We start from the raw sequence: 214,591 nt of genomic DNA, 5'->3' as shown, positions 1-214,591 counted from the left end.
TAAAATCATGCTTTTACATTAATGCATGAATAATGATATTACAATATATAATAGCCAGGGGCCATTTTTTGCTCTGAGTACTTTTACCTTTAATACTTTAAGTACATTTACCTGATTTAATTTACATATTTGTACTTAAGTAACATTTAACTACAGGACTTTTACTAGTATTGTGGTATTAGTACTTTTACTTGAACGAAGGATCCGAATACTTCTTCCTCCACTGTGCAGCCTTAGATTTGTTTCAGGAGGCAGAGATGGTGGCTCCCTCTGCTGGTTATTAGGAGGAACTTGCTTAGGTTTTATCAACCAGTAATCCATCAAATACACGCATTGTCAGTTGACTTTCATCAAAGTTAAAATGTTCGGCGCTTCAGCTCTGTGGCCATATTTGAGGCAGTAGATTAAGCTCCTGTTTAAGTGTATTGTGTAACACTGAGAGGTGTTTGAGTATTGAAGTGTACATTTCCATTGTGCATTGCAAAGGAGGGAACTTACTCTGCTTTACCTTTCTAATCATCCAAACACATCATTTTCTTTTGCTGCCTAAACACTTGCCACAATAACCCCTCTGTGCAGCAGTAAATGTATCATGGGCCAAGGTTTGTCATGCATCAGATTACTTGAAATTCATCACAGAGCTGTTTTTCATTTTCTCATGGAGCGCGTGTCTCAGCAGTCTGACTAAATGTGTGAGAAAGATTTAATTCAATATTCCTTTATTCGTCCCGCGAGGGGAAATTCCAAAATGCTGAAGAGCCAATCACTGCCCTACATCAGAGATCATGTATAAATCTTTTCACTAAAATGTCTGTTTCTTTTTGTGATTGTCTTAACTCTGTGTCTGTCTAGGTCAACCATCACCTGCGATATAAACCACCTCCACAGCATCCTGACCATGAACATACTGTAATGTCCAGAAATGAAGCTCCTCGCTTCAGCAGAGGATGTGGATGAAGACAAAGCTGCAATCTGTGTGTCTCTGGCCAGGTAGGAAATGACTCCATCAGTATTTATCTTTTATGTCAGTTTGGCAAGTAACCATTGAAGACAAAGTAATGCAGAAAACATCAATATCACTAGCAGAGCCTTGTAGTGAGCTCAACTGTGTTTAACTTATGAATGTAAAAATACTCTTTACTGTGTTGACTCTTCGCCATAGCATTTTTTTTTTTTTTTTTTAGTTTATTTACTATAAAACAATAGAAATAAATTCTGCCAAAGCAATCCCACTACAAGGTCCACGTGGTAGCTTCAGTTGCATCTCACGTCTCATTTTTGGAAGAAACTCTGCAGTTTATGACATTTTTTTTTAGGATTTCTCATCTGTTTTGAAAATGTTGTGAAAACTTGTGAAAAAAGCTGATGTGTGGACCTTCAGTTAGATTGTTTTGTCAAAATACTGATATGTAATAGGTTAAGGAGGAACTCTCCTGCGCAATAAAAGCATCTTTTGTGTCAGATATATATATTCATATATTTTTAAATGGCAACCTTTGAATAATAATGTTGACATGCAATCTCAGCCAGAATATGATGAAGTCAATTAAGTTAATGAAAACTGACAAGACTTTTTTGTTTTTGTCATGTTTTATTAGATTATTTATAAGAAGCCTAATCAATGTTTTGTATCATGCAGTTTTATAGCTAGTTAGTGACAATGTGGAAACATTAGTTCTCAGTTTATTCCGTTGTAGACATGTACACAAACAAAAAAGACGTAATGATCATTTATAATTCTTATTATTATTATGATCATAATTATGATAATGATCATGTTGTTGTTGTTGTTATTATTATATAGCCTTGAGACTTCGTACTGGTAAGTCACGTGACGGTGCGCCGTTAGCGTATCTCCCTGTCAGCGGCGCTGCTCTTCTACGCAATGTGCGCATTGTCTCCTGTCATCTTGGCACAGCACCGTGGTCAGGGCAGGGAAAGTACTTCACTGGCATCACCGCAATCTCAGAAAGGTGACCATACTAACAATGGGGAACAGAGACGACGAGTATGATTTCTTATTCAAAGGTAAGCGGAACCGAAACTGCTTATAGGTAACCTTGTTTGTCGTTACCTAGCAAAGAAAGGAGCGTAGGTTAGCATGCTAACGTCAGTGCTCAGGTTTGACACCAGCTGGTGGTGGCAGCTAACGGCAGCTAGCCAGACTGTTTTCGTAGCTAGAGCGTTGCTAGCTTGTTTTCAGACTCGTCATATCGAATTACCCCCGCGTTTACTTTCACGTAAGGTGTGTTGGCGCTTTTATTTGTGTCAAGGTTGACAGCAAATCACTTGTATTTGGGTTTTACAGAAAGTAGGGCGTAGGGTGAGTTAGCCCTACAAGCTAGCTAGTAGCTGTTTTAACGGGCGGAGCGATTCCATTAACCATAATGAAATTCAACTTTATTGTCATCGAAGAGAAGTTGTCCTTACCTATAACCACACTTTAAAGCCTAGCTATCTAAACAGGAGCACCAACAGTGGCTTATTTTCCTTAGGCTGTCTCATGAAATCAGATAAATGTAATGGAACAAGAGTTTCCTTTGTGGTAGTTGTGCCATTCAGCGGTGTAAACCTGTCGCCTGCGGGAGGACACTCACTCCTTTATGAAAGGAATAAAGAGGAAACTATAACATGGCTTTGATTTCCTGTCTGGCAACCGCACCAGTTTCACATCAGCCTTTGATGACTAAGGGCATATTTTCATACCAAGCCATCAGATTTATCCTGACTGGACCACTGAGTCACTGGTCACATGGTCCTTTTACACCTTGGAATCCCGTTCCCTGATAACATGCTGCTGACCTTGCGATCGCAAATGAGGTGGCATTTTTCTGAATAAGGATCTGCTTATTATTGTGTTGTTATGTTGAAGCTCTCCACCACAGCATGAATCACATGATGTGCTTAACTAAGTTACACTGGTCAGATGTGTAGGATGTCAAAAGATGAGAAACTAACTGTTCCTTTCAGCCTGCAGAGGTTTCTAACGTCAGATAAGGGTTACAGCCTTATTGTGGTTATCGCACCATGTGTATTTGCTCATCTGCAACATTGACTTCTGGCTGTTAGTGTTATTAAAACATATTTTAAGTTACGTGTCTGTCAGGTAATAATATTTTGTGAAATTATAATTAAGCCAAAAAAAAAACAAAACATTCTGTTTTCAGTCCTTTAAGGGTCATTGTAACTGATAGTGATCATATTAATTGTGTGCATATTGTGATATTTTCAGAGACTGTTATCGTACATTGAAAATCTTAACCCTATATCAGATAGATCAGTCACAATGACGGGCCAAGGACCTTAAGTTGAGAGTTAACAGGAGAGAGATTGGGTTACGTTGCCCATCGAGTGTCAAATCATTGACTGAGGTTTGGATGCATGGATTTTAATGAGTAGACAGTTTACTGAAGAGGAAATGTAAACACACATATACTTTGTCACATCTCTCTTGTAAGTGTAGTATTAAATAACAGTAGAAAAAGAGGGCCACGTCTGGTGTGGCAGCTTGGAGATACTGATGACTTGTAACAACAGACACAGGAACAGAGGCCCTGAGAAACTGTGGAGTCAGATTTCCAAGAGTGCAGGTTTTGGCAGCTTTTTCCTGCTTAACTCCCAGCTGGGCAAAGTCTGATAAGGTTTTGTCAGTACAGAAAGAAGACAAGTCAGCACTTTTACTTCCACTGTAATGGCCCTGACTGAGTGATAACCCGACAATAGAGCATCTTTAACTGAGTGGTGTTAAGAACATTTTATGTAACTGTCAGCTGCTGTGTTTGTAATTCTGCGGTCAACTTCTGGTTCCAGTTGTTTTAATTGGAGACTCTGGAGTGGGGAAGAGTAACCTGCTGTCCCGCTTCACAAGAAATGAGTTCAACCTGGAGAGCAAGAGCACCATCGGGGTGGAGTTCGCCACCCGCAGCATTCAGGTGGACGGCAAGACGATAAAGGCTCAGATTTGGGACACGGCTGGACAGGAACGCTACAGAGCGATCACCTCAGCGTGAGTATTTCCTGTGTGTGTAAACTGGTGTATATGGATGAAGACAGTATAGTTACAGTATTCATCTGGTTTATGTCGTCACCAGGTATTACCGGGGCGCCGTTGGGGCTCTCCTAGTTTACGACATCGCCAAGCACCTGACCTACGAGAACGTTGAGCGCTGGCTGAAGGAGCTGAGGGACCACGCTGACAACAACATCGTCATCATGCTGGTGGGAAACAAGAGCGACCTCCGCCACCTCAGGGCGGTGCCCACCGATGAGGCTCGAGCCTTCGCAGGTGAATCATCAAGCAAGCCAAGGCAGTCATGTAATCCATAAAGCACTTAAGTTTGCACATGTTTAAACGCATCTTTATTCTCTTCCCTCTTTAGAAAAGAACACTCTGTCATTTATTGAGACATCAGCATTGGACTCTACAAATGTAGAAGAAGCATTCAAGAACATTTTAACAGGTATGAAGAGCCATGCCAGGGCAGCATCTCACATGATCTGAAGATCTCAATGACTGCGTTTACATGCACAGAATATTCAGTTTTTGGCCTTTTTCCAAAAAAGACAATTCCTACTAGGCCGTTTACATGACTAATGACAGTGAATATTCTGCTAATCCCGTTTACATGCAGGTGTGCATCCGATGACTAATGAACACAGCCTCCCTCTTTCATTTGTTTAACCACCAGTGTTGTTGGTGGTTGCGATAGTGGCACGCATCCAATAACCTGCTGATGTTTAACTCTTTCATAGTGTTTAAAAGTAGGTGTGTTTCTCCTTCCGACCAGAAATGTGGCCCTTTCTTTTGTGCATGCACGTCTGTCCCAGACTTGCAAACCGATGGCCAGGCAGCACACAGAGCTGATCATAAATGGACAAGAGGCTGCAAACTGTGGAAAAACAAAAAACCCAATTGTAATGCATATTCTGAATGTGATGTATATACATCCAAGTAATGTTCCTAAAACCTGAATCATGTCGTCTTAATTGGGAAAATGCTCCATTTGGAATGAGGCCGTATTTGGAAAATCCATCTGATACATGATGTTTACATGACCGCATCAAATTCTGATTATGGTCATATTTGGAAAATAGTGGAATATTAGTGTGCATCTAAACATAATCAGTGTTACACAAGGTAAATCAGTGCCACAGCAAAATTCAAGAAGTTAGAACAAATCCAGAGCCTCACTGTTTTTCTTTCTCAATGTTCCCACACAGAAATCTACCGCATTGTGTCGCAGAAGCAGATAGCAGACAGATCTGCACACGACGAGTCTCCAGGCAACAACGTAGTGGACATAAGTGTCCCTCCAACCACTGACGGGCAGAAGGGCAACAAACTCCAGTGCTGCCAGAGCCTGTGACGCTCCACGACACTCACCCTCCACTTCTCCTCCTCCTCATCCTCATCCTCATCATCACCCATGCACTTTTTTTTGCTCCTGTTGCTCTGCTCACGGCCAACTCCCTCGTCACTCTGTCCTTTCTTTCTGCCTTTCATCCTGTTTTATATAGGACTTTTGAACTCACTCATGCTCGTCTCTTCTGCCATGAAAGAAAACTTCGAGAAGCCTTTATGTCACTTGGTCGAGTCGTTCATGGAGTAAATGTGAATGCAATGCAGGAACGAGGCGGTCATCGCTGTCTTAATGAAGCCTGTGAAGTTGTTTGAGCTGAAACTCTGTCGTGAACAGGGAGGTTGTGGAATACATTTCAGTGGTTACCACTAGATGGTGCTGTGTAAATAAACTACAGGCAGTTACTCCAACCTGGTGAAGCAGTATTACGTCTGACAGTGTGGTTCTTCTAACTTTCTTCTTACATCAGATAAGTTATCATGCCAAAAATATCCTCATTATGTATTTATTGAAGAATATTTGGCTTAAGTTGTCATTGTTTTACTTTAAAAATAAGAACTGTATAAATTTACAATAAAATTCTTGACAAAAGCAGCATGTTGTGTTGAAATATTCTTGATGAAAATTATATTTTATCTGATTTGGAGAAGCTCAGTACTTCCTTGTACTTGTTACGTTTATCTGACGCCAATAGATACCAGTTACTTTTCTCATCGGGATTTTACCTGTAAAATGTGATCAGTTTATTAAATATGACTGTTACACATTAAACTACCCAATAAGTCTATAAAGAAGGTAAAATTAGCTTCACCTTGAAAACATTACAATGCTGCTTATGTGTTAATACATAAGTAAAACGAAATGGAATCCAATAATTTATATATGATAAATGAGTACTTTTGAGTACATTTTGCTGACAATAATTCTGCACTAGCTCAGCTTTTGAATGTGTGACCTTTACTTGAAATGGAGTGTTTTTATACTGTGGTATTGCTTTTACTGCAGTAAAAGATCTCAGTACTTCTACTGCTGTCAACTGTTGTTTTCAAGTAAAGATCTGAGTCTTATTTTATCCAGTTGAAGTGAGTTTTCTGGCAAAAATATCCTTAAATTTGGAACATGATTGAGTAAATCCAGAGACTATCAGCACAACAGTTTCAAGGATATGGAACAATACACAGTACTCTGATGTAGCAGTCAATCAGTGTGTACATCTGTCGCTGAGTGTACAGTAGATAAGTGTGCGGGCAGACAAAGTCACTTAATGACATTAACACCCGCTGAAAACACTCACACATTTCTAGTGTTTACCTTCCTGGAGGACAGTGACTGTTCAAAGGCAGCATATGGAATATTTTGGACTTGTGTTTTTCTATCTAAGCCGCTTACGTTTCCCAAAAGCAGTGGATGGAGGAGATTCCACAGCAGCAAAACTTGACATCGACGGTTGTTTTTCACGAGGATTAACGGGCGCGTACAGCTGTGGTCAAAAACAGCCTTACAGTAACGACATCTCATCCTCGCTGGACTAAGAGGATGATCTGTAAACAGCCATATCGGACTGAAAACAGTGATTATCAATGACAGCTATCAACACCAGAAAACAAACACCTGAATGAATGTTCACCCATAATTAATCCTCATGTTTTATTTGCTTTGCAAACAATTCTTGGCTGATTGCAGGTACCAGTATTTTGGTGAAAACATCTTTTTTTCCCACAGCACACCATTAACATTGTACTATTTAAAAATGTGAATACTGAAGAATTGCAACATAAATACAAATCAACATCCCCCCACCCCCCAAAAAAGACATGTAAGATTAAAAGATTACAAAAATGATATACAACATAAGTGACCTTAACATTTACATGTTTATTTGTGGAACAAACAACAAAGAAAACAATGGTTTTAAAATCCCTTTCTGGATTTGGAGTGTGGAAGCTATAAAATAAGTATTACACAATGGTTAGAGTGTAAGAACACCTAAAAACTCTTTGGAGACATGAGGATCTGCTTCATGAACACGCAGGTAGCCCAAGAAGGAGCAGTGTTGCATACTTTGCGGGCACCTTTGTACGCACTCTGAACACTGTAACATGAACCATCATCGAGTCAGACATCTTCAAATCAGCGTCAGCCCCCGCCGATCGGAGTAAAGCCTCGATCATGACAAACAGTGAACACACGGATGATCAAATGACTCATAAGCTTGTAAGGCCCCCCCGGGTGCATCGCAGTACTGCAGGATATAATCCTTTGTTCTGAGACCGGTTAAAAACACAAACAAATGATTAACTGGGGCAGTATGTGGGACAACCCACCAGGAGCTGACGGTGCTGATGTTGGTGAGGACAAAAAGCCGCGGCGAGGAATAACTTAGAGCCACTGGTCACCCTGTCAACGGTCAGGCAGATACAAATATACATATATTAAAAAAAAGATGGCTGCTCAACACAGCCTCATAGCTGGTGTCAATTTCCCATCAAACAGCACTACTGAGATGCACCCTGACTGTTTACACTAACCCCACCAGTTAAAGTCAAACATCGTTCAAAGCCTGATCGTTAAAAGTAAATATGCGTGTAATTTAAATAAAAAGCATTAATGGCGCAATTGTGCATAAAATCCTTCTTCTGGCCTCTTCACACCATAGCTGATGTACTGTATGTGTTAACGATGCAATACTGAATGCCTCTGGACAAACCACAATCAGCGTGATAATCAGTAGCGCGACCACGCACTAATAAAAAATACAAACATCATTCCACTGAACAGAGAACCAAATGCAGAAGCCAATAACTGTGGTCTTTGAACTCAAGTTTAGTCATTAAATGAATGATAATCAACCAGTCTGGCTTTAGACTAGTCTTCATTGTGCTGCACATAATTGCAAATTTAGAAATGAAAAGGTCTGCACAGTCAGTCAGTCAGTCCTCTTTGTAGGCTTAACACCGGATGGATTATGTTAGTCCTACATAAAATGATTCTCAGTACTCCATGTGTTGTTGGAGTATTCGTCAGGCTTATCTTACTGTGAACAGGCCACAGTGGCTTCAAGTGCAATTAACCGTCTCCCATCACCTAAATGAAGTGCAATCAAGCAGCAAACCAGGCAGACTGTCTTTTCTGACTGGCTGATTAACAGCCACCAAGCTATGTACAAGAGAGAGGTGAATTTCTTCTGCTCTCACCAACAACCAGTGCATCCAGCCCCGAATGAGTCTGCTCAGTAACATCAGAACATGATGAGGGCAAGTCTGCAGCCACAGAACGATGACATCCATCAAATGGACTAAGACAAGGCATGTGAGCGTCTAGCGGCTTCCTTGAAATCAAAGACAAAACAAAGCTGGAGTCACATTAAGCCTTAGTGGTGCTTGCATATTGTACCCCCCGTCAAAGTCACTGTTGGTGGGTTAGGTTCACGTTAGAAGCTCTAAACAGCAGCACTGAAGATCAGAGACGCTGATGCTGAGCATGACTTGAGTGATCGATGCTTGCAGGAAGTTTCTGTATCCCTGATTCTTGGAGTAATTATGGGACCTGCAAACACTCTGCTGCACGTGCACTGTTTCACAAAAATAAAACAGCTGTAATGAAATATTTGAACTGACAATTAGAGGGACGCTTTAGTACACTGCATCAGCTACCCAACAACACTTGTGGAGACGTTGCTCTGAAAGCCATTTTGATGGAGTTTTCTATCGACCTGTATGAGGCCTATTTGCTAAGTGCTGATAATACAAGGACCTCTATGAGGACACTGTTAAACCCTACTTCAGTAGGAAAAGTAAAGTTCAGGTTTTTTAAACCACAAAATCATTTTGACAATACACTGACACTTAAAAAAAACAAAAACAAAAGAAACTCCCCAAAAGTTATTAACAGTGCTTGCATGCATAACTGTGCACGTTGGTCGAGGTCTCCTTGTGTACTGTGAAGACCTCCACGTCCACAGCGTTTTATTGCACAATCTCTGGCTTTGCTAACGCTATGCTGCCATCCGTTCTCGGATGAGATGTAAAAAGAGACGCGTTGAAAAAAAAACCCCTTGAAATAAGTCCAGCAGGCTTGTGCTAAAATGAAAAGCTTCATTTCAGACTGAATACTGGCATCTGGACTGTGAAATGTAAAGAAATCAAGCATCTAAACTTTTCCTTTTTCTTTTGCAGATTAAGGTGGGATCACACGACAACGGCTCGACACAACTCCTCAGTGGGCAGCACTGCACCGGCACACAGGCCTGTGTGGGTGAGGGTCCAGACAGGACGCGCGTCCACAGGCTCATTATTGCAGCACAACAATGAACGGACCGGCTACCCTCTGCAGTCATCTGTGGACCATCGGTGGGTTGTTGAAACGAAGCAGTACAATCATCAGAACATCTCACAGTCCACTAAAACTTGATTTGGTCATTTCTTACTCGACTGTCACTGTTATCTAAACTTATGGTCGAATCCGTGATGATGATGATGATGAGGCTGTTCCTGTGTAATTGTCTCTGCACATCTGCATGTGCTGTTCCATCCGTCAGTGCCTTTGCATAAGCTTGGTCAACACCCAGCATGAGGACAGACGGACAGACAGACAGACTGTGCTCACTTCTGCACCCACTGGAGGACAGACTGAAAAAAATGATGTGAATGAAGTACTGATGGAGCAAAGGATATTTTTTTCTTAAAAAAAAAAAGCAACAAAAAAGCCCACAAATGCTTGTGTAAAGGCCAGCTGGCAGGGCGTCGACAATCAGCCTCCGCACATAAGAGACGCCATTATCATCAACTGTCTCCATTTGGTCTCATACTATACTCTCACTGGCAGACTTCTTCATCAGTTTGGTAGAGAGCAAGGAATGCTGGGAAGAGTTAGACTCCTTGGCTTCAGGAATGAGCAGCCGTACTTTCTGATTTGTTCTCCTCCACTCAGAGTAGAGCTGACAGTGGTAGCGGAAAGACACCTGAACAGACAACCAGGGAGGAGGAGACGGAAAGAGGAGGTCAGTTATGAACCTGAAATATAACCTATTTAGAATGTGCACTTAAAATTATGTTTATGGCAAATTAGCAGGTGATTTTAAAGAAGTGTATAACAAGAGTATAATCTAACTGCGTGTGAATGTTTTTACTAGGGTCCACAGGACATAGATGGTGAAGAGGGCGATGGTGAGGGCTATGAGGCCCACGGCCTGCAGCCAGCTCCCCAGCTGAAGGTGGTCCTGAGCGCCCCTCAGGCACAGCCAGCCCGAAATGGCTGCCAGGGGAGTGATAAACAGGAAGCACACCATGTCACAGAACAGCGTCCTCTTCTCGTTACGAGGGCCGGGATCCCGCAGCCACTGTGGAATAAGAGGCGGATGACAGAAAAATCGAGAAGAGGGGGAATACGCACATGTGAAAGAGAAGAAACTTTAAGCAAGTCAAGCAAGAACAGAAAAGACACACTTACAATAGCAAGCAAGCAGAAAGATGTAGAAAAAAAAAAGCTACTTCTCCACACATTTATATACTGCACACACATACACACACACATTCACAGACCGCAGCCCAACCGCATAAAATAAAACAACAGATAAGCAGAAAGATTGGTGCAGACAAGGCAAAGGGCATTGACCTTTGTTACCTCTGTGAGGGGCCTCGGCCGCCGCTCGATGCTGAACTCCGTGTGGCAGAGCTCGCAGTAGCTGGTGTTGGAAGACGACAGCCACTTCTCCAAGCAGCTCTTGTGCACCGTGCCCAGGGTCCCTGTGCAGTCGCATGGAGAAAGGAGACCCTCGCTGCTGCTTCCTTCGTGGCAAATACGGCAGATGGGACCATCGCTGAGATAAAATAAAAAAAAGACCTGAATCAGTTCTGTGACAGCTTTTCAGTGAATGCAGCTATGGTGTTAAAATGCAGAAGGAGCTCGCAGCACAGCTCAGAATTAATGGATATATTTAAGCTTTTCTGTTGTGAAATGAATGAATGAGTAAGTCTGCGGCTGTACCACTGTGGATATTTCTGTTCATGTTTATTACTTCCTCCCTGACAGCGTGAGTGTAAGTCAGCCTCACCTTTGTGTGGCCATGGGTTTGAGCACAGAGGAGAGCAGCCGTCCATCGATAGCTGTGACCTGCGTGACGTAGAGCGCCTGGCACCCGTCGCCGCCCGCCTCCTCCACACTCTTCCACAGGCCAGCGTTGCTTGAGCAGTCGCACAGAGAGCCGGGCAGGTGGCAGCAGCCCCCTGTCGTCATGATAACGGTGGCCTCAGAGGGGGGTGAGGGTGTAAAGGGTCAGAGGTGAAGATTGACTTTGGGAGCGGGAAGCACAAACTCTGCTCCTCACAGGCTGAGAACGGTTCGTTTCTACAAAAAGAGGAAGACAGATGGAGAATGAATTCATTTTTATATAATCAACATGGAGAGTGAGCAAATACTTTGACTGAAGTATTGTATTTTAGTCGAACTTTGAGGCACTTGGACCATGTGCAGTAATTCCATTTTATGCTACTTTTATGCTATTTTATGCTTTTATACTCCTTCACTACATTTCAGAGACATATATTGCCCTTTTTTTTACTCACATTTATTTTCCAGCTTTAGCTACTGACCACAACATGCAAGAAAGGTCGCAGGCTGGCTCTGGTATACTCCACAGATTCAGTTTATTAGTACAAAATACAATCAACAAAGGATGATGTATTATTACACATCAAGCTGTCCAGAAAAGTGCACTGTAGCGAAAATTATCCCTGACTTTACCAGCTGCAACATTAAAGTGATCTTTACACACTGATGCATCAATTTAATCCACTAATACAGAGTAACATAATTTTACAGGAAATCAGTATAAAATTACAATACAGTGTAATAATACACTGAAGCAAGCTAATATTATCTGCATGCTGTCTCAAAAACAAAATATAACAGAGTTAAGAGACACTGTACGCCAATATATCAAATTTGTGACATTTGTAGATATCTATCTGTCTGTCTGATGTCAGTGGTTTGGGTTATCACAATACATCACACTGTGATAGAGTTAGCTCAAATGTCTTCCTGCCGCTTAAAAGCAAAAAGTAGGAATTATGTGTTTATTCATTGCAATATGATGCCAGTTCGCCAGTGTCCATGTCTAGTCAAGTCAAATTTCCATGGAAATCCATTTAGATTGCTCACGTTTTAATAAAATATCAATATTTGGAACCAGTTTATCAATAATGTTCCACAAATGTTCCAATTGATACAATCTTGTACCCCTGGTTGTTTTTAGACATTTTAATGTGGAAATGTTACATATTATACATTTAAGGCTGCATTACAGCTAAATGTAACAGTATTCTGTTTAGCTGGAGAAGATAAATGTACCAAACAGTAACTAACAGTATTGTGAAAATATTAAGATTTGGCATAATTATCAATACACTCTGGTTGGAGGTACACTCAGCTTTATGTTATCACAGTACTTATTAGGGATTGTGTTCAATGTGCCATTCATTTCCTGCCATGTGAGAATAGCTAAGGTTATCTATGAAGACATTTTGTCATTTTACAAGAAAGCTGTCAGTTTGGAGGCAGGCCAACTTGCCCAAAGCAGCTGCTAATCCATTATGAAAGCGAGTGCATTCGTCAGCGAGTGTGATGTGCAGCAGACTGATAAACAGCTGTCTCCCCTCAGATAACCCCTCGCTACAGATACGAGGCAGGCGGCTGAATGTGCTGCAGCCTGTTGGACGTTTCTCTTGCTCTTTGGAAATTACTGTGTACAGTAACAAAGTTATTACATGACAGCAGACACTCTCACACCAAAATGTCTGACATATGATGATGTGTCTCCTACATACTCAACAGTGTTGTTTTTTTGTTGTTTTTCCTCAAAAACAGAAGGTTTAACATGGCAGATGGCACAGAAATCCTTATGTTCACATGTGTGATTATTTGTGGCTTTATTCTTTCTCATAAATAATTAACACAATAGTTAAAGCTCTACAATCATTTGAAAATCGCTCTTAAGAAGAGTGCTAGTCACAGGTGACAGACCTGCAGTAATTACATGTGAAGGAAATAATCTGTCTTTGTTGACTGTGTCAGAGAAGAGATGTTTCAGCTGTATAAAAATCCTCGTACTTCTAATATTCTAGACATATGCTTGTTTTCTATGTTTTACCCTGTTGTACTTTATTTTCTTGTAACTACAATGATCTAATATCCCCACAGTGAACAGTTTGATCCTGTTAAATTAAATCTGCCTCCCTTAAAACTTTACATGCATTTGCTGTTTGTAACACATCCCAAAAAGCAAGTAATTTTGCTTTCACTTGGATTGTTAAAGGAAAAATCGACAGACAGCTTTTGGTTGTCCATAATTGGAAATATCTGGTGAATCCTGAGGGCCTGAACTTTATGGTATAATTCCTCACTTTGACGACCTCTTCTTAGCCCATTCAGATCAATAGAAAACTGTTCAAGAGTTTACTGTTTGGTATTGTTTAGATGACATATAGCTGTATCATAGTGATTAAGAGGCACAATCCCTGACCCAGATAAACAAAAGGATAGCCCCAAGTCTTAGACAACAACAAAATCTATTTAATTACTGTTTTCTGAGCCTTTTAAAGGTAAACACAGGAATAAAACAGACCAATGCACTGTCACATCTGATCAGCTGAGAAACATAAATGTACTTTTTAAAAGGCAAACTCCTTCATTACACACGTGAATGCGAATTTTGTGACATTTTAAAGCAGTGGCAGGCATTCACCAGTTAATTGAATATATATTATATGCCATGAAAATGTACTCCGCTAGCTGACAAATTTAGTAGTACGTTTTCATTTTCACTTTGACGAGCAGCGAAAGTAACCTAGCTGTTATTACCGCATCCAGCTGTTAAAGCTTTGATCCAGACTATTGTCTGGAGCAAAGAGTTGTACGTTATCGTACCAATATAATAACACCCCACCTTTGGGCATAAATTACCTGCGTAAAGCTATGCGGCTGAAGCATATGTAAAATATTAACACCAGCTGTCCAAGTTCTTCCTACTGCTATGTTTTATCAACATCCATTTCCATTGTGCAGCAAATAGACGGTTAGTTGGTGCCCGTTACAGCTGTGCCGTTTGCTAGCTGTCAGCGGCTACAGTTAGCTGCTAGCCGTCCCCCTGGTGTCAAAATGAGGCTAAAATGTCTACTCACCCCGTGTCTTCTTCTCACAGACGTCTCACGGCAGCGGACGTTACCGCCCTAATAACCTCCTATTTCCATATCGCTTCATTTTTCGCGGTGGTTAAGTGTGAATTCCCAGCATTGGTCACCAGTTAGTGCCACCAGCTAGATGCTAATATGAGCCCCGCGCGAGCTCGCAGTCCTCAGCTGATCACGCAGAGCCGAGCAGGCTTCCGTTTTCCCAGCGCTTTAAATACACCCCTGAGGCTCATCATCAGCTGTGAGCCTCTACCCAGAACACAGGAAAGACGAGTGCAAAACACAATCCGGACCACTTCAAAAGTGATTGAGAATAACAACAGCTTGCCCAGGGGAGGGGCGTTCACCGAAAACATCACATGCGCAGCACGGCCAGAAGAAATAAACAGACCGTGACCATATGGTTTCTACAATACATTAAAAAAAACGGAACAAACACTGCAAGTGAAGCCAGAAGCCTTTCAAAGACAGACTGCCTCTCAGTGGTCTTAACGTCTCACACGCCAAGAAATGGTAGATCTTACAACTGCACAATCAATTCTTAATTATGCTTAATGATGATTGTGTGTGCCGATAATGTAAAAAGGATGAGAATGAAGACTTCAAAGACCCAGGTATCCAGTTTTAAGGGGCATGATTTCATCTAAAGAGCCAGCCTTCAAATGGATTCCAGCACAGCTGGAGCCTGCATGCCCTAACAAACATTTCCACTGATACCACCGCCTCCCATCCGTTTATATTTAAGTTGCTTAACCACACAGACGGGTACACTGAGTGAGTAATGTATCCAAAAAAAAAAAAAAAAAAAAAGTCTGTCTGCTATATGGTCATGTGGACTAGGTTTATTTATGCTTCAGTATTTTCTGTGTAATGTGAAAGTAGCAAAACATGTTTACATTTGCTGCCTCAGTGTATTTTTGAAGAAAGGTGAAGCGTCACAAGACACATAGTTGATCGAATCAAACACACATGAAAGCATCTCCACCAGATGAGTGAAAAGAGGACGTGTCAGTCAACCATACGAACAGTTTGCATTTCTGATTTTCAGTTCCACTTTCAGAGCTGACAGCAGTTACAGTGGCTGAGTGAAAGTGTTAAATGAAGAGCATTTCAGATTGGACCCATCTTTATCCAGCTAACAGACATCAAATGACAGCAAAGGTTGAGATGAATGCGTTTCAGACAAAAACAAAAGCATATAGTGCATTTTTTTTATTTTCAGCAAACACTGTTTCCTTTACAACCAACAGGAAAACGTTACTTTATAAAGATGTTGAGTGTATTTCTAAAATAAATGGCGATTTGTTCCGCTGAAATTATTGGACATAAGTGCAAAGAAAGATTTTCATTCGAGACAGCCTGCTAAAAGAGCGTTTGACCTGGCTTGATCCAGGCTGATACCATTATTTCACAAACAATAAATCACACAGCACAATTTATAACATTACTTTTGCTTTCTAGCCTGACACATTCTTTGCAAATATCCCGGATTGGTTTGCCAAATACAGCAATGAAATGCAATCTTAGCAGCCTTGAGGACGCTTAAATGAGAAAACCTAAAACTGGTAGCGATTGCATCCGACTCCTTTGGTATCTCTGTGAACCAAGATTAACGCACACACACACTCACACAAATAAAAACAGTTTGTTTCACACTTGCCCATATTAAGTCAGACAGTCACAGCCAGTCTGGTCCCTGGCTCATGCTAATTTCATGCCACAGGAGGCACAGGGCTCAAAGAGGAAAATTAAAATTACAGAGGCAAATAGAAACTCCAGACCGAATACACATCAATACTCCAGTGGTACCTTCTTCTCATCTCCTCTTCTACACGCGTACTGCATGATAGGCAGAATCAGGTCAACCAGACATGAAATTGGGGTTCCACTGTTGCATGTCTGTATCTATGCAAGCTGAGAAAAGGAGGCAAGTAGAAACCACTTGAAGTATTGATGCACAGTCCTACCGATCCCTCACCGCTCCTTCAACAGGAGCAGGTCAATAGGACCACAAAGGCTATTAATTAAAAAGAAAAAGTTTACCACAGCTTTAAGATCAACTTCATAATAGCAAACACTTCCTCCCTCGCCAGGCTATTATGAGGCTGTAAAGGTTTTTTCTTTTTTTTTTTTTTAAGATGCAGGCTCTTCTGAAATTAGACGGAGACAAACAAACCAAGAAAAGACAAAAGAAACCAGCAAAAAGGAATGTCAAATACAAGAGTCTTGGTGTCAGAGACTTCTGAACCCATGAGGGTATCATGATGACAGCAGCATGACAGTTGAAGTAAACCAGAGGTGAAGAGAGGAAAGACTGACAGGAAAAGACAACATGAGCGTCACACGCTTTGGCAGCAAGGGAGTTTGCTGCCTCTCTGGCCGTCTGTAGTCGGGGGGAGGCTTATGTCAACTACATTGTTGCCCGGAGACTCATCATGTCCAGATCTGTCCGATATCTGCTTCTGAGACACAATTCGGTAGATTTCTGTGAGAGAAAACAGTGAGCGTTAAAGCACTGAAATGTCACATTGCACGACCTCTGAGATTTACAGTGAGCTGCAGGTTATATTTAATAGTTTATGATGTTTCCTACCCGTGAGGATGTTCTTAAAGGCTTCTTCTACATTAGTGGAGTCCAAGGCGGAGGTTTCGATAAATGAGAGAGTGTTCTTTTCTGAGGATGACGAGACAAAGCATGAAGTACAATTTAAATGTAGAGAGCTTGGATAATAACCTGGATATTCTTTAAATAAGTGGTTTAGGTATTATGGTTAAAGTGTCTAAAAAAAACAAACAAACACAGAATTCTGCTTTATTTACATGTCTCTATTTTAAATGCAAAGCTGTTTCCCAGCAGCAACCATGATTTACCTGCGAAAGCTCGAGCCTCATCGGTGGGCACCGCCCTGAGGTGGCGGAGGTCGCTCTTGTTTCCCACCAGCATGATGACGATGTTGTTGTCAGCGTGGTCCCTCAGCTCCTTCAGCCAGCGCTCAACGTTCTCGTAGGTCAGGTGCTTGGCGATGTCGTAAACTAGGAGAGCCCCAACGGCGCCCCGGTAATACCTGATGGCAGCAGAGCAAAGCAGATGATACAAATGTGTAAATCTGAAACGAGCTGGTTAGTGTGCAAGCTTCAGTCCATATCTCTGCAAAACTTCTTCTGGACTTCTTTGACATAACATCAAAATTTCTTCGAATTCTGTTGATAATAGTTAATTTTTGAACGTTTTAAGCTAAAATTTTACATACATATTACACCTTTAAATAACCAGACTGTCAAGACTGCAGACAAATGCAAAGGCAAACTCACGCTGAGGTGATCGCTCTGTAGCGTTCCTGTCCAGCCGTGTCCCAAATCTGAGCCTTTATCGTTTTGCCGTCCACCTGGATGCTGCGGGTGGCGAACTCCACCCCGATGGTGCTCTTGCTCTCCAGGTTGAACTCATTTCTTGTGAAGCGGGACAGCAGGTTACTCTTCCCCACTCCAGAGTCTCCAATTAGGACAACTGCAACCAAAATGCACACAGTAAAAAACAAAAAAAAAAACCAAAACAAAAAAAAAACCTTATAACAGCAGGCCTGCAGTAATGGCCTGCCACACTATAAAAAATAAGGGGCTCAGCATGGCTTCTTTTTAAGCTTATGTCCAGCAGTGGACCCTGTGAAGAGTCATTAAATTTAACATCAGTAGATTATAACTATAGAGGGCTTATTCCATTTTATACACAATGTCAGCATCTTACAGTGCAACACAATTTTTCTTACTGGCACTAACGTAGAGTGCACATTTAACACTGTAGAAGAGAGAAGAAGACTAAGGTCCCAGTTTGTAGTTCACTTCCTATTCTCACTTTTATTGTTACTGTCTATTATAGCTTTCGTTACATTTTGCGTCATACGTACTTCCTTGAGTGTCCTTATCTCTGTTGTCGAGTGATTTATAGCACATCAATTTCCTACGGGAATCAATAAAGTACCTATCTATCTGCGCTGTGACAAAATACTGATTGAGAGGACAATTGATAGTGATGAGGAGCAGCGCAGAGAAATATGTCAAGCAGCAGTTAGGTTCGTCTGACGATGTCAACAAGTTAGCTAAGTAGCACTGGCTTTTCATAAGTCAGAAAGTGAACCAAATTCAAAATGAAACTTCTGTCTATTGCAACAGAGGACAGCTGTTGAGACGTGTTGAGTTTTAAGTGAATTTACGGTCGTCACAGGTGATCGTTTTTGACGAGGCCAAGTAGCTGCCATGTTAGCAAGCTAGCTTACTCATCTAGCCACTTATTTACCTGACGTTAGCCTGCTAAGAGACTCGCGTTAAATGCCATCACTGAACTCGCTAATTGGTTAGCGAGTTCAAGGTCTACACTCCAAAAGTCGAAGTGTTGTGGCCTTACGCACCCCTAGATGAACTTATAATATTGATTACATGGTTTGCCCGACAGTCAACAGCTATCATATTACCGATTGCCACTTCGCTACTAGTAGAGCTAACTTTAGCATTAACGCTGGCTTAGTTGACTTCCTCAGTTCGTCCTGCTGTCATCGAACTTTTACAAAAAGAACGAAGACGCTTGTCATTCATCGACTTCTAAAGGAGAAATTACCTTTGAACAAGTAGTCGTATTCGTCATCTCGGGTTCCCATTGCAGAAGACTAGTTTTTGTACTTTTTAAGTACTTTGCACAAACAACAACAACCCTTCCCACCGGCAGCTAGTTGGCACCACCTTCAAGGAAGAGAACGTGCACGTGAGTTTAGGAACGTCGTTTCCGACCAATTGGAAACGTTATCTCATTGACTGACAAATGGTTGAGCCAATCGTGTGCTTCATTTGAAAATGCCGACCAATCATCATGCAGATGAGAGAATACGGAGAGGCACGGCACCCTTTGTTCTCCAAGCTTCGACGCCCTGTGATTTCATATAGATTGAGCAACATCCAATTCCTTTAATATGCAATTAAACAGTGTCCTGGCACTCAGATTATCCACTCTATTTTTATTCTAATTCTACTGTAAATGTTATATATGAATCTAGCCATAAGAATTTCATATGTGGTTTGCATATGGAGCAAATACATAAGTACTGTTGTTGTTGTTATTCGATCCCTGAAATGCAGTCAACCCAAAACTCCAAAACTCTTTTTGTTTGTCTATTTGTACATTTTGTTATGCTAAATCATCGTATGAGTATCCACTTACTTATGTGGCCTTTATGACCCGTGAACTCGTGGTGGAAGTTAATGCATAACAGCCGAACGTGGTCAATGTTTACCAGGCACTCTGATGAAGTTAAATGATCAAAAAACTGTATCCCAAATCCAAAGTAAACTGATGATTTCAACAAAGAATCAATAAAAATATCATATGACACGATCTCCATGGACAACAATTCATAGAACTGCTTTATTTTTGTATTCATTCTGATTGAGTCCAAACACACACACATACAGCCATCTATTTATCCTCACGTATAAATAGATGAATATACACAGATATACATAAATACACATTTCTGATATGCATATTCATTTTGAAATCATGCTATGTCTCTGTAAAGGACTCTCCCTATTGGATGAGGGCACACAGCGATTTGAAAACACATACACAACACAGCTGAACAGTTGGAAGAATCCCTATTGATTTGCATGTACAGTAAAACCCACAAACCTTTCAATTTTGGATATCTTACAAAGAAACAGCTGTGATTTATAGACCATAAATTTACAGCAGCTGCATCTCAATAAACACACTGAAGAATATGGTACAGTAAATTATGTAGATTGCAATCATTTCTTGCCCAGCAGCAAAAATAAAACCAAATAAAAATAATATTCTCCGATTCAAATGGAAAATATATTTGTATATCTTTATATATGTATTTATAATTTTATGTACACATTCCCAGGAGCACAACTATGAGAAAGAAAAATAAATACAACAGCACAAGTGAAAAAAATATAAACGATAGGCCTACATGTAAAATTTCTCAATAAGGCAATAAAAATGAACTCAAAAGCTAGACTGTACAAAATATTGCTGCTATGGTCTCCATCTGATGAACGACAGCAAACTGATTACAACTGGCCACTGCACATCATGAGAACGAGCTGATTTCTATTTTACAAAGTCTGACATTGACGTGTCCTCCTTTACACGCAGACACACATAGAAACGCACCAACCAACTGAAGAAACTGTGTCTGAAGTTAGATTAAAAAAAAAACAAAAAAACTGTTTGTTGATCTTAAAGCTGCAGTAGGCAGTTTGGACATAGACAAAGAAAAGGCCCCACCCTCTCGCCATGACTCGTCCTCTTAAAGACGCCCCTCCAGCGCGTTGCGGCCCCACGGCAGAGCGCTCCAGGCCTCAGGAAGCTGCAGCGCTGTCCGTGAAAGATGTGCCATTAGTACACTGCACACACTCACACCACTCTCCCCCCTCAATAGTTATTCCACACCATTTGCCATCGAGCCTCCTGCCACTTTTCGATACGAGCGCCATGGTGTCCAGCCCGAGGCTGCGTGTGGCACCTTGATGTGCTCACACATTGTTTACTATATGCTGTTGTAAGCAAAGGAGGGACTGGAAATTTATCGCAAGTTGCAGGCTAGATTTTCTAAAGCCTGTATACAGTCAAGAGGAGGTGCTGAAGTCTAGTTTTCTCTCAAAGCACTTGAATTACAACATGCTGACAGATCATTATGGAATTTTTGTCCAATGAGGCTAAACAAAAAACCCACAAACAAAACAAACAAACAAAAAAAACTGCCTACCCCAGCTTTAAGCCTTACTCGAGAGTCCTAAGACGTCAGCCACGAAGAGACTACAGTAAACACTAACCCTACAATGACTGTGATTGACTTCACCAACACACACGCTCGATAATCCTAACAGAAACGCTGTGTAAATATCATCCCGTGTGAGCAGAAACGAAGATAACGTGATGTATGTTTATTTGGCCTCTATCACTAGTTCATCTTCAGGTCCTCTTGATAAGTGCAAACAACATTCAACCCATTTACAAACTGTTGTGTCTCACCAAGTCAACACTGCCACGCACTGTGTTCATTCACATACTGTATACAGATAACAGGTACGATATTGACTGCAAATACTACAACTGATGCTCTACATCTACAAACATCTGAAATGTCCAGTCAATGGATTTCTTATTGTGAGGAGGTGAGGGCGACCAGATAGAGCAACTGTCACTGATATGCTGATTATTTTCCCACCTTAAAAAAAAATTAAAGAAAATATGAAATTCTATTGTTACAAATGATTTGTGTGCATCTGTCCAAAAATAGGGCAACACTGGAAGACATTGTAATGACGTGAAGATAATGACTGACAATGTCTGCTGCCTTAGTGTTGCTATTGATGCCCTCTGTTTTGAAGGCAAGAGTCATAAGCCTCGGCTGATTCCACAAAAGGTGCGTGAAAAAAGTAGGAACACTGAATTTACACGACAAACGTGATGTGAAAAAGAAAAGTAAAGAAAGAAAAAACACTAACCAGGAAACTTTCAAAAAAGCTGCAGTGATGAAATAATCAAAACAAAAATGAAAGTTCTTTGGATACAAATGAAAAAAAAAAAGCATTTAAAAGTGAAAAAGTACCAGTAACAGTGAGGATTAGAATAAAATACAAACAGACAAAATAAATACAAGTTCACAGTAGTAAAACAGCTGAGAAAAAACTCAAATAAAAAATGGTGCAAAAAACAGTTTGATATAAATAATAAATTATTGAATGAAACAACTTCTGATCGCTAAATATTCACTAAAGGAAATGATGTGTTCTAATTCTTCCCTCTATAAACTAAACTGCATATATTCACTACTGGAAATGTGAGGATGACACAGACATCTAGATGTTTTGATTGGCCAAATGATGGCTATCTTTGTAACTCCAGTTCTATGAGTGCAGGCAGAGCCCTCCAACAGCACAGGCTTGACCCCTCACACTGTGTGGCTGCGTGTCCGGCTCCCTGGTGGACGTCATTTGTTGTGTTTCTCTTCCAGCTGAGAGAAAGATGCCAGGTGAAGGTACAATGACAGTACAGTCAACACCAACGAGGGCTGGTGATTGGCCAAATATCAGCGTGCTGCCCTGCAGGGGTGAGTAGGGAAGCCTGGAGAGCCTGTTAGAGGGCTGTGCTTGTGTGAACTAGAACATACTGTACAATACCGACAAAAAGTATTCACCCTATTTGGAAGCGATCATGTTTTATGTTTACTGATGTTGAAAGAGGCCACACTTTGATTTTTGGGGTTTTCCCTTTCGTTTAGTGTGTTCTCTGGCTTTTTGGTGCAAAGGGAATTATTCTCTCCTTCAGGAGACACTGCTCCTGAACTGCCTGAAACGTCTCGACTGTAGTCCAGCCTTTGCTTTCGTTACTTGTTAGTGTCACTATGAAACATATTTGCATATAGCCAGCCTAGAAACTAGCTTGGCACACCCTCAATCTACTACTCCCACAGGCTGAGGCGATGTTAGACTAAGTTAATATTGAGGGACAATCAAAAGAAACTGTGAACATCAAGCCTTGATGCTGCTAACTGCTTTTTCACATTGCTTTTTGTGGAGTTTTGTACCGCAGTGCTCACTCTGCTAGCATTAGCTGTGTTGTTATATGGAAGCCCGATCTGCTCTGGGGTCCTCACTGGGATGTGCGCTGTATGTTACCTGCAGCTGTCGCTGCTGTATGTAAATTTATTTGATAGACATGCCCTGGAGGTAATGATATAGCTACATGTGAAAAAGAAATGGGCAAACCGCAGGAATTCATCTGCTTAGCACCGCAAGTTTGATTAGCACCCAGCAGCTAGCTTACTCAGAGCATAAAGCTGGAATGTTAGCGGTCTGCTTGGCAGTGAAACTGAAGCTAACACGGATCAGAAGTGCAACTAGACTCAGACAGAGCTGATGTGGAGACATGGTGGGCGGTGCCTGCTCAGGCCTGTGGAGGCTGACCAATCAGAGCAGAGGGGGGGGGGCTTTAAGAGACAGGAGCTAAAATGGAGTGTTTCAGACAGAGGGTGAATAAAGGTGCTGCAGCAATGGACAGAATGAGAAATATGATGTGATCTTGAACATTAAAACATGTAAAAACATTCAAGTAGACCCCAAAAATAAAAGTACGAACCTGAAAATTAGCATAATACGGCCTCTTTAGAGGGTGTTTTTACACTGATCAACATCAAAAAACAACATTAAATCTACTCTGATTCAATGTTATAATATCATCTAACATGAAAACTTCCAAGGGAGTGAATACTTGTCATAGGCACTGTGAGTGACTATGGTCTTTCATGTATGTCAAACATATAAGACTACAGTATATGCACTACTGTATGTCACACATACACATTATTATTAAATTGATATAATTTTCATTTGTCAAGGGTGAAAGGCAGGGATGGTTGGAAATCCACAATGTCATCACTGTCAGGATTTTTTCCCCCCTCTGGTACACAAGTCACTTTTATCCCCCTCGATGTCAGTTTCTGTATGCATGTTTAAAATCCTGGTTCAGACAGAGATCCTGCTGCTACCGCTGAGGTCTGGCCTTCAGACCGACGAGTCCTCTCCACTGAGACGTTCACTCCTCTCTGCCAGAGAACAGGGTTTACTGTTGGAGACAGACAGAGTGAATGTATTAGGCAGAGTGTACACAGCATACACAACATTATTTCCCGAGGGTGTGAACTGTGTATCTGCTCATGCATTACTTCCTAATGATAGTGAAGCAGCGAGCCAGCTAATAAAAGTGCTTTTGTAAAATGAAGGGGGTGCAGAAAAATAGAATAGATAAGGCAAGCAGAAATCTCATAAACATAAACACAGACACCCCTGAGTCACTGATCAGGGGAAGTGCAGATGTATTCATGTATTACAGACCAAAGTGATAACAGAGTGTAAGGTTTTGACACGGCCTGCACCAGCAGGCTCGCTCCAGTCTGCTCGCATTAACTCCACAACTAACAATTCGGGTGAACATCTTGCATCATATCACCTACATAATTTAAATCAAACGCTGCTCTCTGGTGGATTTATGCTCACTTCCTTCTTCTCTAGCTGTCAGGTGATCTTGTAAAGAGACCTCATCTGTATCTTGTAGCAGAGGGTTTCAAAAAGCAAAATTTTTTATTCACATCTTCGTCGCACGTATCTACCCAAATTGAACCAGTTATTCAATGACTTCACCAGGAATGTCGGCACGGAACTTGCTTTGGGACATCCCTGTTGTCAAGATGTGTTTGAGAAGATGGAAAATAAAATGAGTAGGAAAAAAGAGCCAATGGTGGATGACACCTTATCAGAGTATGGCACAGAGGAGAAGTGCGGGCAAATGCTGCTACACTGAACCAAGTAAACAAGCAGCCTCACATTAAACCTCGAAAGGAAAACAGTCGAGCCAAGTGATGTCGTTTCTAATTCAACACCATGTTTTTAGAACTTTAATTACCAGATTTACCAAATAGCTCCATCTGGGCTAAGAACATTCATCCATTTTAACACTGAAAACAAACAAATTCTTAAAATTCATGTGTTATTGCATTAAAAAACCCCAAATAATGCCCATGTTTTGTGAAATCTGACTCCTCTGTGAGTTTAACGTACATATCTTTGGCAGCACGAGCTGTTCTGCTTCGTGCAGACCGATGCAGTAACGCGTCGTGGTAAATGCTGAGCAGCTTGTTGTTGGAGGGACACAGGATGGCTGGTCGTGGACTAAATGGTCACACAAGCTATAAGTGACCATTTCTACCCACTTATCGATGAGGAATGAATGCTGTAATGTGGGGGTGGGTTTCTGGACGCAGAGCAAGCCTACCCTTGGAGCAACGATGGACTTTTGAGCCTGAAAAGCTTGTACATTTACTGTAGAAGCTTCTCACACGGGTACACTGATCCTCTCCGTTACCTCGAATAAACAATCACCAGCAAATACAACTGATCTTATTCCTTGTCTAAGGGGTTTTCCTGTACTTAATATTTTAGTGCTTCTCACTTACTGTCTCTCTTTCCCAATCCCCATCTGGCAGGGCCTTAGACTCTGAGCCATAGTGTAGCGGAGAGTACACCCAGGTCCTGTCCTCTGGAGGCTGTTTTTACACACCCACCACAGCAGAGGGGGACAGAGGAAAGGCCAGAGGCACAGAGACAAGCAGCAGGGGCAGGCAGGAGAAAGACACAGGAGATCACGGGAGAAGAAAAGACAAGACAGGAAATGAAAATTAGGGATGCATATAGGAGGAAATGTTGCTGAGAGACATCGGAAAGTGTGAGCTTGACAAATCAAAGAAGTGTAAAAATGTTTAAAAGGATGTGTTAATCCTTTCGGCGGTTAGGAGACTTGACCACAGAGATGAAAATTTTGGCAAATAACAGGTTGTATTGGTACAGAAGAGTGCTGTTAAATATTAGGATGGGTCTTACTAATGTGTGGTTAAATCTTAGACTTCTGGCCCGTTTGGACGAGCTCTTTGGGACGCATAGTGAAGTGTACAGAGTGAGGGGATGAATCGCTGCATCAGCCAAACGGGGAGCATGAAGAGCGGGAAGGAGGAGGAGGTGGGAATGGGAAGAAAGCCAGGATGCTGGGACAGTCAGACACAGAAAGCATCCTCAGTCAAAGCAAAACACAAGAACAGGATGTTTCTCTGATTTTTTTCCTTTCCAACGAGCAGAAGCGCTCTGTGTGTCCAAAAGCTGCGGTAGGTTCTTTGTAACTGGAGGCACCGGCCCTTTAAGGGAGGAAAGCAGCTGCAGCGCGGCGTGTTGGCGATGGTGATGGAGGTGGAGGTGGTGTGGGTTCATGTCACACACACACACACACATTCATATTAATATACACACACACACACAAAGCTCAGCATGTTGGAGCTAACACGCCATCCACACAGGTACAAAGGGGGATGAGGCAGGCTGTCAGTGAGCGAGGAAACAAATGGAGATTCAAAAGAAGATGAATAAAAGGGTAACAGAGACACAGACTGTCAGATAACACGTCTTTTGTCCTCCCACACTTCACGGTCTTCACTATGGGGAGAGTAGGTATTGTTTTCTAGTTTTAACAAATTGGAAAAAGCACCTGCAGGGACAAATCACACAAAGCTGCAGAGAACCTTGTCTCCTCTCAACACTGAGATCACATGTTTCATTCAGCCGAAGCCATGTGCTCAGGACTAATCTAGTCTAACACCAGGACAGGGACCACTTACAAGACCAGATCCATCTAACTCACGTCTCACTTACTGGCCAGCTGGACTGGCTTTTCCTCCTCTGTCGGAGAGGAGAGACCACCCAGGTCCTCCCATCAGGAAACTGACAACAACAGAGGGAATATGGTGCAGGGACAAACACAAAGAGACATGAAAAGATGAAGGCGGGCAGAGAGAGAGGACAGAGGATGAAAAACATGTTGGAAAAAAAGAAGCGTGCTGAGGTGAAAATGAAAAAGATTGTTCTGTGTGTAACCAAGCAGAGATACACTGGATGAGTCAGTGGTGACAGATAGATTCACAAGTCTAGCAGCCACTCTGTCCCCCACCCCCCACAACACGCCACGATCTCACCACTTTCATTATGACTCGTGAGGACAATCACATGACTCCCAAGAAAGAGGGGAAGGTTAGAGAAAGAGCGAGAAGTGGAGAATAAAAACATTCGGGACTAGATGGAACCCAGGAAGGTGAGAATTATGAAGCACAAGTGGAGCAGAGGTGGAGGTGAGGAAGTGAAGATGAGAAGGATCAGATGTGGAGGACAGAGGTGAAGGACAGCAGAGCGCCAATCATGAAAAGTGAATGTGGAGACTGTTGATAGCGGCTGAATAATTTAGTCACGAGCCACCCTGAGGAGCCTGTGAAGTAACCACACACGCACGCACGCACGCACGCACGCACGCACGCACGCACGCACGCACGCACGCACGCACCTACGCACGCACGCACGCACGCACGCACCTGTCTCCCTCTGTGCCTTGAGCAATCACTCCAAACTCAGCAAAATGATGTGCTGCTTTCCCAGAGGAGCTACATGATCACAAACGCTGCCATTGAATTCAAAACGCGCCCCGCCCCTTCCTTCTATGTATACTGCAGTCTGTCAGGACACCAAAGAGAGACCAGAATCATTCTGTTATGTATAAAACAGAAAGTGCCTTAGATATGAAGTTGATGACTGTTAAAGGCACTGAGATCTGATTTATTTGGATTCTGTCCCGCGAAAAACTCAAGGTGGCAAACCAAAACCCAAAAACAAAATAAAGGAAATCTACTGTACAGAAAGTGAGCCTACGACATATGAAATGGATTTTTGCCTCAGAAAATGCTCCATCATACACAATAATAACGAGTCTGTGGGGTTCTGAAAGCGCTTTGGTAAGTTAAAACCATTTTGCCTCAGAAAGGGATGAGAAACTGTCCCATGGTTCCTGCCGTTCCTGTGTGAACGGTGCGGACCAGCACCTGAAACATTTATCAACGGAAAAAGCAGGTGGAGCAGCCATGCAGAAACCTGATTTGTGTGGGATGTCAGAGGGGAGAAGTGACCGTGGTGATGATGGAGATAGCAGAAACAGACGGGGAGCACAAAGGATGATCAGATGGCGAGTTGGCTGACTGAGCTGCTGAGCGGCTGAACTGGCTGAAGCGCTCGAGGTCCTGAGTTTTAATGTACCTCAGTCCATGTCCAGGATGTGTGGCGCTTTCACGCTTCAGTTTGGGTCTGTGGCAGCATGTTAACAGCAGATGAAGCAACTTACTTTCACTTGGCCACTTCCAGCGTGTTTCTGTGTAGTTACACTTCAGGATGTGCACAGTGTGGCTTCATGCAGCACTACAGACCCCCCGCTGCTGTGCACAGAGAGTGTATCCCCTGCTTTTGAAGAGTGAACTGGGCATCAGACGAGAGCGCTGTTAAATAACTGAGGGAGCCCGTTCACTAACCTGTTGGCCATTAGGATTTCTCATGCCACATTAGAGGGTGTTTGATTCCTGATAGGAGACACCCAGCAGGAGCACGAGACAGGTGGGAACGTTTCTATCTGTGACTGTGATCACTGGCTCCGCTCTCCGTCCTCCACCTGACACTCATACATTCATTTATAGCCGTGCTTTTGGGCACATTTAGACCTGCCAACACAACCCTATCTGATGATAGCCGCTTGCTTTTAGTAGGACAACCCTGCAGACCGAACACACTTAAACTGCACAAGCTTCATTTGTTATTCACAGAAAATGAGCTGCTGAGTGTGTCTGCAGCCTTGTTGACGATCTTATTAGACAGGAACTGCAAAGTGGTGTTGACATGCTAATATCACTCTGTAAAAACACTCCAAACCAATGTGCACACTGCAATATGCTTGTTTAAAGAAACAGTTCGACATTTTGGCAAATACACTTACTTGCTCTCCTCTCTTAGATGAGAAGATTGATACCACTCTCATGTCTGTACAGTAAATGTGAAGCCAGCAGGCGGTTAGCTTAGCTTAGCATAAAGACTGGAACGAATGCCGAAGTATTCCTTTAAATGAATGCACCACACACTGCACGCTCTGATTTCCATACCAGCTGTTACGTCCTTCTGTCAACGCCGCTGTAGGAGAGCATCATACATGGCTCAGTGCTTGACTTTATGATCATAAATACGTTGTTTACTGTCATATTAGCCAATGCGCACTGACGCTGATTGAATATTAAAGATGATTTGATGGCTAAATAAAAATGTCAAAGTCAAACAGATGAGAAGTGATGCGAGCTAGTCCTACTCTGAGATGTGCTCTCTGTTGTCTAAACAGGGATATCATCGAAAAGAATCTAAAATGTGTGTATATGTATGCCTCTGTGTGTGTGTGTGTGTGTGTGTGTGTGTGTGTGTGTGTGTGTGTGTGTGTGTGTGTGTGTGTGTGTGGACGGTCTGACTTACAAAGTAGATGTCTGTGATTGGCACGTCATCATCGTCATCGACTGAAGCCTGGCTGGTGCACCCTGAGCCGGACATCTGGCTGGCCCTGTCTGCCTCCACCACCACCTTGGGACTGGACGGGGCTTCTTTGGCTGCCTCGGGAGAAGAGGGGGCAGCCGGGGCAGACGAGGAGGAGGAGGCTGCTTCGGGGGCCGGTGAAGAGCTGGAAGGCGCTGCTGCAGTGGCTTCGGGAGCCTCGGCCCCAGCTCCTTCCTGAACCTCACTGTGGGAAAGCAGATATGGGACTGATTTAGGACTCACTGAGAAGTACGCTTTTTGACCGCCATGTTGATAAACAGGCCAAATTAACAGGCCAGACTGTAATAACTAACTTCCTGTTGTTTTTAGGACAAGAGCATGCACATGTCCCTTTCACTTCATGCTGTGTCGCTGCCTCATATCTCTACCTCCACGGCCCCCGAGAACTTTTTTAAAAACTATATTGGTTCAGGCACCAGTATCAGGAAAAAAAACACATGATAGCCAACCCGACTAGCCATAAGCCACTTTCCTGCAACAGGGCAGAGGAACAGGACCAAGCTATTAGACAAAACTGGCTCCAGCTAAAATTCAACAGCTGTGTGTGTGGGTGTTTATCTGCTTAAGCTCTAAGATTTGCCAGCTGGCTGTGTGCTGTCACAATCCTTTATTGTTCCTGGCCAGATCATAAACTATTACGAAGGATTTAGGCGCGTCCACATTGCTTTCTCAGCTTCTGTGTTTGAGCTTAGCTCCACCAGGGGAAAAGCCCAGCAGTTGGCCACTGAGGCAAAAAAGCCGAGCTGGCATCTCTAAGAGAGACCTGATTGGCTGAATCAATGAGAGGGGCAGGATGGGGGTTGCCATGCAAAAAGCCTCTCTTTCACCCCTCCTCTTAATTAATTTAGATATATCTTCCCAAACTGTACATATCCTGTATCATTGTCTCTCTGAGTACCAGACCCCTCATCTTCTATTTGCTGCTGTTCTTTCTCTGTATTTCTTCACACATTACTCATCAGTTCCTTCTCATCTTCTCTTTGCGTCTTTCTCGTCCAATCAGCCTTCCCATTCCCATTTCTCCGCTCCATCCCTCTCTTCTCACAACCATCCAACCAGTTCTCCAGCTGTAGGTGAGTTCGAGGCAGCCTGGAGTAGTGGGCTCAGTCAGATGGTTCATTCATCCGCCTGTCGCCGTCTCAGCTGCTCTCACCGCTCCCCTCTCTCCTCCCCGTCGACTCCTTCCAGACCCCCGGGCCATATGTCTAGCCACCGCCCTCTCAGCGTCAGACCCAATTATACAGTTGGTTTCCCTTTGCAATCACACCCTGATCCTCACTGACCAAACCTGAGTATAAATGTGAACCCCACTGCCACAAAAAGTGTTTTAGTCTGTGATCTTTGAGTCTTGTCTCCCCGGCTGTTTTCTTTTTTTTAATGCAGTTTCACTTTTTAAGTAAAGCTAAAATGCAAAACCAATTAAGCGTAATTAAAAAGCAGATTAGAATATGCAAAGTATCAGGTCATTCCAGCTTTATGGGAGCAGCCCCTCGCCTGCAGGCTTGCTGCTCCACTGACCTACTTCTACTGGCTGGTTCCCCCATGTCATGGCCCCGTGTCTGCCTCGCAATGTCACCCCATGAACAAACACGCACTGCTCATACAAACAGCACAAATTACACGCATGTGCACTTTCTCTCATAACCTGATTATTGTAAAGTAGATGTCTGCTCCAAACAGTGCCCAAAAACAGGACCCCTAGTCCTATAAACAAATGGGTCAGTCTGCTTTCAGTGTTTATCCATGCGCCATGTTAGAAACTATGTGTGTTTATGTGTGTATGTGTGTGTGTGTGAGACAGGTGTGCTAATCTAACAGCTGGTTGATCCAAGGTGAAACACTGGTGGCAGGTTATTTATAGAGAGTCATCAAACTGAGTCACATTGATGATCAGGGTCATGAAGGACTGGCTGCAGCTCTGCAGCTTATCTGCTCCATGCGGGGTCACAGGGAGCGTCTGACAGAGCTCTTTGAGTCATCGCTCACAGTAAAAGCACCTCAACGTGTGTCATGGTCTGTTTGGTGTATGTGAATGTATTTATATTTAACATTATGGAGAGTTGCTGTGTCTAACGGTGGGCTAAATATGGCGGCGTTTCGCCAGACAGACAAGCAAAAGATCATTTTCATCCTAATATATTCTTCACTTTACAAAAATTTGGATCTCTGTCATGTCATGAGCGATCGGACACTATGACCATCCTTCACAAGAGCAGCAGATGCCTACACAGGAAAAAAACAGGCTGATATTGTCCAGAGCCTAAAAAAATGTTTTAAAGGGAAAATATACCATGAAACAGAATTTACATGCTATGAAAACACACGGACGACTGAGCTCGAAATCAGAGCATCGTGGTTTAAAAGGGTACTCAACCAATTTAGTACTTCTATAAAATTGCCAGACTCTCGGTGGACAGTAAAAATCAATAGAAAATCAATCAATGTTTCCAGAGGTTTGTATCCTACCTTATCAAAGTGCATCAGATTTATAATAAGTACATTAATCTCCATTACAGTTGCTTTATTTCTTGTATCTATTCGATTAAAAGTCCAGTGAGTAGGATTTAGTGCCATTTAATGCTGAGGTTGCAGATTACAACCAGCTGAATACCCCTGGACTCACCCTCCTCTAAGTGTGAAAGACCCTCTCTAAGGCAGTGTTTGGTTTGTCCATTCTGGGCTACTGTAGAAACATGGCGCAACATGGAAGAGGACCCTCTCTCACTGTAGAATGAAGGATTCACTCTAACATAATGAAAGCCAGATTCTTATTTTCTTGTGATTATACACTAATGAAAACATACCTTTTAACATTATTTTCCATTTCTACCAAGAGATCCAACTAAATCTTACACACTGGACCTTTAAAGGACATGTTTCGATGAACTGTGGAATCTAGAGGTTTTCACACGTTGCTGGGAGTTCATCTATTCTGCTCAACCTGCCGTCGCTGGCGTACCTGGCTTCAGGTGAAGGCTGTGGAACGGAGATGGTGGGCTCGCTGTCGTGTCTCTTCAACTCCACCTCCACTGTGATGGTCTGCTGATCCTCCTCACGCACACGCATCTCCTCCTGGGTCCTGAACGCACACATAACACGCATAAAATAACAAGCAGAGAGGAAAAGAAACACGTGTGAAAAACAAACACAACTACATCTTAGCAACAGGAAGAACGGGCCTACTCATAAACACTCTAGCTGACCTCACATTTTCTCTTCTACCCACTCACCACACCCAGAAATGTCTAATGCTGTGAAAACATGAAGCTAGCAACCCTCGAAACTCTGTAAAAACAGCTCTGTTAATACTGCTGAAAAAAGGTTTATGAAGTGAAAGTAGCATTCATGCTCCTGACTCACCTCCCGTCATGGCTCAGAGACTGGGTGTGCCTCCTGGAGACAGAGGACATAGTGTCAGCACAAGCTGTACATGAGGACTGCAGCAGCCAGCTAACGTGCAACACATTGGTGTGGCTCTTAAAAATGCCTAACTGCTGAACTCATAATATGAATTTTCTGGTAGAGCTATGAAATAAATGTTAGGCTATTTGCCAGTGACAGGGCTCAGATTGCTCCACTTGACTTCAAAGTGTGTGTGTGTGTGTGTGTGTGTGTGTGTTAGCACCTGTAGCGGGGGTGCTCGGCCGTGTCAGAGGGGGACCTCTCTGGGATGGACAGAGAGGTGGTGGAAGAGAGAGTGGTGGCAATTGAGGCTGTGGTGGCCTCCTCAAAGGATGGAGGAGTACATGGAAGAAGATCTGGACGCCCTGTAAGAGACAGAGAGAGAAACACACACACACACACACACATATTATTTGTCGTACTGTATTGTTATTCAGAGCCTGTTCATTTTCTGTTTTTCAGTTGCATTGCTGTTTAGAAAAGCAGACTGTGAAACAGAAGCCGCCTGCAGTCTCTAACCCCTGATACTCCACAATGACCGGCGGATGTGAAATTCTGCTAAAAACATCATCATCTGTGTCTGTATACGGCGTTACGTACCCTCATCCTCCAGTGTTGGGAAGCTGCGGGCTCCTCTCAGGTCGTAGATATTCTCGTCTCTCTCAGAGGGCAGCTGGCTGGCGGACCAGGCTGCACCAGGGCCAGCGCATTTAGGCACCGTCAACGACACGCGACCCTTCTTGGATGGAGACGACTTCAGAGCTGAGGGACGACGCACATTAACACATTAAAGCAAACACGGACGTGAGATACGGCGTGTCGTGCTGTCAAAGCAAAAGCTGAAGTTTCTGTGTGGAAGTCCTTGGAAAGGGATGAGAAAGAAAACTGAACAAGGCTCAAATTGATGTTAAACTCTCACATGACATGGACCAGCACCTAATATGGCATTAAGGGACTGTATCTGATTTTCCTGTCAAGGCTCGGCAGTAAAAGAGACAAAAGCCTGGCATCTGACATTTGCGTCTGAGGCTCTTCCAGCAGAGCCCCGTCTGACTATGTAAGGCAGTGTGATCATGTAAGCTCAACTCACAGGAGCTCTTCTTGAAAACCGTGCTGCTCATGAACTTGAAGAATCTATCGGCGTAGAAGCCCGGCCGGTGGACTGACACAGTGTCCTGCGGGACACATGGAGAGATTAATGAGACAAACAGTGCATGAATAAAACGATCAAAGCAGCGCTTTCGGTAGATTTACTGTCTGTTAGTTGCTTTAGCGTCCCATTTCAGTCATTCTTCTCCTCTGGGTCAAACCACCAGACAGAACGGCGCACACACACACAAAAAAAAACGAATGACAGACAGAAACACAGTCCGACGGGGCTACAGACACGTCTCTTCATTATTTATGTTGCAGCAGACTCAGATCGCTCTGCCAGCAGACGGACAGATGACACTTGGTGTTTGGTTTAGACTGACAGCGACGGAGGAGACCGAGGAAGCCGAGCAACAGCAGTTCGGTTATTATTAGCTTTCTGCATCGGCGTCACCGAATTTCACTGTGAGTAACATCTTTGAAGGCATTCACCTATGAGCCAACTGTGAGTAACAAAGAGAGAGTGAGGAGTATCCATTATCATCAGCAACAGTGACGCACAGGAGGCTGTTACGGGGATGCTCACCCTCCCACATACATGTTGCGTATGAGTGTGTTTCAGAGTGCAGTGAGTAAGGAGAGAGACGACTGGTGAGACTCGCTCTATCTAGAGAACAATCTGATGATGATGTGCAGCAGTGATACTCAAAACTTACAGCCCATTTGGCCCACGATAGGGTGCCGGGTGTCCTTCTCGATGACAATAAACTGATTCACACTGGGATTTTTTTTTTGTTTTTGGTTTGTTTACACCAATTAGTCAGGGCTGCACAGACGGACAGATATGCCAGTTTCGTATGATGGGATAAATTAGGCTGTTGGTAACAGAGAGAGCGCTGTGATGCAGTAAGATTACGCAGGGGAAGACGACTATCAGATGAAGAGGAGCAAAATTACGCAGAAATGAGGATAATCCTCATCCCATAAATGTGCATTTCACTCTAAAATATGCTATGTATTCTGTCCCTGGTTGGAGCAGTTTGTGCTAATGGTTTGTGTTTATGAATCATTCCAACGCTTGAGAGATTGCGTGATGGAAGAGGTTCCAGCTACGTTTAATGTTGGATAAGCCCTTTCAAATGTAACCAAAGCATTTACGCTTAAAATGCAGCTGCAGATGTTAAAAGCAGTAAAAGATTTGATTTATCTGGCATATAGGTTTGCTGTTAATCCCTGTAAGTGCGTGAATAAGTCAGTTAATATGAAAACAGAGAATTTCAAAGAGAGACAAGTTAATGGCCCTTTAATGTTTGTTCAATTTATCTGATAAATATTAATGGCTGTGTATTAACTGGCGCCGCGCCTCCTGTCTTTTTGCAAAGTAAGCTGAGCATCCCTGATGTACAGTGAAAACCCCAGAGCCGAGGAAAAGAAGTGAGGTGGCTTACAGCCCAGAGATCTGGAGGTGATGGAGCGGGGAGAGAGCCAGAATCATCCCTGAATGTAAGCAGAGTCTGACCAAAATAAGCCATCTACAAAAAACATTTGTGAGCAATTAAGTGATTCATTCTAGTGAGTAATTCTGCAAAATGTGGTTGTAGTATGTGTTGGAATATATTTCCTTTCATCCTCTTGCTTATCCAACCGTGGGGGGATTCTGAAATGCTTTGCAAGCTTGAGCCACATTTATGCAACAAAGACTGTTGACTCTTAAATAGTGAAATCAGACCTCCAGCATGCTTTACGTAATGTTGTGTAGGCTGCTACGAGCTGCCAGTCTTCATGCCTCAGGCCTTGTTTATTCAAGTATACTAAAAATGTATGTGGTCATGGCGTTTTTCACCGCGCACAGGGGGAGCGTTTCAGAAAACAGACACACAGTCATGCATATAAAAATAAATGCACACATGTAATTCTAATAAAATAGTAAAAAATCATGTTTTTCCATGTCATTAGGAGGGCGCGGCTCACACAGCACTGTGTGCCTCTCAGTTATACCTCGATAAAGGCAGACTGTTCAGAAAGGTGAGCGACTGCAATATGAGCAAAACCCAACGAATCCACACGTGAATGACAGAAAACAACAAGAGGGAACGTGTGTGGAGTAAAATATCATCTCAATAAAAAACAACTGAGGTTGTTGCATGTTATCAGCGGTGGAATGTAACTAAGTACATTTACTCAAGAACTGTACTTCAGTGCAGTACTTCCACTTTATGACATTTTATAACTCTACTCCATGACCTCTTAGAGGGAAATACTTTACTTTTTACTCCATTTGTCTGACAGCTTTAGGTATAAGTTACACTTCCTGTCCAGTGAAAATCACGCATCTCCAAATGTGCTGATTTTGAATGTTTGTCATAAACTGAAGGATTAAGTGTTCATTTATGGGTTGGGAAACTTCTTCTACTTCTTGAGTAAAACAAACTAATCTGTCTTCTATTAGCTGGAAAATGCATCATCACAAAGCAGAAAACGGGCTGTTTTTCTTATTTTTTTTTTTTTTTAGAGATACGTAGTTCCCATGGGACAGCCATGCAACAGACATATGATGATCTTATACGATGATGATGCACTGCTGTACATTTAACCACCCAGCAGTATATAAAGCAGTTAAAATTAGCACAACCTTCAACATCTACAGCAGTAAAATGCAACATTCACATTAATGCAACAGTAATATTAACCCAAAAATATCAGATATAACAGTAACACATCGACAGGGAGTATTTGACTTTTTATACTTTCAGTAGATTTTGCAGATAATAAGGTTTTGAACGCAGGACTTGTAGTGGAGTACTTTTGCTGAGTGGTATTAGTAATTTTACTTAAATAAAGGTTTGAATACTTCATCCAGCGCTGCACATAAGTCACATGTGAGTAATCTATAGCTCTGCTTCAAGCTGGTTTCTATTAAGCTTTAATACACAAACACGCCCACAGACGTCGACATGTCTAAATAGACCTGTTTGCTTTGTAATGTCTTCAAAAACTGTGTGAAATACAGAAAGAGCAGAGCTACTGGCTGTACAGGTTGAAAGAGAGCGAAATAAACAGATCAGGGAAGAGATTATCTGAGAGAAAATACACACAGAAAGACCAATCAAAGGCTGCTCTTCAAAACAGTGAAGTCTGCATCACCTGAAGCTAATAAAAGTCCTCACAGAAAACAACAAAAGCTTGAGGTGACTGTTTATGGGGTCTGCTACTCCTCGCTAAATGTAACTGCTGTTCTTTTGTGTAGTCTCCAAAGAGACTTTATGTAAACGAAACCAGTGTCTGGATAATATGATAACACAACATAAGACAGAGAGAGTTAGTCAGTGTGTTCTGCTGATATATATATTGAGCTCTAGTATGTATGTATGTGTGTGTGTGTGTGTGTGTGTGTGTGTGTGTCTATACTATGCTTTTGCATCTGACTGGCTGTGTCTGTGTAAGAAGCTATTAAAAACTCACCCCGTCATGAACCAAAGCCTTCCATGTGTGCTCCAGTTTCTTGATTAGCCTGCGGAAGCAGAGTGAAACATGATTTAATGCAGTGATGTTGAACACGTCCTATATATTAGGGTCACAGGCAAATAACGTAAGCATGGCGCCGGTAGGCTGAGGACCTTAAATGTGCTGTCTGCAGTGATTAAGTTGTTTCACTTGATGGGTAAACAGCATGTGCATATAGTTATTTGACTCCATCTCCAGCCTGTGTCACACTGTAAGATGTACAGCTGATGACTAGTGGTGACCGTGTGTAATCTCATGAGTACTGCCATGATCACCTGTAGGACTGCAGGATGTCGATGATTCCGATGTAGAGAAGAAGTCTCTCTCCTTTTCCATTCACAGCCGGGATACCGCCCATCCTACGATGACAAGCAGAATCAAACTGAAATAACAAGGATGTCATGATCTGTGTGCGTATGGATGCTGTTCATGTACAGAAAAACACGTCCTGCAGGCAAATCGGTCCAGTGAAGAGCTCAGATTGAGGCTTTTACTATGAAGCAGCTGCAGAAAGTTTTCTACGTTTCCCAGCCTTATTTTCATTATCACAAAATCCCATTATAATCAAGCTAAGTACCATCAAATTATAAGTCCCAGTTAGATGGCTCGACTTAAAGCCAGCAGAATTCTTGGCTTATATCACTGGAGATGGGAACTGCTGCTTAACTGTGAAGGTGCAGAGATGTGAGAATCCAGTGACAGAGGCTGCACATTTCTATTTCTTTCAGGTGTTTGCAGTCATTCAGACTGCGTTCACGCTATTTAATCTATCTTAGACGAAAGCAACTCCCTTCCTTCGCACCACAGTCAAAATCAAAGCTGTTTTCATGTCACTGCCTGCAGGTTTGAGCCTCGAGCTGAACTGCCAACCTTTTAATCCACACTGAACCTAAGCACAGCCTGAGATCTTCTGGCACGACACTACTGACTGTGTGACGGGTAAATCTCAAGTTTGTGCTCAGGGTCACATGAAAGTGGAGCAGCCTGCTTCAGTGTGACCTTTGGAATCTTTCCTCAGGTCTTGTTTTATAAGCTAGTTGTCTTTTTAGACCAGGAGATTATTTGTTCTGAAGGAACGTTTGCCCACCTGCAGTGCAGCTGTTAAAACTGTGAACAGGTTAAAGTCTAAAAAAGTGTTTACTTGTGAAACACTGCATGAGAGCTGTAGTTCAAATTTGAGCACTGAAACGGTTTAAAGGGTCAGAAGAAGAGCGGAAAGATGAAGTGTAAACATTTCAATAAGTGGTAATTGTTTGATGAGAACACTGAAGACGCTTTGTTAAAAAGATCTGAAGAGGGAGAGTGAATCGTAAATACTGAAAGTGGTTGAACTATCAGTCGAAGAGAAACAGATCAAAGCGTTTTAATTTTAAGAGCTAATAAATAAAAATGTATTATCGTTAATGTATATCCCACTTTATTTATTATCACTAATGTGGCGTGAAAGTCTGAGTCATGCACTCCCTTTTTTTAAGTATCAGCAGTCACATTTATCACCCAGCTGACTGCCAACAGCCTCTTGCCTCTGTGGCTAAACTCACGTGTCGTCAGTGTCGATGGACCCTCCGCAGGCAGCTCCTCCCTGGATGGACTCCATGGCTGTGGAGTATAGGGCCTTCTGCTGGGCCACTGGCCTCTTCTCATCGCTGCCGCCCTGGGAGCCCTCCATCTGCCTCTCCCTCTCCGCCTGGTCTATGTTGTGAACCCCGAGCAGCAGACTGTAGTCCATGATCTTAAAGCTTTCCAGCACCTGAGCGAAAGGACACATGCAGACAGGTGTAAGCGTGCAGTGATTGACAGACGTGTGACGTTTAATTCAGAGTGAAAGCTTTTATCCGGAGTGCATAACAGCGTCAGCACCAGAGGGAACGAGAGCAGGAACGCTGGGGATGTTAATGCTATGGAGAAGATAGTGAGCTGCACGCTGCATGCACACATTAATAATCAATGTGTAAAACAGCCAGGGTGTGCACATACGCTCCCTCCAGAGCACAGGCACCATAAAAGTAAACGCGAGGTGGTGATTTAAAGACAAGGGCAGGCCTGCAACCAGACCAGACACCTTGTTAAACCTCTTGCTCGTAACAAAGCTCTAATTTATAGTGAAGGACCCCGGGAACGCCAAACACTCTCATAAATAGGTTTTTCTTTCCCTGCCTCCTTCACCCCCTCCTCCCTCCATCCACAATCCTCTATTATTAATCAGGGCACCATACGAATCCTGCTTTTTCCAACACTTATCCGTTTCCTTTTGTGGACTTTCTGCTCCCTCTTTGCCCTCGAGACGCTGCATTATGGCATCACTTTATCCTTCCTTCTATCATCCCTCTAATCCTTCCCTCTAACCATCACTGCCTTCTCTCTCTCTCTGGAGACTCTTGATCAGGGTGTTATGCGGATCCTCCTTCAGAATCAGTAAACCACCCTCGCCATCTCCCCCTAAGCTGGTTCTCCCTCGTCCCTGTCTGTCTTAACATAAAATAGAAGTGGAGCTTTCACATAGCAGCTCTCCCTCCGTCTAACTCACCAGGCAGTCTCTCTGTAGGGTCTTGACCAGTGCGTTGTAAGTGTCCTGGTCCAGCATCAGTCCATCCTGCAGGTCCTGCATGAAGTCCAGGTCTTTGAAAGTGGGCCTGGCCTTCTCTCTTTCCTTCTTGGACGCTCGCCTCTTGTAGGTGGAGCCCTTCAGGTCGTATTTGAGGTGCATGCGAACTACGCGGGGAAGGACATTGTTCATCACCACCACGCGGATGTTCTTCCCGCCCGACTGGACACAGTAGAGGCCGAAGAACTTGGGCAGCAGAGTGCGGGGGTTCTGATTCAAGTTCTGGGGAAGAGTGCAAAGGAAAAGGCATAATTAATGGACTTATAAATTGAGTCTATCGGGCTTCGCTAACATTTTTGTGGGGAAAACTTGTCTGGGTCACCACAAAATGTATGATCACACTTCACAGGATTGAATCTTTATAAATGCCAACGAGCAACATGTGTCAAATAAATCTTACAGGAGGAGAAAAGGATAACACTTTTAATATAAAACATGTGAAAATTTCTTTGGTGTACAAAGATTTCCAGGAAAATACAAGACAGCAGGAACACGAGGTGACAACACAGAATCATTTTTCACGTAGTGGGACTCATATACATGAGCAATAGGACAGGCGATGCATGTTCTGCAGAGTTGATTGATAAACATACCGCAATTCTCAGTGTACACACACTCTGGCAACAGTTCACACCGGGAGGCATTACATAACCAACACAAATCAAGATCTTTCTCACAGTGCCATGAAACATGGAAGTGGTTAGGCTCAAACTGTGATTACATTTCTGTCTCATCGGGGTACAATCCAGCCACAGTGCATGGAACTGGAATTAAACAGGGGCTGCAGGGGAAGTGGTGGAGACTTAGCATAACAGCCCAATCCAAATTTCAAAGCCAATTTCAAAAAAGAAGATTAAAATGAGAAAACTTATGCTGGAGTCTTTGTGAAATCAATGACCTTTCACAAGCCACCATAACTTTCCCCATAGAGCTGCAACAAAACAGAGGACATCGCCTTGGATTTAGGTAACTGTGACAGGCATTTTTACCTTTTATTGACATTTTACTGACTAAAAGAACAACTGATTATTGGAGAAAATAACTAGCTGATTATTCAATGATGAAAATAATTGTTGCTGGCCTGCAACGACACCCTGTAGGAATGAAATGCACCAGAAACAACTAAAACAAAGGTGAAACATTATCTAAGAATGCACCTAGTTTACATGCAATTACCTGCTTGTAAATATTTGACATAGCACTTAAACAAGTGCTTCTTTTCTTGCATGTGTGTATTGTTACTCAATACAAGACCCTTCCCTCAACCACCAATCTGTGTTGAATATTTCAGGAGTCAATTCAACCAAATTAGGTTAGTCTGAGCCGCACAGTTAAAAATCTGCTTTGACCTTGGGACCTGGGCCAGCTTGGTCCCATTAGAGCAATGGGAAGGAAGGGAAGGAGAGAGAGAGAGAGAGAGAGAGAGACAGAGAGAGAGAGACAGAGAGAGATAGATAGAGAGAGAGAGAGAGAGAGAGAGAGAGAGAGAGAGAGAGAGAGCGCCGTGGTCCACATAGTGATGACACACAGCATTCAGGGTAGCAATGACTTCAAGAGGAGATAGAGAGAGGAGCAGAGGACAGATGAGGGATGAGTGCGGAAGTGAGGCTAAAAGGCAGCAGCACTCTGTGAACAACCTTCAGGTGAGAGAAACTGGACGAGAGAGCGGCAGAATGACCGAGAGAGCCTGCAGAGAGAGGGAGAGAAAGTGCATCCTCTGCCCTCAGCCACACACGACCCTTCTGTCAATGTTAAGAGGGCAGAGCAGTGACGAGCCAACAACACAGACACGTGAGGGAGAGGAGAGAGGGATGGAGAGCAAACATGAGCGTGAAGGAAAGGCAGAAGGAGAAAGAGTGGATTAAAACACGGGACAGAGCGAGAGATAAAGGAAAATAAATTACACCGAGCAGCGGGGGGAGTGACAGCACATTAAAACGTGAGAGAGGATGGAAAGTCCGGGCGTGTGATGGAAGGAGAGAACACACAGAGGGGAGAGAAGTGGCAGCAGTGGGGAGTTACATCACTGTGATCTGTATGCTGCCCAGAGCCAGACTCCTCAGCCAGCCCACTACCATCAGCCAGTCAGCTGTGGAAGACATGCGGCGCTCCACCAATGGCTGCCTGCATGTTGTCTGTTGTTATGTTTGCTACAAATACAGACAAGGTTGAGTGCATGAAACTACATTTTGCCGTTACATGTGTGGTGCTTTGCCGGTTTTCTTCTTCACATTTTGATGTCGATGCTTCTGAGAGTCCATCCACATTATGTTTTGCATATTTTTTACACTGCGTTTATCTCGGCACGGGTTTGATTTGCCCATTTATCTGTAATATTATTATTATATCCGTTTCCCTCAGTGCACCTGCTCTGGCCTCGGGCGACAGCCATGCTCCATGAGCCTACATCTCTCTACCTTCATCAAACCTTTATCTTAGACCAATTATACCTGCAAAAATGCTTCAGAGTGCAACTTAAATGGAAAAGGTCACAGTAAATGCGCTGGGCCTTTAACGTCCCCGAATGATTAAATGAATTCCTGCAGTGGTCTTTGGTCACGGCTGTCAGAAGACGAATAAACACAAGGCTGTAGGCTGTGAACCTTAAAGAGGCTGGAATGGTAGCATGGACATACATGGAGCTGCTGCTGGGTGAGTTCATTCAGAACGACCGAGGAGACGGTGGGAGGGGATCCTGTTGAGATACTCCGGCCAGTCTCTTATGAAACCGCATGGCCAGAGGTTTCAGTCAGGGATCACAGAGCTGTTATGTCCGTTTTGATACAAAAAGGATGTCAGGCTCGGGGGGGGGGGGGGGGGGTTTCCAGGGTCTTACATAAACCTGAGATCTAAAAATATGCCTCAAAATATGATGGCCACGGAGAGCGGCATTTAAATGAAAGCGTGAGTGAGGCACGAGTGCAGTGGCGTCTTCAGACCCAGATTCCACAACACCGACAGACTTTTATACAGTGTGTATGAATCTGTGTGCTTGAGCAATATTGATTCACCGCGTGTGTGATGCCTACCATGAAGGGAAAAATGGCGAGAACGACTGAACCTGAAAGCAGCTGTTCAGGCTCACTGGGCCAGCTTATTTGAACTGAACTCTGACATGGATTTTTTTTTTCACACACACTTACCATGTAGTATCCCGGCAGCAGTTTCTGTAAGAACTCGGCCTCCTTGTGCATCACAGTCTTGATGATGAACTCGTCGTCCTTTGTAAGGTAGAAGACCGAGCCACTCGCCCCGGGATTGGACAGCTCGATCAGAGGCTCATTACACAGGGAGTACTGCCGAGGTGTAAAAACACACACAGGAAGGGAGAAATGTTCAAAACAAAGAAAACCTGAAGCAATTCCTCAAACAATCTTACACTGTACATTTGCCTACCGTTAGCCTAGCCTATTAGCCTAGCGCAACACTCGCACCCATATTGTGGTATTAACCAAACAGTCTGAAAAAGAAATTTATGACTACCTTAATCCAAATAAAATTATGGTTAAATATAGATATATGTTGTTCAAACTGTATTCATATTTGTCTTGAATCGAGCAATGGCCATTATAGTCTTTGTGGAAATTTGCTGCACTGGAGTAAATCTAGTTGGGCGTTACACGCCAAAGAGGCAGGCACATCTCTCTCTTTTCTACAGTTTTGTTATTTAAGGAACAAATGCTCATTTTTCACAGTTTGTCCAGGAAAACCAACTGTGTTAATTTTCTACCATCTGAATCTAATTCGGTGCAAAAACAACAGCTCGAAAATGAGTAGAGGAAAGCAACAAGGGTATACTATGATCACCAAGTGATATAAAAGACAGAGTGAACAGGAAAAAACCTTTCAGATTTATGCTGAGGGGGGAACAGCCACGATTGATGTCCTACATAGAAAGTAAACCACAAAACAAATGAGTTCTCCAAGCAATCCATGTTAACAGCCTCATCCAAGTGCTGTAGAAAAGCATCAATATTTAACATTATTGCAGTCAAAGCAAACACAGCCATCAATAGAGTATGGGAGACCAAATTATTGCAACAATAACTAATAACTTTTCATCACCTTGATAAAGCTCCTCTCATAAATCCCTTTCAATAACACATTAGAGGAGTACCAAATCAATTCAGCTTTGCACTCCCACAACATGGCCAGACTCACAATAAACTCAATGCAGCAGAAACAGATATATTCTTCTTTTCCTACATTACCCACAACGCAACTCAAACAGATCTGTACACCAATTCAGGTGTGCTTTGCTCGTAGCGGCTAACGTAGCCTCCAGCCGCTAGCCTCAAGCGGTGGCGCACCCCTTTAATGAACCATGACAATCTGACTACAGCCCCCATGGATCAAAATATGTGAAACAGGAGTCGCCTGCAGTGCTGACAATGAGCTCCATTCAAAACACTGGTGCTCAAACACAAACAACAGCATGTTGAAACACATATGCACGACGAAACAGCGGCCAAGATCAATAAAACAAATCCAAACGCAGACAAGCACACATATCGTGTAGACGCATGCAGAAACACACATAAAGAAGAAGAAATGATGGTCTGGAGCAGATACAGACTGCGGGTGAGAGAGGAACAAAGAGCGAGGAAGAAGTGCAGCACGTATAGATTAGACTCGTTTAGATGGAACATAATGACTGCTTTGAAATTCCAGCTTTGTTAAAACACACATCAGACTCCTGCTGATGTGATGATTAGCACAGCTTATTAGCTCATTCGCTCCCTCGTTCTCAGCTGCTTAAAAGCAAGTAATGACAGACATCAGTTTTTAGAAAAATGAAGCTGTCCCCACCAACCTTCTGCTAACAGCTCACTTTTCAAGCAACCCTCTCGGAAGAGCCTGACATTTATTTTCATACCCTTTTTTTTTTTTTTTTACATCAAAGCTCTGCTGAACGGGGTTAATGAAAAAATCTTCAAATGGTATGGCTGACTGGAAATGGTAACATGCACGGAGGCATGTAAAAGGATGTTATCTTCACACCTAGAGGGCTAATTTAACAGACAGGAAAAGATTTTTGTAGATTAAACACCCGTAAAGGTGATAAAGTCGGGAATGAACATGTTCACCAGTGAAATTTGACCTGTGTGCACCGACGTCCTGCGGCAGCCGACATTAAGGACTCTGCAAAGAACAGGCTTCTTTTTGAGCATCACATATCTCTACAGCTGCAACACTTAATCAAAGAATTGATTTGGCAACTGACAGAAAATTAATCTGCAGCTATTTGATCATCGATCAGCTGTTTTAGTCGTTTTCAGTCAAAATGAAAAGCGATCGCTGGTTCCAGTCTCCACACTGCGAGAGGCAAAGAACTTTATTATATCACGCTGGCCTGTGGGAAATTAAAACTGGCATTTGTGACTTTTGTTTAACATTTTTTTGATAAAACCAATAATCAAGAACGTAATTTTATGTTGCTTGTTGGTCCGGCTAGAGTCACAGGTTGCAGGTTTTTCCACTCAGACCCGTGCAGTATTTGATCCCTCTCTTTCATTTGAGCCACACATCAACTATATAACACCTTTGCCCGTCTATCACATCCAGACACTGAAATCCTTGTACACGCTTCATAACAGCTAGACAACACCACTGTAATATACTTGTCTCTGCCCTGCCTAAAACAGTAACAGAAGGTTTCCAAATGGTCCAGAACGAAGCTGCCAAGTTGGATCATATAACACCAGTACTGATGTCTCTGCGTCGGCTTCCAGCTGAAAGTCCTCCTTCTTACCCATAAAGGCTTTAAATGGTCTGGCTCCCTCACATGCTTCCAGTATGGACATATACTGCTCTGGCAGAAGTCTTAAAAGATGTTTTGTTTTCCCACTCAGAAGTGCACAAGCCAAATATGTCACACATGAATGAATAAATGAGAACATAGCGCTGGGCTCTTATACAGATGCTCCTCCCAAACACCTCATTAAGACCGCTATGGAAAACTCCTTTAAAGGCGGACTAATTTGTGGAAAAGCAGGGAAAGTTCATGGAGTGTATTTCTGGCTAAACACAAGTTAAAAGTTTACATAAATGTGGCAGGATGAGGGGGGAAAGACTAAAGTGCATGAAGTCCGTCTTTAGTGTGTGATTGAGGGAGTCTGTCCCCAGATGACCTACAGTGTGTGTGGCCATATGGTGAGGAGTGACCACAGGCTGGCTGAGAAGAGATGGCAGAAACAAGGCAGGACGTGGCGTTTCCACGTGGTTCCAGTGCCGACGCATTAAAGATTACGTGCACACGGAACATGCAGAAACACTGACGAAGCAGTGTATGTATATTCTGCTAGACTGCTCAGGGCAGAGCGGTGAATCACGCAGCCTCCAGCTCCTCCACGCTGATGAGCTGTGACAAGCTGCAGACCTTCCTCCCCTCTCTTCAGCCATCCTCTCTCCTCCTCTTGTGCCGTTGCATTGCTTCTCCTTCTCGCTCTTCCCCTCTCAGCTCCCAGCTTCTCAACCGCAGTGCTTTGTTAATTCAGTTACTATTTCCTGTCTTCACATCTTTCTGTTTACTCACTCTGTGTGGTTCACTCTGTCTTTTCCTGGCCTTGCCTCCCTTGCTTCTTAAATCCCTCTTCTTTCACTTTGTGCCAAATAGTTCTAATCTTCTAATTAAATTAGGGGCACAGATGATGCAGCTATGAGCAAGTAGAAATCTTACCAGGTAGTCATCCGGCCTGATGCCAAACAGTTCTCTGAAGTAGCGGAAGGCCACAGGAGCGTACGTTTTAAAGCGGAAGTCTGGGAAATGGTGGGCCGGAGTGAGGTTGCTGCCTTCACTGAGGAGCAGATCAGGGGACAGTAATCAAAGTCAATATACAGAACCACTCCACAGACATACCAGCAACATACATTTGTTATTATCCATACAAGCACTGGAATTACACTGCCTTCATACAGTATGCTTTTTATATGTTTGGCTGCAGGAGAGACCTGGGGAAGAAGATGCTCTCCACCACGTAGAAGTCCTGCATCAACACATCCCTCTCAGGCTTGGAGCTCAGGTTGCCCACCGTGTAACCGATGCCCAGCTGGATGGCACCTTTCAAGGCTGAGGATGTGGTCTGTGGAGAGACGGGTGAGGGAGGCAGAGGGGGGCGTGATGAGAGACATACTTGCTCCGTCTTTAACCCTCATGAACAGTCCAATTCTGAGTTCATTAGCATTTATGCAAAAAAAAATCCAGGATGTGTTCAGTTTTCTGTGCAAAATGGAGACATGTTTAGAGCCAGAACAGACATCATGGCCACAGCATGTGATGTCTACAGTACCTTCTTATAAGTAGTTTCCCCTGATGCATCCACCCCTCTGTGGCCGATCTTCTTTCCCTGACCAGGCTGGCCTGAGGATGAGGGCATCTGATGGAAAAAAAGAGAGGGACTTGTATTATGGGGATAGGAAGCTTTGCACCTGTTCATTAACATTGATTATTTAAATATTAAAGGCGGGAGAGCGACGCAGTATTAATACATGAGAGCAGATTTCGAGCTTTGATGTTATGAACTGACTTTCACGGAGACCAGGTGTTCATTTTGAAGCAAAATGCAAAGTTTGGTGCACCTGTTCTAAGGATCTTTAATTAGTGGAACTCAATCTAACTCAAACTGTGCATAGCATGGGGTCTAACAGCACAGCGTGTAACCGAATCTGATTCACAAACTATTGTGATGGCAGACGCTGCAGCGGATATTTTAGATCTCAAAGGCGGACATCCAACATAAACATTTCTGGTGCTGTCGTAAATAATGTTCATTGAGCTTTTTGGTTTAAACAGGCTTTTAGCAAGAATTAGATGTTCTCAGCACACTCAAATTAAACAAATTGCTCTGTACGTCTAAATGTTGGCTTTAAGGTACAATACTGTGACTGCAGTGCCAGATGGATGGGATTTACCAAATTAGGAGGATTAAAAGAGTGTGAGCCAAGTTGTCTGGCAGGACGAAGAATACTAAAGTGATATTTAAATAATGTGTTTGACTACACTTTCTGGTACTCTGTAGTCTTCATGCACCAAGGGAGGAAAACCGTGTGCAGCAAATATTAACTGAGCCAAATATTAATTGCCCAACATCCTCACATGAAACCTTTGGAGGGAGTTCATTTGTGCTAAAACCAAAGAACTAGTTGCTATTGATATGGAGGATCAAAAATGAGCTAAAAAGAGAAGCATGGCAGAGCAAATGATCACAGGGACAGATGGCAGCTCACCTCTGTGATGAAGGCTTTCTTAGCAGCAGCATCTGAGAGAGAGAGAGAAGAGAGAGGACAGACAGAGATGACCGTGTTAGTCACAGAGATGGAAAGGCTCCATTACTCAGCATCATTAGTGCTCTCTGTGACAATGATGAATCCCAAAGGGGGGACACAGCAGTCCAACATTATGTAACAACAGTGTCAAACACAAGTCGGAGCCTGTCAGCTAGAGGGACTGTAGAAAACTGAAACGTCAGCTACAGGAGAGCCGAGTCCTTTTTAAAGCCCTACATACTGTGTGTGTGTGTGTGTGTGTGTGTGTGTGTGTGTGTGTGTGTGAGACAAAATGCATTTTTAGCCAGGCTAGCAGCATCAGTCAGTCAGTCCACCACTTTGGTCCAGACTGAAATAGAGGATGAACTCTGCTAAAGTGCCACCATGAGGTTCTCATTTGTGGTTTTGGGTGAAACGTCTCATCAACTATCGGACGGATGCCTTCAAATCTTGTACACACATTGATGTCAGGATGCCAATGCCCACTACATGACCTTCCCTTCAGTGTAACTTGTACTTTATTTGGTGCTCATTAGCATATATCAACAAGCTAACGTGCTAAACTAAGGCGGCATGTTGGCATTGTCATTGTGAGCACATTAGCATGCCGAACACCTAACACAGTAAACCTGGCCGGAACAAGCCCAAAAATAGAGGATGATCTATATCCACTGGTGATCAAAAGTAAAATCCAGTCAAAGTCACATTCTAGGTCATATGTAAAGGGTTAAACATACATAAGCATAAATAAATACACATGCATTAATCACCCTTTTACTCAAGTTGGTTGCAGGACGCTTCTTTCTCTTATTTAAACTAACAGGGTAAAAACAGCCCTGTAAGATCTAAATCGCCTATAAGTTTGCTGGAGTGTGAATGAACTAAACGCTCGCACTCTTTAGCAGGCTTTACAAGGCTAATATTATCTGGGCTGACATACGCTTCACCGAGAAACAAACGCAAGTGGCGCACATTACCGTACATATCGTAATGCGACACATCTCAGAGGCACAGCAGTCTCACATCCTGCTGTGTTGTGATCATTTTTAGTCTAACAACAGGATGTAGGCAGTGGAGAAAAGCAATCAGAGGGCTGTTTTTGCCAGGAAGGCTTGAAATAGATGCATAATTATAGATGTATAACATTCAGCATAATAATGAAGAGAAGGCTCAGATGGGCAGGAAAGAGGGAGCACGAAATGAGCAAATGAAAGAGAGGAAAGATACAGAGAGATGGGACGAGACAGGGCTTCAGACAGCACAAGAGTGAGGCTGATTGACTGCCTCTCTGCTCATCATAATCATCACAACCAACATCACACTCAGCCGCCCAGCTGGTGAAATTTATAAAGAAACTGCAGATATGATCACAGCAGCAGCAACACAGTCTGATTGCTATGAATAAATGAATGAAGACACAAACATCAGCGACGAGATAAAAGAATCCGAACTTGGCAGACGCATTGGACAGGACACACGTTTTATTTATGCAATTACTTCCAATTTTTATTTCACTTCTAGGTATCTGGCAGCGTAAGAAAGATCAAACAGAGAGACTGTTGTTTATGACATTGCAATAATTTTGATTTTGGATGGGTGGATTTGTTTTTAATGCTCGCTGCTGCACACTCAAAAGCACATAACGAGCCTTTATCACCGGGACTGACTCGACTCCATGCGGCTGCTTTCGTAGCTTGTTTGGTCTGTGAAAATCTAATTTTAAAAATCAGAAGTACTAAAGTGCAATGTTAATTTCTATAACAGATATATAGTGAATTATTATCATTATTTTATTACTCACAGCTCATGTGCCAGAGACAAAGTTTGGCAGATCGTGTAAAATTGTAATTAGCTTTGATTAGTTCAAAATGTGTGCTTTGCTGCTTCTGACTGCTGTTAGCATTTATTAATTAACTAATAGTATTATAACATTGTTTAATTTGTTAGGGGAAAAAAACAACAAGGTTCAAGCAGCCACAATACATCTTTCCATTGCAAACATTTTGACTTGTCATAGCAGGAAGAGGACGGGCTCATTCATTAATTCATAACAGCAGTGATGGACCGTTCCATTAAGCCTCGCGATAGGTTATTCCATGAGCCTGCACGCACAGCACCAGGACCTCACCTGAGCAGAATGCAGCCATCGCTGATGTTATTAAATAAACCTGTGCTTTTCCTGCCAGGACATGTCAAAATGTCCGCAGTGAAACGGGCCTACTCCTTTTCACACTCCTTTTCACGTAGACATTTTGTTTTGTTAGACAAGAAAAGCACAAGTGAAGCTATTAACATGAATCACAGCTCCATTCAATCATTAAAGTAAAGCACGCTAGTAATGCACAACACCAGGACCCTGGAACCAACGGAGCTAAACGATGGACAGCAAATACTAGTGTTATTAGTTTCACCTGTGAGTCTTATGCTGTGATACGCCAAAATATCTGCAGTGAAAAGAGTGTTTTACCTCAACTGTCACTGTTTTGTGTTCAAGCAGCTTCAAGCAAGAAACTCCAGATTGTTTGACAAGTGTAGACCCTAACATATTTAACATTATGCATTATTATTTATCAATTTAGGCCAAATGGCGTCTAACCAGTGTAAAACGAATCAGTCCGCCTCACCTGCTGAGACACTAACAGGTAACCTATATAAGCCAGTGTCAGTCAGGAGTGAAATAGCATCCTCACAGCTTGCCTCTGTGATTGCAGCTGAATTGATAGCCAGCCTCTCTACTCTCTGTGCGCCTGCCTGTCTGCCTGCCTGCCTCTCGTGGATGCCCATGTGACTGAGCCACAAAATAGCCTATTTGCCACCCCTCCTCCTGCTCTGTCTCTCTATCGCTCTCCCTCTGTCACACACACATTCGCACTGGGAGCAAGCCAAAGTGTGCCGATGCAATCCCGGCAATGCTCCCTGCAAGCTGGAACATCCAGGGAATAAAAATTGAGGGAGAGGAAAAAAAAACAAGCTGTTGGTGAAGGAATGTTTGCAATGCAGATAATTAAAGAGGCCGCTCTCCTGCTTTGTACCATGTCGTACTACATATTTCTGCCCGTAGGTCCGAGCGTGTGAATGCATGTGATTGCTGTGGTTAGTTCACATCTGCTTCCAATTCCAAATTCCTGCTCCCTGTGTGTACATATATTTTTCCATGTGTTTGTCATGTATCTTACTGCAGCCGTATCTCTTTCTTTCCACAAGCCTGCACCTGTTCAGACTGCCCTCACAGTGTGTATGCCTGCGTAGGTATGTGTGAGGGCGTGTGAGTGTGTGACTGTTAGCTGGGACTACAGATTTTGAGGCACAGTTTGTGTGCAGTGAAGTCAGCCTGAGTCAGGCTGTGTGTGTCCAAGCATGTGCTCCATCTCTCCCCGCTCGACTCCCAGCGAACCACCACCGTGACAGTTTAACCAGAAACACAGATTGATTTGGACCCACACGGTACAGTCAGGCACTACAAAAAACACTAACAGCACAACTACTAATAGCCTTAAACATCACGATAATGCAGTTGATATCACGTCTACTCATTTCTCCACTAACATTTTGCTGTTTTTGAAATCAATAAAGAGCAGGGAGCAGTACTTAGTTGACCTTTATATGAAAAAATGTGTTGCAGACTTATGCCTTCATCTGTGCAAGATATTTCAATATAGAGATATTTGTCTATTCATACAGGTCATTAAACTGCAGCTTTACCATCCTGAAACATCTGTAAATCACACAAATCTACCTAATATCTAAATATGCAATCGATAATCATGATTCAATTATGTGGATTCACATAATTTATTGTAATATTCCTCAATTATCGCTACCCTCAAGCGGTAAGTAAAGCACAGACAGGAACACCAGGACTATAAAGAAAAGTAAAGGATGAGCAACAGAACAACAGAAGTTTGAGAAGAACTTCATTTACTTTTTAGCCATTTAATTTGTGTTTACGCTCGACTGAATGTAATTACATTATGATCACAAGGCACCAATTTTGAGTGACAAAAACATGATGTCCTGCTGCTTTTCTAAGTGAATGCATGATAACATAACAGAGATGGAGAGACATCAAGATAATGAGAGTAAATTACAGCATATAGAAGAAACACAGAGGAAAGGAGTTATAACACTGCAGAGACACAGAGTGCTAAAACATTTCACCTTATCTGTGATAAACTCAACACTTGAGTACTGGCCTAGTTAGGGAATGAATGGTGTTACAGTCACTGAAATCAAGAGAAAGATATATAATAGAGTAAAACTGATAAATACAGAAATCTGTACACACTATCCATTAACAAATTCATCTAATTTCCTTTTAGGCTATTAATAGTCTTGTAAAATTCTCTTTTTACCATATTTCATGATGGCTTTGGTGTAAAACCATCTACAGCCTCAGGAGTCTGACGTGACAACATGCTGTCAGTGTTAACATCCCTCCATTTACCTCTAACAGGAACCCAAGTGATTCCATCCTTGATGAGGGAAAGAGGCTTCAGAATGAGGACACGAGGTAAAATAGGTCCTACTCGCTCATCACGCTGCAGCAGCAGACTGTAGAGTTCTGCAGGGGATGGAACAACAAACAGACCCATCCAACGAAATAGCTCCTAGCTGAGACTGTTGCCCAGCCGGACTGCAATGTGTTGGTTTAATGGCCCACTCTGACAACCCTTGAGAGAGCGGTCCATTACCAGCTGGTGATAGCCATGGGAGCTGATGCGAGATACGGGCTTATTCATATCATTTTCACACACGAACGCCGTGTTTGACTTACTGTGTGTGTGTGTATGTATGTAGGATACATGATCACGTGTTCAGCCAACGTTTGACCCGTTCATACGAGACCACCGTCAGAGCTTAATCCCTCGTTGTTGCCAATTCTCAGAAGACCATTCATACACGCTGCAGCTAAGCCACAGAATTACACCAGACCCTGTATGTTAGCTTAACAGAGCATCACTGCAGCGTCAGCACGAGCATTAATAACAGCGAGTAATTTCATACACGTATTAAAACAAACACGATAAACAAAATCAAGAAGGTCGGTGCACAACAGCTGACACACACTACCGATCCAGTTCCAGTTTGCTTTTTCGTTTTCAAATTAAAATCCGGATACCTCATCGGTCGGAGCTGTTTGGGATCAGTCTTCAACGGAAATTAACATGCGGCCCTGACTACACGTCTCTAATTATGTATCAGTGCATTCACATTCATGCACCAACAGTTTTTTAGCCTATTTTTACATCTAGAAGGTTCATAACGTTGCATTTTCATCATTTAATTAATGAGAGAGACTCTTACTTTCTTTTACTTCGACTTCAGTAGTTTAAAAATTTACACTGTTTACTCTGAGTGAAATATTCAAACCCAAGATTATTCAAATCCTCTCCATCAAATAGAAATATTCAACATGTCTTGTGCGTCATTTTAGACACATTTTCCCAAATTGAGCCTTTGGTATCCTTAGAAACGGTCCACTAGAGTCTCAACTTGACTTTAAATAAAGCTTTGTGAGTTTGCGAATCTTTCCGAATGCCCGACTTCTTGCTTGTTCAGAGTAAATATGCACTGGTCACACCTGCTTGACACCTGATCCGTTTAAAGAGTCAACATTGGTGGTGATATCAATCAGATGAATCGCCCAAGTTTACTCTGTGTGTTTGCTTTAAAGCACACTGCTGATCAGAGGACTGAATATGTGATCGGTCAGGGTTACCACAGCCTTTATAAGTCAGTAACATCTGAACACAGAGTTCCTGTTAAGACTTGACACAATCCAGTACATTAAAATTTAGACAAAACACTCAAATGTGGATATGAAAGTACAGCACAGCACAGTCTGCACCCTCTGCTCTCCACACGCTTTATCAACACCTTTGGTGGTTATTAATAATAAACACTCTTATGTTGTATGTCCTGATTTGGGCTGGAAAATTAAAAATACAGGATCAGCTCTGGCCTCTGTTTATATTCTCTCTCTCTCTCTCTCTCTCTCTCTCTCTCTCTCTCTCTCACACACACACACACACATGCTTGTGCATGCTTTTCTTCCCTCGTATCCATGGTGCCCCAATTGAGGTCAACCAGCATCTTTATGACTAACGCACGTGTGCCTGGAACCAACAGCTGCCTTCCACATGTCCTTTCATGCTGCTGTTAAATAGGGCATTAGCACAGCCACACAGGTGATGCTATACAACTCAGATCAAAATTAAATCTATGGGATCTAAATGATGGCTCGTGTCTCCTAATTGTTAACTTCACATGATGCAGGCAGCATGGACAGCGGTGTCTGACCCAGATGGGATCAATACCGGGACTCCCCGTGGAGGAGCTAAGTAAGAGGCAGTCTTTGAGATGATCGTTATCTTGGCAGAGGCTAAGTGACAGCGCTCCAGCTATCGATTGGGTTTTAATTTTTCATGCCATAACAAAGCAGTGTTTGCTTATCGTGTCAAAGTGCGCCTGACCTGACCCACAGAAAGCAGAAATCCATAAAGCCGGTAAATTTTACAACTCAACAACTCAATACAAATGTGGCGAAAAACAGCTCTCGTGTCAGTATTTTCCGTAGCGAACGATGCTGCGGGGCTGTAACATTATCTCTGACAACAGCGTGAGGATGAGCCGAGTGTGTCAGAGAATCATTCGCTGTCTTTTGTCCAGGATTCTGCTGAAGTTCGTACAGACAGAGCTGCCTCGAGGTCCTCCTTTTTTTTAAGAGTACGTTACTTTGGAGTTAACCTCAGCCTAGTACACTTCACGCAGGAGTTATGCAACAGTGATGGCTGCTGTTCAGACTGAGGGAAGGCAAACTGATCCTGAGTCAGGGTCATCAGGCTATTCCACCTTCGAGCCCTTGATCTCAGCAGCTAGCAGGCTGTGTATTTTTCCATGTCCTCTGTCTCTGGCCATGGCCCAGAATGGAAAGGTGGAGGCAGTAAAGAGGCCTAATTGATTACGTTTGGATGCACGTTAAACTTAACGAGTCAGTATTCAGGATATGATGTTTACTTGGCACACACATGTAATGATAACCACGCTCCTGATAACTCTCAGCTGTCCGTGCAGGCATTATTTTCAGACACATAATAATTGTCTTATCTTATCACGAGTAATGGAAAAGCAACGTGATACTTTGGGCTCAATATTTAACATTTAAAGTGTATTGTTTAAAGGAATACTTCAACATTTTGTCATATGGGCCTAATTGCTTTCTTGGCAAGAGTTTAATAAGAAGATCGATATCACTTTAACGTCTCTACAGTCAATATGAAGCCAGAGCCAAGGATTAGCTTAGCTTAGCATAATGATTGGAAGCAGGGGGAAACAGCAGGTCTGGCTCTGCCTGAAGAAGCAAAACGTACCTTCCAACACCTAAGACTCACTCAAGACACCGTGTTAAACTTTGATCTGTACAAAAACGTTGTCGTCACCAAGCAAAAGGGACAAAACTAAAGGAATAAAAGCTGATATTGGCCTTTTAATCAAATTCTCTGCAAAAAAAGCCAAGTGTCATGTCAAACTATTTCTTTCAAATCATATTTTTCTTTTCTGACCAGCTCTGATGTCATTCACGTCAAAGGCACACCTGTTCAGATGGCAGGCAGCGATCAAAAACCTGGATAATGTGTTTACATGACACAGTATCCTGGTTTCTTTCAGCGTAATCCAGCCCAACCCTGCCAGCACAGAGCTTCTCTGTGTCTCTGTAACTAGGACATGATGTTAGCATGCACAAACACACAGGCACTAATCATGCGGACTCTTTTTTCCTCATGTGCATATGTAGACATCTGCATCACCTGCATGTGAATCTAAACATATCAATAATTCCTCTCCATTGACCATTCCCCCTCGATCAGTTCAGAGCTGCTTGAATGGCGACACTAATAATTAAGGAGTCATCAACTTCCTAATGCTAAGCTTTCCAAAGAGGCTTTAAACGTTCCTCGCAATTACGGTACTCTAGTAGAATAATATGCTTACAGTGTACCTGTACTGAGTCTGCACGTAAACACACACACACACACACACACACACACACACACACACACACACACAGTAATACCAGGTACTTACAGGTTACAGTGTGGATGAACTCAGGTCTAAATAAGTCGAGATGTCTTAAACTGGCACGGTGGTGCCGGCACACATCCACAACCTTCTCCCTAAAATACTCTTCCCCTCAGCACTCCTCTGATTTGCCGAACAAAGCGGCGAGCTCAGAGCGGGGAAAAGCTGCTCCGTCCTCTGCTGTCAGTGCATATCATACACTTTGTATAATACAGTGAACGTGTGGAGGGAGCGGGGGCTGGAGAGGACAGCTTTTCACTATGCCAAGCCAACCATTATGATCAATGGCATCAGGCAAGCAGGCTTAATAAAAAGCTTCTTGCCTTCTGCTGGCTCGGAAAACATCCCTCTGAGACATTTAGCTTGGAGCCGGATGACGAGCAACGCGCAACACAGGCTGCATACAGGCAAACTGCTCGTTCTGTCCAACGTTTGTTTGTTTTACAACACCAAAAGATATCAGTTTACTGTCACAGAAATCAGACAAAAGCAGCTAATCTTCGCAACCGAGGAGCTGAATCCAAAGAATTTTTGATCATTTTGCGTAAAATAGTGTACAGTTTAAGAGACAGGTTGATTAATCAATTAGTCAATTGACAGGAAAGTAACAAAATGCTGTTCTGATAGCTGGTCATTCATCACTGTTGGACATTTGTGTTTGAGTTACCACTGAATTAGTAATCACTTACAGTGTGACTGATGAAAACACAGTATTCATTAGCTGCTAATTATTATTGCAACAGAGATTGTGTTACAGAGCTGCTAAACACTGTGACAATACAGAAAAAAGAGACATGTGACAAGTTAGTTTATACGCTAACCTGCCATTGTACACAACAGGCATTTTTTAAGAGAAAGACTCCAGCGACAGCACTGATTTTCCTGCCATTACAGCATATAAACGCAGATAAACACCAGCTTTTTTATATATTTTAAGGCAACAAACGATTGCAGAGCTGTAAAACAACACACTACACTCCAAAACAGACCAACACATATCAACTCAGGCCTTCCACCATTTTCAGAGCTGGAGACACGACACACAGACACACTGCCCACATCTCCAGTTGGCGAGCTTGATTGCGGTTCACTCAGACAAGATCTGAATCTTCTGAGGTTCTGTCACTGTGACGCAGGCAGACAGGAGCCTAAAAGCAAAGCCAGCTAAGACACGGTCACTATTACTTTACTATCCCTAATCCCAATCCCACTCTTCTCAGGCTACTAGACTAACTGTCTGGATTATCAGGATAAGATGGCACCAACACAAGGACAGGTGGAAGTCAAGAGACCGTCTGTCTGTTTTTCTGGTTGCTGTCCGTCTCTGCTCTGCTTCAACATTAAGAAAAACGCTTTAAAAAATAATGTATTTCTTTGAACAGTTCAGAGACGCTCGTGGATGATGGCAGCGGTGATTATATTTCTATTAAACAGTCGAATTGGCCACATTTCTCAGCTGTTGAAAGGTTGACAAAAATCCTCAAATATCATTAAAATGCCACACCTGCCAGCACTCTGCATCCAGCGCCTGCCTTCAAAATCCAAATCCATCTGTTTAACACTCAAACTGGCTCGAAGTACAGCTGCAGTCGATTAATGAAGAAGAGGAAGAACATTAATCACCAACTACTTTGATAATTGAACTATTGTGATGTAAATAATGTCAAATATTAACAGTTACAGCTTCTTAAATGCAAGGATTTGCTGCTTTTCTTTGCCATTTCTGATAGTAAGTGAAGTGTCTTTGGGTTTTGGATTCTTAATTGGATAAAAGAAACGACCTGTGGGCATCACTTTGAGCTCTGGGAGACTGTGATGAGCATTTTCTCGATTTTTTTGACGATCAATCAATTAACAACCGGCAGATTAATTGACAATGAAAATAATGAAAATAAAATTTCCCGACTGGCTCAGTAGTTGCTGATGGCAGCCAGTGACTCATGTCTAAATCTCCGTGCCTTTCGGGAGAGCCTGCGACATTTACATCTTCATTTCACACTGGGGATCGGACTAATGGAACAGGTGGGTATGAAAGTGTAATTTTTCCTTGGAGAGGCCTGAAAGCTCAGTGGACTTTGAAATGGAAATTCAAAGTGAGGAGATGCAGAAAGAGGTGTCTTTTTTGAAGAGGAGTCTCGCTACTCAGCCAAGTCCTGACAGAGCATTAAGAATGCCATAGTGATAGTAGCTGGTTTTTACACACACCACAGGGACACACACACACACACACAAACACCACCAGAGTCAATAAAACAGCAACTCCTGACTGTCAGCTACGCAGAGATCTCGGTGTGTGTTTGTGGGAATGTGATGCCTGCCCACAGCGCGCATGAACATGTAGACTGAGTACAAATATACGAGTTGTAGTAAATGATATCTCTATATTCACAATGTCTGTCAACAGTTTCTCCTGGATGCTGACTGGTGGGGATGATGTATTAATACTGTTTGATTGACATGTTCAGAGTGTGTGCGTGTGTCCTACACTCTCTCAGGGAGCTCCTGAGGAGGCTGGCAGGGCTGACTAGCAGCACCCTGCTCTGTGGGCAAAGCTAAAAACAGCTCAATCCTCCTGGCAAAATCACACACACACACGCACACGCACACACCGATACACATAAGAGCTCAAACTCTTATGCAATTTCAGTATGTTTTTCATTACTGAGCTCCCAGATCAGAACCGAGCTTAGTGGTCCTTGCTGATCCTCAAAATGCAGTCAAAGCTTTCAGCCAAGAGAAAAAGGTCCTTTTACGGACTGGAGAGGAGAGGAGACTGGGTAGGGAGGGAGTCATGGGAGTGGAGTGGATAATACAAATAAACAGGGTGGTGATCACCCTGGCTCCTGTGTGCTGCTGTTATTGCTGAGAGCAGCATGTGCTACTGGTGACTCAGTAGAGGCTAATCTGCTCTAACTACAGCAGGAACTCAGCTGCACAACAGCATCTGTAATTGCTGCTCATACCTGTGCAGAAAAACCTACAGACACCTGCAGATGTCATCATCCAAATGCTCAGCGGTATTGCATTTATCCCAGCATGCCCCTTAGACCGCAGAACCTGCAGGCTGCCATCTAAACGAATGCATAGACTGCATATGACCAGGCACTGCTGTTGTGTAGCAGCGTCAGGTATATGGTTGGTTACTCAGCAAGGTGTAAAAGATCATTTATCATTCTACCAACACTAAGCTGCCTCTATCTCTTACTGGCATTGTGAGGCTACACAGCCTCTGGTTTCAAAGAGAAGTTCCTTCTACAGCTGCTGTAGGCCCAGATGAATGCCCACAGACAAAATGACAGACAGACCGCAGCCTTGGCCTTTTGTAAAATACATGGAGGAAACACAAAGCTGTCAGTAGAGAGAGCCTGAAGAGGAGTGAGGAAAGTATTTTTCCCTGCAGTGCAGGAAAAGTATCACATACTGATCAGATTTTCACGTTTTTCGCAAGCTTTGGGGTCACCGTAGGTTCTCCTCACTTGGAAAGAGAAGGGAGGCGAAGGGTATTCAGTTCTTGAAATCTGGACCCTCGCTGCTCGATGCCTCTAAATCCTACACACTGGTCCTTTAAGACGGCTGTGCAAATCTGCATGTGCTTTTGTGAATTTCTGTGCAGGATGTGTGAAGCTTAACAAGCGCAACAGACAATCACAAACACTGACCATACTGTATGTCCTCCCACTATTTGCACAATCCTTCCCTGTATGTGTATGGATTAAGGAGACAAATGTACTGATTATATGAAAGCTCGGCATTATCAGCCTCAGATTACAGGTGAGCTATGCTTCCACGCCGGTGTGCCTATTTAATAATTAAACTACACTCCAAAAAATAGGTACAGTGCATCAGAAACTCGACATGAAAACCCATCTGACCAACCAGAGCAGTAAATCTGAAACTGAATGTTTTTGCAGGCCACACTGTGATGTAGACTGAAAACGCAGCCATGATTATTTCAGTCAGCTCCACTGTCTGTGCCCACTGCAAATGCACCATCAGATGGGATGTGAGTCGAATATTGCTTAGACCAGGGTCAGGGAGACTGAATTTGCCAACTAGGCCCACATTGTTTAATGAATGAATAAATTTTCTCACTGCTCAGAACCCATTAAACTTACATAAACCCTCCAGCATCTCGCTCCTCCACTTTGCAAGGCTTTGCTTGCTACTCACTTCCAGCAGACTCAGACTGTGAATAACCGACAGATCCACTGTTTTAAAACTACTGTGAGAGTCTAAAGATCAAGTTTATGCAGATCCACCTTTCATGACTACAGACTCAACTATTTACTGACCCTAAACTTTATCAGGAACAAATTTTCTGGATTCATGTATTATTCATTTGTCACTTTTGCTTTTAAAAAGCCTTAAATGACTGATCATTTAGTAAAGATCCACTAATTGATTAGTCTAATTGTTTGAGCTCTACTGTCTTCATGATGAATATGCAAAGCTGTGATATTCACAGGTTTTTGCAAAAGAAAGGAACGTAAGGGCCTAGAACTAGATGAAGGGGAACCAAGCTTTAACCAATGTGAAATAAAAAAGAATAAGAAAATTAGTCATTGGTTAAAGGCAATTAATAATTTTAATCAATTTTCTAAAAAGCTTATCTGGGGCTTATCTCAGCGAGAGGCAGGGTACACACTGTACAGGTCACCGGTCTAACACAGGGCTGACACACATAGACAAACACATTCACAACTACGGCCAGATTTAGAGTTTCCACTTCACCTCACATGCATGTTTTTGGAGTGTGACAGGAAACGTGGCTGAAACCAACACAGACACCATTAATGAAGCCCCAAGCAGGCACCACTTGAATGCTTTCCTGGTTGAGAATAATAACTCCACGTGGGCGGTTCAAATAAGTTTGACAGCTTCATGCTCCTGTCTGAGTACGCTCGCGCTCCAGGTGCTGATTATGAAATAATAATAGCCTGCACAGTGGGCACAGTAACTCTCTTAATTGAAAACAGCAGGTCTTTGCCTTTCTTCCCCCTCTGAGGGAAGCCAGGGCAGTACGACACTGCAGTCACTGTAAAACTGAGCCAGAGCCTCATCCCATGGCACATATAGCCTTTTACAGCTGCAAAGTCACCACAACAGAAGAAAATGCAGCCTAGAATTCTTTATATGTCTCTCCTCCCTGTTCCTGTATTTACTCACACTCTCACTCATCTTCCCAGCGGCTATCGCTCAGAAAATGAGAAACCCTGGCCGAGCACAAGGACAGACAGCGGCAAACACAACGCTCCTGCCTCGCTGTGGTGTCTGTTTAAAATAGCTACTGTGGCACACATCCCCCCACATGCAGAGAAAATCAGCAGCACGAAAGACGTAACTAAACTGCGTCATCACTTACGTTAAATAATATGACATCAAATAACCCAGCAGAGGGGCGAAATCCTATACAAGACCTGCGATTTGGCCAGCGAGGTACAAACTGACACTGGAAGGGACAGCCACACAGGGAGAAAGGGAGAGAGAGACCTTGTAGAACGAATAAGGAGGAAGCAAACAGATGATAAATTCCACAGAAGGCAACCACCTTTTGTGCTTCCGTCAGCAATTCTGACAGGCCTTGCCTGAAGCGGAGGACAGGGAAAAACACTAAGGGCAGAGGGATGATGGATAGTGACAAATGAGTGGCTGAGCCAAGGGAATCACTGAGAGAGGAGGAGGTAGATGAGTTGTAGCTCGCTTGGGAGTGAGGAGAGAGGAGAGAAGAGGAGAGGGGAGGAAACCAGAGCCGAGGCTGAAGGTGAGAGGCGTTGAGTGCGAGTGCGGGGAGAAGATAAGTGAGATCAATGCTGTCGTGCTGACAGGAGACTATAGGGACAAATTACGACTGCCTGAGGATGAGGAGCTTTGAATGGGACTAAACGCTCAGACAGCTATTTAACAGCCAGCTGTGACACCCACACAACGTCGTATTCACACATTCAGAGCAGCTGAGCCGAACAGCGCAGCCCACAATTACACATACGCAAGATCTGACGTTAACTCAGCTCACTTTGACAGGTTACATGAACATCCACCGTCTCCAGGAGCCAATGAGAGCGAAGCGACGCCTTTTCAGGGGACACTTCCATTCATTCCTATTGAACTGTCACACTGCCATAGAAATGAGCACAATCCCGGGTAACGTGTTTCTGCTGAATAGCCTTTAATGGACCACCCCTTTAAGACCTGTCACTGACAGATGTTGCATGAGTGTGGTCCACACCTACCCCACCCTGCTGCAGAGCATATCAGAGAAACTAGCTTAACCTTCAATGGCTTTCTATGAGAGGAGGAGACACACATAACTACATTAGCGATATGAAGAATAAGGTCGTGTAGGCTCAAGCAAAAATAGTGGGACACACTCCTGCAACAGCACAGCACACTGTAAGGCAAATTTCATTTAAACAGTGATAGAAACTGATAGAGCAGACGTTAGTATCACTGAAGCTGATTTGTTCACACATTCACTGTTGTTGAAATGGATTAACATTATAATTGTGATAAAATAGGGCACGGTTTAGGTGAGTTTACCCTCCTTTAGCCTAAAATGCACCCAGGTTTAAGGCCTTCAGGGATATATTTCAAACCGCACAAATTATAATTCTTGTATTTTGTTTTAAACTGAGCGCTCATGTGTTACAGAAACAGCCCTGACAGCTTTACTCAAGGAAACATGCTACTGACCGTAGCACAGCAATACTGGAACTACAACTACAGACAATAATGGATTAAATGGTGCGTATCAAATGGCTGTATCAAATAGTTTGTATTAGAAAATTTGTGATTTATATTTTACTTTCTGAAGCAGAATAACTCCTTGCTTCTTTCACTGGACAATTTGTCGCAAGGTATCGACTAAACTGGCCTTTTCATTAATGGGATTTCTTCAGCCCTCATAAAATGCTGCCCTAAAAGCATATCAGGGCAGTGCTGCATGGATGATGGGCATAACTGAAATATACCTTGGCTCAGCAATATGTAAAACCAGCTCACCCGACAGCATTAGGCCGTTCAAAGAATAAAGCTGAGGTTACAGGAGGTAACGCGGTTATACGTGTGAAAACAAGAAGCTTAAGCAGCGTCGTCTTTCAGTCCTCCACCCTTTCCAATGTAAACACTAAACATCAGCTCATATTATGAAGACTTATCCTCTGTTGCTTTTAGATCGGTGCATGCCAACTGCCTGTAAACCATCAACCTGAACACATTTGGCAGGGTAGGGTTGTATTCAATAATGGATCTGATTAACACTTCATGTGCACATGCAAGCTCTCAGTCTCTCTCCAGTAAGGGCTGGGCATTCCATCGCATGTGAAGGTGCACCGACTGAGCAAGCACATGCTTGTGAAAACACCCCGAGTACATGAAACACGTGCCAGCAAGCATGCTAGAAAAGAGCATCTGAAGCCAAAGGCACCCCATGTCCATTTTCCCCCTCTGATAGAGCTAAGCTCGACGAGTAACCTGTTCTGTGTGGAGGTACTGAGCTCTCGTCAAAGTCGGCACTTCATCAGGGATGATGAAAAACCCCAAACTGTGATGTACAGCAAAACGTGAGCAGTGAATGCACCATGACTGAGTGCCTTTATCCTCAAGAGCCCAACATTTAGCTACAGGCAGTCATATATGTTTTAGGGTCATCCATTTGGGATACTTTAAAGTCATCACTTGGCTATATCACACTAAAACTGTCATTTATAATATCGTAGAACCTATCTCTATGTCGATGATGCAGTTGTTTATCATAATGCCCAAGATTGAGCTTGTAATCTAAAATGCATGCAAAACCAAAAGCATGTTTACTTCCAAACCAAGAAGTGATTATCTCAACATGACATAGGTCACTCTTGATGACGCCTGTGCTGGACTGAAATTACATACGACTCAGTCAGTGGATGTGATAAACACAGATTTGAACCCTCAAAGCACCGACTGACATCAAACTTGAACCTGATCGTCTCATATACTTCTCACAAAAAAATCCTCAGAAAATCAAACTTATTCTGCAGATTAATTTCAGCAACACAATCAAACTACAGGATTTAGCAGGCCTGCTTTCACATACGTAGTTTTTTAAAAACACGATTAATCTTCTTAACCACAACTTAAGCAACAGCTGACGGGAGGGTACTTTCATCTGAACATACCTCCCTCATCTCTCATCGCTGATACACACAAAGCAAATGCAGCCTCACGAGACAAACACACACAGACCACAGCAGTGACAAAGCAGCAAACGCTCAAATGCACAAAACTGAATGGAGAGACTGCAAAAATTCACAAATTACAAAGACAACCTTCATTGTATTGAAGTGACTGAGGCTGATTGGGTGTTTAAAAAATCTGATAACCATATGTTGGCTGGTAAAAACATAACATAAATGAGCATTTTGATCAGAAATTTTAATAAAGATGAGGTAAGTAACAGCTTTTCTTTCCTGAAATGTCCTGCTACTTGTCAGCCAACATATATGCAGACAACACCGACACATAAGAGTTCTAATAATTGGTTTTCACACCACATCATGGCCTCGATTGCTAATAGGCCTTTTCCACAGGACATTTTGCATTGTCATAGTAGTAAACCACAGGTTTAAACACTCAACTGAAGGATGGCTGTGTTCCACTTAGCTGCTCCAGTTTTACAGTCCTGGTATTGTGCATGCTGCCTCACTGTCACGACTTAATGTTATTAGTGACTGTTATCTGTGCTTTCCCCACTATGACAAGTCAAAATGTCTGCTGAGGGAAAGGTCTATTTCCACTGTGTGTCTTAGTGAAAAAAGAAGTAAAGCAACACCAAAATGTCTGGCGGCATCACCCTCATCACCCTCCTCCTTGCTTCAGACATTTGGGTTATCCACTAAATACCACGACGGTGCTTAAGCCAAAGTTAAGCTTTTACGATTTCCTCTGAAACATAATGGATGATATTCATGTTTTTTCTACAGGCTGGGGCTGACAGGTGGTGATCAATCCTGCTGGCTAAAGCAGGAAAAGGCAGGGGAGGGGGCTAAGAGTGATGTTCCTGAGGGGAACAGAAATCCTAGCTACACCCCTGGTTCTTTCTGTGTGCAAAGCCGAGTAATTAGAAATATTAGAGCTGTGCCGTGTAAGCTACATTTCATATCGCCTTCTCAAACATCTTTCCGTTGCCTCGCCGTGCTTTGTTGTGTTGCTGACTAGTCACGACCGTACCTGCATGAACGTACTCCAAACATCACGCTGTGGCACACACGCTGATAGTACCTAACTTCACCTGTTTCCCTCGTCCTGTCAGCTAAGTTAGCTGCTAGCCTAGCTTAACGATTCCCTGCTAGCAAAGATGAGTCGGGACTTTCTGGTCACAGCAGAAGCACCAGATGGAAATGGATGTCGGGGCAATGAAATTAACATTAAAGACGGGATGGTTTGATCTGAAAGGTGACGAGGTACCCATGTCTGCGGCGTCCATCCCGTAGCTAACTCCAACGACCGTGTCCCCATCATCGGAGGCTGCGGCCACGGATAGCGGGCTCTCGTCCCTGGCCTCCGACAGCCCGACCGCTCCCTCGGCTGCTGCTTCCATTCAGCCTCCCGGAGGAAAAACAGGCAAGCCCTAGACCCGCAGCGACGGCGCGATACCGGCGGGAGGAAGGAGGAATGTGTCGTCGGAGAGGTGACAATATTCAAACGGAGGAATATGTGACAGCTATCCGCGACGGTCCCTTCATCTGTGCGGTGTTTCCTCACGACGGCGGCACGCGCTCCGCTCCGCTCCTCTCAGCTCGACCGCACCGCACTTGCTGCTGCTGCTGCGCGGCTGCTGCCTGGTTTTGTGGCGGGCGCGGCGGCTCCCTCTGCCGGAGCCTGCGGGAAGTGCAGCCAGGAGCTCGGCGTGTCCTCTCGGATGCTCTGAATCACACGCAGAGGTCAGCTTGGACTGATGGAGTCTGAGTGGTTGCATTACGTTTACAAGGGCTCTTAATCCGTCTGGTGAGTCAACGCCTGTTTGTCATATATTTTACATCATTTTTGCTCCAAAAACTTTTAACATTAACTGAATAATTATGTTTGGCCCCCTGTTTCTAGATCAAACTTTCCATACTTACACAATAGCTCAATATAGAATTATTGAAATGCATCTTTAACATCTAATTTATGGCTTCATACTGCTTCTTCATAGCATGAGTTCAGTCTAATGCAGTCTAGAGGACATCCCAGCCCTTATTTTACATGGTCCCTTAATACAAAACCTTCTTTTGAGCCCATATGACATGTCCATGAGTCGAGAGCAGGCAATTCAAAGAGTGACTTTCCCTTCTCACATTGTGTAATTTGAAGTATTAGTCTAGAAAACTATATTTTTATTCATAACTTTTTTTTAATTTCCTGTCTGTCTAATCATGTGGTGACCTCTAAAATTTGATCTCATGCTGTATATGTGATTATATTTCATATGGGATGGTCTAAATCGTTAAACTGTGTCTCTACAACCATCTCTCTCACCTCTCTACAAGCATATTAATGCACAAATATGGTATCTCTGAATCATAACTGTGCCTGTCAGCTAAATATTGAATTAATGTACCGTGAATCCAGTGTCCAAACAGTAAGTCTGTGACATTTACATTCTTCTACCCAGAAGAACAAACCACAGAGTTTCATTTTAAGCACTAGTGTTCACTCATGAATGGTTCTCTCTCTCTCTCTCTCACACACAGACACACACACTTTCCATTATATAAAATGATTAATTGCTGCGCACATCGATAGCTCAGGACATTCTACAAGCAACACCAATGAAATTTAACATGACTTGAAAAAAGTTTTATTGTCAGACAATAAACATCACAGACAGGAGTATCATTAGAACATCTTAGTGCATTTTAGTATGAAAACAATGCCACATGTTCATCTACTTATAAGGTTTTATTTAAGGATCCTTCCTCCTTCTCTCCAGACAACCAGATGAATGTCAGCTCGGTACGCCCAGGAGGTTTGCACGCCATTTTACATCAGGTCTGCTCTGTCCGCCATGCGGGTTTATGAGCAGACCGTCACTGGTCTGGGGTGGACCCAAGCTATATCCACTGGTGCTTGGAGAGGCAGAGCAAGGAGATGAAAGGGTGATGGAAATAAAGTGGACAGAGTATCAGTAAGTGAGGCATCAATCATCCATTAGGAGTTTACAAGTACTGAGGAAGATCTTTCTCCACCACCTGGGAAGAAAGCGAGAGTAGAAGCTGACATCAGTGGACATCATACAGACAGTACGGGCAGTTACAGCGATGGTAACATTGCACTATTTCTGTGAATTACGGGCTGTTCATATGTTTTACAAGGTGTGCTACAGCCAAGCTACACACTTAAGTATCTGTGGTAAAGTAAGGTGTTTGTACATACACTTGGATCATCCAGGGGTCCATATCTCTTCACCACCTGACCCTCTCTGTTGATCAAAAACTAGAGAGAGAGAGAGGAAACAGAATTACTTTTAACATGAATCTGATTTTCTGTTTTACTTTTAGAATAAAAGACTTTTTGAAAAGCATTCTTCAAATTCTCTTTCTATACCCTCAAATATGGTGCTGTTCTGTGATATGAGAGTAAACAGTGAGAAGGCTCCTGCTGAGCTTTGATCCACTATAATACAAGAGATGATGATGAATCATCAGTTTCATCAACTCTGGTGATTCTATATATACAATGAATATGATAAAAATATTTACCTTGGTGAAATTCCACTTGATGCTACTGCAGGAATGTGAACAAAACATACGTCAGAAAATAATCACAGAGCAAACACGATGATGGTCAACAGCTGATTTAGATTCAGTCAATACACGTCATCACAGCAATATGCCTGTTGGACTTAGCCACTTACTTTCCCAGAAAGCCTTTCCCGTTGGGCTGCTCCTTCAGCCACTTCCACAGAGGATGAGCGCTGGCCCCGTTCACGTCGATCTTACTGAACATGTCAAACTGAGCGTTGTAGGATTCGGCAAACCGCTTGATCTGCGCTTCAGTGCCGGGCTCCTTCAAAGTAAAACAAGTTGAGAGACATGAGTGATCAGCACACAAGGTGCTTAAAAATAAAAGAACTACAACTCCAAAACAGTTGGGACATAAATAAATCAGAAGGTGATCATTTGCTTTTTTGACAAAGACGCAATTGAAACCAGTACAAAGACAATATATTTAATGTGTTACCCCTCTGATTCATTGATTTTTGTAAATATCTGCTTATTCTGAATTTGATGCAGCGACATGTTTCAAACAACTAAAGAGCAACTGGGGACTGGGAAAGTTGCTTAAAAAAAACAAAAAAAAAGAGACCTGTTTGGATCAATCAAACACTGATGTGATCCAGATCACAATCCAGGACCTGTTCAAACGTGCTGCTTTGATAAAACACTCATACGTAACGTACCTGGTTCCCAAACTGGTTAGAAGGGAAGGCGAGGATGCGTAAACCTCTCTCAACGTACTTGGCGTGCATTTGTGCAAACTGAGAGTAGTTTACTGGGGTTTTACCTCATTTAGAGGCAACGTTGGTGATGATGACAACATCCCCCCTGAAAAAACAAAGACACACGTATATAATGTAATGATGCTACAGCAGGCTTGTGATGGGATCCTGCATCAGATTTGGGCAGAAAATACATCGTAGATAGAGTTACCTGTATTTTTCTAAGGAAACCACATTGCCATCAATATCTATGGCTGAGAAGTTATAAATAGACGTGGCCGTCTGCCAGTCCTCTGTCGGAGACGACTGTTAGGAAGAGAGAAGAGTAAATAAAATGACCTGAGTGACGGGAGCTTACTTTCAAAATGCACTTTTATCCTGCTTCGTGAATATTAGACAACGGCACAAACAGCAAACCGATACACCGTGATCTCTAATGTGTGCAAATAATAAAAAAACACACATACTAATTACACCAAACATAAAACAAATGACAATAAAACAAAAAACACATCACTTTTCCTGTTACCTACGATCAAATCAGTTCAACAGTGTTTCAATCCTGGTCTCATTTTTTCTTACCATGGCCTGCAGCAGCACAGAGAAAAGGACAGTGGACCCTATCAGGCGCATGACTGCCCTTCAGTAAGGTCCTCTGAAGGCAGAAAGCGATCAAATCTGCAAACCCCGAGTGGCTTCAGCTACACCCTCACTGTCAGACCACAGTCCCACTTACTGACAGAGCACACGTCCCACTGTCCTCATGTACAGACAGCGGGTGATCATTAACAGAAGTGATAGGCTATGACTCCTCGATAGGTCCCTCTCTGCTGCTGACTAATATCCACATCAGAAATGCACGTGTTCTCTGGTCCACAGTCCGCAACACTACCACAAACTCATGAGGGAAGGTTGACTCTTTATAAAAGCAAAGATTTGGGCCACAGGGGATTAAGCTTCATGTGGCCGAGGCAAAGGGCAACAGTGTGAAGAAATGCATGAACTCTTCACGTAATGAGCTTAATATTGGAATGAAAAACAAAAGCTACGACAGTGAATCAGCATGATCTGCAGCACAGAAAAGTCACAAAACACAAAACAAAACACACTCTGCCAAACCATCATAATCTGGGAAAACAAGAGAGTCTGTGTTTCAAGTAATTAGAGAATAATAATCTAACAATAATAATCAGCCCCCTGTACCTGCCCATGTGCGTCTCCTTCACTGATTGCCACATCACAATCTGGTAAAACCAGTAGAACCACCAGGCGAAGCATTACACAACAAACAGTGAACAGGAAATACACTGATCTGATTCTTAAAAGATTATTTCCAAATTTTCTGGCAAGTCTAATGATATAATACAGAAAAATTAGGACCTATTTCATAAAATATATACAGATATTCTGTGACATGATTCAATATATACAATAAAGTAGATAAAAATGGATGAAAATGACAAATGAAGTACGTTTTAAGAGGGGCAGTGATAGATATCTTAGATTTACTATCAACTGAGGAAAGGATTTCAATGGGTAATACAAACTTCATGTTCATGTAATAACTGCATTTTTGGTATAATAGCTGAGAATAGTGGAAACTATCTGAGCACATTTACTTTGTACTGTACTTATGTACAACTTTAAATAACTTGTATTGCACTCCAGTACTTCCATTTTTAGAGTACTTTATATTTGTCCTCTATTGTATTTACTTTTCAGACAGAGTTCCTAGTCACTTTGATGATCAATATTTATCTACATATCAACGTGATACATTATTACTGACTGAATTATTCGGTATCCAAAGCTCCAAAGCTCAAAACCTAATGAGTACTTTTATTTTTATGTATTTTGATGCTAATATTTCATTACTTTCAACTAAGTACAATTATGATGGCTTATGCAAGACTATTTTGCTATGGAGTACTTCTATAGTGTGGTATTGTTACTTCTACTGACTTCAATAATACTTTTCATACCACTGACAGTTTGTAAGAGATGCAGTCGGATGCTGGATGGCAGATATTAATTTGTATTACTGATATCATAAATTTCAGCTGTAACGCAGTTTCTTTTATGACCATGTATTATAAAACCTTCGCATGACTGAGCCTGATGCACCACGATGATAAGTCTATCAGCTGATTCCAGACGGGGCAGTGCAGCTGCAGAAACATCCGGTGCCACAAACTTTGGACTAATTACCACACTCCAACGCCCTCAAGTATTAGCAGGTACAGACTGAAGTGCACTGCCTGCGTAGTGTTTTTCATCGACTGACAGGCAAGAAAGGCTGTAAGAAAACCCGCAGTTTTGGCGGATGTGTTATGCAAAACCACGTGGAACAATGCAGCATTTTCCACCACAGACGGTAACCAAAGAGCTTTTAACAGCATTCATTCAAACCAATGTGCAAGATTTCATGAATGCACAGACAGACAGCTGTTACAGACATCACTGATAACGCAAATTAAAAAATTAAAAATAAAAAAATAAAAAAATCACAGGAGTACCCGCACACCACACATCATGAGAGTAGGACCGTAGAGGTTTACGTTACCGTCGCGGCCAAAACAAAGTACAGTACCATCGCCAGTAGCGCTCCGCCGCTCACCACCGCCCCAAATATCAAAAAAACATAAAACGGCCTCATTTTCGTTCCAGAAAAGGCCACATTTCTGCAGATCAATGGTTAAAAGCTGACTCCGCCCTGCAGTTTGTTGTGAAACGGTGAGGAGAGCAGAGAGGCGGTGCCAAACGACCGGAACTACGCCGTTAATCACTGCTACGTCATCAGTCTGCGTCGGTTAGATGAGAGCGTGCGTCGCGTTGCGACAGGAGCGAAAGTTAAAACGTTTATTTTAATCAATAAAAATCTAGATTTTGATAATATCTATAGCGAGTGGCACAGCTGAGGAGATATGGATGATGAGGAGGAAACATACAGACTATGGAAGATTCGCAAAACCATCATGCAGGTGCGTTACATTTTCATATTTCTTTTAGCTTGCTAGCTTAGCATGTAGCCTAGCTAAAAAAGCGGTTCGCTCTGTGATGTTGGCGGATTGGCGAGTTTGTTGAATTTGTCGTCAGTGCAGGTGGGCTATTTACAGACAAGTTATTTGTTTCTGGCTCTTAGTTTTGTTACTGTCATTTAGTAACAGCTGGCCCCGAGAAGCTAAGTGCTTCCGTGAATATTTGACTGCCTTTCAGGAAACAGTCGTCTCAGTTTGCGAATAATGTAAATGCCGTTCCCCAGGACTAGGAAATTAAAATCCTTGACAGTGACCGAGCATCAGCCTTACAAGTAAATCATGAACACCTCTATATCGCCTTCTAATTGTGGTAAGAAGTGTGTTACAGGCTGAGAATGAAAAGCTGCCTGCTCTGTCTGCTCGTTGTGCTTCATACACTCACTGACTCTCACCTGTACACCCCCAGCTGTGCCATGACAGAGGCTACCTGGTGACACAGGACGAGTTGGACCAGACGCTGGATGAGTTCAAGAGTCAGTTTGGAGACAAACCCAGCGAGGGTCGCCCAAGAAGGACAGACCTCACCGTGCTGGTGGCGCACAATGATGACCCCACAGACCAGATGTTTGTTTTCTTTCCTGGTAGGTTAATACAGAATATTAGATACTAGGTGGCTAGAATTTTGGTTTTGTTTGATGAATACAGCTTCATTTTCTCATGTCATCTGGCCTGTGAGTTGCATCTCAGCTGCCGCCATATTGCAAAACTGTACGATTATTTTATCAGGATATGTAGCTGTTAGACTCTGCACAACCCTGCATATATATCTCACAGTGTAAAACTCTGCAACTAGATGAACTAAGGATGAGTATGGGATAATAATAATGAGTAAAGGTGCTGAGCTTTGAGTTTATGGCTGATATATAACATAAATCATGTTTTTGTTTACTCTTCAGAGGAGCCCAAGGTGGGAATCAAGACGATTAAGATGTACTGTCAGAGGATGCAGGAGGAGAACATCACACGAGCCATCATCGTTGTTCAGATGGGCATGACGCCGTCAGCCAAACAGGTAAACAACTATGTTGTAGAAATAGTTTATATATTTACCTATTGTAATTCTTTTGTCATTTTCACTTTCTTTCTGTTTTGGATCCTGCTTTCTTGTAAAAAGAAAATGTTATTGGAAATGTCTCCTTACAGTCTCTAGTTGACATGGCGCCCAAGTACATATTGGAGCAGTTTCTACAACAGGAGCTGCTTATTAACATCACAGAGCACGAGGTACACAGTGTTTAGATGTCTTTGACCCTATATTTTAAACTGTCCTCTGGACTATGTCTCAGTATGGAATTACATCTTTGTCTTTCAGCTTGTTCCAGAGCACATTGTTATGACAAAAGAAGAAGTGACTGAACTTCTGGCAAGATAGTATCCTTACACACTCGGCACTGCTGAGAGTAATTGAATTTAAGAATGCAGAAAATGCACTTTGTCATCTTCAGATTACTTACTGTGATTCAGCTAAAGGCAACCGTCAGGCTGTATTCAATGTCTTTATGAGACTCAGTTCGTGAGAAGCAGTTTTATTGCAAAGTAAATCATAACCTACTTGGCTGTAAAACTGATTCTGATGGAAAGATGTGTTCCTTAACATTTTCACCCCAGTAAATTAAAGGAAAGTCAGCTGCCGAGGATCCAGGCTGGGGACCCCGTGGCTCGCTACTTCGGCTTGAAAAGAGGACAGGTGAGGCGTGATCACGTTAAATGGCTGCGTGATGCCTTGTATTTGATCTTTGGTTTAATAAACAGCTTTTCCATAAAGGCGTGTGATCACTCAAACGGCTTTGTGGACCCACTGCTTGTTAGAAGACATGATGTCTTAAAGAAATTTAAATGATAATTCTGGTCGTTACAGTATAGGTCAAATTATGCTTTTTGCCTCGTTGGCATTAACTTGGTAAACACAGTGTTACCACTACTGTTAGGAATGGTGGCCAGAACTGCTGGATAAGACACATGTTGAAAAAAAAAAAAAAGGCCTAACAGACACAGAAGTTATTATTTCCATGTAATGTGTGATAGCAGCTTTCCTATGAATTTACCAGTATTCATATTCAAACACAAGCAACATTGTGATCAAAAAGTCCTTGCAGCACTTCATGTAAATATCTGGCAGTGAGGCAGGACAGTCAGCAGTGTGGCTCTGCACCGGAGTCCAGCCTCAAAATGTGCTTTTTTTTTTTTTCTTTCCTCGAATTTCCAGGTTGTAAAGATCATCAGACCTAGTGAGACAGCTGGGAGGTACATCACATACAGACTGGTGCAGTGACAGACAGGTCAGTGTCTAATGGACATACTCAGCTCATAGATAATTCTGCACACGGTCACTTTTAAGCGTTTTTGCACACTTGGTACAGTTACTTTAGCTGATAAAGACCTCTGTCTTGGTTGAAGCTGAGGCGATCCTATGATTTACTTTACTCAAGATGTTCTTCTGGATCAACATTTAGGAGCACCATTGAAGGAAACCGAAGAGGTCACATCTTTCATCACTCATCCATGGATTCTACTTGTTTTTGACTTGTTTAAATTGTTTTTCTTGTAATTACCAATTCTGTAAAATAAACAATTCAAAATGTAATCACGTTGTCAGGCTGATTTAGCTCACAGAAACTTTATGTACAATTCAAAAACTATTACACTGAAAGCAGCACACACCTCAGCGTCTAACTGCATCTGTGTTGTGCTGTAGTGGTTTTAGATGCTTACCTTCTTCTTCCTCTTGAAAGCCATGCTGTAGCCACTGCAGACTGAAGCTTATAGAAGTGACCTGGTTACTGTGCCTCACATGTCATAATTACCCCACCCACCTTAGCAAACTGTTCCTCTAGTTCCCTCCCCAGTACCAGGGAAGTGAATACATCCTAATCATCATCAGTGGTTGGCACTAGTCATTTTTTTGTTCATGCTCATTTTAAGGTGACTGTTCCCCTTTTGTCTTTTCTTTGACCTGTAAAATACACAGAATAGACGATTAACAAGACAAAATTCATTTAAAATAAAAAGTTTATTAAAATAGACCAAACATCCATAAAGAGGCAATACAGGAAACATGTATAAGAAACTGCTAATTTACTTTTTTTTTTTTTTTTTTTTTTTAATTTTAGTGCTGAAATAAAACCAGCAGCACTTTAAAGAGAATCTGCATGGAAACTTCGCACATTGCTCCCCACTGATGGAGCTAGCTACCCCATTTAAGCTTTTAACAGCAACAAGTAAAAACACCTTAAAATACAAACTGGCACAAAAATACATTTTGAATCATTCAAGATCAAGTCAAGACCTCTGAAATGAGTGAAGTAATCGCATCAGATGGCAGCAAGCATGCAGAGGACAGATCATTGCAGCTGCACAGATTATATTTGATCTTGTACACAGCACAGTAACCCTCTGAGTTTCAGGCTTCGCTGGACTTTAGGCTATAAAAGACTTCCTGTCTCATCTCAAACTGACTCCACACACAGATAATATCAGACAAACTCCGGCTCGCTGTTCCGGGTTCGGGTCAGGGGTAATTTCTTTCCACACAGACGGACCAGTGGATGCCCTGACAGGTTTAATACGGGGGAGCAGGGGTGGTTGTTGTTGGACTGGTTCACGTTAAGCTCGGCCAGAGATGCGCTCAGGTCCTGCTCTGCCCCCGTATCGTCGTCTGGGGGCCCACTGTCTGGCAGCGCGGGCGGCTCTGTCTCCGCTGAGTTATCGGGGTCCGGATCTGCCTCTTGTTGCGGGTCGGCGGGGGTCTCGGACGGGCTGGACAGGTCCAGACTGTCTCTGTAGCTCAGCTGGTCGTCCTCCGTGCTCACCTGGCTCTCCTGCTTCACCAGCCTGCGGGAGTTCTCGTCCAGCTCCGAGTCGGAGTCTGGGAGCTGCTCGCTTGACCCCAGTGAGCCTAAAGAGCTTTCTGAATGGAGATTAAGAGGCCGGGGGTTACAGAGTGGGACAAAACTAACTGTAGTTAAACATTAAGGCCAAATTTTAGAGATATTACTTTTTTTTATTAGAAGTGATAAATGTGCATACGCCGCATTTAAAAACACCATGAACTCAATGGGAGCTGCATGAATGTGAACAAACCTCTTTTCACTTTTATTTACATTTTCGACAGTATTAGGCCACCTGGGCATGATAAAAACTTACCACATCCCTCCTCCATCTTGTCAGACTCCGGTTTATTCTGCTCCTCTCTGCCTCCATCCACTTCTCCATCATTGGAGCTCTCCACCTTGTCATCTGCAATACTACCCTGCACCAGGAGGGGGAGGAAATGAGGAGATGTCAAAGAAAAAGGTGGAAGTGTTCTTGGGTTTTGAGGCTTGTTATGAAAAACGTATCATAACATTCAAATCAGGAGGAAAGAGCTGCATTCAAATGAACCGAGAGCGTAGGTTGTAACTCTGGATGAGGAAATGGATGTGCTGACATTTGAGTGCTTCTGTTTTTCGTTTCTTTCCTTTCCAGGAAGGTTACACCAGGTTGTGTTCAGTTATTAAAATATTGACAGCTTCTCTGAGTCAGTCAACCTTTCAATCCTTCGAGTAAAACACGCTTTTGCCAAATGAGAAAAAGCAAAAATATTTGTATTTAAAACATCTTTTAACTTGCAAACACTCACTCTCAGACTAAATTAGTGGTTTTAAGTATTAGTATCTGCATATCCTCGATTCAAAACAAAGTCGCTAATCCCTTTTTACATATATTCAATTGAAAACAGTACAAAGACAATATATTTAAGGTGTGACCTCATCATCTTCATTGATCTTTGTGAATATCTGCTTATTCTGAATTTGATGCACGTTTCAAACAGGTTGGGACAGGAGTGGAATGCTCCAAAAACACCTGTTTGGATCATTCCACAGGTAAACAGGTTGATTGGTAACAGGTGATAGTATCATGATTGGGTATGAAAGGGGCATCCTGGAAAGGCTCAGTTGTTCACAAGTGAGGATGGAGTGAGGTTCACCACTTTGTGAACACATGATTGTATAAAGGACATTACTACATTTTAGCAACCCTTGGAATGAGGTTTTATAACTAGGTTAGCAATAGCAATGCTAGTGGCTGTGTGAGCCTAAATTTTGATCAGAAATCAAACAGCTAAAAACAAAAATTGCTGACGCCAGAATCAGTTTTAAGCACATTAACCGATACACAGGACATGGTGTTTCCATCTGTTCTGGTGAGGCATCAAAAGGTGCCCTCACATAGCAACCCAGTATGTAAATTTAATACAAAGCCTCAACAAGGCTCAGCATCACATTTCAGAGTCTGACATGCTGAAGTTCATAACGCTGCTATTTGTATTATAAAATATTAGGACCCACTGTTTGTTCCAAATACATGCATACAATACAATACATAGTCCTACCTGCTGTGTGGGGGTGGAAGAAGAGCGGCAGGTTTTGTGGGACTGGGAGGTTTTGGACTGGAAGATGGATGTATAGAAGACTATGAGGGCCTCCACGATGCGGGCTTGGTGGGGGTAATCGACCAGAGAGGACAAGGATATCGTGGCTCCGGTCGGACGGGGTCGCATCAGGGAGGGACCGAACACAATACCCAAGTTACTGGGACTCATCTTGTTGTCTTCCTCTAGCTCTGCGATCCTGGCAGGAGGAGGACAGCGGAAGGATGAAGATTAAATGACTGATCCTCATACAGTTACAGAGCTTGGTCTTGTTGTTTTAAATACTGACCTCCGGAGGTGGCGAATGATGTAGCGCAGCGTGGCGATGTTCGCCTTCGGCAGCTCCTTCAGAAACTCCTTCAGCTTGTCCACCAGGACCAGGACCTCCGGGTCGGTGTCAGGCCCCAGGTCCACCAGCTCCGGACCCTTGCTCACCCCAGAGGTACTGTTGGACTCGGCCTCCTCTCTCTCCGGTGTCTCTGCTTCGCTCTGCAGACTCTCCTTGGCCAAACCCATCAGACTGTTGTAGAGGCGGAACAGCATGATGGGCTCTGGCAGCTGAGGGCAGCCAATACAGGAAAAGGTGTTAGAGGGGCAGAGTTAAGCGTGGACACAAAACCTTAGACATCACTGCAAAGAAAATCTTTATTTTACTATCCTGATAATTAAAAGATGGATTTTTAGAAGACGCAAATAATCTATTATTAGTTTAACTATTAAACTGTTATATTAGGAAAAAAAACAACAAATACATTGATGATAATGCAGCAGTCTTCAGTTCTTGATTATACTAAAAATGCTTTATCAGGTGTGTAGATGCCTGTTAGCTGCTTCCATAGCAAATCACTGAAGCATACTGTGTTTCACTCTTTGCATGTGTACCTGTCTGAGGTAAAGCTTGAGGACGTTGCTAATGTCGTGTGGCGAACACTGCGACAGCTCTACCAGCTCCTTGCCGTTCTCAAAGGCCTGACACAGCTTCTCCACACGAGTCTTCACCCCGTTCACCCTGTAGATGCCCTGCAGGCAGGAAGCAGACAGGTTTAAGTACAAGCCAGATCCTGGAAGGGTTGGGACGATGTGTAAAACGTACATAAAGACAAACATCTGCGATTGAGCTGTGTTTACCAGTAACTTTAAAACAAATGTGTTCCTGAGCTCATGTAGTAACATCCCTTATCCAAAATAAGGATCCTCAAGTTGTCACATTATGCTTTTACACAGCGTTGTACTTCTGAAAGGTCCAGACATCTAACACACGGTATAAAAGCACACCTTCATCCTGAGCGCCCGTCTCTCGATCTCAGAGATGCACTTGGTGATGATGAAAGGGATGCCGTCGCTGGCACAGCTGGCCACCTGAGAGAACTCCCTGCCGAACAGCTGCAGACGGCCCTGCAGCTTCTTATGGCCGCACTGGATGGCCAGAGTCTCCAGACAGCGTTTATGACACGCCAGGAAACACTGTGAGGACACAGAAGAAGGTGCTGACTTCATGGAGTCGGGTCAAATCAGCAGTGAGATGCTTCAAGAGCCTCACAATCGTATCCTGAAGGACGTCTCAGGACAGGAGCCTCGAAGGACTCACCTCCTCACACTCGGCCCCCTGGAAGTAAACATAGCTGTCACACTCGCGGCACTTGGAGGGAGTCCGCAGCTTCCTCAGCCGGTGGGTCAGGGCCGCTTTGGACATGCCAACGTTACGGAAAGGTCTGGTGGACACCACCACATCAGGATCCATGCCGTTGATATCTGAAGACAAAGACCCACATCAGACACACTCCAGAACACAATACGCTTCCATTCTCACCATGTTGTTGTAAAGAAGAGAGGACAGACTGTTAATCTTACTTTGAGTTTCAAATGAGGTCACATTCCCGTCTTTCTCATCTGCATCCTCATTGGACGACATTGTCCCAGTGGATGACGTCCGAGCAATCTTGCTGATGTCACCTGGGATTTATAGATTCAACATGTTCTCAATCACATATAAAGACATTTACAAACGTCTTAAAGTCTCTTTTATGATAAATCATAAATGAGATATTCGGCTGTGTGTTTCTGTGAATCTGTTACACGAATGATAAGAAGTTATTCGTATCAGTTGGTACTCACTTGTGCTGGCATTGGGAGACTCTAGGGCTGCCTCTCCTACAACACTGTCATCGCTCACTGTCGAACCCCATGACTTGTGGCCCTGCCCTGAGGATGACAAAGGGACAAAAAAATGGGAACAGTCAGTATAATGCGTTTAAACGGCACAATGGCTCTATTAGTTGTCATTTTAGATTGGTTGCTTAGAAACCATCAAAACATGACATAAGCTACTTGAGTCATTACAGAGGCAGCGAGCATCACTTACTCTTGCGCTGAGTCTCCGAGTCTCTGCTGTCTCCAGCTGCTGTGTCCACAGTGGTGACGGGACTGTCAGTGTGGCTCGTCGGCTCTGTGTTGAAACTGTCATTCCTCGGTCTGTGGCCGTGGCTGCAGCAGTGTGGAATTATACAACAATTTATGGACTTTTATCGAAATCCATTAAAAGAAATAGTTCAATATTTTGGCTAGTCTGTCCAAAGGTAAGAAAATCTGCCAACCAGCACTTCTAAAGCACACAACATGACCCTGATGCAGATGTTTGCTTTTAGCCAAAAAAACTAAAGAGACTCGCCTCTAATTACTGATTATTCTTCTATTTTGTGCCATGAAAGTGGCAAAAGATGCATAATACTGGTGGGAACTGAAGGATATATGTGTGTGTGTGACAGCGTGTGTCGCACTCGTCTGTGCAGCTGATCTGCTGTTAACAAGACAGAATTTATCTGGTCACAGAGCAGCCTACACACCAGTACTGCAACACACCAGGACACAGACAATATTGTTTATACAGAAAAATTAATAATTTTCATCTATTATACTTGCCGAATTTACAAGAAGAGATAGAAAATTAAGAATTTGTCATAGACAGTGTTCCACCAAGTGCATAAAAGGTCCCTCTACCTCAACAACTCACAAAACAATGATTTTCTTAAGGGAGTCTGGGGCTGATTTGCCACCATCTCAAACTAAGATAAGCTAATCGGCTGCTGGCTGTAGCTTCATATTTAGTGCATAGACGTGAGAGAGATATCAATTTCCTCATGTAACCCTCAGCAAGAAAGCAAATAAGTGTATTTCTCAAAATGTTGAACTCTTTAAGGTTGCAGTTAAAAACTTAGATAACCGAGATCGAAGCTCTTACTGTGCCGATGAACTGGAAGGACAGTAGCTCTCAAAATTGTAGTAAACATTCGGCTGCTCTGGAAGCTGCAGGTCTCGCACGTGGGCGGCGTACTGCTGGCCCGGGTCGTACAGCTTACTGCTCTCACACAGAGTCTGGTAGTGGACCGGCAAGGCTACCGTCTGCATGTGCATGAGCTGGTAGTACGAGATGGTCGCCTGGTGGAGGAAGAGTTGCACCAAAGAGGATCAGCAAAGAGCTTTGTCACCTTCTGTCATCGCTAAAAACTGAAGCCGAGCGCTAGGAGAGTTGAGAAGTTCTGACCGAGCGGATGGTCTGGTCGCTCTGTTTGACGATGTCCTGCAGTTGTCGCAGCACTGTGACCTTTGTGTGCTCCAGCTCCAGCTGCTGAGCGGTGGCGTCTGCTATACACGTCCGGTAGGTGGCCTCCGCCTCGTCTGCCTGCGCGCACACACACACACACACACACACACACACACACATACACACGCGCACACACAGAGTTTAATGTTCAGTTCTCTTCCTCTGTTCGTTTCTGTTTTTAATCTGTCAGATTAGTCCACAGATAGATAAGGCGCCAGCTAGATGGACGTAATTCAACTCCACGTGGCCAGTCAGTGATAAAGCTGTGAATCAACAGACGCGGCACTAAAACAAAGTTATTGATAAGAACCTTGTTGCGCGCCTCTTCCTCTAATCGTTTCTTCTTCTCCACAGACTTCGCTGTGGATCCTCCTCCTTCCTCCTCAGCGCGACAGGCTGCCGTCTTGGCCTTGTCGTACTCCTCGCAGCGGACCATGAAGGCTTGCTTGGCTTTCCGCAGGTTCACCTCACAATCGATCTTAATAAAGACGAAGCAGCTGTTACAGTTACCGACAGATAAAGGGTTTACGGCTGCGTGTGCTGGCTATGCAAGCAAGGTGATCATACCAGTTTTCTTTTAGCTCGATACCAGTGTTCCTTGATCTCCTTCCGTCTCTTTTCATGCTCCTGTTTACGCTGCATCAGAGGCTGCACAGACACACACATGCGCAGGTAAACACAATGCGTTAAAACACTGCATATTAACAGAATCATGTTGCAGCAGCGGCTCATGTCGCGCAAAGCGTCAGTGAAGTTTACCTGGATGAAGGTCTGGTTGTGCAGGGTGGTGCTGGCCTGCTGCAGCCCCGCACTCTGCTCCTGGTCCTGCTCCAGAGCCAGAGAGTAGATGGAGAAGAGGGGCATGTGGGGCTGGAGGGAGCGAACGAAAAGAGAAGGATGAGGCGCCATGTTTGTAAAAGTTCGTCCCAGTTTTTAACATTCTGTGTCTGAGATCTGCAGAGGTGAAATGAAGGAGGTTTACATGGGTTATGCTGTGTTTGCAGGACTGGTATAATCTCTGGATGCCTTTTGAGAACTCGGCCTCTGTAAAATAGAAGGAGAGATTCTTTTCTTCAGCGGTTCACACCTCATTTAGCTTTAACATGTCAACAAGAAGCAGAAATACTCATTAATTATCTTTCCGTTGACTGACAATTTGATGAATCCACTAACGGACCACTGACCCAGTGATGTTCTCTTCTCCACGTAGCTCATCAGGTCCTTCATGTACTTGGAGATGGTTTTGGCATAGAGCAGAGCGGAGTCCACCCCCCCCTCGCTGCGCTGGAGGATCACATCCACTTCCTCAACTCTGCCTGCACATCAGCACACAAACACAGGTCACTACGCAGGAACAAACATGACTCACTGCCATGACAACACAAACTGTTTGCGCCGATTACGATGTTTGAGAGGCAAACGTTTGCAGCCGAGGCGTGAACATCCAGAGCTGAAGCGATTATCCTCAACATCCTGTGCTTCAGCTTGATGAAAAGCATGTTTGTCACTGCTGTCATTTTAAAAACGGTCTCTCTCTGTATCTCATGCTGTGAAACACGCTGGTGAACCAGAACACGACTTTCCAATGTAAACTGATCACGAGGTACGCTAACGTGAACAAAATGAGGGTGAACGGAAGGTCAGGAAGTGCAGAGGTATTAAAAAAAATGGCAGCCGCGAGGGACCGAAACAAGGCCACAAACGCTGGAGTGCCACAGGAGGAGCAACAGCTTACCCACGTCGTGCAGGTCGCTCCTGAACGCTCCTCCGTCGGCTCCATGGCCCGTCGCGGCGTACAGGTTCTCCATCGACTGCACGGCACAAACATGATTCAGTACTGACACACACACACGTCAAGGCTCGTCATCAACAGAGGGACTTTTGTCCTCATCCAGTGCGACGCTGCAAGGGGAACTTTATGTGGTGATGACAGATTTTACACATCTGCCGCTCCGTGATAATGAACGTTCACTCACCCTGCTCTTCTCAGTGGGCAGCAGGGAGAGCAGCGTGCTGCTGTCCACCTCTCCCATCAGCAGCTCAGACACGCTGAGGAGAAACACAACAAACACCTTTAAGTCAGCAGGAGACGGACGGAAAAAACACACCGCAGATTAGAAAAATGAAGGGAAAAGAGGAAGGAGGCCATCTCGACAGGTACAAATGAACAAGAAACAGGAAGTGATAAAATAAATGAAATAAGATTCACACATTCACACATGACTGGTCGTTATAAAGCACTTTCATTAATGTTTTATTCGCTCTGATTTTATTCTACTACTGGACTGTTAACTAAGAGTTGTCCCTAAATAACCTCCTAATTACTGTTTATTGCTAGCTCTTTATTAGTTGTTATAAAACACTAATGCCTTCTTCTGGGTGTTAGAGTTATTAAAAGCATAATTCATGGACAACAACTTCCTTATTTACTGTCAATAAGCAGTAATAAGGAGGTTATTGAGGGAAAACTGGTAGTTTATGGCCCAGTAGTTGTAGAATATGGTCATCAGAACAAATCATTAGTGCTTTAAAATGACTAATAAAGAGCCAGTAAGTGACTAATCTGCATGCTAATAAGCAGCTAGTTAAAGGTGAATGTATGTACTGTAATATAAAGTGTTACCTCAGTTTGAGTTACTTTGTCGACCAGGTTTGATCATTTTTCAACATATTCCTCATCCTCATCGCTCATTTTGATTCATTCAGTTGACTGAAATACAGGCTAAACTAAAGAAAAAAAAAGTGGCTCCATCTTGATTGTTTTTCTGTTCATGACAGAAAAGGAGTCAAACAGAGGAAGAGTGGAGGAGAAAATGAGGAAATACAGATCTCAACTGTCTCTGCCAAGTCACTTCCTCCTCAAGCTCTGACAGATATCTGAAGCCCGAGATGACACAGACGAGCATGTGATAAACTGTCGGTGCTTCGCTCACAGACCAAACCGACTAACTTCACTTTGACCGTCGAGGTCTTGGTTTAAATTATCCGAAAGGTAGAAGACATCTTGGAAAAAACTGACGTGATGCTTTCAGAGTTTTATAATAAGAAACGTTGCAGAATGTGTTCGGTCTCAATCCCACTTAAACGTCTCGAATCAAAGAGGATGTTCTCGTGGTCTATAAACCTCCCGATCTGTAACAGTCTGTTCATGCACCAGACAGGTAGTAAACAGCGTTTTCAGCTTTTGGTTTTGTGTCATACGATAGAAGAAAAATAACCACTTCCTGTTTTCGGCTCTGTCTCATGCAAATGTGTCACCATCGCTGCACTTCTCTCTCCAATTCCCAACAGCAGACTACTTCACACACACACACGCACACGCACACACACACACGCACACACGCACACACGCACACACGCACACTACCTGATTCCTCTCTCTGTAAAAAAAAAAAGAAAAAAAAAGAGGTAACAATGCTTTACCACCGTTACTGGTGCCTACACAAATATCACTCTAACTCTTTGTCGTCTTTGTTGCAATCACTGCACCAGAAACCGGCAGTAAGGGTCCCTTCAGGATTAAAAGGTCGCAGTTTGACGATCAGACGTATCGCGAACGTGTCTCAGATACTCACTTGCTGCTAAAAGCCACTGCGATGGTTTCGATTGCCTTCTCAAAGTCCATTTTATCCGCCTCGTTACAGGCCTCATAGTGGAAACCTGAAAAATCACAACCATGCGTGTGCTCAGGATCACGCTGCCGATCTACGGATTTAAATCATATGTCATCAACGCTGATGGTTTCTCTGCACGGCCGACTGACCTTTGACCTTGGAGATGAGCTTGCCGGCAGCGGTGAGGATCTCCACGGTGTTGAGCAGAGGGTAGGTGTTGATGACCTGACGCAGCACCCGGAGGACCTCCCCCAAACACTCGTGAGCCACAGGCCGCTGGCTCTCTTTGCCTGGATGAGAGGGGAAGACGCGGTTGGACGAGGGGAGAGGAGCACAGTAAAAGATGAACAGGCTCTAAAAAGACCACAACACTGCTTATGGACGTTTTATCCAACACACTTGCACTTTAAATGGCTGCTGACGACATTTCAGCTTGTTTTGGCAGAGCCAAGCTAGCCGTTTCCCTCTGTTTGCAGTCTTTATGCTAAGCTAAGCTAAGCTAAGCTGAGCAAGTGGCTCTAGCTTTGCTTGTAACATACAGATGTGAGATTGTCATCGATCTTCTCGTCTAAATCACTGCCAGACAGCAAATGAGCCCAAAATTTCTGCCACTCTGTGTTTTCCGACACAGCGGACGGAGACAGACAGTCTGAGCGCAGACGGCGAGGACGGTGATAATGGCTGATAATGAGCGTCAGGCAGGTCGGGTCAAGGTTCACAGTGTCGGCTCGTCTGCTTTGAGGTCACTGGTGACACATCTGCAGCCTCATTTCCTCCAACATGCACTGACTGCTTTGGTTCACTTTTTCTGTCTCATGTTGCAACCTCTGGGTGTCATTTTTCTAATGGACGCAGTTCGCTCAGCGAGGAGGTCAGAGGCCAGCCGGCCCTCCGTCCCGTCGCAGGCTGTCTGAAAATGTGTGTCAGAGTGTCGCAGCAGCAGCAGACAGTGAGAACAGTGACCTGAACACTGTGCCACAGAGGATGTGGTCTTTGCTATCGTTTTGCAAGATCAGACACTAATTCTGGTGCTGTGCTACATCTGCTCGGCGTGGCTCATGAGAACATGATGGTTTGATGTTTAGCGGGACCTAACAGCCACGAGGGGATCCAGATTAGGTGGTGCGCTGGAGCGCAGCAGGGAGGAGAAGCGGCTAAAGCTCCGATTGTGCTGCTGATTAAGAGGAGGAGGCGTCCCGTCACGGCGGTGCAGCCGGCCCATCTCTAAACGGGGGGGGGAACAGGAAGCCTCGGTCTGTCCAAAGGTAACAAAACCTCCCCAGCAGAACCTCTAAAGCTCAACAATTAACATTTGATATCTTGTTTTATGTGGATGTTTTATGTTTATATGTGGATCAAAGTACAAAACTCAACAAGCTGCACTTTTATGGGTTTTTATGTGCTGGACTGTTTCTTGGTCAGGACCAGTTTCTTCCTGGAGCTCCCAGTCAAGAAACAGTGTGACACATTGAAAAACCTTTAAAACTGCTGTTTAACACTTTGCTTTCTGGACAAATTAAACCAGATATAACATGTGAAGTTGGTGAGTTTTTAAAAGATGCTGATTGGTGGATTTTGTTACCTTCGGACAGAGCCAGGCTAGCTGTTTCCCCCTGTTTCCAGTCTTTAAGCTAAGCTAAGCTAAGCTAACCGGCAGCTGGCTCAAGCTTCTTCACTAAGAGAAAGAGAGTCTTCGGACTGCCACCTTTTCAGAACTGGTTCTTTAGTTGTCAGGATGCTTTAAAAATCAAACTTTTCTTTAACACTGAAGTGAATTTATAAAGTTAATAACTGTTAAATTTCAGTTGGGATGAAGGTGTTTTGGATATGCACTGAAGGTGTGCCTGTGTGTGTTTCAGCATATCTGAGCCTAACAGGCGACGAGCAGGTTCAGATTTTTTGACACACCTGCGGCGCTGGCGTGTCTGTGCTACATCTGCTCTGCGTGGCTCATGAGAACATGATGGTTTGATGTTTAGCGGGACCAAACAGCCATGAGGGGATCCAGATTAGGTGGTGCGTTGGAGCGCAGCAGGGAGGAGAAGCGGCTAAAGCTCCGATTGTGCTGCTGATTAAGAGGAGGAGGCGTCCCGTCACGGCGGTGCAGCCGGCCTATCAGGGGAGGAGGAAGTGTGGACGAGGCCCCTCTGTCAGGGGCTATCCATCATGGCTTCCTGTTTAGAGAGCTCACTCTGGGTGGAGAACGTGGCGGAAGAGAGCCAGATTACAAAGCTCCGTCTGTCCCATCTGAACAGAACTCTGAGAAAGCCTTTTCTAACGGGAGGATTCCACCTTAACGGCTTCAAAAACACCTGCTCTTCTTCTGCGTCACATTCAGTTTGTTCAGCAGGTGGAATCGGCTCTGAAGCGGCGGCGTTGACTCCGTGAGGAGAGCGCAGGTGTTCTGCCATTTTAAGCCTCGCTGCGTCGTGCAGGAGGGGAAGAGTGTGTGCGAGAGGCTGCAGTAAACAAGAAGCCGGCTTCCTGCTGGAGACAAGAGTGCGGTCGACTGTGGGCGCAGCGGAAACGCAGCCCTTCATTTGGAGAGACGACGCTCACAGCTACTTGTTAGCTTGCTTGTGCAGGGTGGCTCCGCCCTCCCCCAACACACACATATAGATATATATAACACGCATGTCTCTGAACAGGACTAATGTAAGACTGACAAAAACCCTTTGTGGACACCTCGTCCCCTCTTCGTGGAAGTCAAAATAGACTGGAGCGTGCGACGCAAAGAGGAAGAGGAGAGGCCAAACAGTTCAAACGGACATGTTACAGATGTACACAACACACGGCAGTGACACAATGACATACTGTCATACCAGGCGGAGGATGGAAATCATACCCGTCCACACACGCAAAGGGAGCCGTGTTTTGTCTCCACTGTGGTGAAAACAAGCATTAATCATATCTTTAGCTGTGTGCCACTCCCAGAGGTTCAAACCCAACTCCACCCATGACACATGTCCTCAAACACGACTTCGACTGGCAAAAGTACAGCAGCTCCCAACACAGGGGGGGAGAGCTCATCCTCACTTTCGGATTAATCTGTCAGCGTGCTCACCTTCAGCCAGCACGACATCCTTCAGCTTCTCCACGGCCTCGGCGAAGCGCGCCACGTCCCTCAGCAGGGCCGGGATGTCCTCCACCTCAATGGCTGTGCTCTCTGGACCCTCGGACGGAGTAGTGGGCGTCAAAGCCCCTTTCCCCTGGCCTTTGGTGAACACCCACGACTGGAGCGGGAATCCTGAAGAGGCACAGAATAAAGTTGTTGTTCATGTCTTAAATAGTTGGCCATTTTGGGAAACACATTTATTCAGTTTTTGGGCAGATTTAGATGACAAGATTGATACCCCCAACTGTTAAATACTGTACGAGGCTACAGCTTTAGCTTAGCTTAGCAAAAGGACTGGAAACAGGAAGCCTCAGTCTGTCCAAAGGTAACAAAACCTCCCCAGCAGATCCTCTAAAGCTCAATAATTAACATTTGACATCTTGTTTTATCATATGTGGGTCAAAGTACAAAATTCAACAAACTGCACTTTTATGGGTTTTTATGTGCTGGACTGTTTCTTAGTCAGGACCAGTTTCTTCCTGGAGCTCCCAGTCAAGAAACAGTGTGACACATTGAAAACCCTTTAAAACTGCTGTTTAACACTTTGCTTTCTGGACAAATTAAACCAGATATAACATGTGAAGTTGTGAGTTTTTAAAAGGTGCTGATCGGTGGATTTTGTTACCTTCGGACAGAGCCAGGCTAGCTGTTTCCCCCTGTTTCCAGTCTTTAAGCTAAGCTAAGCTAACCGGCAGCTGGCTCAAGCTTCATCAGTAACAGAAAGAGAGTCTTCGGACTGCCACCTTTTCAGAACTGGTTCTTTAGTTGTCTCGAGGCTTTAAAAAACATTTCTTTAAGGTGTTTGGGTATGCACTGAAGGTGTGCCTGTGTGTGTTTTAGCATATCTGACAGGCGATGAGCAGGTTCACATGTTTTGACACACCTGCGGCGCTGGCGTGTCTGCTCAGCGCGGTCGGCCTCTTCAGGGTGGCCACGGGTGACGGGCAGCCCACCCCCTGCATCGCCGCCAGCTTGCCGTGCTGGGGGCTGGGGGTTCCCGGGCAGGACAGCGAGGGGTCCTGGTGCCCGGCAGAGGACGGGGTGAGAGTCGAAGAGGAGGAGGAAGACAAGGGTGAAGAGGAGAGGGAGTCGCCTGCATCTTTCCGGGGCTGCTCCTGCAGGATGGACAGCTGAGAGAGGAGAGGGGGAGAGAGGAGGTCAGGACGATCACGTGATCGCAGCTTGAACGGCGGGAGGGCGCCGGCGTGGCTCCTGTCTGCCTTCGCGGCCTTGATCACAGCAGCCCTGTTGTTGGTAAACACGCATATGAAGACTTTCACAAGATCCTGTGTTGCGTTGTGCAACACTTCCTGACTCCAGGCTGCTGACGGGTGTGGCAAAGCGAGCGGGCGCAGAATCAGAGAAATGCCACTGACTGTTTGGAATAAGAACAGAGAAGTTTACAGAGGTGGAAACGACCTTTTCTCGTCTGCCTACAAAACAGGCAGGAAAAGACAAAAGGTGCATCTCGGGGCCTGACGAGGCACACTCACTCAACTCTCAAGTATTTCACAAGCAGCAGCAGAAAAGCATCCGTGGACGGTCGCCACAGGAGGACATTCACACTCCGACATACCTGCTTCAGCCATACGTTGTGCTTGTTGGGCAGGATGTCCAGCCTGTCCTTGCCTCTCTTTACCCTCTCACTGGTGGAGTAAGGGTTGTAGCTACTTTTGCCTCCACGTTTCAGCATGCTCCTTCCCCCCCTTACAGCTTTGTCCCCATTCTAACGAGACCCAAGACAACTTTTGAAACTGATCTGACACGCACACACACGCACGCACACACACTGCAGCCTGCCACTGCTTTCCTGGTTTGAAAAAAAAAAAAAAAAAAAAAAAAACAAGAGCCAGATGAGTCAGTGAGCAGTCAGTCTGTCACACTGCATCATAATGACTGTTTTCAAGGAGTTTCAGACAAGCAGGCTACAGTTTGTCACCCAGCAGCCACAAGGCGCTCAAACACAACCTGACCTACCACCAAACTTATATCCGGTGACAGCACACACACATACATACACTCACACATACATACAATCACCCCCTTGTCCGGAGCCCTTTCTGCAGCCTGTCCCCTCCAGCTGAAGGTCATCTGACACCACACACGCACACAGAAACCAGAAGTGATGCTCCACTCACAGACTGGGCGCTGCTCTGCGGCCCGGGGCTTCCTGCTCGGCTCTTCTTCGAGATGGATGGCGTCTTGATCAGTTCCCGTTTCTTCCTGGTGAACATCTTCAGCGTGCCTTTACCGTCCATGCCGACTTCTTTGAGTTTCACGTACAGCCCCCCCACCCACCCCCCGACTCGCCACTTGGGTGCTCTTCTGCTCGCGCTCAGCGGGAGCTCGGTGCCATCCAGACCGACCTTCAGCCACGGTATCTGTCTGTCTGTCTTCCTCCTCCCGCTGTCGCACATCGAGCCGCGCAGGCTCACTGGCAGAGAGACAGACAGCTCACCGCGGACAGCTCGCGCACTCGCGGCATCCGCTCCGCGCGTGCGTTCAGCTTCCTCAAGGGGAGGAGGAGGGACGCGCGCGCAGTCAGACTTATTCACAGATTTCTGGGGGAGATTAATTGAGGTTAAATCGCACTGAAGAAACTCTGTCCTACAGCTTTCTTGTAAACCCAAACTAACTCGAAATTAAAATGAAACGCGTCCTGACGCGCAGACACGAGCCACCGCCTCGTTCACAGGTACAATCCGCTCATTCTGACACACGTGCGTTTCCAACATGTGACCTGAACCTTTTCACGGTGTCTTCCGCCTCCGCGTGCACCTGTTGCACACATGTAATTAAACTTTATATGTTGGTCACGCAGCCCAATAAATACCTCCGAAACTACAGGATTAATGTCAGACAGCATTCAGAATTTACGTCCAAAACGTATCTGAGATCCCTAAAATCTATCAGGGACTTTCAGGTGGTTTGAGTTCCTCGTTGACATTAGTAAATAGTTTGTAGTTAAGCTGTATGCTGTCAAAAATGTTGCTCAGAACACGTCACCAAACATAAGCAATCAAAGAAAAGTTCCACATCAATCTAAGTGCTTATTTTTCCAGAATAAAATATCTTAACATTGTTGTGTTTACATTCCAGCAAAAAGTATTCAGGGTGGTTTCATTCTGGCCTTGTCATCTCCGGAGTGACTGACTCAAAATGACAAAATCGATTAAAATGTTACTTGAACGCAGCTTTGAAGTGCTGAACGCTGCATCTACATTAACCTCCTCTGCTCACTGTGAACACCAGAGGGGACTCCACAGTGACGTCTGATGAAATACAGTGAAAGAATAAATGTTTAACTTGTGAAGTGTGAACGCAGAGCGGGTCTGACTGACTCACCAGCAGCCCCCTGGGTAATAATGGGTTGTGGGCCCTTCGTCACGATCCCCTCTTCCCATGTGAGCGTGTGATCATTTGAATAGACTCAAATGTATTTCAGAAAATGCACCATGTGAGCATAACATCATATGAATTAGAGGTTTGTACAAGGCGAGGGACCTCAGAGTTCTGTTTATACTGCTGGTTAGTGTTTATGCCACAAAAAAAATTTACAATTCATCAAATAAAACACAAGGTGTGGGGTGAAACCACCGTTTGAAATCAGGAAAACACTTTAATGTAGAAAAGGTTCAACAGGCATCCGCACATTTAATACACACTCTTGCACATTTGTATGAAAAGACACTCAGTACGATTTCTAATAAAACTAGAATTGCTTTATATGTTACATCCAGCAGCAGTAACAAAGGTCAAACTGATTTGTTGACGCGGAGTTGTTTAGGGCACTTTGATCTTAACATTCATGTGAGAACCCTTCTTTCTTTAGATGTTACATCTTTAAGTAATCTGTTAAAAATCCGACAAAACTGTGATTCTACAGAAAAAAAAAATGCTGAAAACGATCCAAGAAAGGAGTTTCTCGGAGGAGTGAAATGTCCTCATCAGATCAGCGGATCCGCCTTTAATCCCCCACTCAAACTCTAGAGCTCGGTCGCAGGACCCCACTCCATGTCGTCGTCCTCCTCCTCGTCCTCTTCATCCTCGGAGCTGTCGCTGCCTCGGATCTGTGTGCGTCTGAACTGGACTGCTTGGTGATGATGTGCCAGCCTGTCGGGACAGAAGGCGTGAGGTTAGTGCGTAATCTCGGTTTGGCTTTACTCTGAAACCTAAAGCGAGTAAGAGAAGACTTACACGATGAACTGAGGACCCTTCTGCTCCGCAGCCTCCGCCTGTGGCGCCGGCTCTGGAGAGCGAACCTGCAGCAGGAGACAAGACGGGTTTGAAACAAGAACTTCTCTTGGTTTCACAGGTGATCTTTGGCGGTCTTCATACCACAGTACACTGTTGTTTCTGGATTTTTAAACCCATTTACTTCAAACTGACAACCATATTCCAAAACAGTTATTCTTATATTAATCAGTCAGCTCACAGACTTTGAAGCTGCCTAACTGGTAAACATTTACTATAATCTTTACATTTGGGGGTAAAGTTAAATTGATGTCCTGTAGTAATAATTCAGCATTCCACTTATGGTGCATTCAATTGTTGCTGGGAAAACCAGACTTTCAAATTAAAGAATAGGATGTCAAAAGAAAAGGGACAACGTGGCTTTTTGTGTTTAAAAAAGTTACTTTGGTTAAGTTTGGTGGCTCGCGGTGACATTTTGTACGTTCTTCCAGCATTTATGATACACAGTACAGACACAGTAATGTAAAGTTCACCAGCATCATCGAGTATTGATTAATCTGATCATTTTTTCCTCAAATAATCGATTCATTGTTCAGTATCATTCTCAGTATCCCAAAGCACAAGTTAGGATTATGAAAATGGTTAATGTTGTCATAGCACTGACTACTCATTCACTCACTTCTGGTAAATGAACTTTAATCCGTACAAACGCAGGTGTGTTTTAATTACCTGTTGTAATTTCTCCTCAATAGCAGACAGGCTGGCGTGCTGTGGGTTTTCAGGCTCCGCTGCAGCGTATGAAGGCTCGCTCACAGAAACCCGAGTCGTGGGGTCGGGAGCTTTAAAGTCTGGGGGTCCGTCCGATGGAGTGGTGGGTGCTATCACATCAAGAGCGCTGAAATCTGAGTCTGTAAAACTGCGATGGACGGGCTCTTCCTCCTCAGTGGCGCTGTGAGGCGGGCTGTAACTCTCCCGGCGGGGCGCCCTGGGCTCAGGTACTTGCAGCAGCGGTGGGATTTCTCTGAGGGAGTACGCGTCGGCCTGAGGGTCCGAGTCCAAGGTGGGGCTGCGGTGGCCGGAGGCGGGCTCGGATGATCGGGCTAAAGCTGCTCCAGCTACCCTGGAGCTTCTCGGGGGGTTGGCCGCGTTCTGCCCGGGGTAAGCCTCCTCCAGGTCCTCGTTGTCGGTGTAGGCCTCTCCGTCAGTGAAGACCTCTCCATCAGTGTCCTCCAGGTCACTGGCAGCACTGAGGTAGTCCGACTGGGTTTGGTCCAGAGCATCCAAGTCCTGCTCTCCACCACTCTCCAACTGCACACGAAAAAACATTTTAGTTACTAGTTTGACTCTAAACAGAAGATTCGTTCAACAAAGTGTGAGATACAAACAGAAAGTGATTATTTCCTAATACTTTTTGACATATACTCAATTTAAAACAGTGCAAAGTTAATGTTTGACCTCCTCATCTTCATTGATTTTTCTAAATATCTGCTTATTCTGAATTTGATGCATGTTTCGATCAAGGTGGGACAGGAGTGGAACGCTCCAAAAACACCTGTTTGGATCATTCCGCAGGTAAACAGGTTGATTGGTAACAGGTGATAGTTTCATGACTGGGTCTGAAAGGGGCATCCTGGAAAGGCTCAGCCGCTCACAAGCGAGGATGGAGCGAGGTTCACCACTTTGTGAACACATGATTGGATAAAGGATGTTACTACACGGGCTCAGTTTTTGTTTACTTTTTTGGAGTGGCTGGCTGTAAACAGTCCAGTTTGTGTGTGTGGGTCAGGTGCAGCTGTGTGTCGTGTCGTACCGTGACTTCGGACACCCAGACGGGTTTGGACTGCTGGTGGCGGATCTTGTCCTTCAGGCTCGCATACCAAACATTGGAGCTGGGCTGCAGGTCGATACGTGCTGGAGGGAGAGTCAGAGGAAGAACTCAGCGCAAAGTGAGAAGTACACACAGAGTAAACAGCTACCAGAACATCGGTCACGGATCAATAGAAAAATAAAGAGAAGCTGCCTTTGTGCAGTCTCCTCTATTTTCAGCTAGAATACAACTGACAGACTTTGCTCTCGTGCGATTACCTGAGAAAAGGTGGCTGCACTCCTTCCTTAGCTTGAGGGCCTGTGAGTAAAGGCGTCTGGAGCTCTTGTTGGAGTTGGGGCTGTACCTCTGCCTCATGGCCTTGACGTCCTTGCGGCTGTGAGGGTCCAAGAACAGGACCATTGGGTGGTACTGGATGTAGTTCAGCCTTTCCACTGCAGTGGGAGTGATGTCCAGAAGAGGGTGCTTGTCCTGAACAGAAAAAAAAACAGACAGGAACAAGATTTATGTTTCTGTTAAATGTGACTGAACATTGAACCGTTTCCAGTCCAGGTGAGTTGAAGACCGGCTCACCTTCTCTGCTATTCTCCTCACAGTGTCCAGTTTAATAACGGTGGAGCTGCTGTCTCCACTGCGAGGAACCATGTCTGCATTCACACAGCAGACAGAAACACCATGTTTAATGTGAACATCAGCTCAGGAGAACAAACAAAAAACAGAGGAACGAACTTTCTGTCAAAGAGAAGAAACTAACCTGCCACTTCATACTCATCAGGCATCTCTCTGGCCAGCTTCTCCATGGCGATATCATTAAGAGGACCCATAACGACGATGGGCCGTTTGAAATTAGCTGGAGACACAAACAATTCAGGATTACTGAAACTCGTCGAAACACCAGGACATGGAAAAACCTTGGTTTTAAAAACCAACCTTCTCTGAGGAGGACTCTCTCGTAGGCCGGGAATTTGCCCTGAATGGTGAGCTGCAGCAGGTCGTCACGGGTCCGACGCGAGCTCTTCTCGGTCTTCTTGTTCCCTCTGAGCCCCCGTAGTTTCCAGAACTCGGCTCTCGGTCCCGTCGCCTGCCGCTCGCCGGTCGCCCGCTGCGCCTTCTCTAAGCTGGCCATCGTCTCAGCCCTGCAGGAGATAACGACAGGTGTGAAATCCACGCCTCTGAGGTTAAAGCAGAAACCTCGCCTCGGCCTCCTGCTCACCTGGCCTGGTTGGGGATGGTGCCTTTGTCCATCTCGTGCAGGTCGTTCCCCATGCGGATGGCCAGCCAGTTTCCCAGCTTCCCGCGGTGCATCGTGTCCACCACCCTGAACACCTCTCCTCTGGTGAAGCTCAGACCAATGGGCCCGTCGGCCTCGTGGTCAAAGTGGGTGCGGATGTAGAAGTTGTCTGCCAGGTTGGACTTGATGATCTTCTTATAAACTGAGGAGAGGGAAGAGTTAAGACCACCGACTGACAGCAGCTTCATCCTAACTGTCATATGAGCGGTTAGGTGATAAACTCACTGTCCATCTTGTTCTGAGTGCAGATCTGAACCTGCTCGCCTGTCTTGATGTTCAGGAGGAAGTTGGCGGCCTCTTCTCGCGTGAAGTGACCAAAATCAACCTTATTTACCTGCGGGAGGAGGAGATAGTTCATCTTCAGCCGGACACAAGCTAGATTAACATTCACCGTGCAGATTTCCGTCATTTATCTTCTTTAACTACACGATCAAGTTGTGGATTGTTGAAACTGCAGCACATTTCTGCTCTGAAGCTCAGCTGGCAGGGAGATTTAACCTGAAACTCCAGAGCCTGACAAGATAAACTGCTGATTCATGGTGAGTGGTTATATTTTCATGACTCATAAAAATTCCCTGACATGCTATAGGGGCTATACCTGAGATTTAAATAGAGTTTCTGGTTCAAGATTATAAAATAAATGTCGACCTCTTCATTCCTGTTAAGCTCTAACAGTCACTGACTCAGAGACTTGTTTCATCGAGATGTTTATTTCAAATGTTTTTGTCATAAATTCATGATTATTTGAGTTCATACAGCCATTAAAAGTGGATTAGAAATATAATGTAAACAAGATTTTTTAAGGCTAACACTTTCCAAACAATGTCTAAAATATTCCCCCTTAAAATAACGTTTGGTTAAAAACATGTGTGGTCTTGATGTAAGGTTTTATTTCATTGGACCGTGTAATGGGTCACATGACCAGAGTTTAATTAAAGGTATAACTGCAGAGAAAAGACATTCAGCCCCCCAAAAAAACTCATTCTGCACATGAGCCAAGAAGACTGCAGTTCCTCAAATGGCCACTTGAGACTCCAAAAACAGAGTTAATCCCCATAGACCCCCATATTAAAATGCTCAACTTAACAGCAGAAATAAACATGTTTACAGCCTTTCATCGTTCATGACAACAGGGGTGAAATTTAACATAAGCCACTCATTCAAAGTACATTTGGTTTTAAAATTATGCATAATTATGGGCATGACCATTTTGATTGACAGCCAGCCTTTAGGTTACAGCCCGCCTCAGCTCCACCCACGCTCCACACAGACCAGTGTAGCTACAGTAACAATGAATCAATGCCCGGTGACAAACCTAAAGTGGAGCACCGTTATCTCACCTGCAAGATCTGGTCTCCCTCCTTCATTCCCTGTTCATACGCAGGGCTGTTTGGCTGAACCCCTCCTACAAATATACCAACATCGTTGCCCCCGACCAGCCTCAGACCAACGCTGCCCTCCTTCGCAAACGACACCATGTGAACATCTGAGCTGTACCTGAGAGCGAGAAGCAGAATCAGCAATGAGCTCGTGTCAGGTGAACTGACGGGATGCATGTGCTGATTTCCACACGCGTGAACAGGACTCACCCTGGATTAGGTGATGGGTAAGAATCTGGAGGCAGGGAGTAGATGGGCTCCTCTGCAGGCTTGGCTAGAAGAGATACAGACACAGTGAGTTATCATCAGCTTTTCTGACGTGAGAAGCTGCAACCAGCAAAAGTTCAGCGATCAATCGTTTGATCATTTGTTATTCGATCAATGAACCAGCCTTACTGTAGACTGGTGGGTTGCTCTTCACTGAAATCCCAGATCTGAGGGTATCGGTTCCATTAGGAGCACGAGGAGCACTGCGAGGTGGAGAAAGCACATTAACAAGAGTCATGGAGGAGGCTGAAGCTGTAACAGTAAAACATGAGTGTGTGTGTGAGGACGATCATTCTGATGAGGTGCACGGCGAGCCCAACCTGCGGCGGCTGTCCCCGCGCTCGGAGCTCCCAGACCTCCTGAGCTGCGACAGCTGGTCCGACTCTGAGTCGGAGTCTGAAAGAGGACAACAGAGACTGCGGTCAGGACTAACTTTTGATTCTAAAACATGAGAAGACAACGCAGAGGAGGAGACGGTGTAACGCAGGAGAGCAGACTGACCATCAGGAGGCGGCCGGGCGGGTGACGCGACGCGACGAGGAGGCGCCTGCGTCAAAGTGACTGGGGTGGATTTCATCTCAGGCAGGACTCTGAGAGACACAGAGAGGAAGACACACAGATGTAATGGACGACATGTCTTTTCACCTTTTTTGTCATCTTGTGACGCCTTAACAAAACGGGCATCAGTGCATAACCTGTCAAATCAAACTAAAATGATGAAACGTTACGTGATGCAATCCCTGCAGGAAGTGGCGTCATGTGTCATCAGTGTGTGCAGAGTGTTTCACAACGTGTTCGGCAGATGAACAGACATCCTGTCAGTGTCATTTCACTCATCTCCACAGTGAGACTTTAACCTAAAAGCTGCCCTCAAGTGTCTCATTTCAAGTGTGCCAGAGAGCGTTCTGCTGCAGGTACGACAGCTCGAATGGTTCTTATCAAGCTCTATCTGTCGACCGTATCCTGTATTCACACCACAGTGATTCATATAACTTTACCCTGTGCAAAAATTTCCCCACGAGGATCAAAACTACCATTTTATTTCCAATTAAATTCACGGCTTTGAAAACTTTATTTTTTCCTTTAAATGTTGTTTTAATTTCGAGGAAAACTCGTTATCAGTCTCGTCTGATCGAGAGAGCTTCACTGACCCGAACTCACTTCAGTACAATGCCATCTGATATTTAAGAATATTTAAGCAAGAAATTTCAACAAATATTTAACAGAGTGTAGGCACATCGTGTGAACTGCCCATACTCTGCTCAGGTTACCATCAACAGACTGCTGCGTTACTGTCAACAGAGCTGGCTGAGGTCAAATTTTCATACTTCAGGTAAGTTCAGAGTTAGATTTTGGGTTCATCTCACAGCTCAAAGGTTTGACTTCTGCAGCTTTTCAGTACGAAGTAATGAGTTGATGAAGCAGTCGCTTGCAAACACCTGACATTTCGCAAACACGTCCCGGCGTCTCTCACCTGACTCGGTTTCCTGCCGTGTTGGAGTCGGCGCTGTCTGTGGAGTTCTTGCGAGGGACAGATGCGTAACTGGCCTCTGATTCAGACTCTGACCGAGCTGTGGAGATCAATGAATAAAATACGGCATTATGACAACAATCACAAACATCAGCACCACATTTTGGACATATTGAACAGACATTATTATTATTAAGGAAACATCTGAAGTTGATTCACACTGTAAAATGTCATGTTAGGAACTCGTATTAAGCTACAGATATTAACCATCAACTAGCTGCTTATTAGCACATGTATTAGTAGCACACTTGCTGTTTAATAGTCATTATAAAGAAGTTATTTATGCCTTATTCTGCATGACTATATTTTACAAGTACCGGGCCTTGAACCAAGAGTTTTCTCTCAATAATCTCCTGATTACTGCATATTGATAGTAAGTAAGGAAGCTACCACAGTAGAAAAAATCTATATGCGTAGGCTTAGTATGAAATGGAAGAATATGTAATATTGCACGTATGTAAGAGCAAGACAATAAACATACATGACACAGTCGTGCAAACTTTATGTCTGTAAACACAGTGCTGCTTTAAACACTCGGACATCTGATGGAATGAAGGAACTGCTGATGTGCTGCTGCTGGTACAATAATGCATAATCCTCACCGACACTACAAACACACACACACACACACACACACACACACACACACACACACACACACACACACACACACACACACACACACACACACACACCTCTCTGTGGTGGATTACTGGTAGTGCTCCATGGTGGCGGCTCCACAGCAACATCTGGCAGCACTCTGCAAGAGAAGAGAGGGAGGCGGGAGTGAGGGAGGAGGAAGACAACAAATCTGAGTCACGTTTGGAGAGGGGGGGCACCGGTGGCTAATATGATGATTATTGATGAGGGTGAGACTGCGACGTTCAATATTCACCTTAGCGTCTCTGAGGGAAGCTCTCTCTTTGACGGTTAACTGCTTTGTAACTGACTGAAATTAACCCAGCGGGATTAGTTCTCTCGTTTGATCTCGTCAGCTCACGCTTGCTATCGATTTTCGACATGCTGGATAAAACATGCAGATTTGCGATAAACGGCGGAGCTAATCTGCAGCCGATTGATTGGGAGATTGCTGCGATAAGTGTCCTCCGTTCAATCAACACTTAGCCACATACAGGAGAGCGACATGTTCAGTGAAAGGCACTTTTATTTCATTGGTTAACAACACGTCACCACAGACACCAACACTTGGTACACAGTCAAAAACACAAATCAAGCAAAATCAAAGGCTACAAAACGAGAACTCAAGGCACAAAATGAGCAAATCAATAAAAATCACAAGACACAGGGGGGTAATTTAAGCTCTCAAAGCTAAACAAAAGCACGTGATTAACTATTAATAATAATAATAATAATAATAACAGGAGAGGCGAGCACAGTCTGCTGACCCAGTCCGTGACATCTTGTTGGGTTTCGGGGAGGGGGAGGGGGTGGGGATGCAGGTTGGAGGTTGGGGTTGGGTGGATCTTCATCTGTACCTGTATCTGCTGAGGGAGTCCTGACTGTAGGTGGTGCTCTGCCTCTGAGGAGGCCCCAAGCTGCCGTCCGACTCGGACTCAGAGTCTGAGAACAGGGAGGACAAAGTGAGAAAGTCATTCATGTTTTTCAGCGTTATTCATCGTCACATGACTTAAACTCAGAACAGACGCCTTTAACGCCACTTTACAGTTGACACGCATCGTGTTTCACGATGAATAAATCTTTTCAACACTCTTGAGAGTCACACTGCCGCACAGAGCGCCTTTCATGTTTCCTCTGGCTTCAGCGTTATTTGACTGCTCAGCGGCAAACATTCAAAGATTAAGCAAATGTTTTCAGAGAAATGTCAGAGTCCAGGATGTGAACCATCAGGACGCTGGTTTGTTGAAATGAAAGGCGCCGTACAAATGAAGTGTCTTATTACTGACCTGGGGGAGGGACTCTGACGGGAGAGTTGACCCTCCTCGGCGGCTCTGAGCGAACAGTGATGGGGGAGCCTCTCAGCCCTGGGTGGGGCAGATCAGGGAGGACTCTGAGGAGGAGGAGGGAGACGGTTAGAAAACATCTGGTGGGGGAAAAAGAAAAGATTCTCTCTCATTTCTCCTGGTGTCGGAGCTGAATCGAGCTTCGTCCTTACTTGTAGCGGCTGTCTGGGCGGGGGCTCTCTCTGCGCGGCGGAGGGGAAGCGCTGCGGTCGGAGTCCGAGTCCGACACCGGCTTACGGGGCCGAGAGGCGGAGGAGGTGGGGCGCGGCGCCGTCCAGTTGTGGGCTACCGGAGAGGACCGGGGATTCGGGAGGGTGGACACACCGGAGAGAGTTCTGGAGAAATCAAATATTCATTTCTTAACACCTTATTTGACATTTAACGTGTTTACATGCGCTTGAGCAACACGGATGTTTTTTAAAAACGTCCTGAAAACATGAATCCAGGTCATATACACTGCGTTAAGGGATGATTTGGGTTTAACGAGAGTGCATGAGCCTGACAAAGACTTCAAACCAGGAAAGTATCAACTGTCAGCAACACGGAGGAGTGAATGAACCGACGTTTACTCCAACCAGTCAGACTAAAACTGAAACTGAAACGTCTGCATGTCCACAGCTACACGGATGACTGTAAGAACCAAACGCACAGCGAGAGCAAAATGACATGCCTTCCTTCCAGCAGACCTCTGCCTTACATGCACGCAAACAGATTTAGATCTGTGGTGAAAAGTCGCTGAAGTCGTGTTGTGGTTTTAAGCACTCATCAGTCATGGGGTTGACACAGAGTGGCAGTAAAAATACATCCTGTACGATGCTGCAATTTGATGAAATAACTATGGTTATATGGTCAGAAGAAGAGATAAATATTATTTTTATTCCAAGTTTGGGACCTTACTGCATATTACATCTGATGCCATTTTTCATTTATTTCATGATCAGTCATTTATCTACACATTTAAAATCTAAATATATAGGAAGCAAACAATGAGATTAAATGAGATCGCACTGACTTGTATTTGCTGTGATCCCTCGTGTCCGGACTGTTCCTCCTGACGGGAGGAGGGGAGGCACTGCGGTCCGACTCCGAATCAGATGGAGCTGAAGGATCGACAATCAACAGAAAACAACATCAGTTTTCAGTCTTTTTACCATCCCGCTGTGTGTCAGCTGCATCTTTTGTAACGCAGCATTACGCCACAGCTCGACTTAGTATCACTCAAAACATTGACGCTGCTTCTTCTGAAAGGCTGCTCGTGTTTCTAAAGGCGCCTCCGTCACTGCTTGAGTGATTCTCGGCAGGACAGACCTCTGCGAGACGCGTAAGATCTTGGGGGAGGTCGAGTCAAGGTGGAGCGCACTGGTGACGAATCCCGAGACTTGGCTGGAGGAGGTTCAGCTCTCGTTCTAGATTTAAAAAAAACCAAAACAAAACAGGAATTCTTCAGTGCCTTTACTCTTAAAGTCGGACGAAGGAGTCATTTTTTAAGTCAAATTCATCGACTTAATGTTAGTTAGCTTTGGTGGTGGGGTTGGCGTTGTGCGTACCTGCGTGTCCGTTTCTCTCTGGTGGGATGACGCGACGTTCTGTGAACGGGCATGTCGTCGTCAATGTCTGAAATGTCTGACAGAAAACAGAAAACAATTGAATTCAGCGAGGCGAAGGCTCACTCACAGCAAATCCTTCATTAATGAGTTCTACGTATCTTTGATGTTTTTTCCTAGGATGGCGAAGGAATGACACCCTGCTCTGCCTCTGATTGGCTTACCCTGACATTCTCACCCTAACCGGTCATCAGCCCTGATGCCTACGTCTAACCGACAAAGGCAGAGGACCAGCCAATCAGAGACAGAGTAGGTCTGTCCCTTGCCATCCTAGGAAAAAAAATAGTATAAAAAGTGCTTCCATATTTGATCAGCGCTGCCTAGTTTGACAGTTTGATTGGAGTTTCATGAGCAGTGGGCACTTCAGCCCACCACACTCACATGTAACCCCCCCCCCCACCTCCCTCTCCATCCCCATCCCTCACCCTCCAGCTCAGAGCTGCTGTCTCGGCGGCGGTCGTCCTCGCTGTTGGGGGCGCTGTCCTCCACCTCTGGGATGCTGACCAGGAACTTGCGGTTGTCCCTGAGGACCGTCATCGTCAGCTTGCCCCTGCTCTTCTCCACCAGGTGCTTGGTCTCCAGCAGGGATAGATTCTCCGTCGTCATGCCATTGATCTGATGAAAGGAGGCAAATCGTTTAAGAGGAAAAGAGATAACAGGCTTTCTGTACCCTGTGTTGTTGTTGTTGTGCATTGACACTATGGTTCGAAATGAATCATCCAAATCCTAATTTTCACCTTGAGGATGAGGTCTCCCTCCTGCAGAGTTCCTTCCTTTGCAGCCAGGCCTGTTTCTGTCATGTGCTTGATGAAGATCTGACTGCCCAGCTTCAATCCATACTCTACAGAAAGAGGACGACACCAAGGATCCAGTCAGGCTACTTCAGAGCAAACACACTCATGTTTCTTTCCCGTGAGTCTTACAAGAGACATAGATTATTATTGATGTGTCCTTACCATCTGTCACTTTCTTTTTAAGTAGTGTAGTTTTGATGGGTTTGTCCGGGACGTCCTGATACGGCAGCCTCTTGTACCCCGACGACATCAACGGCAGAGTGTTTCCGTGCCCGTTGCGGTCGGGCGTGTTGCTGCGGGCGCGGTAATGGTAGCGACTGTTGTCTCGGTTGTCGCTGCCGTCAGAGTAGCGCCTCGTTCGTCTTGGGGGGTCCGCATCCAGAAGGTTGGAATGGGAGGCGGCCCGAGACGGCCTGGTGGTCGCTGGGATCTGGATCTTGCGAGGGCGTTTCACTGTCTGGAGGAAGAAAGACGGAGAGGGCCGGAGATTTAGAGACGCGACCGGGCGGTGATACACGATAGCTTAAAGGTCATTCCGACGCTGCGTCCATACTCACTATGTTTGCAGTCTTGCCACACGTCTTGAGGATCTGAATGGTGTAGTTCGAGTGGACGTTCTCCATCGTCACTCCATTGACCATGACAATTTGGTCTTTGGTGCTGCGGAGCACAAGCAAACACACACGTGAGTCTGGTTGTTTTCAGCTTCCAATGAGAAAACCATGATGCTCTCGTTTTGTCTTGTGTTATAAATCCAGCGCACCCCTTGTCTTCACAGTGCGTTGTCTCCCCTTCCTAAAGCTCAAACTCACTGTCAGCCCGGCTGTGTCATGTTTAGCTCAGCTCACTGCGGTCAAGTGCGCCGTTGTTTATGAAAACCTGGTCAAACCAGCTGCTGCTTGGATTTTAATGCACGTCTATTCATGCTGTTACGGTACTGGCGCTTGCAGCGGTCAAAAAGGACGAGAGAGTTGCATTTGAGCAATCCTTTCTCATTCCTCATCTCACATTTTATCATGTTCAAAGTTTAAGTAGTTTTCCAAAGTCACTGAGGAATGATGTTAAATAATCTTCATTCACCGAGCAGCTCTTCTACGCATGCGTGCAGGTGTTCAGTCTTAAAAGCTCCTACAGACTCGTCAGAGCGACGGCGGTCAACTTACAACAGTCGTCCCATGGCTGGTCCATTTGGCAGCACATCTGACACCACCACAGTGGTGTCCCCGGTGTCCGGGTGAGGCTTGTCCTTGCCTCCTGATATGGCAAAGCCGAACCCCAGTTTGGAGTCCTGTCATGATGAGAGAATGAGACAAAAAAAAAAAAAAAAAGGCTTTTAGACAGACAGCAAGGACATGAACAGAGTGAGATGAATGAAGGGAAGGAATGCAGACAAGTAAGCGGGTAGAGAGCGAGCATGTGTGTGAGATGCAGTCTGCAGATAAAGGGAGCGAGAGCACATTCCAGCGGTGTTCAGTCCGGGGCGGGACAGTGACGAGCCAGCTGGTGTCGTGCGGTGCAGCAGGGTGTGTCAGTGAATTCCTGCTGAAACTGAGAGGTCTGAAGCACGGTCGAGTTCAAACCCCCCCCCCCCCCCCCCCCCCCCCCCAAAAAAAAAAAAATCTTTTACAATAACTGTGGAAACAATACTGAAACTGCCTCTGTGCATACGTCAAGGCTCGGCTTTCACTTCTGTGTGTGTGCAGCTGCTGAGCTCAGACCCAACTGCACCGATTCTTTTTTGTCATGTGAAGGAGAAAAACACCAAACACCCCCCCCCCCAACACCTTCACATGTGAGATGCATAAGACTTCAAGCACGTCATATTTGGATCATTTAACACACAAACACCGACCTTGTTCAGTGTTATTGTATGTTGCTCCCATATCATTAGCTCCTCCATGCCTGGTTTCTGCAAAGAAACAGAAAAACACAGCGACGATGAGAACAGATTCAGCAAAGACACGTTTAACTTTGACGGCGTGAAATCAGAAATAATGAAGGCTAATACATAAACCAGGTCATTACAGGGACGACAGCTGAGCCTGAGCAGAGCAGGAGAGTGTGTGCACGACTCAACCTGATCTCAGCATGCTCTCACCTGTCTTAATCCTGCCTGACCGGTATGGAGGAGGGGCTACCTGTCTGGTGTGAGTGTGAGTGTGTGTGTGTGTGTGTGTGTGTGTGTGTGTGTGTGTGTGCGCGCGCTCTTAAGTGCATGTGATGTTGACAACGTATAACACCCAGGGCTTGTTCAACACACAGAGACACTGTATGGAGACAAGTAGGGCTGCAACTGACAGCTATTTACATTACCGATAGGTCTGACAATTATTTCTTTGATTAACTGATGAATCGATTTGCTCGTAAGTCTCAGAAAACAGTCACTATGATTCACCACAGCTCAAGGTTACATCTGCTTGTCAAATGTCTTGTCTGACCAACCGTCCAGCACCAACACATAGTCAGCTCACTGGAAGTTGAAACCAGCAGATTTAGATTCATTTTCTGTCGATTGATCGACTAATCGTGGCAGCTCTAGAGGCAAATATATACTCTGACGGACAGACGCAGTGTGCCTCTCCTTCACAGCACATTTCTGTGTTTGACTCTGTAAACAGTCGCCGTTGCCGGGGCCTGGAGGCTGGTGACGTCACCGGGCTGTTTTCATGAAGACGCTTCGGTCATCCTGACGATCTGACGCTGGAAAACTGGACTCGCTGTTAAACATCAGGCTTTCGTGGGTTGTTCATACCTCGATGTCTCACGAGAGCCGTTAACGGCATCTGAGAGTCATCAGTCAAATTAAGGCGGATGAAACCACCTGAGAAAAGGCGTCACCGCACTGCAAGCCCTCCCACTGTTACATAAACCGTCCTCTTCATCTGTGCTCAGCAGATTTATGCCATTAAAATGGTCTTTTTTGATGACTAACACACCAGTTGCTGCACTAATATGACAAAAATGCCTCTCATGTTTATCATTTTCCACATGTTCGGGCTGGCTGTAGGCTGTGTTTCACAGAGCGAGGAAGACGCCTGCTGAGTTACGAACGGGTAAAGCCAGCTTCTCTAGTCAGAGACACAGATGTGCTGTTGTCATCAAGCGCTACAAACAGCTCAGAGTGTGTTCAAACGCTGGGGCAGAACATGCAAGGCCGCATGTACTGACACAAGCGGTACAACATACATGACGCTTACAACTTTCAGGAACTCACTGGGCTCAAACAGCCGAGTATCAAATGTCCTGTCGCATGCAAACACAGTGTTTTTCAGCCTGGATTTAACAAAAAACGCTTATCATTAAGGGGCAGAAATCTCACATGTGATCAGCACAAAAACTTGCTGGTGGAGGGAACCACAAGCACAGGTGTACAGACCTGTGAACAGTAGGCCATTTATTTGACCAAGTTAATCATAAACCTGAGGGAAGAAAAAAAACGCGACTGACCTGATCGCTCAAATAAAAGCTGGCTGTGGATTCTCAAACTACATGTTTAATTTCAATGAAACCGACATGAAAAACCTGAAGTTGTTACTGTCTGATCTGCAGCTTCAGTGTAGGTGAAACTAACGAGAGGACACAAATCACACAAGGATAATAAACCAGAGGGAGCAGAAGCAAAGACGAGAGATTAAATGACGAACAAAGAGCAAACACGACTGTAAAACTACTGCAGAAGACGAAAACTTCGTAAAAGTACTGTTGCAACACAGCAGACCTGCGTTCAGGAGGATCGGCTGGAGAACAACAGCACAGCGGTGATACAGTCAGTTAAACTTTAACTCTGACCAGAACAGACAGCCAAAAAGTCACCGTCTCAGAAAGAAAGTATAAAAATATTCACTGCGCTGCAAAAACTCCTGTAAAAATCTGATGATTATTGAAATAAACTTAGCAAAAAAGAGCTAGAGAACATACTCTGACAGGGATTTAAGGCCACATCCTGCGGTCCCTCCTGAGGACCCTGACAGCTCTAAGCAACGTTTATCTGGGTGTTCGGACACATCAATAATAATTTATGTCTCTTGTTAATTCTTAGTTATTAAAATTCTATTTAAATATAAATAAAGAGAAACATCACCTTTAGTTCTAAGATATGCAAAGGCCCAAAATGCTAAATTCACATATTAAGGACAAACAAAATAAACATTTAGCAATGACAGCAACACAACCAGATCATCACAGCATCCCATCAGCGCTGTGAGTGGAACAGGTTTCACCTTCATGGACATGTGATACTATTTCTAACATAGATTTCATCCATTTTTTGGGGGGCAGCCATGACAGCTCCTCCATTTATCACTGCAAAGCCATATTTTGATATATTAGGCTGATCAGTGCTGCAGTGGACAAAGTCTTGCTGATTCATGCTATCAAACCAAACCGCTTCTCTTTGCGCTGTAGCTCTGCTTTGTTAATTTTTAACAGCCATGTTTTTGGTACATTCAGGCAGCGTGGGACCATTAATGTTGTGTGTTCCCCTCTCTCCACTTACCACTTGGTCTTTGAACCTTACTTCCATTTCCCACAGGGATCTATAAGATGAACAAAACACCTGCGGCGCTCAGCGAACAGCCGGCTCTTTATATTCCGAATGACAACACCAAAAAGCAAAACAATCACAGATCCCACAGTTATCCAACTCCGGCTCCTTCCCCCTCGGATCAGCTCTGGACGGACGGTGGAAACTTGATCCTGCTGCTGAAATTACTCGTAATGTGACCAGCTATCGTGTTTCTCTCTCAGAGGCAGAGAAGAAAAAGGCACATCCAGGAGAGACCTCACCTGGAGCACTCCTCCCCCACCCAGCCTTTGCCCACTCTCTAGTGCCCTTCAATAAACCTGGATTTAAGGTGGAGCTGCACTGACTTACACAAAGCCCCGTAAACAGAACGTGATGGATGCTGGAGTCACACAGAAGCATGCAGTTCATCTGAAACATGACTTTTGAAGTTAAAGTATAAATAAATAAATAGGAGTTACTGACCTTTGGAACTGCACAGTTCAAAGATGGCCGCTTTCAAGTCAGAAAAACTATTCCTCTGCACATAAAATGAAGTATTCAACACGTCTTATGCAAAACTTTATGCACATTTCCTCATAATTCAACATGCCGTATGTGTAGGGCAGCAAATAATATTCATTTTCACAATCAATTCACCTGCCTTCATTCTTTTTTTTTCAATTAATACATTAATCTGGAAACCATTTAGTCAATAACTACAAGTTTTAAAGACTTTTTTTTTTTTTTGTTAATTCTGATGAGCAGTCCAAATCCTACTGCAGTGTGTATGATGCAGCCACACTGATAGATGGCCTGCATGTTGACAGATACGCGAAAAGAAATCGCACTACATAAATTTCTATGTATATTTGACCTTTTTTAACTCACTGGTATCTAAAAAAGTCTGTAATGTTCAGACAAACAGTGACATGAACAAACGCATTAGAATTTTTGAAGCCGTAATCAGCAAATATTTACCAGTTTTACTGGTTTTAACTTTAAACTCATGACTTTCTGTGTTTCAGCTGACTGACTAATCATCAACTCGCCTCTGGAGTCCAGAAACTAAAATTACTTCTGTGGGTTTGACTTCAGCACCACCAGAAAACACATATTTGTACTGATGAAGCTGCAAAAGTCTAGTGCAAATCAACCAAGATGCAAAAACACAACACAGACAGCACTGGCCAGCATTAAGAGGGTGAAAACAGGCTGCTGCTACAGAACTATCCATCCACTTACAGGCACCACCAGCAGCGGTGGCGGAGGCTCCGGGGGCATGGAGCCAAAGTGCTTCAGCAGTTTCATTCGCTGCGTCAGATTCATGATGGTGTTCTGTTGAAAGACCGACTCCAGTCGCTTCAGTCTGACTGAAAAAACTCCAGACGGGTCAGTGCAGGAGGGTAAACGATCATCTGTACCTCAGCCACACTGACGCGGGTCTCAAAGTCCCCAACAGACAAAAAATCCACAGAAAGAGAGCACAGCCACGGGAGGCTTCAGCTGAAGAGGTAGAAAACCATGACACATTCCTCTGCCTCCCACAGATAAGTCATGTGTCCATCACTCCAGAGGAACGATCTCTATTAAACCCTCTCTGATGGGTTCATAAAGTCAAATAGATCCACTCGCTCCCACTGTCAGTGCTATGTGTGCGTGTCTGCATTAACTCGCAGTCTTTCCCACAAGCCAGCGGCAGCGGGTCCCAGGCTGCTGGCTGGGTTTCAGTCTGCTGGGTGCTATGGTTACCTCGGGGGAATGAGCGCACTGGGCTGTTAATAATTGACGGGGTGTTTGCTGCACGACAGGTCTGCTTGCTCTGAGTAAAGTTTCCTGGGTTCCTGCACAGGCTCGGAGCTGTTTCAGGATCAGGAAACGGCTCTGTGGCAACGCGGAGCTTCCAGGGCATCTCTCCCTCATGGCTAACATCTCTGCACACTCAAAGCATGGGTGTGCTGCAGCGCTTATCTCCGATTATAAGCAGCCACCTGAGCCAAGACTACAGCCAGAGGCACTTGTACCTGACTGTGAAGGGGAGGAACTTACTGTAGCTGAAGGTACAGAAAGTGATAACAATATCAAACAACAACCACAATCTACAACAACCAGAAGCTTAACTAAGAGTTTTTCCTGTATGACCTCCTAATTACTGCTCATTGACAGCAAGTGAAGACACTGTTGCACATGAATTACGATCTTAACAACACAACTTCCACCCTTAAAGCCCAAACCCCCAAAACAAGGCACTAGTAAGTGATTTATAATGACTAATAGAGAGCCAATATGTTTAGACTACGCATGCTGACAAACAACAAGTTAATGGTTAATGTGTGCACATCAATAAAAAGTGTTACCCAGACTTATTTGGGTATCTATTAAATCCTGAACCAGGTAACTTCCCTCACAGTTTGATGCTTAGATTACACAAATTTGGAAGTTTGAGAGTAAGTGGTAGCTACAAAGCAAATGCGAGATCCTTGGCCTGAGTTCAGCCAGGTGGAACAGCTGGCCTCTGGTCAGCCAGGAACCAGCGCTGAATTATTAATAGGTCTGACGAAAACAGAGAACGACAGGCAACCCCTACTGTTACTGAAACCAACACTTCGCTAAGGCGTGCCTCCTCTACTGGGCAAACAATCACTCATTCATGTGTCAGGGCTTACGTCTGTCCAGCAGCACCACCTCGGAGGCTGTTTCTGTCATTTCAAGGCCTCTCCGGTTAGCATGACAACATGCTAACTACAGACGCACCTGGTTCCAGCACAGGTTAGCTAAGAGCTCAGCTAAAGGCTTCAGTGCGAATCCAGAGGCCTGCTTTTAGTGTGACACATAGCTGGAATTCTTCAGCAGTACATCATGCAAACAAGCTACTCTACTAAAAATTAATGACTCAGACAAACATAAAGCCTTGAATGGACTTCAACATACAGTCGTTGGTGGTTAATGAGGAACAGCAAAGCTTCCCTGTGTAAGTCTGGAGATCTGGAAGACAAACACTTGAGAGGTTTACAGAGCCCACAGAGGCTGTAATTACACAGGCCACGGCTTTGTAGCTTCCACTCACAGCGGAGCTACTCCTGGCATGCACTGTCAACAGGGTTTAAGCACTGCAAACACACACTTTACAGCTACCTGGACTCCCAAAAACAAGTCTTTGCAAAGATTATATGTGGAACGTCACACACGCACACACGAACACAGAGGAAAACTGATGCATGGATGCACTCGAAATCAATGCAAAAAGCATCTTAATCAGAATGCTTGAAGAGACCTTTATGAACGGGAAAAGAGAAAACAATATAATGCAAACAGTCTTTTGTTCTTGCTGTTGTTTAACATTAAACCAACTGGACTGTGAAATCTCATACAATAACAAATGAACGGTGTGTGATGTAAAGTTAGCTGGAAGGACACGATATTCATAGCTGTTAAATAACATGTCAATTTAGCCATTGGGTGGACCAATGAGAAGGTCTGTTTTATAAGCCAGCAGTATAAGATTTTATACATAGCACTGTCATGACGAAGAACCCACATCACCCACACAGACACACAGACACACATCTGTCTTCAAAGAGGTCTGATTTCAGTGGTGCAGATGATGAAGGTTCCCTCAGCGCTCATCATGAGCGCTTCATTAAATTCAGGATTTAAATTAAAACACCCGTAAAGATTAAGCTGGAGGCAAAAGCTGGGACTCAAATCTCTTATATCAAAGAGAGTTACTGATCAACAAGCCTTTAGTCTGAACTCACTGCCTCATCCTTAATCAAACAGCGAATCAGTGAACACACTGATTGAAGTCAAGGGAGAGGAAGACGCAGCTGTTTGGGAATGCAGACTCGAAACTATTGTGAAACTCTCTGACAGGCAGGTAGAAACTTGCATGTGTGGCAGAACCAGTAAGGTGAGGATGAGGAAAGTGGGGTTTGCAGCTGACAGCCACCCACTCTCCCTCTCTCTCTCTCTCACACACACACAACAGAATAAACACCAATGCTATAGCTAGCTGTGTGGCTGTGTGATTGAACAAACCTCACGCCATTAAAACAACCTCACAGCTGATATTTAGAGCTATAATTGTCCACAGCCAACTCATGATGAAGGAGTAATTAAATAAGCTATCAGGCGTTAAGCTTTATAAATATCTAGTTTTAAGATATGAGCCTGTCAGTGCTCGAAGCTAGCTCCGTGGCTAACGGCTAGCTCTTTTAAAGTGAGGTTTTGGCGGTCTAATTCCCACAAATATGAAACATTTTCTTTAAAAGTACTTCGGTAAAAGGTTTCACTTGTTAAAATGTTTCTCTTCAACCTCTCCCTGATGGTGTGGACTGACAGCCATGCTTCTACCTGAGTACCAGGAAACACCTGAAGCGAACCTACCTGTAAACTGCCTCTCTGTGGGCGGAACTGCGTTTGTCCGTCACGCTCAGTCGATTCGTCCAACACTTGAAATCCTCTTAAAAGTCTCGCTTGCTGGCGTTGAATGTCCCACTACTTTGAAAAATGTTTCCTAAATCTTCTCGAAGACAGGTGCGGAGGCGTGGCGGCGGCAGCTCGACGTACAGGTGAGTTTCACGACGTCATCACGCGATTGTAGCTCGATCACCAACCGGAAGTCGGTCCGCCTCATAATGAAATCCTCCTCCCAGTTTTGGTTGAGATAAGAGACACGTTGCAATTTAGTAAAACCAGATGAACCCAAACGACTCTGACTGTTACAGCCACAATTTACGTCTTATTTTTACAACTGATTCCATTAAACTTTACACTAATTTACTTCCTTAAATTATATATTGTCCCATGCTCTGTTGTTTCATATGAGGAACTTGAGATATGAATACATTTTCACGAAGGGGTAGTAATCCTGCCAGGCCAAGCCCAAAACATCTTGGTTATGACATGTTCAAATTGAAGATATCGTTCACGCTGACTTATGACTCGGGGTGGAAGAAGTAATCAGATCTTCCTGTTATGTAATCAGAAATATCACAGTGTAGAAATACTCTGTTAGAAGTAAAAGTAGAGAATTATTGGCATAGCAGTATAGTTTCCCCCATTTCAGAACGATACATATCATTATTGAGCCTAATTATTGATGTATTAATGTGGTTATCACTGGAGCTGATTTTATCTGCTTCACTGTCAGGTAGCTTGATATACAATAATTCATTGTAAGTTATCAATTGGTTGTTGTTGAATATTATTTATCACGTTTTGTATTAATTTGAATCTGTAACAAGCAGTCAGTAACTATAGTTGAGTAACAATATTTCCCTACAACATGTAATGGAGTAAAAGTGTAATGTAGCAGAAAATGGTAAAGTACAAGTACCTCACAATGTACTCAGCTTTTGACTGAGTCCTTTGACCCACTGGCAAGAAATATTATTAACAGTCCTTTAGACAGGAGCTCTGGCTTAAAGGACCTGCAGGTCTGTGTCCAGAAGGCGTGTTTGATTATTAATCATGACGTTTATCAAATGATGCCCAGTTTATTGAGACACTGCAGCAGAAATCAGTCATGTTCATGTGTGTGTTCTGTTGGTTGGCTGCCGAGCACAGGTGTTTGGAGTGCAACAGTTCAGGGTTAATTTTTATTCCTGCTCTACTTCATCTCGTCAGTCTATTTTCTTTATGTCCCGTGTTTAAATAAACGAGGAGCGACGTCACACATGCTGCCTCTTCCCACGTGAACGCCCACTGACCCTCCAGGAGTTAAGACAAAGGCCTTTTCCCAGATAAACAAACGACTCGGTTTCAGCAATCTTCAAGTTTTTATTTGTTTACAAAGTTAAGATTGCAATTTCATATAGTCCTTCCTTAAATGAGTAGAAAACCTTTTTAAAGAATTAGTCGAAAGGCACAAATTTTACAATATATACATTTGGATCTAAATTATAAATATATAGAAAACAAAAGCACAACCCAGAATAAAAGTGCTGAACACAGTTTCTTTTTTTACAGAAAAAATAGGCTTTGTTTAAAAATACATACAATCAGTAGCATGTTTTTTGTTTCATTTTTTTGTTAGCAATAAATTATTTGAGAGTGATAACATATAATATGCAAACGGTGGAGAAATGAGAAAGATGGTTACAGTATACACAGAGCTATCCATCAAAGATCAGAAACACAACAGGCTTGCAACGCTCAATCATAACCAGAGAACAGTAACTTGATTATGCCATTCTTAGTGCAAAATGATAATGACAAAAGGCCTAACTAACACTAATTAAGAATTATTGTTTCAAAGAAAAAGCTTTTTTTTCCTCCTAAAAATGCGGTCCATGTCCCTCAAACGCATAAAGCTTTATTTGTGTGACTATAAAACACAAAATCGAAGGCAAATCTTTTGCAGACTGATGTCTCGGAATGTGCCTGATGTGGAATATTAAAAGCAAAATTAACGTAGGTACGAGGAAAACATGCTCTAGTAAGATGCTGCAAATGAAAATAAACGAAGCGTTAACAAGAATCTGGGATACTGTGAGTCAGTCGAAACCTAAACGTCTGTTGCACTGAGGGAAGGGAAGGCTTGGACAGATCAATTGCACGTTTCAGTATTAGCCAGGCGCGAATCGACTCGAAAATCTGTCAGCTTTGACGCGAACTAAACGTCCAACAACTGCAACACAAATGAAAATAAAACTGTCCACAGAAAAATAATGTTCCTTAAAAAGAAACAGCCTTTGATCTTCGCCCTAAGAAGGCATAAACACTTAAAATCACTGACATGTTCACAAGGACAAACGACAAAACCCATCACATTAAGTCTAAAACATAAATACAGCAAGAGTCACAGCACAGAGTTAAGAAAAAAATAGCACATGTACTGGTTAGTTTCACCACTGTTATAAGGGGAAATGATATATTTCTGCTAACGCCCCCCCATTACACCTCTTGTAGGTTTCTTCCTGAGATTGATAAAAGTTCTGATAACTTTAGGGGTGTCTGTGGAACACTTTGGTATCTCTCTGCAAACTGAAGGCCTGACGAAGGTCTACAAGTTGGAGAAACAATTCTACTTGAGTAAAAACAAAACTGAAATGAGCAGAAATAAATCCAGACACTGTACAGCAGTACAGAACAGTGCAATCTTATTTGGTGGCAGGTTATAATAGAATTTGTTTTATAGTAATCTTGAAAACTAGAGACTTCCCTGACCAAACATTTCGTTAACTACTCTAATAAGCAGGATAACATATCTAAAATCTAAATATCCCTTAAATATAAATAACAATAAGTTTTATAATAACGATGACTAAAACATCAAGAACGCATTGCGCTCATCCCGTGAAAACGTACTATACAAAGGTTGTATGCATTTCATAATCTGTTTAACTAAAATACTATGAAGCACAACAGAAATAAGAAGATTCATACCATGCAAAAGTAACCACAAAGCTTTGCCTGTTGAGCGTAAACAGTACTTAGGCATTTACGTTTCATAACAAATGGAGAATATGGTTTTATTGCTTTTTAATCACTTGAACTTATCCCGGCATTTTTGTCATGAACCAACAACAGTGCATCCTTTTCACACAAAGACGGCCAGATCTTACAGGGTTTTAAATATGTACTATCACACACAGTGAACATCACAAGTCTACACACGTCTCAAATGTTTTTAGAGCCTCGACGCCTGAAATGGAAACAGATTTCAGGAGAAATCTGCCTCAGCTTTGCCATTTTTATTATTAATGTGAAGTTTCTGTTGAAAACGACATGTTCTTTTCAGACCTCAAGACAATAAAAACTTTAAATCCTCTGTTATCCACTGAAATTGAAGACTTAAAACAAATTTTCATATCTGCGTTGGTCAAAATGACACAAAAACAGAAAAACAACGACAACGATGCACTCGAGACTTTCCTGAGAAATTCAAAATCAAATCAAACCAGGAGTCACATCACTAAATGTTATTGTCAGCTTTAAAAAAGGGGGGGGGGGGGTCGATCCAATGTTTTTTTGACACAACTTTTCTTCACGCTGCTCAATGATCTGTGCCGCGCTGACCCCGTGGCACGCTGTCCAATCACCAGGGACAGACGGACGCAGAAAAAAGGACGAGTCCGTCGCTCTTGTTTTAAGAGCAGCTACACAGACAATCATATGAGCACAGACGGGCTTAATGGAGGCTTCTTCCTGACACCCACCACCAGCATAGTGTAACACAAACTACTGACTGACCGAGGGGGCTAAACGTTAAATACAAATATATTTAAATTAAAATCAAAACCAATGCTCAAGAGTACAAATCTATACACCAGGCTACATGGATTTTTAAAGACTGCATTTATAGATTTCTCCAAAGGCACTGTTTGCAACAGCAGACTGGTCTTCCTCTCCCTTCTTCCTCACACTAGTGTTCATACAAGCAGGGAGAGAAACGAGAGGGAGCATGTAGACGAATAAAAAGACAACTGAGGCATTTCATGGCTAATCAACTAAAAGATTTCATCTGGGCTTTGTTTCTTCCTCATCTTCCAGTTCAACACTATCTTCTGTTTCACTCAAATCAAGCCTTGCGCACAGCCTTGTTTTAGTCGGGACAAACGGCCATGAAGCAAAGTAACAGCGAAGCACAGTCTAAAGAAGCGGTTTTAACTGGTGAAAGGCATTAAAAGCTTCCAGCGACTTCACCAACCATACCTCGTAAAATCAGCAGCGGGACGTTTGTTAAAAGATTTTTCCACACGTCGATGGACGAGCCTTTGTTTTACAGCTCGTACGTTCAACAAAATACAGTTAATCACATGTGTTTCTTTCACTTTTTTTTTGTTTTACAGCTGCCTTTCACTGTGGAGGACACACTTTGGTGCAGAAATCTGATATTGATCGAGCCCGCTATCACCTCGACAGCCTCAAGAAGGTGAACGCTACAGGTGGACAGAGGGGAGGGTGAGCCGAGCGCAGGGCAGGCAGTGACGTGACTATGGGCCCTGAGGGGAGAGGGAACAGGTCCGAGGGTGTGATCACAGACAGCAGCGAACAAGACACAATCTGCTTTAAAAGAGGAAACAATAAAATACCTAACGAAAAGCCCGGGCGAGCTGCTGCTGTTTAAGCTCTTAGTCTTGTTGCCGGTACTGAATGACGGACTTGCGGTCCGGTCCAGCCTGTAGCATGCTGTTCAGAGCCTCGCGGACGTCAAGGGCGGTGGTGGTGCTGCAGTGGCCATTGGGTAAGGAAAGAGAGTCCGACTGGGAGAGGAGAAAGGGGGAAGAGAAGTGAGAGGGAGAGCTGGAAAACAGAGAGGAGGACGAGGGCGGGCTGGGGAAGAGGGAAGAGGAGGACGACGCTGGGATGAGGGTGGGCGCGGGCAGGAGGCCGGGGGGGACGTGGGACACCAGGCTGTTTGACACAGAAGAGGTGGAGGACGTGGAGGAAGAGCCGGAGGAGGTAGAGGATGAAGGGCTGGTTTTCTGCGTGGCCATCTGGGGAGACATGGGCAAGTCAAGGAAATCTAACATGTCTTGGTGGTTGTTGGCCAGCGGGTTGTGGTTCTGCTGCTGTGCTGCCTGCAGGTGCTGCTGCTGCTGGAGCAAAAGAGGCTGCTGTATCTGTGCAGCGTGCTGGGCGCTCGGTGCATTCTGAGAGATCAGATGCTCTAGATTAAAGTCATCTCCGAATGCTGGAGGGTGTCTCGTTAGACCGTCCAGATTCAGTCCGCCCTCCGTGGTGTCTGGGGAGGGGGATGGCGAGCTCACAGTCAGGTCCAAGATCTCATCCAGGGGATTCTTAGAAGACAAGCTGGGAGACGACGTGGTCTGATCGAGTGGAAGAGAAAGGTTCTTCAGCTGTGGAAAAGAGGATAAAAAGGACGGGGGGTAAAACTGTGACAAATTAGAGGTGAGGTTAACCATGCTGGGCAGAGGACCCTGGTTGGTGGTGGTGGAATTGTTGGGCCAGCTGTTATGTGTCCTTTGCTGGGTTTGGTTGGGATTTCTCTGTAAGGACAACATGGTTATGTTCTGGGAGGGCTGCTGTAAAGTGGACTGGGTCTGAGCTTGCATCCTCTGCAGCTGAGAGATGCTCCCAGTTTGTGTCCTTTGTAGAGCGTTTTGGTTCAGTTTCTGTTTGAGGATCTGACTCTGGGCGAGGGACTGCGCGAGGGACTGGTTGATTATGGGCTTCTGGTTGAACAGATTTGCCAGGAGGTGTTTGTTCTCCTGCTCCATTTTACGCATACGCTCCTCGGCCAGTCGCTGCTCCACAGCCTGCTGCTCCCGCTCCTTTCGTCTCCTCTTCACCTCCTCGTCCATTTGCAACAGCTCCTCCCGCACACGTGCCACGCAGTTCTCTGGGATCTTGATACCTGGGACAGATGAGGAGGGCGCTCACGTCAGTTATCAGTGAGGTAAATATTCAAAACCAGATTTTCCTGCAATGACCATTCAAAGGTGATATCACAGCACACGTACTGTGTCACTTCGTGTCAACGTAGGACTCACAGGTGTTCATGAGAGACCAATATGGAAAGTGAGCAACAATTTAATTTCCTCAATTTGTCATAAAGAGGTGCCAGCACTCAGACAGAATCACACTTTAGCATCACTTTAGGGGGATGTACTCACCGACTTGCTTGTTATGCTGCTTGGTTTTAAGGCGGACAATCTGCAGGATGCTGGAGCTGGTGATGTCAGACACCACATCGGATACGCGCTTCCACACACGCAAAAGAGCACCACACAACATGTGGTACTGACGGAGGCGCATGCCCTGCAGACACTCCTGGCCTTCCTCAATTTTCTTGCACTTCCCGTTCCTAAGGGAAGGACAGAAAGATAGACAGTCAAACATCTTATGCAAACAACAAAAAGAGCCCACGAGTATCTTGCAAATAAGGAAAACTGTAAGGCAGATTGAGGGACTGCTCTAAGACTGCTCCATCTGAGCATTTTAAACAGTTCACTGGTCATCTGGTGATGCAGGCACATGAGAGACTTGTGGGTTATTTCTTCATGGCTAGTTCTCAGGTGATCTGCAAATCCTTGGGAATGGCATGTGAATTCTAATAACTACCAGCCTGATTGGATGCACTGAGCCATTAATCCCAAGGGACATTGTGGATTCCTACTTACCAGTTGGCATGGCTACACTTCTTGAAGGAGAAGGTGAACTGGTTCTCCCAGCTGTCCCTGGCTTCCTCTGGAGTCACCTGGAAAAGGAAACGCACAACACCGAATCAGCAAAGAACTCTTCATATCCACAGTTTGATGCAACATCCTTATGTAGCTTTAAACATGTACTTTTACCAACACAGAAACATGAGTGACTTTAACCTCCGATCAACAGTTATATCACAGTTACATCTCATTTATGGTACTTTGTTATGCCAAGGAGAAGATGACTACTGTGTGCAGTGGGTTTATGGTGAACACTAATTATCGCCCTGTTGTTCCTGCAGGAAGGGGAAACTATAAAGGAAACCGACAATGTTTTTGTGAATGAGTTTAGGAGTTTGGAATAGCTACATTGTTCAGTTGGAGTGCCTTGAACATAACCTGGTACAGTGCTCTTCCACAGCCACCAGGGGGCATCAGACTCCATATATACTCCATAAAAGCTTTGGTCAAACCTTCCCATTTAACATTAAGATGAAATTAAAAACGTGTTGACATTATTCAGTCAATAGGCACCAATATACAGACAAAACTGGTTCATCAACAGTCAGTCGAGCCAGTTACCTTCCGGTAACGTTGCTGCAGGTTGTCCAGACTCTCGGGGTGGGCCTGCTTGCCAATGTTGGGCTTGTAGACAATAAGGTTCTTGCCTCTTCCTTGCTCAGCTAGCAGCACACATGGGTGGTTACCTCGCAGCTGTGGGGAGGCAAAACAGACAGTGAATGATGTGGACTATCTCAGAATAATAATTACTAAAATAATTGTTCCAGTTGTCAACCATCGAGTCATCATACTGCTACGTACTGATGTCTGTATTGAAAAGTAAATCCTACACATGCAGTTTAGTTTGCATATCATACCATACACTCACCTTCTGGGATAGATAGAACCCCTCATCAGGACCACTGAGCTTCAGTGACTTGTTGTAGGCCTCATCCCAGGGCATACCTCTGTCCACACTGATCTACAGGGGCAAACGGATCAGAGACTAAGACTTAAACTTGATTTTATTGATACCAATTTGGGAAATTATTTTGTTGCAGCAGCAGCAGCAGGTTAAACAACATTTCTAATCAAACATATTTAAAAACACACAGTCACTCAGATACACAAGTGAATAAACTCATCGCCTACCAGAATATTTCATGTAGCTGACACACTCTCTCTCTCTCTCTATTCTAGCTAAACTGGTCAGAACTGTGCAACATTCTGCGCGCCTGCCAACTTCAAAATGTCAAATGTGGGTTCGCCTGCAGCCGACAGCTAAAAGCAGAAGATAGCAGTAATTATCCTGTTTCCACCTCCCACCAGTGTCTACATAGACTCCTCAGCCCTGGGCTAAGTCTGTATGATCACAGTCTTACTGCTGGCAATGTGACATCAATCAAAACTTATATATTGCAAAGGTAGCTACTTGAGTTACCTCTGGGAGTGCAGGTAATTTGGAAGACATTTCACAGTTGTACCAGGTCCCTTGTATGCAATGACTGTGCACAGTGCAAACCATGTCACGGAAATCTTAATGAATTCACAGTCATTGGTATTTGCTACCCAATCTGTGAGGACTGCTTAGCTGCCATTAAACATGAACTTTTAATTGTTTTGGTCTGTTGGGAACCAGAAGCACTGCTGGATTTAACTCAAAAGAGAGAGCACTAGATTTGCATGTTTTGGCCATCATGTATATTCATAGAATCACGTCTGGTTCGTAATGCTCAAGCTTTCTTGGCAGGCAAGCAACGTAGAGTTCAATGTTCAGTGTTCAGAAAAAAGGTCACATCCTAAGCTGACGTAATGTCTAAAGATTGGCCTAGGCATGTTAATGTGCTTCACCAGACTGTTTGTTCCTACATCCTACACACAGGTGCACGTAGGTGACACAATATTGCTGATCTGTTCTTGGTTTGTGCTTCACAATTCTTATTTTGATTCCTTTAACACTAGAGCTGGACATTGCAGGCTCAGTCAAGATATAGTACATTAAATGGTATTTTGCCCACAGGAATGATCTAAGAACATACCTGAGATAAGGTGGTGCAGTGCCTACCTTATAGAGAACAACCTGTCCGTCCTGAGGGTTTCCAACTGTCAAGAAAGTTTCCTGCTTCTCCTCATAGATCTCGTCGTTACCTGGGGCAAGGTCTGTCAGACACACAAGAAGAGGTGTTTCAAATAATTACTCGCATTAGAAGATGAGGCACAGTCTTACTTTTAAAACCACTCCCTGAGGGGCCTGTCAGTATTATAAAACATTTCTAATTTCACTGATTAATAACTTTCATTGTTGTATAATGTCAATCTTTGAAAAGCTTGTCAATATATTCCAAAAAGTATTGTTTTGGTTTTTTTTTTCGTTTTTTTTTTACTTTTGGTTTGAGTATACGCCTCACGCCTCATTTGGAGTAACACTGGACTTCCATACCTAAGATTCCCATGTCATATTTGCCCTCCTTCTTATCCTTCTCGATCAGGTAGTCAAAGTTGTCAGTGAAGTACTGGAAGAGATGGTTCTGCTTGTGGACCTCCAAGCCCAGGATGCGATTTAAGAACTTGGTGATGCTGCAGTCTGAGATAAAGACACAACACAGAACAGTCAATGCAGCTGATTTCGTGTTGATAGGTGAACACAAATGAGTTAAATTGTGAAATAGCCGGGGTTGACATATGGCTCTTGGATACTGTACCTTTCTCAGTACTGATGCCAAAGCGAGGCTCCTTACAAAATATGCCCACATCCATCATTCCAAGTTTCATGTCTGAAATAAAGCATAACATAATTGCTTTACTAATTAATCACAGTAAACGTTGTGCTGGTGAAGTTGGTCTGTGTCTACACTTGCTGACAGTCAACCAAAGCTCAAACATACCTCTGAAGAACATGGCGTCACCCCCAGGGTAGCCTTTGGGAGGGGGCACCTTGTTCTCTATGTGGCCAAGGATTGCTTTGGTGATTTTGTCCAGAGCCTTGGTACCATACTGCAAGAAATGGTACATGTCAGTACAGCGTAGACAAATTCACACAGAAGCAACTTAGCAATGCACATTAACAGTTAAACGAAGAGATCTTGTGTTCTGCGGAGAGTGAGAAATTAAAAAGAAGCATATTTTGACACTTGAAGGTCATAATATAATTTCAGGGTTGCTTAAATTTGCCTACCTTATTCTCAAAATTGTACTTGCTCAGGTCTCTGGATTCTGTCGCTCGTCTGTCTCCATGGGTTAATGCACCCTGCAAAGTGGATTAGCAACGGTATTATCATTAGTATTAGCAGTATTAGCTTCACAGCCTTCAGAGCATCATCGCACTAATACAGACAGACAGACAGTGATGTAGGATAAATCTGCTCTTGTTGATCATCATTACACAACATCATTATTCAACTTCACTACTCAGCCTTGGTACAAGAGGGTGAACATGACTTTTTTTTAACTAATAACAAAAGGACAAATGTGTATATGGATATTACAGTAGATAACAGTATGCACATCTAGCCTTCTCATTCATTAATTCTGCTCTTTAAATGTTAAAGACAGTATTTAACATGATTGTGGCGTGTATGTTACGACACCACTTCTCTTCTGTGCAAACACAGCAGGCGCCACTTTTAATTAACTGAAAATCTACAATGGTGTTCAGCAAACATGTTTGTAGGTCTGATATAACTCTGTGGTTTTATAACCGATGTGTATGGAACCACAGCGCAGTTTTCAAACCCAGTCAAGTAACATTTAGATGCAGGTACATTTACTCTGCATCAACCAGCAGCATGTGAAAGTTTCATTACACACACACGCCCCCACACGGGTGCGCACACACACACCACATGACCAGGGTATCGAGAGGAAACAGTCAAGTTTGAGGCGTGAAGCTGAATTTTTCCTTCAACTGTCTACTAAAGTCATTTTTTGCCTTAACAGAACTTTTTTTTTTTTGCAACATTTTGCAAAGTTACAGACAGATAAAGCCTGAATTAAAAGATGCTTCTTAATCTGCTTTTGTCTTGTAGTTGTCTTCTAATACTCCAGCCTGTGTTTGACTGTTTTCCATACTTTTAAGATTTCAAATGTACTGTGACGGGGGTGAAGGAAAATTTAGAAGAAGCAAAGTCAAAAGCAAACTTGTAGCCAAAGCTGACTCTGCCCACACAGAAAAATGCCTTGAGATAACAAAACAAAGGGATGTCTTAGCCAAATATGACTTCACTGCTCATCTGGAGTCAGCCGTTTTGTGAAGGTATTCAGAATGGAGTGACTGTGTGCGCGCGCGTCTGTTTGTGTGTGTGTTTGTGTTGTATCGGGTTCAGGCAGGCAGACAGGCGAGATGTGACCTATTCTTGATGCGGATTTACCGAACACAGCTGGCAAACACAAGAACGGCTTCTTGGAACCGCCAGCCCAATGCACACTCCTTGCCCTTTTCCCAAAAGAACTGTCATGCTGTGTCACTATGGAAATAAATGACTGCTGGTGCCGAAATGCATTGATAATTATGGAAAATAGACCTAGACTTATAAATTATCCAGACAAGCTGCTTTTTCTGCTTATTCAGTTTTCCCTCACTGAGCTGGAGAGGGGAAAGACCCAGAATCTCTTGAGGTTTGTGGAGGCAAACTGAAGAAAGTTCAAGTGAACCAGCAATAAAAGAGACTCTATAGAGAGTGTCTAGAGTCGGGAATACCCCAGCAAACAGGAAGGACAGAGGGTGAGGGCAGGGTGAGGAGGAAAATGGTAGAGTTGATAGCAACCCAGAGCACAGCAATCAATAAACACTGAACAGATAGTATCTGTTTACAGTGAAACAATTCTTCTCACACTCCATAAGACAACACAATGTCAACGATTATTTTCTCCTGAGACAGATTTCACTCAAAATAAGGGGGGAAAAAAGAAAAGCAAATGCTGCATACATACAAAGACATCTATATGGCTATGATATTTACCAAGCTCTCTAGCCTCTTAGCCACAATGGAGGCGAAACGTCTCTCCCCAGCCAACTCTGAGATCAGGAAGATGTACTCTGGGGCCGTCACCTGATTGGATCGATGGGTGCGACCTGGAAAGACAAGGAAAAATAATTTATACAACTAAAACAGCAAGAGAGATGAGGTTCACACCAACTTATCATAATGTCACTTTGTGAGCAACATCTCTGGTTTTAACTTCATTAGTATCAAGAGCCAGACGTGACATTTAACAAGTTTGGGATTTCATCTAGCACAAGCTGCAACCACTCACAGAATGGACGAATGATTAAGAACAGAAACGCATGAAGGGGATATTCCTGGCAACATGATAAGATCTACATAATCAAGAGAGCGAAACCTGATCTTTGCACTCTGAGAGAAGATCCCCTGCTTGAACAGGGTTCACCAACAACCAAAAAACTTTCTGTGAAGTTCTTCTATGGAGGTCCAGGAGACTTCCACAGAATGTCTTATGATGAAATACCTCTTTATGCCTATTTGCATAATGAGTGTGTGTGTGGGAGAGAGAGGGTTAGCAAACTTGCACAAAATATGCATTTAAAACTCATACAAGGAAGTACCCCAGGCAACAGGATACTAAATATGACATATTCATGACCCAGCTTACATAAGGAAGTGTAGCAGCAAAAAACCTCACATTTCATTGACAAACAAATACTGAGTGATGAGCTGCAACGAATCATTTTTCAGACACACTTTGTCCAAGATGTGTTTTTGCTTTCAGTGGGAAATAAGAAACACGTCTTTTTTAAGTTTAACTCTCGAGCATTTACTTCCCTTTACCTTTGAAACACTGATTGCGATATAACATGGCCTGACTCACCAAACTGCTGAATGGCCCTGTCTGCACTCCAAGGCAGCTCCAAGGTCATGTGGACCCTGCGCCTCTGGTTTTTCACTCGCTTGTCTGCCTGCAGGGAAATCCCAGAGCTGGCTGCCTCTGAGATGATGGCCACCAACTGGAAAGGAAAGAAGTTTGGATTATTGGGGCATTTCTGTAAGATACAGATTGTTTTATATGCAGGACCTATATCTTTTTAATCGTGTATCTGACCTTCTCTCCACTCATGAAGCGATCTTTCTCCTTGATGTTAATGTGGTCAATGGTAAGACCCTGCTCAGCCCGTGACTCATAACGGACGCTGCCGTCAGGACGCCGCACCACACGACCTTTACGGCCAGTCATCTGCAGAAAAAATATTCATTACATGGTCTGTTTATTTGTTGTTCTTATGTGTGAACAGCGATTTAAACGGTGCCAAATGAAGAAGGTGTGAATCCCACCTGCACCATTAAAGCTGATTAGATACCTGAGTTCAGCGTCTAAGATTCGTACCTCTGAGACTTTATCTGGTCCGCCAAACTTATCGATGAGCTCGTCCAAAGTATTGAGAGGTAGTTCTTTTCCCAGTATGGATATTTTGTTGAGGAGGCCCTGCTTCATCTCCTCTATCCTGGCTGTGAATACAAAGCAGAGGGGACCTTAACAATGTAATCCTAATAAGCAATAATATAAAAATAATGGACTGGACATGTCAGCAAAGGCTGAAATATCTTTCTTTAGTTGATCCTCTCACACATCACTCCTACTGAAAACACACACTCATGTAAAAATCTTCCTACCTGTCTGGCAGCTAGTGTGGTTCACAAAGATGACATCATCATTGTCTAGCAGGGAGTCTGGAGAGGAGTTGGAGTCTGTGTCCATGCCATCGGAGTCACTACTGCTGTCATCACTGATGTTGATCACACCGCCGCTGTCCACAGTGTGCTTAGCTACCTTGGGCTGGCGACCTCTAGGCTTCCCTGATTGGAAGTCCCAACATGACAATTAGAGTAAGAAACAAGAAGCACAACTCAAAAAAACTTTTCAAAGATTCACTCGATGGGGAGCCAAGAAACAGATGCAGACTGCAAGAAAAAGGGGGATTTACTGTGAATCAAAGCTGCCCGATGGTATGCAAAAATAAACACAAATGGAAAAAAAACATTCAAACACACTGTTGACTGTTAAATTAGACTGCAGGGCAAACGCCTGACATGCGTACATTAAGTGAGAAAAACATAAAATGGGAATTGTTCCAATACTATCGAGGGGCACATATGCTGGGATGGTGTGCAACTGCATCGTCCCAGCTTACGTTTTCTCTTATTCCCTGGTGCCTTCTCCCTCCTCTGCTTCTCTGACGGGAAATGTTTCGTTACAAGAGACTGGAACACTCCCCTAAAGGAAAGAGGAAGAGGAGAAACAGAGAGAAACTTTTATTCTGACAGCAAAGTGATCAACACATGGCAGTTGTGACAATTAAACACTCATTCCTACATTCCTGATTTGGCCTCACTATAACTGTCAGGTGTTGACAGGTAGATGAACATGTTGTGTGTTGGGTAATACACATAGTCAGACATCTGGGCATGTCTGCTATGAGAGATTTAGGGTCAAACAAGTTCAAGGCACTTAGCACCTATACCATACCTTTCCTGTTTTTCTTGGATGAGAACAAAATTAAAAAGTAGCTGATGACTAAAGAGACTATTTCGTTTAATTTATGATAAACTGCATGGCCTAAATACTTTTCATTGTACAGAACGTATGTGGTAAGAACATGTTCTCCTCAAGATTGGCAAATCATTTGGCAGTTTAATGAAGCAACAGCTTGAATTGGAAGAAACCCACAGAGTACTATAGCTTCCAGCAAACAGACAATTATCCTTCCAAACAGGGTTAAAGGTAGCAGAAATGTATAAAGAGGAAACCGCTAAACTTTCCTGTCTTCCTGAAAATCTCTGCAGTTGTGAGTGAACATTTAGCTGTTCAGACTTTTTGTCATTGTAGTGAGAATTCTACCAAATAAACCTTTTGACATAGAAACAGACAATCCAACAGACACAAAATTCATTTTCACTCACTCTGCAGCAGAAACAAATCTGTCGAGATGCCCGTCATTCTCATCCAGGACTTCCCTGGTGCGGGACTCGCCGGTAGACTGCAGCCCGATAACGATGCACTGTGGTGGAAACAAATACACATCAGCAACCTGCTGTGTTACCTGAAGGGACGTCTATTGTGGACTCATTCCTGACAATATGATAGCACATATCATAACATCCATCCAGAATTTTTTAACAACTAAAATGCACTCAACTCAGAGGCAAGAAAAAGAAGACGCAGAAGAAAAAAAGATTTCTGAACGATGCCTGTAGATCCAACAAATAACCTCTGCTGTTCTTGTACACACAGAGCAAAGTACTGACAAAACTGTGGCTCATAACAGCATTAACTTACTAAAACAAAAGGTATACTGTCCTTGTAGTCTTTCAGCACTTCTCCCCTCTTAGGCAACATTTATAGAATTTCAGTTCCTGCTTGGATCTTCCTCTGGGTCATTTATAGTCTTCTAGATTATACATACCATATGACTCAGTGTTCAAGAGTGTGTTGTCCTGACCTTTCCAGCCTCCAGCTCTTTTCGGGCCAGTTCCACCAGGCAGCGGACCTTGGCAGCGATGCAGAGGTATTTGAAGAAGCGCTGGTGAGACGACCAGAACTGTCCCCACAGCGACTTCCTGCTGACCAGGCCCAGCTCATCAGCTGCACGCATGAACACCTGCAGCGCCTCCGCCCACTGGACATAGAATCCAGATGTTAGAAATCACTTGAAAGTAGATTGTTCTTTTTTGTATGTGACCATAAGCAGACACAGCCACCTAAGCCTCACATGTGAGACACATGGTGCTCACCAGTTTGGCAGCTTTGTTATAGACCAGTTTGAAGTCGCTGTCCAGTCCGATCTCTTCAATGCGGAAAGACACCCCTGAGAAGCTCAGCTGCCTGGCGATGTACATCCCGCTCACTTTCATGTCCATGGCAACAATCTCCATGGCACCAACACCTCTGTTTACAACCAGCATACGTATAAATCATTTAACATAACTCGATCACGGGGTCCGGCAGACATTACCAGAAGCTGATTGTAGGGTATTTTCCAGTAAGCTCTGTGATTTGGGGGAACATATCTATGTGATTGAAAGACTCTCAGAAAGCTTAATACTGTGAGTGAAATTCTGCAAGATGTCATCCTACAAACCTCTTCTCGATGGCGTGCAGGAAGTCATCAAAAGCTCTGAAGGGTGTGCCCTCACCCCAGATTCCCAGGCGGCTCATGTAGATCATGTTCTTTGGCTCAGAGGCACCTGGGGCAGAGATGACAGAAAGACATGTTTTAAATCATTTTATGTATTGCATTACATGTAAAAGTGTTTTTCTTTTTTTTTTTTTAGTGTCAGCCTACCTGTGGCACTGGCGTACACCACTCTGGCCCGTGGCAGCTTGTTTTGCAAGTCAAGCACTGCCTTGCCCATCTTTGTAGATGTGGCATTCTTGGCTTTGTGGCATTCATCAAAAATAATCTGTAATGGGGAAAGGTCAAGGGCAAACAGCGCAGACATGGAATGGCAGTTTGTTACAGAAAACACTTGTGAGCTTGTCAAAAAGGATACAACTCCATCAAAGTCTGGCTTGCACCAGTCTAGGATCTGTTTAATTCTTGTCCGGTGCTGCCCTCCTGCCTGGCTCTCTCCAATCAGCGCAGAGTAAGTTGCAAACAGGACTCCTTCTGAGGTAGCTGTGTCTCCATACTTAATCTACGACAACAAATCAAACATTCAACAGAGGAGAGTGGTATTCATGTCCGAACATTTACAGAGCCTCACAGTCGCTGAATACAGTTTGTTCCATTTTCAGCTCAGATGCGCATACAACTTTAACAGCTGCCAAGAACAAAACTCACTTTCTCAGCTTGTCAAACCAATTCCACTTGGACTCACCTTGTTTAAGGCATGCACAGGAATATTCGGTGCATCTATGTCTTTGAGATCTCTCTCTGCATCAAATTTCAGGTCATTGGATATGCTGAACCTGGGGGCAGGAATGGGAAAGTCAGTAATTCCCCCGACTTCTGCACAAATTAACCCCTACATGCTCAAACAACTGGATGCAAGACACAATCATACAAATCAATTTCTGACACCCAGTGAAACACTTGTTATTTAGCTTTTAGATTGGTTTTATGATCCCTCCAAAAGGTCTACCACAGTAGTAACAGTCCCTTACCATAGTGCTTTCTTCCTTCCTTTAAGGTAGTTCTCCAGGATGATTCCTGCCACGGTGCGCCCCTTTCCGACCCCTGCCCCATCTCCAATCAGGAAGCCTGCCCTCTGGTTGTTCTGAAGAATAACCTCGTGTTGCTGAGGGTGCACAAAGAGCACAGGAATGAATAAAGATGCCTACATAATCAACACATTAATCATTCATAGTGCCACGTTGAAAAAGTGCTTCATGCACTGTGTGTATGTGAGCCTGTGTGTGTACCTGGCAGGCGTAGATGATGGCCTCTAGCTGCAGAGCAGACAGCAGGCCACAGTTAATAGTTGTCTCAGGGATAGACAGCGTGTATGTGATGTCGGGAGGAGGGACACTGGAGAGCGTGTTGGTCTCCACCACTATGTCAGGATGAGAAATTCCTATAGTGGCTGAAGAGAGGAAACAACAAATCAGCAGTTTAAAGAAGAGAAAAAAACATGTTGACAGCAAACTGCGCGAAAGTCTCATCATGTTAAGAAGAAAAATGTAGGTGAATTAATAAATAACTGGATGTTGACATTCAGTCTAGTGACCTACATTTGGAGGGTCTGTACTCAGCATATGTGTCTACATGTCCCAGTTCCTCTGTCTCCTCTTCCTCAGCATCCTCTTCTTCCTCTGGTGGCGGCTGGGTTCTCTGAGCCTGGGAACACCACAAAGACTTCAGTAATGTAATTCCAATAATAATAGCCACATATCAGAGCTATACTTCTCGTTTCAGGTTAGGTGAAGACAGGTTAGGGAAGAGACTGTAGCTGAAAGGCGGGTGAGCAGTTAGTAAAAAGTTAGCACAGCAGAGCTAGAGCTGCTTATCAAGGAATGTTAACCAGTGCAACAGTAAAGAAACACGTGAACCCAAAAGATGCAAACCAGTAGAGTGAATGAGAGCTTTGGAACATGTTGATAAAAGAGTGCTTTACATATTCAGGCAACATCAGATAAATGTTATCTGAGAAACTTGACATGCAAAAGAGTCCCATTTTGACAGACAGGTCAACATTAAACTGGCTCTATTCTTATCGCATAAACAATTCAAAAAGACAATGCAGTACATGGAATAATCTGTCCTTCATGCTCTGTGCATTTGCAGAATATCAAATACATGCAATATGCAGCAATGCTTTCATCATCTGTGGTAATACAGACTTGCAAAGACAGCGCAAGCATTATTATTTTACTAATCACACACTACTACCTTCATGGACTGCACTGTCAAAATGTGGTCCTCAAGTTTTAGATTAGTGGCAGGTTATTTTGTTATGTAAAACAATCTTTCTTTATCTTGTATCGCAAACACACAGGGGAATCACAACTGCACATTAGACACACAACATAATGTGAATATCTGTGCAAACTGCCAATGATTAAGCTCTTCTTGTTAGAGAGCTTGGTTTCATTTTGAAGTCAGATTGTAGAGGTTGGTGTGGCTACCTGGAATCCTCCTAAAGGTGGGGTGCTGATAATAGCAGTTATATCATCCAAACTGGCCAAGCCATGAAACCTGCCGGTGCCATTCAGCTGTCAACAAAACATAAAATAAAGAAATAGAAACACAAATAAAAACAGTGCCAAATGCATAAGAAAAGAGAAATAAAAAAACATGACTAACCACTGTATGTGTGTGATGTGTGTGTATATGCATGTGCATGAGAGCGAGTGGGCACTGGACATGGATGTCTAATGGAGCAGCACTCAACAAAATGCAATTTGTTGTTTGGTGGTGAAAAGCCAGCGACAACAACAACAAAAGGCAGATAAAGCTGTGTGTGTCTGGGAAACATAATGGATGAAATGAGGGCAGAATGAAAAGGAAAGCATAAAAGGCTTTCAGAAGGCAGGAGAAATAAATGTACCCTGATTGATATCAAAAAGATATCCTTGGACTCGCCTAATTCAAAGAGGACTCAACAGCAATGTGAGGATGGATAAAGGAACAAATCATGAGGAGCTGCTCATCTCAGATCACCGAATTGGAGACCATGATATAGTGAGTTCAATGAATTTTCTTTGAAAGGACAGTGCACCAAGAACAAGGATATTATTATTTACATTCTCATACCTATCTCTGTAATGGTAGCCAATTCAGAGATAATATTTTGTGTATCACTGAGAGAACAGTAATCAGAATTAACAGGAGCCAATGTGATCAAGTCTCCTAAAGTGTTCTGGCTGCAATCTCAAAATAGCTGGTTAGAAACAGTTACAGTCATTCAATTGATTTGAGTATTTACATTGTGAGAATATTGGATGACCGAAACGCGTTAGCAAATTAAAAAAATATCTGGACAAGAGTGTGTGTATGTCCATCTTAGCTCAGCAAACAACAACCTACTCACAGTGTCATAACAGCATTCAACAGGCTCATTTTTGTCAATCAATCCAGTGTCTGTGATGATACCGTTTGTTTCTGCTTTCAGATTCCCTGAGCATGCATGCTTGGAAGAATAACGGACTTGTTGGGACAATCACATGGATTCAGGTAGATGGAAAATGGATTATCACTTTAGTGGGCAAGAACAGGATAGTAAAATTAGACGAGGCCAGCAGAGAATACCCGCAACGGTATTGGTAGACAACACTGCCGTCCAACGTTAAAATATTCTTTACCGTCCTCTGCAACAGACTTGCTGAATTGTCTTTGGTTGCACCACATCCAGAATCATATGATCAGAGCTAGAAATCCTACCCAGATATTACAGAAAAGCTAGGGATACACCACGTTTGGTTCTCCTTTCACTAATATGTTACATATGAATGAATGACCTTACTTCTGGACTGTTTCATTTGGTTTCCCTGTGCCGTCCAGAAAGTGCTGTCCGTCTACAGTCTGCCTGAATCCATGTGAATGCAGCACTACACGCTGAGAGTACAATTCTTTCAAATTACTGTGAGTGATTGTAAGATACTATGAAGCACAGAGCTAGTTATTGTGTTAAACTTACGAATTAAAATGGAAAAGAGAATGATGTCTGTACGAAAGCTAAATAAAGACACCTGTTCTCAGTGTACAGATTCAATTGATGCCTGAGTTGAAACACAGTTGCAGTGTGGACAGTACTTGTCTTTTCTTCTGTATTTTCAGAAGAATGAACACTAACCTAGCAACACCATGAAAGTGCCACCTGAGAGCAAAATGTGGCAGTGAGCCAGAGCATCACTAATGTTTATATTGCAAGAGGGACAGTCTAAACCTAGCTTGATGGTGCCTGGTGTCCAGTTCCCCCAGTACAGACATACATGTGTGTTTGTATTACATAACAGTTGTACGATGAGCTGTTGGAGTGGTAATCAGTGTTTTTGGTAATGACGTGTGTGTATGAGGGCTGACCTCTAGCTGGCTCTGTGCTGGTGTGGTGGTGGTACTAGTGTTGATGTCCCAGAGGGTGGGCACTGTGTCCAGGTTGTCTGTGCTGATGAAGGACTGGGCATCAGCATACTCCGACAGTGAGTCAGCCGGAGAGGAGAACAGAGAGTTTGTGGAGAGGTCATCGATGCAGGACAGGTCCTGAAGACAGAGAAAGAGGAGGAGGTGTTAAGTTCAACCACTGAAACAGGGCAAAATATGGGACAGAGCAGCAAGTTATACTGATTTTCTTCAGCTTTGAAAAACTTTAATATTGTGAAGGTGACATGTAGATTCCAAAATCAAAACCCTTGTATGCAGCTTCACTCATACAGCCTCTCCAAATACTGTCTTTACCATCAAATGTCATGGGAGAATAAAGCTGGACTATAAATCCTGATTATATATCCTGTATCAGACACCTCACACAGCCTGTGCAGCAGAGGAATAATAAATGTATACCTAAGACAAAAAAAGTGTGAAATGGGTATGGATGGGAGGGAACCACAGACAATAAAGGTGGCACACTCATTCTGGATTTCAGCCAATACTGCACTCTTTTGGGAGTAACACGAGTAGCCTAAACAAAATCTAATCACACACAGATGTATGAGAGCAAGCACGTAAAATAGAAAGCGAGGGGCAGGCATAATGAGAGTGCTTGTGTCTGTGTGTGTGTGTGTGTCATTTCAGCCATGGCTGCCTTCCAGTCGCCCCTCTATTCATATCCTTTCCAAGCCATTAGCATGCCATGCTCTTTAACTAGCCTCTCACAGGCACCCCTGGGCCCCCTGGGACTTATAAACATGGATGTGGGGAGATAGGGAATGAGTTTTGATGAGAGGGGAGAGAGAATGTGGTAGACAGTGACAAACTGAACGGAGGAGAAGCTGTTCTTGGAAATGTGAATATGAATCTCTCCATGTTATGGTGTGTCCTTTGCATGTAGTCTTAACTGTATGTGATTGTATGCATGTATACTTATACTCTTTGGACCATGTGTGGAAGTTCCCACACACCCATGTTCTAGCTGTACCCTCTAGAGGACCATGAAGCAGCCTTAAATGCTACTTGCTTGCTCAGCAATTTCACTTCACTGTTTAATTCACTTTTAAGGCATAGTTTCACATTTTGGGAAATACGCCCATCTGGACTGTATCTTATCTACCACCAGCAGCCAGCTAACTTAGCACAAACAGTTGTGAGGAAACCAGTGGAGACTCTGAATGGCAAATTGTTGTTTTTAAACTTGGGGTTTGTAAAGATCAAACAAACAAAATATGAGATATTTATTAGTAGGCTTTAGATGTGCTGGTAAGCAAGTTTTGTTATCTTTGGACAGAGCCAGGGTTGCTGTTTCCTTGTTTCTAGTCTTTCCTCTAGGTTAGACAGCAGCATACAGTAGCTTCATATTTAGTGCGGAAAGCATTTCCCAAAATGCTGAAATTCTCCTTAAAAGTCTGGTTGACTGTGCTGTATAACGCTGTATCAAAAAACATCCAAGCTAAGCAAATATTTCTACAGGCAGTTTACACATCACATCTGTAACTGTACCATATAAAAATGCTTGCATGGTTTTCTTACAGCACCTCCGGGGTTAACACTTTTTCAGATAAAAACACAAAAATACTGCAGAGCCACGAGCAGTGACAAGCGGGTTTGAGGCACAGTATGTCATCATGACTGAAGACTACTTATTACTTAGATAAAGGAAAAATCTATGCTGTGAGAACCCAATGTAAAAACTACTCAGAAACATGGATAAATGATTAGCTGCGATGCTGCCTCAATCTCAACAATATGTTGCTTCTGATTAATGCTGAGAAGCTGTGCTCATGTCTGTCATAGCTGCCTGCAAGCCATTACTCACAGTTCAGCCGAGAATGTTTCACAGGCATGAGAAGACAAGACGTAGAGCTCTTGGTGCTAACATGACTGCATCATGTGGGAATGGGGCCTTGTGAGCATGGTAAACAGCAGGCAGACACAGATACATGTGTATATTTTTATCATCTGACGTTAGAGAAACAAGTCGCTGACCATAATGCGTGGATGTTCGTGTCTTGGAAAGAGCACTTTTTCAAGGGTGCAGCACTCAGCTTATCAGTGTTTGCTGGGAGCTCTCTCACTCTACCTTTCCCTTTCCTTTCCTTTCTCTCTCTCTCTCTCTCTCTCTCTCTCTCTCTCTCTCTCTCTCTCTCTGTGCTTCCTGAGGGCAAGATCAGACATGAGCTCTGGGAGCAGGCTCTCCAACATTGGTCTGCCCTGCAGACTATCTCGGGTGACAGAGGGGTAGAAGTAGAGAGGGCCCCTGTTAAATATTGCTACCACTTGCTAACATGTACACTGTCACTTTCTACCACATTTCCTTTTTTCCCCATTTTCCTTGTTTATTGCATCACCTGTGTGTCTTCTATCCTACCCTCCTCTGCCTCACCCCTTGTTCTCCTCCCTTTCTTGGCTCTTCTGATTGAGGAAAGATGAGTAAACAGCAATGCTTGGGAAAGGGACATAGTGTCACCAGAGGCATCATTCCACAGACGCATAATTGTGGAAAGACTGATAAGCACATAGACACATGGATTTCACCATGGAAAACAACTTTTTTTTTATTACAGCAGATTAAGTCACTAACATTTGATTAAAAGAGCTAGTAGAAGAGTTCTGTTACAAGTATTTTTGGATTAGATTAAAAAAAAAGAATTTAAACTTAATCTGACTTGAAATGAAAATACAGCTTAACATGGGTTATAATTAAAGTTATGAGCTGTCATAACAGCTTTGCTTGTGATGGTTAAAACCTTAATGACTTCAATGTGCTGCTAAAAGTAGCCCAAATCAATTTGTTCTGCAAATATATGATTCAGACCCACGGCTCATTGCTCTATGTTATGCTACAATGTGACTTCTAAGGTTTCCACATCATGTGACAAAGCATACTGTGCTGATGTGGTGTTGTTATTACGAGGACCATCAGTCCTGATACAGAGGAATGACAGAAAACTGCAGCAGGTTGGTTGGTGCTAACCAAGACATGGCCGACCTCAGTACCATGCTAATCGAGTTGTTAAGCAGAGCGTAACAGAGGCTGCAGTGTTTGTCCCCCGGCAGGCCCGTACCCAGGGCTAGTTCATCTACTGTTCCTAAAACTGGGCCCTGCCAAGCAGAGATAAGGCTTGAATTCCAACTGCTCTGATGGTAATCTGGCTCCTTCCACAGCACACAGCCACACAACCGTATAACTACAAATCCTGCCTCTCTCACTCACTCACTCACTCACTCACAGTCTCTCGCTCTTTTTCTCTGCTGAGCAATAAAAAAAATACCTAAATGCATGTATGCGTTTGAGTGTGCAAGTGTTTCTTTCAGAATTGCTTTCAGGGAATCAAATCTGCTTGAAATATAATGTAATTTCTGGGAATACACAGAAAACAAATCAAGTGTGTTTACATGTACACAGAGGAACATGTGAAAGCCCATTTGTCCACCCTCCTGTTTGCCTTTCACATGTTCCTCTTCCACTTCAGTTTCTCCTCTGCTATGGATGCTAAAACCAGCACTATGTCCATCTCCTGCAGCACACACAGTGAAGATGAAACCATGCACAAACTCTGGCATCTCTGAACACTAGTCTATAGCATAATGCAATCCAAACATCCTCATACTAAAATGGACTTACTGTGAGAAGCTCTGCATAGAAGCTTAACACACATGTCCACATACAATAAATCACATAATGTGTCCACACAAGCGGTTAATTATATCTGACTGTATGGATAATGACAGTTGTCTGCTTGGTGATGATTAATGAAAGCACACAGCAGTGAAAATCGGCAACATCAAGCCCCTTCAGATCACAAGATGCCTGCAGAGCTGCAGTGCTACTTGATGGTTGCGGTTTAAGGTGGTGGTTATCAGCTCGAAGGCGCAGAACTGGAAAAATACACTTCTAGACACAAACCGCCCACAGGGAGCTTGGCTTCATTATCTGTTATAGTTGATGTATTTACAGTGTGATGAGTAATCTCAAATAGTCACACAATACCACCCTCCTTAAAAAAAAAAATCCCAGTGAATCCATGATCATGAGAGCTAACCACTACAAAAAACATCCAGGCTAAAAAAAAATTAGCAATAACAAAACAGTGAAAAAGCATCTCTGTGCTACTCATGCAGCATAAGCAGATGCCTTGGAAGAAGCGATATAATGACTACAATGACACTGACTGTGACAAAGACCACATGATAAGCTCAGGTGCTACCATACATGGAAGTCTAACAGCCCTATCTTTTGTTCAGCTTTATAAACGATTATTCACTTGGCCTGTGTGGCTCTCTGTCTGTAAATGTAGCTCCTCACAGTTAAAGGAAAAACAGATTCTAATCACAAATCCCATTAATAGCAGGTGTGTATCATGATATAGACCACTTGGGTTATAATTTATGGTAAGGTTTATCAGATAAGAACGTCTCTTAAGCACATGTCCTTAAAAGAATAAGTCCAGTAGAAGCAGCTCGTGTTTCCAGATTTGCTCCATTATGGTATAATCATGGCCTCTCAAATCAAATTAAGGATAGCTGTCGACCCTCGGATGTGATGTAACAGGGTTTTTGTTTGTTACTAGATTTTTTTTAACCCTTTTTCCTCCCTCAATTTGGTATAGTCAAATCCTCCGTACTGCAGCTCTTATCACTGCTTACTCTAGGGGGAATATCCGGACAGCCACATGGCTCCTGTGACACACATGGTGTTACCAGCTGCTCTCACCAGAATTTTCTTAGGCATGTGGGAAATGTTGACAATAGTCGACATGTTGTCACTGATGCAACCACAGGGACATGGTTTCTTACTGATTTACCACCCGTAAAGACCCCCAATTATTTTTGATTATGATGCATGTGATGACTAATCTTAAGGTTGACAATTTCTTCAACCAACTCTAAGAAAGAAATTGCTTTTTCTGCCTTTAGTTTGTGTTATTGCTACATATTCAACACTAAAATTTACTCCTTGCTATGAAAAAAAAGGCAAACTTCAGGTATATAGTCCGAGGCCACATCCTGTTAAACTCAATAGCCTGCCTCAGCACAAGGGCAGGCTGAAGCCCCAGGCAGGCAGGCCGGGCTCAGGGCTTTCCCCTCCTACACACTGCCAGCTTGGCTGCTTTTCCAAGGCCAGGAAACGAGTCACCCTGGCCTCCCACATACCCCACACACCCACATATATACACAAACACACACCTCAGATGACCCCACCATCGCACCCATACGTTTCTGTCATCTCTTGCTTATTCTCTCCCACTTTTGAACTTCACACCCCTACCCCCCCCACCACCCATTTCCCATCCCATCTCTGCCACCTTTTCTCCTTGCCCTTTCAGCCTCTCATTGTATCCTCATTTTTTTTCCCCCACACAATTTTGCAGCAGGGAGAGGATCTATTTAACCCAACACTTACTCTTCACTGATATTAATCTTCTTTTTCAGAAGATGGTCACGATCACATAGTTAAATGAGGACAAAATCACATTATATTACAAGCACTATTATGCACCAAATGACATAAAATTTCATATCAATCTATGCTTGCTACTGTACACTATTACACTGTAGTGTATACCGACTGAGGTCAACTAAAATGTAAGAGTTTTCACAGAAAACTCCAACACTTTACCCACTGGGCCTGAACCTCTCTTTATTATTGTATGGCTGTAAATCCTGCTTGAGCTTAAAAATCTTGCTGCAAGAATAGCAGTAGAGATGGCTGGCAGGGTGGGGGTGTGAGTCAAATCACATTCAGGAATCTGAGGGCTATAAATGCGAATAAAATGCCATGGGTCTTGTTTCTAATGTAGGTAGTGTAAAATGACAGTGTAACATACCATAACCCGGTCAATGAGCCAAGAAGAAGCACTGAAAGCTACACTCTTATCTTGGAATATGTACCGTGCGTGTGTGTGGCTGAGTTGATGGGAAGGAGGGTTATTAAATCACCCACCCCACCCCACGCTTATGATCAGCTGACTAAAACAACCCCCACCCCAAGCTCTCCCGTCTGGGGTTAGCTGCTGACCTTGTCCATGGAGTCAACAGAACCTGATTGATAGTCAGTGTGTGCGTGTGTGTGTGTGGTGTGTCTTTTCATGTGGTGGGTCTGGGGCCAGGAACTGAAAAGCCACCACTGGTGTCACTCTGTCTGGATTATGTTATACCAAGCTGTCTGCATGTCCTACATCCCTGACATATCTTTTGGCTAGTGACTTTAATAGGACAGCTCTAAGCTTTTCCTTTTCCTTGACCTTCTCACAGACTGGAAGCAGACTCTGACTTTTTGGCAAACCAGCTCTTTGACTGAATTACTATTGAGAAGACTGGTAGTGGTTAGACCTCTTTTAAATTCAGTCTTAAATTGACTAAAATGACTCTAAAACATATAGATGTTAATCAACTTATCCTATCACAAAGCTTTGATCCAGGGGCCCATTTGTCAAGATGCAATTATACTTTTATGAGTACATATGGAAAGTTTTACATCTTGTTTTGGTATTTAAGACACAGAGCCATCAGCCAAAAATACATTTTAACACTTTTGTCACAGCTGTCCTTCACAGACAACTAACAAACAGTCTCAGGCATTACACTGATCACAACCTTAAAAGATGTTAAAAGGCCCCTGGCAACAATATTTAATCAGTGTAATATACTGAAATCTTATTCTTTACACCCGGATTGACTCTCTTTGACAGACACATTGAAATTAACTTTGCAAATGTCATTCTGAAGAGATATCTGTTATTATATTTATGTTTTTGTAGCAGTGGGGTCAAAAGAAAATGATTTCGTCATCCTTGTCTCACCATAGGCAGCCAAGTCTAGTCTATCCCCAACCAACTATCCTAAGCCAATCAAAAAGGCAGACCCAGTCCAGCAACCTCCTGACAGGCAAGCCTTCATGTCGTGCCAAGTATGAGTAAAGCAAGCCAGAGACAGCTCGCTGCTTATAAGTCTCCTGGAATTTTCCAGTGTTTTCATCTGTTCTGGAAAATAAAAGGATGCCATGTCAAGTGTCCCAACTAGCAACTGAATGACAGAGCTGGTTCGAAGAACTCGTCCGCTAGTTGCGTCAGTAGAGAGCCTGAAGCTCAGCTGACTAATAGAAAACTAACAAGGATAACCAGGCTTTGTGATGCCCATGGTGCTGCCAGCAAATAACTATCAGGCAAATTCAGATTCCTCAAGTGAAAATTAGAAGTTCAGAAAATCAGAAAATGACAAGAGGAAAGAGGCAGACAAAGAGAGAACCAGCGAGAGAGGTTTCATCTGCTGAGTATTTGGGGTGGTGCCAGGAGGACGTCACCTAGGGAGGGTTGCCGTGAGGACGAGCTGGCATTCACAGAGGCATGTCTCAATAGTCAAAACCTGCATCTTGAACTGATAGTTATAAAAAAAAAGGACAGAGAAGAATTGACATGCATCCAAGAAGTATAGCAGGTTTCTGAAAGGGCTCTTGTGAAATTATGAAAACATAAGAAACTAAGCACACGAAAAATGACTCACGCGGTCTCAAACTGTGTATGCATGCATTTGCGTTTGTGTGATAAACGAATGCATGTGTGAGCCTGCATCCTCAGTGCTGAGAAAAGTGGATGTGAGGGGATCGTTGACGCAAGATGACATCTCAGCTTTACAGAAATTTCAACAGACCACACATGCCACTTACAACAGGGTCAAACGCTGTCATTTGTAACAGCCTCATGCAACATGGCCTAGACAATAACTGAAAATTTAAAGAAATGAAACGAAAATTTAGAATTTAACAATGTGACTGTGTCAACTGTTGAAATTTGAAAGAACATTAGATGCAACAAGTTAAGATTACAATGTGTTCAAAAGAAAGGAAAACAGAAACAGTTGCAAGTGTTATTTTTACCTACATTATTTCATGTTGGCCTTCGTTTTTAAATTGGTAGTATACAGGGCAGCCTAAAGTGAAGTTGACGGTGAAGGTTCTCAGTGACAAGTGATATTATACTATATTCTATTTTTATTTGTTTTATGCAGAGACCAATACTAGACAACACAAGGTTTTGCAGTTGTGTGAAATCAGACATCTGACGTGTATTCACACATTTTTGTATGAATTGTATTATGCATGGCACAAACCCGCTCTTTCACACACCTGTGGTCCGCGGACTCGTAAGAAGGTGTGACTCAGAATAGTGTTACCCGTAAATCGCAGAGCTGTTGCTTCTTAGCCTAGAATCAGCTGCTAACTGGGGAGGTAAATTCACTTTTATCACCTCTTTGACTATTACAACAAGTTGACAAAAATTTCACCTTAATTGAGTTGACAGCTGGCAGTATGGAGACGGTAGAGAGAGAAAGGGGTATGATTTGCAATTACAAATTTTTTTTCCCCAATTGTTTTTTCGATATGAAAAACTTTAATTTCAGTGTCTTTGTTATACATGCATACACTGAGCGAGAGGCAGGTACACGCTAGACAGGTTGCCTGTTATCACATGGCAAACACACACAGACAGACAAGACACTCACACATATCAGTAGGCAAATTTTAGAGTGATGTCACCTGAATGACTTTGGACTGTAGGATGAAACGGTCGTTCGTATGCAGACACCAGAAGAATGTAAAAAACTCTAAATAAAGACTGGCCAACGGATTAACACCCAGGACCTTCTTGCTGTGAGATGACAGTGAGCTGCTATTCTACCCTTAATCCAATACAACAGCAACAAATCCTACTGCTACAAAGCTTCCTATATTTTGCCTGGTTTTAGACTATATCAAAGACTTGTTGATTCAACTCCATGACTATTGTGAGGCATTTCGAGTAGGAAAGTGCCAAAAAACCCAAAATGATGTTTTAAGTACACAGAGAGAGTGTTTGCAAGTCAATGTGAAAAGGCAGATGGTTATTTGACGTGCATACAGATGGTCTTAAATGAAAAGTGGTTTGCACATGAATTTAGTGGAGCAATACATCAGTATGATGTTCTTACTATTATATTTTATTTTTTTAATTAAAAGATATGGCTTAATAGTTCTTGTTGGGACACAGTTTGATTTGAGTTTAAAAACTCGTAACATAATCATAATGTGTGTGTTTTGAAAACTGAAAGAAAAAAGGGACAACAATAAGACGTTAAGAATGACTGCTAAGTGGAATTTTTCCATTTTGCCATCACTACAGGCAACCACTGATGCATACAAACTGAAATCACATGCTAAAAGTAAAACTAGATGCTCCATGACACTTGTACTGAGCATCTTCATCCTACTGCAGCGGCTGTCCTGTTTTGCTGTATACTGTTAGACGTGGCAGATTTACAGCATCTTGCATCCTGTATCTTTGAAGTGTGAATTGTTTTTAACAGCCAGCAAAAGATGTCACTCCGTCATATTGTCTTTTCGCTTAGCAGCAACCTGACTTATTCCACTTTTGCAACGATAATTGCCACTGATGTGTGATACATTTAACACAATGCTCTTGAAATAGGTTTAATTTTTGCAGATACAGTTAGATATTGGCAAAGGTGGCATGTGAGATAACCAAGGCAGCCACCAAGCATTCTCTCCACTATTCTATCAGCAGTCCACCCCCCACGCTCTCACCCATCCTCACCTTCATTGTTTATTCACTTCCCGTAAGCTGCACGCCTAGGTCACGCTTGAGGTTTAATGCAGTGCCAGGAAACTCACGATATGTGCCCACCAAGACGCTACCCTGCTGCATCTCTGGCCTTCAAGGATAGTTCATAATTCTTCAGGTCAGTTTTAAAAGACTGTAGGTTTGGAAGAATCCAGGCAGCGTGCCGGAGAGAAACTAACAGAGGCAAATGGGGCCAGGCTAAAGGATCATCCGAGGCTAACGTCTATCTACTCATTTAACAAAAACAATGTTGTGTAAAGCATAAACTACTTGAAACCACCGATTGTGTAATTTCTCAAACGTGTGATCTGTGAGGGAAGAAATGCTGACATGGTGACATTAGCCAATCAGCTCAACCAGAAATTCTGTGGAAATTGGCTCAGCAGGTCTTTCACCAATAAAGTCATTACACTGATATGCGCTGCAATTCCACCACCACTGTGTAGTCTAATGAATGATACATTAAAAAAAAAAAAAAAACCTAATGCAGTTCTATTTACAGTGCAATACAACAATGAGCGTATTCAATAGCCACCCAGAAAACAGACAGGAGAGCTATTTAGCCTGAGAAGATATCAGGTTCTTGAACTTACTGGAAGACAGCAAGGAGTGAGGAGGACAGCCATTTGTCATACTTCCTGACTGGGAATGAGTGCCTAAAAGGCACACTGGGTGACTGAATGGCAACTTTGGCCTGTCAGCAAAGAAAATTCACAGCATGGCTTGCTGACTGACTTACAGGCCAACTTTCAGTGGTGAGCCCAAACCCTAAGCCTGGGTTACCTTCTTTGGTATCCTTCTCTTTCAATAAATAGCAGATGGATTAACGTTGTGAACAGATACTAAACAAGGGGCCTACATTTTTGTTTTCAACAGGAACTAAGCCTCCTCCTACTCAAAAACAAATTTCAATGGAGATTTCAACCGAAAAATGTCCCTAGTCTAGCATGTGGCTCGGTCTTTGCACTAGAAACCATCCTTTTGTAACAGTCCTAATGAGACTGATATAAGAACTTAAAAAAAAAAAAAAAAAGAATTTCACACAGCTTCAGAAAACAGAGTAAAGGAGAGCCACAGGCCAGCATCCCTTAGCGTTATAATCATACGGAAGAACTTTCAAAATTCATTCAAGGAAGTTAAAATGGAAAAACACAGCCATAATTTGGAAACAATGCTTACAAGTCTTATCTCACAGTTCCTTTATAAAGACAATAAAAACTCTTCACACGAGCAGTTCTCAGTTAGTCACAATCCAACAGTTTTCTATTACTGATCATGACGTCAAAAATAAAAAAAAAGTTATCAACAAAATAACAGCAAGTCTTAAAAACAACAGACTTGATTCCATATGACACATACAAAAAAGAAGCAAACAGTACTAGTACCTTGGGAAGCGGTCGTCCCAGCTGTGAATACAATTTAGTCCAGAGCTGCATGAGAGACATGGGTCCAAACGATGCAGTATGGGGGGTAAAATACACACACACATAAACTCCTGCTTCACCTTGAATCCCTGAATGCGACAGCCTCTTCCATGTGTTGGTCAAAGTGTTGGTATTGACCTTACAGCTGGAGTACTTCCACCCAAGAGTGGACTCTCTCTAGCCCTTTCACAGTTCCTCTCTGGTTCAACACACACATCTGCCTCTACCGCAGGTACGCTCTGGGCAATGAGCTCACACATACAAACTCTGTTACTCTCACAAACAGACACAGGCAAGTCTAAAACATGCTTCCTGCTTCACCAGGACAGTCAGGTATTTGCATAGAGGGCTTAGTCATAGTGATTGTGGACTAGTTCCTCAGAGCTCAAAAAGGTGGTTGGAGAGTGAGTGAGAGAGCAGAGGAGGGGAGAGGTGGGGAGAAGAGGGAGGGGAGGAGGGAGGAGCTTTCAGGAAATGATGCTTTTGTTGGTAAGTGACTAGAGTTACTGGCAGTCAGGCCCATTTTACTGTACATGGTGTAACTCAACCGCATTTGTAGTGTAAACAGTATTGCGCTCTGGACCTGGCTGCTCCTCACACCCCGCTGCTTACCGCTATGTTTAATGGGCCTGGGCCACTATTTAATGATTATTATATTTAGAGGCTGACTCCCTGCCTGGCTGCCTGTCGTACTTCATTCTCTGCTCTTTGTCTTTCTATTTGCCTGCACAGGCTCAATTTCAAGGCTGCTGTTCTAGTAATGACTACTGATTAATATAATGATCTGTAGCTTAGAGGTGTAAAGGCTAATAAAAAGGAAGCAGACAAGTTGTCTCATTAGCTTATTGAGGCAGCATGTCACTTGTGAGAATGCACATGCAGCATTAGTCTGCAAGCAGCATTAGCCTGCAAAAAGATTTTCCTTTTGTTTCAGCTGTGTTGTGTTAATCAGCATTTCTAGAGATTTGACATCCACATTTATAGTTTTCACATGAACCTCCAACAGAGATCAGGAATGTATTAAAAGGTCAAGTGCAGACTGTAAGTTTGCCTATTCAAAGGGTCTTTCAGGCATCAGACACTACTGTGTACAATTAAAAACAAAAACATCATCATAAATGGTCATTCCCATTACTGGAAGTGGCGGTGCAGTTGTTAAAAAAAAGAATATTCTGGGAATCTGATGGTAAATGGGTCATTTCCACAAAGTCAAGATGTTGATCAAAGACCGTGTCGTAAGTTTTTCTGATAAGAAAGCAATTTAACTGTTTAAGAGCCAGTCATAAAAGAAGAAAATGTGGTATTTAAAAAAAGAAATAATGTGATTTATCTCCATCAGGAATGGAATGGATAAGTCCATTTGCACACCCAGCTTCCAGGAATACATGACATCAAGCCAGCATGGTAAGGTACTGTAATGTCCATCTCTGCTGGACTGAAGGGGAGTCAGGCTCAGAGACGGAGTGGCGCCTGTCCATGTGTCATCATGGTGTGAGTGGGAATCCTCTGAATAATGCGTGCGAGTGTGTGTGTGTGTATTAGTGGGACACAGAGGGTCATTTGGGAGGAATGAATCATTGATGAGCTTCTTCTGAGTACACCAACACACAAAAACAGACACACCTTGTTGCATCACAACCTAAAGAAGGTAGCCTCTGTGTTTGGCTTCACTGACAGTGCACGAACACAGTTGGCATACAGGAATGTCAACATGAAGCCTCAGCGTCACATGCACTTATGCACTCCTGCTGTTCTGCAAAAGTCTGTTGACAATCATTTGGCTGCACACACGAGCTGAATTTGTTGCTCTTTAGATCTCAGCGACTCTGATTTACATCTAATTCTGATTATCACTCCAGTCTTAATGTAGTTCCTGTTCCCTTTTTACTTTAGTTAGATGTCTTTATCCTGGGCTGTTATGATTACAGCTGCATACATCAAAAGTGGTATAAACAGTACCTGTACCATGCTGCAGGAAATGCTTTGCCGTGTTAGATGAACTTCCTGTTTGCATGAAATTGTTTTTGCACAGTAACTATATTTTGTTGTATCACTTTTTTAAGGGCCAGCATATTATAAACACACTGACACATTGTGTAGCTGCCAATCTAAACAAAAGTTCAGCAAGTCAAAACTTTGCTTTTAGGAATTATGAGGTATATTTTTTAACAAACACTCTGTTCTTATAAAATACAGGGAAGACAGAGGTTAAATGATCCAAAGCTAATCTAAAATTAAAGTGGATCAGGAGGAGCACACACTCCCCACGGAGAAGAGTGCACCTATTAACAACCCTTCAAATTAACCTTTAACTTACTCCTTTAAAGTAGGCCAAGCAAATGACAAAGTGTTTAGAGTGTCTTAGAAGGAAGTAACTGAGAAATACCAACTTATTTATATCGTGATTGGCTGGCTGCAAGAAAGTCAGGAAAAACAAGACAATCCTCTTTGTCAGTAAAATAAAAACACTGAGGCAGAGAACCTTTTAGTTTATCAAAATCATCTTAGGTTTTCCTTCAAGTGCTGTAGCATCAGAGTGAATCTAACATTTTGTCTCATTGTATCAACTGGACATTTTTAGATGTGTTGTGCATAATTTTATAAAGAGTTTCTTTTAGCTCAGCATGCATGTTTAATATCTGTCAGCTATAGGGTCCCTGGAGGTGCAAAGGTTGATGCATGATTGGAATGTACAGAAACCCTGGAAGCAATGGACCTTATGCAGCACCCCTCTGTGGTTAGTTTTCAACTAAGATTGAGACTAATTGGTTCTTTATGTGTGGAGATGCATGTTCTTCTTGTGTCCACATGGGTGCTCAGGAATTTTCTCCCACTCTTAATTTATGTAACAGTACATTGGGGTTATAATCCCTCCATCACCTTTGACAAAGGTCCTGACCTTAAATCTCCAGCTGGTCTATGCGCGCTGAATAATGCCTTCACTTTGGTCCCTACGGTTAGGATGGGTTAAAAACACATTCTGGGTTTGGGTGTGATGTATTCAGCAAATAAAGGGATTCCAGTTCTTTCAAAAGCAAAACTGAAAAGAACTGTGACAGCAGATGAAATGCATGTGAACTCTTCCTCGAAGTGCACTGAGCCCGTGAGTAAGTGTGTGTAATAGCGAGAGGAACCACACAGAGAAAACATGTGAGTATGTAGATGTGGTAGTAGAGAGTGAGAGAGTGAAGATGCATAAAACGTGCCATAGTACGTACGTACTGTATGTGTATATGCAGAGTACACAGTTGGTATTTAATGTGTGTGCGAGCAGAGTGCTGTTCACTCTTTGAGGTTAGCCAGAGTGGTTAGTGAATGAATTCTGTTTTTTTTGTCTTCCAGTAAGTCTTGTTTTCATTCTGATGCTTTGCATAAAAGTTCACGTACTTTAGATCCACAAATTACTCAACTTAAGACTAGACAGGTATGTACGTGGCACTGTGGAAAGTGTACAATTCTCCTTAAAGCCACAGTGAATGAGTTCAAGATTCAGCTTCTTTTACTGCACAGTACTGGTGTTTTTATAGAACTGGCAGCATTTTGTCCAGCTTACAGCTTTTTTGAAGTACTTCTGGTGGTGTGTGCACAGTCAGCATGGTTGGAGTTATCAGAGTTAATTTTAGCAAAGATAAAAGACGCCTCTGCCTGCCATTAATTCTTGAACAGCATTAGTGTAGAACAATAAATATGATGAAGCCTCAATTTGTTTTTGTCAAAGTTTCCACTGTTTATCTTGGTTTATCTTTCCCACTAACTCCAAGAAAGGATCTAATGTGAAACGGTTATTTCTGGGGAGGTTTCCTGAAAAGGACGGTGGAATTTGGTATTTGCATATAAAAAATCTCCTACGTTTATCTATTTTTAAAGTCATTGTCCAGATTTATTTAATTAGTAAAATCTACCTACACAATAAAAAATAAACAAAATAGAAACATTATAATACTAAACACTATCCATGAACATTGATAAATTCACATCATTTAAGTTAGTGAATATGAGTGAATTACATTCCCTTACCCTTTTTTTTATTGAATTTATTACATTTTAAAATATTTGATGCCTCATGGGGGAGAAAATATTGGTTTCGGTGGAAGTTTCGATTATAACATAGCATGTTTTCTGCTACCAGTGAAGCACAATTCAATTCAGTGGTCCACATAAAATAAATATCACTAAAAATGTGAGACACCAACCTCATCCACATCATTGTACTGGGGTTATGTATTTCATTTTAGTTATAAGCTTGTGCTATATTGTAATTAACTGGTAATTTAAGAAGGATATCAAGTCCCAAAGGGAAGTCTATTAGTTCTAATACAAACAAACATTTGGCTCATGTTTTCAAGTTACCAGCAATCTAGAGACAGACATCCTGTCCACGTGCTGCAGCAGTGTGCTTCTTTACGATATGAAGATATTCCAACAGAGCTCTAGTGAGCTGCATAAACAAGCTGTACCACTGCAGGAAACCGTGCAAACCAAAAGAGATTTCACTAATGACTTTACAGCTGTAACTGAAACAGGGAAATTGCTGAGATAAACACGGCAGTCACCTGACAAACTTAATCACAACAACAATTCCACCAGTCACACATGCCTGAATGTCTTCTGTACTGCAATGGTTCAACAGTGCAAAGAAAACAAGAAATTTTGCCTTCTGATTATGGACTAATAAAGAAAAAAAATGGGCATCGTCCAATTGCCATGGTAAGGATGAAAAAGGGGGCTGAGTGTGAGGTGGCGGATTAGTCATGATGACCCCGTGACTTACATTTTCTCTGCATGCCTCACATGGCAGGGAGTGTCCAAAACTAGCCAGGACAGCTGAGAAAGCACAACACAAGCACAGAACGTCTCTTTCTCTCGCTCACACAGACACCATAACATTCCACGTCTCCACTGCCAGGAAGCCAAACTTGCTGCTCATGAGGGCAGCAATGGTGAAGGAGCTCATTTAAACTAAACCACATATAAATGACAACTGCAAAGCCATACGTTTCTAAATATGTAGACAGAAGAGGACATCCAACATGTATCACATAACAAGAGAACTCGTAATTACTTGTAAGGAAGAAAGCTATAGCCTGACAGGCTAACACAGGCAGATGGGAAAACTAGGGAAACCCCACGTGAATCACAAAATCCATACACGCACTACAACACACGTGATGAGGATGACACATCACTTTCTTGTATATAAAAGCCTTCAGACGTGTAGAATTTGTTCTTGAATTCCCCCCCCCCCCAGCTTAAAATACTACGACAAAACATTTACAGAAGACTTCAAGCATTATTTTTGCCACAGAACCATCACACTCATTCACACATCTGGACACAAACATGAAGTGAAACTCTTGCATGTAGCTTTTGTGTCTGCTTGTGCTTCCCTTCAAACTGTTGCAATTGTCAACTACAATTGCAACGGGGGGGGGGGTCTTATCTGGTGCAGCCAGACAGTAAGGACCCAAAATTTGGCAATACCTTGCTTAACATCAAATTGAATAAACTGTAAAATTTAGCCTTGAGCTTTTATCAACCCCCTGAGCTGTAACACTCTGGAGCCTTCAGAGAGACAAAAACACCCAACTGAGCTCCTGGACTCAGCAGTTTAAGAAAAACACATCGTTCATTGCCAAACTGGCTCATTTACAGCATTTTGTTTTCAAGTGGTTTACCTAACAACTGGCATTGCCTTCTGCATTCAAATTAATTAAATGCAGAATTTATTAATATTAGACTGCAGTCTTGTGAATGTTGCATTAAATATATGCAATAATATAGAGAAAAGAAAAAATATTATATTAGTCAGAGTCTTCACTATTGCTCCCCATTCATTGTTGTTCCTGATCCAGCAATATGGATAAGTGAGTTTATTATAGAAAATAAACTATATGCTGGTTTTGTGTATGTGTATAATTTAATATTGTAGGATGCTGTTTGAGTCTGTCTTTCAATTGAAAAAGGTCAGCTTACCCTAAGTACAAAAGACATTTTTCCACTGGTGATATCTACCCATGCAGATAGCTGCAATTTGGGTTTCATCGACTTGGATTATGAGATATTTGTCTCTGAAATGAATGGAATTTCATTTGTTGTGTTCAAAGCACAGAAAAACACAACAGGAACTTGTCTTTCGAAAAACAATGTCTAAGGGACTTTGGATAATTCACTGTCAACAGTGTTTATTAGACCTATTATTAGAGTTGTTTAATTTACATTTACCCCAGCTCTTTGAACAGGAAATACACGAGGAGACAAGTGGAGGCATAAAATACAGGTTGACTGCAGTTTAAAGTGATATAATAAGATTGTACTATTCAGTGAAAAGCCTTAAAAATGCATTGATTACCCCATCCCTTATTATTTACTGCTTGGCCTTATGTTGAACCAAGAAAACCCTGAGAGCTCTGCCCTTCCTACCGTCACATAGGCTAATCATGAAGGGGATAACTACCAGTCTGCTTGGTAACCCATGACTGGCCATGTTTAAAACTCATCATCGTAACATATTTTTAATATGGTTCCATAATGGCCCTCATCAGCTCAACTCAAATAGGCGTCAGATTAGAAACTCGCTGGTCTGTGACATTATAACTGGCTCCTATTCACATGATTCGAACTATAAGGAACCGGCTGGATGGTCACAAAAGTGCACAAAAATAGAAAATGCAAATGATGGAGCAACCATCTGGAATGTTAAGGTAAATATAAGAGTGAGTAGAAGTCCGCACCTTCACTTCACTGTCAGTCTGAAAAGTCTTATTCTTCTGGGCTATGTTCCGACTGAAGGAAGAGTGGCCCAAATCTGTTTTTGTTCATATGTGACCCAGATCAGTTTTGTTTTTTTTTAAATAACAGTGTGAGCAGCACAAATCCCATGGAATCTGATTTTTTAAATTCTGATTTGGGCCACTTTCATATGCTGTCCTAAATCAGTTACAGGTCTGATTTCTGCATCATATAAGAATTCATGTGACTTTGCTGTGTCTCCCCGGGTTGCGGATAATCCCAAAGACACTCAAATTATGCACAAGAACACTTTGTGGGAGCGCCTTGGCAGCTGAATGGTTACAGCACATGCCGCATGGTCGCAACTATTGCCTGCCAGCCGTCATACCCCTCTGTCTCACTTTGTGGAGAACACTTTGTGGACTCATTCCAAGCATGACTGAAAATTACAAGGAAATCCTGGGTTTATCCACCAGAGATTTCTGAAGATGCAGTGTGGACGTGCAGAAGAGTGTTAAATTACAGTGTCTTATTAACGACATGCCTTGACAGGAATGGGGCAGGTACTGGTGCAGTTGTCTAGACAACACTGGCCTTTAATCACGCTGCTCTGTAGTAAATTAAGCAGAGCTGAACACATGAAAGACATGATGAAAGAAGCACGTGGGAGGCATGGTCCTTCCCTCTGATAAGCAAGAAAGAGACGGACATATGGAAACTAAGCTCAATTTGTCAGTGTTATTAGTGCAACTATACATTGTACAGCAAATATATGAAACAAACCTGGGGGAAATCTCCATTCCTAGGGAGGTTGAGGCTGGAAAAGTCCACGTCAGGGAATCCAGAGTACATGTCCATGTGCACATCCGGAGTGGTGGTGGTAGTGCTGCGGTTCAAGTGGTATTGCCTATAGGAGAAGGAGGAGGTTTAGTTAGCTGGAGCAGGTCCAGTAAAGAAATGAAAGGGCCACTGAAAAGCACCTCATGTGATCAAGTGCTCAAATGTACCAGTGAGAAGAGAGGGTGTGCAGGTATGAATAAGTAAAAAAAAAGTCTGCATCCAGGTGTTCAAAGCCAAGTAAGTAGCAACTTCCAACCATCAACAGAAACACATATCTTAGGTCAAACAAACAGAGGGAGATCCAGGTTTAAATAAGGTGAGGAGGAGAGAGAGCGAGACAGAGAAAGAGAAAGAGAGAGAGAGGGAGAGAAATGTCGACAGACAGTCAAGGAACATAGAACAAGAACAGGTCCTACCCGCTTTGAAGATCCAGAGTATGGCTTTCATTAATACCAACCCTTCTCCTTTAGCCCAGTGTTAATAGCAGACACGGGTCCACAGACTGTGTATTCCCAACATGATAGGTTTTCAGTTTCTGAACAAGTAAGACTCATCATAACGCAACAACCAACTTTAGTGACAGCAGTGGACACGGACGCAAAATGAAAGCAAAACTAAACCTAACCTTTGTTAAGGTGGAACTGAAGCTGGACCGTCCCATGTTCCCCTCATCCAATCACATGCCAGGGCTTGGGCTCAGAGGGATTGAGCATGGCAAAAGCTATTCACAGGATTTGGCTCTGTGTCCTGAACCACGGGCCAGAGATCAGTGAGACTGATTGATTTCAGTTCAAAACACACCAAGAGGATGAAAGGGCAGTCAGTGTATAGAAGCCAGTCTATAAAAAACATGGTTCCTGCGATTTTTTTGGTTGAATTTTACAAACAACATGCAGAAAAAATTCAATACTTAGTTGTGTCCGTGTTCAAATGCTATATTTATGGTGAGTGTCTTCAAACCAAAAATGGCTGCAATGTAAACAGCATTTTTTTAATTGGGGTTTTTACTGCTAAAAAAAGATGCTTGTTAAAAATAACAAACTTTTTAATGATATTTTCTATGGTTCTGTTTCCTCCATGTACATTTGCTTATCTAAGATATTGAATTCTACCATATTAGTACCATTAAAATATATTTACACACAGACAGACACACAGAAACACGTCTATAAAAAGTAAGTTTATATCAACTTTCATGACTGTCAGTAAATAACAGAACAATAGAGCATTTGTTCAACCAAAAAACCCTGTTCTGTTTTCATTCCTTCAAGGGTCACTGTAACAGATGATAATACTAATAACTGTGTACGACTGTATTCTGTGACATTTTCTGACACGGTTATCTTACTATGAAAATGTCATATTATTGCAACCCTTGTGTCAATGAACCTTTAGCCTGCACAAAGGAAAATAATCATGATTCGTGGTGAACCCAAATTAGACAAAAAAAAAAGGTAATGAGCTCATACTGGTAAAGAATCTGTTCAGTTCTCAGAAAGATTATTGCACTGTGAATGGTAACAATCATCTACACTGGAAATCCCCTTCCTGGCCCTTCAGCTAACAGTGATATGACAGTGATATTATTACAGCAGAAGTCTTGGCAGGCCCAGCATCAGCTGCTTTCCAACAACACAAAGCTGGTTAGGGGCTCTGAGCCAAAGGAGCTGACTGACTTACTGTTTGTGTACATGTAGCCTTCTCATACTATGCAGCCTGGAGCTGTGTACAGATCATCATTTAAACCATGTTAATGTTTAACAATCTCTTATTTGAGGCTAAATACATACTGGCCAGGCATGTACCAATGTTGTTTTAGACACTGGCTAAAATGGTTTATTAATGAGCGCTTTTCTATGCCTTATTTCCTCATAGACGGTCTACTTTATTGCTGACAACTTCACAATTAGGTCTTACTAAGTCTGAACCACTGTATGTTGCAAGCATTATAATGTGGTTCAGTCATAAAGTTTTATGTTGCAGATCATCAGCTCTTCAAAGCATACTTAACTAGCAACTAGGCAACAACCCTTCAAAACTCTAACACCTTCACTGCAGTAGAACTTGCAAAAAGTTTAACTTCAACCTAATAACTTCAACTTCTAGGAAACTTGTCTTGTGGTTTCGAACGGATAAACAAACAAGTAAAAAAAAAAAAAAAGCTTCAACCACTTCACAGTACACACTACACATACCATAAATACACAGACTAATAACTATCTTGTCCTTGTATTCAAGTAAGTAACAACAGTGTGCCAAATTCTCTGTAATTTAAACAGCATTCAACAGTATCCATTTTAAAGAAGGTTCTGTAAGATTCACTGTGAGGAAAAATAATCCCATCAGGATGATATATTGACAAAACACAGCTCAAAGTTAATCAAAGACACCCTGAGACTATGCAGTACACAATGACACTCAATAATCACCAACTGCCAAGATTCCTTAGAAGAACTCCACTTTACAGGCGGCACAACCACGAAAATTAACTCTCATGCTATGAGGCTGGATTACAAAACAAATTTATTTCGAACATTTTCATTAAAGAAAAAAAACTACAAGTAAGAAAACAAAACAAGAATAACAAATAAAATTAACAGCAAACACAATAAGCAAAATGTGTAAATTATTAATGTCTGAAAAGGAGTAGGAAGAAGTGAGTACTTATAAAGTTCTGCCCCTTTTTTGTATTTTATCAATAATATTTGTGTTGCAACAGTTTGGAAACACCCAGATTCAGCTGTGTGGGTCATACCTAACCACATGCTACCACTAACTGTTACTGCTGTTGGCTAAAAAGATTCAAAACAGCGGGCCGTTTCTCCCTCTTTTGTTTGTAAAAAGTGAATTAGAGATAACATTAAACCCCAACATATTTTAGGTAGCTCATCAAAAAAAAAAAAATCAATCAGCATCAAGCTTTCACCTGTATTTCATGTAAGTAGTAATGAAGTACAATCTAATAGTTTCATCATTCTGATACATCAGAGGCTCAGGTTCCAATTTAAATATGCACACAAACTTCTTGATGCAGTCTAATCGATTGCCAGCAGGCACGCTGGCAATCGATTCACATGGCAGTGAAAACTCTGCAGAATAGAACATAGAACAGTTGATGTTGACATAAGCACAGACACATTTTGTGCAACAGTCTGATGCTGGTTCCACAGAATGTTAGCAGTGGATATGCAGGGCATGGTTGTGACTTGACTGTTTGCATCATCAATTAGAGACTGCAAATAAAACAGATAACCGCTGCCTTCAGATGGCTGGAAAGAGAATCATTAGGGTAAAGGAAAGGCCAACGGATGACAAATGAGAGTCACAATCACTAATTAATCTCATGTCACACTGACATTAATGCCATAAGTGGAATAAAACTATCGCCTATTTTTTCTGTGTTATCAGTGGGTTGAAGAACTACTGGTACTAATTAAAGTGGAAAGATGAGTAAAACATAAATAAAGGATTTTGAGGTTCATATACATCATGTCTGCACCAAATAAAGTGACAATTTAATAGCACAAAGGTGGGCTGAGATGTCAACCTGCTCTGAGAAGGCAGAAGGCAAGCAAGACACCATTATCCTTGCTACCAAGATAGCAGGTTGCTGGTGAATTGACAACTGTCTCGTATCATGCAGCACAAAACAGTAACATACCAAATGACACCCACAGAGAAGAACAAACGCCTCTTTGGCACTGTCTCAAAAAAACTAAACATCTGTTTTTAGAACAATTACAAGCTTTCAGAGGAAAATGTTCTACAGCACTACTGTACTGGATTACCATTATGACGACTATGCACCTGCCAGCTCTAAGTAGTCAGACTCACAGTGACGCTTTCAATACTATTGATAAGAATAGTTTCTGCCGTGCTGAGGTGAGTGATGCACATCAGTCAGTGCATTGATCTGTGCTGGCCCATTCACATTTTTTCCTCACTGGCCATCATGGGATCTATTCACTCCTCCGCTTGTTATCAATGGCCATGTGGGCACACAACTAAGGCTTTCAAGTTCAGTCAATTGCATCCTGACTGTACACTGCAAGTCAATCATACTAAGCAGCAACCTGCTCTGTAGCCATGGAAGAAAAGAGCAGCAAATACAGGGTCACGCGAAAAACATCCTGACTGAAAATCAGAAGTACTGAACTGAGTGAAGAAAACAGGGGTGCTTTAAGACCTCTGTCCTGTTTACTTTGTCAGAACGAGAACACAGATGCACTTTTCAAGTGCTCCAGCCAAAATGGTTAAGAGTGACCTCATGATTAGAGTCCTGGTTCTCTTTTTTGTTGAAGGAACATGTCTGCCAGGGCATAGAATAATGTTAAATTAACAACTTTTCAAACAGGACAGGACATATTGCTTGCTCTTGCTAGATGAGGGCCTTTACAGCACAATAATAAAGTCCCAAAATGATATTTAACCATGCCATTCTTGTAATAAACCACAGAGACATCATGGTTTTGATCACGATATTTGTATACTGCAAGACCATGAGTGGGATAAGGGTCTTGTAAAAAAGCTTGATGTCACAGAATTCTTGTCTGAGTGAACCTGAAAGCCACAGACCATGCTCTCACGTCATCTGAAGTTTGAACTTTCAAAAGCGCTGCACACACAGCAATAACAATACAAAGCATGACCACTTGTGCAAACACTTCCTGAGTTGTGCTTAGTATGCCACAGGTTTGGTTGTGACTAACTTTAAGTCATTTGAGAAGTTTGGCCACAAAAAGCATGAAATCTTATCCTTACAATAATAAGACCATATCCAATGAATCATACAGCAGAAACCATAGGTGGCTACACAAACCCACACAATATATCAAATTTAATCCACATAATGACTGGAAACAGATACTTTTGCAATAGTAAAAACAATAAAAATGCTAAAGTTCATCTTTTAAGACAGAGTCATCATGATAGGGCTTTCTCACGCAAGAGAAGAAATCTGTATCACAACTGTGATAAAGTTGTGTGTCATCGTATTATCAAAACGATTCCACTAGATGATATCATGTGTTACTGCCAAGCCTTACTGCAGGCACACTTTCATATAGAACACCCATTACAGTTAATGCCCTTGTTTGCATTGCAGTAGTTTCGGTATAGTCTCTCTGTTTTGCTTGCGTACTCTGTTGACGTGCTGCCTATAGTAAATGGTTGATGTAGACAAGATGTTGCATAGTCTTTGAATTACACACACACACACACACACACACACACACACACACACACACACACACACACACACCTACCTACCTACCTACCTACCTACCTTATAGGGGAGGAAAGAGACAAACACCTCTCATTTAGCAGTGAGGTCATAAAACCAGAGCAGTGTTACAAGATGTTGAGATTAACCCCTCCCTAGTAAGGCTGACACCAGGCCACCCGCTACAGGAAATTAAGGAGGTCTGATAAAGGAGACCATCCCCAGTGACTTGTGCTGCCGGTGGTGGTGATAGTTACCTCAGGTGTCAGGAATGCAATAATGGGATCCCATAATCTTTAATAATTCATAATCAATACACATAAGATTGTAAAAAGAAGTTTCTATTATCTATCTATTTAAACACTTTTAAACTTCATGCATTCCATCAAAGGTTTTACCTTTAGGGTTGGCACAGCATTACGGTGAAGCCACATGTTTTATTGTGGGCATCATATCAATCACTTGACACGCACATAGGCCTCAGATGTACTCAATTAGGAGTGAAGTAGCATCACTCATATTCCAGTTCAAGCACTAATCCACACATACTTCTATGTGAACATAAATACACACCTACAGTAACTAATGACCAACTTCATTCAGTTTCTTTTCTATCTTAAACTAGGGTAATTCCTGTTGCTGAAAATGCCATGCTGAATTTATGGTATCTGTTCTGTATAATATTAATATGGTCAATGTCTTATATAACACTGTGTATTTCTTTCAATGGTTCAGTGTATTCTAATGCATAAACAATGTGTCCTATTAAAAAGGTCCACTAATAAAGGCAAGTGCATGTTTGCAATGTGGGTGTCATAGCCAATAATGGATCAGTAAAATACACACTCCATTAGCAAAATATTCATATGAGGCCCTCAACAGAAACGCTATCCTCATAATGACGACATATAACTGTATAATGCTTGAGAGACTAAAGGCAGATGTGGGACATTCTGTGATGGGACATTCTGTTGGAACATTTTAGCTCATGTGTTAAACCCCTGTGGGTAGTTCTCACCCAAATTCACCGGTTTACAGTCCTCAATCTAAAGGTCACTGTCTGCTGTCTGCTGTCTGCTGTGCCACCATGTATGAACCAGTGCACAGTGCATAACTGTTACTGTGACTTCACTTGTCAATGTTTTCAGCTGATACACTGTCATTGTCAGCTCATGATAATGCAAGGTATTGTATTAACTTACTGGTTTCCAGATTGCATAGGGCAGTGTATGCTGTATCCAGTCTGCTGCGAGTAGGATCCCCAGGAACCAGAGGAGGCGTATATTGAACTCTAAAACAGAACAAAATAAAAACCCATCACACACACACACACACAAATAAAACTAAAGAAATGTAAGACTGAACATCTTCAGTGCAATAGAGCTTTCTCCTAATCCTAAAACATGAAATGTGTAGGTTCTATGTCTGCATCCCTTCAGTGATGAATGTTTGTGCACAATTACAGCAAATGGGACTTTTGTCAACCTTCGTTTGTTATGTTTAAAATTCAATGAAAGAGAATGCTACCACCACCATGACACCAGTGCATTCTGCCATGCACAATAGTGAAAAATCATATACAGGATGTTCATATCAACATCAAAACCACAATGTGTGTGGATGATGGAGACTTAATTTTGTTTCAGTGTAATTGTTCAAGCCCTTAAATGGTCAGTTCAGCCAAATCACAATAAATACTTTCACTACTTCTGTGGAATCTAGACAGGCAAACAGTTTCAGTTTTATGAGCTGAGGCTGAAGAAATTCTCTGGAATTTCTGTGGCTAGCCCATTACAAGGAAGCTGGATGGATTTTTGTTAGTGATGCTCAAAGGCTACTGGGGCAATCTCTTTGGTAAAGATTACTTCCAATTAAAACTGAAACTGGGTTTATCCAAACGGAATTTTTCAACACTGTGAGCAACAAAAAAAGGGTCTTGGTTGACAATAAATCTCAGAGGGCAGATAACTTAAAAACCCACCATATAAATCCAAACATGCCTCCATACCACAAGGTATAAGTGAGAAAATTTGGGTGACATCAGCCCTTAATGTTTGCTCTCATCTTCATGAGAACGGCCACTCAGAATTCCGGAAATGAATACCACATGTAGGATCACTTCCTTTCTCACACATTTCTGGATGGTTGTTACGCCATGTACACTGGTGTATGTACCAGTGCTCTGATGTCTGACAGTAAAAGTGTGTCTTTAGGTTTAGGTACAGCTGGAGTGTGTTCACCCATGATGCAGTTCATGAGATCGCAGAGAAAGTGTAAAGAAAAAGCCCAATATGGTCAACCTGGATTAGTAGCGGCAGCAGTACTCAAAGACTAATTTAAGGGGTTTATCTGACATCTGTAAAAGTGAGCTAACGTAAAAGGAAGTGATCACAAAAATGTTGAATTGCAGCTTTATACAAAGTCCACGCCAATGGACATGACTACAAGAAAAAAACAACCCATGTATGTTAACTGAATATGCATAGCGGCCCTAAATAAATGCCAATAAAATCCCACAACATACCTCCATGTTAGAGGAGGCCACAGAGAACAAGCTGCTGTCCAGCTGAGGGCCTTCTGGATGCAGGTAGTTCTCCCCGTCCATGGCCAGCGCTGAGGGGAGGATGGGCATCAGACCACAGCCTCACACATGACCATTAGCTGACTTAGGATATGCACCCTCCGACTGCCACCCACGTGCTGGCTGTCTCCAAGATAGTACTTCTAACAAGGGCAAAAGCTCTCCATGACCTGGGGAAGATGGCAGATATGGAGGGATGCAGAGGAAAGGGGGAGAAGATTAAAGAGACTTTAGAAAAGTTGCAAGGATTTTTTTCCAGCAAACATGGTAATCAATATCACAACAAAAGTCTGGATCTATATGAATGAAAAGTAAATAAGCCAAGGCTAGACTTATTTAATCTAAAATCAGTGAGGGAGACTACAGAGGCGTTAGTACCAATAAATATCAATGTGTAGCTAATCTTACTTCTTTCAGAGCACATCCTAATTAAAACTTTGAAAAATGTTCCGTTCCACCTGCACTGCCCTCATTAAAACACACACAGTGAGAACTGAAACACTGGCCTACAACGATAAGGAGACACAAGAACATTTTACTTAACCTGACTATTATTAACTGTGTTTTACACTTTACATTTAACAAACACTACCAGAACAAACAAAAACATAATAAATAAGTCCATCATAGAAATATAAATGAGTACAGTTCATTTCACAAGATGCGGATTGAGACATATTCACTGCTAGAAGTTTATACTGCACAAAAATAAAGAAGAGAATAAAATGACAACAAATGTTTTATGGTGTATGTTAATAAATCAGTAACTTTTATCAAATTAGACAAATGATTGGTCTTCCTTGTTATTCTAATTGTTGTTGTCAACACACAAAATTAATATACATCATTCATACCGCTGTGTGAGCTTCCATTTATAGATTGACTGCCATCATTAGCTGGTTGTCTATTTAAACAGACAGCCACCGGACAAGTTACAGTGGTATCTGAGATTGTGGCCAGTCAATATTACCACTGGCTCCTTGTTGGTGCAGATTGTTTTATTTTGTTGATGATGATGTTGAAAACCTAGACTGAACATTGATACACTTAAGTTGCACAAAACCTTTTTCACAATCATAAAATGTAATCTGGCAGCACAAGACCCTTGCTGTCAGAATTGGCTGTGTGTGTGAGTGTGTGTGTGTGTGTGTGTGTGTGTGTGTGTGTGTGTGTGTGTGTTTTACAGCTCAAATGGGACTTGTCTGATATAATGACAGGTGAGACTGGCTAGACCAGACTGTCTGGGCACAGACAGAAGGCTTCCTGCAATGCTAATAAGCTCCTCATCAGTCATATATTCATATACACTCACCGCAATAATGTGCATGAAGTCAGGTCTTACTCACTATGCTAGTATGTGTGCTTTGACAATAGATCTGCTTCTCTGAGGCATATGGGAACACAAGCTGTAAACTACTAACTCTAATTAGCAAAAATTAGCACAACAAAAAAAGAAAACCTAACTGAATTACATGTTGCTTTCAGACAGAAAGCTTTACAAACATCACACAAATCTGACCAGTTTGACTGCTGAATTACTCCAATCTTTCAGCACTCCACAATGCACGTCTGTGTAATGTCACTAACACTCCCCTGCCCCACACTAATCAAACTGTTACCTTCCTTCCCCTCTCCCGTCCTTCATTCCTTCCTCCAGTTTGCCCCCAATCTGGAACAGGCCAGACGTGTTCACTGGGGACAAAGCTGAGGTAATAAATCCTAATAGAGTTTATGAGGGTCTAAATAAGAGGGCCTTTGTGTGTCTGAGTGTGTGCATGTGAGTGTGTGTGCGAGACAGACAGAGACCTGACCCAACATTTTTACCACTAGCATAGCCAATACACACAAAGGGAGGCCATTTTACCCTCAGGCTGCCAGTATGATACTGTCTGGATAAGGGTGAAGCAAATGTGGGGAAGCCGCAAAGAACTAACTGGCAAACCTTCTAGGCAGGAGGTCTTAGGGAAAAGGATATTAGATATTTTGTGAATATGTATGGACAGCTTCCAGCCTCTGAGGTCCAGATGAAGGCAGGCACAGGAGAGTCAGGCAGCCTGGGGCAGTCAGGGAGTGTGTACTGAGAGCCTTGTGAGGCCCATTTTAGTGTTGCAGACTTGTTCTCAACGCAACACTCCACAGAAACTGAAAGCTTAGACACAGCAATGGTTATTGGGCATCTTGCCAGTTCATCTGGGTCAAAGGTCTCGACATATTCCTATATCTCCTTCAGCCCGACATGCAGGCTACAGGTGACACAGGTCAAATGTACCTTTGTATTCAATCTGAACGGGTCAGTATGCAGCATCACACCCTCCTTCCATAAAGGTTTACCTGGGTGTAACACTGTTCAAGGTTCATGCAGTGGATTACCCAACTGCTATAAAAGCACAGAGGAAAAAAATAAAGTGAGAGAAAGAGAAAGCATTAAGTGGGTGAGCGAGAGAGAGAAACTAAACCGAAACTTTATTTTGTTACTTTATTTAAAGTAATTCTGTGTTATTCAATTGAATTTTGTGGTTTGGCACTGATGTGTATGAAACTGCAGTTTTAGACTCAAGTCTCTGAATGATTACATCCAGGGATGATTCTGTGAAAGCAGTCTGAAAGCAGTAGAGTATGTCATGCACAAGATTCCAGTATGAAAGAAGTATTTCAGAGAGCTATATTCAGCTGTATATCAGTGTATGTGAAAGCCATAATACATAACAGGCCAGCAATGCAGTTGCAGTGGGACATCTGAAAACACTTCTAGTTTTCCTGATTAGCCTCAGCAGACGTGTTGTCATTCCATCACCCTCTTCATCCTCAAACCCCAGCCTACCACCGTTGCATCTTCAAAACGATGGAATTTCGTGTCAAAAGAAATTCCTCTCTATATCTTACCATAATGCCCTATTGCCCGCTCCCCCTACCACCAGTAGCCACATCATCCACCAGTACCATGCCAGATTGCCATCTCTTATGAACAGAAAAATGTGTCTTTTGCTGTCCCTTGTTCCCCAACACCCCCTCTCCAGCCAACCTCTGAGGATAATCAATAGTGATCATTGTAAGAGCAGTCCCAGATATCTCCTTCCTGTAAGGCCTGTTATTACCAGAAAACAGCAACCCCCTACTCCTAACCACTGTGGAGAAGAAGAGGGAGGTGATGCAGAAAAGCTATCAGTAGGGACAACAGAGTTGGAGATATGGGCGAAAGAAAACAGAAGATAAGGAACAAACACACCCACAGCAGCACAAGGGACACAAGGGGTTATTCATATTATCATTCATTAAAAAGCAGCAAACACATAAGTAATTTTTATAACCCTGCTTGGTTATTCAAAAATGTGTTTACATTGTCAATATCCAGATTTAAGATTCTCGATTAAGACTATGAAGTGAAATGTGTACGCCCTATATGAAGAGGACAATGCCATTTCAAAATAACACATGAAACCTTTGTTTTAAGGCAGTACAGACAGAGAGGGAAAGAGAGAGAAACACTCTTTTGCAGCGTAATCTGTTAAATCTGTTAATTACTTCAAAGGTTACTGCTGGTTTTTGAGCAACCCCCATCCATGTGTGTCTCCTTCCATCACTGTCTCTGTGGGTGGCCTGGAGCAAAGGCTCTCTGCAAGGGAGATTAGGCCATTTCATGGGCAGTAATTGTAAAATCTTACAAAACTGAAACGGGCCCAGACACTACATGCTGAACATGCCAAAATAGACAAATGGATTAATCTGTGAAGAAGGATCGCAAGCATGGAGATTTACTCACATTAGAAACTGTATTTCCAGTGATATGGCCACAATCTAGGCCAGCTGGTTCCCTTTGGCTGCGTGAATCACTGTGCCTGTCTGTCAGCCAAACAGAGGTTAACAGGCAGCATGCCTCTGTCACTTCAAAAACACAAGATGTGTGTTTACTATGGGTGTTGTTAGTTACAGCACCCAAAATTTGCTTGCATGTGCATCAGACAGGAGGTAAAATTCAGTCTCTGGTAGAAGGGACTGCCTGGTTGCACGCTGGTGGCCTTTAGTGAGCATCAGTGGCGGCCAGAGCACATGGGGATCATCCAGGGAAGTGTGACTTCCTTAAGCTGCTAAGTCACGATTAACGCTCACGAGGAGAACAACCACCCTGCCTGGCGCGTGTGCCATCACACTCACAAATGCACACTCACATGTAGAGTAGAGTTGATATACAATCATATTTCCACACACAACTAAATCATTTGTGTGTATGGGCACATGTGATGAATTATGGCTGTTATGTTGTCATATACAAGAGTTAATTGACCTTGTAGGCATTTAGGTGATACAGTCATAAAACACATGCATGCGTTGGCTATAAAACACATATATGAACACAGGCAAATGTCACTTTAAATGCAGTGGCAAGTGTAGCGCTAAAAGGCAATGTATGACGCGGAGAAAATTAATTTTTGCTAAGGTCAAAATAGGAGCATAGTCACTGTCCCACTGTCTTTTGTATCCCCATGATTAGTGCCTATGATTTCCTTGATGGAAACACCTGTGCATATGTGGACAGGCCTTTCATGTTTTGTGGTATCACAAAAAAAGCACTACCTTTAACCTTTTAACCCTTGGGTCCTGTACTAAATCCTTCTTAAGGAACTGGGAAAATCCTTCAAGACACAGCTCAGATTCATCTTCATTAACCACAATTTCAAAATCAGATCCTTGTGGCATACAGGGTATCTACAGCTGATACATTTTAGTCATGTTTCTCTATTCAATATTAGCAAATGTGGCTGTCTGAGCTGGCTGGATGATGGTTTGCAGTTGTGTATGAGTCCATGGTAAGCCTATGACTGGAAAGTTTCAGGAAAAAGGAATTACAGACTAAAAGCAAAGGACATACAGTATTAAGTTCAAAGTAACAGCATGTACAGTAGGGTTATCACTTTTGAAAATTTGTTCAAACGTGGGGGCAAAGTTAATAGTCTGTAAAGAATTTACAATTTTCAAGTGCAACAGAGAAGTAGTTTGCCTTGCGTTCCAGCAGAGAGTGCTCTTAAAATTCATGATCAGCTTGAGCTATTGCGTCAGAAAACTAAGCTAGTTATGCTGTTTGCTACAAAAATGGTGGACACTGGAGAAGGTCCTGAGCAGACAATCACCAACACCGAAGCATCTGAGGAGTACATCGTAGATGGCAAACTATGTGACTAAGATAAGGCTGTTTGTTGACTTTGTTCAAAGCAGTTGTCTAACCTTACAGTAACAACAAATCTGCGGACTCACCACCTAGTTTGCCACCAAAGTGAGGCAGCAAAGGCGCCACAAACAGGCGGAGCAACGTCAAGTCTACAACCTCCTCTGACTGCCGAGTATTTGGCAGACTCGGCTTCAGCGAGCCCCTTACCACAAGCTTGTGAAAATGTCATCACCGATAAGATAGCAACATTTATATGGAAGGATGTGCGACCCACTGGTTAGGCTTTTTCATCTTAACTGTGATTACGATTAATGCCTCTGCAGCGGCAATAGCCATGGCGGGGTTGTCTGTCTGTCCATACGTCCGTCCGTCCCATTCTTGTTAACATGATATCTCAGGAAACACCTGGAGGGAATTTCACTACATCTGGCAGAAATGTCCACTGAGACTCAAGGATGAACTGATTAGATTTTGGTGTCAAAGGTTAAAAGTGTGACCACACAACACATTTTTGGCCATAACTCAAGAACTAATCCACTAATTATGACAACATTTCACACAAATGTCTAATAGGATAAAATGATGAACTGATGAAAACTTATATCCAAAAGGTCAAAGGTCAACTTCCCTGTGACATCATAATGCTCTTCAAATAAACTTTTCTGGCCATTATTCAACACTACAACTCAGGGGAGGGGAGACTGTAACGATATTTCACATTTGATCAAATACTGTTGAAACTGTGGTGATTGTAAAGATCTCTGTACTGCCTCAACAACATTACTTGCTGGGAGAAGGGGTGCGCATTAGAATCAATTCAAATGAATTGCATTCATTTCAAGTTTATTTGAACTTAATGTTTGGGAAATTGACGACCCTGATGTCCATTAAGAATGCATGCATAGTACACAGAAGTTCCTCATGTGACCCTGTTGGTATATGTCCCTCTCCTACAGCAGTCTGCATCGGTCTTCGCTGCTAACAAGACGGTTGATGACAATCATTCAATCCAATGCACAACACTCACTAATCACTGATCTGAGGCCATCAGCATCGCCAGTAATCAGGTTAGAAATGATCAGGGCTCAGCTGCCCTATACCAGAGCAGCAAGGGGGCTGTTAGTTGGTTATGACTGCCTAGACTGGCTGGATTCATTAGCGACTGTGATGAAATATTCATAAAAGGAACAAGTTACTTCCCAGGGAAACACTGGGCTTCGTCATTCAGATCAGCCTACATTATTAATTGCCACCTTTTTCAAAACAAAAGGCCTTTACTTGCCTCTGTGTGTACATGTGTGTGCACAAACACACACGCATGACGCATACCCTTAAGCACATACATGCAAGGACGTAGACATTAGCTACCAATCTGTTCCTGTTTCCCTCCCCACAAACAGAATTTCCATTCAGTATTACAGACAGTGCCATAAAGGGACCGTGAACAGCTCAGTGACCGGGTAGTACGCCGGCTAGAGAATAATGATCGAATGACTGTGTAACCGAATCTGTTGTCTTATCAAAAGCCGGGAAATGGAAACAAATTGGGTTTTAAGAGCCTGTTGTTATTGCATTTCGCCCGTTCAAATATTTATCAAAGAGGCTCTCTGGACTGGCACAGGACACAGGAACACATTGAACAAATGGGCAGTCATTTGACTGATTTGGTCTGACTGAAATGCAGGGTTCAAATATTTAGCTACTTACAAAGAGATAACGATTCATCTTAATTAGATTCTCATCAACCCACTCCAAGTGCTGTTCAGCACCATTTGCCTTGATGATGAATATCTTTGTGTCCACAAACACCTGCTGAATGAGACATTAAAGTGATTTATCCATTAAAGGGGAACTTAATCAAGCTCTCGTAGCTCAGAGGATGCCTTTGTTGTGGTAAATATAGAGGGGAGCAGGCTGGGAGAGAGGGCAAGGGAGCTACGAGGAAAGAAAGGCGAGGGCAGAGAAGAGGTTGACAGTGAAGATCGTGGCAGAGTGGTAAAGAGAAGTTGAAAACAATCACAAACAATGGTTTGCAGAGGCTTGATGACACTCATTTAGCAGCAAATCCCTCTACTTCTACCACCACCACCACCACCACCAGCACCCACCAGAAATAGATCAAAGACTGACTAGATCAGAGAGAGAACGATCCATTTAGCTGCCTCTTTTCCCCGTTTTCCTCTGTCTTCTAATTTCCTCAGGACAGAAGGATGATGACACATGCTAGTTGTGTGCAGCTCTCTGCTCTTTAGTGGTCTGGTTCAACTAGTTGGGTGAACAAAGCTGACTTTACTTGAACAAATATGTATAGTGGAGAAGGCTGGATACGTTGACATTTTTTGTGTCATTTTACATATTATAATTAGGGATGTTCCTAATGAGTAACTTCCCTGACAATAAACAAAAATTTAAACTTAGACTAGTCAACTAGTTTGAAAGTAACAAAACACGCAGAAAACTGAGCTCAATTTAATCTTTAGTGTTAAACAATGTCTGAAAAAATATTGCCCCTAAAAGCCATCTGAAACCAGTAATCACATTCCTCGACCAACATTTCAGTGGCATGTATTTTCAATACCACTGAAATGTGTGGCACTCTTGAGCTGTGAATTGTGAATGCTGGAAATTGTTCTGTAATCTAAATGTGAACATTAATAAAACAACAACGAGTTTAACCAACTAGTATTTCTAGTGCTGGATAGCAAGGGAAGTAATGTTTCGTTGACTAATAGCCCAATCTTGCACATCCCTAAATATAATATTAACATCTGATAGTATTACCAGAGTACTTGCAATTGGAATAAAATGACCAGAAGACCTTGTTAAAATGTCTTAATATGCATCTTTCTTCTCAACAAGTGCAATGCTGACTTTCAGAAATGACACTGCTCCTCCAATCCCTTTATTTTGCTCTCTCTCCATCTACTACATCCCATCTTTGCACTGTCGTCATATTGGCCCTTTCGATTCCCAACACAAGGACCAACTCGTCCTCCATTTCTGTCATGCCCCTACTCAATACTGCTTGCAGCAGCGACCCCATGTTCTCTCAGTGATATTGCCTACTTCTTCTTTCTCGCGATAGCCCGCTGTTTTCCTGTTTCCATCACAATCCCTCTCTCGCCATGTGTTAGCCGACTGCATGTCTCCATTTTCTATGTTCATTCTTCTTTCTCCCTCCCTCCTGCCAGATCAAGCCGGTGGCGCTGGTTGTTGCCTCTCACCCAGTCTAACCCTCAGATGGATTGTGCTGCTGACTGAAGGCAGCTGGTTCCTTCTCTGAATCTCCACCCACTACCCACCCCTCTCAGTCGTGGTTATTCAGAGAGTCAGTCATAACACCAGGCAAACACTATCAGATGCACATTTCACAAGCAAACAACATAGCACAGGGAACCAAAACCTGGGCAGCTGACCTGGAGTGCATGATACAAGATAGGTTAAAAAAATGCCCTACAAGCACATTCATGGCTGTTGTGATCTTCCAAACAGGAACTCCAATTGTCCAAATATCATGGCCATGTAATAACAGGAGGCATTCTCCAGAAATGGGAACTGCAGCAAACACATATTTCAAAAATCTAAATATCTTACAATCCTTACACAAAATTAAAAATGGAACCCCCAAAAATCGTTCTGCACTGAGCTGAAAGACACACAAGAGAGTGAAATTCTGTAAGAGAAGTTGCTAATATAAGTGATTCAGCTTCTTAACTCTGCCCTACCGCTGTTCAAATCCAGACAGTACTCGACTCCACTCAGACTGACCTCACTTTTTCTGGCAGGCGTGAGAATATTGCACCACATGCACAGTGTCAGGGAGCCTGTCTGTGTCTGTCTATCTGTCTGTCCGTGCTACTGTGCTATGCTAATGCTATCTTCAGTTCAGTTCAGTTCATCTGTCTGGTATCGACTGAGGCCGCTATCATAGTCTTGAACACTGACACCACTGTAAGGCAGTAAACCATACAGAAAATTAGTCAGACAGGTACAACCCGTTCTTAAAAAATTATGTATATGTGATTGGGTGGAAGACAGAACAAAAGGGGTATGTGTAATAAGTGTAAAAAAGAAAAAAGAAAAAAAAGTTAACTATTTTTACAAACAAGTGAAAAAAAAAAACCCAACAAGATCCTACTAGATGATTGGACAAGTTGAGCTTTTGCACCCAATGCTAGATATTAGTTCAAAATAGAACTACATTATCATGTGTGTGAAAGACATGCTATGAATTTTTTTTTTAATTAAAGATTACATTTTTGACCTTTTTCCTTTATGTGATAGTACAGCTGTGCAGACAGGAAAAGAGGGAAGGGTGGGGTGACATGCAGCAAAGGGCCCCTAATCGAACCTAGTTCACTGCAGTAAGGACACAACCTTGGTACATTAGGCACACACTGTACCAGGTGAACTAACGGGGTGTCCCAGAAATAGAAATGTTTATCTACCAGAGAGAACTGACAGGTTAAATGTTCAAATTTAAAGTGCTCCTCTCAGTATGTGTTTTGGTCTTTTCTGTAAATTTCTGTAAACAAATTAATATCAGCCAACGTATTTTTAGTTTTCAAACTCTAACCCATCAATTCCCATCTTGCCTAAAAATACTTTATCAGTCAGTCTATGAAAATAAACAATATCACTTCATAAGAAATCTAAATTCCAGTGTAGTATTGCATTATGCGCCAGTAAAAAATTTTGGTAATGCTTGCCAGCACCCTTCTGGCTGAAATCCATTTCATCTCACAAATCCCATCTCCAAGTTCCAACACTGTCTCACTAACTGTGAAGGATGGGTTGGAGACAAGGAAAAAAAACTGCTGCCTCACTTCAGAGGACAAACAAAACAATACAAAACAAAACACACACATAAATCCAACTGGACAATGTTGACAGAGATTAATTGAACCATTCTTTAAGGACAAAGGTGAGTTAAGACAAATAAATAAACCTGGCTGCAAACAGTGCAAACACATATAAGGCAGGAGACAGCAGGTCAAGATTTGGCCCACGGTTTAAATGACACTGAATACTCTGGGAGAAGCTGCAGCTGACCAGTATAGGTTCTTCTAGTGCCAGAAAAGATGTTTTTTCTCCTTAACGGACACATTTAACATAACTATCCTCGAATCAATTTATTGCCAGTCTTTTACAAAACAACAATGGCAACCCAAAGAATTCTCCAACCATTAGCCTTAGGGTATCCTCTAACATGTTTGTAAAAGGACAATTTAAAAACCTCTAACAGACCAGAAACTCCAAAAAACTAAAAATGAGGGTGGGGAAGACATTCAGCAAACACAAATATTCCTCAATCAAAGCAAGGTTTGTCCATGGTGTGGTGTGCAGCAATTATATCTGCTGACACAGTGCCTTCACACCAGGCAAGGACTATGGTAGCCAGTTATACTATGGCTGTGATCATTGATTTACTATGGCTGCCTCCACCCTTGGCTTAACTGTTGTTGTAGTAAATTGACTTCCTCAACATTTGTGGTCAGCAGTGGGCTACAGACTAGTTTTGAAGCACCCACATAACAAAGAACTCCCTTTGGTTATGTGTTTTGTTCCACTCTGATCACAATTGCCTGGACCATAGAAAGGTGCATGTATCTCAAAACAAATCTAAAAATCCCCTTCAAAATAAAAGCAGATTTATTTATTTATTTATTTTTTCCATTTGCTAAGGCAACAGCCCGCCACCCACTGAAAACAGGTCCGCGACCCACATTTGGGTCACGACCCACCAGTTGAGAATCACTGGTCTAGATCAAAACCCACCTGCTATTATATACAAAAATTCTGGGGAAAATGGTCCCATGTCTAGTGACATATGTGAACAACTCACCCTAGGATCATGGTCAACCCGGTATGTTTAACAGGTTGCCAAGAAATAAATTTAACATGAGACATCAGACATTTGACGTTCTTATCTTGTGTAAAAGGCATAACAGAAAAATATCTTTGGTCATCAAGTGTGCTGTAAGAGTTGAGTGCAGGCAGGACATCCCTTTCTTTGTCTTATTATTGACTGTGAGTCTTTGGGTGGAAAATGTGGCATACACTATATGACATCTCTACTACATATGCTAAAATAAACATTTTTAAGTCCAGGTCGAATAACTGTTTTTTCCTTTCCTGCTTATGGGGCTAGGCATAAATCCAAGCTGATAACTGAAACAGGTATTCAGGCATCCATCAATGTGGACTCTGATATTTTTCTCATATTTCCATCCAGCATGAGTTCCATTTTGAAATCACTGTTTGCCTTTCTAAGGATGTTGACACACTTTTTCCACAAAAAACCATAAAACAAAGCAGGGAGGAATACCAGAAAGTGGCATGCTCTCCTGCATTTCAGCCATCTCTTACAGAGCTCTTATGTGGCTTGGGAGAGATCCACATAGCCTCCAGGTCTGGATACTAGTTGGGACATGGCATACTCAGTCCATGGTAAAGGACCTGTTTGTTTTTTGTCACAGTGTAGAAGTGAACAATATGGCCTCATATTCCCAACAACTGCCACTTGTTCTTTCACTCTCTTCTGACCAAACATCCATGTTATGTTTAATACATGAACTATTATCTAATGAAGGCCAGATTCCGGGAAAGCAGGAACTGAATCAAACATATTACCTAGCCCCAATTCCCCTCCTCCACTCCACATTTTTCACTCTCACTCTAATCAGCCCATGGGCCATAAATGAGATTTATCACTGGCACCAATTGGGGAGGGGAGAAAAAAGGGCTAGAAAAGATGAAGGGAGATGGAGAATGGAGGCCAAGTCACAGAGAGCAGAGGGCATGAGCCACAGTTGAACCATGGATCATGGCTGTTTGACTTCACTCCACCAGGGTGCATTTCAAATACTAATATCCAGAGTACACCATTTCCTGGAGATATGAATTATCTGAATGATGAAACAAAACTTTGACATAACATTTATGAAAATGAACATTTCAGAGGATATGTCTTAACACTTTTCAAAGCTGTCTGACCGACTTGCTAATCCTGCTTTGTGACACCCCCCTCCTGTTCTTCTCTGAGTAATTATCCTTACAGTTTCTGTAGGCTCTAAACACATTATCAACAGATCAGGTGTGCTGTGACCCTTAGAGTCTCTGCAGGGCAGACAGTCATCAATTGTGTGGCACAATGGGAAATGAGAAAAGACAGCTGTGTGGCACAAACATGAAGCTAACAACCATGTAAAGAAGCAGTGAGTTGTGGTTTTTAGCCTGTATTTCTGACGGACAATCTGCTAGTTTAACAGCCTGACTGTTGCTATTAAAGCCTATATTGGGAGAGACAGAGACAGAACTGGCAGCAAGAGAGATCTAACAGCAAATGACACCAAGGCCACTGACCATGTCATTGGGATTAAGGGCACTCGAGTAAAGGACAAGAACTGAGCATTCACTTCACAGTTACCAAACAGTATCCATCAACAAGGGGGGCACAACATAATTAGAAAAATAGCCAGCCACCACAGCAACCTACTATGTCAAGGCTTGCGTGAGGCCTGACTAGTTTTGGCTGCAGGCATCAGACACACTGGAAACTAAAGAGTGAAAATTGCAGGAAAGAAAAAGAACTAGAGGGGACAGCTCTGTGAGGGCTATTTTCATTTCCTCCTGGTCACTGCTCCGGTTTTCTGAGTCACCCTAAAATATCCCAGTATGCTTGGTTTCTGTCACATATTGAGAAAACATTTTAGATCATATATTTATTTTTATCTTAAAATACATGGCATTCAAGAAAACGCCTGTGACGTGTTTATCCTCAACTCTTACTGTATAATGGTTACATCATAGTTGTACCATGGCACAGTGCAGGATAACGTTATACTTAAATATACACAGTACATCCACTTCTTTCTTTATAAGCAATGAATTCTCAAACTGTTACAAAGACAACTAGATATGATTCATGGAAAAACATTTGATGAGGCATACACGTATTGCGTACCCTACCAAAGTTGATGATTACCGAAAATGCTTGCAACTTCGACGTTGATTTAAACTTTTCCTTTCTCATTTATGAATGTAATGACGATACACGACAGCCACAAACCAGGGCTTCATCTCCGAAAGCTTTGTGGAATCTGCATTCACTCCCAACTAATCCGCGATGCCCTAAACGTTTGTTTTCAGTGTTGGCTAACACATGTACGTGCCAATGCATTTAAACTAAACTCAAATATGTATAATCGTGGACTTTGTGTAACGTTTTCACACTAAGGACACCGTGGTACTGAGCAAAGGTACAGAGGCACACTGGTCACCGCACAGCACAAAGGAAGGCAGCCACATCTCTGTTACAGTGTTACTGCCAATACTGTTAGCTTGCTGAACGGTAAACGGTACATTTAAAAAGCGCTAGCAAGAAAACTAACGTTGGCCACAAGACATTTCTCATTTGACCACTTAAATTTCTCGGCCAGAAATCACGGACGGCAGAATAACGTCAAAGCAAGGTCCCACACTAGATTAAAACAAGACATACTTTGGTTAGCTAATACTGCTCGGCTAGCTCGGCTAGCTTAGCCCAACAGTCGTTTTCTCACTGTGGGGTACGCTCGTTTTGCACATTGCCTGCGTAAGTTAATGGGATAACGTAGCTAGCTATCTTGTTTGTTGAAGAAAATCTTCGATCTTTTACTGACTTTTCCAATTGAAATTTTACTCTGTGCAGCAAGCACGTAAAGGAGCACGTTGCCATATTAAACTTAACCTTTGCATGGGAATTTTAGATGAGCAACATCACTTTCTTGTTAGCTACTATCAAATGAGTAGCTTATTACTAAGTAACTAGCTAGCTTTGTTAGCTGCTGGCCTTGCTTGATGGTGGCGTAGTAATGCCGAGTTATCAATAACACTGCGCCTCTTTTTATTTGCTACAGCTACCATACCTTCCCTAAGGTCTCAACTCATTCTAAGTTTACCGATAACGTCCCATATGATAGTGTTTAACTCAAGGCAGCCGCCTAAGAACCGGCGTAGCCCGTCGTCAAAAACGTGCGCGCCTAGGAGAGGCTGCCCAGAACGCATCTCGTTATAAAGCAACTGCCGATGTGTCGCTTGCCTTTTCGTAGTATCCTCGAATTACACTTACCGTGAATGTGTTACTTGTTCTCAATCCAAACCCCGAGCAGACGGGCTGCTTTTAAACGAAGACTCGCGTCAAAGTAACCGAAATAAGGAATTTTATCCAACTTATTCTTCTTAGTTGTTTTCTCCACTTCCTGATTGAGACGGTGCCATTTTGAATAGCGAAAAAATATTTCCGCCGCTGTCGTCACGCGCAGGGCCGCTTGACGATCGCGAGCAGAAAACAGCCTGGCCATAAATAGTTCATCACGTTCGGCACACCTGAACCAGTGCTGCAAGTTAGAATACACACGTTAAAACGATGGAAGATAACACATTACATAAAAATAACCAAATAATAATGAGCTCAGAAAAAAACACAGTTTGCCTACAAAAATATAAATCTTGATGCTACCTACTGTATTTACTTCTTATTGTATGTATTAATTGGTATTTTGGAAACTATTTTTTAAACAAATGGATAAATAAAAGACCTTAGGTTGATTGATACACTGTTTTACAGCCTGTAACACAGAAAGGCTTTTGGAATTAACAGAACCATTAAACTATCATATCTGAGAAGTGAGTCATGCCTTTTCAAACAAATAATTTTAGAAAAGAGGCCCATAAATAAATGTTCCTCTATGAAATGTTAACTATTATTGGTATGTTTGTACTGCTTTAAAGAGCACCTCAGGCTGCAACACACAGGTGAAATTAGTAATTCATGTTGAAAGCCCATTTTTTAAGCCATGCACTACTGAAGAGAAATGTTTCAGTCAGGGAATGTGGTGGAAACTATGATTTAAAAATCTCCAAAATAGCCTACGCTCACATTCACATATATTTCCTGAGATTCCTTTGGTGAAAATCAACAAATCATGATTAAAAAATAAATTTTGGCACTAAATTGTTTAAGGCTCAATTTTCATGAATTAATTAGCATTTAATTTCTCTCACTAATCATATTTGGACCTGTAAGTATTTTCCCTCTCACTTTAAAAGGCCACTGACGTAAATTTGGCCCGTAATACTTTAAAAATCACAGCAGCTGCTTAGACTATCACTACCACTCCTACTACTGATCACAGGGACAATCAAAGCTAATGACCAATTAATGTAGAAAAGTGCTCACTGAGTAAAATCAGAGATGACTCACAAGAAAACGCATTGCACATCTGCATAAAATAGCATACAAACAAAGTAATACCAATGCACAATGAGATAAAGAAATCTGTTATATGTGTTTTTCTGTATTTTTTTAGCTGTATGACCCTCTTTGTAACTGAAACCAAATATGTCTCATTATTGTTTCTTACATGTTATTTCAGTCAAATCACTTGGACTACTTCCCCGCAGACAGTTACTGTATGAAAGTGCATTTCATTTAAGATGTTAAATGGAGTTTGTGTTCATCTTCCTCCTGCAGGTCGCTGTCTCATTTTGGCATCCATCTGTCCATTTCACGTTATTGAACGGCAGAGCTGGAAGAGCTCCAGTTGTTTCCAGCAAACACAAACTGCCACTGCTTTCCTGGTATAACAGTCCCCCCTTTTCCCAACAAAGGAGGTTGGTGGGAAGCAAAGAGGCAGTGTGTGTGCGTGCGTGCACGTGCGTGTGCACTCACACGTGTGTGTTCAAATTCAAGGTGTCGTTCATGAAAGACAGTGGCAGGGTTATGCTTTGTTTGCCCTGTCTGATATTGTTGTATTGTTTTATGTCGGCAAGGTGCTGGTTGATGATACAGAATGTAAAAGCAGTATAAACACATTCTGGCACATTTTAGTTGCACCTTTATAATGCATGTTTGCTCATCACTGAGGACCATTTCATTCCAGACAAACACTGCTCATTGTATCAGAATTCAACACAGTAACAGCCGGGCAGGTACCTGTGATCTGCCAATGGTTAACACAATGAGACAATTCTGATAAGATTTCAAATAAAAAAATATATATCTGATATTTTATCTCAAAACTAAGTCAAGTTCCATTGATTTATTGTCCTTCATTGGGAAGGACACTGCTGTTTTAGTTTGAATTTGGCGCACCCTACTGGAATTATACTGCAAACACTTTGTTAGAGGAGAACTGATCTTCATGGCTGTTGGAGCAAAGTAATTGAAGAACATAAGCAGCAGGCTGTAATTCCAGCAAAAGCACATAAAGCAGAGCCATAACAAAGAGGATTTGTGCCTCCATTGATCATGATTGAGAGAGCACAATTATTTCCCACTTCCTGTTAGTGTCTTTGTTCACTGTTCACAGTGTTCCTGACAGAACCGCAGCAATGTTCCAGCTCATCTCTCACATGTCTTTGCCCATTCAGCTGCTGTTCACTGTGACTCTTAAGCAAGTTAGTTACTGTAAATAGTGCAGCACATGCACTCCAAGGTCAGAGGAGGAGCCAAAAGGCCATTCAAAGACATCCTTTGGAGAAGACGCGAAGAACTGGTGGTCATTTTCAATTATGGGATACTTAACCCATCTGCTTTTGTTGGGCTTCTTTTGGATCTACTGAAACGTGTTTTGATAGATGGACATTTACAGATGTTTTAGCTCAGGAATTGTTCATAACGTATGGCAGATGGAATAATTAAAAGAAAGAAAGAGCCCACAAAAACCTTTCCGCTTTTGGTGCTTGGCCTCCATGAAGATAATCTAATCCTGTCACATCCATACAATACACACAGCATTGTTAGTATTTGTGAGTATACCATAGACAGCACACAATGCACACATTTCAACATGCAACATTAAGCCCTCTGTAGAACAGGAATCAGTATAATTTGTAAGTGTGTTACTGCATAAAGAGGAATGTGGGCCTATTCTCTAATACGACTTATGTAAATCTCTGACAAAACCAAATTGCATAACTTTTCTCCCAAAAGCTTCTTTGTCTCCACATCATTATTTTCCCAGTAAAGGCCATGGGTGCCTCAGGCCAGCTGTAATTTGATTAATCCACCGAAAGGGTAGCCAGACGGTAAGAGCCTGCTCTGCTTCTTTTCCATTCTATTCAAAACTGCAGATTTTATTTCACGACATTCAAATCATTTAATTTGACTTAAAGGATTTATTTCATTTTTTTTCCCAGTTCTCATAAATATATTGATGTATATTGAAAATTAATATTGCTATTGCTGGAGCTGATTTTATTGGCTTAAAACTGATAAGCGTATTGTGTTTTCAGCGGTGTTGTGGATTCTGCTGGGAGGGAGGCTGAACAGCTCTTGAAGAGATGGAGACCTTCGTCTTTTTATTTTCATTTTCTGCCCTTGGCGTTCTTTATGCCATGAACACTATTCCCGAGTTTCAAGAGTAAGTCATAAAATTTACTGATTTCTTATTGCTCAGCCTCTGCATACAGTCTGTATAGTGTTCAGGTCCACATTTCTCTGTTTTTGGGTGAAAAGCTTTAAATATTGCTATGAAATTGTAGCAATAACTTTTAAACAATCATATACAATCACAGCAATTAATTATACAAACAGTTATTCATGTACAACCGAGACAGAAATACAAGGATATAAGTGTATGACATTGCAGGTGATCTTTCCAGTGTCACGGGATAACAGACAGTATGCTTTGCCACCACTAGAGCACACTATAAGCTTAGAACTCAAACTATTTTTCTATTAGACTCTGACCACCTCGTAAATCCTTGACTGTGTTATGCACTACTTATTCTATGATTTTCAGAGTGTATTTGCCAGTTGTCTCTTTAGTTGTTGTAAACTCTTTGAATGATTAAACCTGACATTTCTTGGAGGGGCAAGAGAATGAAAAGGGAGCAAAGAGAAGGTAATGTGAGAAGAATCTGAGGAGATAATCTGATATGATGTTGCAGATAATTACTTTTCTAAGCTGTAAGGGATCATTTTCTTATTCAAGGCTTATCTGTTTGCCCTGTTAATTGGTGTATTGCCATTACAGTATTGTCTGCAGTTGATGATTGTATACTACAACACTAAAGGATGAATAAACAGAGTGGTAAAACACTTTTTCCACTCCTCTTTCACACTTTTCACCACATGATATTTCTCATTTCTGACAGACTTTTATACTCCTCCTGTGTGAATATCTCTGCTGGCTCTTTTTTGAGCGTGTGGACATTGACAATCAATACAGACTGCACAGAAGAGTTTGATAAATTGCTCTTGACATACAATATGCCTCGTGCTCTCCCACTCTGCAAACAAACAGTATTGTGTGCATAAATCTTCCTGTACTGTTGAATTGGAGAGGTAGCAAGGGAGCTTCCCTTTGCTCTCACAGCATTTGTTTTCCTTCTGTGAGCACACATTGAGAGTTTTCCAAGGATGTAATGTTGTTTACTAGATGATACCTCACGCACATTAATCTTTTCCAGTGCAAGGCAGCGGTACCTTTGACCAGTAAACATGGAGGGCAGCGCTGAACTAACATGGCCTTAGCTTGCTGCTTCCCACACCTCTGTCTATGATTGATTACGCCTTTGTAAAGCTGTGCTTTTAAGCCACTGGTAGGCATACGACCATGAGAGGTGGGATATTGCAGATTTAAAGTTTAACAAGGGAAAGTTGTTGTAATTTATACTAGAAGAATACAATATGGCTTAACACAATAAAAAAAAGATAAATAAATAAAAGAACAGGACAACCCGCTCAAACTAGCAGGCTAATTATAAAGTTTTGGAAATACTGTCCATGACAAAACAAGCCAGTGCATATAATACAATGAAAAAGAGGTCTAATCTCATTTTTAAAGGATGATCTTGCACTGCTGGAGTTGTATCAGATCAATACCAGCAACACAGAGTCTGGAATTTCATGTCAGGAGCGAGTGATGCTTCAAACTCAGCAATATATTTTCAAAAGCTCTGAGATGAGACATGAGGCCGCTGCTTGTGCTCTGTGTGTTTTTTAAAAAGCAACCTGAGTTGGCAGGATATCAGGAGGGTAAATTCAACGTGACACTGCCATCTCACCGGGAATCTCCAGGCACACAGGAGTGCCTTTGCTCTCTCTGGGTGCAGCGCATCTATCTCACAGATTTTCCCTCACACTTCTGCATTATATCAGCCCAGTCCTAACTGTGGTGTGCTGTGCGATTATCATTCTCACTGACTTCCAATTCATCATCATTTACTAATTTAGCACTGCGGAAAAGACTGGCACAACTTCCATTGGAGAAACTAATTAGAAAAGAGAATGGAGCAGAAAATTCGAGGAGGGAGATGTCTTACAGTGCTGTGTCAGCAGAGAGACTGTGTTTAAAACATGGACAATGTGTTGTTATTTTATCAGCTTACACTTGAATTTCTCCTCTCTCACAGGCCTTACGTGATCTTGGAGATTGGCGTTGCCGTGTTGGTGATTGTGTTTCTGTTTTACTTCCTCATCACTCGTGGCAACCCACCTAAAGACGCCTTATTCTTTGGTAATTAACACAGCTATGTACATTTCCCAACTTACTTGCAATGTATTTCCAAATACAGTGAGGTTAATCACTCCAATGCATTGTGCAGGAGCTGATTTCAGCACCCACAAAAGGGTTTCCAGAACCTTCGCCCGCAGCATACTGTGTCGGAGTGAAAACATGAACTGTGTAGAATGTGATTTCACCTGATATGCTGAAAGCTGCTTAGACTGATCAGGCTCACAGCAAAGCTAAGCCAGACGTTTCTGAGGCATGACTGACCCCAACCCTCAGCAAGCTAAGGACCTTCACGGCGCTTGCACTCACTTGACCTTTCAGCTTCTCTTTTGAGTTCTTGATCAACCTTGAAGCAATGTCCCTCCACAGCGACTGCCTGTATAATACCATTCATACTCCACCACTGACTTAGTCTGAATGCCACAAGGCCTTTTGTACTCAGTTTGACGGTGTGACGGTTGCAGCTTGTGCACCTTTCACACACTCTTAATTAAGCTTTTCTGCCGTGGTTTGTGTCATATTGTTCCTTGTTATGTGTATTGCTATCGGTCAAATATGTTCTCCATTCCTAGCCAAGGGTTTCCCTGCAAATACATCCCTGCAGCTGATGCCAGGGGCTATGCTAGCGGGACAGAAACCAGGTGATATGTCGGTAGTCGGTGCCCAAGGCAGTGCCAGTGCTGTGAAGGAGAACCACAACAACGAGGGCAACGCTGTGACAGGCTCCTCTCAGCGATAGAGAGCCGTAATCCCCCCGCTATCTCACCTGAAAGATGTCAGAGATAAATCCGGTCATCCTGAGGATTACAGAGACACTGGTACACGGGAGAAACAAAAATTTGTGTGTGTGCTTGCGTGTGTAATATGTGCATCCGTGTTCAAAGAGCGTGTGAAGAACAGATAGGAAGGATGTGATCCAGTGGTTTTAAGCGGTGGTATCTACAGAGAGATGCCTGTGTCACAACACACACCAGTTCACTTTATAATGACATTCTGTAAAATCCAGACGGATGGACGCTCCTTTTCCTCTGCTTCTGTTCATCTCAGTTGTGTGCGGTAATGCTAATGTACACTGTCCATCTATAGTTATTAGTGGAGTCAGTGCATGCATATTGAGTGTTCCCAAACAGTCATACCTCCCCAACTGGTGTGCACTGATGTGGCCATGGAGAAAAAGGTCCATTGCCTGAATCTGCCATGGATTCATCAGCCAGGGCAACATTCTTTCCAGTCGTTTACAGTTAAATTGGCATGTCATCCACTGTAATATCCTTTAGGAGTTTATGATAGACAGCCGAGGTACCCTGCATGTGCCCGAATTATATTGTGACGTTAAATTTCATGCTGTCTGCACACCACTTGCTATGATCCGAGCCACCTGACATTTCCTCTGATCATCTCCTCAGAGTCTCCAGACAAGCTGTAGCCAATGCTTTGATAAGCTGAGGAGCGTTGTGGTACATTTAGTGTTCACCACTGAGATTTTTGCCTTCAAAAAAGTCCACCAATGGCCTTGGTGATACACAAACCTGCCTTCCTGGCGGCCACAATAACGCATCTGTCAAAGGGTAAGATCGTGCCAGTCACTTGAAAAGAAGTCTGAGAATCTGGAAAGAGTTGCTGGTGTATGCACACACTTTTGTGAGTAAAAATTTCAGTCCTCAAGATTTCTTGCAAAAAGCCCACAGGTACTAAAACCTTTGATAGAAGGACCTTTAACAGCAAGGATAGTCTGTTGTTTTCTTTAGCTAAGAGTATTATTTGAGGCCTATATGCTACTCAGCTCTAAACTTAAACTTCTGACTTGTGGACATGGACATTTCAGCTCTGCTGGACTCTTAACCTGAGGATAGAAGGCAGAAGGCTGTTCACCGTGGACTCCATATAAATACACCCCCAGCCTACCTCATGGCTCTAAACTTTATTTCCTCTCCAAACTATCCCACAAATAAGCTGGACAAAGACTGGGAGTCACACAGACATTTAGGAGACGTGATGTTCCGCATATTTATTTCTCAAAGCATGCAGACAAAACAGATTGAGTAATTACATGAAACTTTCAAAATCACAGCGGCTTCTGAGTGACGTTTGTTCAAAGCTGACAAAGCTGCTTAACATGTCAAAGTTTCCCAAGTGCTGCAAGTGGCAGTTTCCCCCCGCCCACCTACACACACACACACACACCTACACACACACACACACACACACACACACACACACACACACCTGACTGTAAAATGAAACACTTCTTCATGTCCAGTATCAGGTAGATGCTTTTATTTCCCTGCACTGTGTCTTGTCTTTGCAGTTTTTGCAGAATTTTGCTTCACCTGTGTCATTGACCTGACGAGTGCCTTGGAGCATGACGGCATTATCTCCGGCTTTATGGAATTCTACCAGAAGACGGTAGGTTTATTTTTCTCACGTCTGAAATACTGATGATGATTTGAACGTGGTACACAAAGACAACAATATCTTGTGCCTGGACTCAAAACAAATTTTGAAACATTATACTGGCAACAACAGAAATGATTACAGAAACACTAAATCAAAGTACAGAAGGCTCCATTTTAACCTGCTGTCACACACTATGCATGTAATGTATGTGTTTTAGGGAGAGCCCTATCTGGGAACAGCCTATGCCATCATGATGTGTTACTGGGATGGAATAGCACACTTTATCATGTACCTGGTGATGATCAGCAGGATAACAGACAGGTGGGTGACGGTAAAGTCAGTTCAAATCACATCAAGCTCATTTATCTTGCTTTCCATCTCAAAGCGCCTGCCTCTTGTGACTACACAGAGATCTGTGGTACTCTGTCTAACTGGAGGGTATGGAAGCTGCATGTAAGTCTGAATGGAGCAGTAATACATTTCAGTACTGAGATTAAAATGTTCTACAGCACAGAAAAGGCTTCAGATCTGCTTCTTTCATACCCCTGATTTTCTTAAAGAAATAGTAAATGCAGTTGAGCTGTGCGTTTCACCGCTGAGTGCATTTATCACATAAAATCCACGCAATGGCCTGAATAAAACAGTATTTTTAGAGTAGAGAGGGTCCTCCAGAGTGAGTTAGTCATAAAGTGCAGTCAGTGAGTTCAAGAGTTCAGAGCGAGCGCTGCCTTGGGGCATGTGCTATCATGGAAATGAAATCTTCTTTTAAACAATGTCAGCTTTTTACCGCTGGGAGATGTGTAAGAAATTTATACCATCACAGAGCCATGCGACTGACAAACACTTCAACAAACTTCCATCTTCTATCTCACCTGCTATAATGTAGTATAATCACCCTTGTTTTTTGGTGTCTCTCCCAGGAAAGCCTACCGTACCCTGGGCCTGTTCTGGGCTGGCTCTTTGTGTGCCAACATGAGCGTGTTTATTGCCGGGATAGTGGCAGGTGAGCCTCATCTTCCATTCCCCGTCTGCAAGTCCCGTGATGACAAGCTTTAATCAAGTGAACATCTGCATGGCCGTGTAGCGTCAGTGTCACAGTTCATCCCGCCAACAAAATACACAGCAGCCCCGTGCCTCGTCTGCTGTCACAACCCACAGAACAAAGCAGAAAACAGACTTAAAAGCATCTGTTGTTGGCATTTCAAACTGCATACATAAGTGTCACAAGATCAAGCTCGTCTACAGGCAATGTGTTGTTCTCTCTGTTCTATTATCATATTGTACTGTGTGTTTTTGCCTGAAGTGCCCTGTGGAGGTTTTCTTTGCAAGTTTAATCACAGATTTACACCGAGGTGTTTACAGTATGTCTTCGTATGTGTGAGTGCAAACAGATAAAAGGCTCCCCTCTTCCGTATGGCAGGTAAATACGGGTCAGAGATCCGTCCAGCCTTCTGGCTCAACTTCCTCTTCCTTTTGGTGCCTATATGGGGAGCAGTCACACTATTCACTCGGCCCAAGGACAGACCGCTAATCGGTGGATACAACGTGAGTCCCACGCAAGAATGGTTAGATCCTGATATGAATGTGGAGAGGTTTGGAGAAGCAGTGTTTGCTGAATATGTTTAATCAGGGTAACAGTACAGCACAGTCCAGCTCAATATGATCCAGACCATGAAATGTGACAAAGGGCAGCCAGTTCAGTCATTTATATGTATGAGTTGCTGATATTTCCAGTGGCATAGTCAGAGTGTTGGGAGGAATTTCTAGTGTGCGCACCTGAATCTGGAGGATCATCAGAGTTTGTTAGCAAGCGGAGCTACAATGTTTTACCAAATTTCCGTATTTGTTTGCCACTTCCCTTTCCTCCTCATAATATCCAGTAATTGTCCTGAGTCAATCTTGATAAGGGTATCTTGAATGGTTGACCAAGATATCTTAAGATATCGTTTTACGCCCATAGCCTCTTTATTTAGCCTCAGTCCACCATGGTCATGACTCAAACTATGATTAGCTTTGTCTTACAGCAGCTATAATCAATATTTTGTATATCAACAATGACTCACATGACTGCTCATATGTGAACGAGGTCACTTGTGGTGATGAACTCATAGATAATCATCACCCACCCCTACATTTCCTCTCAGTGTAGGACAGCTCATCATTTTTGTGTAAGCATCATTTTTGGCTGCAGCAGGCGGCTTCTTTAAGTTAAAGAATTCACATGAATCAACTGTATGCTGCCCGCAGAGCACCAAACACCAGACAAACAACTGGCTAGTTCACGCAGTGGAGGATTCAGCAGCTAAAGAGCCAGATATGTCCTTCAGGAGTTGATGGTGACCTGCGAATATTGGACGTACATTCACCTGGCGCACACAAACATTGTGTAAATATGCATGATCTCACTTAAATGGTGGTGATGTGTAAATGTTGGGTTTACAGATTGTTTCCTGTTACTGCAAGTGCCCAAAAAAACCAGTTCATGCAGGTTTAATGACTATGAAAACCTGGAGAGAGAAACTGTATTCATGCATTCCTTATTCACATTATGTGGAAACAAAGGTTACATAAAAGCGAGCGTGACAGCATGCTAAGATGCCACGACCTTGACGAACCACTTCTATACTTTACATTGTGCTGACATCTTCCCACAGGCCCAGCACGCTCAGAGCATGAAGCTGATCTGGCGTCCTTTGGATCTGATCCTGGTGCTGCTCCTGTTAGCTGCCATGGCCTTCACCGCCCTCAGAGGCTTGGTGAGCGTACATCACATCCATGCCATGGACAGAGTTTGGGGCGAGGCTTTAATGATGGCTTTAAAAGTCATGTAGTCCGATTTTGCTCATGCAGAGTTGTGTGTCCAGAGAGTCAAGCATTTAAAAAGCATTTCTTTAACAAGCAATGCATCCATCTAATTGAGCCACATGGGATTGTTACGTACTAATCCTCTAAAAAGGATCTTACTTTGAAGGGCACTGACATATGAACTGTGTATTTCAATGTAATTAGTATGCTACACATTTCATATTCAAATAAAGGAATATCATTAAATGAAAACGAATAGTTTGGCAAGATGAGAGGCAAAACATTATCAAGTATCGCCATCCAAGTCCAGTCGCCTTTTCTTTAATCTGCATTAAAGGCCAAGTGTAAAAGTCATGTTGGAGTTTAATAAGTGAGTTTTAGAGGTGGTTGCAGGTGCATTTTGTCACCTTTGGCCACAGCTGAGCCAGCCGTTTGTCTTCTTGTCCAACCCTCTGTAGGTGGCTCTGGACTCTCCACTCGAAGCCTGTTCCATCTACCTGAAGCACTATGAACCCTACCTGAAGGATCCTGTGGGCTACCCCAGAGTTATGGTTAGTGCTTTTGTCTCTGCCTGCCTTCACACTCAGCACCTGAATGCTGCTCTCTGGCCGTCTTTATATAACCAGTCACATAATGGACCTCTGCTTTCATGGATATCACTGTGAGTGTGCTGGAAGCTTGCCCTTATCGCCTCCACTCTTTCAGCTCACAGCTGATTACAGAGCCATTTTTCATCATTACAGCAACAATGAGCAAGGGCTGAGAGGCCAGCGCATCTTTGTTTCTCTCTTTCATTTGTGTAAGATGGATAACAGATTATTACTGTGACTGGCGGTGGGACTCCTCTCCTTTTTATTTTCTCCTGCTGACCCTACACTGCTGTGGGTTTTGTTGTGTTTTGTTCAGCGTACACAGCTTTGTCAATAGGTTATCCAAAGACCTTGTCGGGGCTGCAGTCCAGGCACAATTGCACGTCATTGATCAGACGGACGAACCGCATGCTGAGAACTTGATAAGCTAATCCCTCACCCAAAGCCCCCCACCAGCATCGCACTGGGTGGGAGGAGGGTGTGTGCGCTGCATGTGAAAGCATGTCTTGGTAGCGGCCTTTGCAAATCTTTGTTTGTGTGTGTTGCAGTGGCTCACTGGTGCTTGTGTGCTTGTGTGGGTGTGAAGAAATGAAACGAGTTTGGTTTGTTGCACAGGGTCACACTGTTTCTGCAGTGACTGACCTCCTCATTCATTGATGATGATGAACGATATGTGACAGATTACCGTGGCAGCACTAAAAAGACATTTCGACAAAAGACTGAAGGGCATGTATGATTGGCTTTCAGGCCTTGGGCTGAACTCATTAGAATTCATCCAGACCTCAGACCGAGAATGAAAAGAAACTGTTCAGTGGTATAATTTGAGTGTTTTATAAAGTGGGAAACTGGCTTTCATGCGCCAAATATTTTAAGTTGAAGGTCAAGACAGTCTCTGTAATGACCCTTGTGTGGAAGTAGTAATTTGTGCTGAGGGTGCATATTTGAGCAAACTACTCCAGCACCGCACTTTGAAGCAATTTAGAGATATAGGGACTTTATTTGAGAATTTCCATTTTGTGAAAGCTCATTTTAGTTGTTCAGAGGGGAATGTTGTACTTTTTAGCCGACTGCGTTTATCTTACGACTGCAGTTACTTGTCACATTGCAGAATAAAATGTCACATTCAACATGAGATTAGATTAAGGCGAGAAAATGATTCACGGTTAGCTGGATGAAGTTGGACCCAGGAGCACCTGGAGCATCAAAACACTGAAGCACAAACACTCTTAAAACTTTAATGATTTTACACTCTAGGAGAGAAAAAGCTGAGCATGTTTACTTTTGATACCTATCTATATTTTACTGCTTATACTTGTTAACTTTTTCTTTACTTTTGCTGGAATTTTCAAGTACTTTTCCAAACTGGCAGAGCAACTTATATGTAGCAAATTATTCTGAGGGTGTTTGTATTTCCACATTCAAAGCAGCCCTCTTCTGTATTCAGTGTGAGTAGGTGAAGTGCGGTGCAGGCCAGAGGAGAATCAGGATGTACTGTATTAATTGTCTGCTGGAGCGTTGGTCGGGACCCAACAACAACATAGACTGACAGTGATGGAGGAGAATGTCTTTCTACACAATGTTCTGGATCCATAATCCCTATTCACTGGAGTATACCAAGTAATATACACCACCAATTCAGCCACTGTATATACTTTAACAACAGAATTTACATATGCTGTCAAATACAGGTTAATGTCATTCAAATGGTTGAAGAAAAACTGGAAATATTTAAACATATCTAAGCTAAAATGCTGGTGCTTGTTTGTTTGGTCACAGTTTATATTAAGGTACACATACTCACAACTGACTAGTTGCTTATTAGTGCGTATGGGTTGAATATTGTCTCTTTATTAGTTGCCATAAAGGACTTTTTAACGCCTTATTCTGGGGGTCAGGGTTATTAAGGGTTAGGTTATAAAATCAGAATTCATGTACAATAACTTTCTTACTATCAATAAGCAGTAATTCTGAGGTTATTGAGGGAAAACTGCAGAAGAACAGCGCAGAGTAAAGCATAAATAGATGCTTTATAATGACTGAATACGAGCCGTTCTGCTACTAATATGAGGAACTAGTTAAGTGTGAGTATGTGTACCTTCATATGAAGTGTTACCATTTGTTTTTATAGATGCTGCACTTGTTCTTCTACGGACTACCTCTGTTGGGTGCCTTTGTTTACGGACTCCTCAGGCCCGGGTGCACATGGATGTCAGACTGGACTGTGTTCCTCGCCGGAGCCATGATCCAGGTAAGACCACGAAGACAAACATCAATAATTGAAACTGGCTCTGAATACATAGTTTGGGACACAGCTGTTGCATACTGATGTGGCTGCACTGACACCTTGCGTTGCATTAAGTCTTTGTGATAATTACTGCTCTGATTGATTCAAGTTTTCATCAGCAGTTTAGGCTCAGCACAAAGAGGTCTGACACATGTCACTGCAATTAAATTCCTTGTAGTGAGCTCTCATCCTGCTGATAATGACCTGGACCACATTTATCCTTTGAAGCATATTTTCTGTGATAAACAAACTGGTGCTGCTTACTCCCATAGTAATTTGACGCAAAGATTGGAACCATGAACCATGAGGATGCGGTTGATTAAAGCCTTCTTTCACTGTTCATAAGAGGCTTCAGACTCTACCCTGCATCTCCTTAAGTCTCCGTATCTCCTGTGGTTCATATTCCCTTTTTAGGATCATCTTCCGTATATTTTAACGGTAGACTAATGACTGTGGAAGAAACACTCCAGGTAACTTGTTCCCTCTCAGTTATTCCTTTGGAGGGTTTGTTGAAAGAAACAGATTTCAAATGACCTGCTATTACTATAAAAATAGACCACAGCAGGCAATAGTGGAAGTATCAGTGCTGATAGGGACAATGTCCAATGTTATAACAGTAAAGTCTAGCTTTTGACTTGCTTTCTCTGTCTATTTCCAGTGCCAGTGGGCCCACATCGGGGGGTCCCTCCACTCTCGTACCACAGCTCCGTTTCGTATCCCAAATGATGTTTTCTGGTCTGTGCTGGCAGCTAACTTGCTCTATGCAGCCACTCCTATCCTGGTGGCCTTGAGGGTTCAGAGTAACCCCTATTTCTTCCTGAAGATCGCCCCCTTTCCCGGGCAGACAGGTTTGCCAAACAGCGAGGAGAAAGACACCAAGTACAAAGACAAATAGTGCTAATTCCTAATCTGGCCTGACCTTTGGAGTTAATTGCTTATCTGATGATTCATGAAGAGCCGTTTTATTTCAAATGTCATATTTCTGAATGCCATAATACAAGATTATTTTGCTCAACATATTTGGATTCTGTGGTCATTTAAAGGTTTTCCTCCAACAATTTGATTCATTATGTATGCATAAACAGCAAAACAGCTGATTGGTCAGTGAACAGTATTTTTAGCCATGCTTCTGGCATGGCTCTGGGTGATGCCGGTGTCGGCCAGTCAGTTCGTCTGTTGGTCCACTTTGATCCAGAAAGAAATATCTAAACAACTCAACAACTGGCTCAGACATTCAGGGTGCCTAAAAGATGATTTCCAAAGATTTGGTGATGCCCTGATTTTTAGGGAAAGGTCTTGGCAACTGTTTTCCATTAAGTTTACCACAGATATCCATGCTTCCAGAAGGATGAATCCTGGTGACTATTATGATCTAGAGCCAACGGCAGGTCAAAGTTTTCACTTATTCTTAGATCTCATAATTAAATCCATAAATTGGTACAAAAGTGTGATATAGATATTCATGGTTCCCAGATGATGTATGCTAATGACTTTGGTGATCCTTTGACTTTTCCTTTTTGCTGTGAAATGTGGTGCAGACATGCCTCACACAGAATGAATGAACTCTGGAGGTCCTCTTTTCCTTTAGTACTGACTTCAGGTCTAAATTTTAATTTGTCAAACTTGGTAAACATTATACCTACTGACCATCAGTCTGTTACCATTGTCATCGTGAGCATGTTAGCACACTGACATTAGCGTTTAGCTCAGGGCATTGCTGTAAGTAGTCCTACATTCTCAGAGATATCAGGGTCCCGTGTCTTTTCCTAAACACTTCCTTGATGTTGATAGAAAACAAATTATGAGGTCAAAGAAAGATGTGAAGAGTTCTCATGAGGACTCGGAAAAGGAGAATCTGACTGCAGTCACACTACTACATAATTACGTAGCCGCGGATGTTATTTGCGTGGATCTGCCGTGTTCTCTTTAAATGTTATCGCTGCAAGGACTTGTGTGATGGCATTGTCTCCTCTTCTTTCATAAAGGATGGTACAGTGCATCCTATGCTCAAGGAGATAAAGAAAGGAGGCACTGAAGCACTTTTCCTTAGCATGTTGAGAATTTGACCTCTTATCATGGCTGCCACTTAGACGCTTCTGGGTAATTTCACTCAAACATTACAAACATTCATGAGAAAAAATAACTACTCAACCGCAACGTTAGTCTTGTTTCACAATTTACAGAAGCTGTCCACTGAGTGAGAGAAAAGGAGATGCATGAGCATGAACCTTACCTTGTAGCTCAAGGACTCTAGCAAATCGCATGTTGATGGTTGGCTTCATATAGGTATTATGTGGTGAGTGGGACAGATTGCACCATAAGAGAGACATGGTCAAGAAAATATTTTACAGCAGCTTGTGATGCACATAAATCAACAAAGGTGCACACAGAGCAGAAGACTAATGATAAGAGTCATATAAAAGCAAGGAGCAGGTGTTGCTCAGTGTTCTACAACCACTCTGCTCTGTGTGCAAACCAGGTACATATTTAAAACACCCAACCTGACACCAGAACCATTTTAATTTATGATTAATATCTTTGAGTTTTCCCGGAGACGCTGTGCACACATGCTTGTCTTGTTCCTACCCCTCTGCTCTATTCTTTTCAAGTTGTCACACAAAAACAAATGCACATGGTTGACTTTTAGAGTTTGCCAGATGGAGCGTGAATAAATGTGAGAAACTGTTTACTTTACCTGCACTAAACTGCGTCAACACAACCCCGTGGATGACATAACAAGGCCGCTGTTTTTCAGCGTGTTTGCAGATGAGACAGAGATGAGATAGAAGCAGTGGAAACTTTAGCAAAACCAGCAAACTGTGTATTTGATGTCTACCCAAAGATACAGTTATAGCCATAGAATATGTTGTTGTCCCATAAACACGCCAATTTACATTTCTTTGCCAATGTGCCAACAATAGAAACAGAAAGCAAGGAATTATCCTCTAATGACACTGTCTGCCGAATTGATTCATTGCTGCAGTTCTATATTGACTGTTGGCTGATTGGAAGTGTTGGCTGCATCTTTCTCTGAATTAATTTCTGAATGAGTTATAGCACATTGACTTCATCTGTATGTTCACATTGTTCACTGAAAAGGTGTCTTAGAGGGACATTAAAGTTTCTAGAATCTGAGTAAAATAAAGGATATGATGCATACTTTACTGAAAGCCCCGTACACCCATGGTGCAAAGCACGCAGGTGATTTCAATTGAGTGCCCGATTGGACGTCCTCTGAGGACTCTATGAGCTGCCCGAACTGTGTTTGATTGACATCTCCCTCTTTCTCCTGTTAGATTTGCTTCACCTGTTATTTTGGAGTTTGGACACATCTGTGTGCAAGGGCTTTAAAATGCACCACAACCTCTTAGTTTTGATTGGCGCAGACATTATTGTGGATTAAATTGCTTATGTTGAAGAGCGTTATATAACTGTGATATTTGGAAATGTCCACATGTAAGCCCACACATGTGTGAAATAGACATTGTGGGGGTTTGAGTGGGTAGGAGGGGGACTTGACAAATCCACAATATGGTTGCTATTTCTTACTCAACACCACTGGAGCCACCACAGATCATTACTCACAGCTGAGTGCTGAGGATGTGCCAACATGTGCTGCAGAAGGTAATGTATACTTCAACAGCAGCTCTTGTCACTCACTCACTCTGGCGAACACACACCGCTGCTGTCTGCCACCAGCCTATCTCGGTTTTGAAAAGGCAGCTTTTCTTTCTTGGTTTAAGTAGGAAAACAAGACGTGCCTCTGCCATTCTGCATTCTGTCTGATCCTGTGTGCCCAAATTGAGAGTGTTTCATCCCTTCTCTACTTACGTTCCTTGATCCTCTTTGTTTCTCTTCTGCTGAGTGATGCTGCTGTGTGCCTGCTCTGTGTGGGTGGCCCAGTAAATAGTCTGCCGCTGCTCTCATCATTGTCTTTTACAAAGACATCAAATGAATTTTGTCTGCATAAACAAACACATTGAAATGACCACAAGGCAGTGTGTAAGAGGTTTCTCTTGCATTTAATTAGAAGAGAGAGACTGTAGAGACCATTGTCAATATGTTTTTACAAAATAAAGCTGATTATCTGCACACCATGCAGTGTCATTTGCAAATGCTGAATGTAGCTTCCAAACCTTTTCAGTAACATAGCGCTTAGGATGCAGCTCACTCATATAAATGAACAGCGTTTTCTTGACCGAGATAAAGGAGGTAATTTACATGGTTAGATAAAGCTTTTTTGAAACAGCAGTGTAACCCTCCTCTCCATCCCTAACCCATCGATAGCAACAGTCCACTCATAAGTAATTACCCCTCGTACTTCGCTGTGCAATTGGCCACCAGGCAGACAGAGAGAGGCTGACTCATTTAATTCACTCTCCTTCAGCAGTTTTTTCATGCTGAATTGTGGCATCGCCCCTGCTTGCACATGCTAGCAGTGCATTCTGAGTGTGTGTGTGTGTGTGTGTGTGTGTGTGTGTGTGTGTGTGTGTGTGTGTATGTGTATGTGTATGTGTTTGTGTGTGTGTATGTTTGTGACAGAGGCTTTAAATCAAATGTGGCCACTGAAAAACAGCTCTGTAATCCCATGATGGGTGTCACAGGGGATCTCTGCTGCAGATGTCTGCTCGGCTGTGCATTCGACGGCAGGGAGCTTTTAGGCTGTGGCTCAGAAAAAGTACAACTGAACAATCCAGACTGCAGTGATGGAAGAGGTACCACTTTCTAATGAATGAATGATGAATGCATGACATAGCTTCAGTTAAAGTATCATTGCATGACATATTACGAACTCACGAGTGTGCATGTTAATAAATGAGGAGATTCTATCTATCTATTAGTATCAAAGTAGCTGTTGGGTTAAGTACTGACTTCATATGTAGTGCACATAACACTGATTAATGGTTGCAATTAGTACATTTCTTAACCAACTAATGAGCTCCAAAAATCCTCAGGTTCACTGTGTTTGTAAAAAGGGGCCAACCTACACATAATTTGTGATCCAGGCCAAGTTAATCCAGCCATGGGTGTCAGGTATCAGGTACCTATCTGCAGCAGTTGACTACATGACTCAAGACCTTTGCAGTCAGTATGTTTAAGTGTTATGTATGCAGGTTGAAATGCAATTGTGTTACAATCTAGTGGTAGGCCACGCATCTGCACACATCAGTAGGCAGCGGACTTGTGTTCAAACCACTTGATTCTTTGGTATTTGGCCGACATAACCAGCTCTGCCCATACATGCATCTCCAGGAAAAAAAAAACTAATTTGTACATCTACAACGAAGACTTTATGCTCCAATGCAATGCAAGCACTAAGTAGTTGATCCATACATTTTAGCAAATCTTTCATCTTGGCTTTGTTTGGCAGACTGACTTTTTAAATCCTCAGAAACACTGCTGATCGACGCCTCTGGGCCGCGATGTTCTCTGTTAATTTTTTATGCATTTCATTTGAGAAAATGACCTCCCTCCCAGACAGCAGGTTATTTCTCAATGCTACAACAATATTGGAAGAAGTTGCCTGAGTGTATTTCTTAATTTGTAAAAGACATGTAAGAGGATAATGTTTCTCTGCTCTGCTCCCGAAACTGGAGAACTCTTCTGCAAAGGCCTTTTCTAAATCCTGCAGAGCAGAGTATATTTTTCGTTTTAGAATAACCAGCGCATCATTAACAATGTCATAAACTAACACACCAAATCAACTGGCAAAGCATTCAGCTGTTGGCTCCGGCCTGAAACCAAGCTGCCAATGTTAACATAGTTGACCTTGAGCCTCACTTCGGCGTCAACGTCATTTTTCCCATTTGTCCTCTTGTGCTGTGTCCCATACTGATAGGCCTGTGATGCTCCAGGGAGAGGCTGGGCAGATGTCTCAAACTCTGGTAAACTCTTCTCACAGTGATGCTGCACAAGACTGCAGTGACTCACAGCTGCACAACAATTGACAGGTCCACTACCTTGTTCCACAAGACGCTGCTAGTCAACCTGAATCTCAGCTGCACCATATGCTATAATGAGGCCATCAGTGCACTTTCATTGTTTTTAAAAGTTCAACACAGAGTGCAGCTGCCTCACGCTGAAGTGTCTTGTCTCCTCTCATCGTCGGCTGCTGTGATCTCAAGGGCCTCTCTTATTTTACCATCATTCTCATGAAGGGCTCTCATAGAGTCTGCATCAGATGCCCATATGGTGCATGAGCGAGACATCAGTGTCAGTGATGCTGTTCTTAAACACTTTATCTCACTGGTGAGTGTATGAAGAGCAAAAAGCATGCAGAGTTTCAGAAGCTTGAAAACAGACTTGCCTCCCTGGAGCTGGTTCAGTGACTGGGCTGCTCTGGGCTGATCTTGATTTCATGTTGTTGGCCGTTTCCTGACATATCTGAAGCGTGATATTATAACTTCCCACGGCAAAGGGAAAGAGCTGATCTTAGATGTGGGATCATTTTCGCACAAATTCACCAATGTTGGACCAACTTTTTACTGGCTTATAAATCCATGAAGCCACTGAATATCCTGATTATTTGCATTGTAACAAAAATGTGGTCTTTTGTTTTTAGTCATCCTGTTAATCATATTACTCAACAGTGGAGGAAGTATTCAGTTCCTTTACTTAAGTTAAAGAAATAATATTGTAATAAGCATAATGCAGTTGGAAGCTCCAGTAATAGCTTAGATTTGTCTTTAAATACAGTTAAGTGAGTAAATAGGCTGCTTAGATTCTATATTTTTTATTAATGTTCATCACTGCATCATTAGCATAATGTGTCACAATATATCCAGAGGAATAAGAGCTGAAAGTTTATTCTTTATGACTTCACTCCTCCTCAGCCATGAGGTTTCTTGGATGAATCTGATTTGTCTTGATAACATAGATCAGTCTTGATCTGCAGTCACAGTCTCAACCCCGCATTTCTCATTTATCTGATTGGTCTTTATTAGCAACAGTGATGTGCCTGAAAGTTAATAAGATTTCACCGCAGTGACTGCAACAAACTGTGTGACACTCAAACCACTAAGTGACCTTCTAATGGGCTTCAATACCGCACATTCACAAACATGAAATGAGTGTGAAATCAATGTTGTGATTGACTCCTTCTCCACACAGTCTAATGTGGTGTGCTGCGTCATTGGAGGACTGCGGGACCCACAAACACCGGTGGTTCCCCCTGCAGTGCGAGAGATCAGCGATGGGACTGGAAACACAGAGAGAGAGGGAAGGAGGGAGGGAAGGAGAGAGGCGAGTGCTGCTGCAGAACAACATTCAGCCTGGGCTGAGGAGTTAAACGGTGCACAGCGGCACATCTGCTTCATCCAGGCATTAATCCTGTTGTGATAGCCATGGTAAGTTCACTTCTGTGCTCCGTTAGTACGGCTCTGCCCTGCAGTTCTCTGTGCTGCGTGAGGACTGCAGGGATGTTCATTGGACTAACCTTGAGAAAAATGGTTGCAGCAGGGCTGTTTATAGTGTGCAATGTGCATGTAAAGTGGCTGGTTTAGTGACTCTGCTTCACTGGGGCCCGCTCAGATGCTATGTACTGCAGCAATTCTTCTGCTTAGCAAGGGATTATTCACAGGTGACACTGACAATGCAGACCTCTAGCAATGCACACAGCTGCAGCATTCCTTCTTGACTCCTGTATTCTGCTGTTCTGATCATATTTTGCCATCCACAATGAAGTAAAACACCAACCTATGTCTCTGAGCATGTGATGAAAGTTTGTATTTTGCAGTATCTCCTTTGCAATCCATCACGGATTTATGCTGCAACACCAGGGATGTCACATGCTGGGTCAAAATACATGGAAGTCTGCAACTGTAGCGTTCTGAACAACCACTCATCCATAACCCGAGATTGTTCATACTCTGATGAGAGCTTCAAAATGTCTCGTACAGTAGCCTCTTTCAGCCCTTCTCTATGCATGTCAAACATATACAGTAAGCACAACAGACACCAGTTTTCTTCAGTAATTGTGTTGATTTTTGCTGCATACATCCCTTTGTTTACTATTGGCCTCTACTGAGCCAAGCCTGTCTCCCTCACAACTTACCAAACACTTTCTTCTCCTTCAACTGGCACCTGGCAGCGAAGATAAAAAAGTGCTAAACAAGCTTTAAGTCTTGACTATCCTGTGAGGACTATCTCCTCCTTTCATACTGTGCCTGTGTGAAGCATGACTGGTATGTGTAGCAGGCTGCTGCTTGAAAGCAGGACTCTCAAACCAAACGCAGTCAAGTTGGCTAACCTTATTTTCATGTTCTGAAAAAGCTGAAGTAATCAATTATCTGCTACTTTTTGTCTTGAACACTGAGTGGGTAAAACACCCAAAATGCAAAAACCTGAAGTGTGAGTCCTCTTGTGGGACTTCAGAATGACTGAAAGGAGACGGATGTGGATTTTGCTCAAGTTGTTTGGGAGAGATTACGTGTGGTTGTAGTTCATTGCTAATTTATAATCCATCATTATGCATGAACAGTTAATGCCAGAATTTCTGTTGTCCCTTGTTTCTCCTTGGGGTAAATACACTGACACAAGCTGTTGTCCTTACCATCTCTGGTACTGTTCACCTTTATATTTTCAGGTCTTGAATAGGTCGCCTTTGGAACACGACTGTCTGGTTTTTCCATTTTCTCTAAACCTGTAATAACACCATTCTCTGTTGTGTCCCTTCCTGCAGCTCTCAAAGCAGCTGTGGCCTTTGGCTTTTGTGGTTTTCATCCTGACTTCTGCCCTCTCAGTGACATCCCTGCCTGCTGACATAGAGAAGGGAAGGAGAAAGGTGGTGCATGTGCTCGGTAAGGACAATGCCTTCTTTGCAGTGTGTTACAGCTCACAGCAGCAAAGTCAGGTGTTCTTCATTCTGCACTGATCTGCGTAGCTGTTACAGCATGTGCTAGAAAATATGTCAGATACACTGTAGAGGTCACTTTTTTGAAACCAGGAAAAATGCTCTCATGAAATGTGCTGAAAAATCCGAAGAAAGGCAGAAAGAAAATGGTTCAGACTCAGGTTCTCATGAAGAATCCAATGAGGCATTCTGACACTGTATTCAGGAATATGCCCTGAAACATGCACAGTATTTCAAACCGTATTCCCGGAGCCAGTAACTCTACAATATTAATACAGGGCTGTCAGTCTAGTCGGACAAAGCCGTCCAACTTTTCACTCAAGAAGAAAATTTCTCACATTATACCTGCTAAAAATACTAATCAACAACATCACAGCTGTCCATTATCTGCAATGAAGAGGTTCAGTAGAGATACATTTCTTCTCATATTAGAAGATAACCTCAAATGACTGAAGCATTTACTTCACAGCGTCTTTAAAAGCTTTATATGTAAATCTTTATATATATTCTTAGATTAAACAAAGAAACTGCAACCACTGACTAATAATTATGTAGTGAAGTAAAGAGTATATTTCCCCCTGAAATGTAGTGGATGCAAGTATATAGCTGCATAAAATGAAAGTAAAGCACCTCAAAAATGTACATAAAGCTGTATTAATTGATTTTTTATCCGCTTGGGGGCAAAATAACCTATGTGGCTAATGTGATAATATGTTAGCCAACAGACACATGCAAAATCATCATCCCATTAGAGTCATGACCACCTATATTTATTTTTTTAATTGTTTTAGTCTCCATAAACCTCTGAGCTAAGTATCAAAGTCCAGTATAGTCTAACAGTCCAATACAATGAGGGAGAAGTATTAAAAAGATTTATTAAAATCACTGGACAATTAAAAGAGCAAGATGTTTCAATGCTCATCCAAACACCATCGTCAGTTGTAAAGTAACAGGAAGTAACTCCAGCAAGAAATACACCCAAAGAAGTCACATGACCTGAGATGGAACAGTCACATGACTACTGAGATATCACTGCATTGTGATTGCCAGAGGAGACGGCAACAGCAGCTTATGATAGAGACCCCTCACCCTCCTAATATGTTCATTAAAGGGTCTTAAGAAATTTCTTCGGGGTACAGACAAAAAACCGCAAGGAGGGGAACTAATCTCTATTCTCTCAGGATAAATCTTTTTCACTGTAACCATATCAAACATGAGGGCTGAAGGAAGAGTCAAAGAGTAGCTAGAGCAACCCAGTATCACAGAGAAACTGTCAAGGATCCCAGAAACTCTTGAGCTTGGGGCAAGACAACAAAAGATGACCTAGGGTCCCGTCACCTGACCTCCACTCATCACAGGTAGCAGAGCCAGAAGCAAAGATCCTGTTCAGTTTGATCCAGGAAAAGTGCAGCCGATGGATGACTTTGAACTGAATGAGATGAGGTCTAGCATTGATAGAACATGCTTTGATCCTATCTGACCCTTGTGGCCATAACTCATCTGAACTCTCAGCAGTGTTCGTAATCCGAGCCTCTTTAATGTGGAGAGAAGGGGCTGCCAGACAAAAAAAGCCAAAGAACTGTGAAATTAAATGTTTGTTGGGTTGTTTGATCATCATATCGAAGTGAGGTCAGACCAAGAAGGAGATCAAATTTCACCTAAAACTAAGCTGCCACTTTGAACATGACAGTGTCACGCATGTAGAGGTGCAACTCCCTTCATACAACCAGTAGTCAAGCAGCGACACTCCTCCCAGTCTGCAAACACCAGAGGTAATTGTTAACTTCTGCCAGGGATGTCTGTAAGCTGGTGTCTCCTTAATGAAACCGTAACCTGGAGTTGTTTGTCTTCGCGTTCGTCCGTTGCAGCATTGCCATCAGTGTTGGGAAATAATGTGCTCAAAGTTTTGATTAAACACCACTTGATGCTTTCACTGCTGCTGGTGATAAACAACTTTGCAGAGCGCAGTGAGCAGTGACAGGACTAATTGCTGGCTGGCATGGATAATTGTAGGTGCCTTTATCTGGTCACAACACTGCAGAAAACCTCTTGCAGCCACTCATTAGATGTTTTAAATGTTTACACCACACTTGTGTGTGTTGTCTTTGGCTGCCTTGACACACACACGCAAACAGCGTCTGAGCAAATGTCTGCCAGAAATGCAAACTAGGTCTTGTTATTGCCCATTTGGAAGAAGAGGCCTGTGGTTACCATTAGTCTTGGGTCATTTTGGTGAATTGCTCTCAGCAGAGAGACTGAGGTTAAGATTGGAGTGGGTAGTCTGATGACAGGTCTGGGCAGAGAGCAAGTCGGCTGCACACTGGACTCTTTGACCAAAACAAAAAAAAATGTTTTTCACTATTGATATGCTGGATGTGGAGGCACTAATGTGACAGCTCAAACAAACAGCACACTCTTTATTGGCTGACACTGATTCAGGTCCACAGACATCTCACTGTGGCGTCCTTCACAAAGAGAATCAGATTGAATTTTTTGATTAGAATAAAAGCCGTAAGTAGTGGCAGTGTCAAGAGTGATCGCAAACAACATTACATACCTCAACATTAAAGACTTGACCTCACATATTTGTGAGGAGAATTCATTATACATTCACTTTGATCCAGTCACTCTGAGGTGACAAAAGCACAAGGAGTCTTATTTTCACGTTATTGTACAGTAATGAAAACATGCTTATTAATATCATGTTCCATTTCTGCCAATACATCCCCACAAAGCCTGCACACTGGACCTCTAACCAGGTTCAAAATATAGATTTCTACACTTCGATGAGCTGGCCTTCCGTCTCCTCTTTCCTCCCGCAGAGGATGACACCGGGGCGGTGATAGTCCAGACAGCTCCTGGTAAAGTGGTGACGCATCGCGGTGGCTCCATCACTCTGCCCTGCAGATTCCACCATGAGCCCGAGAACACCGATCCTGCCCGCATTCGGATTAAGTGGACCAAAGTGACCGATGCGCTGCAGTTTGAGGACGTCTTTGTGGCACTTGGAAGGTAAAATCTGCATTTTTCAATCAGTCAATTTTTTATCTATTGTTTTGATCAGTGCTGTGTCTCAGTTGTTTGGCTCAGTGCTCACTGATGGATTAGCACACATTTGAAAGGTTTTTAATGGAAGTAAACCACGCTCCTAGTCTTTGTCTCAGTTTTCTGGACCCACCCTCCCTTTCTCTCCCCTTCATCCATTTACCTCCCAACCTCCCCCTCGCTCTGCCCATCCCTATTCACATCCATTCACCCTCTTGTCACTCTTTCCATCCCATCTTATTCAAACCTGTGCAAACCTCTCCCATCTCTCCTTTTCCAAGTACCATCCTGGGCTCTAAATGGCTCTGGTGACTCAACTCCCCCGCACTCCTCCCCAGCCTTCAATATATCCATTGCAGACTGGTCTAAATGGACAACTTCCTCCTCCACTTTCAGCCTCTTTCTCACATCCATTCATCCACCCTCAGCATCCAATACTTCCTCATTTCATTAAACCTATAAAATCACATTGTTGATGTGCTCCTTGCTGGTGAACCCACTCAGATATCATAAAAAATACATTTCTCTTTTCAGTACTCCATCTTTAATGCATTTCTCAAGCTGAAGCATTTATCAGTTATTTTGCTCACAGCAACTTTTACAATGGGAAAAAAAGTTTAAATGTCTGTCTAATCTCTTCAGGCAGCAGCGCGTGTTTGGATCGTACAGAGGCCGGGTGTTTCTGGAGCAGGCAGGGCCGGGCGACGCCTCCGTCATCATCCAGAACGTCACACTGGAGGACTACGGACGCTATGAGTGTGAAGTCACCAATGACATGGAAGATGATACAGGATTTGTCAACCTCGACCTAGAAGGTCAGACCTTAAAGATGCAGCCAAGGCAGATGTTGCTGAACCTCTGATGCTTGGCTGTTGTATAAATGGGTTTTCAGAGAAAGACAGACCAGTTCACACTCAACAGTAGGCCTGTTTGTGTCACTTGTAGGAGTGGTGTTTCCCTACTACCCCCGCGAGGGCCGCTATAAGCTCAACTACCACCAGGCAGAGGACGCCTGCAAACAGCAGGACGCCATTCTGGCCTCCCACCCTCAACTGCACAAGGTAACTTTACACCTTTCCTGTGGCTCACGTGTGTCATGCTCAAGGCAGATTGAGAGAGACGAGGGTAGAAGTGACAGATCACTAAGAATTTATTAGAGCTATGCCGCCCATTCATTTAAAAGCCCTTCTTTTAGTTATAACTATGTTATAAAGTGTTTTAGAGCAGCAGTAAGTCTGAAATTAAGAATCTGCATATGACCAGAGCAGAAGTTTTACGGCATGTCCAGCCTCCTATTTTAAAAATCCATATACATGAAAGTTCAGAGTAACGGAGTTACATCCGAGGAGATAAACTGAATATGTTCACCTCTTAACAATGTATTAAATCCTTTAGTATGACTCACTAACCTACATAATGATCCTCCACAGGCCTGGCTGGAAGGACTAGACTGGTGTAACGCTGGATGGCTGGAGGACGGCTCAGTCCAGTACCCTATCTCTCATCCCAGAGACCAGTGCGGCCGCAAGGACACCCCAGCTGGCGTTCGTAACTATGGCTACAGGCACAAGGAGACTGAGCGCTACGACTGTTTCTGCTTCACTTCCAAGCTCAACGGTGAGACAACACAGAGAGATGTCGGTTGGCAGCCGTGGCTGCGTGGCCATGTGTGTCTGTATCAGCAGATCAGAAACACTTTGTAGTCCATCTACATGATCATACAGCTACATACAAACATCCAACTGTGTATCCAGCATCTGTGGCTCATGATTGGAAGAGAACGAGACAATGGCGGAGCTGCATAGTTGCGGTCCTGTATAGAAAGAGGATATATCATGAGCGGTGGGCCGTGGGGAAATTAGGCTCAAGTCTCTGATCTGTGCCTGTGATCTCGCAGTCCTAAGGCCATTGGATTTAGATCAGGCTCTGTTGATTCAGCCCTGGTAAGGCCACAGCGTTCTCTGGGTGCCAAGCATCGCCTTTCATCTCCCAGTTCTTTGATTTACATCACATTCCCACAGAGAGTGTGCCAGTGTCTCCGTCTCACACACACACACACACACACACACACACACACACACACACACACACACACACACACACACACACCACCTCCAGGTTCGCAGGCTCAAACAAACTTGGGAAAGGCGGAGGCTGGATTAGTTTTTTGCATCATGAAAGTTATCTTTAGTTATCTTTAGCAGTCGAGAAGTCTACATGCGTGAAGAGAAAAAGGTGCAATGAAAGGTTGAATTCCATCACTTGACTATTGTTAAAAGATACCAACCAATATTAAAACATTGATTATGAAAAGAATTATCTCATTCTGGGAAATACTCTGATTCTGAGGATCAACACTTTTCATGTCTGTCTGTTAAAAACAAATCCACAGCCAGCGTTTGGTTAGCTTCACAACCAGCAACGGGGGCTGGGGGGGCACAGCTTGCCACTGGCACTTCTATTGTTGTCAGTGTAAACTATGGCAAGGAGAGGAAGAGCAGCTGTCGCTCTCGAGTACACACACACATACACACACACACACACACACACACACACTCACACAGCTATTTGCTATTTGAATTAAACACCAATGAAGAGAAATGGTCTAACATCATCTTTAAAGTTTTATTATCTGGTCTGGTACAATAAACAATGTTTACGACACTAGTCAGTAAAACCTGCTGTATGAATCATATCATACTGTTATTCTCTTTGTCTATTTCAAGGTTCAACCCGCTCTATTTAGCTGCATGACGAGACCGTTGGTCTGCAGCAGCAGCCTGTGGCGGACAGGCTGGCAGGACTGGAGGCAGCTGGGAGCATCACTGACATTTACATGCACACTAATATTACACTATTATTGAGGATATGACAGTATTCCAAATTTTATGTGGTTCATGCGAACAGTAGAGTGGTATGTCGATATCATATACAGTGCATTCGGAATATGTGTCTCATTTGGGGAGTTTTGCTGCAATTCGCACAGCCTCTTTCCTGTTTGTGGTCAGCTGGGGTCGAGACGCGCGCACAAAAGAAAAACCCACATTTCTGTTGGAGAGGAGAAACTACTGTCAAACATGATGAACGACTTGGATATCAACAGGTCTTTGGATATACGAAAATATCACAACACTGAATTTTTCAAGAAGGTGGTTGAACGAATGAAGGAGGGAGGCTGTGTTTGTTTATCAGAGCATGCGTGGGAATATTAATGGAATATTCATTTTCATCAGCCATGCACACAGCTTTGTAGGAATGTTGTCTTTTTCAGAATAAGGAGTATTTTGTGCATGTAAACATAATCATTGTTGCCAGGCAGCAGCCGCTGTGGCAAACACTTACTGTCTGAAAGCGCCTCATTTCTTGGAAAAAAAGAAAAAAAGATTTTTAGTCTTTTGTGCAGGTTTGAACAGATTGAACAAATAAGATATAACTATATTATTTAGTGAGCTTCAGGCAGGCTGGCTGACACATATTGTTACCTTTGGACAAAAACAGGCTCTCTGTTTCTCCCCTTTTTCCAGTCTTTATGCTTAGCTTAGCTTAGCTTAGCTAGCTTCATATTTAGCCCACAGATATGAAAGTGGTGTTCATGTTCTCAAACTCTCAGCAAGAAAGCCAATGAGCATATTTCCCAAAGTGTCCCAAACTACTCTTTAAAAACATTGACCATATTTGTGAAGCACAGCACACGGCTGGTTAACCGTTTGGAAAAACACGACATCAAGCCTGCAGATGAAAGAGATTGCAAAACTCATACATTCTAAAAACTAATAAAAAGATTTTTAATTAGCCGGATGAAAGACTTGAATTTAAATCATAAACAATTTTGGGACAGTCACAACTGGAAAAAAGAAGCGGTACCAGTGCTTTTCTTCAGTGAGAAAAAGGTAGCATGACAGGAACCTTAAACGATTGCTCATGGCTTCCCCTGTGTGTTAATTATTGTGGACAGTCTGTTGCGGGCAGGAGGTTTCAGCAGTGGTCATGACCGATGCTGCTTCTCAGTCCAGCTGGAAGGTATTTACTGAGGGTCCCCTGGGGAAATATGAGACAATATTCAGCCTCTCTAATAGCCAGCAGTCACATAAACAAGCACAAAATCAATAGCTGAGCCAAGAGCAAAGCTGAGGTTGCAGACATGATTTCCATGATAGCAGTAGCTGTTTGGAGAATCCACTAACCTCTTTATTCTTGGTTAGGGAGGTTCTTTATTCTTCGCTCCTTCCTTAGGAGAAGCTACCTCGTGATTCAGTCCAGTTCAAACAATTCAGCCAATCAGGATACCAATTTCTTTAACGCTGCCAGGAGAAACGTCTCCCAAGAGGTGAGATGAAAGCAGAAATGGAACCGTTTTAAGAGTAATTTTGAGTTGGAGTGCGGTCCGCTGACAGAGTTTTGCCTTTCGATTTTGAGCAGCTGCCCAGACTGTTGTTGGAATGATTTAATATTCTGAACACAACCAGACATAGATGCCAGGAAAACTGAGAATATCTACCCTGGAGGCTCGATGTGTCTCTGGAGCTTCACTCTCTCATTCACTTCTCTCTCTGTCCCCCCCCCCCCCCCCCCCCCGAACAATGCATTTGCTCTGTTTTCCTTCACCTTTTCACATGTTCTTACAACAAAGATCCTCTCCTCTCCTCTCCCTCCATATCCCCTCAGGCAAAGTGTATTTCCTCAAACGCTTTAAGAAGGTGAACTATGCGGAGGCGATGAAGGCTTGCATTCGTGATGGCTCAGCGGTGGCCAAAGTGGGTCAGCTGTACGCTGCATGGAAGTTCCAGCTTCTGGACCGCTGTGAAGCCGGCTGGCTGGAGGATGGCAGCATTCGTTACCCCATAGTCAACCCCCGCTCTCGCTGTGGAGGATCTGAGCCAGGCGTCCGACACCTGGGCTTCCCTGATAAGAAATTCCGCCTCTATGGGGTCTACTGTTTCCGCAAGAATGAGGATGAAACAGCAGGTGGTACTGAAACGACAAAAAGACCTACAGATAGTTTGACAAGGAGAAAGAGCAGCAACAGCATCCCCGTGAATGCTACGAGGGTGATTTAAAGTGGAAAGACTGAGAGCGATTTTAGATTTGACTACTGTCGCCTAGCAGCCAGAGTCCATTCATTGCTTTAAAGTAAAACACTCACAGACGAGGTGTACTCATTTGCAGATTTGCCAGAGAGGAGAAGCGAGGCTGTGCGAAATTGAGGGTGACATCTTTATTGATTGGTGATTTTTCCTTTTGTCTCCAGTCAGTCAATCATCTTAAAGAGAGGCCGTGTTAGCACGTCTGTCGCTGGAAAACTGTAAGATGAAACAGCAGCTTGATCATCACTCAGGCGCTCATCACATCAGAGAGGTCTGCCATGAATTCCCTTGTTTACGCATGTGTGTGTGTGTGTGTGTGTGTGTGTGTGTGTGTGGATCATATTTTGGCCCCCACTGTGGCTCCTGAGCTGGGAGCTCCGGTCTGAGCCAGAATCCCACAGTCATTACTGGGTGAGACGGGATGATCTGCCTGACTGTATGGAAAAAAAAAATCCAAGATGCCCTGTAAGTTTGGATTGCACCAAGTGTAATTGTCTGCGTGCGGGTGTCATGCTTGGTTAGCGACCCTCTGGCACAATGGGAGCCATTTTTCTCATTAACCTATAGACCTCGCAATCTCATCATCAGAGCCGAGCAAGCCGAGTAGTAAATATTGCACTAGCTCTAGAATAGTTGCACTTTAAATACATAGGGCTTTATTTCATGATGATAGCATCTTAGCTTAGACCTAAGCGAGCATGTATTGCTTGGCTGAGAGCGCTCGCTGAGGCTGAATAAGCAGAAATACAAAGCTACAGTGATTGTTATTTACCTCACATACTGCACTTCTAAGCGACCCGGGCATCCGATGCACTATTAATGTTACATGCAGCGACCTTCGTTACAGAGTATGTTTGCCGCTACAGAATGGATGAATGTTGTGAGGGGAAAAAGAAATAAAAGTATTGAAATGGTTGATTTGAACAATGTGTTTGGGTGCAGTTCTTTTCTATCTGAAGCGATACGGATGTCTAAATATTTAAAAAAAATAAATATATAACCTGATTGAATGAGTGAAGAAATAAAATGAAAGAAGGAAGGAATAGACATGGACTTCATTTATAAGCACTTTGATATAAAGGAGAACTCACACATTTACGGCCAAACATAGGAAGCAATGGGAAGATCAGGGTGTCAATCCATTGATCCTGACTTTAATAGACCACCCACAGTGCCATGTCATTGTTCTGACAGCCTATTATCCAATTTCCTATGTTTTTTTTTTTTTTTTGGTCACCTCTGATTGGCTCTGAGCGTGGCATTTTTTTCTAACCCCAGCCATCTAATTAATTATTTAACCCTAACGAAGCAGTGAAAATTAGCCAATCAGAGGGACCTTTAGCGGGTTCTTTATCAGGTAATTGGGGTCTTGGAATAATGGGCTGTCAGAACAATGGGCAGCCCCCTCAAAGCCTGCTGTACCTTCTGAACTACGGCCGCCACGTGTGTCATCCTCAAAGAGCGTGTGGAGATCATTACACAGTGAAACGAGACTCTACAGAACCTACAGCCTCGCTACAAGGTAATCTTCACCATGTTCACCATCACAGTTTAGCCTGTTAGCATGCTAACATTTGCTAAATAGCACTAAACACAAAGTACAGCTGAGGCTGATGTATTAATTTTGCAGGTCATAAATCAAAATGCTGGATCTGATGATAATGATCATCATCATTAGGGGATCATCGCACTCAGAATTCATCCCCTGGGGACCATGAATGTCCATCCAGTAGTTGCTGAGATGTGTCAGTCTGGACCAAAGCGGTGGACCGACAGACGGACCGACAGACCAGCAGACGGACGTCCATCCATCCATCCTGCTGATGTGGCCAAAAATGATACCAGATGTTCATCATACAGCGTTCTCTAAAAGGTACATGCAGAGGAAGCATGTTGCCGTTTTGTCAGCTGAGACTGAAGATCACTAATGAGCCTCATGACGCTTTCACCTTCGTGCTCTCATCAATAATTAAGAATCAGTTATCACAGCAGATTAGCGATGAATGTCTCACTCTGGAGTTGATGTGCTTCGCTCTGCCTCAACTTTCCAAGCGTTTGCCGGTGAGAGAAAGTGCTGAGCAGTGAACCTGCCTCTGAGTGGGAGCATGCTGGTGCTGTGCCAACACAGCAGAACAAACCATGTCATCGTCATAGCAACTGGCAGCCTGTAGTTAAAGTCAAGTTCATCGAAAGTCCAACATCATGAAATAATTGCTGCGAATGACAAACTTGTTAAAAAAAAAAAAAGTCCTGACTTTGCTGCCTATTGTCAGCTTTGTGATTCTTCAAAGGGAAAATGAGGCTCTAAAGTGACCTCCATGATCAAAGTTGATGATTTTAATGATTTGCTGAGTACTCTCACAGCTCCATTAATCTGTGCTACTGCGCGAATTTAGAGTCACATCCACTAAATTAATAAGCAAAGTCCTGCTTGATGCACTATGACATTTATAATTTATGGATGATTATGTATTCCACATTTCAGTACTGAAGCAATTTAGATGTTTTTTTATGTGCTCGGGATTGTGATGGTTCTGAGATCCACTCTGCATGGTGTTTAGCTGCTAACTTCATCTTATATAAGAACGAGGTCATGATAAATAGGAGGGAGATTTTTACTGCCAGTGATTTGGCAAACAGAAACGACACATCTGTATGCAGTATGCTTTTCTAACAGGATTAATAACAGTAATAGTTGCAACATATTGGACCAAAGAAACAACACACTCCACAGATGGTGAGCTCAGCAGGCCAGGCAGTAGAAAATCCTCATGAGTCAGAACACGAGAAGCACTGGCCTTGATTAAAGCTCCGCCGCACTCCCTTTATTCAACGGGAAGACAAGCTCTGGATGTGAAGACAGACAGGTAGAAGGATGCTGCAAAGACAGCGCGAGTGATTGAACACCTGCTTGCTCAGAAGATGACAGGACTGTCTTCATTTCATCAGGCCTCCTCGTTGCCTTTTCTTCTGAGCATGAAATGAAATTAGATGACCCTATAACAACAGAGCGCTGCCACACAATAAATACAAAGAGATGGGATTGTGCCGCATTCGCTGGGCGCTCATTCATCAGCCTGTGACAGAGGTCAGGGCCACAGAAAAGGCCGAATGCAGACGGGAAGCGTAAAGTCATAAAAAAGTGACACAGGAAATGGAAAGATTGGTTTAATAGTAGTCAGATATATTGATAGAAATTATTATGTTGGATTAAACCCCTTCTCTGCACAGAACGATGTCTCCCGCCTGTTTCGCCATCCTTGCACACCTTTTTACAGCAGATTTGTCAGAACAGGAAAATAACAGGTGCGGTACTCATCATGTTGAAATGATAGTGAGCAGGCACGCAGAACACCAGGACTCTGGAGACTGAAGCTGAGATTATGGACACTTCGTCATTGTCTTTCTGTGTCAGTTTCAGTGTCGTACATCTCCAAATTTTAACATGTAGAGAGCGTGCAGCATCGTCAGGGACGCCTCTCACCTCGGCCACAGACCTTTTGCCCTCCTCCCCTCTGGGAGGCGCCACAGGACTCTCCGTTGCAGCTTCCACTCGCCCATAGTGTACATACACATTAACGATATCTGCCCTAATGTGCTCTCAGATTTACACTCCTACTGTACACATCTGATCCATGGTGCAGACGATGAAGTCATATGACACCTCCAGCTGGTTAATCTGTCCATAATATCGAACTATTGCCACTACTCCTGCCTTTGTGCAATTCTGACTAGATGCTAAACTGCATTTTGTCGTCTCTGTACCTGTCCTCTGTGCAGTGACAATATCTAATATTATTATATTCATAATTCGGACAGTCAAATAAACTGGTGGAGGGTAAATGCAGTGTATCATGCGGCTGTATTTAGGTAATGACTTCAGACATAACCACAGGCCTTGGGTGGAGCTCCTCAGCATATCTTAACCTTACCAGAAGTCTAATCAGACACAAAGTGAAAACACCTGTGTGGGTGCAGAGCCTTTAATGTATAATTAATATATGTTTGCAAGAAACCCGTGCAAGATTTCCCAAATCAAACTGTGAAATATGCCGAAGGTGTGGACTCTCTTATATTAGGGAATAAGCACAGGTAACTTGTACAAATTAAAATTTGTTTTCTCAACCTTGTCTGACAGCCTTGAGTCAATCATGACAAAAATCTGGGGGAATGTGGAGAAAATGCTGATTTGGTGAGGCGTTCCAACAGATTTGTGCTGCTGCCGGTGGTTTCTGAAGCGAACGACAGTAACTGGAGAAGGTGAACTACACACACGCCTTCACGCTTTGTGTGTGAAGTCGATCTAAATCAAAGCTCAAAGTGTTTCAGCTCACGCAGGCAAACAGAAGGGATGGGTCAGAAACCACTTTATATACATTTTCACAAGCACCCAGTAGGTTAATTACATCACTCAGCAATCAGGCTGTCATGTGATTCACCTGTATTTACCTGTCCTCACTTCTTCTTTTTTTTTTTCGCCATCTCAGCACCATCTTGTGGTCGACTTCACAGCCACACTGGGACACACTCTTTCATGGTAAATCAAAATAAAGACAATCCACACAGTCTCAAGTGTGTCGCTCCAAAATTAAATAGCAAGACTTATCACAGTTAACCAAAGGCAGTTGATAAGAAAACATTGTGTGTGGTTTAGCTCCAGAAAAGGTTTTGCTGTGAGGAGAGCTGGACTGTCTGCCGATGGCGCTCTGGCATATACGCTGAAATTTGTTTTTCCATCGTACATGAAGCCACAGGCACGTTTAAGCATGTAAATAACCTCACTAGTGCCAAGCGAATACTATATACGCATATAAAATAATCTAAACTTGTAACCTCATTGCTAATATTTTATTGATCCACAGCCCATGAATGTTTTAATAAGGAATGCCCTCATTACGCTCTGGAAACAGCTGAAATCCTTCCTCTGTGCTTCGCTGCAAATGGCTAAGCAATGATTCACTTATCGACTGTGTACATTGCATCCTAAACTGCCGGCGCAGCCTCGCTTGGAGATTATCCCCACAGGAATTAAGTTTTACTTTCAGCAGACCTCACCATTGTTATGATTGAACACACAAACAGATGCCATAGCCATACAGTGTTGGCCCATGGGAAATAGCTCCTGAAATTTCCCCATCTTCCTAAATGATCTCCCTTAATGCCTCGTGCACTCTGTGTGTAATTCAGCTGGACCATGCTGTCGCTGATACATATTATGCATTGAAAGCAGTTGGTTTGTGGGGACGGGTAATTGGCCAAATTGTGAGAGGATTCCCCCAGAGTGTGGGGCATATTAAACAGGCAGCAGTGCTGAGGTAATTGAAAGTGTTGACCGTCTAATGGAGTGCACTGTGGCTAATGAATGGGAGTGTGTGCCCTGTCATCTATAGATGCCTCTAAAGAAAAGTGTGCTTTAGTTTTACCACAATCCAGCCTCCAACTTCCCATTAGCCCTCCTCTTTGGCGAGCTGTCACACTCACACATCAGGAGAGGGAGCCGCACTGGTTTACAACAATCCCAGATTTGGTCGAAAGAGAATAGCGGGAGGTTAATGAAACAGTTCAAACCATTTGTGTGAGAATGAGGTGCTGAATGCGTGTGTGTGTGTGTGTGTGTGTGTGTGTGTGTGTGTGTGTGTGCGGGTGTGTGTTAGGGGGAGATGAAGGAAAGCAGGCAGCCTCAGCAGAAACACAAAGTCACAGGGAAGGACGGAGTGAAAGGCAGGCAGGGAAAAGCAACAGAGAGAATAAGATGTGTGGAAGAGAGATAGGTGGGAGAAAAGGGGTTTGAAGGAATAAAATCAAGGCACAGAGATAAGAGGAAAAAGGGGGGGCGGGCAGAAAAATGGCTGGAATGGAGACTGCTATGGAATGCGGGAAGACTTAAGGGTATCTGGCCCTGCACCGGCATGCAGAAATTGGCCGGTCAGTGGGCTATTGTGGTCCTGCAGGGGGGGGGGAGGAACTGAGTGGCTCCAGAAGTACACAAACTGCTGAACCTTATCTCGCCTCGGTCACAAAACCCAGTCCCACAACACCTCCAGTTCACTTCATGGCCTGCGTGCACTTTTCATCTTTTAAGGAACTTCAAGTGACTTCCCAGAGGAAGCCGGCGTAAAGAGGCAAACTTCTGACCTCAAGAACTGTCGGGGTTTTCCTGTGCCGTTGTGTTGATTGGGTCACGCTGCCTGTTTAGCGGCTATCTCGTACATCTATGTCAATTAATATTTCACGAGCTCATTAGGCTTTCCGCATTGCACTGCCGTTTGCTTTAAAGACAGCCTAAATGTCCAGAGAACAGTTGGTTGTCTGGCTGAGTTCTGAAAATGTCGAGAGCAAAACAAAGGAGGCTGTCTGCTCCGGAGATGGAGGAGACGGTGGTGGAAGAAGGACTCAGATCCTGAAGGTGAAGTGTTACCAAAGTCCTGCAGTCACAACTGTACTCAAGTGCAGTAGTATTATCAGCAAAATGTACTTCAAGTATCAAAAGCAAAATGGTTGGTGGATGGTGGATTCTCTGATATATAAATGACAGCGCTGGATTATTGTTCCAGATTGCGATCACAGTTTGTGCACAGTTTCATTCAGGTACATTAACATTTTCTACAGAAATATGCAGGTTTAATGAGAACAAAATGTTTTTGTCAGAGGATTTAGGTGAGATTTATGACAGTTCATGCTTTGTTGCAACACTTATGATTTAAATCTCTTGAATTGTGAATTCATTTTTTTTTTTGTTGAGTTTATGTGAAATTAGACAAAGTTCTTTATTTGCACAATAATATTACAACCCAGATTAAAAAGAACGTTGGGAAGCTGTGTAAAACAACTAAACCAGAATGTGACAATGTGCTAATGAAAACAGCAGTTTGACCTCATCAACATTGATTTTTTGTAAATCTATGCTTATTCTGAGCGTATATATTTCTATATTTGATGCACGATTCAGACAAGTTAGGACAGGAGCAACAAAAGACTGGAAAAGTTGTGGATCGCTCTGAAAACAGCTCCACTATGACCAGCTGCTACAGTAAAATGCTGCTAACAGGGACCAATCTCATGTCATATTTAATAATATATCAATTTTAGGGGCCATTTTCCTGCACAATAAGTACTTTGTTAAGCACAAATTCTTAATAATACTTCTGCACTTTTACTTATGTAGGGTCTCGGATGCAGGACCTTTACTTCTAACGGAGTATTTGATGGACTGTTGAGGGATGTGCTGAAAGCAGCTTAATAAAGCCAGATTTCCTGATCGTCTGTTGGGGTCATGTAGCAAAACACGGCACAGTGTACACACAGCTGGCAGAGCAGAATGCGAGGGCGACGGCGTATGAAAGACCTGGCTCAGGCTGATGTTTTTGCTGGCTTTGCTCCTCAGGTCTGACTCATGCACACACACACACACACACACACACACACACACACACACACACAAAAGCAGACGAATGTAAAAGAAGCTGTTAGTGAGCTGAGGCACCGCCATCTGCAGCCATCATTAGGTTGGGCATGAATGCAGATTCATGGGTGAAGCTATTCAACAACCTGGCTGCAATAAAGATGAGGAAGATAAACGGGGTTAAGATGCGTATTAATCTTTTTTTCTTGATTTGGATTAGCAGCTCGCTGTGCGTGTGTGGAGACGGGGGGGGGGGGGAGCAAGTGTGCTTTCGCCTGCAGCCTCTTATGTTTATGTGTGCGATAAAGACAGACAGTAATTCTGGAAGGAAAAGAGTCAGAGCGGCTTCGAGGATGAGTAAGAAACTGTCAGGCTGAAGATGATGCTAAATCCCTTGTTGTTTTTCATAATCTTCTTGAACTTTGGCAGCGTCATTAGGAGATAATGCAGGATAATACCAGAGATCCCCATCGATTCGCCATGCCTGCCAGATGAGCCCGATATCGACCCAGGAACAAGGTTATGATGAGCAGTCTTTTCATGCCTCTAATTTATCTGCTCATCTCAAAACCAAGTTGCATCACAGGAACCAGGACAACTCTGGAGTATAAATAGTGTGTTTTAAAGCCTTTTCATTGGTTATCATGAGAAAGTTCTGCAAAGATAAGATGCTTGAGTGTGCTTATGTAAGCTTCACGGACACTCCACTCTGAATCACTGGTTGGTCTTTGGGGACCAAACATTTCAGGACTGGGGACATAATGCCAGTGATTGTTCGGAGTGCTGCTCCGAGTGGCTGTAACAAATCTGTCACAGCGACGGAGGAGAGCCGAAGGTCATTTTCAGCCGTGAATTTAAGAGAAACCCGTTAAGCAGCCTTAATGAGCGCTGTCCTTGGAGCTCACCGAGCTGAGCGAAAACATGACTGAGCCAGCCAGCAACAGAGGAAGAGGATGTAAAAGAGATGCTATATTCGGCGTGATTGATTGTCGTCGGAAAACAGAACCCGGCAGTGTGGCTTCTTCCGGTGTTTTGGAATACTAATGAAATGAGTCACATATCAAAGGAGATGAGAGGAGCGAGAGAGCGAGGCAGGGAGAGAGGCAGACGGAGAGAGAGAGAGAGAGAGAGAGAGAGAGAGAGAGAGAGAGAGAGAGAGAGAGAGAGAGAGAGGAGGTTGTGTTTTTACAGGAGACAGTGCTGTGAGGCAACGAAACCATCCATTGATAAGAGAGGGTTCATCAGAGGAAGCTCAGGTGAACTGAGGGTCTCTGAGGTTAGACAGTGCAACTGTTTGCCGCCAACACAGAATCTCTCTCCGTCTTTCTCCTTCCCCTTTTGCCCTCCTCCCTGCCTCCTCTTACCTTTGATCCCTCTCCCTTTCTGTCTCCTCCTTCCTCTTCTCTTCCTCCTCCTACACTTTTTCCCTCGTGCCACCGAGGGATTTGCCCTTGATGACCTGCTCTGTTACTTAAACTACATGCAGCAGTTTGGGAACACAAAAAAAGGCAACTCAGTATTCGTTTTGTTGAGGTCTTGGCAGTGGAAAAAATATTTTTACCTAATCCAAAGAGATTTGCATCTCCTCAGCAAGGTCGGAGAGGCGCAGATTGTTCTCAGACTAAAGAAACAGCAGCTCAGAGCGAAACTGAAGCTCTCACGTACGAAGGAGCGTGATGATAGTGAGAGAGGACACATTTGAACGGCGGAGAGAAAATGAGTCGTTTCTGCATTCGCTTTGAATTTTCAGGACAGTAACAAACTGTTGACGACGCGGTCGATGCAGCCGTTCAGAAATAGATGTGTGGAACTGAGGAGCGCTGCCCTCGGCTAAATCAGCGTGCTCGTTTTCAGCACTTGGTTGTTTCAAGCGGTGGGCCCTCTGGTTGCCCCAGGTTTTAAATTTTGATTAATATGTTGAAGATGTTTTGTTGTCTTTAGGCTGAAAGCAGTGTGGACCTACAGTATGCTGTACTTTCATAAACATTCAGCTCTCTGTCAGGAAACTTTATCTTGTAATCTTGTAACGCATTCATAATTATCATGGAACCAGGAGACGATTAGCTTAGCTTAGCATAAAGACTAGAAACAGGGGGAAACAGCTAGCCTGGCTCCATCCAAAGGTGACAAAAGCTCCCAACAGCTCCTCTAAAGCTAATTGATGTGTTAAGTCTTGTTTGTTTAATATCTACTTAAAACAAGATGTAAAAGTGACACTTTGCTGGTTTACAGGGAGTTTTGGTCCTGGCTATTTCCTGGCTGGTACTGGTAACTTCCTGACGTATCCACAAACTGCTGCACTTGCACTTATTTTTTTGTACAAATCAAACAAATATGAAGAGATATTCTATGATATTTATTCTCTTTTGTATATAATGTACACAGGCTCTGTAGCTGGTTTTATTTTGTATCTTTTTTATTGTCTATTTGTTCTTTTCCACCTCTTCTTTTTTGCTCTTGCTGTTGTAATAAATGAATTTCTCCAGCGTGGGATCAATAAAGTCTTATCTTAGACGTGCTGGTGCAGTCGGAGGATTTTCTTACCTTTGGATGGAGCCAGGCCAGCTGTTTCCTCCTGTTTCCTGTGTTAATGCTAAGAAAAGCTAACCATCTGGTGGTTGGAGTTTCTTATTTACCGTACACACGTGAGCGGTATCAATCTTCTCATGTTGGCCAGAAAGCAAATAAGCGTATTTCCCAAAACAAAACAATTTTTGTCCTGAATGCTTATTTAAGGGTGGACTGTCTTGTGAGTGACAACATGTATCGTTGAACATTTTGTCACTCAGGATTATAATTTGAAATTTTCTAACTTTGCCGCCCGATGTGGGCAAAGCCTCTGCTTCCTCCGCCATTTCTCTTCAAACAAAAACAGATGCCATCAGTACAATTTAAAGGAGTTTAATCACATAAAAAAATTACACACATACTGTGAAACTAGATGAACTTTACACAAAGAACCACTCCAACAAAGCCAGATAACTGATCCAAACAAGGGTTTCCTTTAATGATCATTTGTCTTGTAAAGAATATAATACAATGACAGGACTGGAATTCATAAGAACATACATCAATAAATATGGATAAGTACTTGTGGACCAGATTCACACAGCCATAAACGCGCTCAGTCGCAGTTAAACTCTGTGTCGGCATGAACGCAGAGCAAGCTGCACACTGAAGTGTTGTGCAGGGGACAGAGACAAACAGGTGATATTTGTCCGCACGGCAAACGATCACCTCGCCTCTGCTCTGCTGCAGAGCGTGTGTTGTCTGGAGCGTCTCTGTTTTTTCTGATGCATCGGTTTAAAACAGCAGTGTGCGTGAGTACGAGTGAGATTGAAAGGAGGAGATGGGTTTTGGATCCGCTGAGGCTGTATGAATGCGGTCCAGAGAGGCTAAGCAACAAACACACCCAGAGTTTAAATGGATTTTTAGAAAAGGAAAAGAAAAACCTCAGAGTATTTACATCACAGAGGAGACGTTTGTCATCGGGTTCTGCTCTGCGTTTGTCTCTTTCGCTTCCCATTCTCTCACTGCAACATGTTTCCATCCATCCCAGCAAGAATACAGCCGTTTCCTCGACAATGATAAATAGTCTCAACTCGATACCACACAGAGTCGTTAAGTCATACAAACACCACTGAGGGTGTACCTGTACATTAGATACTGATCAGTGAGGAAGTGACGCAGCAGTCCACAGGAGGAAAAGAGTTTTCTGATGAGACGATCGAAATTAGAAAAGATAATGATGCAAATTACGCAGGAGCAGTATCTGAGTGGAACCAATTACACGACGGAGGACACAACTGGCCTGTTCACAGGGACGGAGAGGAGTGCAGTGAGCTATGACAGTCTGTTTTCCTGTCATTTAGAAAACATCCAGTGGCCAGTCGACGCTATTGTGCCGTCAATGCCATCGACAGACTTAATAGGAACCCAAGACAGACAGCCTAATCGCGAAATCAATAGTCTGTCTGTGAGCGACTGAGGACAACAGCCTCTCCCGCTCTGATCACGCTGCCATCGCTGACGAGTGCAGCAGGTTTACAGTCGCCGACGGCTGCTGAGGCGTGAGAGGGAAACAGAGGGTCTCGGTTTGCTAACAGGCCAACACAGTAAATCTATGCAGGAGCAGGTAAAGGTGAGGAGTTCTAGTATGTGTTTTTAAACTTTGCTGAAACATCATTAGCTGCGTCATCATCATCATCGTCGTCGTTGTTTCCTCCTCTGAAGAGCGAGTGTCCAGTCATATCACAACAATGCTAACTAGGCAGAGC

The 214,591-nt window shown here is 43.0% G+C and overlaps 11 protein-coding genes across 23 annotated transcripts; 4 read left to right on the top strand and 7 right to left on the bottom strand.

Annotated features, from left to right (window-relative positions):
- The first annotated feature begins 1,881 nt into the window (after positions 1 to 1,881).
- LOC143318181 (ras-related protein Rab-11B) lies at positions 1,882 to 5,954 on the top strand. Its single transcript, XM_076726246.1, has 5 exons — positions 1,882 to 2,028; positions 3,811 to 4,006; positions 4,092 to 4,285; positions 4,380 to 4,460; positions 5,221 to 5,954. The coding sequence occupies exons 1-5, from the start codon at positions 1,989 to 1,991 to the stop codon at positions 5,364 to 5,366; spliced, it is 657 nt and encodes a 218-aa protein (XP_076582361.1). The 5' UTR covers positions 1,882 to 1,988; the 3' UTR covers positions 5,367 to 5,954.
- A 1,022-nt stretch (positions 5,955 to 6,976) lies between these two features.
- marchf2 (membrane-associated ring finger (C3HC4) 2) lies at positions 6,977 to 14,927 on the bottom strand. Of its 2 annotated transcripts, none has more exons than XM_076726245.1 (5): positions 14,537 to 14,927; positions 11,413 to 11,705; positions 10,983 to 11,178; positions 10,489 to 10,698; positions 6,977 to 10,320 (listed from the first exon to the last, which is right to left on the bottom strand). In XM_076726245.1, the coding sequence occupies exons 2-5, from the start codon at positions 11,592 to 11,594 to the stop codon at positions 10,162 to 10,164; spliced, it is 747 nt and encodes a 248-aa protein (XP_076582360.1). In that variant the 5' UTR covers positions 11,595 to 11,705; positions 14,537 to 14,927; the 3' UTR covers positions 6,977 to 10,161. The 2 variants fall into 2 exon arrangements, with proteins under 2 accessions (XP_076582360.1, XP_076582359.1); XM_076726244.1 differs by having other exon boundaries at positions 10,974 to 11,178; positions 14,537 to 14,850.
- Positions 14,928 to 15,371: 444 nt separating this feature from the next.
- On the bottom strand, positions 15,372 to 19,292 carry LOC143318179 (ras-related protein Rab-11B-like). The gene is made up of 5 exons (XM_076726243.1): positions 19,158 to 19,292; positions 17,858 to 18,053; positions 17,417 to 17,610; positions 17,139 to 17,219; positions 15,372 to 17,030 (listed from the first exon to the last, which is right to left on the bottom strand). The coding sequence occupies exons 1-5, from the start codon at positions 19,195 to 19,197 to the stop codon at positions 16,885 to 16,887; spliced, it is 657 nt and encodes a 218-aa protein (XP_076582358.1). The 5' UTR covers positions 19,198 to 19,292; the 3' UTR covers positions 15,372 to 16,884.
- Positions 19,293 to 19,940: 648 nt separating this feature from the next.
- On the bottom strand, positions 19,941 to 66,312 carry pip5k1ca (phosphatidylinositol-4-phosphate 5-kinase, type I, gamma a). 2 transcript variants are annotated; one of them, XM_076726241.1, is made up of 18 exons: positions 65,958 to 66,312; positions 48,399 to 48,430; positions 47,462 to 47,548; positions 47,124 to 47,254; positions 46,852 to 46,969; positions 43,316 to 43,468; positions 40,095 to 40,394; positions 39,109 to 39,317; positions 37,843 to 37,926; positions 37,526 to 37,574; positions 34,062 to 34,146; positions 33,572 to 33,733; positions 33,195 to 33,336; positions 32,930 to 32,962; positions 32,529 to 32,648; positions 29,492 to 29,753; positions 25,576 to 25,665; positions 19,941 to 24,188 (listed from the first exon to the last, which is right to left on the bottom strand). In XM_076726241.1, exons 1-18 carry the CDS (start codon positions 66,088 to 66,090, stop codon positions 24,186 to 24,188), a joined length of 2,193 nt encoding a protein of 730 aa, XP_076582356.1. In that variant the 5' UTR covers positions 66,091 to 66,312; the 3' UTR covers positions 19,941 to 24,185. The 2 variants fall into 2 exon arrangements, with proteins under 2 accessions (XP_076582356.1, XP_076582357.1); XM_076726242.1 differs by lacking the exon at positions 25,576 to 25,665.
- Positions 66,313 to 67,316: 1,004 nt separating this feature from the next.
- On the bottom strand, positions 67,317 to 71,707 carry gpx4a (glutathione peroxidase 4a). 3 transcript variants are annotated; one of them, XM_076726234.1, is made up of 7 exons: positions 71,564 to 71,707; positions 69,185 to 69,279; positions 68,935 to 69,079; positions 68,389 to 68,540; positions 68,234 to 68,258; positions 67,908 to 67,967; positions 67,317 to 67,723 (listed from the first exon to the last, which is right to left on the bottom strand). In XM_076726234.1, exons 1-7 carry the CDS (start codon positions 71,627 to 71,629, stop codon positions 67,691 to 67,693), a joined length of 576 nt encoding a protein of 191 aa, XP_076582349.1. In that variant the 5' UTR covers positions 71,630 to 71,707; the 3' UTR covers positions 67,317 to 67,690. The 3 variants fall into 3 exon arrangements, with proteins under 3 accessions (XP_076582349.1, XP_076582351.1, XP_076582350.1); XM_076726236.1 differs by having other exon boundaries at positions 71,537 to 71,695; XM_076726235.1 differs by lacking the exon at positions 71,564 to 71,707 and adding an exon at positions 69,556 to 69,868.
- Positions 71,708 to 71,768: 61 nt separating this feature from the next.
- Positions 71,769 to 74,595, top strand: polr2eb (RNA polymerase II, I and III subunit E, b). Of its 2 annotated transcripts, none has more exons than XM_076726232.1 (8): positions 71,769 to 71,954; positions 72,418 to 72,592; positions 72,908 to 73,023; positions 73,155 to 73,235; positions 73,324 to 73,382; positions 73,620 to 73,698; positions 74,218 to 74,290; positions 74,465 to 74,595. In XM_076726232.1, exons 1-7 carry the CDS (start codon positions 71,898 to 71,900, stop codon positions 74,281 to 74,283), a joined length of 633 nt encoding a protein of 210 aa, XP_076582347.1. In that variant the 5' UTR covers positions 71,769 to 71,897; the 3' UTR covers positions 74,284 to 74,290; positions 74,465 to 74,595. The 2 variants fall into 2 exon arrangements, with proteins under 2 accessions (XP_076582347.1, XP_076582348.1); XM_076726233.1 differs by having other exon boundaries at positions 74,441 to 74,595.
- Positions 74,596 to 75,002: 407 nt separating this feature from the next.
- Positions 75,003 to 90,177, bottom strand: arhgap45b (Rho GTPase activating protein 45b). Of its 2 annotated transcripts, none has more exons than XM_076726230.1 (24): positions 89,890 to 90,177; positions 88,635 to 88,881; positions 87,701 to 87,883; positions 84,786 to 84,926; positions 84,598 to 84,682; positions 82,999 to 83,071; positions 82,758 to 82,833; positions 82,207 to 82,338; positions 82,005 to 82,066; positions 81,782 to 81,892; positions 81,590 to 81,670; positions 81,333 to 81,500; positions 80,963 to 81,100; positions 80,660 to 80,856; positions 79,784 to 79,905; positions 79,537 to 79,623; positions 79,273 to 79,374; positions 79,010 to 79,173; positions 78,697 to 78,885; positions 78,304 to 78,441; positions 77,711 to 77,979; positions 77,383 to 77,620; positions 76,155 to 76,260; positions 75,003 to 75,918 (listed from the first exon to the last, which is right to left on the bottom strand). In XM_076726230.1, the coding sequence occupies exons 1-24, from the start codon at positions 90,166 to 90,168 to the stop codon at positions 75,485 to 75,487; spliced, it is 3,822 nt and encodes a 1,273-aa protein (XP_076582345.1). In that variant the 5' UTR covers positions 90,169 to 90,177; the 3' UTR covers positions 75,003 to 75,484. The 2 variants fall into 2 exon arrangements, with proteins under 2 accessions (XP_076582345.1, XP_076582346.1); XM_076726231.1 differs by lacking the exon at positions 89,890 to 90,177 and adding an exon at positions 89,328 to 89,574.
- A 1,227-nt stretch (positions 90,178 to 91,404) lies between these two features.
- tjp3 (tight junction protein 3) lies at positions 91,405 to 111,671 on the bottom strand. Of its 4 annotated transcripts, none has more exons than XM_076727264.1 (30): positions 111,506 to 111,671; positions 104,471 to 104,527; positions 103,782 to 103,906; positions 103,176 to 103,278; positions 102,781 to 103,075; positions 102,562 to 102,665; positions 102,250 to 102,439; positions 101,768 to 101,843; positions 101,529 to 101,626; positions 101,233 to 101,320; positions 100,373 to 100,555; positions 100,164 to 100,267; positions 99,735 to 99,819; positions 98,934 to 98,998; positions 98,182 to 98,278; positions 97,209 to 97,297; positions 97,028 to 97,103; positions 96,837 to 96,910; positions 96,651 to 96,714; positions 96,402 to 96,558; positions 95,287 to 95,395; positions 94,984 to 95,203; positions 94,701 to 94,906; positions 94,525 to 94,620; positions 94,344 to 94,417; positions 94,031 to 94,241; positions 93,756 to 93,856; positions 92,675 to 93,253; positions 91,949 to 92,013; positions 91,405 to 91,864 (listed from the first exon to the last, which is right to left on the bottom strand). In XM_076727264.1, exons 2-30 carry the CDS (start codon positions 104,516 to 104,518, stop codon positions 91,738 to 91,740), a joined length of 3,909 nt encoding a protein of 1,302 aa, XP_076583379.1. In that variant the 5' UTR covers positions 104,519 to 104,527; positions 111,506 to 111,671; the 3' UTR covers positions 91,405 to 91,737. The 4 variants fall into 4 exon arrangements, with proteins under 4 accessions (XP_076583379.1, XP_076583380.1, XP_076583378.1 ...); XM_076727265.1 differs by having other exon boundaries at positions 111,514 to 111,671; XM_076727263.1 differs by lacking the exon at positions 111,506 to 111,671 and adding an exon at positions 108,365 to 108,472.
- A 1,218-nt stretch (positions 111,672 to 112,889) lies between these two features.
- sbno2b (strawberry notch homolog 2b) lies at positions 112,890 to 172,635 on the bottom strand. 4 transcript variants are annotated; one of them, XM_076726224.1, is made up of 32 exons: positions 172,465 to 172,635; positions 158,132 to 158,358; positions 156,810 to 156,898; positions 150,330 to 150,453; positions 131,708 to 131,884; positions 129,811 to 129,897; positions 128,917 to 129,022; positions 128,608 to 128,768; positions 128,350 to 128,483; positions 128,064 to 128,154; positions 127,737 to 127,880; positions 127,529 to 127,646; positions 127,325 to 127,430; positions 126,978 to 127,131; positions 126,686 to 126,862; positions 126,147 to 126,244; positions 125,378 to 125,460; positions 124,860 to 125,042; positions 124,573 to 124,694; positions 124,291 to 124,422; positions 124,060 to 124,195; positions 123,192 to 123,304; positions 121,409 to 121,480; positions 121,119 to 121,227; positions 120,936 to 121,007; positions 120,674 to 120,817; positions 120,299 to 120,393; positions 119,123 to 119,215; positions 118,816 to 118,947; positions 118,210 to 118,286; positions 117,703 to 117,893; positions 112,890 to 117,443 (listed from the first exon to the last, which is right to left on the bottom strand). In XM_076726224.1, exons 2-32 carry the CDS (start codon positions 158,237 to 158,239, stop codon positions 116,197 to 116,199), a joined length of 4,875 nt encoding a protein of 1,624 aa, XP_076582339.1. In that variant the 5' UTR covers positions 158,240 to 158,358; positions 172,465 to 172,635; the 3' UTR covers positions 112,890 to 116,196. The 4 variants fall into 4 exon arrangements, with proteins under 4 accessions (XP_076582339.1, XP_076582340.1, XP_076582342.1 ...); XM_076726225.1 differs by lacking the exon at positions 129,811 to 129,897; XM_076726227.1 differs by lacking the exons at positions 156,810 to 156,898; positions 158,132 to 158,358; positions 172,465 to 172,635 and adding an exon at positions 150,803 to 150,902.
- Positions 172,636 to 175,362: 2,727 nt separating this feature from the next.
- On the top strand, positions 175,363 to 186,947 carry tm6sf2b (transmembrane 6 superfamily member 2b). Its single transcript, XM_076726676.1, has 11 exons — positions 175,363 to 175,424; positions 175,632 to 175,759; positions 177,756 to 177,859; positions 180,165 to 180,262; positions 180,471 to 180,574; positions 181,174 to 181,256; positions 181,674 to 181,798; positions 182,908 to 183,009; positions 183,517 to 183,609; positions 185,777 to 185,896; positions 186,591 to 186,947. The coding sequence occupies exons 2-11, from the start codon at positions 175,680 to 175,682 to the stop codon at positions 186,825 to 186,827; spliced, it is 1,146 nt and encodes a 381-aa protein (XP_076582791.1). The 5' UTR covers positions 175,363 to 175,424; positions 175,632 to 175,679; the 3' UTR covers positions 186,828 to 186,947.
- A 6,158-nt stretch (positions 186,948 to 193,105) lies between these two features.
- On the top strand, positions 193,106 to 203,839 carry hapln4 (hyaluronan and proteoglycan link protein 4). Its single transcript, XM_076727069.1, has 7 exons — positions 193,106 to 193,278; positions 194,613 to 194,730; positions 197,606 to 197,795; positions 198,471 to 198,643; positions 198,774 to 198,889; positions 199,259 to 199,445; positions 202,494 to 203,839. Exons 1-7 carry the CDS (start codon positions 193,276 to 193,278, stop codon positions 202,883 to 202,885), a joined length of 1,179 nt encoding a protein of 392 aa, XP_076583184.1. The 5' UTR covers positions 193,106 to 193,275; the 3' UTR covers positions 202,886 to 203,839.
- Positions 203,840 to 214,591: the final 10,752 nt, after the last annotated feature.

Source organism: Chaetodon auriga, chromosome 3 (assembly GCF_051107435.1).
Source record: "Chaetodon auriga isolate fChaAug3 chromosome 3, fChaAug3.hap1, whole genome shotgun sequence".
Lineage (NCBI taxonomy): Eukaryota > Metazoa > Chordata > Actinopteri > Chaetodontiformes > Chaetodontidae > Chaetodon > Chaetodon auriga.
This window is presented reverse-complemented; position numbering and strand designations above follow the sequence as displayed.

What these genes read in the sequence shown, in the direction of transcription:
- LOC143318181 (XM_076726246.1), top strand. Translation starts at nt 1,989, where the DNA reads ATGGGGAACAGAGACGACGAGTATGATTTCTTATTCAAAG. An exon ending in TACAGAGCGATCACCTCAGC is followed by an intron (nt 4,007 to 4,091) that starts GTGAGTATTTCC and finishes TGTCGTCACCAG; the next exon opens with GTATTACCGGGGCGCCGTTG. An exon ending in TGAGGCTCGAGCCTTCGCAG is followed by an intron (nt 4,286 to 4,379) that starts GTGAATCATCAA and finishes TTCCCTCTTTAG; the next exon opens with AAAAGAACACTCTGTCATTT.
- marchf2 (XM_076726244.1), bottom strand. Translation starts at nt 11,594, where the DNA reads ATGACGACAGGGGGCTGCTGCCACCTGCCCGGCTCTCTGTGCGACTGC. An exon ending in CCCTCACAGAGGTAACAAAG is followed by an intron (nt 10,699 to 10,973) that starts GTCAATGCCCTT and finishes CTTATTCCACAG; the next exon opens with TGGCTGCGGGATCCCGGCCC. An exon ending in TCTATGTCCTGTGGACCCTA is followed by an intron (nt 10,321 to 10,488) that starts GTAAAAACATTC and finishes TTGTCTGTTCAG; the next exon opens with GTGTCTTTCCGCTACCACTG.
- LOC143318179 (XM_076726243.1), bottom strand. Translation starts at nt 19,197, where the DNA reads ATGGGAACCCGAGATGACGAATACGACTACTTGTTCAAAG. An exon ending in TACAGAGCGATCACCTCAGC is followed by an intron (nt 17,611 to 17,857) that starts GTGAGTTTGCCT and finishes TGCTGCCATCAG; the next exon opens with GTATTACCGGGGCGCCGTTG. An exon ending in CTTTAAGAACATCCTCACGG is followed by an intron (nt 17,031 to 17,138) that starts GTAGGAAACATC and finishes TTTCTCTCACAG; the next exon opens with AAATCTACCGAATTGTGTCT.
- pip5k1ca (XM_076726241.1), bottom strand. Translation starts at nt 66,090, where the DNA reads ATGGAAGCAGCAGCCGAGGGAGCGGTCGGGCTGTCGGAGGCCAGGGAC. An exon ending in GATGGACGCCGCAGACATGG is followed by an intron (nt 48,431 to 65,957) that starts GTACCTCGTCAC and finishes TCTCTCTCTCAG; the next exon opens with ATGCTGCTGCTAAGAAAGCC. An exon ending in TCCATCGACACTGACGACAC is followed by an intron (nt 37,927 to 39,108) that starts GTGAGTTTAGCC and finishes TTGTCATCGTAG; the next exon opens with GATGGGCGGTATCCCGGCTG.
- polr2eb (XM_076726232.1), top strand. Translation starts at nt 71,898, where the DNA reads ATGGATGATGAGGAGGAAACATACAGACTATGGAAGATTCGCAAAACC. An exon ending in TGACGCCGTCAGCCAAACAG is followed by an intron (nt 73,024 to 73,154) that starts GTAAACAACTAT and finishes GTCTCCTTACAG; the next exon opens with TCTCTAGTTGACATGGCGCC. An exon ending in TTAACATCACAGAGCACGAG is followed by an intron (nt 73,236 to 73,323) that starts GTACACAGTGTT and finishes TTTGTCTTTCAG; the next exon opens with CTTGTTCCAGAGCACATTGT.
- arhgap45b (XM_076726230.1), bottom strand. Translation starts at nt 90,168, where the DNA reads ATGTGCGACAGCGGGAGGAGGAAGACAGACAGACAGATACCGTGGCTG. An exon ending in TGCCCACTGAGAAGAGCAGG is followed by an intron (nt 82,834 to 82,998) that starts GTGAGTGAACGT and finishes TGTGCCGTGCAG; the next exon opens with TCGATGGAGAACCTGTACGC. An exon ending in GCGACCAGACCATCCGCTCG is followed by an intron (nt 80,857 to 80,962) that starts GTCAGAACTTCT and finishes TTCCTCCACCAG; the next exon opens with GCGACCATCTCGTACTACCA.
- tjp3 (XM_076727263.1), bottom strand. Translation starts at nt 108,448, where the DNA reads ATGAATCTGACGCAGCGAATGAAACTGCTGAAGCACTTTGGCTCCATG. An exon ending in ATACAATAACACTGAACAAG is followed by an intron (nt 103,907 to 104,470) that starts GTCGGTGTTTGT and finishes TCATCATGACAG; the next exon opens with GACTCCAAACTGGGGTTCGG. An exon ending in CACTCAGAACAAGATGGACA is followed by an intron (nt 95,204 to 95,286) that starts GTGAGTTTATCA and finishes CCCTCTCCTCAG; the next exon opens with TTTATAAGAAGATCATCAAG.
- sbno2b (XM_076726224.1), bottom strand. Translation starts at nt 158,239, where the DNA reads ATGCCCATCCTCCCCTCAGCGCTGGCCATGGACGGGGAGAACTACCTG. An exon ending in CCATCATCTACGCCTGCCAG is followed by an intron (nt 128,484 to 128,607) that starts GTACACACACAG and finishes GTGCACCCTCAG; the next exon opens with CAACACGAGGTTATTCTTCA. An exon ending in GACCAGATAAAGTCTCAGAG is followed by an intron (nt 124,423 to 124,572) that starts GTACGAATCTTA and finishes TTTTTTCTGCAG; the next exon opens with ATGACTGGCCGTAAAGGTCG.
- tm6sf2b (XM_076726676.1), top strand. Translation starts at nt 175,680, where the DNA reads ATGGAGACCTTCGTCTTTTTATTTTCATTTTCTGCCCTTGGCGTTCTT. An exon ending in ACTATTCCCGAGTTTCAAGA is followed by an intron (nt 175,760 to 177,755) that starts GTAAGTCATAAA and finishes CCTCTCTCACAG; the next exon opens with GCCTTACGTGATCTTGGAGA. An exon ending in TCGCCGGAGCCATGATCCAG is followed by an intron (nt 185,897 to 186,590) that starts GTAAGACCACGA and finishes GTCTATTTCCAG; the next exon opens with TGCCAGTGGGCCCACATCGG.
- hapln4 (XM_076727069.1), top strand. An exon ending in TGTCAACCTCGACCTAGAAG is followed by an intron (nt 198,644 to 198,773) that starts GTCAGACCTTAA and finishes TGTCACTTGTAG; the next exon opens with GAGTGGTGTTTCCCTACTAC. An exon ending in CCCACCCTCAACTGCACAAG is followed by an intron (nt 198,890 to 199,258) that starts GTAACTTTACAC and finishes GATCCTCCACAG; the next exon opens with GCCTGGCTGGAAGGACTAGA.